We start from the raw sequence: 252,338 nt of genomic DNA on the forward strand, positions 1-252,338 counted from the left end.
CAGTTTCTTATGAATAAATAAATGAAATCTTAAAAATAAGTAAATGATTGGTAGTTGAGGCCAAATTCAAATTAATCATCTTTTAATTATTTAAAAGAATTAGCTCTTTTGAATAAGAATTCAAAATTAAGATTCTTAGTTGCTCAATCTGGGGGGTCCCCGGCAAAATCAAAGCAGGCCCCTCCCTGCCCCGCCCTGCGTCTTGGCTCCTTTCCCTTTTCTCTCTCGGGCGGTCCTTCGGGAGGCTCAGGCTCCAGGCCTCAGACCGTTTCAGGAGGCGGAAGGCGGAGGAGGAGGCGGCTCCTGCCCCTCATCAACATGTCCGCCAGCGAGCCGGCGCGAGGACCCTCCGCCCCGCACAGACATGGCCGCGCCCCGCCGCGGAGGATTGGCTCCAACCCGAAGCCCGGCCTCCCTCGGCCCTGAGAGCCCCTTCCATTGGGCAGTTAGAAAACATGGCGGAGCCCCGCCCCCGCCTTCCTCGTGCGCCCCCCACGCGGCGCGGGGGCGGGGCCGCAGCGGCGGCCGGGCACCGGCTTCGGTGATTGGCGGAGGGCGGCGGCCGGGCCCTCACGTGGCCGCGGGCTCGTTTGTTTGCGGAAGTAGGTGGAAGTAGAAGTGCTGAGTAAGGCGAGGTGAGTGACGGCGCAGGGGAGGCGGGGCCTGGGGGGGCCCTTCCCAAACCTCCTCGGCGCCCCAGATTCGGTGGTCTCCACCCGGACCCCCCTTCCGGCCTCCCTCGTGTTCCCGTTTGTTAGTCGTGTCCTCCATTGACCCTTGTGTGACCCCCGGAGTGCCCGCAGCTTCCGCCCTTTGATCCCTCAGCGCTCCCAACTCCCATCCGTGACGGCTCCCGTCTCCTACGGAACTTGGGACCTCCCCAGGGACGCCAGCTTCGGCCCTGGGTCCCTCCTTAGGACCCCCGTCTCCCTTGTGTGTCTCCCGTCTATCCCTGACTTCCTTGGTCAGCCCCTCCCTGTTCCCCTCCAACTCTCAGGCCCCCAGTTTTCACTCTGAGCCACACTGATTGTCCCATTACCTTCCCGTGCCCTTCTGAGTGCTCCCAACTTTTCTGCCTCTCTATTCCTACCTGATCTCCCACTTCACCTGTTGTCTGCATTTCTCCATTGGCGTTTCCGCTGTTGTCCATTTTACTCTCCCCCCTTTCTGAGTCCCATCACCCTGTTTCTGCTTATTGTCTCTCATGTGCTTCCAGATTTCATCTGTGCCTGCGCCCCTCCATGCTCCCTCCCACCTTCCCCAGAGCCTCCCCACCCCAGGGTCTCCCAACCCACCAATTCTGTGTCCACCTCCTGCTCCCAGAGATGGCCTGGAAGCTGGTGACCGAGAAGGTGTGACCTGTAGGACCATGCGACTGGGATGGGCAGGCCCGTGGCTGTGGGACAAGGAGGGCATAGGGCTCAGGGATCTGTGCCCATTTTTTTTTAATGGGCTACTCACATGACCCCAAACAAATACCTTCCCTTCCTCTGAGCTTCTGGGTCTTTCCCTCACCTGCCCTTTAACCCACCCAACAGGATGTTGGGCAGGTTTGGTTTGGCAACACAAGTGCCCCACCCTTGGGCTGAATACAGTGTTTTTGTTATTGTCTCTGCCTTTAAATGTTCCTGGAGTTTGGAGGCTGTTTTCTGTTCCAAGTTGCAGTTTCCTTGCCTGTAACGGGGATTGTATTTCCTGCCCTCATAAGGCTGCCGTGAGATTGGAAATTTGAGAAAATGTAGAAGGCAAAAGCTTTGTAACTGGCATGTTTCCGTACCAGTGCATAGTTTTGCTCTTGTGTCACAGCCAGGAAAGGGAAGGGGATAAAATGACAAAAGGAGGGAAAGACAAGTAGAAGGACCGCTGTGTGCATGCAGCTATGAGTCGGGCTCTTCTGTTGTTGCTTTTGCCATTCATTCATTCCTCATTTATTTAACAAATATCAACGGGCTGTTTATGGGGCTCTGGGGCTGTTTATTGCGTTCTGGGCTACCCTCAAAGGAGCCTATGTTATTGCTATTGAACATAAGAAAGAGGGCAAATGGGTTGCCTGAGGTCACACCAGTTAATGAGACTGGAGTTGCACCCTGAAAGGAGTTCTTGATAACACCGGAGCCTGTGTGATCATCCTGCTGTTGTCTCAGTGCCCAGGGCACCTTTTCTCCCTTCCACTGATGACTTTCTCATTGGGTGACAGCGTCCTCAATGAGAATTTCCTTCTCACTCAGCAGAATGACATCACCAAGAAATAGAGGAAGCGCTGTGTGTGCGTGCGCGTCTGCACCCTTGTGTGGGGCATGTGTGGAAGGGGAGAGGAGGCCTTGTTATGAGCTTCCCTTTGTAGAGGGTGGCTCCTGGGAGAACATTTTAATAGGTCCCTGCCTGAAATGCCTCTTTCTCTCTCTCTCTTTTTAATCTATGCTCATTTTTCAGGTGATCTCATCCGGTCTCATAGCTTTAAGTACCAGCTCTACTTTGACAACACCCAAATTTATATCTCCAGTCCTGTCTAGATCTTTCTTGTGAATGATAGACTCACTTATATACTTGCTTGCTCAACACCTCAAATGTAGGCATTTCAAAATCAAAGATATTTAGAATTAAGCTCCTGATAGATCTCCCCTTCCACCCTTCCCTACCTTCCATCAATATCCCTCCCACTTACTTTCCCATCTTGAGGAAATGGCAGTATTCTTTCCATTGCTCTGGCTGAAGCTGTGAAATTATTCTAGAAGCCTCTCAATACCCTTCATCCCAGCCAATGATGTGTTAATGTTGCTCCTTGGCTCCAACCTGCAATGGCTCCTCTCACTTGTACTTGCCTGGTCCTCTCTTACCTCTCTGATTTCACTGGCGTCCTTGCTGTTCTTGGAGCCCCAGGGTCTTTGCATTTGCTCTTCCCTCTGGCTGGAAAACTCTCCACCTAGATATCCCTACAGTTTTTGGCCTCATTTCCTTTTAGTCTTTATTCAAGGTCAAGTTGTTGGTCAGGACTACCCTGGTCACCCTAAAATTTCAGTCTCTACCTCGACACATCTTATCTCCCTTCTTTGATTTCCTTTTCTTCTCAGCATCTAACCAGCATCTAAAACCTATATATGTTTTGCCTGTTTATCTTCTCTATTATTTGTAGCCCTCGCTAAAATAGAAGATCTAGGCGGGCAGGGATTTTTGTCTGTTTAGTTCACTAGTGGAGTCTCAGCAGTTAGAGCAATGCCTGCCACAGAGTGGGTCCTCGATGAGTATCTATAGAGCGAATCATAAAATGGGCCACCCTGTCCCTAGGCACGAGTCCAAAGATCTCTCCAAGTTATTGGTGTCTCCTGTCCTTGAGAGCTCCAGCAACCCATCTGGGGCAGTCTGCTGCTAGCTGTGGTCCAGCTGAGCAGAGCAAACGAAAAAGACACCTTTTCCTTTCCTGAAGGGCATTTTGTGGCTCATACGGACAGCAGTGCATTTTTAGATGCGAGCCTTAGTGTTTGGAGGACGAGAGGCTGAAAAGCAAGCCGCTCAGCCACTTTCCATTCAGGCTTCCTCCTGAAGGTGGTGTGAGGATGCTGGGGTGGTGCTCCGGATGCTAACTAATAGGGCTCAGACCCTGGCAAGTTACATGAGCCCCTGTGCCTCAGTTTCCTACGTGTTATGGGTAGAAGTGCACCTTCACTCTGGAGTGTTCTGAGGATTAAACGTGGTGATTATCTCAGACACTTGGTGAGGCGCTGTGTGCTCAGTGGTCTGGATGAACGTAACAGTGTTGTTTGGTGTGTAAAGTAATGGGGGCAAGCCCTTCCTCATTCCTCACTCACATTAGGAAAGAGTTTGGGATGAGCTGGGGTCAGAGAGAACACGGGAGGAACATTTGTGTTTTGGAGGCAGCTTTGGAGGTCCAGAGGTTCAGATGGGGGACAGAAAGGACATTTGACCCTCACCCTTACTTTCATCCAGTCTTTTCCCATGCGCTAATTGAGCACCTACTGTTTGCAGGCCCTCTGCCTAGTATAGTTCTGGAGTCTAAAGAAGCAGCCATGTGTCCCACCACCAGGCAACATCTCCCACTTCCTTTCTCTGGGCCTCAGTTTCCTTTGGTGCCAAACAGGATAACACCAGCACCTTCCTTCCTTCACAGGCATTTGTGAGCTTGGGGGCAGCTACCAGGTGTGGGAACCCTGTGCCAACCATAAAGCGGGGTGGCCTTGGGAGAGGGTGTAGGCTGGGGTGTGGTGATGCGTTGCTGTGCTGAGAGGCACGGCTGGTGGGGCCGAAGGAAGGAAGGCGGCCGTGCTCGGCCTGGGCTGGGTGCTCTGACCATCCGGCCCCGGGCAGTGGATGGGGGAGACATCAGCTGCACGGGAGGGGGTCGCTGGCCCGTGCCACTTGTTCCAATCACGGGACATCCTGTCATAAGCAGCCGGGGCTTGGGAAGCCTGATTTCCAACTCCCAGGATCCCTCACGAGGCCAGTCCTGTGAGGTCAGCTTCCTGGCCTGGCTGCCTATGGGATCCTGTCACGCACCTCCTGGACAGCTGTCCTGCCCCTCTGGCCAGGCTTCGTCGAGAGGGAAGCAGAGGGCTCCTAGAGTTTCTCTGCTGGGAGCCTGAATGAGTTCAGTCTATGAGCTTCAGGTGTAGAAAACCAGACTTTCTAGATCACAGCTCATTGCCTCTTGGGAAGCCTAGCAAGTGCCCAGGAAGTATTCTCCTGAGAGTTTCCACCATGGTGATGTGCTGGGCAGCTCTGAGTGAGGGGAATAGGAAATGTGGCCTGGTACCACTGCCAAGGGAGTAAGAGAGGAGGAGAGGGTGCCTCGATGGTGCCGGCCCCGTGGGCTTCCAGGGGTTTATTCATTTGTCCTCACTCATTCACCAAACATTTATGAAATAGCCACTGTTCATCAGGAACAGCAGGCTATGTGGTTGGATAAAACAAAGAAAGAGGGCAACCCAAACCAACAGACACACCATTGTTATCTCAGGATGGATGCTCCTTTGGGGAACCACGGGGCAATGTGAGGGTACCCCCAGGGCTGAAAGTAGGGGAAGCACAGGTGTGATTCTTAGACGAGATGGCTCGTGAGTCACTCCTGAAGGACAGGAAGGGTTTATTTGTTTGTCTAACAGTGAGAGGAGCAAAGTGGGCAGCACAGTGTAGGCAGGAGCGTGTGCAGGTACATGGGGGCATGAGAGTGGCATGTTCTAGAAGGCTCTGGTGCAGTGTGGTTGAAGTAGGGGTGCAGGAGGTGGGCTCGCCAGGTCATGTGGATGCTTATATCCCCGCCCTGGAGCTTGGGCTTTCTCTGAAAGATGGTGAGGAGCCACTGGGCAGGTGTAAGCATCTGATTTGCATCCTGTGGCAGGCACAGAGGGGGTTGTAGGGGGGCGGTGGACCTAGTCCTCCTGGTGTTGTAGTGCAAGCTGGGAGTGTTGCGGGAGGGACCAGTTCTGGTGCTCTGAGCCTTCGTGGGGAGCAGCTGGGCATTGAAGGATGAGCAGAGGCTTTGGCAAAGATGGGAGTAAAGGGGGCAGGGGAGGATATTCCAGGTAGGACAGGCTAGAAAGTTTGAAAATTCAGGGCCTCTCTCTCTTTCTCGGAAAGAGAACTGTTTGGAGGAGGAGGTGGGGGGAAGGGGGCCCAGGGCCTGGCAGCTTTGCACTTCCTCTTGCTTGAGACCTGCCTGGGATCTCTCAGGGGAATTCACAGCGGAGGTGGAACCAGACATCTGAGGGCGGGGTTCTCCCCAGTCCCCCCTCTAACCAGCCACTTGCTCCCCGCCCACTGTTGCACTTCTTGAGCTTGTGGCCTCTGCAAAAGAGCCCACGTCACCATCACCGGGTGCTCTGAGCATGGATCTAAAGCAGATGCTGGCAAAATGGCTCTGGGGTGCTCAGTATTCATGTTGAGCATGGCTGTGCCCGCGCTCCCCCTCGCTGCCCAAGCCTGATGAAAATGCTCATTCCTGGACAGGTCACGAAGGCTCCTGTCCCCACGCCCTCCTATACATACGTTCTCTTTTGCTCCGTCTGTGGGGAGGCCTCTTGCCTGGGTCCCCACTGCAAAGTTCAGCTCAGGAGTCACCTCGGGTAGTCATCCTTTCCTGACTCTTTCCCCCCACAACCAAGGGGACAGGGACTGGGTTTGGGTCCCCCTGTGACTACTCATTTTATGAACCCAATCAACCACTTCTGGGGAACTCACCAAGGATGCCATTTGCTGGTTCTAATCTCCCTCTGACCCCACTATGGCTTTTTTGTTCATTCTCTTTTTTGGCGGACGTCAACATGTTCCACTTTCACTTGCCCTTCCAACACCCATGATCTGAGGCCTCCCCAGGCCTCAGTTACTTCATCTCTTGAAGGGGGACACGAATGCTTGTCCTTCCTGCCTGACGGCTCCTCTCCTCTGGGGCTGCCTTCCCCAGCAGCTGCTTTCTAAGCCTTCCCTGAAGGAATCAAGCAGGCAGGCTGGGCCTTTGACCACAGAGCAGAAGTTAGGAGAACAGGCCAGAAATCTCCCGCCTCATGCCTCACAGTAGGGAAGACGTCACCGACACCTGGAACTGCAGGAGTGGATGAGCAGAGTTGTCCGTGTCCCCCTTCGCCACAGAAGCTCTTGGGTTTGTGGCTTTTCTGCTTGGGGCAGCAGAGAGCTGCTTGGAGCCTCAGGTGCCCAGGAGCAGACGGCCTCTATCACATGACCTTGGTGGCAGCTGTGTCACCTGTTATTTAGGCAGAGGGAGCGAGCCCAGGTGAGGAGCCAAAGAGAACCATTGTCAGCAGGTAAAAGCAGGTGTTGATCAGGCAGGGAGGTCAAGAGCAAGTGGCTGTGAGAAGCCAGAGGGGGAGGAAGCGGGGGGGTGGGGGGGCTGCTCCCCGCTGTGGGTCCTCCACTGTGGGTCCTCCCCGCTGGCTGTGCTGGAAGGAGCCTGCTCCCCATCCCCCAGGTCAGGGGTGGGATGGGAGGAAGAGCACAGAAGCCAGAAGGAAGCACAAGCATGCGCCCTGTCTGCTTCTCACTTGCCTCTTTCCGGGCTGGTCTGTTATGATCGTTCCAGGATGTGACCCAGGGGGCTTAGTTTCCTTTCTTCCACCTTGTGATAACAATGGCCTCTGTTTGTGCCCACAGTCGGCCGGCGGCCTGGACACTTTCCCTCCATTGTGTCATTTCACCCCGACGCCCACCCTGGAAGGCTGGGAGGGAGCCAGACCTGTCTGTCCTTCTGGTGGCCAGGCAGCTGTCACTGTGTGGAAGGTGGCCCTAAACCACCAGCCCCTGGGGACCCGTGAGGAAGGTGTCTCTCCACTGGGGTGGGATGTCATCCCCTCAGTGACTCTTCCCTTTACCCCAAGTGGGCTCGTGGGTGCTGGTGCCCCCGACCCCCCACCCCCAACTGCCTGTGAGCCTCTCTCCCGGTGCCTCCCACCTGTTCTCTGGGAAGCCTCTGTGCTGCTTTTCTAAGCTGTTCCTGACCCCCAGGGAACCCTGTCTCCCTAGCTGGGGGCCCCAGGGGCTCAGCCTACACTCTTATGTCTTTAACAAATAGAATCATTAAAAACAAAACAAAAACAAAAACAGCATATTTCCATCCATTTGATAAATAGAGAAAAGAAAAAAATGGCCCATGAACCCAATATCCTCAGAATATTTTAATGTTTTTTCTATCACCCTTTTTTTGCTGCATAATTTTTATTCAGTTAAATTATGTTTTATCAGACTTTCTGAGAGGCAAGCTTGTGCCAGGGGCGAGTGTACAGAGGTGAAAAAGACTGAGCACCTGTCCTTAAAATGCTCAGACTAGGGATGCGTGGGTGGCTCATTCAGTTAAGCGTCTGCCTTTGGCTCAAGCCATGATCCCAAGGCCCTGGGATTGAATCTCACATCAGGCTCCCTGCTCAGCAGAGAGTCTGCTTCTCCTTCTCCCTCTCCCTCTGCTGCACCCCCTGCTTGTGCTCTCTCACTTTCTCTCTCAAATAAATAAATAAAATCTTTAAAAGGAAAAAAAAAAAAGCTGAGACTATATAGAGCCAGCTGTCTGGCTCTAACTCTTGCTCTTTTACCTACTAGCTGTGTGATGTAGGTCCCATGACTTTACCTCTCTGTTCCTTGATTTTCTCATATGTAAAACCAGGATAATCATATGTAAAACCAGGATAATAATGGTGACAATTTGGGGTGTCTGGGTGGCTCAGCGGTTGAGCATCTGCCTTCAGCTCAGGGCATGATCCTGGGGTCCTGGGATCGAGTCCCACGTTGGGCTCCCTGCATGGAGCCTGCTTCTTCTCCCTCTGCCTGTGTCTCTGCCTCTCTCTCTCTCTCTCTCTGTATCTCTCATGAATAAATAAATAAAATCTTAAAAAAAAATAATGGTTAAAAATTTCATAGAGTGGTGGTACAGATTTTTTAAAAATATTTTACTTATTTATTTGAGAGAGAGAGAGCATGCAAGCAGCGAGAGGGGCAGAAGGAGAGAGAGAGAATCTCAAGCAGACTCTCTGCTGAGCACAGCCCAAACTGGGGCTCTGTCTCACAACCCCAAGATCATGACCTAAGCCAAAATCAAGAATTAGATGCTCAACTGACTAAGCCACCCAGGCGCCCCGGGGCAATGGTCCAGATGAAAGATTGGTATATGTAAAGTTCTTGGACCAGAGCCAGATCACAGAGAGAGGCACCCGAGGGTTTGGTGTGATTAGTGTGATTAAGTGTACAGTCTGGCAGGAGGATGAGGGAGAGGAAGGACATAGCAAATAGATAAATCAACCTGGAGAGGGAAGGAGGCTCGAGACCCCATCACTTTCTGGAATTGTGCGTGGTGTGGAGCTGACAGGGTCAGTAGGACCTACTGGGAGAGGCTATGTAGGGAGGCAGGGGCCTAGCAGCCCACAAACACCCCCGGGAGTGTCATGGACCTGATGTCATAGGGTCATACCGCCACCACGTGCTTCCTGACCTGTAATCCTCACAATCATGGCTTTTGATGACCATGCGGTATCTCTGGAGTGAACGTATCACAATTTACAATTCCTATAATGTCGGTATAGAGATTGGTTCTGTACAAGGCACACTGATATGCATGCCATGCCTTCCATCTTGGGGGTTTCTTTTCCAGGGACCAGTTCCCGTGTCTTCTCTTGGGGTCCCTCCCTTCTCCCCTGGCTCTGGAGAAGGGCGTGGGGACCCCAGCGCCTCTGTCCTCTCAGTTCCCAAGTGCAGAAGAAAGAAGGAACTTGACACAGGTCTAAACATTCTTAAGAATGTTCTCATGTGACCCGGGATTGAGTCCCATGTTGGGCTCCCTGCATGGAGCCTGCTTCTCCCTCTGCCTGCATCTCTGCCTCTCTCTCTCTCTGTGTCTCTATCAATAAATAAATAAAATCTTAAAAAAAAAGGATGTTCCCATGTAATCCTCATAGCACATTAGAGGGGAGCATTGTCCTCATTTAAAAAAAAAATATTTAGAGAGAGAGATAGAGCAGGGACAGAGGCAGAGGGAGAGAGAATCCCAAGCAGATGCTACAGTGAGTGCAGAACCCAATGTGGGGCTTGATCTCATGACCCTGAGATCACGACCTGTACCAAAAATCAAGAGTCAGATGCTCAACCGACTGAACCACTCAGGTGCCCTGAGCGTTGTCTTCATTTTAAAGGGGACATTGAGGCTCATTCTCTGCTCACACCACATCTTACTACCGATCATAAGAGGAAGGACTTTACAAAGCTCTGGGATGCTTTCAAAGCTCTGCAATCTAAGCCTTAGTTTCCTCGTGTGTCAAAGGGCGGGTAGTCAAAGAGCACTAATGCTTATTGAACATTTACTATCTGCCAGGTTCTGTTACTGGGCACTGTCGTGTTTCTTGTGTTACAGATAGAGACACAGAGGGGTTAAGTGACTTGCCCAAGGACATACAGCTGGTAAGGACTGGAGCAGTTTTGCTCCGGCTCTATGCCTCTTGCAGAGCATGAAAGGGGACAGTCGCGTCAGGTGCTTATCTCAGGGCCTGCTGCCTAGTAAGTGCTCAGTAAACGTCTCCTGGTACAATTATCATTATCGGCTCCTCCTCCCTGTAGAGGTGATTCTTTGAGGCTTCTTGTTATTCCTTTAATCCGTAAGCTTGATCCTCTCCTCAACAGCTGGCCCAGAGTGCGACGAGTGTCCCCTGACTGCTGATTCTCCTCCAGGGTGCCCACACTGCCCTGTCCCCTGTCCCGTTTGGCAGGTGACTTCCTGGCACAGAACCAGAGGGCGGCCTCTGTCTAAATGTCACGCAGCTTTGGTGGCACAGCCTTAGGAATGTAGTATATTTGCTGAGAACCTAGGAAAATATGAGACATCGAATTCTATCACCTGAACTGGGGACAGTTTCCACAGCAGAAACTGTGACCCTTTGAATCTGCAGCATAACATTTCCATCCCCACGCACCGCTGCCGTCGCAGTCTCTGTCTCTGAGTCTTTTCGTTCACGTTCATTTCCGTGAACCCAGCACTCGGTTTCGTGTCCTCTCCGAGCTCCTTGGTAAGGCAGTGAGAAAGGCACCAGACATTGGAGGCCCATGCCCAAAGTCCGTCCCCCCACCCCCGACGGGGTGTGGGACGATCTTGGTCCCCTGCTTGTATCTGGTCGAGACGGGACACTAGTTTTAGTTGTGGAATTGGAATGACTCAGGCCAAGCTTCCTTTTCTTTTCTTGTTATTTTTTTTAATACTTTATTTATTTATTCATGAGAGAGACACACACACACACACAGAGAGAGAGAGAGAGAAGCAGAGACACAGGCAGAGGGAGAAGCAGGCTCCATGCAGGGAGCCCGATGTGGGACTCAATCCCATGGCCCCGGGATCGCAACCTGAGCCAAAGGCAGACGCTCAACCACTGAGCCACCCAGGTGTCCCCATGCCACGCTTTCTGAATGCTAGGATGTCAGTGCTTGACTTCACAGGGGAGAACCCCTCCATCTGGACAGAACAGGGTCGTCTGTGATGTGCATTCACATCTGCCATCCCTCCTGGAGCGATATGGTCCATGCTCCAGAAGAGGAGGCTGAGGCCCTGATGGGGACACTGGCCAGGAAGTGGGACAGTCCTGGGCCTCTGTGTGTGGTGGCCACTCTGTAACTTCAGGCCTTCTTACCCTGACTCAGTGCCATCTCTCTTTCTCCCCTCTCCTTTCCAGGTCCCTCCTGGCACAGGATCCAGGAACAGCACTGGTGGGGAGCCATCTGGGAGCCCATGCAGGAAACCTGTGCGTGGTGAGGTGGGCATGGGAGACCACGCCCGGCTGACCAGAGACTCCATTTTCTTCCAGACTGAGGGAGCAGGCGGCGGGGCCTCCTCACCTGCCCCACAGAAAATGCAGTTCTTCGGCCGCCTGGTCAATACCCTCAGTAGTGTCACCAACTTGTTCTCAAACCCGTTCCGGGTGAAGGAGGTGGCTGTGGCGGACTACACCTCAAGTGCCCGGGTTCGGGATGAAGGGCAGCTGATTCTGTTCCAGAACATTCCCAATCGCACCTGGGACTGCATCCTGGTCAACCCCAGGAACTCACAGAGTGGATTCCGGTGGGTGACAGTCAGTGGCCACACATGCTTCTCTCCTTTGACCTCTCAGACTGGAGGTCCCCTGGCCAAAAAGCAGCTTCTGTGGGCCCAACATTTGAGGGTTCTGGAAAAGGGTGGGAGAGGGTGGGGAGAAGGATCTCTTAGACTCTGCACCTTCTGGCCCATCAGGGTCCCCCAAGCAGGGGCATGAGGATAGAAGGTGGGTCAGGCTGGCCCCCTGCAGATGGAGGAAAAGCTGAGAAGGGTCAAATTCGATAAGGCCCAGGGATCACCTATAGCCCTGGGTCTTTTTTTTTTTTTTTTTTTTTTAAGATTTTATTTATTCATGAGAGACACAGAGAGAGAGGCGAGAGAGGCAGAGACACAGGCAGAGAGAGAAGCAGGCTCCCTATGGAGAACATGACATGGGACTCGATCCCAGGACCCCAGGATCACGACCTGAGCCAAAGGCAGATGCTCAACCACTGAGCCACCCAAGCGTCCCAGCCCTGGGTCTCTAAAGGCATGACTGTCCTTGTAGGTACCAGCCAACATGTGTTCAGGAGACCATAAAGGGGTAGACAGTGGTCACCTTTCAGGACATGCTGGGTCTCCCGTGGGCTTGGAGGAAGTGGTAGGAAGTCAGAACAGGGCTGAGGGATCTGAGCCAGCTGCAGGGCTGATTGGCAGAAGGGCAGAGGAGTGGCCAGGCACCCAAAATGCAGGGTCCAGAGGAGCTTGGCAGACCGGCCCTGAGCTGAGCAAGTGCTGATGGGCCTTACTCCCTTACTCTATTCATTCACTCATCTTGCCACCCAGCCATCCATCCCTTCACCAGGCACCAGGCACCTGCAGTAGCTCGGGAGTCCCAGGCCCTGGGCCAGACCCAGCTGGTGCTGCGAGATGACAAGATACGCTCTGTGCCCTGACGTGCTGTCTTTGGTGGAGGTCACATGCCAGGCAGGCATTGTAACCAGCATGTGAAGAGAGCTGTGGCAGAGCCGACAGTGGGGACAGAAGTGGGCAAGCCCTTCCTGGTGGGCTACTTGGAGCCTGGAGAAATGAGTAGGAATGTGTCTGGCAGAGGAAAGTGGGTAAGGTCGTTCTAGACATGCAGAGGCAAGGGGGGTCAGGGGGTACCCAAGGGCTGATGGCCCCGGGACTGGATCCCCAGTGGGCGCAGGGCTTTGGCAAAAATTGAGGCTGGAGGGAACCTCTAGGGTCATTCCAATTGAGGAGGCGCGGCAGCAGGAGTCTCAGAAAGTGGCAAACTGGGAGTCAGGATCCACCCAACAGGAAGAGAGTAGAGGAGGCCAATCGGGAGAATTCATGTCTAGTCCCACAGGGAACTGAGGCGGAAGCCTCCACAGTGGGCTGTTGGGCTCAGCAGCTAGTCCGGACACCAGTTTTGACACGACAGAGGTGGTGCACACTGTGGGCACAGGTGGGCCTGAGCTGATGGCCATCTGGCTGGCCTTGGTCAGGACAGGGCAGGTTTCCACCTGTGGCTCTGGAACCTCTCTGTAGGCTCACAAGCTGAGGGCTGCTGATGGGAATGCACAGCTGAGCAGGGCAGTGGGTCCACTCTCTGGAGGGCCACTCAGCCTTACTTTTCAGTTGCTGCCCTGGGGGCTCCACCAACTGCCATCACCAAGTCCTGGCAGCTGTCAGTGTCTCTCAATAGGATTCCAGATCTGTCCCAGCAAGCTCAAGCCCCACTGCAGGCAGACTTCCATCCCAGGGAGTTAAACTCTTTGCCAGCAGTTTATTAGCTACATGTTTATTTACCCTTAATTGGGGGGCACATTATAGTATGGTATATTAGCACATCCTCCGATGACCTGTCGAGGTAAGCAAGGAAGGCAGTATCCCATTTTACAGATAAGAAAACAGAGATGCAGGAGGATAAGTGAGTCATTCAAGGTTGCATGGGAAGCAGTGAAGAAACAGAATCTGTGTCTTCTGGCTCCTAAGCCATTTCTTTTTTCTGTGCCGCTGTGTTTTCTGTGTGTTTGGACAGAACAGGGAGCGTTGGGTGGGGTTTCAAGCCAAGCACGCATCTCCTCTCAGAATTCCTGACATCCCTCACTTGGCTTTGGACTCTTTTTCTTCTTCTCACCTGCTCCCACCCAAGCATTTCTGCTTCAGCAGATGGCATCACCATCCCTGTACACGCTGTGTAGCCCAGAAGCCCGGGATCAATCCCTGATTCTTCGGGCTCCCTCCACCGCAGATCCAGGTCCTTACTGAATTCGGTTGGGCTCCCCTGCCAAACATATCTTGAATCTGCTGTTCCTTCTCCATCAATTATGTTTGGGTTTGGCTTGAGTGATAGGAAGCCCAACACAATAGTCCCCAAACAGGATGGCATTTTAGTTTTCTCCTAAGTGACAACCGCTGCAGAGGGGGCTAGTGTGGCAGTTCTGCTCCCCCCGAGGCCCCAGGGGCCCAGGCTCTTGCTGTCTTGTTGCTCCACCATGTGTGGCCTTCGTTCTGTAGGCCACTGCATGGTCCCAGGTGGCCACGCCAGATCCAGGCATCACAGCCACCTTTCCAGTCAGCAGGAAGGTTTAAGGGGCTTCTTGGAAGTGGCACACATGCCTTCCATCTGAATCCCATTGGCCAGGACCTAGTCATATGGCCACAACTAACTGCAAGGGAGGCTGGGAAGTGTGGCCTGTATCCCAGCCACCTGCCAGTCCAAAATCCGGGCTCTTGTTTTCTCCATTTTGCTGCTGGTTCTCTTTGTAGACCACGGTCATTGTACACACAGACTCCAGCTGCACTCTGCTTCCCAGCCTGTTGCTTGGCCTGTAGTCTTGCTCTCCTCACATCTTCTTCCAAGTTGCTGTCAGAGTGATCTTTCTAGAAGACAAATCTGGTCGCTCACTCCCCTGCCTCACTTTTTGAAGAACTCCCTATTTCCTTAACCTATCACCTGCTTAGCTCAGGTTGAAAGGGCTCATGTGATCAAGCCTTGCTTTCCCCCCTGGTCTCAGCTCTTACCACCCTGTGTTCCGGCCTTCACCTAGACTCTTATGTCATTGGCCTAGAATATTCACCCCTTCTTGGCCTGCCTCACTTTTGCTCACCTTTGCCTGACCTTCAAGCTAGAGTAGGCACTGCTGCTTCGTGTCCTGTAGTACTCCATCCCCATGCTCAGTAGACCACCTTCCTGGTAGACCACAAACCCCATGAGAGTAGCAGCTGTGTCTGTCTTGTTTGCCCCAGTACAACCCCCAGCACCCAGCAAGGAGCCTGGCACCCATAGGTTTGTGCCATGAGGGTGACGTATTCACACAGCTTCAGCAATATTGGCAGAGGCCCGATGTGTGCCGCGTCCCCTCTCCAGGACTAGAGGCTTGTTGGATTCAAGGCAGTCAAGGGAGTGAGCTGGGAAGCAGGAGGGGCGGTTATGAAGAGTTGCAGAAATAGCAATGCCAAGGCCTGGGGTGTGACCACAGAGTGAGGGCCTGGGCTTCTAGGGGCAGCCATCTCCGGGGTCTCCCTGCCACTCCCAGCCCCCTGAAGTTTTATTTATTTATTTTTTAAAAATATTTTATTTATTTATTCATGACAGACAGAGAGAGAGAGAGAGAGAGAGAGAGGCAGAGACACAGGCAGAGGGAGAAGCAGGCCCCATGCAGGAGCCCGACGTGGGACTCGATCCTGGGTCTCCAGGATCACACCCTGGGCTGAAGGCAGCGCTAAACCGCTGCGCCACCGGGGCTGCCCTCCCCTGAAGTTTTAGAAGAAAGGTTTGGTTTACTAGACTTCCTCTAGGTGCTGAGGTTCTGTCTTTTTTTTTTTTTTTTTTTTTTTTTAAGATTTATTTATTTATAAGAGAGAGAAATAGCGTGAGCAGGGGGAGGGGCAGAGGGAGAAGGAGAATCCTGGAGCAGACTCCCTGCTGAGTGGGAGCCCAAGACAGGATGTGGGGCTTGATCCCAGAACCCTGAGATCGTGCCCTGAGCAGAGATCAAGAGTTGGCCATCCAACCGACTGAGCTACCCAGGTGCCCCTGAGGTTCGTTCTTTCGTTCTTTCTTTCTTTCTTTCTTTCTTTCTTTCTTTCTTTCTTTCTTTCTTCTTTCTTCTTTCTTTCTCCTTCCTTCCTTCCTTCCTTCCTTCCTTCCTTCCTTCCTTCCTTCCTTCCTTCCTTCTTTCTTTTCTTTCTTTCTTTCTTCCTTTCTTTCTTTCTTTCTTTCTTTCTTTCTTTCTTTCTTTCTTTCTTTCTTTCTTTCTTTCTTTCTTTCTTTCTTTCTTTCTTTCAGATTTTATGTATTTATTCATGAGAGACACACAGAGAGAGGCAGAGACACAGGCAGAGGGAGAAGCAGGCTCCTGGTGAGGAGCCCAATGCAGAACTCGATCCCAGGACCCTGGGATCACGACCTGAGCTGAAGGCAGATGCTCAGCCACTGAGCCACCCAGGTGCCTGGGGTTGTCTTTTAAAGGTCCCCTTCTGCCTGGAGAGCTCCAAACTTCCCCAGAGTCCAGCATTGTGTGCAAGGGAAATGCCGAGGTGTGCTCAGGCTCCAGGTAGATATGTCCCTGTTCCTCATGCAGCCGCAGCACTTGGGGGGGGGGGTGGGGAGGGGAGGGAGTCAGCATCTTCTGAATACTTTGAATACTTGGGTTTTATTACCTAACCACCTGTGACCCCTTATCCCCAGTATCCGTACTGGGTGGAGAGATCGGGCCCTGGCGGTTACTGAGGGCAACATCAACAAGAATAGTATCTCCTACTGTGTGTGAGGCATCAGGGTCTAAATATTAACTGAGCACGTGCTCACAAACAGCCCAGAAGTGGGGGTATTACCCCATCCTACAGAAGAGGAAACGCCCCTCAAAGAATTTCAGTAACTTGCTCAACTCACATAGCTGGTGAGCCATGGAGTTGGGGTTCAGATCCAGCATTCTAACTCCAGACCCACCTCTTCCTTCTCTCCACTAGGGCCACTTTGCAGTGTGGCACTGGGCAGGACTCTCCTCCCCCGGGCTCATCCTGCTCCCCACCTCCCGCCCCAGCCTGGGATATGGTCCAGAGCCCTGGCTCTTCTGTGTGGGCCCCAGGGTGGTCCCTGGTAGCAGTGTGTGTACGTGATGATAATCACCCATACTTAATGTTCCTGCTACGAATTAATCATTTACTACTGACATTTGCTAGTGGCATGTGATATTTGATGAAACCTGCCAGCTCATCACTGGTATCTCAGCAGAAACAGGGCTGCACTTGCCAGGGATCCCAGAAACAATGATCAAAGCACGTGCGACATGTGATCTTTGCTTCTGGAAATGGGACTGGTTTTTGACGCCCTCCAAAATGGAGCTGCTGGTCAGCTCCTCAGACATGCTGAGTGGCCTGGGACCCGGCCTTGGACCCTGTGCTTGCTCCTTCCCCATTTATCCAGCCCACAGCCCAGCCTCTCCCAGCAGAGCTGAATATAGCAGCTCTGTCCTCCAGGGGCTCAGGCAGTAGCCAGAAAAGGTAGGTCCCTAAGCAGCCTGCAGGGGGATAACTGTTATAATGGGAACTAGTAAAGGTCTTAGGTTCCCCCAAACAGACCTCACCTTTTCACACTCCTTTATTTGTCCTGGCTTCCCTACCGCCCTGCTCTGTGAGCTGGTTCCCCCTCAGATCCGTACTTCTGTCGCTCCCCCTTGCCTTGGAGCACCTTGTGTCTGTTTGTACATCTGTCTCCCCACTAGACCGCAGGGCTCCTGAGGGACAGCTTCGGGGTCTGAGTCATTTCCCTTAATGCCCATTGCGGTGCCAGACACTTGGCAGGTCCATGCTGAGTGTTTGTTCAGTGGGCGATTGACCCATGTCCACTGAAGCTAGACGCGTGTTTGCTAGGAAGGGTCGGAAGGGGCCTCTGGGGGTAGTTGGGTGGGAGATGGACCTAAAAGGGGGAGGCAGATTTCACCTGGAGCAAGGGCTCTGCAGGGAGAGGCACATCAGGGGTGGGCACAGAGCGACAGGGATGGAGGAGGAGCCCTTGGGAGGACCGGTGAGGGAGGGCTGGTGCTCGGCCCCGAAGCGGGGGAGTTAGCTACCTCTCTAGCCTAATGGTTCTTTGCCCATTTGTTGGTCCAGGACCCCACTGAACGTCCCGGGGAAACCTTCCACCTCCAAATGCACAGACACACATTTGTGTGCTATTTCCTGAAGTTCACTGCCTCCCTGAGGCTCATCCACAGACCATTCCAGCCAAGGCAAAGGCTCCCCAGAGCTGATGCCAGCTGGCTTTTGTCTGGGGGCGCAGTTCTAGAAGAAAGGGAAGACAGCCTTTTTTTTTTTTTTTTTTAAGACAGCCTTATGAGTCCTGCAGGTCCTCCACTTTTTCTCTGAATCTCTTTCATCCCTAGCTCTAAACCAAACCTGGTTCTCCCCTGAGGGCCTCAAGCGATTTCTCTTCTGGTGTTTCCCCCACTGGGTCTGGAGGTGGGATGGGAAGGGTGGCCCTTGCCCACCAGCCTTGAAATTCACACCATCCTGTGATTGGGAGAGAAATCTCTCTCCTCTCCCTGCAGCCACAGACCCAGCCGTCCCCACCGCGGTCCCTGTCCCCACCGTGGTCCCTGTCCCTGCCATGGTCTGTCCCTCTCAGTACTTCACTTCTTGCTCTGCTGGAACTCGGCGCCTGTCATTACGATCACACCCTTGCATACCCTCCCTGCTTTCTCACTTCTCTCTTTGTCACATTTGCTTGGCAAAAACCCAACACTAGTTAATTCCAGTTCTCCAATGGCTGGTGGGGCTCCCCTCCATGCTGATTGCTTTCACTCCTCAGCAGGCTGGCTGCACCCTGTCCTTCACCTCCTACCTCCCCTCTCCCTCCCTCCCTCTCCCTCCTCCTCCCCTCCTCTCCTTCCCTCTTTCTCCTCCTCCCCTCCCTCCTCCTCCCCTCCCTTCCCTTCTCCTTCCCTCTTCCTCCTCCTCCCCACCCTCCTCCTCCCCTCCCTCCCTTCTCCTTCCCTCTTTCTCTTCCTCCCCTCCCTCCTCCTCTCCTCCCCTCCCTTCTCCTTCCCTCTCTCTTCCTCCCCTCCCTCCTCCCTTCCCTCCTCTCCTCCCCTCCCTTCTCCTTCCCTCTTCCTCCTCTTTCCCTCTTCCTCCTCCCCTCCCTCCTCCTCCCCTCCCCTCCCTTCCCTTCTCCTTCCCTCTCCTCCCTTCTCCTTCCCTCTTCCTTCCCTTCCTCCTCCTCCCCCTCCCCTTCCCTACCTTCCCCTCCCCTCCCTTCCCCCTCTCCTCTACCTCCTCCTCTGTCCCTCTCCCTCCTCCCTTCTCCTCCTCCTTCCTTCTCCCTCCTCCCCCACTCTGTGCTTACCTGTAGCTGGTGAGCGCCCCCACCCTGTGCTGCCCACACCTGCACCCACACACTGTGCCTCCCTGTTGTCACTGTAGAGGCTGGTCCCTTCCCATCAAGGTCAGCATCCCTTCATCCCCTTCAGGACATCAAGTCAGCATTTCTTTCTTCTCTCCTCCCCGACTTCCCCCTCTTGACTAGGTATTTTCCATTGCTATACAAGTAGGCTGTCTTCTCTCTTTTTTTTTTTTTGTAATTTCATTCTTGCTTCCACGTTCCTCCCCAGGCACAGCCTCTATTCAGCTGTCCCTGATTCCCTCCTCCTGTTCTCTCTCTAAACTGGTTAAAAATAGGGAACTATGCCACACATGGAAAAGTACGCATAGCTCAGTGACGCATCACGGATACCTTGAACCAGCACTCGTGTCAAAACACTGCTGTGCCCCAGAAACCCCCTCTTTTGCTCCCTTGCCCTCCAAAGGTAACCCTGAACCTGGCTTGTATGGCAGTTGCTTCTGTGCCTGGCTTGTTTGCTCAGCACTTTGTGAGATTGATTAATTGGTTTTTTATTTTTATTTTATTTTTTTTATTAATTGTTTTTTTAAAGATTTTATTTATTTATTCATGAGGGACACAGAGAGAGGCAGAGACAGAGGCAGAGGGAGAAGCAGGCTCCCTGCTGGGAGCCCAACACCGGACTCCATCACAGGACCCCAGGATTGCAACCTGAGCCAAGAGCAGATGCTCAACTGCTGAGCTGCCCGGTGCCTCTGTTTGTGAGATTTATGTATGTTTTTGCATATAACCAGTCCGACTTCTGTGCAGGACAGTTCCACTGTGTTAACTACATCACAGCCTCTATTCATTCACTGATGGGGATTTGGGCAGCTTTACTTTTCCTGGTGCGCATATGCACGCCTGTCAGGCATGTCTCGGGGAGTGGAATTGGTGAGCTGACTCCATACACCTCCTCAACTTCAGCGGATAATGCCCATCTGGTTTCCTCCTGGCCGTGAAGGAGATTCCTGTTGCTTCATATCCTGTGTTGCTAGTTAAAAAAAGAGTATCATTCTGTTGGGTGTGTTGTGGTGTGTTATTGTGGCTTTGGTGTGCCTTGGCCTGGTGACATATGAGTTTGAGCACCTGTGGATAAGTTGATGAACCATTTGGCCCTTCAGTGAAGTAGCTGCTCCAGTACCCTTGAACACTTAAAACATAGGGTTCTTTTTCTTACAGAGCTTTAGCATCTCTCTTCAGGTACACACCTGCTGTTGGTTACGTGTGTTGCAGCCATGCCCTAGTGGCTTGCTGTTGTGCTTTCTCCACACTGTCTCTGGATAAACAAGAGTTCTTAGTCTCAAGGAAGTTAGAGTCACTCATCTTTTCCATTTGCTTTCATGTACTGTTTAGCAAAGTCCTTCTCTACCAGGAGGGGTGGAGGATATTTCTCTGTAGTATCTTCCAGAAACTTTATTGTTTTGCCTTTGGTGACTAGATTGATTATCTGCCTGGAATTGACTCCTGGGTCATCACCCCTACCGTCAGGGGGTAGATGTTCTCAGGCCTCAGCTGAAGGCCTTGGTTTACTACGGTCCCTCCACCTGGCGGGCCTTGAACTTGAATGTCTGTGTCGCAAGGACTGAAAGACCGCCACAGTTTCCGCTCCACTCTGGGTCCTCTTCTGCTGCTGTTTTCTGTTCCGTTTCTTGACATCCTGCTCTGCCTAGCTTAGGAGAGAAGATTGCATGCAGAGCTTTGGGCTCACTTCCCTGGGGTTTCCTCAAGTTCTGGCCTCCTTGACAGCTCTGGATGCCGGCTTCGCTCTGCCCAGCCTAGTGGGGCTGCTAGTTTGCTATAAGCTCCTCTGCCCAGTCCAGAGGTGGAAGGTTCCTTCGCATGATACAGAATATTTACATTACCACCGACTAAAAACATTTCCTAAATTTCTCCATGACCTCTTGCTTGCTTGAACTGTGGATAGCTTATATGTATCTTGCTTCATTTTCAAATGTATGGGAAACTTTTCATTCTCTTTTTGTTATCCATCTTTTGCTTAGTTTCATCATGGTCGGAGAACATGGTCCAAATATTTTCTTCGAAATTTGCTCACGTGTACTTTATGGCCCAGCTTATGTCCAGTATTTCTGACTTTGGTTCATGTGGCTGGAAAAGAACGTGTATTCTGTAGCTGGTAGGAATAGTGTTGTCATATATGCCTGCCAGGTCAGGTTTACTGATTCTAGATCCAATAAGGACTTTTTTTTGTTTCATTGTTTATGAGTAGTAAAAGTTATTAAAATATTTCAGTGTGATGGTAGATTTGTTTAGTTGGGGGTTTTTTTATGGAATTATGGATGATTTGGTTGTTTTCTTTTTCTTTTCTTTTATTTTTTTAAAGATTTTATTTATTTATTCATGAGACACACACAGAGCGAGAGACAGGCAGAGACACAGGCAGAGGGAGAAGCAGGCTCCATGCAGGGAGCCCGACGTGGGACTCGATCCAGGGTCTCCAGTATCACACCCTGGGCCAAAGGCGGCGCTAAACCACTGAGCCACCCAGGCTGCCGATTTGGTTGTTTTAAAAGATATCCTTTTTAAAAATTTTTTTGTCAAGTTTGACTTAATTTTGAAGCTTTATTATGAAGTGCACATTTAATTTATAATTGCCATATTTTCCTAGTGGGTTGAAACTGTGAGTTGTTTCCAGTAATGCTTTTTGTTTCTGGTAATGCTTTTTACTTTAAATTCTGCTTTGTCGGGGATCCCTGGGTGGCGCAGCGGTTTGGCGCCTGCCTTTGGCCCAGGGCGCGATCCTGGAGACCCGGGATCGAATCCCACGTCGGGCTCCCGGTGCATGGAGCCTGCTTCTCCCTCTGCCTGTGTCTCTGCCTCTCTCTCTCTCTGTGACTATCATAAATAAATAAAAAAAAAAATTAAAAAAAAAAATAAATTCTGCTTTGTCTCATATCCATATAGCTTCATGGGCTTTTTAAAAAATTAGTATTATATTGCATAATATATGTATATATTATATATCTATATGGGTGTATATATATATATAATTTCTTTGTATTTTAATGTTGTTGAGAATGTGGAGTTGTCTTTTCTTTCCCTCCTATTATCCTTGTCTATTATTCCTTATAATGACTTGGAACATTTAGTTTATTTCTGCTTAATATAATTCTGATATATTTGAGTCTAAACCTGTCATCTTGCTATTTTCTTGTTGTTGTTCTGCCTGTTTTATTTTCTTTTTGTCTTTGTATGCATCTAGTTTTTTGTTTTGTGTTAGATAGCTTTACTCAGATGCAGCTTTCAAAAAATGAAATTTATCATAGCGGGTAGCATTTGGGGGACACCTGGGTGGCTCAGGTTGGGCACTCTGCCTTTGGCCCAGGGCGTGGTCCTGGAGTTCTGGGATCGAGTCCCACATTGGGCTCCCTGCATGGAGCCTGCTTCTCCCTCTGCCTGTGTCTCTGCCTCTCTCTTTCTGTGTCTCTCATGAATGAATAAATAAAAATCTTAAAAAAAAGAAAAGAATAGAAATGTAGCATTTGGTGAGTTTTGGTACAGGTGTGTGCCCACATGCCATCATGGCAGTCAAGATACTGAACATTCTGTGTTCTCCAAAATTCCCTCTATGCTCCTTTGCACCAAGTCCCCTGCACCCACCATAGCCCCTGGCAAACACTAATCTGCTTTCTAGTACTCTGGTTCTGCCTTTTAATAATACAGCGTGTAGTCAAATGATTTTTTTGTTTTTCACTTAGCATAATGGTTTTGCAATTCATGATCAAGCATTTTCTTATGATCTTGTTTGTTCCCTCCCTGTCAATTTGGAAGTTATGTATTCTGTTATTCTCTTTTAGTGATAGCTGTTGGGGGGCAGTTCGTGGATTTCTCCTCGGTCTGTACATCTTGCAAGCAGAGACATTGACTTCTTTTGTTCCAGGCTATCGTTACAAGGATATTTGCATAGCAAGCATCCTTAGAAGATAGAGATCAGGTCTTTCCCTGGAGCAGAGGGGAGGTTTGCTTACTCTCTTGGGTAATAAAGATCGTATCATCCTCCAGAGCAAAGCTTTGACAGATCTGCTTATTAACCATGGTAGAAGATTCAAGTTCTGTACACTCAGGGTTTCTCTCTCCTAGCACAACATGAGCAGGTGTCACCTGGCCCTCTTCGTGTCACCCTGTGGGAACTAGATCCCAGGGAATTGGCACAAATGCTGAAACTGGCCACTGCTGGGGCTGTGAGTAATAAATTGCCCTTTGTCTTTGATCCAAGAATCTTGTTTCTTCTGCCAGTATTCATGAAACTGTGTCGGGCTAACTTGTTGGTTTGCAAGTAGGGCAAAATCTGAAACCTTCACAGTTCTTGATAGAACCTGAGAGATTGTAATACACATCCTTGGCCTTACTGAAGTATAATTGGTACTTTAGTGTCTTCCAGAACAAGAAATTAGGACTTTTTAACCCCATTTCTTCCCAGATGTGTGTGTATATGTGTGTGTGTGTGTGTGTGTGTGTATAATTCTACTTTTATTTTAAACCCAGCAAGACATTATGCCAATGCTTATTTAGATTCACCCACATATTTACCATTTCATTTTTTTTCCTGGATCTTAAACCATCCATATAGGATTAAATTCCTTCTACCTCAAGAAAATCCTTTTATATTTCCTATCTTATAGGTCTGCTAATGACAAAGCCTCTCTCTTTTTCTCTTTGTTTGTTGACTAGAAACATTTTACTTATTTATTTTAAGTAATCTCTACATCTAGCATGGGGCTTGAACTCATGGGACTCTGAGATCCAAAGTCACATACTCTACCAACTGAGCCAGCCAGGCACCCCTGACTAGTGAAAGGTTTTACTTTAACTTCAGACCTAAAGGGAAGCATGCTACCTACAGAATTCTCATCGGTATTTACTTTTCTTTAGCTCTTTGAGAATGTGATTCCATTATCTCTGGTGTCCACTGCTGAGAAGCCGGCGTCAGTCTTTGAAGATAAATTTTTCCTCTGTTGTTTTTAATATTTTTCTTCACATTTTGTTTATAGCCATTGTAATTTGGTACATGTGTCAATTGTTCCTGTGTTTCAGCAATATGTGACCAATACATGTCCTCCTCAGTTACTGCTGTGTAACAAGCCATCCCAAAACTTCATGGCTTAAAACAACGATCTATTATTTAGACCACAAATCTGCAATTTGAGCAGAGTTCAGTGGGAAAAGCTCTCTTCCACTTTACATGGCATGAGCTAGGGTGTCTTGACTGTGGGATCCACTCCTAAGATGACTCACTCACCACTGGCAAGTTGCTGCTGGCTGTTGACTGGGAGTTCATCCAGGGCTAAGGGTCCAGGACCAAGAGTCATCCCTGCGGGTTGTGTCAGTTTCCGTGCCATGATAGCTGGGTCCCAAGAAAAAAGAGGTAGAAACTTCCAGTCTCTTAAGGCCTGGGACACTAGGGCAGCATCATTTCTGTGAATAGTCTATTGGTAAAGCAATTGCAGAGCCATATTAAAAGGTAAAGAGACGTCATGGGATAATGATATGAGACCTCATGTTTCAATGGGAGCAGCATCAGAGCTTGGGGGCCCTGTTCTAAAACCTTTACAAGATCCCTAAGTGGATTTCTGTATGTGTGCGTGCACACCCATGTGTGCAGGAGGGCTCATACATATTTTCAATGGCCATGACATTTTTTAAAAATCAATTTTGAAAAGTTCACAGACATCAACCCTTCAAATATGGCTTCTCTCCAGTTCCTTTTCTCTTCTGCTTTTGTGACTCCACTTATCTGTATGGTAGATCTCTTCATTACGTATTTTATGGCTTTTATCCACTTTCCTGCATTTTCCATCCTCTGGCTCTCCAGGTTCTATTCTGTTTACTCTCTTTTCTGTCCTGTCTTCCTGTTCACTAGTTTTCTCTTTAGCATTGTCCAGTCTGCTTTTATACCTGACCCCTAGGTTCTTCATTTTGGCAATTATATTTTTTAATTCTGTAATTCCCATGTTTAAACTAGTTTCAAGTTCTTTTATTTTATTTTTAAAAGATTTTATTTATTTATTAGAGAGAAAGGGGGCAGGGGCAGAGGGAGAGACAGAAGCAGGTGCCCTGCTAAGTAGGTTGCCTGATGCAGGGCTGGATCCCAGGGCCCTGGAATCATGACCCAAGGGAAAGACAGACTCTAAACTGACTGAGCCACCCAGGTGCCTCCTTTTATTATTATTTTTTAAAAGATTTTACTTATTTATTCATGAGAGACACAGGCAGAGGGAGAAGCAGGCTCCATGTAGGAGGCCCAATGTGGGACTTGATCCCTGGACTCCAGGATCATGCCCTGGGCCAAAGGCAGGCACCAAACCACTGAACCACCCAGGCATCCCCTTATTTTTTGTTTTTAAAGATTTTATTTATTTATTTGAGAGAGAGAGAGAGGCAGAGATAGTGACAGAGATAGCAAGAGAGAGCCTGAGCAGGGAGGAGAGGCAGAAGCAGGCTCCTTGCTGAGCAGGGAGCCCAACCCGGGGCTGCATCCCAGGACCTCGGGATCATGACCTGAGCCGAAGACAGACATTTAACCAACTGAGCCACCCAGGTACACCAGTTTCAAGTTCTTTGCCTCAATTCTAAATCTTCTATTTTATCCTCTTGAATAGTATCGGTTATTTTATTTATTTATATTTTAAAATAAGCTCTACCAACTTACCCCCAATGTGGGGCTCGAACTCACTACTCCAAGATCAATAGTCTCATGCTCTACTGACTGAGCCACCCAGGCACCCCTTATCATAGTTATTTTAAAGTTTGTGTCAGGGACGCCTGGGTGGCTCAGCAGTTAAAGCATCTGCCTTTGGCTCAGGGTGTGATCCCGGAGTCCTGGGATCCAGTCCCACATTGGGCTCCTCACAGAGAGCCTGCTTCTCCCTCTGTCAATGTCTCTGCCTCTTTCTGTGTGTGTCTCTCATGAATCTTTAAAAAAATAAAGTCTGCGTCAGATGACTTCAGTATTTGCAGGCCCCCTCCAGCTCTCCACCTCCCAGTTACAGATGTGTTTCCATTATACATTGTTTCTGTTGTTTTTCTTTAGTGTCATGTAGTATCTCCTCCTGTGCTTGGTGAGTTTTGATTATGTGCTGGACCTTGAAGCCTGGCTTAATGTTTTCTTTTCTTTTCTTTTCTTTTCTTTTCTTTTCTTTTCTTTTCTTTTCTTTTCTTTTCTTTTCTTTTCTTTTCTTTCTTTTCTTTTCTTTTCTTTTCTTTTCTTTTCTTTTCTTTTCTTTTCTTTTCTTTTCTTTTCTTTCTTTCTTTCTTTCTTTCTTTCTTTCTTTCTTTCTTTCTTTCTTTCTTTCTTCTTAATGTTTCTTTTGTGTTTGCTTCTCCCACGTACTTGGGAACGTTATCAGTGAGGGTGATTTCAGTCCATTTTCTGGAACTGCAGAAATTATTTGGAGTTGAGCTACAGTCTCTGGGAGGGTCTGTCTACTGTGGATCAACTTAGGCCTTAGTTCAGGACCCCCACCCACAGTAAGAGGGTTCATCAGAGCCCTCCCCTGGCCTCTGATCTCTGTCCCCCAAGCCCATGAGGTTGCTGATGCTATGGTATATCCCTCCAGCCTCTCAAGTGACAGCAGCCCTAAATACCAGGCTCACATCCTGGGTTTCCATAATCCTTTCCAACCTGACACTTCATCTCTATCTGCTTAGGTATCCAGCGCCTCAAGCAGATGCCTTTTACATTTTGTCCAGCATTTCTAGTTGTCCCTAGGAGGCAGTCTGATTCACATTACCAGGTCTGTCCGTGTGGGAGTGGAAGATCCTATTTTCTTCTGGGTTAGTCTCACTAGCGTTTAGATGCCTGATTACACTTTCCCCATTAGCTACCTCTGTTTGCTCCCCTCTGCAGCAAAACCCCTCACAAGTATCATCTATACTTGCTTCTCCAATTTCTTACATCCCATACCTTCTCAGACCCTCTCCTGTCAGGCTCTGGTTCCCACCTTTCCACCAAAAGTACTTTGTCAAGGTCATTAATGTTTTATTAATGTGAGATCCAGTGATCAGTTTTTAGTGTCCTTTTTAGTGTCATTTGGTGTTATAATTTAGTTGTCATTTAGTGTCATATCTGACATGGCAGCAACATTTAACATGAAGCACTCTGCGGTGCAGAGGTTGGCGAGATGAAACAAAACCAGCCAAGGAGAATGAGGGAAGACTTCCTCCCATATCCTCCTATGTTTGTTTGTTCTTTAGCACATACTCCCTGGCGGTTTGTTTATTGTACTTTCTTATTTTGATTTGTAACTTACGCATTTGTTGATCTTTCCCTTAAGAACAGGGGCTCTAGGAAGGCAGGGCGTGTCATCTGTTTTGTTCATTGATTTACCCCTTCCATTTAGAACAATGGCAGGTGCAGAACACACTCTCAATAGAAGCTTACTAAACAATTGCACTCTCGGAAAGAATAGATGAGCCTTGTTGAGCCAACACTTTATGAGCACCACCTCGGCTAGACCCTGGCTGGCCCTGGGTCTTCCATTTTGAAAGCCCTGGTCAGACCTTCAAGAATCTTCAATGTCAACCATCATTGTTATTAACTGTTTTTTTTTTTTTTTTTTTTTAAGATTTATTTATTTATTCATGAGAGACACAGACTGAGAGAGAGAGGCAGAGGGAGAAGCAGGCTCCTCACAGGGAGCCCAGTGCGGGACTCGATCCTGGATCCCGGGATCACAACCCGAGCCAAAAGGCAGGTGCTCAACCGCTGAGCCACCCAGGCATCCCATGATTATCTGTTTTTAAAGTACTATTACAGGGCAGCCCGGGTGGCCCAGCAGTTTAGCACTGCCTTCAGCCCCGGGTGTGATTCTGGAGACCCGGGATAAAGTCCCACGTCGGGCTCCTTGCATGGAGCCTGCTTCTCCCTCTGCCTGTATCTCTCTCTCTCTCTCTCTGTCATGAATAAATAAATAAAATCTTTAAAAAAAAAAGTACTATTAATTGGTTATCCCATCTGATCCTCGTAGTACCTCTGTGAGGTGGGTGGGACAGGTACAAAGAAGTCTCTTGTTTCAAATAAGGCTCAGAGGGATGCTTGGATGGCTCAGCGGTTGAGCGTCTGCTTTTAGCTCAGGGTGTGAGACCAGAGTTTCAGGAACAAGTCCTGCATTGGGCTCCCTGCGGGGAGCCTGCCTCTCATTCTGCCTGTACCTCTCTCTCTGTGTTTCTCTTGAATAAATAAAATCTTTAAAACAAAACAAAACAAAAACAAAAATAAATAAATAGGTCTCAGAGAGGGAAGACATTTTTCCAAGGTCACACAGCAGCTTAATTGCAAACTTGGAACTTAAACCCAACTCTTTAGAAATGAACAAGGTTTATGATGATCATTCTTTTCCTTTGGGGGAGTTAGAGGGCAAAGACACCATCTTACTGGTTTTTCAAAAAAAAGAACCCCACAAGTTTTTTCTCTGATTATAAAAATTATAATCATTATGAATGAGCACCTGGGTGGCTCAACTGGTTGAGTGTCTGACTCTTGATCTCAGCTCAGGTCTTGATATCAGGGTCATGAGTTTGAGCCCCACATTGGGCTCTGCACTGGACATGGACCCTACTTAAAAAAATAAAAATAAAATTACATAAATTCATTGTAGAAAATTCAGAAACTTCAGGAACAGATAAAGAACATTTCAATTACTGTGCTACCATGTACATTTGGACATATTTTTTAACACACTTTAGATCGCATTGTATCATGTAAGATTTGTATCTTGCTTTTTTATTTAGCATTACAAAATCACATTTCACTATTCTTTTAATATTGCATCTTAATGGTTGCATAATATTCCATGACATAGATGTGCCACAGTTTAGATCATATTCCATTGCTGGACATTTAAGTTAAATGCTTATTTACTTCCTGCTGTGTGTGAGGGCTGAGGACTTGAGGCTGGGGCTTTCCAATTTCATAGTCAAATTAGAAAGTGGATATGAGGGCACTTGGGTGGCTCAGCGGTTGAGCATCTGCCTTTGGCTCAGGGTGTGATCCTAGGATCCTGGGATCAAGTCCCGCATTGGGCTCCCCATAGGAAACCTGCTTCTCCCTCTGCCTATATCTCTGCCTCTCTCTGTGTGCCTCTCATGAATAAATAAATAAAATCTTTTTTTAAAAAGAAAGTGGATTGACAGGGCTTTGTTAAAATAAAATGTAAAAGCATTATAAAATATGCTTATTAAAAAAAAAGGAAAGAAAATCTTTTTAAACAAAAATAAAATCCTAGCTCCGTTTGGAGGTGTGTGTGTGCACACGTGCCTATGTTTGCTTGCAGTGGGGAGTCCAGCTGGAGTGGGTCACTGCACGGCCAGAGGCAGGCAGCCACCTGTGTAGGAGACCCAGGGCTTTTGACTCCAGCCAGGGTGTGGGCCAACACGGCTCACTTCCATGTCGTCTTCTGTGTCCCCTCTCTGTAGACTCTTCCAGCTGGAGACAGAGGCGGATGCCCTTGTGAACTTCCAGCAGTATTCTTCGCAGCTGCCGCCCTTCTACGAGAGCTCCAAACACGTCCTGCACACTGAGGTCCTCCAGCAGCTGACCGACCTCATCCGCAACCACCCCAGCTGGTCGGCCGCCCACCTGGCAGTGGAGCTGGGGATCCGAGAGTGCTTCCACCACAGCCGTATCATCAGGTGGGCCAGGAGGGTGGGACCCCTGGGAACCATGCATGTGCTTCTGCATGTGGATGGGCAGGTTCTGGGGAGTTTCTCCATCCTGCCTCAGTTCCCCTCTATAAGGTCAAAAGTTGCCCCGTGCCTTTGATTAGAAAGAAACTAGTGTGTGGCCTTGGAGAGGGAGCCTAGGAATGCTCACTGAAGCCAGGAGGAGAAATGTGGTATTTCTGGAGGGCCCAACAGGTGCCAGGCCCATGGTAGTCATTTTATACCCACCATGAACTTGAATCCTTGCAACATCCCCCAGGAAGTGTTGTCCTCCCAGCAAGAGAGGTTGTGATCCATGCTAGGTCACTGCTAGAGAGTGCTGAAGAGGCCTCAGATCCGTGTCTCTTTACAGAGATCTGGCTGCCCTCCTGGAGGCTGGACCGCTTACTTTCATATGGCCCTTCAGCCAATACTTACGTCAGTAGATGTGCCCTCAAGAGGGGACATGTGTGGGCCCTGTTGCAGGAGTCTGGCTCACCTGCTTGCCCTGAGGTGGCCACAGCTTGGTTCTGCTCCCAAGACCCAGGCTCAGAAATCCTCACTGACCTTTATAGTTTTCAGGCCTGTACTTGGACATTGTGGTGTTTAACCTCCCCACAGTTCGCCCCTTTTCTAGGGCAGGCATTATTGTATTTATTTTTATTTTTATTTTTTGTAGATAAGGATATTGAAGCCCAAAAAGGTTAGGTGAACTGCCTGAGGTTAATGAGATTTCTGCCTTCCTACCCTTGGTTTGCCACCCTGCCACCCACTTCACACTGGCTTGCCCCTAGGAGCCGTCTTGTACAGGTGTGCCAGTGAACAACTGATAAAATCACACCAGTCACAGATAAATTGTGAATCCGCCCTAAGGTTGAACCAGCCAGCCTGAGCATGGCATGGATGCTCTCAAGTGCCAGCCCACTTCCCTCTTCTGTGCCCAAGTTTCTCAGCACCCCTCCTTCCTGTGCCCATCCCCCACCCCTACCCTCCGCAGCTGTGCCAATAACAGGGAGAATGAGGAGGGCTGCACCCCCCTGCACCTGGCCTGCCGCAAGGGTGACGGGGAGATCCTGGTGGAGCTGGTGCAGTACTGCCACGCCCAGATGGATGTCACTGACAACAACGGAGAGACGGCCTTTCATTACGCCGTCCAGGGTGACAATTCCCAGGTGCTGCAGGTGAGCTTGTAGGGGGAGGTGGGGCGCAGGGTGACCAGATCTGGCAACACCTTGTTGTCGTCATTTGGTCTTGAGCTGCTTCCTGGAGGGTGTACCCTCCTCTCCCCTCTTCCCCCCTCTTGCTCGTCGAGGAGACACATCCTCAGCCACTGTGCTGTGGCCACCCTAGGGAGGTCCTCCATCCCACCAAGATAAACCAGAGGCCCAGCCCAGCCAATCAGTTTGGTTTGGCTTATTCCAAGGCCCTACTGAGCCCAGCCCTAGGCTGGGTGAATTCATTTCAGCCCTGCCTAGAGAGGCTTATGGTCCACTGGGACCTGAGCTTAGCTCTTTACAGGTACTCCAAGCTCCATCCGACCTTAGCACCAGATATACCCCTGTGTAAATGTTTGATTATTGGGCTGAAAAATGAAAATAAAAATTGTAGACAAGTAGATGGGAGTGATGTCATGAAAGGCTACTTTATGTATTAGATGGAAAAGACAGACTACCAGACAGTATTTGATTACCCAGAGCAGGAAGATTCTTTTAAAGGTCATGTCCTTCTCTGCCCTGGCATCAGAAAGGAACTACTTTCCAGAAAATATGCGTTCATGTCTTATGATTGGCTCACAGGGAAAGGACTTCCACATGCACTGTTCGTGAACTCCATCCTTCCTGAGAGCCGGCTAAGTGCCCAGCACAGTGCCCCACAGAGCCTGCCTCCGTGCAGATGGCACGCACACACTCTCTTGTCAGTAGCTATCCTTTGTTGCATGCTGGTCTCGTGTCTGGCCCTTGACTGTTGTGTGTGCCAGTTAATTCTCAAAATAGCCTCTGTGGGTGGAGTCATTATCTTCTCTTTGGCAAAGAAACTGAGTTTCTGGGGCGCCTGGGTGGCTCAGTGGGTTAAGCGTCTGCCTTGGGCTCAGGTCATGATCCTGGAGTCCCGGAATCGAGTCCTGCATTGGGCTCCCTGCTCAGCAGGGAGTCGGCTTCTCCCTCTTTCTCTGCTCCTCCCTCTGGCTGTGCTCTTGCTTACTTTCTTGCTGTCTCAAATAAATAAATAAGATCTTAAAAAAAAAAGAAAAGAAAAGAAACCGAACTTCCATGAAGTTAAGAAATGTGCCCAAGGAAGAGCAGAGCTGTGCGTGGTGGGGCTGGCCCTTGGGTCGGGCCTCTTTGCCATGTCTCCAGCCCATCAACAGGCCCAGCTAGGTCCCCCGGGCTCACAGGAGTTGGAGCTAACCTCTGGAGACAGCAGTTGGTGGACTTGTAAGCTGTCTCTCCCATTAGAAGCCCTGGCCTTGCTGTGTCCCGGGACCCAGCAGGTGGGACCCCGTGGTGACTGGCCACTGGGCCAGGAGTGAGGACAGAGCCTCCCCTTAGAGCTGGTGGGCCTCAAGTGAGGAAATAAAACCTTCTGGCTCTCTTTGTAATACTGTTTTGTTTTTTTGTTTATTTTCATGCAAAAGGTGTGAGACAGGACCATGGGCAGAAAGAACTACCTGGTTTTGTTTTTTAATTGAAAAAATAATATGTGAACCTAGTGAAAAGAAATTCAAGCAAGAAAGATGAAAATACGATGAAAGTATACAAGGAAAAGCAGGAATTGCTCCACCCAGACCCCCAGTGCCCATCTGTACAAACAACCTGATTTTCAGTTTCGTGATTGGGAAGGTTTTTGTATGAACCACAGCTGTGCCAGAGCAGCCGCCCCCCCACACCCCCTCAGCACTGGCATAGCTGCCATCCTGCTCTCCTGTGCATCTGCTCTCTCTGTTGCCTCCCTTGTCCCTACCCTGTTCTTGCACAGTCCGATCTCCCTTCCCCTTATGTGGGCAGAGGAGACTGCCATGGAGGGTGTCGGGGAGGGTCGTGCAGGACTTGTTGTTGTCAGGGCCCAGCCCACCCCAGTGTCCTGCTGTCAGCTCCTAGGGAAGAACGCGTCAGCCGGCCTGAACCGAGTGAACAACCAGGGCCAGACCCCGCTGCACCTGGCCTGCCAGATGGGGAAGCAAGAAATGGTCCGCGTGCTGCTGCTTTGCAATGCTCGGTGCAACATCATGGGGCCCACTGGCTATCCCATCCACACTGCCATGAAGTTCTGCCATAAGGGGTAAGGCCTCACTCCTGCACCCGGTCTGCTGGGCCTCTGGCTTTCATGCCTAGGGGAGCACTGGCCTCTACAGGGTCATTAGATGTGTTTCAGATTCTTGTGCCAAGGGCTGACCTGACTGGAGGAAGGTACTTGAATGTGTAGTAGATGTGAATCATAGTCCAGAAAGTCAGCTGTGCAGAGTGGAACTTTAAAATGTTTTCTGCAATGCACCTTAATTTCTGGCCACCACCTTCCCTCTCCCAGACTAGAGAAGAACAATCCAAATCTTCCCTGGGGTCTCTCCTTTCCACCTCCCCCAAGTGGTCCTCCTATGCTGGAGTCACATGTAGCCCCAAGGAGGGGCCCAGCTGACCTGGGTCCTCTTCCACCCAAGCCCAGCAGCTCAATCTGAACCCCTTTCATGACTATGACACTGCTCTGTGGCTTCTGCAGATTCCTGGCTTGAGCCCAGGAATGCTTGGTAAAGTGGCCCAGGGCCCCTTCTGCCTAGATGTATCCATCCTTCCTGGGGGGTGGCACTGCTGGGACACAGGTCCTTGGCCCATGCCTTAAGGAGCTCTGGACCACTCTCGCATTTCTTCCTTTCTCCCCAGACCTGGGAAACCCTGGTCTCAGGAAAATTCTCCATGTGAAGTGTGTGTGTGTGTGTGTGTGTGTGTGTGTAGGGTGGGGGTGTGATAAAAGAAATAAAAGGAGGGCAGCCTGGGTGGCTCAGCGGTTTAGCGCCACCTTCATCCCAGGGCGTGATCCTGGAGATCCGGGATCGAGTCCCACATCAGGCTCCTTGCATGGAGCCTGCTTCTCCCTCTGCCTGTGTCTCTGCCTCTCTCTCTCTCAATCTCTCTGTCATAAATAAATAAATAAAATCTTTTAAAATAAAAGAGAGATGAAGGGGTGCTGGGGTGGTGCAGTCAGTTGGTGCTGATCAGGCTGGGGAAAGAGCAGCACAGAGGGCAGTACACACATGGTGGGTGGGGTCTTTCCTTTTTCTGGAGTCCACACCCATCTTGCTGGCCCCCCTGGCATGGCCATCCCCTCAAAGATCTAGTCCAGGCTTGGACCAGCCCACCTTTCTGTGATCCTCCCCAGCATAGCCAAGGTGGACTAGAACTTTCAGGAAAACTTGACCAAGTGGTTGGAGATAGTACCAACACCCTCACTCCCAGTAGTCATGTTCCGTGGTTGCAGGTTGCAGCCTGAATGGACACAAGTGATGAGTGATGCTCTTTTAGACCTGAGAGGTGCCATGGCCGCCCCGCTCTGGCTCAGCTCCAGCTGCCCCAAGCCTTCCTGTCCAGGGGCCTGGTAGTGCCTGGGTCACTTGCTTCTTAGACACCTCTAGCCACATGCCTCTTGGCCCCTGCCAGGCCTCCCCTGAGGGGCTGGTCCACATCACATCAGGGATCATGCACATAGGACAACGTGAGTGGCCTCGTACCTGGGTTGTGCCCTACTATCGCACACAGCCATGTCCTCCCAGCGCCCCAGCGAGGACCTGCCTCTGCCACCACCCGGTAGCCAGCACAGCTGTGCTCTAGAAATCTCAAGCCTTAGGGTTACAGAAAGGCTCTGTCCCAGCTCCAGTCTGTCAGCCCCTCAGCTGACCTTTATAGAGCTGGGTTTGGGCCTGGGACTTGACTTTCACTTTGTAAAATGTCTTCAAGGTTTATTAATATTGTAGCAGGTATCAGGATTCCCTTCCCTTTTTTTTTTTTTAATATTTTATTTATTTATTTATTTATTTATTTATTTATTTATTTATTTATTTATAAGATCTTATTTATTTTTTTGAGAGAGAAGAAGAGTGAGCACAGAAGGAGGGGCAGAGGGAGAAGCAGACTCCCCGCTGAGCAGGGAGCCCAACTCAAGGCTCGATCCCTGGAGCCAGAGATCTTGACCTGAGCTGAAGGCAGGAGCTTAGCTGACTGAGCCACCCAGGCGCCCCTCCATTCCTTTTTAAGGCAGAATTCTATTCCATGGTATGGTCAGCCACATTTTGCTTTTCCCTTCATCTCTTGGTTTTGGCCCAGGTCATGATCACAGGGTTGTAAGATTGAGTCCCAGGTCGGGCTCCGTGCTCAGTGAGGAGTCGGCCTGGGATTCTTTCTCGCTGTCCCTGTGCCCCTGCCCCTGTTCTCTCTCTCTCTCTCTCTCTAGTAAATAAATAATAAATCTGTAACTACTCTGCCTGTACTTCCTGCAGGATGCAGGCCACTGCATGAAGCACCAGCAGTAGATGGCTGGGGGACAGAGGGTAGCCATGTGCCAGGCACAGAAATGAAATGTCTTCTCTCCTCTAATACCCACCAGTCCTGTTAGGACTGTGCCCATGTTGCAGGTGGGCTCAGCCACGTCCTAGAGATCACCAATAGGAGGCTGGGGCTTGACCTCAGGCCTACCTGACTTGAAGGCTAGCACCACTGAGAATGATCGTTGCTGATTGGAGTTATCAGGGAAGGTTTCCTATGCTGGCTGGTTCTGTTGCAACTTTATTTGCAGAAGCTCTTCCTCACCAGGAGATGAAGCCCTGAGGCATGGCCTTTCCCAGCTCCAGGCCACCTCCCTCCATGCCCATGGCTTTCTATACCGGCCCATGGCTCCTTTCTCTCTAGGTGTGCTGAAATGATCATCAGCATGGACAGCAACCAGATCCATAGCAAAGACCCTCGCTACGGAGCCAGCCCCCTCCACTGGGCCAAAAACGCTGAGGTAGGCAGTATCTGAGGACATGGGGTGGGTAGTCAGGGGCGGGGTTCCAGAGCCCCTTATTCCTCAGCTGCCTGCAGGAAGGAGGCTCCTGAGATGACTCTGGGATGCTGCTGTGGGGCTTGGTCTCATAGTGATTCCTCAGGGGGAGATGACATCCTGGTGTTGCTCTGCTGATCACTGGCACCATGATGATGTTCCCTCTGTGGTTTCTTTAAGTATGGCCTGCCCCGGGAGGTGTGAAGTCAGCGAGGTCATGTCTGAGAAATTCTTTGTAAATTGTCAAACAGAAGGTGGTGTGATGCTGCTGCTGCTGGCTGCATCCACAGAGAGCCTGACTGAGCAGCTCTTCTGAGGCCTCCCTAAGCCAAGCTCCACCCCCTACCCCAGGAGGATGGAGATCTCTGGTCTCTCATCACTAGGAAGCAGAGCTCCACAGTGTACTGGGTGCCCCAGAGACTGTGGTCTGTTCTGAAATGTGATGGGCTAGAAGGGAGGAGATTGCCAACCTCCGGCACCTTCTGCCTGCCAGAGGTTAGCCGCCAAGTCAGGCCCTTTTGTGTATGCTTTGTCATTCATTGTCACCACTCTCTGAAGTAGGGACTTGCAGTTCTATTTTCACAGAAGACAAAACCGAGGGAGCACCTGGGTCGTTGCAGATCAGGTCATGATCTCAGGGTCGTGAGTTTGAGTCCTGTGTTGGGTTCCATGCTCAGTGGAAAGTCTGCTTGGGATTCTCTCTCTCCCTCTCCCTCCGGCCCTTCCTCTGCCCATGTGTATACACACACACTCTTTCTCTCTCTCTCTGAAAAGTAAATAAATCTTTTAAAAGAGAGAGAGAGAAGTCTGAGTGCAGAGAGTGCAGTGGCCCACCTAAGCTCAGAGGACTGGGATGAAGTGGGGCTGAGCTTTGGGCTCAGGACTGTTGGCCTCCAAAGGCCAGACTGCTCTCCATGTCTCAGGCTGCCGGGCACAGGGGTGCACGTTGCCCAGGCCCAGGGAGGGATCAGACCCTTACAGGATCCCAGGGTAGGTTGCACGCGAGGAGTGGGAGCAGTTCTGGGAGTTTGTGAGATGCATGGGGTCCTGTTAGCTCCAGGGAAGAACCGGGAAGCCCCTTACAACAGTGAGCATGTCTTCAGCCTTTTGTCCTCTACTTCTAGGGGGTGGATAGTGTGGGCCAAGGTCTAGGGGTCCCCCCAGAACTGGGGCCTGCTGCCTGAGTTCTTCTTGTTGCTAAGAGCTTTCCAGAGGCCCGATCCCTGCAGGCATCTCAGGGAGCAGGTGGTGGCCCCCCGGGTGCCCTGAGTGCCCACCCATTGGGGTGTGGACCCTTGTCTCCCACAGATGGCCCGCATGCTGCTGAAACGGGGCTGTGATGTGAACAGCACCAGCTGCGTGGGGAACACAGCCCTGCATGTGGCCGTGATGCGCAACCGCTTCGACTGTGTCATGGTGTTGCTGACCTACGGGGCCAACGCCGACGCCCGCGGAGAGCACGGCAACACCCCGCTGCACCTGGCCATGTCGGTGAGCCTGCCAGTCACTCCCCTCCTGCCGTGCCCTCTTCCTTTCCCCGATGCTGGGAATCTTACCTTCCTAGACTCAGCTTAGATCCTTGGGCACCCCAGGAGGAATGTCCAGATGACCCACCCAGTACCGGGTACCAGTGGGCATCCCTCAGATGTCAGTTCTCCTCCTCTGCATTATTAGGGGAACATACTCATCTGCATGTTGTTCCTATCTCCTGAGGGGGACTATAAGCTCCCAGAAGGCAGTGTCTGCTTATACATCTTGGTGACCCACAGTAGGTGTTGGCCACAGTTTTTGGGTTATTATAGAGCATAGCTCCTGCCCTTGAGGCCCCTCGAGACAACTAGAGTATGAACACAGTAAATGCAGGGGAGGGAATGTTATTCTGTTACTGACATATGTGTACATATTCCATATTTCGTATTCTGTAGTAATACCATGTGTACGTAAGTATGTTCAACGGATCTAAAAAAAAAAAAAATCTCCAAGTGATGGAATTTGAGAGAGGCATCTGGTACTCTAAAAGAAGTAGATTGAAGACACACTCAAAGATATCCTGCTTTATACCAAAGGCCATAGCTGTGGCAGAGACACTGTTGCCTGGGAGGTGGAAACTGCAAATAAAACTGTGGCCATTTTTAGCACTGAATGAGCCCTTAGAATGATCTAGTTCATCAGTTATCAAAATTTTGGGTCTATGTGGTATTGAAGATCCCAAAGATTTTTCTTCTACATGGATTGTATCCATCTATATTTATTAGATTGGAGATTAAAAGCAAGCACTTTTCAAAATATTAATTCACTTAAAAATAGCAATTCACCAAGCACAGTCTAACCAAAATAAATAACATTTTTATGAAAAACAATTATATTTTCTGAAACAAAAAATAATTGAGAAGAGTTGGCCTCGTTTTACATTTTTGTGAATCTTTTTAATGCTCGGCTTCAAGGAAGACATATTGATTCTCCCAGTCTTTCGCTACATTTATTGTGTTGCAATATGTTATTGAATATATGTTGGAGGACTTGAAGAAAGTCTGGTCTCACATAGTTATGTCATTAGAAAAGATACACAGTTGCACCTTTTCAGAGAATCATGAATATTCTTCAGTGCACCAGAACTGGACAAGGGAGTTTCTGACAAGTCAATTCCAAGTGGGCCCTTAACCATCTCCATGAACTCTTCACACTTGTTACACTAAACACTTGGTTCCATTAGTATCTTTTGTACTCACATGGATCTTTTATGTAAACCACGCATGATTTCAGGTCATCCTTGGAAAATATTGTCTCACTGTGTATATGTATAGAGATGTTGACCCATTTCATTCTACGGTATCAAACCCCACATTTGTAAATATCCCCACAGATCTCATCAGAAGAGTCTCTCAGTGTTGGGAAACTGTCAAGCCCGTCATGGCATATACAAGTGTTCTGGAATTCCCATTTTTGTTTGCAAGCTTGAATTTTAACATTGGCACAAAATATTGTCAGTTGTTTTTCTTGAAGTGCTAGACTCACTGCATTCATTTTTGAGAACATGTCTTCTGAATACGCACGGCTGGCCCATCATCGTTCGTCAGTCATGATCTCAAGTAAAAATGGCATTCCAAGAAAAAAAGCATGACTCTGCTCACAACTCAAACAATTGCACCCATGCTTTTCCTCAAGATAATGGTTGTGCTTTAATATGCCACAGAAATGCCTGTGCTTTCTCTCTATATTGTGACACAGAGTAGACAATGTCAAAATTTAATAAAATTAATTATTACTGCTTCATGAAAGACATTCCTCAGGGAAATTGGCTTTTTAATTAATTGGTTGATTTCTTATTGTGAACAAGTGGCAGAGAGGAAAACCACAGTGAGTAGTAGTTTGGTGCCGCTGTCTTGCAGCTTTATCCATCACTGTTCATACAGCATTGGTGCAAAAGTCAATACAATGCAAAAAGCAAACATCTTGATTTTTTTTTTTTTTGTGAAAGCAAGTTGTTGTTTATTTCTTTTTTTTTAAGTAATCTGTATGCCCAACCCAACATGGGGCTCGAACTCAAGACCCAGAGATCAAGAGCTGCACACTCTTCTAACTGAGCCAGCCAGGCGCTCCTATGAAAACAGTTTGAACCTCATGAACCTTCTGGAGGGTCTCACATGTTCATGGGAACCACAGATGGCATTTTGAAAACTGCTGTTGTTTCTTGTTGCCCATACTTTGGGTCCTTGCAGATCAGCCTCACAGTCTTTGGCACATTCATGAATCACTTTTATAATTACATCCTTAATCATTTCTTTAAGTTGGTTTGCTTTTAAACTTACTTAAATTTATTTCAAAGGAAGTGTTTTGTCACTACTGAAAATGGCAAACCAGTGACACAAAAGAAAGGCAACCAAAACAGAAATTCGTAACTGATGATTCAAGCATGCATGCATACTCGTGCTCATCTCAGTCCTAATGTATATGAACCACTATTTGGAAAACTGCATTCTAAACCCATCTCTTCATTCTCTAGGCAAGGGAATTAGGCCACGGGGAAGAGGGAGGTGGTAAGACCAGAGCTCCGGTCTCCAGGTAGCCAGAGTATTGGTTTGTTCTCGGAAACCGTGTCCATCGCCCCTCTGCCCAGTTGCCAAATGTTAAATGCACGGTGCCCCATGGAAAGAAGGCCGCCATCAGGGAGGACATGTGCTCAGTTACCCCTCACAGATGTCACCCTAGATATGATGGACAAGACAGCCTTCCCTCTCCTTGCTCATCCCTTGCTGCTGCTCCTGGAAGTGATCAGCAGCTGTCCCTGGGGCTCCTGGGGCAGGGGTCTTAGATGCGTTGCTTCCTCTGAGAAGTTGCTGGTGGGTCTGGGGTCTGGGGTGAGTCACTTCCAGCTTCTTCCTGGGTTATTAGGTGGGTGGGGGACCCAAAGGGTTCTAGCATCTTCTCCCAGGCCCAGAAGAGGCCCACCGAGTTGATGGGCAAAGTGAAAGAGGCTGGCACCCTTTTTTCCTTCATTTCCTGAGCTATCGTATTTTCCCCTTACTCCATGCCCAACAGAAAGATAATGTGGAGATGATCAAGGCCCTCATTGTGTTTGGAGCAGAGGTAGACACCCCAAATGACTTTGGGGAGACTCCTGCATCCATAGCTTCCAAGATCAGCAAACGTAAGTGCCCTGCACTCCTGACTAGAGTTGGGCAGGGGTGGGTGGGTGCCTGCGCTGGGAGGAGGGTGGTCCCAGCCATCAGGCACCAGCATCCTGTCTGTACCCACCTTTCCCTTGCTTCTTGCCTAGTGTTTCCAGGAACACCTGGGGGGCTGAGAGGGGAAGTTTTCTTTGCCTAAGAAAAAGGGCCATAACCAGTGGGTGGAACCCACGAAGGGGTTTGCCAAACCGATGTCTTCTTCCCATCCTACCTCAGAGTGCCTAGACTCCCAGGGAGGTGGGTGGGATACGTACTAGCATTAGCCAGTTCCTCATTCCTAAAGAGTTCATGGGTGGAACCACTTGCAGGAACAACTGAGGGCTGATGCATGCACTGTGCCACACAAGTATGCATGCATGCCCTTGTGCGCACACGCATGCTGTACGCACTGCATGTTCACTTGGTGAGCCTTGGCATCAGAGCTGGAAAACACAGATCCACAGATCATCCTCAGTAGAAGCCTGGGCCCCCTTCAGGGGGTTTTGGGGAGCTGGGGAGGTTGCTGTGGGTGTGTAGTTGATAGCGTGCGAGTGCACATGTGTGCGCTACTTGTGGCATCCTTTTTAGTTATCCTATTCATTAGAGGAGGGCAAATGCCCCCAGGCTGGCTGGTCCCTTTTGAGCTCTGGAAAGGACCCTCCATTCAGCAGTTTTGAGAATTGCTTGAACAGAGAGGCGAGTCCTGTTTTTCCTTTCTTAATTAGATTTTTAAAAATAACTTATATTAGATACAATTAAGCCCAATCTTGTTTTTTGTTTGTTTGTTTGTTTTTAAGATTTTATTTATTAGAGAGAGACAGAATAAGTATGAGCCAGGGGGAGTTGCAGAGGGGGAGGGAGAAGCAGGCTCCCCAGTGAGTAGGTAGTCTGATGCAGGACTCAATCCCAGGACCCTGGGATCATGACCTGAGCCGAAGGCAGATGCTTTACCGACTGAGTCACCCAGGTGCCCGGGAGTCCAGTTTTCTTGACTGGAAGTGAGGGGAAAGAGGGGGTCCCCAAATACTCGAACTGGGCAACCTTGACTTCCTTCCATATTCTGTAGTCGACCTCTGTGCCTTCCTAGGCCCCAGGAAGCTATTTGGCTGTAACAGACTGGAGTTAGTATGTCTTGCCAGGGTGGGGTTGGGCCTCCGGGGTACCCAGTTCCCCTACATACCCAGGCCACCTGGTAGATAAGAGAAGGGACCATGTGTGGAAAGGAGGGGCCTCTCACATGCATGTTGACATCATTTGTGATCCTGTACCATCTCCCCCACCCCAAACCATGACTAGTTGTCACCAGGAAGACGCTCTTAACTCTGCTGAGAACCGTAGGGGCCGACTACCGCCTCCCACTTACCCACGGGGGCCCCTCGGAGCAGTGCTCCACTACGACACATCAGTCCTCCTCCCTGGAAAGATCTCAGCCCCCGCCGATCAGCTTAAACAACCTAGGTAGGCCTCTCCCCTGCCATGCTCCTCCTCTCCAACTGGTCCCTAGGTGCTGGGATCAGAGCAGTCCTGATCCAAAGGAAACAGGGTCCAGGGTAGAAGTTATCAAAGGGAACAAGGAAGGATGGGGCAGGATTTGTCAGCCTCTGGAGGCAGCCAGACACCCACAGAGCCCAGAGGCCTGGGGGCCCACCAGCTAATGGCCCACAGTCCATGTCCCCTGGGAGAATGCCCTCAGCATGGTCTTAGGTCTGGGCATCCGCAGGGCACCCATGAGGTGTGCACTTGCATGGCCTCTTCTTGTGCCCTGCCCACTCAGGGTGGGCAGTGATGAGGGCTGCTGGGAGACCCAGAGCCCCTGGCCCTCTGGCTCCAGTGAGGAGTGTTTCTGCCATGCTGTGGACTCTGTTAGGTCTGGGGCCTGTATGTCCCCTGCTGACCCCTTTGTGACCTACAGGTTTTTGAATGTGGCCAGGCAGCCTGCATCTGCCCCTGTGTCCTTGGTCCCCGTGGAGGTGGCCCTCAAGCAGATGGGGTCCCTTATGTGTGCTTTTTGTGGGCTGGCCAAACCAGGGCCCTAGGCTATTCTGATATCAGAATCCTCTGACCAGGGCAGTCAGACACCAATCCTTGGCAAGCTGTGGAAGCAGACCAGCACGTCTAGCCAGGCTAGCCCAGCCTAGCCTGGGGTCAGGGAGGCAGAGCCAGAAGCCGTAGTTTGACCTTCTGGCTCTGTCCCTCTCTGCCCCTGCCCATGCCCATGCAGGCCCTGCCCTCCCACCCCATCTTTATCTCTCAATTTTACAGGCAGGCCGTCACCCAAGCCAGGCTGGATGGTGGGCCTGGGGCGCGGCGTCAGATGGGTAATGCCCTGGGCCTAGAGGGCTACAGAGCCCGCCGAGCCCCATTAGCTGTAGCTCTAGTACCTTCCTTTCCCAGCTGCATGCCCAGTCACACACGCCCAGCCTTACCACCCTCTCCCTGGCACTCTGTCCACTGCCTCTCCTGGCTAGTCTCCCGCTTATCTCGCCCACCCTCTGGCCACTTGCCCTGGTGAGGGGGAAGCACACTGCCTTGCAGCCTGCCTTCCTGCTTTGCTGCTTCTAGGCTCTGCACAGTGGTGGGGAGTGCCCAGCAGAATCCAGATGACGTGGCCGTGCTGCGCCAGGCACATGGGGCCCGGCTGCTTGTCAGGAGGGCAGCCAGCCCATTGGGTGGCCGAGCAAGGGTGGGGTTTCAGGCACAGAGGAGAACATGAAGAGAGTGGTGGGTGCAGCTGGTCTGAGAGGCCGCAGAGGAAGCTTCCAGACCTGGGATCAGGATGAGCAGCCTCTGGAGGGGGGTTGGTTATCTCCCTCCACTTGTGGATTTAAACCTCAGGGAGTGTCCAGACTCAGCCTTTGGGATAAATGACCTCGGACGAGTCAGCTGTATAAACCTGTTTGAGCCTCATGTGTAAATTGGGAATAAGGATTCTGGTGATGGTGGTTGTCAGCGGCTCTGCTTGCCTGTTGCATGAGAACATGCTCTGTAAACTGGAAAGCACAGGGCATGGCAGGGGTGCTTGTGCTTCAGGACTTTGGGAGGAAGGCCTGGGAGCTGGCGGGGCAGGACGGGTGCTTCCCAGAGCAGTGGGCACCCCTCTGCATTCTAGCCCATTTCACCCCAAGGGCCTGGTGGCCTCTGGCACGGCTGTGTCCTAGGACAAAGAGCCCTTCTGGCAGCAGGAGGCAGGTGCTCCTGCTAGGGGTAGGGTAGTAGGGAGGAGGGCATAGCCCCAGATTTTCTCTCAGGGCCTGTGGGATGGTGGGAGCCTGGCACCCGCGTGGCCCCAGCCCACCCCTGCCCTGTGCCTCGCAGAACTACAGGACATCGTGCAAATCTCCCGGTCCCGGAAGCCGGCGTTCATCCTGAGCTCCATGAGGGATGAGAAGCGGACGTAAGTGGAGGAGGGAGGGAGCCCCATGTACAAGGCCTCTGCCTGCTGCCCTCCAGCAAGCTCGGGGCTTCCGCCGAGTCCACACCACAGCCCTGTGAAGTAGTTCACGGTGAAAGGATTGGGTCTTCAGAGACCCTGGGCCCGCTCTTTCATCCATGACCTCGCAGGCTCGAGGTCACATGACAGAGGTGACTGCAGTCCTGTCCCTCCTGACCTAGTCCTGGTTTGTTGGGGAAGATCACCCAGATCCCCTCAGTGATGCTGAGCCCGCTTCCCCCTGGGTCTGCCCTGCCCCTTTCCCTCCGCAGAGCTTGTGGGTGGGCTGACTTCCTAAGCACCTGCTGTGTACCCGGGCCCATTCTCAGAGGCAGGCCTGGGTAATGGGTACAAAGAAGCCTTGGTCCTTGAGGACAGTGCGAGGGGCTCAGAAGCAGTGCCTGCCAGCACGGCCTCTCTCTCTTCTCCCTTTCGTAATAGAGCCGCTTGCTTGTCCTCTGGGTCTTACTATGGCATGCTCCTAATAGCCTTCCTGGGGAGGGATCAGGACCCTTGTTTTGCCCATGCAGGACCTGAGTCCCTAAGAGGTGAAGTGACCTGCTCAAGGTCACAGTGAGCAGCAGAGCAGAGGCTCTAGCCCAGGTCTCCCGAGCTCATGCCCTTCCTGCTGCCACAGGCTCTCTCTGGGCTGCATCTCTGGTGCCTGCCGTGCACAGAAAGCCCTCCAGTCAGCAGACACAGCCCCCGCCCCTAGGGCCACGCAGGGCAACAGGTGGCTCTACCTCTCCTTGCCTGGAGGGTTGGCTTCCCCTTGGTAGGTCCCACTGGTTTCCAAGGCCACCCCCGTAGCATGTGCCCTGGAGGTGCCCCTGCCCCATCAGCGTTCTGGTTGTTCCCGTGCACTGTACCTCCTGTGTGCCTATGCACGTGGGCACACACACACCTACATCCCACACACACACCCATACACTTGCCCAAGGGCTGAGGAAGGTACCAGAGGGAGGACTGACCTGTCCTGGCCAGTAAGAGGAGAGGAGGCAGATTCTCCAGCAGGACCAGGGTAGTTCGCACCAGTGGAGTACCCCTCCCTGCAGGTGGGACTGAGGCGAGAATCAGAGCACCCCTATGGGGGACTCCCCCCCCAAGGTCTGTTAGCCACACAGCTCTGCCTTGCTGCGTCTGCATCGATGGCTCTGTTGTAAGCCCCACATCCTCAGGGCCTCTCGCACATCTGCTCTGGCCTCCCTGGTCAGGGGTCCTTGCGGGCCACCGGTGACAGCCCAGCTCCCCCTGCCACCCTCTGGGCTTGTGCAGGGCTGGGCAGCTGGTCCAGGAGGACAGGGGCCCCCGGAGGAGGGCCACCCAGGCCTCCTTCATTTTCCAGCTGTGTGTTGGCACCTCCTGAGTGCCCTGGATATGCGGCAGTGCGCGGAGCAGAGCCAGTCTCTGCCCTCGGGGAGCTTCCATCCCATCCTGGGCGGGAGAAAGATAGTGGCCAGGGGAACAAAAGCGCTTGCTTATGGCAGCGAGAAGTGCTCTACACCAAGGAAGTGGGTGGAGGAGGAGCAAGCTCAGCTGGAGGGTGCTGATGGCATCAGAGCAGGCTTCTCCCAGCAGTGACATTTAAGCTCAGATGGAAGGATGAGGAGACCAGAAGGAAGCTTCCAGGTCTGAGCACAGACTGTGAGAGCCTTCCCCAAGGCAGGGAGCTGGGCATGGCAGGGCCGAGGGAGACGCATCAGGGCATGTTGTGGAGCAGGTGACTCAGGAGTCAGCCGACCCCAGGGCGGGCTCGGCCGCATCAGGTGCCAATCTGGTGACTCTGGGTGGTCAGCTCACCTCTGAGCTTCATTCCTTCATGGATGTGCACAGAGGTAGCAGGGAGTGTCTGTTTCGAAGGGGTTTGGGACATTTATGTGAATTCATGCTGGAGGAAAGCACCTCGCAGCTCCTGGCACAGAGGTGGTCCTTCCTCCCTGCCGCCTTCCTCCCCTGCTTCTTCCACCTGGGAGGAGGGTCCTCACCCTCTCCACCACCCTTCCTGGCCGGCTGCAGGATACCGGCCCTTTCTCCAGCCTTGTTTAATTCAGCCTTTTCGTAAGCACCTGCTTCCGGGCAGGCCTGAGACTGGGAATCCAGACCTGACCAAAACCGATGGGACACAGACCCAGCCATCCCCTAAGGAGGCACCTGACCTTTCCTTTATTGTTCATTGCATTTTCCCCCTCCTGAAATACTATACTTTAATTCCTTTACTGACTGTGCTCCTGCCTCCCCACCAAAGCCCCAGTGGCAGCGAGCTCCATGGGGCCTGGTCTTGACTCGCTCACAGACGCAGGCTCCTGTAACGGGAGCCTCTTCTCTCCCGCTGCTGTCTCCACCACAGCCATGACCACCTGCTCTGCCTGGACGGAGGGGGCGTGAAGGGCCTTGTCATCATCCAGCTTCTCATCGCCATCGAGAAGGCCTCGGGCGTTGCCACCAAGGATCTCTTTGACTGGGTGGCGGGGACCAGCACGGGGGGCATCCTGGCCCTGGCCATTCTGCACAGTGAGGGCAGCCCCCTAGGTGGGGGTGTGGGGGACATGACGGGGGAGTCTCGGGATCTGCCCTCAAATTGGACTCAGGTTATTTTCAGAGCTTTGTGAAGAAAGCTGTTTTTTCCTGAAAGCCCTTTGTGGGGTGGCTGAGGATGTTGGGGTATGAGGCTGGAAAGAGAAGGGCTGGGGAGTGGGCTAGGGCTCGGTACCCTGACCTCCATGGATGGAGTGGGTGGTCTCTGGATAGAGGAGCCACGGAGTCACAGAATGCCAGAGCCCCAGTCAGCATGACTGGTTTTACCCACAGGAAATTAAGGCCATGGTGGGAGAGGTCACCCAAAGTGATGTAGTCCAGCCATGGGGTTGCCGGGGTTAGGGCAGTTCTCTAGACACCCAGCCCACCCCTTCCTGAGGCCACAGGGCACCTATGCATCACAGCTTTGCAGACGTGACAGGGGCATCTCACTTAACCAGACAGCTTCTAGGTAGTTCTTGTCTCTACTCAAGCAACATCCCCTTTGTGGAGCTGTCCGGGCTACATGATGCTGCCTGGGGCGCGGGGTCCCTAAAGCCAGCTACCACCCAGGCAAGAACTGTCCTCTGCCTCAGCCTCCCTGACCTGCCATTCCTGCCCCAATGCCTGGAGACTCCAGGCTCTTTAGCACACACACACACCCAGGTCTGAAGGCCTGGCCTGTGCTGGGCAGTGGGGTCATGGGGCTGCGTCAGGTGCACGCCCCAGCTCAGGGAGCCCCAGTCCCATGGGGGAGCTGCAGGCATCCAGGTGTTCGCTGTGTGAGGAGGCCTTGGCCCAGCAGTTCAAGTGTCAGGGCTGTGCGGCAGCCAGGCCAGGAGGTGGCCAAGGACAAAGTCCCTTGGGGCACTGGGAAGAGGATTATCAGGCGGCAATCTGCTGGGACTTTCCTCCTCTGGCCTCAGGGGCCCCACATGCCCTCTCTGGTCTCCAGTTCCTGCCTTCCAGGAGAGAAAAGCTATCTTGGATCTGCCTCTGCCCAGTGGGGTATAAATTCTGGGGGCAGAGGTCCTAGCCTCCTCCAGGAAGGATTACTTCCTTCTTCACACTCTTGGGCGACTATGGAGGGATTTGAGAAGTCACCTAGTTCAGCCTTTCCTGAGAACAGCCCCCTGGTGAAGTGGTGAGCCATGCTGGGCAGCCTCTCTGTGGGGTGCAGCCTGCCCCTTTGACCATGTCTGTCCTCAGGGGCCCACAGGATGGAGCTGGTCCTTTTTTTTTTTTTTAAAGTATTTATTTATTCATGAGAGACACACACACACACAGAGAGAGAGGCAGAAACACATGCAGAGGGAGAAGCAGGCTCCATGCAGGGAGCCTGATGCAGGACTTGATCCCAGGACCCTGGGATCACGACCTGAGCTTAAGGTAGATGCTCAACCACTGAGCCACCCAGGTGCCCCTGGTCCTTCTATTCTGAGCCCAAGGAGGGTAGATCTAGATTAGATTTATAAGCTCTTACACTTTCAGGGCCCTTCTTAAGGACAATACAAAATTGGAAATACAGAATGAAGTACAGAGCCTCGGGGCTGCCCTAGGGAATCTCTGCCTCTGTGGGTAGTTGGTAGAAGAGAGGCCCTGGGAGCCACAGCTTGGTTAAGTGCCCGAGTGAATCTGGTCCCCTCCTGCTACCCTCCCCCTGCCACTGCTGGCCTGCATTTCTGCAGCTGTCAGTCAGGGCCTGGCCCTCATGTCCCCCCCACCTTGTTTCTAGGCAAGTCCATGGCCTACATGCGGGGTGTGTACTTTCGCATGAAGGATGAGGTGTTCCGGGGCTCGCGGCCTTACGAGTCAGGGCCCCTAGAGGAGTTCCTGAAGCGCGAGTTTGGGGAGCACACCAAGATGACAGACGTCAAGAAACCCAAGTAAGTGCTCAGTGGGAGCACTGAGGCTGTGGCCCTAGCTGGGTGGCCCTCCCGCTGTTTGGGGTTGGGGGGAGCGTGGGGTGCGCAGCGGGCCACCACCAGGTGGAAAGGGTGGTGAGCCATTTGCAAATCTGGTTGGGAGATAAGCAACCTGAAAAATGACAGCCATGCAAGGTGTTTGAGAAGTTCTAGAAGAGCCTATAGACTGCTACTGCTTTGCAGCCCTCCCCAGCCCGGAATTGGATGTGAGGTCCCTGACGCAAGCACAGGGCTGCCTGTTTTCTCTACCCCCAAAATCTGGCCCAGTGTCTGCCTCGGAGCAGAGTGTTGAGAAGCTGGGCATTTATGAGCTAACAGAGAGAGAGAGAGAGAGAGGGAGGGAGGGAGGGAGGGTGTGCACACTGAGGGCTGAGGGCAAGGTGGTAGTGGTAGGAGTGGGGAAGCTTCCTGGAGGTGGTGATGTGTGAGCGAGGCCTAGTGGCTTAGGGAGGATCTCTCTCTCTCCATAATAAAGCTTTTTTTTCTTTTTCTTTTATTTAAGAATAAGATTTAGTCTTTTAAGAAAATGGGGAAAATACAGAAAGTAAAAAGGAGGAAAATTATCATTCGAGTGGTAAAACATTTTAAAAACATTTTTGTGTATTTTATCCTAGACATTTTCTCTCTCTTAAATGGTGAAATAGAACATACATTCAGAAAAGTACATAAACCAGTTCAGTGAATAATTCTAAACGCCCACATAACCACCAGCCAAGTCTAAAAGCCCCTTGAGCACGTCCCTAGCTCCTTTGTGGCTCCTGCCCTGCAGCCTGGGGAGCTGCTCTCCCGACTGGTGTGAAGTGGATTTCCTCCTGGATCTGATTCTAGCTTATCTCCCTTCCCTTCCCTTCCCTTCCCTTCCCTTCCCTTCCCTTCCCTTCCCTTCCCTTCCCTTCCCTTCCCTTCCCTTCCCTTCCCTTCCCTTCCCTTCCCTTCCCTTCCCTTCCCTTCCCTCCCCTCCCCTCCCCTCCCCTCCCCTCCCTCCCTTCCTTTCTCTCTCTCTTTCCTTCCCTCCACTCCCTCTTTCTTTCTCTCTTTCTTGAGGGATGGGAGGAGCAGAGGGAGAATCTCAAGCAGTCTCCACATCCATTGTGAGGACCCTGAAATCATGACCTGAGCTGAAATCAAGAGTCGGATGCTTAACCGACTGAGCCATCCAGGCACCCCACCTTTTTTATATGTTTTAAAGGCTATTTGCATTTCCTCTTTTGGTAAAATTGGGTTGTGTGATTTGGGGGTTAAAAGGCATTTATGTATGTATGTATTGTATTGTATTTTTAAGTAATCTACACCCAACATGAGGCTCAAACCCACAACCCCAAGGGGTTAAGAGGCTTGTTTTTGTTTTTGTTTTTTTTTAAGATTCATTTATATATTTTAGGGTGAGAGAGTGGGGGGAGGGGCAGAGGGAGAGAGAGACTCTCTAGCAGGCTCCCTACTCCGCGTGGAGCCCCATGCAGGGCTCAATCCCAGGATCCTGCCATCTTGACCTGAGCAGAAATCAAGAGTCAGAGGCTTAACCTTAGACTGAGTCACCCAGGTACCCCTCCAAGAGGCTTCTTAGTGATCTTTTTTATATTCTGAAAACTAGTCCTTTGATGGGTATATAGATTTTGAATCTTTCCTCCCACTCCACGGCTTGTATTTTCATTCTCTTCACAGCATTTTGTTGATGAATGGATGTTCTTAAAGTAGAATTTATAAATGTTTTTCTTTTTATGGTTTGTGCTTATGTTCGTTCAGGAACCCTTTCTTAGCCTGAGGCGGGAAATGATTTTCCCATCAGGTCAGAAATCTCTAGATCTGTCTTTCACATTTAGGTCTTTATCAACCCAGAATTCAGTTTTGTATCAGGGGAGACCCAATTTCATGTTTTCCACATGAGTAACCAGTTTCTCCAGCCTCACCTGTGAAGACGTCTGTCTTTCCCTCCCTGTCTGCAGGCCTGGCTTCTGCAAGCAGTGGGTTGGGGGTCCTTGCGCAGTGGTGTCTGACTGGGTTCTGTTCTGTGCGCAGACCACAGGGCTCTGCTCCTCAGCTTTGTGACAAGTCTCGGTATCTGGGACAGCAGGGGCTCCCACCTTGTCGGTCTTCGAGGGTATGATGGTTGTTCTTGGAGGCACTGTACCGAAGTGGTCAGGATCAAGTGCCTTGAAATGTCCTCTTCTCAAAAATGGGAGAATAACATAGTGCCCGCCTCCTGGGGTTTTCATGAGGAGGAAAAAAGTTAGCATTTATAAAGCACTTAGAAAGCTCCTGGTGGGGCGTCTGAAGCTGGCTCAGTCAGAGGAGCATGCGATGACGCTTCATCTTGGGGTCATGAGTTCGAGTCCCACATTGGGTGTAGAGATTGTTTAAATAAATAAATATGTTTTAAAAAAAGAAAGAAAGAGGGATGCCTGGGTGGCTCAGTGGTTGAGTGTCTGCCTTTGGCTCAGGGCATGATCCCGGAGTCCTGGGATCGAATCCTGCATCGGGTCCCCTGCATGGAGCCTGCTTCTCCCTCTGCCTGTGTCTCTACTTCTTTCTCTGTGTCTCTCATGAGTAAATAAATAAAATCTTAAAAAAATAAAAATAAAATAAAAATAAAGAAAGAAGGCACTGGCATGCAGAAGTGCTGTGCCGGGGTTACTTGTTGCTATTAAGGCTCTACATAAATGGTAGCATCAGATTGTCAAGTTCTACAGAAAATCACATCCTGCTGCGATTTAGATAAAGATTATTTTGAATCTGTAAGCTTATTTTGGGAGGGAGGGGTGAGGAATGGCCTCTGAAAATGCTGAGCCTCCCAATTGGAGATTATAGTAAAACATTCCAGTTGCTTAAAGTTTCTCAGTGCAGTTTTACGGTTTTCTCTATAGAGATCTAACACACTGGTGGTTTTTTATCTGTTCAGGTAGATACTTCCTGGGTTTTGTGCTACTATAAATTATACATTTTTAGCGATACCATTTATTTATTTATTTAACCATGTTTAATTGTGGTAAAATACACATAACATAAACTTTACCATCTAGGGATCCCTGGGTGGCGCAGCGGTTTAGCGCCTGCCTTTGGCCCAGGGCGCGATCCTGGAGACCCGGGATCGAATCCCACGTTGGGCTCCCGGTGCATGGAGCCTGCTTCTTCCTCTGCCTGTGTCTCTGCCTCTCTCTCTCTCTCTGTGTGACTATCATAAATAAATAAAAATTAAAAAAAAAACTTAAAAAAATAAAAACTTTACGATCTAAACCATTTTAAGTACAGTTGATTAAGTGGTAGGTACATTCACGCTGGCACACAGCTGACCCCCCAAACTTTATCATCCTGTAAGACTGAAACTCTGTTCCCCTTAAGCACTCTTCCATTCTACCCTCGATCCCCCAGTCCTGGCAACCACCATTCCATTCTGTTTTCTGTCTCTGGGATTTCTTCTTTTTTTTTTTTTTAAAGATTTTATTTATTTTTTTAAAAAGAATTTATTTATTTATTTGAGAGAGAGAAAGCATGAACAGGGGGTAGAGGGAGAAGCAGACTTCCCACTGCTCAGGGAGCCTGATGCAGAGTTTGATCCCAGGACCCCGGGATCATGACCTGAGCTGAAGTCAGATACTTAACTGACTGAGCCACCCAGGTGCCCCATATATTTAAATGTTTATATATTTTTCTGGTGACTGGAATTATTATGAAGTAGCTGTCTTTATCTCTAGGAATGCCTTTTGCTTTAAATCCATTTTATCCTGATTGCCAATGCAGAGACACCAGCTTTCTTTGGTTATATTTATATGGCATATTGGTATTCACCGTTTAACTCAACCTTCTTGAGTCCTTATGTTTTATTTATTTATTTTTAAAAGATTTTATTTATTTATTCATGAGAGACACAGAGAGAGGCAGAGACATAGGCAAAGGGAGAGCAGGCTCCCCACGGGGAGCCCAATGTGGGACTCAATCCCAGGACCTTGGATCACGACCTGAGCCAAAGGCAGATGCTCAACCACTGAGCCACCCAAGCGTCCCAAGTCCTTATGTTTTACATGAATCTTTTGTAAATAGCCTATAGTTGGATTTGTTTTTTAATCTAATCTGTCCTCTTTGTTCTTACCTAGAGCATTTAGTCCATTTATAGGTTTTAAATGCACAGTAATATATTGACTTAATTTAACTAGTAGAGTCTGATTTAGTTTATTGATGTGACTATAGAAGATTTCTGTGCTTAATCTAATAGTTTATATGGCTGGTCCATTTATATTTACATAATTACTGATATATTTGGGATGATATGTGACAGCCTGTTTTTTTTTTTCTGCATTTCTTTTCTCTTACTTGCCTTCTTTTAGAATTACTGAATAATTTTGATCATTATAGTTCCTCCCATAGTTTGAAATTTGTGCACTCAATTTTTTCTTAGTGCATGCTTAACTTACGAAAGCCTAAATTTAATTGTTACCATTACCCTCTCCTCAGATAATCAAGGCTTTTAAAATTATTTAATTCCATCATATCTCCAAGTGTTTTCCTATATTTAAGTCTATCTTGTATTTTTTAAGCTCGCAAGACATTATTACTATCTTTCAAAGCCAGTTTTTGTTTAGATTTGTCCACTAGTGTGCTGGTAAACCAGGCCTCCAGAGGAAGAAGCCCTGATTTACAGTATTCACTAACTCCCATGGTATAAATACCCCTAGTGGCCAATTTCAAGTTACCAACCATTTAACAATCACCTTGCAGGATTTAGCAATAGGTTCCTACAAGCTGTATGAGCTGGCTCCAGCACACTGGGTGTATGTGTGTGTGTGTGTGTGTGTGTGTGTGTGTGTGTGTGTGTGCATATGTGTATGTATAGGCATGTCTCACTTTTTCTACAGTCTTTTTTTTTTTTAAGATTTTATTTACTTATTCAAGAGAGAGAGAGAGAGGCAGAGACACAGGCAGAGGGAGAAACAGGCTCCATGCAAGCAGCCTGATGTGGGACTCGATCCTGGAATTCCAGGATCACATCCTGGGCCGAAGGCAGGCACTAAACCACTGAGCCACCCAGGGATCCCTGTTCTACAGTCTTTATTGCGTCTCAAACTTCCATCTGTGACCACTTTCCTTCTGCCTGAAGTATAGTCTTTTGACTTTACCTTAGAGAAGGTCTGCCAATGGAGAATTCTCTGCCAGCAGAATTTTTGAAAATAGTTTTATTTTCTTATGATTCTTGCTATGTATAGAATTCTAGACTGATGGGACACCTTGGTGGCTCAGTGGTTGGGCACAAGCTTTTGGCTCAGGTCGTGATCCCACCATCCTGGGATCGAGTCCCACATCAGGCTCCCTGCAGGGAACCTGCTTCCCCCTCTTTCTATGTCTCTGCCTCTCTCTATGTATCTCTCATGAATAAATACATAAAATCTTTTTTAAAAATTCTATACTGATGATTTTCTTAGGGAACATGCAAGATATCAGTCCATTGTCACACTTGCAAAGTCAATTTCATTCTGTTACTGCTTTGAAAGTAATTGATCTTTTTTCTCTGGATGTTTTTATTTATGTGTTTGCTTTTGGTGTTTTACCATTATACTATGACATATCTACATATGAATTACTTCCAGTTTATCCTGCATGGGATTTATTAGTTTTGAATCTTTGGATTGTTCCAAAGATTCTTCAGTTCTGGGAGCCTGAGTTGTTATCTCTTCAACATTTGCCTCTTCCTAATTTTCTCTCTTCTCCTTTTGGAACTCCAATTAAATATATGGTAGACCAAAAAAAAAAAAAAATTAAAAAAAAAAAATATATGGTAGACCTTTTCTGTCTTCCATGTCTTTTCACTTCTCCCATATATTCTATCATTTTTCCCTCCATGTTACATTGTAGACAATTTCTTCTTAACTATTTTTCAGCTCGCTCATTCTCTCTTTAGCTTTATCTAATATTCCATTGAAAACAACCATTGATTTGGTAAAATTCTATTTTAAAAAATTGTTTTAATTTCTAGAAGTACTCTTTGGTTCTTCTTCAAATCTTCAAATAGGTCATTATTTACAGTTTCATACTCCTTGAAGATTTTTATCATGTTTGCCTTTGATGTCTTTAAACATTATAAGCATAGCTGTTTTATCATCTTTGTTTAAGGACTCAAATATATGCAGTCTATGTAGGTATGTTTTTCTGTTTATGTTGGTTTATATTTGTTTTCATTTATGATGAAATCATTATGATTTTTTTTTTTTAGATTTTATTTCTTTATTCACGAGAGACACAGAGAGAGGCAGACATAAGCCAAGGGAGAAGCAGGCTCCCTACCAGGAGCCTGATGTGGGACTTGATCCCGGATCCCAGGATCACGCCCTGGGCCAAAGGCAGACGCTCAACTGCTGAGCCACCCAGACATCCCTCATTTATGATGTTTTATTTCATTGTGTGCTGCCCATCCCCCACCCCTACTGCCTTTTAATTGTGTGCTCTTCCTTAGTGTTGAAAAATAATATGTGCAGATTTTTTGAGGCCTAGAATGAGAATATCTTCCTCCAGAGTGTTTTGTGTTGTCTCTTCCAGGTACGTAGGTATCCTACCATCTAGGACCCCTTAAATTCTTGACTTGAAGGTTTGGGATTTCCCCCAGGTGATATAAATGTAGACTGTAAATCTACAGAATAGTTAGCTTGTGGTTATACATTTTCAGGGATTTTTTTTCTCTCTCTCTTTCATCCAGTGCCAGGGCAACTTTCCTTACAGCCTCTGGGGTGAGAAAGGGGCAGGTTTATTTCTGGTTTACCCTTATTCAAGAGTATGGTTTTTTTGGGTTCCAATCTAATGTAACACCTTGGGCTTTGACTTGTTTGTCCCCCTGGCCCCATGAGGTCATCAGTACTAAAGCTCAAATTTACATTAAACCCTGAACCTTTGGTGGTACCTGGGCTTTGACTTTTGTTCCCCTGATCTTATTGGGTCATCAATACTGAAGCTCTAATTTACTGAGTTTAGTATCTGCCTCAGGTCAGACCTGGGTCTGTGCTCCACTTACCTCTATGGATTCTTGCTTATTCTTAGAGCTTACCCTGGTATTTCCTTTCTATCTTATCAGGTCTTCTAATTTTTTTGTATTTTGTTTTGTTTAGATTTTATGTATTTCTTTAAAGAGGCGGGGGATCCCTGGGTGGCTCAGCGGTTTAGCACCTGCCTTCAGCCCAGGGCATGATTCTGGAGTCCTGGGATCGAGTCTCACGTCAGGCTTCCTGCATGGAGCCTGCTTCTTCCTCTGCCTGTGTCTCTGCCTCTGTGTGTGTGTGTGTCTCTCATGAATAAATAAATAAAATCTTTTAAAAAAATAAAGAGAAAGAGAGTGAGAGGAGGGGCAGAAGGGAGAAGGAAAGAGAGAATCCCAAGTAGACCCTGCACTGAGCATGGAGTCAAAACGAGGCTTGATCTCATGACGCCGAGGTCGTGACCTGAGCCCAAATCAAGAGTTGATGTTTAACCAACTGAGCCACCCAGGAGCCCCATGTTTTTTGTTTTTTGTTTTTGTTTTTGTTTTTAAGATTTATTTATTCATTTGAGAAAGAGAGAGAGAGAGTGGCAGGAGTGGGGTAGGGGCAGAGGGAGAGGGAGAGAAAGAGAATCTCAAACAGACCCCTGCTGGGCACTGAGCCCAGTGTGGAGCTCCATCTCATGACCCTGAGATCATGACGTGATCTGAAACCAAGAGTCAGAGCTTAACCAACTGAGCCACCCAGGCGTCCCTGGTCTTCTGTTTTAAGGATTTTTAAAAATATTTTTTCCCCTCATTTCATTTTTTGTTCAGTGGGAAGGTTGTTCAGAGAAGCTTTCCACTGTATTCCCAGAAATGGAAGACTAGTATTTTTTTCCTATGCAGAGAAAATTTTTGTTCTCTTTCCTGTATATTTTTTCTTTGCAACATAACAAACATATTTCTTTGTTAGTCAGCTAGCATAATTTGGAATGGGTGCAAATCATTTTATTTACTTAACCATTTTATTGTTGCCATTTATTTTAAGTTTTTTGTTTGTTTTTGTTTTTGTTTTAGTAATCGCTATACCCAATATGGGGCTCAAACTCACCACCCTGAGACCCAGAGTCACATGCTCTTCTGACTGAGCCAGCTAGCCCTCTACTTTTAGATCAGTTCATTTTTTACTGTAATAAATTACGCTTTATGCAAGAAGCTCTTCTTGTAGCTCAGATTATTCCTTTAGGATAGATTTTCCAAAATGGAATTATCAGTCAAAAGAGCTGGAATATCTGTAAGATCTTGGTATATATTAGCTTCCAAGGGGGCTGTGCCAGTCTATACTCCCCGCAGTATTTGAGGACATTTGTGTCTTTTGAGAAAAGTGGGAGTCTTCTTTAATAGGTTATAGACTCAGGCGGTGACACACTGAAGAGGAATCAAAGGTGATGTGGTGAAAAGTCTCACCCTACTGCCTGTGAGCTGCAGCCACCCACCTGTCCCCTGTCCCAGAGGCAGCTCATGGGTCCTTCTGACCAGGCAAATAGGTACATCAGTTTTGGGGGATTTGTTTTTTAGGTAAATGGTGCCATACTACACACACTGTCTTAAACCTTTTTGCATTTAACCCTAAACCTTGCTGCTCACCACCCACCAGTACATCAAGTGCTTCCTCGGTCATTCTGCAGTGACACAGACCCCCTGGGGTAGCGGAACCGCAGCTCATTGGCCCATCCCGCTGATGGACATTTCAATTCTTCCCAGTGGTTTGCTCTAACAAACCTGTTAAATTTATGTGTACTCATCTCACACACATGAGGACGGCTTAGGATGAGTCCCCAGAAGCGGGCTTGCTGGGTCCCAGGATAAGGCCTGTGGTCATTTGGATGAAGATGACCAAAGTGGGTTTTCAGGGTGGCTGCGTTAGTGACTTAGCTGTCTTGCTCCCTGTTTTTCTCCAGGGTGATGCTGACGGGGACGCTGTCTGACCGGCAGCCTGCTGAACTCCACCTCTTCCGCAATTATGAGGCTCCGGAGTCTGTCCGGGAGCCTCGTTTCAGCCAGAATATTAACCTGAAGCCTCCAACTCAGCCCTCAGGTTAAAACCACGTCGATGCGTCCGCGGGAAACAATGGGCCTGAGGGGCCGCAGGGCGGAGGGGAGGGCTCGCAGGACTGCTGCCCGGCACCCCCAGCCCAGCCACTGCCCCGAGTCTCTGTCAGCTGGAGGCAGGCAGAACTGGGGGGCTCTCGCACCTCAGGCAGGTGAGGGGAGGCCCCCGGCGGCCCTCAGCTGCACCCTGCCGTCTGCCGGGATGCCAGGGCCAGAGGCCTGGCCTGTGGGTCCTGCTTCCGAAGAGTTCCCCGCCTCTCCCTCTTCCTGCAGACCCGCTCACACTCATGCACACGCACGCGGAGACCTGAAGCACATGGTTTGTACCAGCCCCCTGTGCCACTGGGCCACCATCTCCCCTCACCCCCAGATCAGCTGGTGTGGCGGGCTGCCCGGAGCAGCGGGGCAGCCCCCACCTACTTCCGGCCCAATGGGCGCTTCCTGGACGGTGGGCTGCTGGCCAACAACCCCACACTGGATGCCATGACCGAGATCCACGAGTACAACCAGGACCTGATCCGCAAGGTGAGAGCACCTCACGTCAGACGGGCTATGACCGTCCACTGTAGCCACCCTGTTTCAGCAGATCTTACTAAGGATTGACTCCTAGGAGAGCATGTGGGTTTTTTTTTTGTTTGTTTATGATTTTATTTATTTATCCATGAGAGGAACACACAGAGAGGCAGAGACACAGGCAGAGGGAGAAGCAGGCTCCATGCAGGGAGCCCGATGAGGGACTCGATCCCAGGACCCCGGGATCACAACCTGAGCCGAAGGCAGATGCTCCACCACTGGGCCACCCAGGGGCCCCGAGCACGTGGCTTTCACTCTTGTGCTCATTCATTGGTGCATTGCTTTATCTCACCCTTGACCCTGCTTGATGGGTGGCATCTGCCCGGAGCCGTGTGCTCATCTGGGGGATTCTGAGGCCCAGTCTGGTGTGAGTGGTGATGGGTGCCTAGTGGGGAGAGCGGTGGGCACACCAGTCCATGCCAGCCTCAGTGCTGGCCACTCTGCCCAGCCCGGGGACACATGCTTGCCTTCGGGGAGCTCACATCTAGGGGAGACTATTTGTAAACAAGGATCTGCCCCTCCAGGGGTTTCGGTGCTGTGATAGGGGGCTGTGCAGGAGCCCGGGAGCAGGACTGCCTCTGCTGAGAGACCTGGCGGCTTGGAGGGGCCCATGGAGGAGGCCGCTGGGGAGGAGCCTGTGCTCAGTAAGGGATCCGGAGGAGCAGAAGTGGCCCTGGGCCCCAGGAGCATAGCGCAGAGCGGGGGCAAGGTCTCTGTGTGTTAGCAGCGGTGCTGGGCCGGGGGCTCAGGCCTCGGGTCAGACAGCTGCAGGGTGGGGGTCCTCCCTCTGCCTCAGTTTCCCTCCAGCCACTGCACGGGGGAGTGCTGGTGCCTGCGTGGGGACTGCCATGAGGCATCTGTGTGCTCTTCTGTGAAGTGGAGGGCAGTGCCTGACCCCTTGCGTGCCAGATCCTTGCTGGCTGTGGTTCTCACTGTGGTCCTCAGGAAGCCCTGGAGGCAGCCTCTGGGTGACACAGCAGGGGCGGCAGTCACGGAGGCAGGCGCCCTCTAGGGGCTAGACAGGGCAGGGCAGGCTCGCTGGGAGGAGGGACTCAAAAGATTGAGCCGGGGAAGGGTCTTCATCATCTAAGTGGCCTCCTATTGTGGATGAGCCCCCTCGGGAGGACCTTGCCAAGGTCGCCCAGCATATTGGCAGCAGAGCTTGTTGTGGAGCAAAGGAGAGGACAGCACAGACTCTGCTCCTGCCACCTGGGGAAGGGTTTGCCTGCGGGAAGATCCCCTCCAACAACCCCTGTCCTGTCCCCAACAGGGTCAGGGTAACAAAGTGAAGAAGCTCTCCATCGTGGTCTCTTTGGGGACAGGGAGGTCCCCACAGGTGCCCGTGACCTGTGTGGATGTATTCCGTCCCAGCAACCCCTGGGAACTGGCCAAGACGGTTTTTGGGGCCAAGGAGCTGGGCAAGATGGTGGTGGACTGTGTGAGTATGGGGCCCTCCTCAGTTCCCTCTCTCCTGGCCTCAGCCCCTGGGACCCTGGTGTCGGGGAGGCTCTGTTGAACCTCTTTAGCCAGCTCAGGGTAGGGGGTCCCTGATTCTGTCTCAGTGTTGGCAGGGATTCTTAGTGACCTCCTACCCCCTGGGCTTTCAGGCGTCTTTTAACTGTGGATCCCTTTCTTCAAACACAGCTGTGTGTGGAACCCCAGAATATCACATGGGACAAAAGCTTGTAGGGGGCGGGATGTAGAGGCCTATCCACCCAGCACCCCCACCCTCAGCCAGGTGCTGCAGAGCTACCTGTGAAGACCAGGTCCCTCTGTTCCATAGCTGGGACCATCCCTGCAGCCCAGGCAGGGGGACTCAGCTGGGAGGGGGGTGGCTAAGCCAGAGTAGAACCTGGCGATCCCCGGGCAAGGACTGTGTGCACAGTGTGTGCTGGATGCTCACAGAGACTGCTTCTTGCCAGTGCACAGATCCCGATGGGCGGGCCGTGGACCGGGCCCGGGCCTGGTGTGAGATGGTGGGCATCCAGTACTTCAGGTGAGGTCTCAGCCAGCATCGGGCCCTGGCCCCGGGCCCCCGCCCCATGCCTAGGCATGCCAGACCTGGTGACCTTGCCCACCCAGCCCTTTGTGTGAACTTCTCCTTTCCCCAAGCAGCTGCTCTGTGCCCCGAGCCCACCACAGTCCCGCTCTTGTTGCCCACCCAAGCCAAGCCTCCTGGGGTGACCCCTCCTCCTTGACCCAGACAGATTGAACCCCCAGCTGGGGACAGACATCATGCTGGATGAGGTGAGCGACACAGTGCTGGTCAATGCCCTGTGGGAGACTGAGGTCTATATCTACGAGCACCGGGAACAGTTCCAGAAGCTCATCCAGCTGCTGCTCTCACCGTGAGGCCACTAGGCTCCCAGCAACCCCCACCTCATCCCACCCCCCCAGCCCTTGATGGAGAGGATGGGCAATGTCCCACCAGCGCACCAGCGGACAGAGCTGGGCCTAGGTGGCTCTGCCTCTGCCAACCAGACGGGGCCTCAGAGGGTGCTGGGCTTCCTGCCTGAGGCTGGTCCTGAAGGCCTCCCCCCACCGTCCCTACCTTCTGGCACCCTTTGTCGTTCTGGGCTTAGAGATCCTAGAGCCCCACTCGGACCCTCTCCCTGACTGCCAAGGACAACTGACCCTTGGGCCCCTAGCCCTGTTGGTTTAAACACTAAGGGGGTCTTCCCAGCCCCCTGGATGGGTACCACGGCCCCTTCCACCCTCTGCCCTCTCTCCTGGGGCGACGGCAGTTGGAGAAACAGGCTGTTGCCCGCCCATCAGCAGCCTAGGCTCCTGGAGTGGAGGCGCTATCTGACTCTGCCCCTCAACACACACCCAGCCACCTGCACCCCTTGGAGCTGCCCCACCCTGCGAGTCTCCTCAGCTCTCAAAGGTCACTCCTGTGACTTCAGTTCTTTCCAACAGGAAGTGGTGGGTGAGGGGGGCTGGGCTCCAGGGGCCACCCCAAACTGAAATAAATGGTTTGATTCCAGTTCACCTGTGTTGTGTGTGTTATGCTATGAGCCTGTCCCCCCACCTCCAGCTCCCTTCGGACTGTCATCGTCCTGTGCCCCCTTGACAAATGCTGTTTCCCAGCCTCCCCTGGGGCACGACCGGGGGCACCACTTTACTTCTCTAGGCCTCCCCAAATGAGGCCTGTGAGGGTATTCAGGGGTGCAGCTAAGCCACCTGCCCATGGTGAGGGGTTAGGGCGAGCCCTGTGTGCTAGAGCAGGGGACGGGACCCAGAGAGGGCAAGGGGCTTGGGCATGGTCACACAGCCGATGAGCAGGGCCAAGGTTTGTCCTAGGTCTGTGCGGCTCTAGGGTTCATGCTGCCACCTTTCCAGTGTGAGAAGAGATGGACCGGCAGGGACGGATGTGGTAGCCTGAGCCCTGAGGTGCGGTGTGTCAGGCTGGGGGTGGAGAAGAGGCCAGACAGCAGTGACGCCCTGCGGTACGTTGGCCTCCCAGGCTGGGTGTGTGGGAGAGGGCTCCGGCGGAGGACACCCAGCAGCTCAGGCCCTATAACTCGGTCGATGCCCGATGTAGGCAGACGGGAGACAGGAGCCCTCACCCCGCCTTGAGCCAGGGGTCCCTGCGGGCCTGGGGAATGCTCGCTCCGGAGGAGGAGGTGACCCAAGACAGTGGCCCTTCCACGCGTGCCCACCAGCCCATGGCTCAGAGGGGTAAATAATTGAAGGGCAGGTCACACGAACCTGCCCGCGTCACAGGATGCCTTCCTCCGGCTCTGGTTACGCCCCAGATCACATTCTGACATCCCTGGCTGGTGAATAATTAAGCTGCCACCTCCTCCCCGGCCACACGGCAGGCCCTCCGTCTCCAGGTCCTGCTGGGCAGCTTTCTTTGCTCCCTCAGAGCAGTGGGCACTGGAGGGGACCCAACCCCGCGCTCCTGGCCCTGCCAGCACCCCCAGCACCCGAGTTGCCGCCCACTCCATGGCCCCCGAGATGGACCAGTTCTACAGGTCCACCATGGCCATCTACAAGGTGAGCATGTGTGTGGCCCGGGCCCTGGGCCTGAGCACCCCTTCTCAGGGCTGGAAGGTCGGGCCAGGTCTGGGGGACAGGGTGAGCATGACTGCAGCATGTTCTGGAAGGAAGGCCCTGAACCGGCCTGGATTGTGGGCTCAGGGGTGGGGATCCCCGGGGGCAGTTAGCCACCCCAGGCCAGCCTGAGGCTCCCAGGGCAGGGGTTTGTCCAGTCACCCAGTGAGTGACGGCCCCGCTGAGACGGTGCTCCTAGACACTGGGCAAAGGCAGGATGGGGCCTACGGGGGTTAGAGGTGGGAGTGGGTGAGGCCCAGAGAGCCACCTGGCCGGGGCCTGCAGCGTCCCTCTCTGGCTGTCTCTCTGTCTTCCTGTCTCTGTCCATCTCTCCTTTCTGAGCCCCTCACTCGAATTGTCTGCTTCACTCCAGAGGGGTTGCCACTGTCTCTGTAGACTTTTATTGAGCACCTCTCCCATGTAAGCCTCAGGACACCCTGCCGGCAGGATAGAAAATAGTCACCCCAAAGGATCGATGAGAAAGCCAAGGCCAACATGGTTAAACAGCTTGTTCAAGGTCACTGAACATCCCAGAGAGGCTTCTGCGATTTGAACCAAGACCCAAGCCTAAGTCCATGCCCCAGGCCCTCTGCATCCCGAGGGCAGTCTCCAGCTGTCCGTGGCCTGAGGTGGCCCGTGACCCCGCCACAGTCAGGTGCCCAACGGCTCTTCTTTGAGGCAGGTGAGACCTGCCCTTGCCCCTGAGGGGACTGTCAGACATCCATGAGTCCAGCCCAGCGAGGCCTGGACCCAGGGTGGGGTGAAGCCACACCCAGCTGGGGGCTGCAACAGACCACGAGCTTCCTCCCCGTGGGAGGAGGAGAACCTTCCAAGTGCACTGTCTTAGGAGCAAGTTCCTGCCAGGGCAGGTGTGTGAGCAGGAGCGAAGCTAGAACAGGGCCCCAAGAGATAGCTGTAAGGCCTCTGCAGCAGAGTCAGGATTCGGGGTGACTCCGCATTCCTGGGTGGGTTCCCCTACACTCGGGCTCCCTCTCTGGGGCTGGGGGTGCCCTGCTCTCGAGGCCCAGTGACACCTCTGCCCATCGGCCTTTCTTTTTCCTCCCTCCTTTGGCCTCGGGCTCCAGAGCATCATGGAGCAGTTTAACCCTGCGCTGGAGAACCTGGTGTACCTCGGAAACAACTACCTCCGGGCCTTCCATGGTAAGTCCCTGCCTGGCCCAGGGCTCCCAGCCTCCCAGCCTCCACTGTCCCCATGCACCTGGTCCTTCCATGCAGTCACCTGCACCCCACATCAGACATTCCGCTCAGGCTCACCCCTACACACTCCTATCCAGCACTCTCATCCACACACACCCACACCCTCCTATGCCTGCTTCTTAGGTGACCTCCGGATGCTCCCAGAGACACAGGGCTTGGCTCTGGTGGCCTCCGCGGCCCCAGCCACACCACGCTTCTATAGGTCACCTTGATGCTGCCTGGTGAGCCCACTGCTATACCCAGGCCCACTTCTGCAAGCCCGGCTTCACACCACAGCTGTCTGTCCTCACTCTGACCACGCACCCCGCCAGCTGAACCTCCCTCTCAGTGCCCGTGCTAACAGCTACCTCTCCCCCATTTCCCAGCAACACCTGCTCCAAGGCTAATCACTCCACCAGGACTTGCAGTCCTCCCTGCAAAGGACAAGCCAGGGACACACCCGGAGCTGAGGGCCACCCAAGCCCTCCCTACCTTTTAGGACTTTGGAATCAAAGCCTACTTTCCCCTATGCCAGCTACCTCAGCCCACCCCCACCCCGTGCCCCGACACCTGCACAGAGCAACACACCTGCCCACACCTCCCTGTGCATACACACAGGTGCCGCACCCGCACCCATGACAGACATGCGCTCAGGTCCTGCTCAGCACCAGTCCCTGTGCTGGGTGCAGCTGTCCCGGCCCTGCTCCACACCTGCTTTCTCCTCCGGCCAACACCACGTGTCCACACACACCACCCAGGACAGTACCCCACACACATACCCATGCCTGATCGCATGGTGTCCCCTCCATGTGCCCTCTCCTGGCAGGAGGGGCCTCCAGGGGTGAGGGCAGATGGAGGAGGGGGGCTAGACCCATCCCTGTCCCCCTGCAGCTCTGTCCGAGGCAGCTGAGGTGTACTTCAATGCCATCCAGAAGATCGGGGAGCAGGCCCTGCAGAGTTCCACCTCACAGATTCTGGGTGAGCCACTTCCCCTTCTGCTATATCCTTCTTTCTTGGGCCTGGGGCTCTCCTGGTCCTGCCTCCACCCTAGGCCTCCTCCTGCTATCCAGACCCCTCTGCCTCCCCGGTGCTGTCCCTTGGGCGTGAGGCCTGCCTTGCCCACCATCCTGGGATCCCAGAGAGGGTTCCTTTTACGTTCTTACCTTTCCTGGAAAATCCCCCTAAGACACAGGCCTTGCAGCCCAATGCCCAGCACCCAGACTCCTGTTCTGGAGCCCAAGCTCCTCTGCACCACTCTCTGCAGGGCTGTTCCAGGGCTGGGACAAGCTCTGCCATCCTCACAGAGCCATATGGGAAATCCTTGGACTTTGGTCCCAAAATCCCATCTCAGGCAGCCCCTGTGGCAGCTTCTAGCAGGAAGAGGGTGGGTGGGGCAGGTGGCCCCCACTGAAGCTCCTGCTCTCCGTGCCTCCAGGAGAGATCCTGGTGCAGATGTCAGATACCCAGCGGCACCTGAACTCCGACCTGGAGGTGGTGGTGAGTATCACACCGCACAGTGCTGAAGGGTCACTCAGGAGAGTGGGGTGCATTCCAAGGAAGACCAGGGCCCCATCTCCCACATCCTTTCCCAGGGAGGGATCCCTGGGGCCTGGGGTGACACACAAGCACTGCTCTTCTGGGTACCTGCCAGGGCCAGGCTGCGTGGGGCGTGTAGACCTGCCATATCTTGTTCAAGCCGCCAGCCAGCCTGGGAGGCAGGTGCCGCTTGTCTCCATTCTACCAAGGAGGAAACTGAGTCTCGGAGATCTGGTCTCTTGCCCCCAATTCCAGAGCAAGTAGAGGAGCTAGGGAGAGAAAAGACCCCCGCCCAGGAGCATGTGGCCAGGCCCTGCCCCTCTCTGGCTCCCGGGCCCCTCCCTCCATGCTCCCAGGGAGCAAACCAGCCACCTGACCTTGTCACACCCACGAGAAAAACCCACAGAACTAAACCCAGTCTTCTCAGTGAGGGAGCCCAGGCCCTGCTGACCCAGCAGCCTCCCTGTGGCACCCCCAATCACAGCCCAGCACCACAAAGAGCTGCCCTCTGCAGACACAGCCTAGTGTTCCTACCCTTGGGCTGTCTTCATGCCATTCTCTCAGCCTAGATCCACCCCCATCCTTGCCGGCCAGCACCTTACCAGGCCTCCCTTGACCCCCCAGACAAGCTCATTACTCCTCCTTCTGGACTCCAACAGATGCTTCTATGCATTCTTAGTACGTGATGGTTAAGACAGCGAGCTCTGCAGCCAGAGCACATGCGTTCAAAACCCAGCTCCATCCGCCACTGGCTTGTGACCTTGGACAAGCCTGTCTGTACTTTGGCTTACCTGTCTGTCAAATGAAGATAATCATAACTACCGGCGGGATTCTCATGAGGACTAAGCAAATTCATTAGTTTAAACTAGATGCCTGGCGCCTGTAGCCCTCCATGCATCTTCTTGGTGATAATTGGCAGCCGGATCCACCACCCTGTCTCTCTCCCACCAAGACTGGGAGCCCCGCAAGGGCTGAGGTGGGGCCTGGCACCCGGCAGGGGCTTCACTGACCCTGGATAGAAGGAGCAAACTTGAAAAGGAGAGAGTAGGGCCTGACCCCACAGAGAGGGGATGAGCAGGTGTTCCCAGGGGGTGCGGTGGGCTAAGCACTGGGCGCAAGGCAGCCAAGGATGGGGAGCTGGGGCAGAGCACAGAGGAGCTGGTGGTGAGGGGTCTCGGAAAGCTCAGGAGGAAATCAGCTCACTGTGACAGCAGGTGGCTCGGAAACGTGTATGTATGAGGGGGACCCCCCCCGGAAGTCAGGGTGTGCTTTAGGGGGACACCAGAAAATACATTGCAGTTTGGTTACAACGTCAAAAGGGGGAACAATTTTAGGAACAGAAAGCGTGCCTCCACCTGCACAGGATCACACCCTGGTCCTAGGCCCACCTCTGGGAACTTGCAGGCTCAGGGCTCTGCGGAGCCCCCTCCCGGGGCTCAGGAGGGAGTTAGGAGCACCGCTCCTGCTGGCAGCCAGTGACACTTCCTATCCTCGGGTTTGATGGCTCTCTGTGTCACTCGTGGCACACCTGGGCTGGATAAGGACGAGTGTCATCCAGGCCTTCTCTGTAAGGAGAGATCTGTCCTCTCTGGGCACCCGCATCTTGGCTGTGACAGCTGGGCAGGGCCCTCGGCCAGAACCAGAGGCTGCCTGCCTCGGGCTCGCCCATCCAACAGCTCTCCGCAGCCAGGCGCCAGGCCCTGTTGCAGACAAAGCCCTTGCCCCCACCCCCGCCACCCCGAGAGGAGCCAGACAAAACCCCAGATTAACAAGTGAGCATATACGAGGCAGTATGTAGAGATGCGAGAGGTACCCTGGAGGAAGACAGAGCAGGGAAGGCTCGTGGCTGGTGTTGGACGGCTGCAATTTTTAAGATACTCTCAGAAAACAGGACTAGGAAGGGGACACTGAGAGAGGCCTGGGAGAGGGGAGGGAGACGTGTGAGGGAAGGGCCTTCTGGGTGGAGCTCCAGAAGGCTAGCAGGCGTGTGTGTGTGTGTGTGTGTGTGTGTGTGTGTGTGTGTGTGAGAGAGAGAGAGAGAGAGAAGGAGACGATCGGGGCTGGGACAAGAGCCCTGTCCTGTGGCCTTGCCCAGGCTCTGGCCATTCTTCTGAGTGTGCAAAGCTAAAGATAGACAGGATCTGACTTTTTTTTTTTTTTTTTAAGATTTTATTTACTCATTCATGGAGACACAGAGAGAGAGGCAGAGACACAGGCAGAGGGAGCAGGCTCCCTGAGGAAAGCCCGATGGGGGACTCGATCCCAGGACCCCAGGATCACAACCTGAGCCAAAGGCAGATGCTCAACCACTGAGCCACCCAGGTGTCCCCAGGATCTCACTTTTTTTTTTTAAGATAATTTATTTATTCATAGAGACACACACACACACAGAGAGAGAGAGAGAGAGGCAGAGACACAGGCAGAGGGAGAAGCAGGCTCCATGCAGAGAGCCTGACGTGGGACTCGATCCAGGACCCTGGGATCACGCCCTGAGCCAGAGGCAGATGCTCAACCACTGAGCCATCCAGGTGTCCCATCAGACCTAGGTTCTATCCTTCTGGCAAGATCCCAGAGAGCGCTGGGTTCTTCCATCAGGAGTCACGTCACATCTGCAGCCATGTGATGTTAACAGCCGTTGGGGCTCAGTGTGTCCAGATCCATTCACACACAGGGAGTTAACTGCTCTTCTGATGCGCTCTGACCTGTTAACTGGGATATTTCTATATGGAGACGCTTCTCCGTACCTACTCTTTGTTAGTAGTGGCACATTTTTGTGTGAAAAGTAAGATAAAGGTTTATTCAATCCCTTCACTTATTAGCTTTTGAGATCATGAATGGGGTGTCACCCTGTTGTCCTCTGAAGGTGACCAATTAGCTGTATTCTTTTCCTCACATCATTACTGTGGTATTTTTTAGTATCATCAGTATCGTACATTTAAACACATTGGATGTATTTCAGTCCTTTGCATTTATTGTCTTTAGCAAAGTTGAAAATGTTCCCTCTTTGGCCAATAGAAGCTTCTTCAGTCTGGCTCCTGAGTCTCTTGGGTACAACCCTAGTAGTTTTGATGGCTTTCCGGCTGTTTTGTTTTGTTCAGCCTCTTCTGGGTTACACAGCTTCTCCTTTGTTCTGGTCCTCATAAGAATCCTGACTCTTGGGGCACCTGGGTGGCTCAATGGTTGAGCATCTGCCTTTGGCTCAGGTCCTGGGATCGAGTTCCGCATCGGGCTCCTGGCAGGGAGTCTGCTTCTCCCTCTGCTTCTGTCTCTGCCTCTCTCTCTGTGTCTCTCATAAATGAATAAATAAAATCTTAAAAAAAAAAAGGAGAATCCTCATTCTTGAGGATACAGAGAATGCAAGCATTCAGACATCCCGATCATCTTCAGGCATGAAACATTGAATGTTTCTGTTGAAAAGTCTGATGATCTATTTTTTCCTGTCATAAATCACTTGCTTTTTCAGCCTAGATGCCCAATTTTTTTTAATTTTTCTTCAGTCTAGTAATTTTTCTAGACATGTCTTGGTGTTGATCTATCTGGGTCAATATCCTCAGTCACAGGGTGTACTTTTGCAATAAGTAGTTTTAAATTCTTTTCTTTTTTTAATTTCAGAAATGTTATCTTGAATCACAATTTGTAGAATGTTTTTTGTTCTCTACCTTTGCATTTCTTCCTCAGGGACTCCTATTATCTGTATGTTAGATCTCCACAGCTTATCTTCAACATCTTTTCTTCGTCTTGGCTATTTTTACTTTTTTCTTCATTTCTTCCCCCACCCTCCCAAATTCCAGATGTTTTGATTTAATACCTGGACCAAGAACAGAGCTCATAATAGAAGTCCTATCATAGATGTATCTATATATACAATGATACTCATGAGTGTGTCTCTCATGAATAATTAAGTAAACTCTTTTAAATATATATATATATATTCTCATATATATTACATATATCATATATTAAATATATCAGCTTGAAAATCACCCCTTTGAAGTATACAATTTAGAATATTTTTTTTAAGATTTTATTTATTTATTCATGAGAGACACAGAGGGAGAGAGAGAGGCAGAGACACAGGCAGAGGGAGAAGCAGGCTCCACACAGGGAGCCTGATGTGGGACTCGATCCCAGGACTCCAGGATCATACCCTGCGCTGAAGGCAGCACTATACCACTGAGCCACCCAGGCTGCCCCAATTCAGAAGTTTTTAATGTAGTCACAGAGCTTTGAACCCATCCCTACTATGTAATGTTAGAACATTTTCATCACCCTCGTCCACGAAACACTGTCCCCATTAATATTTGCTCTAGTTTCTTGGTTTCTTTTCATAAAAAAAAATTTCCTCTTTGGCAACCGCTCTCTGACTTCTGTCTCTAGAGATTCATTTAGCCCATTCTAGGACTTCATATGAAGGGAACTGTACATATGTATTCTTCTGTGTCCCGCCTCATTCACTCCATGTAATGTCTGTAAGATGACCTCATGCTGTCACAAGCATTGATGCTTGCTGTGTCTGATTGCTTAGTATTTGACTCAATGACTGTACCACCATTTGTTTATCTTTCTGTTGATGGTCATTTGGGTTGTTTCCAGTTTAGGATTATTATGACTATGGCTGCTGTGAACACTCTTGTACAAGTCTTTTGTGGATTTATGTTTTCATTCCGCTTGGATAAATACCTGGGGGTGGAATTTGTGGGTCACAGGGCTGACATAAATTTGGCTTTATGAGAAACTGCCAAAGAGCTCTCCAAAGCTCTTAATGCTAGCCGCACCCCTGCCTGCAATGTATAAAAGCTGCTGCTGCTCTCTACATGCTTGCCAACATCCGATGTTGTCAGTCTTATTTATTTTAGCCATTCTAGAAGATATGGAATGGTACCTCATTGTGGTTTCATTTTGCATATGCCAAAGACTTTTTTTTTTAAGATTTTATATATTTATTCATGAGAGATACAGAGAGAGGCAGACATAGGCAGAGGGAGAAGCAGGTTTCCTGCGAGGAGGCTGATGCAAGACTCAATCCCAGGACCCTAGGATCATGACCTGAGCCAAAGACCACTCAGATCAACCACTGAGCCACCCAGGCACTCCTGCCAAAGACTTTTAATGGGCTTACCGGACATTTGCATATCTTCTTTCATGAGGTGTTTGTTTAGTACTTTGCCCGTTATTGGGTTATACTTATTGTTGACTTATAGGAGTTCTTTACATAGTCAAGGTATGAATCCTTTATCAGATATAGGCATAGTGCATGTTTCCCCCCTCCCAACCTATAGCCTGTCTATTCATTTTCTAAATACTGTCTTTGATGAACAGAAGTTTTACATTTTTAGGAAGCCAAATTTGGCTATTTTATTGTTTTCATTTTACAAAAGGTAAAATCTGTTTAAACTCAGTAAACTACCTTAAAATTCATGGGACTAATGCTATGACAACAACAAACACTAAAAAGACCACCTGCCTCTGCTAATTTGACAATTTTAAAAAGTGGCTTGTATTTGTATCCATTTCAAGAAATCTTTGCCCACCACCATGGCAAAGATATTCTAGGTTTTCTTGTAGACGCTCTATGTTTTGGACTTTACATTTATTTCTATGATCCATCTTAATTTTGTTTTTGTGAATGAAGTGAGGTAGAATCAGGGTTCTTTCCCCAGTTGTCCCAGCACCATCCCCAAAAAACTTTGCTTTCCCCATTGAACTGACTTGATATCTTTGTCAAAATTTGATTTGTTGTGTATGTGTGGGTCTATTTCTGAGCTCTCTACTCTGTTCCACTGATAAATTTGTATATCCTTACACTGATACTACAACTGTATTAATTGCTCTTGCTTTACAGTGAGTCTTAAAATCAAATAGTCTAAGAATTTTTGTTCTTCTTTCTCAAAATTATTTTGCACAGTCAAGATCCTTTGCATTTGCATATGTAGAATCAGTTTGTCAATTCCTCTAAGAAAATCTGCTGGAATTTTGACAAGGATTGCATCAATCTATAAATTAATGGTCCTCATAGGGGGACCTGGCTGGGTTAGTCAGTAGAGCATGCAACTCTAGATCTCAGAGTCATAAGTTTAAGCTCTATGTTGGGAGTGGAGCCTACTTTAAAAAAATACATATATATTAATGGTCATCTTAACAATATTGAGTCTTCTAATCCATGAACATAGTATATCTCTCCATTATTTATTTCTCATAGCAACTCTTTGCCATTTTCAGGGTAGCAGTCTTGTACAACTTTTGCATTTGTTCCTAGGTATTTGATTCTTTTAGCCATTATAATTAGAATTTAAAAATTTTGTTTTCCAGTTGTTCATTGTTTAACTTATTTTTTAGTAGGATCACCCTGGCTCCTGCACTAAGAATAAAATATCAGCAGTAGAGGGCAAAAGCAAAAGCAGGAAGACCAATTTCGAGGCTATTGCAGTAATCTGGAGGTGGGTTGAAATGCTTGGGAAAGTGGCAGCAACGATAGTGTTGAGAAGAAATCAGACTGAATCTAAAGCCAACAAGATTTTCTGATGGAGTAGATGTCAATTGCCAAAGAAAAGGGAAAGTCAAACTAACTCCAAGGTTTTGTTCTGATCAACTGGAAAGGTGTACTTGCCATTAGCTGATTGGGAAATACTGAGCATGGAGCAGTTCAGGTGGAGGAGAGAGATCGGGGACTTAGTTTTAGACATGGTAAGTTGGAGATGCTTATTAGAAAACCAACTGGAAATCTGGGCTAGAGTTTGGGGTCAAGGTCTAGGCTGGGTTGTTTGGGAGCCATGAGCATATGGACAGATGAACTCATGGAGGGAGTGGGTGGAGGAAGGGAAAGGAAGAGGCCCTGAGGAATCAAGACATAAGGGAGAATCAGCAAATGACAGAAGAAGCAGTGAGGGTAGGAGTGCAAGGAAAACCAGGAGAGGGTAATAAGCTGGAAGCCAAGTGAGGAAGGGGTTTCAGGAGGAAGGAATGATCAACTGTGTCTAATGATGACCACAGTTCATGTCAGATGCATCCTGAGAGTTGGCTTTGTGATGTGGAGTGTCAGTGATTTCAACAAGAACTGTCTTATAGGTGTTCTGGGGCACAGCCTTACTGAATGGGGTTCAAGAACAAATGGGGAAGACAGGAGTGGCATCAGCCCACAGGGACAATTATACCAGCAGGGGGTGGGGGGTTCCTGTCTAGGCGACAAAAGGATTTCTTTCAAGTTACTGGAACAACAATACATAGACCTTGCAATGTGTATTTTCCACAGTGGGTCTGCTCTCAGCTTCTATGTTGAGGAGCTCACAGGACCCATTAATGAAGTATATGCTGAGAGGATACAGGGAAGGGAGGGCAGTCTCTGCTTTGACCTGCTGGGAATGACTCAGTCAGCCTGGGGTTGGTGACTTCCTTGTTTCAGAAGTCACCTGTTAGTAGATAGTCCTAGGGTTCCCCCATAGCAAGAGCTCAAAGTTCATGTCAATTTTCAACCTCTTAATGGATCCATTTCCTCCGGAGCTGAACAAAGACTTTCCATTAACCCAATAGTGGCCGGGGCCCCATCTAATTGGGGCATCCTGGGTCTGTGTCCTCTACCCCACTGGTGATCACAGCCAAGACATGGCAATGGAAAGAATTACCATCCAGCTGTCCCATTCTAACACACACATCCACGGTGTGAATCTGTTCATACCCGACTAGAAGCAGAGGAATGACATCTGATACATGGAAGGTGGCTTGTTCAGGAGCCACGTCTCCTAGGTGAGAATGAGATAGAGCAAACAGAAGCAGGAAGCCCCCAGCTGGCCTGCAGCACTGACTGCAACAACCCTTTAATCTGTATTTTCAGAACACGTTAAAAAAGCTCCTGCACCCAGGCCTCCCTGGGGAGAGTGCTCCCAGTGGCCTAAGGCTCTCAGTTGGGGGCAGGCGGCACTGCCTCCCTCGCCCACCTTCATGACAGCCCCACTTGCCTCTGCATTTCTCAGCACATCAGCTCTGCACTATTTTAGGCAGAGCTGGTGTGTCCATCTTGTTGGATTTGTGCATTTTAGATTTTCTCCGTAGCCTTTGGTGTGGTTCAAGTTCGTCTTCGGATACCACTCGTCATCTATTAGTGCTGTGGTTACAAAGTTGCCTGGCTTTGGAGGGTCTGCACCAACACCATATCTCCCATAAGCCCTGCTGTTTATTTTGGGGGATTTTGCAGGATATGGGGATTTTCAAGAACCCATGTTTGGTGTTCAAGCAGAAACCTTGGACTGTCTCTTCAGTGGGAAGCAGGGCCAGGGGAGGAGCGAGTGAGGGGCTCTGGTGGCCGCACTGGGAGGTCCCACAGGTGCAGGTTGGAAGGCTCACTTCCTTGCTTCCTGGATCACTGGATGAATAAGGGTGGATATGTGGTCTTGGCTGCATTCATAACACTGATTGCCCTACACATACACACACACACACACACACACACACACACACACACACACATATCCCAGCAGCCACAACTCACAGTTCAAGGGGGGCCCCACTCAAGCTCCCCTACAGACCAGCAGTTAACCAGCATTTCAGAAACAATTATGGGAGAAAAACATAAAATTTGCAAGTTTTACCATTGACTAGTTTCCCTTACATACTGGAAGAAGATGACCAACATTCTTCTTTTGGGCAATGCCCAACCCCAGGGGACAAAAGTCCCCCAGCACAGCATGGGGACCCCTGTGGCAGCAGGCAGCATCCATTGCGGGTTCTTGAGCAGGTGCCACTGAGGGGGCTGGGGTGCAGACAAAGGAGGCTGAGCAGAGGTCCCCTGAAGCAGGAGTGGCCGCAGGATGGGGGACACTTCTCTCTGCTCCCTGTGAACCCAAGTGCAAAGCGTGCCACTGAAGGGTTTAGATCGGATGTCCCCACAACAGAGTGCCCCAGGGAACGCTAATGGGGGGACTCCAGGAGAAGGTCCCAGGTGAGCACCAAGGCTCACAGAATCAAAGCTCTTCGGGCTCACAAGGCTGGACCTTCAAGAGCATCTGGCCAAGACTTTCCTGTTACAGATGGGGAAACTGAGGCCCAGAGAGGGACAGCAACTTGTCCAAAGTTATAGAGCAAATTGGAAGCAGAACCAGAATTACTAGGACATAGCTCTTCTGAGCCTGAGCCTGGAGGCTTCCCCAGCCTCCTGGTCACCCAGGTGGTCAGCCACCTCTGTCTCACCTGTCATGGAAACCGGCCACCCCTCAGCTAAGACGTCAATGGCTGTGAGCACTTTCACTGGGTCAGGCCCTGCCCCCAGTGCTGGGGACACAGAGATGGGTCAGACGCGGCTCTTGCACACAGCGGCTTGCTGCTCCTCCAGAGGGGCTGTGAGCAGGGGCCCAGCAGGAAATTCTGTCCTATGGCTAAGGGAAATGAAAAGTAAATGAACAAATGTATGTATACATTCCAGAAACAAAATGGGAGAACCATGGCTTCTGCTGGGGAAGCCAGGGTAACCTCCTGGTAGAGGAGGCAGGGAAGCTAGGATTTGTAGTCTGGTAGGAAAGTCTAGGCAGAGGGAATGGCATAATCAAAGCACAGACTGGGACTGAGAACCAGGAGACACTGATACATTTATGGAGAGTTGTGGCGAGCCAGCTACTGCACTACATATTTTGCATATTTAACTATTTAATCCTCCCTCCACCAGGTGCTTTTATTATGACCATTTCTCAGACGATTGGGCAGGTGCCTGGTGTGTTAGGAACTCAGTGGGCTGAGTTGGACTGGGCAGTGTGCAAGGGATGCTGCAGTGTGGGAAAGATTAGGGCCACCCTGATCACCCCCACTCTGCACTCCACACAGGTGCAGACATTCCATGGAGACCTACTGCAGCACATGGAGAAGAACACCAAGCTGGACATGCAGTTCATCAAAGTAAGTCTGGCCACCCACCTTGGCCCCCCAGCCCATCACAGGCAAGACTGCCTCTCCTCGTTTGATAGATGGCACACGGAGGCCTGCGCTGGGCATTGACTGGCCCCAGGCTGCACGTGTTCCCAGCTGAGTCCCCCTGGGGCCCTGTCCAGTGCTCCAACCCATGGGCCAGGAATCTTGAGCTCATTGACATGGGGGTCTCCCTCCTCTCTCCACCCTACCCAAGGACAGTCGCCAGCACTACGAGCTCGAATACCACCACCGAGCCGCCAACCTGGAGAAGTGCATGTCTGAGCTGTGGCGCATGGAACGCAAGAGGGACAAGAATGTGCGAGAGATGAAGGTACAAGAGCTGGGGGCAAAACCAGGCTCTGGGGGGTCCCTGGACACCCTCCTGGGCTCCCCACCCAGCACTGGCCCAACCCCAGAAGGGCCACCTGCCTCATGCTCCATGGTGAGCATAGCTAGGGAGGTCAGCCGGGCCCTGGTGGGTAGGCACTGCTGGGCCCCAGGGCCACCTCAGTTCTGCTCCTCATGCTGTCACTTCCCAGCCCTCCCCAGAGTCCCAGGCCTTGCGCCTTCTACTTCATTGGGAAAACCTAAGGCCATCAGCCTTGCTGCTCCTGACCGTGGTAGCTACTGTGTAATTCCCCAGCAACCCCGCCATCCTCTGCGCCCCCCACCTCTGGCTAGGGCCAGCCCTCCTCCCAACCTCAGGGCCCCATCCCTGGCCTCCATCTCCAGGACTTTTATCTCCTTTCCTGTCTCCTCTTCTGGCTCCTTGACTAAGCTCTTATCTCTCCCCTTCAGAATCTACCCTCCCAAGTAGGGACTTATTAATCAACTCATTCACAGTTTCTTAACCCAACCTTCCTGGGCCCCCCCTTGGTGCTTGGCCCCATGCCTGGGGTCAGAGGGATGGCTCAGACACCAGCCCTGCCTGTGAGGAGTGCCCGGGCTGGTTGGACACAGAGCCCAGGCTCAGGAGGATGAGGGTGCCCTTGAGAGGTGGGCCCAGGAGCTCCGGTGAGCTGGGTGCTCGGGGGAGGGCCTCCAGGGGGAGATGGCGCTCAGGAAGGACAGGGAGACTTCTGACAGCTGGCACTGGTGGAGGGTGGGAGGAGGCATCCACCCCCTGCCTCCAGCCAGAACCCACTTCTTCGGCAGGAGAGCGTGAACCGGCTGCACGCACAGATGCAGGCCTTCATGTCCGAGAGTCAGCGGGCAGCTGAACTGGAAGAGAAGCGGCGCTATCGTTTCCTGGCTGAGAAGCATCTGCTGCTTTCCAACACCTTCCTGCATTTTTTTGGCCGGGTGAGCTGGGGCTGGGGGACAGCTAACGGAGACTTCCTAGGGTCTGTGCTCTCTGTGAGCTGACCACCCATGGGATTTCCCTCCCTTTGCTAATTTCCTTCTATCCTTCCTCTCTGTAGATATTTATTTAATTTGTTTACTCTCCCCATCTATTTCTTTGGTTGTTTCTGTGTTTATTTGTATCATCAGATATTCATTCATTCATGATTTTGTTTATTCTCACATTCATTCACTAATTCATGCCTTTATTCACTCATATATGAACCATTTATTTTTTCATTCCTGCTTGCATATACTCACCATTCACAAATTCATGGATTCATAGGTTTATTTAGTTATTGTCTGTTACTTTGATCATATTATTTAGATCCTCTGTGCTCTTGCTCCGTTCTATCTGCTAGACCAAACAGATTCTTTCATTTCTCACTGGATTTTGCTTTCTGTGTTCAACTGCCATGTTGTTTAGTGCTGTTGGGTTTACAACTATCATTACCTTCTCTGTAAATGTTGTCATTTATTTATTTATTTATTTATTTATTTATTTATTTATTTAATGTCTTTCATAATCCAGCCTGAAGCTCTTCATTTCACTTTGAGATTAAAATGACCCTCTTCTCTCTTCTGTGAACTCTTTATTTTAAAGTTTTATTTATTTAAGTAATCTCTACACCCAAGATGGGGCTTGAACTCATGATCCTAAGATCAATAGTTGCATGCTAAGTGTGTTCCTGTTGCTAATAGTTCAGTTTTGACTTTTGACCAGTCTTACAGGCTATGTCTTCAAATAGAGGAATTCAGTTCATTCCCATTAACCCAACAACTGATACACCTGTTTTATGCTTTCAGGATAACTTAACTGCATTTACTTGGTCATTTCTTCTGTTTCTCTCATGCTTGCTCTTGTCGCTTTGGTTGTGTTTTTACATATTCCCCTTTCCCCTTTATTAACAAATCCTACTGTTCTTTTTATCTCTACTCATGATGACCTCATGTTGTGACCCTCATAATAACATATATTCCTTATTATCTTTTCCAAAATATACTGACAAACTCTCTGACACTACACTGTCCATTGCGGCCCCCTGACCCTTAAGATGAGGCCTGGGGAAGGATTTTCTTACCCTCTCTGGAATTCTAAAATGTGGCCTAACTCCTCCCCTTATGCTCCCCGACCCCCAGCTCTTGGTTTTACCTAAAAACCTAGGGCCTTTAGTTCTAAGCTCTCACGGGTCATTTCTTTGCAGCATGATCCTTTTATTTTGAGAGGCTTCTCTGAGATCACATATCTTTCTGCTGCTTGGTGCATGGTCACCCGCAGACTACACACACGATCAGATACGCTGATACCACTGTGTTTTCACTCCTTTTCCTTTCCCACTGTCTTGGGGTTTCTGTCTTGATTAACTGAATGTTTTCTGCAGCTACTCCATCTGAATCCTTGCATATGTGCAAATGTCTCACTTTTGCCCAGAGTGCTGAGTGGCATGTGGGCTGGTTGAAGGACTCCAGAGCTGGAGGCTTTTTCTCCTGGGGTCCAAGAGGACATTGCCCTGTTTTCTGGCACTCTGTGTTGTTGATGCTAAGGCAGGTGCTGGTCTGTCTACTTTCCCTCTTAAGTGGACTGGCTCTTTCTCTGGATGCTTGGAGGTTTTCCTGGGGTCCTTGGGACTCAGGAACTTGTCTGGGCACCCCTAGAGGAGTGTCCGCCACTCTCCTCATTCTGCAGGCTCAGTTCTTTCTCCAGGTCAGAGGAGCTGCTTTCCTTTCTCCACTGTCTTTCCTTTTTCTCCTTCTAGAACTCCACATCTATGACCTCCTCCTTTGCCAAGTCTATTTCATTTGTCCTCATTCTATATTGTGAGATACTTCTCCCCCTTGACGTGTCAGGCCTGATTGTGTTCTAGTTCATCTGTTCAATCTTCAATCTTAAGATCGTGCTTTGTCTGGCTAAGAAGGTCTTTGTTAATGCAGCAAACACTCCTATCAAGATCTTGTTAATCTTTTCACCCCCTTCTCTCAGCTGCCTGGGTAGTCTCCTGGGTTCTCCTCCCTGACCGCTGGGTCCTCTCAGGTTTCTTGTTTCTTTCTTTTGCCTCCCCGTGTCCTGTTCCCACTCTGGGTTCAGTTGAGTTGCAAGGGCTCAGGCAGTGGTCCTGGCAAATGTGGGAGGTTGGGGGAGTGAAGCCATCTCTACCCCCTGGTACCCCCTCCTAACCCAGGTCTTCCTATTGTTGCAAGCATCAGCTCAGCATGAGAGATAGGGATTAATTTAGTCTACTCTTAAGGAGAACCACTGCAGACAGGGCTGCCAGGGAAGGTTGTGCAGACTGAGCACTGCACAAGGGTATCTGATTAAGAGTAGGGCCTGTGCTCTACTCTCCAAGCTGAATACACTGGTGCAGACTGTATTTTCCTAGAGAAAGGAGCACCTCTTTCTTTGCATAAAGAGGCTATCCTCTCACCAAAGGTGTGCCCAGCAGGCTCTGTCCATCCATAGGGGACACTTATCTCTAAATTATAAGGAACTATCCTATGGGCTAGCAGCAGCCCAAACCTATGGAGCCCTGGGACTCAGGAAAGCCAGCAGCCCCTCCCAGGCCACACTCAGGAGGGACACTTGACACTGCCCTTCCCAAGTGCCTCTGTGGGCATCATGCCCAGAGCTCCTCTTGTCCAGCCAGCCCAGTACTGGCCAAAGTTCTGTCCTGCTGTTATCTGTAAAGATCCGACAGGCCGGAGCCTCCCAGTTGCCCACCTGGCATGTGGCCTGGTCTGGTCTGTGGGTCTGGTGGGATCTGTAGAAGGAGGGACCAAGGACACTGGGACATCATTTTTCCACCATTCCCTCATAAATCGATGACCTTGTCCCTGCATTTTTCCAAGGTTATTTGCTCATTTATGTCCTTAATAAATATTCTTTGAGCCCAGAAGACATGTCAGGCTCTGGCTGTGTCATATCTGAGAGCCAGCCCCTCTTTCCTGATGTCACCAGCAGGGCTCCTTGACCACCACTATTTCTCTTTCTTTGTATTCTTGATCAGGTTTCCCAGCTGCTGTGCCCTGGCTGCAAACCTAGCAAATGATTTCACTTCTCTGAGTCTCTTTTTCTTATCTGACAAAAGAGGGAAATAATCCCCACCTTGCAAGGTTGATGCAGCAGTAGAGCCTCATGTGAAGGAGCCCAGGGGTATCAGGGTCTCCTGCCCCTACTCTCTCCCCTCCAAAGCCAAAAATAAAAGCTACCCTTCAGGAGATCTGTCTGCTTCCAACTGGCTGCCTCTGACAGCCCCCAGCAGATTCCTGCCTCCCTGCTTCTGCCAGGCCCCTTCCCAAGGCTCTAAACCCCGGGACCGGGGCAGCCCCGGTGGCCCAGTGGTTTGGCGCCGCCTTCAGCCCAGGGCGTGATCCTGGGGACCTGGGATGAGTCCCACATTGGGCTCCCTGCACGGAGCCGGCTTCTCCCTCTGCCTGTGTCTCTGCCTCTCTCTCTCTCTGTCTCTGTCTCTGTGTCTCTCATGAATAAATAAACAAAATCTTTAAAAATAAACAAACCGGGATCCCTGGGTGGCGCAGCGGTTTAGTGCCTGCCTTTGGCCCAGGGCGCGATCCTGGAGACCCAGGATCAAATCCCACGTCGGGCTCCCGGTGCATGGAGCCTGCTTCTCCCTCTGCCTGTGTCTCTGCCTCTCTCTCTCTCTCTCTCTGTGTGTGACTATCATAAATAAAAAATAAAATTAAAAATAAATAAATAAATAAACAAACAAACCCAGGGACCCTCCGGTGCTGAGTGGAGGTGGGACATGGCTGGATCCAGCAACTGGTTTCAGCTCCAGCTGACATTCTTCCACTGTTCCCACGACAGGCAGCCCCCGGCTCCGGCTCAGCCTTCCCCTCCTACCCCTTCTCTCTCTCTCTCTCTCTCTCTTTCTCTCTCTCTCTCTCTCTCTCTCTCACAGAGTGATGCTCCAGGGAGGAGGGACTGCTTATTCTTCTTTTAAATAATCGTATTGAGATATGATTCACACAGCGCACAATTCATGCATTTAAAGTGTATAGTCCAGCAGTGTCTCGTATACTTGCCGAGTTGTGAATCCATGGCCACGGTCAAGTTCAGAATATTTGTGTTATCCCTAAAACAGCACCCCTAACGGTCACTCCCCAACGATCCCCCATCCCACCACCACACCCCCTCCGGAATGGGCAACCATGGATCTATATCTGTCTCTATAGATGTGCCTCTTCTGGACATTTCCTATAAATGGAACCATACACTATGTGGTCCTTTGGACCGGCTTCTCTCATGAAGCATCACGTGGGTAAGATTCACCCGTGTTGTGGCACATACCATCCTTCGTTCCTTGTTACTGCCAAATACTATCCCGTTGTCTGCAGAGACCACGTTGATTTAACCAGTCATCAGTGGATGGACATCTGGGTTGTTTCTACTTTGCGGTTGTTATAAATAATGCTGCTACGGATATATGTAGACGTCTCTGTGTGGACGTATGTTTTCATTCCTCGTGGCTACCTGGGAGGGGGCTTGCTGAGAATAGGCTAACTCTGTGTTTAACCATTTAGGGAATTCCAGACTGTTTTCCAAAGCAGTTGCACCATCTCACATCATGGTCTCACCCACACTGCTTCCTCCACATCCCTGCCGACACTTGTTATTGTCAGTCATCTTGATTAAAACCACGCTAGTGGCTGTGAAGTGGTAGCCCTTCTGATGTGCACTTCTCTGATGACTAGTGTACTTGTTGGCCATTTAAATACCTTGTCAGAAAAAAAAAAAAAAAAAAAAAAAAAAAAAACTTTGTCAGGAAGCTTCTTTCTCCCCATATCCTGAATAGGTAACCTCCAACATTAAGAGGAGAGACACTGGTCTTTTTTTTTTTTTTTCAATACCAAAATGCCAATTGGCTTTATTTAAATTAAAGAATATATATACTTACATACACACATAAGTTGATCTTATTAATCCATCCACTAAATATTAAGCTTTTATTTACCAAGGACCAAATAAAGTCTTGATTGGAGTAATATTCAAATTGACAACAAAGATAAGGGAAATTAAACTTATCTCCACTCTCTTGAACCTAATATTAAACATGACCACTTTGCTTCAAAATAGAATCTTTTTGGTACTGTATTCCAGGAAGTGGTATCAAAGGTTTTATCAGTGAATTTTCAAAAGTAAATCACTTTTTCTGCATATTAGTATCAAAAGAATAGATCCAATGCTTCAATAGAGTATGTAGCAATTAGGGGCACCTGGGTGGCCCAGTCCATTAAGTGTCTGCTTTTGGCTCAGGTCTTGATCCCAAGATTCTGGGATCAAGCTCCACAGGAAGTCTGCTTCTCCCTCTCCCACTCCCCTTGTTTGTGCTTTCTGTCTCTCTCTCTGTCTCTTTTAAAATAGAATATCTTGAGAGCTTATGCAGGTCAAACTCAGGAGAGCTGAGTGATTGTCCCGCAGGAGGGAGCCATGGATTGAATGAGCCAGACTTTCCCTACGTATGGGGGAGAATGGACAGGTATCGTGTTGTCTGATCCAGCTGGGCTTTAGGACACACTAGATCAAACTCCTAAGATAGTCAACCACAAATATTTATGTGTTACTATATCCATAAACAGATTGCACAAGATTTGGAACAAGGTTTACTTATTTATTTTTAAAGACTTATTTATTTATTTATTTTAGAAAGAGAGCAAGAGAGAGGGCAGAGGGAGGGGCAGAGGAAGAGGGAGAGAATCCTCAAGCAGACCCCCTGATGAACACAGAGCCTGACACGGGGCTTGATCCCAGGACCGTGAGACCATGACCTGAGCCGAAACCAAGAGCTGGTTGCCCAACTGACTGAGCCACCCAGGTGCCCCTTGGAACAAAATTTAAAGAATGGTGAAGGTCTGAGCACAGCAAGAGGTCACACTCACACTCCCCCAGTCCTGGCTGAGTCTGCATCTGGTCAATAACATGCCTCTCTGCCCACCTCACCCTCAGCTTCTCTGGGTTTATGGCACTTGTGAGAGTCCATCTCTAGGATAAATTCCTAGGAATGGAACTGGTGAGCCCAAGGATATAGGCATTGGTTGTCCCAGTTTACCCTCTTGCTGGTAATGTAGGACATTCCCTTCTCCTTGACAACAGTGTGAGAGCAAACTTTTCAATCTCTGCTAATCAGCAAGGTAAAACCGGTATCTCTGTGTGGTTTTATTTTATACTTGTCTTATAAGTGAGACAGATCTTTTCATGGCTCTGAGCCATCGGATGTCCTTTACTGGGACAGGTCAGCTTCTTTTCTTCTATTTTTCTTATTCATTTCTTGGAGCTCTTTATATGTTACTGAAATGAGCCCTTCCTTGGTGATGCATTGCAAATATTTTCCCAGTTTGTCACTTATCATTGGTCATTGCTTATGGTAGGTTTTGCCATGTTTTAAAAAATTGTTTTCATTTAGCTAACTTTATCAGCCTTTTCTAGTCTGTGGGGTCTCAAGCATACTTAGAATGGCTCTTCCAGTCCATAAATGTTTTAAAAATTCTTCCAAGGTCTCCTAATGGTCTTGAAAGCCTGCACGGTGTTTCTTTCCAACCACAGGCAAAATTGCTTGGAGGCAGGAATCAGGGAAGCCAGTAAAGTTGAGTGTTGTCCAGGCTGGGACTTGGTGCTGTGGCCTTTACTCCCAGAAGCCCCTAGCACCCTGGCAGGTACTTTCCACTGAATGTTCTCAAATTGGACAAAAACTCTTTTTAAAATGTGGTATGCAGAACCCAACGTGCTTGCTTTGCACACTGCTTCTGCAGCATGCACATGAAGACATTTGGAGTTTGGTTTCTGTGCTGTTTTGCTAATTCTGCAAGGGAACAGAGGGGGTGTCCACCTAGTGACCAAGGGGACTAGTTCCTCCTGTGACGTGAGTTGCTTCTGTTTTGCTGCCTGAGATCCCTATGAGGCTTTCAGCAGCTGGGCCAGACAGGAGGCAGGATCTTAGAAAGGTACAGTCACAGGTACAACTTGCTTACTTACCTCTAGGAATTATCTAGCCCTGGGAGCAGCAATCCCTGCAGGACTGGCAAAGCCCCAGGACTTCAAAACATTATAAAATACAGAAAATTAAAAACATGATTAATGCACACAGCGGGTCTGACACTTAAAGCTCTCCCACCCCAAGCTGTTATGGAGTATGTGGTCAACTGCTGAGTTTCCCATCCTTGAAAGTATTCAAACAGAGTTAGATGCCCATGTTCCTGGGACACAAGGAATGCTTATAGACTAAAAGGAATTGACTGGAAAAACTATTTGAAAGGCTTCTTTTAGGAAACTACTCAAATTGGCTTACACAGGAAAGGTACTTATCACTTTAGTTACTATGAAGCTCAAGGGTTTCAGGTATAGCTGGATCTAGGAGCATGCATGTCATCAGAAATTTGCCATTTTCCCTTAGTTATGGTTTCCTGTGCTGGCTTCACTCTATTTAGCCAAGTCCATGAGGTCAAAGAATGTATCTTTCCAGATTGTTCCAGGATAAGTACTGGGATTGGGGTCTCTGGTCACAGCTTTTGGCTAAGTGTCATCCCCGAGTCCATCACCTTAACCGGCAGGATGGAGCCACCTGAGCGGCCAGGCCCGGGTTCTACCCCTACCCCTGTCCTGGGCCTTGGGGGAGCAGGGCCAAAGCACACGGCCTGAGAGGAGGGGCAGGAGAAGCACCTCAAGGAAAACCGAGGGGCCTGGGAGCCAAGAGGGCTGGGCCGTGGGCGAGTCCAACGTGACAGGGCGGCCGCAGCAGCGATCTCTGGCTCCTTCCCGCCAGAAGATCGGGTCCCCCCAGCTTGGGGGCCCGCGTGCCCAGGCCTGGCCGTCTGGGGGCCGCTGGGGGCCGGGGGGCCGGCTGACGCCCGTGTCCCCCGCGGCCAGGCCCGGGGCGCGCTCCAGAGCCGCGTGCTGCTGTGGAAGGAGCAGTCGGAGGCCAGCCGCAGCCCGTCGCGCGCCCACTCCCCGGGCCTGCTGGGGCCCGTGCTGGGGCCGCCCTACCCCTCGGGCCGCCTGACGCCCACCCGCCCGGACATGGTGAGGCCCTGGGCGCCCCCGCCGCCGCCGTTCGCGCCCCCGCCGGCCCCCGCCTGGAGCCTCCTGCCCCCCGGGCTCCCCGTCTACGCGGCGCCCCCCGGCCCGCCGCCCTTCCGCCCCGGCCTGGCCCGGGCGCCCCCGTGGTGGTGGCCCGGCCGCCGGCCCCAGAACCCCTACGCCGACGCCTGGGACCGGGGGTGGGGGCTGGACTAGGGCCCCGCGGCGGCCCCCTCCCCGCCCCACCCTCCCTGCCCGTCTCCCCTCGCAGCCCCAGAGGCCCCTGGCGGAGTTCAGCTCCCCGCGCAGCCGGCACGGCTCCGGCTCCTACGGCGCCCCCGAGCCCGCCGAGCCGAGGGCCGCGACGCAGCTGCCCCGGACGCCGTCGGCCTGTGAGTGCGGGCGGGGGCGCCCCGGGGGAGGGGATCCGGGCCGGGAAGACGCCGCAGCGGGCGGGATCGCGGGCAGACGCCGGGGGGACCGGCCACCCACGCGCCCGCTCCCCGCCCGGCAGCCTCGCTCTACGCCGGCGGCGCCCGCTGCTCGCGCTCCGACTCCCTCGGCGAGCGCCCGGGCGGGGGCGGCGGCGGCGGCGGCGGCGCCAGGAGGGTCCGCGCCCTCGTCTCCCACTCGGAGGGCGCCAACCACACGCTGCTGCGCTTCTCGGCCGGAGACGTCGTGGAGGTGCTGGTGCAGGAGGCCCAGAACGGCTGGCTCTACGGCAAGCTGGAGGGCTCGTCCGCGTGAGTGGGAGCCCTGGGTGCAGGGGTGGGGGGTGGGGGGAGGGGGGAGGGAGGGGGTGGGAGGCCCCAGGCCTGGGATCCGCGCGATGGAGACTTGTCCCGCCCCTCGCGCCCCCCTGCGCTCTGGGGCTCAGACAGTTCTCTCCCCCGCCCCGCCCTCGGTGTCCTCCTCCATCCACCGGGTGTAGGCCAAGGACAGGGTGGCGGCCCTTGGGAGGAATGGGAAGGTTCTCTCACGCGTGGGAACGCTGCAGGAACCCGACTGCTTGGGCACTTTCTGGATGCCCCACACGGAGGGAGGAGCAGCTTCCACTCTGCACCCTGAGAAAGGCAGCCGAGTAGATGGAGGGGGTGCACCTGCAGGCGGGCTCCCCCAGGCCAGGCCCACAGGCCATGCTGGGACCTCGCAGGCTGAGTTGCAGCCCGCGCAGGGAAGGTCCTTAAAGATTGCCAACGGGGGGTTGGTTTTGACACCAGGAGTGGAAGCTAGAGGTGGGGAAATCCATCGGGGTCCCTGCAAGGCTGGCAGACGGTAGGGGTTGGCAGCCCAGAAAAGGGGAGTGTGCAAGGATCACTCTGCCAAAGAGGAGGGAGGGAGGAGGTGGGAGCTTGTGGGAACCAGGCAGTGACCCCCACAGGGCTTATGGAGCGGGGACTGTGTGGTGCTCACTCCCACTTATGCTGCGGGGGAGAAGGGATGAATGAGGGCTTCGAGGGAGGAGTCAGCAGGTGCTGTGAAGGACTTGCAAGGGTGGTGGGTGGGTCAGTGGGCCATGGACAGGTGAAGGGTGGATGGGAGGGTGTGGGTCAGTGGATGGTGGTGGAGGGAAGATGGACTGGGGGTGGTCACATGGGCGGGAGGATGCAGGTCGGTAGGTAGGGATGCATTGAGTGTTGCGGGTGAGGGGAAGCACAGATAAGGGGTGCTTAGACGGAGGAGTGACTGGAAAGGTATGTGAATGAGTTGGTAGAGGGGCAGCCAGGTGGTCAAGAGGTGACAGATGGACTAGGGACTGGTCGTCCGTGGGTGGTTGCACTCGTGGATCACAGATGGGTGATGCAGGATGGGATGGCGCAAGGGTAGAGGGATGGATGGCAGGTGACCACTGGACCAAGAATTGAAGGGTGGGCTGGCTGGCAGAGAGATGGCTACAAACACCAGGGTGGAACCTCCTGCTCTCTGGGCCCACACCAGCAGGCAGCAGGAGCCCTGAAAGTCCCCACAACAGGTGTATAGCTGACCTCCTGGGGACCTGAGCGAATCTGAACCACCCAGACCCGTGCTCTCAAACCACGTTCCTGGGACACGGCTGGGGAAGGAGGTGGCAGGTTGTATCAGTGGGCACTTTATGGTGAAAGCAGAGCTAAAGCATATGGAAATGGTTTTGTTCTGTCATTTTGAGCTGAAATCCAGTTACCTTTAGGTGAGAACATTGTTGATTGCGTTGTGGGGCCTAAGGGGGCTTTTTGGAGAACACTTTCCGAAATGCTCTGCAAGGATCTGATGGGTCCAATAGGGTCTGAAAAAGCTGAGGAACATCAGTCCAAGTGCCTTTCCCGAGGCCCAGCTGCTCTGCAGGTGCAGTAATGAGCCTCCAGTCAGGCAAAGACCAAGCGCAGGGCTACCTGGGGTCACCAGAACCAGAGTCCTAGGGTGGGTGGCCACAGCGGGGCTGAGGAGCAACAGGCCCTGGCTCAGGTGCCCCTTCCTCTGGGCTCGTACAGTTGTCTGTGGTCCTGACCCCTTCCCAGTCACCCTTGTCATCATGCGTTTTCGAATCTGTCTGTCCACCGGGTGGGGAGCCTCTGGGGAGTAGGAAGGGTGTCTGGCTCTCCGTGGGCCTCACATGGTGGGTGCTCAGTGGGTGGGGAATGAAGCGGGTCACAGCATGTCCTCAGACACTCTACTTTCCTTCCGCCTTGGGCTTCCAGTGCCTCCTCGGGTGACCTGGCCCCTGGCAGGACATGAGCCTGGACTTGAATGTCGAGAAAGATCTCCTCAAGGGATGCAATGAGTTAGTCTGGGTAAAGCCCTCCGAGCGAGGCCTGGCCCGCAGCACTGCTCAGTAAGAGCTCCCAGGAAGGTGAGTTTGACCTCTTTTTTGGGGCCTTCTGCTCATGGGGCCCTCTGTCTGCACCCCGCAGGAGCGGCTGGTTCCCTGAGGCCTATGTGAAACCTTTGGAGGAGATGCCCATGAGCCCCATGAACGCCTTGAGCCCAGTGACCTCCGTGAACCCAATGAGCCCTATGAATGAGCTACCTTCCAGGTACCCGGTGGTCAGAAGTGGGGCAGGGGTGAGGACTTCAATGGGGGTGGCACCTTAGGGGACATCTGTGAGTTGCGATCCTGAGTGGACTCAGCCTCCTTTGGCCCTTGGAGGAAGGGAACCCCCTCCTTTCTACATGTGACAGCCATTGCGTCCATCCCTCTACCTTCAAGCCCGTGGCCTCCTTTCACCCGTGTGCGAGGGAAGAGGCTGTAGTATGCTTAGGAGCCCAGCAAGATGGGGTAGGGTGCAGTAGGGGCCTCCCACCTGAACCCCTACACCTCCCTCCCTCCTCTGGACTCAGATCCTACCCGCTCCGGGGCAGCCACAGCCTTGATGACCTCCTGGGCCGGCCGGGCAACTCCACAGCACCCTCAGAGTACTGGGACGGCCAGCCCTGGTCCCGAACCCCGAGCCGCATCCCCAGCCGCGCCCCCAGCCCCGCGCCTCCACCCTTGCCCAGCAGCCGGCGAAGCAGCATGGGCAGCACGGGGGTGGCCAGTGACGTCAAGGTGAGCTCCACCCCGCTGCACCGCCTGTCCCCAGCCCTGGCCTCACCCAGTGGGCAGGGAGACTGGAGGCCAGGTAACCCTCCTGCTTTGCCACTGGCTGGCTGGCAGGGGGTCTTCCCCGCCGCAGCCTCAGTTTGTCCATCTGCGGGGAGGTGTAGGATGGATTTCTGAGTCTGGGGCAGAGGGAAAGGGGAAAGCATTCCTCTCAGGGACTGGAGCCCCCGTTGTCCTGCTGGGAGCACTGGAAAAGGCCTGTGCTCTCTACCTCCCCACCCCCTGGGAGAGGCAAGACCAGGATCCTGGGTCAGAGCCGGGGCTGGAGCTGGCGGGGCAGGACTGCGGTGAGGTGTGGGGTGCAGGGAGGGCATCTGCAGCCTGGGAGATGGTACTTGGGTCCAGAGGCTTCTCAAGGCTGCGATCCACAGAATTCTGGGCTTCAGAACACCTCGGCCTTATTTCCCAGAAGCCTGGCACTGCAGGGGCATCTGGTCTCGTCCTCTGCCTTCCTGGAATGGGGAGTGGCAGAGGCAGGGGCTCACCTGCCCCTCTCCACTCCCTAAACCTGGCCCTTCCTCCACCCCCACTGTAGAAACTCATGTCCTGGGAGCAGCAACCCCCAGAGCTCTTCCCTCGGTGAGTCCTAGAGCAGGAGTCAGAGGGGCAGGGCTCAGAGGGGGCTGTGGGGGAAGTCGAGGCAGGGGTGAGTGGAGGTGGGGCAGGAGGTCGGGGCGGACACAGGCTCAGGTGCCCAGCCACTTCCCCTGGACCCAGAGCCAGCTGACCACCTGGCCCCCTTTCACCCTGACCTCTCCCCTCACAGGGGCACCAACCCCTTTGCCACCGTAAAGCTGCGTCCCACTGTCACCAACGACCGCTCAGCACCCCTCATCCGCTGAGGTGCCTCCGTCCATCAGGGGTCTGAGGTCGTACCCCCATGCCTGCCCAGGGGCTGCCCAGAGCTGGCGGCAGCGGCATCAGCAGCAGCAGTGGATCCAGGGAGCTGGGGTCCTGATACTGGGGATACTGGGGGTGGCTGCCCTTCCCCAAACCGCGCCCTCAGCTTGAGCAGCTCCCAAGGGACTGGCCTGGGGTCTGGGGCCGTCAGAATAAAGCAGGCAGCATTGGGGGGCGGGATCATTTCTTCCCCCCACGAGGGCCCTAGAACTCTCCCTGGGGGCCCCCCTTGTGCACCCCAACCCTTCCCCGCTCCATAAGGGAGGAGCCCCCACACACCCCCTTCCCCACCCTATGTATGTCCTCCTGTTGGACTTTTGTAAACAGTGAGAAATAAAAGCAGGTGGACACAGCAGCAGGACTGGCAGTGTGTGATTTGGGAGCCAGGGTGGGGGCTTGGGGCTGGAGGCGTCCCACTGGAGAATGGAGTCCCGGAGGCCCTGTGGGTCCCTGGTTGTTCCCTGGGAGGCGTCTGCTCCCGCACAGCCTCTCACAGCCCTGGGCTAAAGCAAATCTCTAGGTCTGCCCTGAAGCCCTCCGGCTGTATCCACCCACAGGCCCAGTGTCTGTGCCGCTCTAGGATTCCCAGGAAACGGTGGCCTCCCCGGAGGGGGAGGGGTGGCAGTGGCCAAGGTCTGGGACCACCAGCAAGTCACCCTCCGGCAGCCTGGGACACAGCACCCTTTGTTCTGGACCCTCCCGCCCTCGCAGTCCCAGGCTCACTGACTGGGATTAGCCTGATCCAGAGGAAAGTCTCAGAGGCCCCTCCTGGAATGTGGCCTGGGGGTGGGGGGCCTGCGAGCCACTGAGGTGAGTAGGGCTGGTGGGGTCTCTCAGGGGCAGGGCGATGCTCCCAGCAGCACTAGGACCCACCCACCCCCACCCCCCTGCCAGAGCAGAGCTCTGTGCATCCTCTGCCCAGTGGAGGGGCCTCCTCTCTAGCTCTGCTGGGAGAGCCTGAGACCCGGCCCCCACCGTGAGGTCCAGCTTGGCCCTGCACTGCGGCCAATGCCCTGTCCTTTCTCCCTTTCCAAGCAAAAGCCTCTTAGAGGGGTCGAGGGGGGACACTCTAAGCCCTAGGCCTGAGGGGGGGAGCCGTGGGTGAGCCAGGCCAGCGGCCGATCTGCAGGCCAGCCCGGGGGTCTTCGGCCGCGGCCCCCGTAAGGCTAGCTTCCCCGGGGGAGCCAGCGGGCAGCCCCTGCCGGTCGGCCTCAGGAGATGTGAGGCTGGACATCCAAGGCCACGGGACGACTCAGGTGAGTGGGGGTGAGGGCTGCCAGGACCGACCCCTTGTCCGGAGAGGGGACAGCAGGCAGGAAAAGCCAGAACCTGGTCCTGCTGAGAGAGGGTCGGAGTCCCAGATCCCCACGGGGTGCCTGGCACTGCCCAGCGCCAGGAGGAAGACCCGGGTGCGGCCGGGCAGCGGGAGGGAAGGAGGCCCCGGCCCCAGCTGCGGGCTGGCCCACCCACCTGGGCTGTTCCGGGGGCCACGGGAGGCTGCTGCGTGCACCCCTGGCTGGAGCTCCACGAGTGTGAGAGACTTCAGAGCTCTTTTCTGCTTGTGGAGGGTTTGGGGAGCTGCTTGGGGTTTGGAGAACAGAAGGTCTCTTTAGTGCCCCCTCAAAGGTCGAGGTGGAGCCAGAGACCCCACCGCACCCCACCAAGACTCCCGGTTGGCCCCGGGGCAATGGGCCGCCCATCTTACAGGTGGCAAGACTGAGGCTCAGCGAGGCAGGAGGATCCGCCTGAGTCACAGAGCGGATCCACGGCTAAGCTGGGATGAACTGGAGCTCAGCTTCTTTGGCTCCTGAAACGAGGCTAATGTTACTCCAAAATGTCTGGGGTTTTTTGTTTTGTTTTATTTTTTTTCCATAATATTCTGATGACAATAGTCATTTCTGGTCATTGAGAAAAATGAAGAACACTTGGCCAAGGAGCCAAATACACCCAGCCATTTTGCAGCTGGCACCTGGCTGCCCTTCTCTGCACGCCCCCCCACCCCCCGTGAGTTCTTGCACCCTGGGAACCCTGGCGGTCCCCGCAGCTGGGGCACACACACTGGCCGCCCAGCTCTCCCACTCACCAGCACCCCCTCTCCGGCCACCACTAGGTCCCTAGGAAGGAGTGCCCTCCGAGCTCGTCTTCCTGAAGTCCTGACCCAGGTGGGAACGATTCTATTATCCTCCTCAAACCTTTTATAAGCCCTTTGGAGGAGGGCAAGTTTGGGGTGAGGCGCTACCTCGGTCTTCCCTCCTGGCTCATTCCCGGAACAGGGCTCACCTGGGTAGCCCCGTGCCTCAGTTTCCCCACGGTGGGTCTCCATCCCCCTTCCTTGCCGGGGCTACAGACCTTCCCTGCCCCCTCTTGTCCCCTTCCTCCAGCAGAGGCAGCAGCGATGGGCGCTGGCGGCCCGCGGCGGGGCGAGGGACCCCCAGACGGGGGCTGGGGCTGGGCCGTGCTGGGCGCCTGCTTCGTGGTCACCGGGTTCGCCTACGGCTTCCCCAAGGCCGTGAGCGTCTTCTTCCGCGCGCTGATGCGCGACTTCGGCGCGGGCTACAGCGACACGGCCTGGGTGTCCTCCATCATGCTCGCCATGCTCTACGGCACGGGTCAGGCCCCTGGCAGGCCCCTCCCCCCAGGCCCAGGGCTGAGGGCGGCATCCCCGACCCGCTGGGCATCCCAGGGAAACCACTTTCCCCCTGTGGAGACGCTGGCCCCAGAGAGGGGAGGAGAGGGCAGGGGCTGACCGGCAAGTTTGGCCACCCTGCAGGGCCCTCCTTTCCCGCCAAAGACCTACACCCGCTTCTCTTACAGGTGGGGGAACGGATCTAAATAAAATCGCCCCTCCCCGCTCCCGGTTCCCTGGCCCCCTGGGGGGTGGAGGACCTGCTGGTGTTAATCCCAGCCCAGCGCCTGGGGGGTGGGAGTAAGGGACGATTCCAGCTGCGCAGATAAAAAGGGAGGGGTCTGCTCCTTCTGCTTTGGGTCCCCGTTCTCTGGAGGGGCGGGGGGTGGGGCCTCTGGACCAGGACAGGTCCCTGCCTTGCGGCCCCGCAGGGCGCCTCCCAGCCAAGCTGTGTGACCTTGGCCAGACGCTGCCGTCTCTGAACACGGGGGTGCCCTTATCCCTTGGAGCCCCGTCTGGGGCTGGAGTGTCCAGGGAGAGAGCTTAGTCCGGCCGGAGCGGTGACGGTGCTCCGCCCACAGGTCCAGTCTCCAGCATCCTCGTGACCCGCTTCGGCTGTCGCCCGGTGATGCTGGTGGGGGGGCTGCTGGCCTCGGCGGGCATGGTCCTGGCATCCTTCGCCACGCGCCTCCTGGAGCTGTACCTGACGGCCGGGGTGCTCACAGGTGAGGGCGGCCCTTCCCCGGCTCCCCGGCTCCCCTTTGAGGACGGGGCTGGGGGGGGGGGGCTGGGGGGAAGGGAGTCCTCGCTGGTGCAAGACCTCCTCGTCCTCGGTTTCCCCTCGGAGAGGCGGCCGGCCCGCCCCTCCCGCCGGGGTGGGGGCGCCCTGGGTGGGGCCCGGGGTGGGGGCGTCCCCGGAGAGCCCCCGCACAGCGCCGCGCCGCCCGCAGGCCTGGGCCTGGCCCTCAACTTCCAGCCGTCGCTCATCATGCTGGGGCTGTACTTCGAGCGGCGGCGGCCCCTGGCCAACGGGCTGGCGGCGGCGGGCAGCCCCGTGTTCCTGTCGGCGCTGTCGCCGCTGGGCCAGCAGCTGCTCGAGCACTTCGGCTGGCGCGGCGGCTTCCTGCTGCTCGGCGGCCTCCTGCTGCACTGCTGCGCGTGCGGCGCCGTCATGCGCCCTCCGCCCGGGCCCGGCCCGCGGCCTCGCCGGGACAGCGCGGACGACCCTCCCGCCGACGCCGACGCCGAGGCCGGGGCCGGGGCCGGGGCCGGGGCCGGGGCCGGGGCCGGGGCCGGGGCCGACGCCGAGCGCCCCGGGCTGCGCCTGCGCGAGGCGCCCCCTGGCGGGCGGCCCCGGCGGCGGCTGCTGGACGTGGCGGTGTGCGCCGACCGCGCCTTCGCGGTGTACGCGGTCACCAAGTTCCTGATGGCGCTCGGGCTCTTCGTGCCCGCCATCCTGCTGGTGAACTACGCCAAGGACGCGGGCGTGCCGGACGCCGACGCCGCCTTCCTGCTGTCCGTCGTGGGCTTCGTGGACATCGTGGCGCGGCCGGCCTGCGGCGCCCTGGCGGGCCTGGCGCGCCTCCGCCCGCACGTCGCCTACCTCTTCAGCCTGGCCCTGGTGGCCAACGGGCTCACGGACCTGAGCAGCGCGCGCGCGCGCTCCTACGGCGCCCTCGTGGCCTTCTGCGTCGCCTTCGGCCTCTCGTACGGCATGGTGGGGGCGCTGCAGTTCGAGGTGCTCATGGCGGCCGTGGGCTCGCTCCGCTTCCCCAGCGCGCTGGGCCTGGTGCTGCTCGTCGAGGCCGTGGCCGTGCTCATCGGACCCCCGTCTGCCGGTGCGCCCCGCGGGAGGAGCGGACGCGGGCGAGTGGCCCGAGACGAGGGGGGCGCGCCGTGTCCCAGAGGCAGCTGCCGGGGAGCGGGGGGTCGGGGGTGCCAGGTGGGCCCTCCTCCGAGCCGGCACCGCGAGGCCTGCGAGGGGCCCGGAGGGCGGGAAAGGTACCAGGAGGAACCAGCGGTGACCCGGCGCGCCCACTGGGTCCTCTCCAGCGTTGGCACCAAGTCCCGGGAAGCGCAGACGCGTATTCCTCGGAGGTGGGAGACCTGCGGGCGCCTAGCTCGGCGCCCCAACGCCCCAACGCCCCAACGAGAGCAGAGCCCCGCCCAGGGCCGGCTGCCCCTTCCTCTGGAGCCCCGCAGCTCAGTGCTTTAGCGTGCCCAGCCTCTAAGGGTGACCAGGACAGGGGCAGCGTGTTTGAGGAAGCAGCCGTGTGGCCAGGAGCAGCCTGTGGAGAGCTCAGTGTGCTCCTGCGGTGGTCACCCTGGGGCCCAGAGGGGGCTCCCTCCCTCCCCTCTGCAGCGGCCGGGCCCTCCACTGTGCCACCGCCCACTGGGCACTCCACAGGGGCCCACGAGAGGCCAGGGAAGGATTCCCGCAGGGTAGACCCAAAGGAGGACACAGGACAGTGTGGGGCACATTAGAGGGGCAGCGTTCCTATACAAGTGATGCAGAAAGTGAGTTTGGAAAGGAGGGGACATTAGGGTCCTCTCGGGTTGGTGGGTTGTCCCCGAAACAGCAGAGAGCCTGCTTGTGAGCAGGAGCGTTGTCGGGCTGCGTGATGGAGCGATGAGGGGAGGCTACCTTTGCTGGGGCCCAGCCTGCCCCTGAGATAGGGCAAGCTGCCCCCCTTCTGGGGCTGGGGTAGCTGAGCGCCCTTGTCAAGCCTTGTCATCTCACCCGACTCAGTGTGAGGGTGGACCCCTCAAGCCCACCACCAAAAGCCACAAAACCAGCCCTCCAGAGGTTCAGGGACGCATCTTCCATTTTCTCATGTGACCTGGGGGGGTGGATCTAATAGGACACAAGAAGGTGATGAACACTGCAGGGCTGCGTGTGGGAGGGGCAGGGGCAGGACAGGCCGGCTGAGCAGGGACCAGGAGGGCGAGTCTGGAAAGAGTACTCAGAGGGGCTCAGGCAGGCAGCCGGCCTGGGGGACACAGGAAGCCTCCTTGAGCTGTTGACCAAGGGGTCACAGCCTGGGGTGGCGGGCAACAAAAATGCCAAGAGGGTGGAGCCCACAGAGGAACCATACTGGGGGGGGGGGGGGAGTATTTGCAATGAAAATTAAGATTTTCCTGAGTATGAAAGTAGTACGTGCCTGGATAGAGCACTCGGAAAATACAGGGGGGGAAAGGGGAGTTGTGACTCACAAGTCCTGCCCCCAGCCTGCACTACTGGGCACTCAGTCTAGGGTCCAGGGGCCCCCTGGCAGGGGCGGGAGGAGGCTGGGGGTGGGGGGGGAGATGGAGAGAAAGCTGAGCCAGGCCCCTGAAGACCAGGAGGATTGGGTAGAAAGAGCAAGAGTTAGGGGCCCCCGGGAGGGTGAGGCTGAGCCAGGACCCCTCCCCACTTGCTAGCCAGGCAAGACACAGGGCACACGTGGGGTTTCAGTCTGGGGTGGAGGGGGTGCCTTATAACCTGTAAAGTGCTGCCTCACTAAAGGCCTTTTATCACTTAAGAAATTGAGGTCCAAGGAGGTGGTGACATTTTCAAGGTCTAAGGGGGAGAACACCTGTGGGGTTTTGCCTCTTAAAACAGGAATAGAGACCACGGTGTGTCTGTGTCACCCAAATGTAAACCCCACCAGAGGGAGGGCATGACCCTTTATGTGAGGCTGTGGGGCAGGGTGAAGGGGGTTTCCCTGCAGGCCCTCACCCCCCTCCTCCTTCCACCCCAGGCCGCCTGGTGGATGCCCTGAAGAACTACGAGATCATCTTCTACCTGGCTGGCTCTGAGGTGGCCCTGGCTGGGATCTTCATGGCTGTCGCCACCAAGTGTTGCCTGCGCCGCTCTCGGGACACCCCGCCCGGCCAGGTGGCCGAGGGCGGGGCCAGCGACACCGAGGACGCGGAGGCCGAGGTGGACTCTGAGGCCCTGCCCACCGGTGCTGAGGAGCCGGGCAGCCGCGAGCCCCTGGAGGTGCCAAGCCCCGGGGCCAGGCCCGCAGAAGCAGAGGTGGAGGCAGGGCCAGGGCGGGACACCAAGTCTGTATAGCCCAGGGCACCAGGCCAGGTGGGCTTACCCTGGCTGTCCCAAGAGGGCCTGGCACACCGGAGGCTGCTTTACAGGGCCCACCCCTGGGGTCTGGCAGGAGCTCCCGCCCTCACCTGCCCTGTGGCCATGGCCAGGCCCTGCCCTGGCTTGGTGATGCTGCTGTGCACGGACAAGGGCTTGGCCTGTGTGACACTGAAGTTCATAAAGCTCGGCGGCAAGACAGAGGCTCTGTCCCTGTGCCTTCGCAGCTCTGGCGGCTGGTGGGGGTGGGAGGCAGTCCGGGAGGCTCTCCCCAGGGCCCTCTGACCCGGAAGGTGTTGGGGGAAGAAGTGGCAGGGATGGGGAAGAGGGGGCGTGGAGCAGGAGGTGTCCTCAGACTCGGAGGCACTGGGGCCTCTTGCACTCCGATCCAAGTGCAGGGAGCCCCAGGTCTCACCTTGGCGGGGAAGCCTCTGGGATCTCTTCCCTCTGTGTTTATTCTCTTCCCACAAACCTGACACCTGGCACTTCCTTTGCCTCCCCGCCCTCAAATCGTTTGAGTGTGGAAACCAAGCCCAAGAGTAGGAAGGGGCCTTCCCACCACAGCCCCGGGACATTCAGCCATGGGCTCAGGAGGGCCCATCCCACCTGTGGCCCCCTCCCTGCTGGTCTCATTTGCCATCCGGGTCCCACAGAGGCGTGGGGAGCCCCCGCGGAAGCCTGGCCAACTCACGCAGGTCTGTACTTCCCCGAGTCACTAGAGCAGTGACTACATTTTATTAAACACTCAGAGCCGGGGCTCTGTGCCAGGCACCGTTAAGCCCTTTACAAGAGTTAACTCGTCAAATGCTTGTAACAGCCCAGTGGGGTAAGGACCATTACTGGCCACAAGCACAGATAGGGAAACTGAGGCACAGAGAGGTTGGGAGTAGCTCAGGGTTGCAGAGGCTGTGTCTGGAGTCCCGGCTGCTGGTTGCAGTCTGTGCCCTTGGCCTGTACAGTGGCTGCGGTGATCTGGCCTGGAGCTCCAGGGGACCCGCGGGGACTCCCAGTGACCACCCGTTCCTCCCTCCACTCTCCCAGGCCTGCCTGGCAGCCCCCTTCAGGTTGCTGCCCATGACACACAGTCAAAGCTGACAAGCTGAAAGCCACCCCTCCACCCCACTTTATTTATTTATTTTTTTCCACCCCACTTTAGACCCTGCCCACCCTCCCAGCCTCTTGCCTCCTCCCCTTCTCAAGATGAGCGTGTATCATCCACTTTGACAGTGGAAGGGCCACTGTCAGTTACACGGGGACCACAGGTGTGAACCGGGACTGCACAGCTGGCAGGACACACAGCCAGCCTATTTTGACCACTTTCACTAGGGTGGCCTCCCCTGGCCTCCTCCCACAGCCCTAGCGGAACAGGTGTGCCTGGTGTGTAGGGGGGCACCCCTAATGTTCTCTCCCCGATGCAGGGCCTGGACCTCCTGCCCCAGTGTCTGTCCTGCCCTTCCATATAAAGGCCGAGCTACTGGCCAGAGCACTGGCAGATCAAAGATGGGGAAGGACATCACAAAGCACAGCAAGCCCTGGAGTCTTTGGGACCTGACAGATTTAAGTCCAGATCCCACTCTGTCCCCGTACACAGAACGGCCCTGAGCAAGACACTTCTCTAGCCCCGGTCACCTGTCTGTAAATGGGGCCATTAGCGCCAGTTCAAAGAGCTACTGCAAGGAATAAGTGGTATCTACGAAGGGAATGTCAATAAATCTTGTTGCCCCCCCCCCTCACAACCAGGGAGGCTACAGATGGGGCGTTGAGGGAAGGAGGGTCTGAGGCCACTGCAAAGAGCCCGGCTCCATCTGGGTTTGTGTTTATTCAATACAGGCCCAGTGCCCGGCCCTTCCCCAGGGAAGTGGCTGAGCTAGGGGAATAAAATAAATAAAGGCCGCCGAGGTGTGAGTGTGGGCTGGGCTGGGGCCGGCCTGGGCTGAGGTGAGGGTGTACACAAGACACTGGACCCAACCTCGGCTGTCCACCCCCGGCCCCCCACTCCAGCAGGCTCCAGTGGTGATGCCCACAGGGAACGGGTCCTGGACGTCCTGCCACCTCTAACCCCACCTCCTTTCCGTGCCCCTTCTCTCCTTCCTAAGGCAGTTCCAGAGGCCAAGCTCTCCATCTGGCTGGGAAGGTGGGGAGGGAAGGCGGAGCAGGCCAGTGTCCAGGTCCCAGGCCATGGGCCCAGGGCCTCTCCTGGGCAGAAGCCCAGGCTCGCTGTGCTAGGACAGAGGAGCAGGGAGGCAGGCGCCCCAAGCCAGCAGGCCTTTATGCGCCACCCTGTTCTGCAGCGGCCCCGCCCCAGCTCCCATGCTCTGTCCTCCCACTCACCCTACCCCCCAGATCCGCACCCCATGGGGCACTCAGGAGTCACACCAGCTCCCACCCTTGTCCAGGGGCCCGGCAGCCCCTCGTGCATCTCTGGACGGCTCCCCAGTAGCTGTGTCCTCGTCATCTTCATCCTCTTCGTCCTCCCCGTCGGTGAACTCATCCTGGCTGAGGCCGTAGGCCAGCGTGGTGTGGGCCAGGTCCACCTCGATGGGGAAGACATCGGCATCACGCAGCACCGCGTAGCAGTCGTTGTAGTACTTGGACATGGTGGACACGAAGCGCTGCAGCTGGAACACGATGTCCTGGACTGGAGTGGGAGAGCGGGCCAACAGGCACCAGTGGAGAAGACCCGCCAAGGCTGCCTGGCCCTCCTCCTCCTAGGGGAGGCCCTTTTGCACCTCGCCGAGCCCATATGCCTTGGGTGCAGGCAAGGCCAGGGCAGCCCAGGCCTGTGCACACCCATGATTCCCAGTTCCCAGGTCAGAGAGAGGAGCCCTGCCACGGTGGGTAGATTGGGGACTGCACCCCATTGCACCCCATAGCAAGAACCAGGCCCACCCAAGCCAGACCCCAGGAAGGGGGATGCGCTGCCAGGGCTTTCCACCTTGGGTCAGCCCCAAAAGTCTGCCATGGTGGGGCTGTGGGACCCCACCTAAGGACCTTACCTCTCTGGGCCACAGTTTTCCCAGCTCTGAAATGGGGAGAAGATGGTACACATCCCCCAAACCCAAGGATTGTATAGGGCTGGCGTTGGGCATGCCTCTCCAGCCCCCAGTGCCCACCTACTCCCCTCACCATGCTTCTGGTCCAGCAACTCCATCTTCTCCAGCACATCCTTGCGCATCTGGGAGAAGCGGGCACGGGCCTCCTGGCGACAGCGCAGGATCAGGCGATACTCATAGTTGCCAGTGCTCACGCGGTACAGGGGCTCCCCCAGGGCCTGGGGCAGTGGGGAGCACATCAGCAACCCAGCGGGGTGGGTGGACATACAGGGCAGGGAGGCTGCAGAGCCCACCCACCAGCTCACACTCCTGCACCACATAGCATTTTTCAAAGCCCCCATGGTTCCTCACTTCCGAGACACCAGCGATTGCCAGAAGCACTTAGTAATAGCTTTGTGAAAAACAAAAAAAACCAAACCCTTGACAATTTAGTGCTAAGGTGGATCATGACATCAAAAATATTGAACATTTCCTCTTAGGAGTGAGGAAAGTCAGCTTTTTCCCACAAGAGCCTCACGAAGGCTGGGGAGTGGCCCCGCAGCAAGCCGGCCAGTGCTCTGAAGCCCAGGTGGATAGCCTCCCACCTCCAGAAACAAGAGCCCAGCCAGACCCCTCTAGCCTCTCCCAGATCAGCCTGAGCCACCCGGTGTCCCTGGCAGACCAGGACACTCTTGGGCCGCTGTGAGACAAGCAGGGGAAGGTCCATACACTCCAAGACCTTCCAGCACCGGGGCCACCCCCCAATCACCACTGAAAACTCACGATGCAGCTGTACTCCTCGTCATCCATTTCCTTCACCTTCAGGCAGTAGGACTGTATGGGACGGCGAGGTCACGGTGTCAGAGGGGCTCCACCTCCTGGATGCCCACCCTGATGCCACACTTCCACCCCACATAGTACCCCGCAGCCATGCCAGGCCTCCTGGGCCCTGCATGCCCTCAACTAGGATAGGCTGACACTTGCCTCTCATGTGGGAGGGTGGCAAGGGCCTAAGAAACAGCCCAGCATTTCCCAAACTCAAGTTAGGAGAGATGGTCTGGGGAAAAAGGGATTCCATGGTCAAAAGAGCATGGGAAGGTCGTTGAGGATTTATGGTGCACACAGGGATGCCAAAGGCTTTGGGAAGTCCTACAGCAAAGGAGCCTCAGCTTGCTTGGTGGAGCATCTTCCCTCAACATCTTTGACCATCAGAATTTTTACTTAAACATAAAACTCAATAATGTCCAGGAGACCCTGGTGGCTCAGTCCGTTGGGTGTCTGACTCTTGATTTCAGCTCAGGTCATGATCTCAGGTTCATGAGCTCAGTCCCGCATCAGGCTCCACACTCAGCGTGGAGTCTACTTGAGATTCTCTCCCTCAGCCCCTCTTCCTACTTACATACTCTCTAAATAAATACATAAAATCTTAAAAAACAAAACAAAAACCCAACTTGATCATGTCCCTTGGCACCCACTTTATAACCCACTATAAAAGTGACCAAATAATCTCAAGGGGTCAGAGTGGCCCAGAGTAAGCACTCTGCCTACCCTGGGCACCCAAAGGCTCCCTGAGTGGGCAGGGTCTGGGCTACTGTCCAATTCCCAGTACCTCCCAGGTCCCTGGGCTCATGTCCTCAATCAGACATGACAAAGGTTCTGGTCCCTTCCTGCCTACCATCCTGTGGCTAATCTCTAGGTGAGTTCTCTCTCTAGCATGCCAGATTCATCCCTCCTGGGGACCACTGACCCAGACTCACCCCGACTCACCCCTCCCTGAGGGCTGGGGACCACTCACCAGACTCATCCCTCCCCGGGGGCTGGGGACCACTCACCCAGACTCCCCCCGCCCCCAGGGCTGGGGACCACTCACCCAGACTCATCCGTCCCTGGGGGCTAGGGACCACTCACCCAGACTCATCCCTCCCTGGGGGCTGGGGACCACTCACCCAGACTCATCCATCCCCGGGGGCTAGGGACCACTCACCCAGATTCATCCCTCCCTACGGGCTGGGGACCACTCACTCAGACTCATCCCTCCCTGGGGGCTGGGGACCACTCACCCAGATTCATCCCTCCCTGGGGGCTGGGGACCACTCACCCAGATTCATCCGTCCCTAAGGGCTGGGAACCACTCACTCAGACTCATCCCTCCCTGGGGGCTGGGGACCACTCACCCAGATTCATCCATCCCTGAGGGCTGGGGACCACTCACTCAGACTCATCCCTCCCTGGGGGCTGAGGACCACTCACCCAGACTCATCCCTCCCCGGGGGCTGGGGACCACTCACCCAGATTCATCCCTCCCTGGGGGCTGGGGACCACTCACCCAGATTCATCCGTCCCTGAGGGCTGGGAACCACTTACTCAGACTCATCTCTCCCTAGGGGCTGGGGACCACTCACCCAGATTCATCCATCCCTGAGGGCTGGGGACCACTCACTCAGACTCATCCCTCCCTGGGGGCTGAGGACCACTCACCCAGACTCATCCCTCCCCGGGGGCTGGGGACCACTCACCCAGACTCACCCCTCCCTGAGGGCCGGGGACCACTCACCCAGACTCACCCCTCCCTGGGGGCTGGCGACCACTCACCAGGTACTCAAACTTCACATCCAGGTACTTCTTGATGGTGAGGCGAGTGTCTGGGATGGCTTTGTTGAGGTACGTATTCAGGTCTGTCAGCATCTGGAAGGGAAAGTGGAGGCAGACACCTAGTCCCAGGGGGCAGGGGCTGGGCTGGCTGGCGTGACAAAGAACGGCACTGACCCATCAATCCTTCTACTGGACTCAGGTGTCAAAGCCAAAGAGTGACAGACAAGTCGGTCCATTCAAGGGTGAGAAGACAGGCTGGGCCAAGGGTAAACTGTAACTAAGATGGAGCCAGGGGCAGAAGAAACCAGCCTGGGGGTCAATGCTGAGTGAGGCCAGGGAGGCAGAGTGACTTACCACAGTCAGTCGTGCAGGTGACCACGCTAGAACCTGCACTTACATTTTCTGACTCCAGTACAGGACACTTTCTGTATGCCACACTGTCCCCTCTCTACCCTCACATGCTGATGCACACATGCCCAACACCACCTACCGGCTTGATGGTTTTCAGCAGCCGGATGCCGAACTTCTCGATGCTGCGGTGGGCGTCAGCAAACTTCACAAAAGCCTCACTCGCGGCTGGCTGGGGCTCCCGCACCCCAATCACAGAGAACACGTCCCCAAAGGCTGCAGGATAAGTCTGCCCTGAAGACTGTCCCTACCTGACCCCTTCATGGAGAAGCCGGGGATTTGCTGGGGAGAAGTGGGGCAAGGGGCATAGCAGGCCGAAGGTGAAGGCCTGTATGAAGTCTCTGTCCCCAAGGAGGTGGGTCTACACCCAAGAGAGCCGGGTCTACACCCAAGAGAGCGGCCCTCATTCCCCAGAGTGATCAGACCACGGGGGAAGAAGAAGGCTGGGTCAAGGTTGGAGAGGCTGCTGTTGCCTGGCAGCAGAGCACAGGGATGTGGAGGCTGGGTCTAAGGCCAGCGCTGCCGGCAGGAGTGGTGTGCACATTTCCTCGGTCTGGGATCATTTTCCCCACTGCAAAGTGGGGTTAACTCTAGCTGCCTGGCCCAGCCGGCAGACTCGTAGAAAATGAGACCACAAATAAGGAAGCCTCTCCACGTTGTAAGGGGCAGAACGGGTTACACTGGACCCCACACACCAGCTGGTCCAGATGTTCCCTGCTGGCCCCACCTCCCAGCATCTGGACAAGGCCCGGCCCGAACCTGGCATGAGGTCAAATGCTGCGGTGTCTGCCTGAGCCTGGTGAGGAAGGGCCCTGGGAGGAGATTGGCCACACCCTAACTGCCTGGGGCAGCCCTGAGCTCAGAAGGGAGCGACGGTCTTCCCAGGGTCACACAGGTTTGGGGGCACCCTTACCCCGGTGTGTCTGTGACAGTTCGTAAAAGGCCCGGAGGAGGTTCTTGGTGTGTTCCGTCATTCCTGTAGGAGAGAGCCAACTGTAGGGGGATGGAGGCACATGGCAGGACCACAAGGGCCCCCAGGACATGGCCTCCACCCCCACCCAGAGGTCCTCACTGTTCCCACAGCCCCACTGGGGCCCAGGGTTGAGGGCTTAGCCGCGGCCCCAGTGCCACCCAAGAGGAGCCCCCATCAGACAAGAGACCCAGGACCTAGCAGGGGCAGAAGGTGACCAGGGCTTCCTAGGCGCTGCATCTTTGGGAGACAGATTCCAAGAGGCTCCCACCATGCTTAAATGTGCTATTATTTGAATTTTTATGGATATGTATTACTCTCATAATCAGGAAAAGTATGTCTTAAGAGGCTTTCTTCCGAAGAATTCCTAACGACCACAGTCCTAGAATCTCATAGGCCAGCAATCCTGCCCCTACTGCCACCATTTCCGAGCAGGGCTGTGAAGATCTACCCGAGGGCAGAGCCAGTGCCAGGTACCCCCTGGACAGGACCCGAGGGGCCGCCTCTCACCTTTATACAGCTCGGCTGTCCGCTCCAGCTCCTCCAGCCTCTTGACAAGCCCGTCTGCAGGGGAATCAGAGAGAAGGTGGGTCCAGTGAGTCTATATGAGCACAGGGGTGAGGAGAGAGCAGGGTGGCCCAAGCCAGGCTTGGGAGGAGAGGCAGCTTCCAGAAGAGAACAAGGACTGGCACAGAACGGGGGTCCCAGGGAGGGGGATCTCAACTGGGCTCAGAAGTGTTCCATAGCAGCCCAGGACACCCAAACCAAAGGCCAGCAGGGGACAGGGAGGGCCGCCCTCGGGCCACTCCTAAGTCCCCACCCCAGCAGGCTGGGGTACAGCAGATGGGCAGAAAGGTGATGATCATTTAGGCACTGCCAAAAGTCATCAGGAAAAAAGGTTGGGTCCTCCCAAGGCCCGATCTGTGGGTAGTTCCTGATGGCCAGCCAAAGGCAGGCCCCATCCCAGTGGTCAAGGCCTCCGTACTTCTAACACAACCCCTGCCAACAGCCAAGGAGGCAGGCAGGCAGAGCTAAACCGGGGAGATGAGTCGTTTTGACAACCCCAATGCAGGCATGACGCAGCCCCCTCCGCAGGAGAAGCAAATGTGACAGCTCAGAAGGGAGCATTGCTCGGGGAGGAAAAGCTGGCACTGGACCAGGCCTTGGTGATCAACATTCACTACTTAACAGAGGTTCTTCGAGCACCTTTTGGGTGCCGGACCCCATGTCAGGGCCACAGAATGACCTTAGTAAATGTTATCTACGTCATGTCCTCAAGGCTCATGGTCCAGCAGAGGAGACAGTGGCCAGGCACTGGGGGCTGTCAGGGGAGAGGTGGGCACAGCTGCCTTGCCACAAGGGCTCAAAAATGGGAGCAACTGGACTGCTGGGGCCGGCATTTCAGATCAGGGAGGGAGGGCCCCTCCAGCAGTGAGGGGATGAGGGACCTCCCACCTCCCCACCAGGAGCGGGGCAGGGACTATGCCAGTGGCTTCCTCACATGGTGGCCCCTCAGGGCAGGGCCCAATCTCACTGAGCTCCAGTGAGCTGTGAGCCAAGACCCATCACCCAAGGCTCCTTGCCCATAGCTCAGTCCTTCCTCCGTATGAGCCTTTGGGGTAGGGATTACTTTCTCATTTTCTGTGTAAAAGGAGGGACGTCGTGTCCCAAGGCACACAGCCAGGCACTACTCAAGGCAGGGTGCCCTCTAACCACCCCCACCCCATCTCCTGTGTTGACCTGGGTCAGGGTTTTCTGAGCAGGAGGGGAAGGAGATAGAAGCCGAGTCTGGGCAGAGATGGTGGGTATGTGTCAGGTGGCAGCAATAGGGGGAGGAATGGGCTCAGTGGGCTCTGGCGGGGGGGCTGTGTGGAGCATCTCAGAGGTCTTCAGGAGCTTGGCCACTGGTTGGCCCCCAGGCTCTGCCTCCCCAGAGCCCTGGCACCTGGCCAGCCTGGCAGGAAAGGAGCCACGTAAGCGCCATGCTGTTGTTTTTAGCTGGGTCATGGGACATCATGACAGCTTCAATTTTAGAAACCCTATTTAAGGCTGGGGAAATTGCAAGGTTTGGGGGGAAAAAACACAACAACCAGTTCTAATTTCATCTCAACGCATGGTAACTACAGTAACAGGGATTTATAGACACCAAGAAGCTGAGAATAGCAGCCACCACTTTTGTACGCTGCTTGGAACGCGCTCGGACCCCACCCCCACGTCCCAGCCAATGAAGCCCAGTGTGCCCAACTGAGCCTACAATACATACAGGCATTTAAACCCACCCCCACACACGCGGAGCACAACTGCTATTTATAAACTCGGCCTGGGGACCGTGGGGAGCAGGACCAAGTGTTTTACTGGCCACACGGCGGCGGGTGCGTGGGTGTGAGTGTGCGTGGCCCTGGCTTTCCCCCTGCCCCCACCTCCAGTCCTGGCCAGGAACCTCTGAGACAGGGGCAGCAGCGCCACCTCCTGGAGAAAGGCAGGGGCAAGGCGGGCAGTGCAGGAGCAGAAAGCCGGGGCCACACTTGACAAGAGGGCACATGATGGCCGCCCCTGGCTCTGTGACAGCAGCTGGGGAGAATGGCAAAGGCATCAGCTCAGGGAGCTGGAGCTGAAAGGAGACACCTCTGCGCTCTGCATCTGTCTCATCTGTGACCTGGGCCTGGAATCCTAGGCCTGACCATGGAAGCCACTGGCTGCAGGATGCCTTAGCTGACTGCTGTGGACGCTCTCTGGGAGGCAGAGAGGCCTCTGGGAATGCAGATTGGTGACCAGTGGCCCCATGGGCAGCAGGAACCATTCCTCTGGAAGCCTGGGCCTGCGACTCCGTCCCCGGGCCAGCTGGGCAGGAGAGGACTCACCATTGCACAGGATGGCCCGGCTCAGGCCCAGGGCATCTGCAGTCCCGGAGCTCATGTTCTCTACCAGCCGATGCTTTACTTTCTTCAACACTGGGAGCAGGGGAAAAAGGGACTCAGTGATGGGGAGTGTGCAGCTGGGGCCTCAGGCATCCCTGCCCCAGCTCATCTCCTCATGGTGAGTGACAGCAGGGGCTCAGAGGGCTGCCCTGAGCTCTGGTTCAGGGGTGACTGAAGCAGGGGGAGCCCCCATAGGGTTGTGCCAGGTCCCCTGCCCTATTCCCTCTCTGCGAGAGCGGTGCTGAGAACTGGAAGGAGGTAAGCATGTAAAGTGCCAAGAGGCGAACCAGGAAAGTCTCTTCTCCCTTCCATATCTGGGAGCAGAGCTGCCATCAGTGACCTCAGACCCCCAGACTCGGTTACCGTATACATGTCGCGTACTGAGTCCCTGGAAGGGACCAGAGACTTATAAGGGAGAACCTCTGGGACAGACTGATCTTAGCCTCTCTCCCTAAAAACCAGGAGGTGACTGTGACGCTAGGGTGGAGGAAAAGTGTGCTGGGCTCCAGAGCTGAGAGATCTGGGTGTGCATCACCCAGGGGACATGGAGCCCTCTCTGGGCTCATGCCTTTATGTCGAATGAGGTGACTGGTCCAGAGGACCTCGAAGCTGCAGTGTCCAGCTCTAGAGTCTGAAGCTTCTACAGAACCAAAGCCCAGCCCTCCTCAGCAGGAGGCAACCTGTCCTAGAGGATGCCATGGGAGGAAGGGCTGGCCTGGGACCCTCTGCCCAAGGCCTGAGGTCCAGTTCAGACCTTGAGCCTTCCTGGGAGTAGGCAGGTGGAAGAAGACGCCAGGGCCAAGTAGGGGCATGCATGGGCCTGAGGCACCATGCCCTAGGCATGACAATCCTAGGGCAGGGAGGTCCCAGGGTAGGTGGCCTTGGGAGAGAACTGCAACATGGGACAGAGTGAAATCAGGGACAGATTTCTTGGGTGCAGCTGCAGGAGAGCACCCCAGGTCCTTTGCATTGGTTTGGGCAAAAACCATGTAACACTGTCATAAAGACACAGAACAGGGCCAGGGGCTTGTGGGGCCACCGGGTACCACTGCTCTGGCCCACTTACCAATGTCAAGGGACATGCCCTGCTTGGGGTCCGCCTGCAGCTTGTTGTAGTGGATCGTCACCTCACCCTGAAAAAGGACAGGCACAGTTAAGAGAGAGTCTCCTGGGTCCCAAGCCTCTTCCTTGGGGAAGCCTGTCTTCCCTGAAATCTGTGGTCATGAGAGCATCCTGAGCCCTGGGAAAGGCCCAGATCAACCATGAATTCGGCTATGCGGGGCCAAGGGCTGTGATGTGGCCCCGCTTTGTAACTGGTTTGTTCCCATGTCCCTCCTTGTCCCACGAGGTGCCAGGCCCTGGGGAACCAGCAAGGACAAGGGCAGAGACAGAGCTCACAGCCCGGTGGTCTCTGATGTCCTGAGGTCCAGTGAGGTCAGGGGTCCCACCCTTCCCCACGCCATGCTCCAAGCCCTCGCTTCACAATTTGCCCCACATGGAGTATCCGCTGCGCTCTAATCACCCATGCTCAGCGGTGCCCCATTCACTCAACTAACACATCCATGCACTTTCTCCGTGCCTGGTGCTGGGACACCAAGGAGCATGTGCAGGGCAGCCCCAGCCCCTAGGGCCCACACCAGCAAGGAAGCCAATGCAAACCACATTCTACAACTGGAAGAGAAGTGCCGGCTTCTCCTGAGAAGCCTTCCCTGATCACGTGAGGCCACCACGGTCACTGTCATCCATGCAATCTTCAGACCCCTTAACTTGGGACAGAATCCATTCAAATACAACATGGGATTTCAAAAATGAGTCCTGAAAGGAAAGCAAAATGATCTGATGCTGTCACAGTGAGGGGCAGAGGCAAAAAGCTCCCTCAGGCTGCGCAAGAGTGTGTTGTGGGGCCTCAACAGGCAGCAGCCAGGGCAGCAGGACTCAGACCTGAGCAAATCCCTTCCTCCCTCTGGGTGCCAGTAAACGGGGACAGCAGGCCCTGCCCGCCACCCAAACAAGGGGGCTGGAAGACCCCTGGATTAATGTCCAGGCTGTGCACACATGTGAAGCGCTCTTGTCCTCCTGGGCACACAGAGAGCTGGCGTGAGGCAGGCTTCAGAGGATGGGCGCTGTGATGGGTACAGACATGAGGTGTGAGGAAGGGGCCACAGGAGACACCCACCTCCCAGGTCTGTACCGGGATGAAACACTGTCCACCTGCTTCCCGACGTGCCACACCAGGACAGGAACATCCAGCCCCGGTAGAGCGGAATGGGAGAACAAAGGGGAGAAGGTGGAGAAGCAGCTGGCCCCAGGCTAAGGTAAGAGGGACTGGCAGGGACGCTGGTGCCAGGTCCCTAAGACATGGAGGATGGACATGGGGTGAGGAGAGGTCTGAAAGGATGGGATGAGGGAGCTAGAATACTCGGCCAAGCTCAATTTACAGTTGGGACCCTTGACTCTAGGACTCCAAGGTCATCTACTGGCTTTGTGCGTCCTTTGCTGTTTAGGTTTCCCAAGACTTACTAGCAGCCAAATCTCTAAGAAATGGCAAAAGGGCTCCAGGCTGCTTCCATGAGTGGTCAGGACACTGCCTGCCATTTGTGGTGGTAGCAGGGGCTTACAGGGCGAGGCCTCAGCTATAGCAGCTGGGGTGGGGTGTGGGGAGTCAAAGACAGGCCGTGTGTGATTGTGGTCTGCAGAACAGAAGACCGGCAGCTGGACAGAGCTGCTCCAGGCCTCAGAAGTTTCCCTGGGGGACTGTGAGCCCAGGAGGACCCTGTGGACTGAGAACTCCTACAGAGATGGGGGGGGGGCTCCTCTTCCCCCCCACCCCTCCCAGACCCAGTATGGCCCAACCGACATTTACTGAGTGTCTACTGACTCCAGTACATTCACCTTGGACCTCCAGCTTCAGTTCTAGCCCTGAGTGGGGACACAATGGATCACCCTGAGGCATGGCTCCTAATCCAACAGCTCCCCTGGGGGCTGAAGGACAGGGAACCGAATGGTCCCCACTCTTCTGCCAAGGCAGCACAGTGGTCCTGGAGCACGAGTGGTATTTATTGACCAGATGTGGGAGACAATGAAGGAGGCCAGAGTATAGCCCAGACCTTGGTGTACTGAGGGGGCAGCAGAGAGACAGCCTGTCCCCCTCCAGGCCTATAGGGGGCAGGTTGAGTGCCATCGCAGTGGCTTGGCTGCCTGTGTCTCCCTGCCCCCCTAACCACAGCAGCCTTACCTTCACCTCCTGAATCATCTTTGCCACCTCCACCTTAGTTTTGCCTTTGATTGACCTGCCATTGACACCGGTGATCTCGTCGCCAGCCGCCACAGTGCCGTCCAGGGCTGCTGGGGTGTTGTCAAACACCTGTGGGTGCAAGGGAGGGCAGTGTGGGGGAAACAGTCATCCCCTGAACCACAACTGAGCCTACCTTGGTCTAAACCTCACACACTCAACTGAGTGTATGCTCCTCCAAACTCAGTTAATAGATTTTCCGCCAATGCTGTCCTGGGCTGACTTGAAGCCCCAAAGCACCTCTGGTCAGTTCCTGTGCCTCATCTCAGTCCCCAAAGAGTAAGGACTCCACCGTGCACGTGAGACTCTCCTCCCAACATGGCCCCTTCAACAGGGTCCATACTCACTGAGGCGTGAGGCTGGGTGTGCCTGTCAAGCACACATGTGCAAGTGCTGCTCAGGGCAAGGAGGAGGCAGGACACATCTGCATATGCAGAGATGGACAGGAACACAGAAATCATGGCCAGAAAATGGCCACCAGGACAAACATCTGACACTGCCCTCTCTCTACTTCATCTTCAGCTGCTACATTTTCTACATAAAGTACGTAGAAGGAACAACTGGTAACTTTTCATATACATAATGTCATGAGGAAGGAAGAAATTGAGATGACAGTTTCTTTCTGTTAACCTTCCAGAATCACACTAAAAAATAATTATTACTATTTTTTAAAGACTTACTTATTTCAGAGAGAGAGAGTGTGCATGTGCACATGCACAAGCAGGCGGAGGGGCCGAAAGAGAGAGAAAGCAAGAGAGAAGCAGACTCCCTGCTGAAAGTGGAGCCTGATCTCATAACCCTGAGATCATGACCTGAGCTGAAATCAAGAGTCGGACGCTCAACTGATGGAGCCACCCAGGTGCCCCAATATATATATATATTTTTTTAAACGGTAAAGGAGACAACGAGAGGGTATACCTGTCCTTGGAAGATAGACAGTGGGAATCCAAGGCCTGTGGAAGGACTTTAGTAAGAGAGATCTAATCCTTGCTGGAAATTGCCAGTGGGTTAGAAAGTGGACCTCTAGAGACAGCCACGGCGGGTGGAAAGCAAGGTGCAGAAAGTAGGGAAAGGACTCAACTCCGGGCTCCTCCATCCACAGGGCTGTCCATCATCACCCCTTCTCTGTGGAAGATGGAGGTGGTTTCCCCAGAGAAGCTCTGGACTCGGGCCCAGGGACCAAGGAAGGCAGGAGAGAGGCAGGGGAATGGAGAGATTTGGGTTTAGCAAGTTCCAAAGCCCCCTCACCCCAGTGGGGCCCCAGAATGCCAGCAGCCAGGCTTACTGCCCTTCCCCACAGGACACTGGAGGCCCCTGTCCTCAACAGCTTGACACAAAGGCCCGTCTATGCAGACACTGGGAGATTCCCCCACAGTTCACCCCACAGGGAAGTCCCCCGGACATGGCCTGTGCACAGATCTTCAAAACACCAGTAGTACATGGCAGTGATGATTCACTCATCCTATAAAGAAAGGCGAGGATTACCGGTCACTTAAGAAAAAGATCCCATATAAAAAATAATTACACAGAAAAAGGGAACCACAGGAAGCAGAAACAAAGCAGGGGTGATACAAAGAAAACCATAATTAATGTCTTCGAGGTGATTAGAAAAAACTGGAAGATGTAAAAGGATCGACTCAAAAATAAGAGGGGTGACTGGATGGCTCAGTCGGTTAAGTGTCTGACTTTGGCTCAGGTCACGATCCCAGGGTCCTGGGATAGAGCCCCGTGTCTCATGTCTTGGGCTCAGTACCCAGCAGAGAGCCTTGCTTCTCCCTTTCCCTGTGCCCCTCCACTTGTGTGTGTGTGTGCGCACGCACGCACATGAGCGTGCACTCTCTCAAATAAATAAATTCTAAAAAAAAAAAAAAGGAAAGATCTTTTCGAAATGCAAAACGTAACTGAAATTTACAATGTCAAAGAAGCTATGAAACCAAGCCAAGGAAAATGAAAATGACATGGACAATCAGAAAACAAGAAAAATATTAGAAGATCAATTCAGAAAGCCCAACAGAAGTCCCAGAAGTCCCACAAGAGGGAATAGAAACCAGAGAGCAAGATCCCATCAACGAGCTAATACTAGAAACTTCCAGGGCAGAGAAAGACATGAGGTTCCTGGAGGGACGCGCCCTCTGAGCTCCAACGCAACAGACAGACAAGGGCCTGTGCCAAGAGCCATCATCATGACCCTGCAGGATGCCAAGAACAAAAGGAAACTCCCAAGAGTCTTGAGAGATCAAGGATAAAACATATTACAAATAAAAGGTCACTGATCAGGGCACCATCAGACATAACAGTGCTGACGGCAAAAGATAATGAAAGGAAGCCATTGTATTTCTAAGTGAAAATTATTTTCAAACTTGCCTTTTTTTTTTTTTTTCTTTTTTGGGAGAGTCATTCTTGAATTTGATTTGCCGAAGTCAATTGGAAGGGATATGAGAATAACAACAAAGACAGGATAAGGGCATTTTCAGAGACTCAAACTCTCAAAAAATGTACCTCCATGCAGCCTTTTCCAGAAAGCTACAGGGGGATGTGCTCCACCTCGATGAGGCAGTAAGCCGAGAAAGACAGCTCCTGTCCTGCACAGCAAAGGAAACAGTCCACAAAACTAAAAGGCAACCTACACAGAATGGGTGGAGATATTTGCAAATGACATATCCGATAAAGGGCTAGTATCCAAAATATATAAAGAACTTATTAAACTCAACACTCAAAAGCCAAATAATCCAATTAAAAAATTGGCAGAAGACATGAACACACATTTCTCCAAAGAAGACATCCAGACAGCCAATAGACACAGGAAAGAATGCTCAACATCACTCATCATCAGGGAAATACAAATTAAAACCACAACAGGATATCACCTCACATCTGTCAGAATGGCTAAAATCAACAACACAAGAAACAGAGTGTTGGTGAGGATGTGGAGAAAAAGGAATTCTCTGGCACTACTGGTGGGAATGGAAACTGGTGCAGCCGCTCTGGAAAACAGTATGGAGGTTCCTCGGAAAGTTAAAAATGGAGCTACCCTACAATCCAGCAATTGCACTACTGGGTATTTACCCAAAGAATATAAAAATGCTAATTCAAAGAGATAGGTACACCCCTAAGGTTATAGCGGCATTATTTACAAGAGCCAATATATGGAAGCAGCCCAAGTGTACACTGACTGATGAATGGATATAGAAGATGTGGTTTATATATACAACGGAATGTTATTTGACCACAAAAGAGAATGAAATCTTGCCATTTGCAAAGATACAGATGAATCTAGACAGTATAATGCTAAGCAAGATAAGTCTATAAGAAAAAGACCATATGATTTCAGCCATTTGTGGAATTGAAAAAACAAATGGGTAAAGGGCAAAACAGAGAGAGACACACACAAACCAAGAAACAGACTCTTAACTAGAGAGAACAGGGACACCTGGGGGGGCTCAGTCGTTAAACATCCAACTCTTGATTTCAGCTCAGGTCACAACTGCAAGGTTGTGAGATCAAGCCGCACATCGGGCTCCACCCTCAGCGGGGAGTCTGTTTGAGATTCCCTCTCTCCCTCTCTGCCCCTTCCCCCAATGCTTTCCCCCTCTTTCTCTCTCAAATGAATAAATAAACCTTTAACTAAACAAACAAAAACTTTAGAGAACTGACAGTCACCAGAGGGGAAGGGGGAAACAGGTGATGGGAATTCAGGATGTCACTTGTCGGTGATGAGCACCAGGTGATGTGAGGAGGTGTTGGATCACTAGTATGCACACCTGACACTAACATCAATTACACTAACTGGATGTTAGTGTAGTTAACAACATGTTATGTAGTTAACCATATGTTAACTAACTGGCATCAAATTAAAGACTTGAGAGAAGGAAAGAAAGAGGGCTCCTGGAAGTAGGGGAGCCCCCCAGAGAGGGAAGGGGAGGCACAGTGAGACAGACTCCAGAAAGATGAGGGCAAACAGCTGCCTGAAGAAAGGTAGTGAACGTCCAAAGAGAATGCAAATGGAAGAAACCCGAGAAACCTGTTCAAAAAAGAAAAGACTGAGTTAAGAAAAGAGACCAGAGGCTCCTCAGAAAGTTAACCACAGAGGCACCATATGAGCTGGCACCCTGCTCCCACTCTCAGATACACACTCCCTAAAAATGAAAGCATGTGTACACTCAGAACATGCGCATGCATGTTTACAGCAGCATTCTTCATAACAGCCAAATGTCCTTCAAATGAATGGATGAACAATTGTGGTACATCCACAAAAATGGAATATTCGTCAGCCATAAAAAAATATGCCAACACTGGAATGAAATTCAAAAACATTATGCTCAGTAAAAGAATCCAGACCCCAAAGGTGACATGTCAGATTCTTTTTATATAAAATGTCCAGAAAAAAACAACCTATATAGTAACCAGATTACCCATCTAAAATAACCCTCTGCCTCTCCCCGTCAAATAAATAAATCTTTAAAAAGGTGGGGGGGTGTGCAACAGTGGGTGCTATTATTTGACACAGGCCTTCTAGTACTCTCGACTTGTTCAGAGCAAGTCAGATACGCTTTGATAAAAAAAATTCAATTTTTAAAAACCAAATTCTATTATTTTATAACCGTAGTTTGTTCTACACAAACCCAGCCCCCAATGGGTGAGAAGGGGGAGGTGGCAGGGACCAAGCAGGCATGTAGCAGGGGGGCCCAGGCCTGGGCAAGGCCTCCCTAATACCTCCTGGGTCAGAGGAGGCCAAAAGCTCGTGAAGGCAGCACCCAGAGTAGACCAGGCTACATCCCGGGAATCTCTGTCCTCAAGGCCCAAAAGTGACTCTTTTGCAAGATTCTCAGAGAGACAGCAGTTTCCCATCTGCCACCAATGGCTACTGAGCTGAGAAAGTGGGAACAGAGTAGAAGGCAGGTCACATTTATGTCTGTGGCAAGCTTCCTTTGGAGCCTACAGAAAAACCAGTGACTGACCCGTCACAAAGTAAACTGTCCCCACTGCTCAGAGTCACAGCTGATAGAATGTCACCAAAGCAGCTTCATCTACAAGAACCACAAAAATGTTCAGTACCACTGGCAGAGTGTCTCGGGGACATGAACAACTGCTAGGTACAAAACAACATCTTCTACTTCGTATTTATTAAATGCCGGGCAATGTTTGGGGCATTCTGGTTAATCCTCACAGTGACCTACACATTTTACACTCTCACTTGCCAGATGAGGAAGCTGAGGCCCAGAGAGCTTACCAAGTAACTCGCTGCTGAGCAGGGAGGCTTACATTTGGGTTCACCAGGCCACTAGCATCCCATGGACTTGCAGACTTTCCACTAAAATTCACATTCCACTTGCACCAGTACCCCAGGCCGACAGTTTTGTGCATTTGACCCTATGACACATGTTGTACTTGGTGCTGACAGCAGTGAAAAAGCAGGCTGAGATCCTGTCCTCACAGTGTGGTGTCTGGCTAGCAGTGAGATAGAGGACGACGAATGGGCAAACCCATGATTACAGATGGTGAGCGGAGCTGAGAAGGGAAGGAGCGCATTGATACAGCAGAGAACAGGGTGCATCTACTGAGGGGCATGCCCGGGAAGGCCTCTCTGAGGAGTTCAGGCCTCAGCTCCGCAGTCAGGAAAATAAGCCTGCCCCAGGGGAGGGAGGTGGCTCACCCCTTCTAGGACCTCACCCCCACCTCCAAAGCACCCAGTACCTGGACAATATAGAGGCAGGGGCAGTACTGGGCCCCTCCTCCGATGCTGATCCCGATCAGGTTCTGAGCATCCTTCTGTAGGGTCACCTTCCCAGGCACAGTAGGGATTCCACTAGAAAGAGAAGCACATGTGGCCGAATCTCCTGGGAGGATTCCTTAAAGGGGACGAGGAAGGAAGCCCCTGAGAGGCTCCAAGTGCTGCTCAGCTTTTTCTTTTCTCAATTGGCCAAAAAGACAGTGTCTGGCGCTGGCACATGTGCAGCTCTTAGGAGTCCTGCAGATGCAGGATCAGATCCCGGCTCTGCCACTGACCATCTACAGGACTTGGATAAGTAAGTCACCTCTGTGCATCTCAGTTCCCTCAGCCATAAAATGGTATGGATGGAAATGGCTTGCTACTTGGTGAAAATTCTTATAAGAAAGCACACGAAAGGCACTTAACACCAGTCCAGCCCAGAGCAGGCACTCCATGAAAACAGATTCCCCCTTCCCTCTCCTTCATCCTGCCTCTGAGGCCTGATCCAGACTCTGTCCTTCTCACCTTCTCAGGCACAGGTGGAACATTATGGCCACTTGCTCCAGGAAGCCTTCTCCTCTTAAATTATCCATCACCCATCTCTCAGTTGCTCTGCTCAATTACCTCTCAATTTTCAGTATAAACCAGCACTTGTTTATGTTCTGCTGTAAATATTTGCCTCCATTCACTTATTCATTCAACAAACCAGCAACCTACTGATGGTGAGTCGAGCACCATACTAAGTGCTGAGGATGCAGGCAGTGGACTGATGGAGGGCAGATTTTAGTTGAGAGACTAACAATTTCTGAAAATCTGTCCTACTAATTACCTATACTGGGAAGGAAAGTATGTTTACAATACTCCCATTCACCTTCAAAACCTGGCTCCACTGCCACCTCCTTTTTGAAGCCTTCCCTGAACACCCCAATCAAGAGACTGCTCCTCTGCTCTCTCCTTGTAGCCAGGCCATTCTCCATTAGTACCCACGTGGCCCTGACTTGTCATCTGCTAGGGTGTCCGCAGCCCCCTACAGATGGTGAGCTCCTGGAAGGGCAGGGTCCATTTCTACTATAGAACAAGACCTACTTAACCCCCGCTGAGAAGCAAGGGTCTGTGGAGCTGGGAAGTCTGGGGATCTGGAGGCCCCGGGGCTCGTGCATTCCTGGGACTTGGAAGGAACAAAATACTCACAGTTTATCCTCCTCGATGTCATAATCCAAGTCTGCAAACATGGTTCCGAGAGTTGAGGTGGGCTGGCTGACTGCCCAGCTCGGCAGGGGAATGGGGAACTGGACCAGGGAGAGAAAAGAGCGTAGGGTTCAGGGACCCGAAGTGCCTAGATGTCAACCTCCACCCGGGGGATACGGGGGGAGCCGGACCCTCCCCTGTCCCTCTGGACGGTGGGGGTAGTCCCCGAGGTTGGGGGGCGGGAAGGGACGGGATTCTTACTAGGTAGAGGGGGGAGTTCCAGGCCAGGGCGGTGAGCTCACACCCCAGAGCCCGCCCCACGGATCTCCAGGCCCTTGGGAGCCACCTCTGTCGCTCACCGGAAGCGTCGGTCCCACAGCCGGGTCCAGGCCAGGCTGGCACCTGAAGCCACCTGCCGTTCCACCTGTCGGCGGCCGCGACTGTCGCGTCACTTCCTCTTTTACGCGGAAGTCCCGCCTACCTGACCACCCGGGTATTGGCCCCAGTTCTTGCAGACAACCCTCCCTCCCTGGCTCCGGGCTCTCCCAGAGCCAGAAAAGAGCCCAAGTATTGACGGAAGCTCGCCGTTAGCACGAGAAAGCGGAAACAGAGGAAAGGTCTGGAAGGGCCGACGACGCTCAACCCCGCCCTCTGCCCCGTGGCCGCCGCCATCTTGATGAGGGCAGGGCTCTTCCCAGCTTCCTCCGCGGGACGCCGGGGACCACGCCGGCCGAGCGGTTGCCGTGGCAACGGAAGCATCCTTGGGCGCGGAGGCTTCCGGCGAAGTTCAGTGGAATGCAAACCTTTTCATGTTTTTAGCACCTTGGCCTAGGGTGCTGAGTCTCCTCTACTAGGATGTCAGCCTCCGAACTGGAAGGACCCTTCGAGGCTACTCTCAGTCTGCGACCAGGAAACTGCCAAAAAAGAGAAGAGATTTTGTCCAGAGCCGCCCACCGTTGGTATAAGGTCAAGATCTTGACCCTGAGACTCCTGCCACCTAGTGCAGCGCCCCTTTAACGCCTGCACACTTGTATTCAGTGGCTCTGTTAACAGATTGGGCAAGTTACCTGCCGTTGCCTTTATGTGCCCCCTTTCGCCGTATGCAAACAAAGAGCACTGAGGCAGATGCTTTCTATGGTATTTGGTGAGAGACTCCTCACACCTCATCTCTGTCTTTAGTCCTGAGGAGCAGCCCCCCTGAGGCCCACGGAGGATCACAGCTTCCTTCCAGGGGCGGCGGAGGAAGGAGCCCCACCCCACCCCGCACCCCCTCTTTAGGAAGCCCATCGGAGTCCCGGTAAATGTGCAGAATGCCACAGTAGCGGGGACCTTTCCATGTACCCACTGCTCTGCAGCTCAGGTGACTCACAGGGCCTCAGAGTTCACCATGACCCTGTGAGAGGAGGACATGGGTTGTCAGCCACATTGTGCAGGTAAGGAAACAGGCACAGAGAAGCAGCTTCTCCTCGTCTCACAGTCAGTGGCAGAGCTAGGGCTGGAACTTCCAAACCCTGTTCAGGCCAGGATTTTAATTTTAAAAAGCAGCAACTGGGGCACTTGGATGTCTTAGTTGGCTAAGCATCTGATTCTTGATTTCCACTCAGGTCATGATCTCAGGGTCATGGGATAGAGCCCCGCCTCTGGTTCCTTGCTCAACTCAAAGTCTGCTTGAGATTCTCTCTCTCCCTCTGACCCTTCCCCTCCCACATGTGCTGTCTTGTTCTCTCTCTCTCTCTCAAAATAAATAAATCTTTAAGAAGAAGAAGAAGAAGAAGAAGAAGAAGAAGAAGAAGAAGAAGAAGACAACGACACCAGCCTCCAAAGCCAGACACTTTAACAGGAACTGTGACTCCTCCACCCATGACTCTTAGCTCAAGCCCATGTTCTGCCATTTTATAACTGGGTGATCTTGGGTAAGTCACTGCCTGGCTCTGAGCTTCAGAAATCCATAGACCAGGGGAAAATGATCCTCCCAACAGGTACTTGTGAAGGTCAAGATGAAGAGGTCCATCTGACCTGCCTGATTGGGACATTTGCTTTATTGCGGTGTTCTGGAGCCAAGCCCCATGTCTCCGGGGCCTGCTTGTACAGAGAATAAGATCTGCCCCCGACCTCGGGAGGGACTTTCTGCCTGGAAAGATAAGAAGTGCTTACTCTGGTGAGAGAACAAGTTATTTGACCTTTATTTCCCCTCAAATTCATGGTCCAAACCTCACCCCCTTAATTGGCTGGGACAGGTTTCCCTGCTACTAGGGAGACCCAGGAGTTGACCCAGGAGACGCCCTCCACTGATGAAGTGGTTTGTAATATTTTCCCACTAATAGGCATTACCAAACAATCCAATTGTCTTTCCTTGTTTGTCACAGTGACACCACCCATTCATTGATGGCTTCCTGGCATCCCCTGGAAGGTGCCATGGGTTATAAAGTTCATACAGAAAGAGAATTTAAGGAGAAGCAGTTTAGAGTTTGTCAAGATATGAGCCCTAAGCCCCAGTTTTTTTTAAGATTTTATTTATTTATTCATGAGAGACACACAGAGAGAGGGGCAGAGACACAGGCAGAGGGAGCAGCAGGCTCCATGCAGGGAGCCCTATGTGGGACTCAATCCCAGAACCCTGGGATCACGCCCTGAGCCGAAGGCAGACACTCAACCACTGAGCCACCCAGGTGCCCTAAGGTTTATCCATTCATTCCTGCAAGAAAGTATTTGTCTACTTTAATGTGTTAGCCCTGAATGCCTTAGTGCCAGCTAGTCCGGGGCCTTCCCACTGCCTTTTCTTTTTTAAAGTTTTTAAAAAATATTTTATTTATTTATTCATGAGAGATACAGAGAGAGAGCGGCAGACATAGGTAGAGAGAAGCAGGCTCCACGCAGGGAGCCCGACGTGGGACTCGATCCCGGGACTCCAGGATCACGCCCTGGGCTGAGGCAGACGCTCAACTGCTGAGCCACCCGGGCGCCCCATAAGCCCCAGTTTCGAAGGAGAGAAATCCTCCTCGGACAATGTACAAGCATGTATAAGTTAATCAACTCAGAGTTGGCTCAGGGAAGCCACGAAGGGATTTCAGAAGGCCATACATAATTCATGACCAAATGAATGATCCAAATAACTGTTTCTGGAACTTACAAAAAGGGGTAAGATTTGTGAGGAGAGACTGTCTGGTAAGGCTGCCTGGAAGAGGTGGGTCAGAACCAGGCCTGGAAGATGGGGAGGATGAGGCAGAAAAGAGATCAGATGAACTTTTTGGTTTCCTAGTGCAGATAAAAGTTATGTTTACACCGAACTGCAGTCTATTAAGTGAGCAAGAGCATACATCTAGTGCAGCCTGGGTGGCTCAGTGGTTTAGCGCCGCCTTCAGCCCAGTGATCCTAGAGACCCGGGATCGAGTCCCATGTCGGGCTCCCAGCATGGAGCCTGTGTCTCCGCCACTCTCTCTCTGTATCTCTCATGAATAAATAAATAATTTTTTTAAAGAGCATACATCTAAAAAGGCAAAACGTACATACTTTAATTAAAAAATAGTTTATTACTAAAAGAAAATGTTAACTATTATCTGGGCTTTCAGCGAGTCATCATTGATTGTAATCATTGATCACAGATCACCATCACAAATATAATAAAAAATTTTGAAATATCGTGAGAGTGACCAAAATGTGAAACTCGGAGGCAAAGGGAGCAAATGCTGTCAGAAAAACAGCGCAGATTTGCTCAGCGCAGGGTTGCCACAGAGTTTCAATTTGTGAAAAACACAGTATTTACAAAGTGCAAGAAGGGAGGTTACCAGCATCTCCTGCAGAGCCTGGCACGATCCCCGACTGTGGATGTAAGTGCCCTTGAGATGGCTGTGGCTTGGTATGAGTTGGGACGTGTCCTGGGCCCTGGAGGACATGGATGGACAGGGAGAAGGGGTGATAAAGACCTGATCTCCCGACAATGACCTCAGCTTCCTCCATGGGGCTGGAATCACCACCCTCAGTGTAGGTCCTGAATTTTGGAATTTTGGTTTTTAACAAACAGCAACCTGTAAACCCGGAGGCTTTGTCATAGACTGCCGCCCCCGCTCCCACCCTAGATAGGCCCCAGCTCCAATCTGAGCTCTGCTGTTTTGTAGCTGGGGGATCTTGGGCAAGTCACCCTTTGCCTGGGAGCCTCAGCTGTCTGTAGAATTAAGGATGATGATCCCTCCCAAGACAGTAGTTAAAGAGACAAAGATTAAAAGGAGAAGCAGGTGGGAAAGTACCTCGTGAGTGATTCACTCGGCACAGATGACACAGGTTTTTATTGCCATGCCTCACTGCAATTATTTTGCCCAACTGCTTCAGAAGGTGGAGCCAATGGTGCACTAAAGGGCTTTAGGATGCTCGGGCCCCTGCATCATACTCTTGCAGGAAGTGTCTTACGTGGAGATTCTGGGGCCTGTCTCAGACCTATTAGATCAGAGTCTCCAGCTGGATCTATGGGCAGACACGTTCCTATGGTCCTGAGTGAATCCAGCAATTCCATCTACAGAGTGATGGCGCAAAAGGGATCCCAGCCCATTCCATCAGAGGGTCCCCTCCCCCAAGCCCCATGGCCCTGGCCACCAAGGAGTTTCACTCAAACCACCTATTAGCACGTAACTCTAATACCACGTTCTGGTCTATAACTGCACAGAACCCCTGCTAGACCAGCCAGTGAAGGTGGGGACATCTCTACGCCCCTCATTCCAGCAAGAAGAAGCTACCAAAGGTAAGACCTACATCCAAAAACCAAAGATTTGTCATTGTCTGTCAGGGGGAATGTAGAGGCCGCTCTTAGGCAAACAGGCTTGAGAGATGGAATGTAGAAAGGGGCTCACAGTGACGCCCTGTCTGAATGCAGACAGGCCCATCAGGCAACGCTCCTCAAAATATCCATAGGCCCTAACTGACCAATGGGCTCCTTACAACCAGGCACAGTCACCAAAAAAGGGAAAATTCCATATGTTCTCACACCTCCTCACCTTTCCACTTTATATTGTTTTTTTTTTTAAGTTTTATTTATTTGAGAGACAATGACAGAGAGAGAAAGAGAATCTGAAGCAGACTCCGCCCTGAGCACAGAGCCTGATGTGGGGCTCTATCCGACAACCCTGAAACCATGACCTGAGCCGAAACCAAGAGTCAGATATTGGGCAGCCCCGATGGCCCAGCGGTTTAGTGCCACCTTTGGCCCAGGGCCAAAGTGGAGACCTGGGATCAAGTCCCACGTCAGGTTCCCTGCATGGGGCCTGCTTCTCCCTCTGCCTGTGTCTCTGCCTCTCTCTCTCTGTGTCTCTCATAAATAGGTGGATAAAATCTTAAAAAAAAAAAAAAAAGTCAGATGCTTAACCAATGGAGCCATCCAGGCACACCACCTTTCCACTTTAAACACAGCCCCCATCTACTGCCTCCTTGCAGACAGCCTCTCCTCTGCTGTCCTGCCTGCCGCTTCCTTGTGGTGTGTTCAGTAAACTTCTATCTCCCTTTAAAAAAAGAACAAACAAACAAACAAAAATAGATCAGAATCTCCAAGGAAGGGCAGGTCTTGGAGGCTACATTTTCACAAAGCTCCGTGGAATGGTTTCAATGCCTCCTGCAGTTTGCAGATCATCGTGTCACAAGCTCAGAATGGACAGTGCCCTTGCACATTCGGGTGGGCATTTTAGGTCTCCCAACAATCCCTGGGCCCCAGGGGTCTCGCCATCCAGGAGGAACCCAGGATGTTATGTGGGCCCAGAGAAGGCTTCCTGGAGGAAACGACATCCCAGCTAAGTCCTAAAGAAAGAGCTGGTGCTCCCCAGGCTGAGAGAGGCAGGGTGGCACAAGCAGAGGGCACAGCTTGTACCCCAGGGCAGCCAGGGGTACAAGGCACAGCCCAATGTGGCAGGGTGACAATCAGTGGGGGCAGTGACAGCCATCCCAGTCCGGGTGGGAATACAGGGAGAACTGCCACCTCTGCCAGAGGCAAGGGTAAGAGGTGTCAGCAGGGCCTCAGCAGGGAGCTTTGAGCACCTACTCAAGGATGGATAGGATTCTGGGGCTCGAAAGTGGGGTGAGGACATCTACCCCCTTCCACAGGGCCTAGTCAGGGCTGGCCCTGGCTCTCACCCTCCAAGCTTGCTCCTCCTCCTCCTCCCTCCCTCTGCTCCTGAGTCGCTCCAGGCAGGCGAGCGAGCGACCTCTCACCTGGCCAGGCCCTGCCACTGAAAGTTGTGTGACCCTGGGAAAGTCCCAATTCCGCTCTGGGCCTGGGTCCCCTCCCAGATACCCACCCTCTGTTGCCAGGCTCAGTCTGGGAAAGCTAGCCTCCTGGGCCCCACATTCCTGGAGAAGTGCTGCCACCCAGTGGCCTTTGGGAAAATCGCCTCCCGGAACCCTGGAACCCTCGACAGAGTCCCTATTTTTCCACTCGAGTCACTGCCACCACTGGCCGGCCTCTGACCACCTGCCCAGCTCTGGGCTGGCCGGCGAGACCCAAGTCTCTGTACCTGGTGGGCGATGGGTGAGCCTGGTCACCTCTCCCAACCACCATATCTAAAACACCCCCGGTCCCACCACCTTTTCCATCCTCCCCCACCACCCAGCACCCATGACGCCCACCACCAGCTGGAATGAGCCCATCCTTGGTGTATGGGTTCACTGCCTGCCTCTTCCACACATGTGAGCTCTGTCTGGGTGGGACCTCGCTCTTCCTGTTCCCTGACGTGGCCTGTGGCCTGGACATAGAGGTGCGGGACACGTCCTTACAGAAGGAACGGCCGCGTGGCTGGAGAGCACCATCTCGAGGGGCTGTGGTAATGTTACATGAGCTAATGACTGGGCGCTGCTTCGCCCGGGGCTTGGCGCAAAGACCCCCCAAGGGTCAGCTGCCCACACTACTGCAATTATGCTTGATTCTAAAACCCATTATCAGGTGGCGCAGCAGTTTAGCGCCGCCCTCAGCCCAGGGCGTGATCCTGGAGTCCTGGGATCGAGTCCCACATCGGGCTCCCTACGTGGAGCCTGCTTCTCCCTCTGCCTGTGTCTCTGCCTCTCTCTCTCTGTGTCTCTCATGAATAAATAAAATCTTAAAAAAAAAAAATTATCCAAATCTCTATGCTACTGATGAACTCACACACTCCTGGTTTCTTGACCTTCACTGAGCCCTTTGAAGCCAGCGGGCTGTCAGTGAGGTGTCAGGCCTTGTGCTGGGGCCCATGGCGGTGCTGAGAAGAGGGCACCTTGGCAGGTGTGAGCAGGGGTAGGGTGTGGCATAAGAAGAGGTCAGTGAGGTGGCGGGGGTGTGGGGGGTGGAGGGGCAGATCACATGTTATTGCCACCCCTGTTTCCCATTAGACTCTTCCCAGTTCATCACTACTGGTAAGGCGGGGGGCCGAAGCCACATGTGTCTGACCCGGAGCCCACATTGTGATCCCTGTGCTTTCCGGGCTGGACGCGTGTGGACGGGCGACCCAGCCTCCAGCCTGCTCAGTGGCACAGGAGGGCAACACTTCCCAGTTCAGGCCCTGAGAGAGGCTCCAAGTCCAAAGGGAAGCCCAGTGGCTGGGGCCTGATTGTAGATTGGAGGGCGCCGACAGAGCATTGGCTCAGTGGCAGCTATGCGACCCTGGAAGCATCACTTGACCTCTCTGAGCCCTGGTCTCCATGGGAAAAATGGGTGTCCTAAGAGCCTGCGTGTCGGTTTTAAGTCAGACTGTGACACTGCCCTGCTCCAACCCCCCCACCATCCCTCCATCATACACAGAATAAACTTACTTCAGACCTGGCCCTGGCTGCTCCTCCAGCACATGGCCCACTTTTCCCCATTGTTGTTCACATTCTGTTCCAGGGCCTCTTGCCATTCCTGGAACATGCTGGAATGTTTCCACCTTATGGCATTTGCCCCTGCAGCTTCCTCTGCCTGGAACATTCTTCGCCTCTTCGCCATGAAGTGAGCATTCCCTCACTTCCTCTGTGTCTCTACTCACAGGTGAGGTCCTCAGGGAAGCCCTCCCTATGCACCAGCTCGAGCACAGCCCCTGGCGAGTCTCTCCCATTCATTTCCCAGGACTACAAGTTGCCCTAGGGCAGGAACCTGGCCTGTCCCCGTCACACCCGATGCCAACACTCAGCACAGTGCCCAGCACGCATAACATTGACGCATACCTATTGAGTGAATAAATAACTGTGTCATGGAGAGCCCTGCTCAGAGACTGGGTAGCGGTCAGGGACAGCAGAGGCCTCCAGTTTCAGGATCGGGGCCCCAGACTCCATCTGTATGGCACAGGGCAGCCACAGGAGCCTAGAAGAGCAGTCAGATCCGTAGTTGGCTGGACCCCACCCGCTACTGCAGCAGGTCAGTGGATGTGGGGGGAGTCTCCCCTCCCCCAATCTGAAACAAGGTCAGAGAACAGGGCTCAGGGACTGCGCGACCCAGACCCACCAGGAATCTGGGATTCCAGACAGAAGGGGGCACTGGTTCAGTGGGTCAGCCTGTGGGGGGCAATGGGTCTGTGGAGGCCAGATTCCCCTAGGGACAGGAGAGTCCCTCCCACTCCGGCAGCAGTGGCTGAGGCAGAGGATTAGCATTGCTCAGAACCATTTGCATCATTCCAGAAGCCCCTTCCCAGCTTTGATGAGGCTGGGACCTCCTTGCCCTTGGGGTGCAGGGCAGCTCTCTCCTCTCCACTCAATGGCCTCTTGCAGTAGTGGGGTGTGGGCTTCCGTGGGGCGCCACCTCCAAATCAGCTCTATTCCTGGCTCTGCTTAGCATGCAATGGGCTGACCCCTGACCTTCCCTCTCCCCCCTCGCCCACCCTTCGCGTTCTGCCCCCAGAGTTAGGTCAGTGATGAAAGCCTAGCGGGGTGGAGGGAGAGGGACAGTGCCTAATTGTTCCCCCCCGCCCCTGGCAGACCCGCTGGCCTCAGGGTGGCTGGCTCTTTGCTATCTCTGCTTCTCCCCTCCCCCTCCCCCACTGCCATTCTCTCCCTCAGTGTCTCTAGGTCCATGAGGTCCCAGGCTCAAGTGGGAAGTCAGTAGCTATGTGGATGCCAGGACATCCCCCAGAGGTTACGAATCAGCAGGTCTGGGATGGGGCCTCATGGTTCAGATACAGGGCAGGAACCCTGGGAGGACCCCACTTTGGAAAGAGCCTAGGACCAGAGCCAGAAGACCCTGGGCAGCCTGGACTTCTATGAGCCTCCACCGCGTGTGAGACGGGATCTCGGGGTGCTTCAGGGCGAAGCCAGCCCCACAGGAAGGCTGTGAGGATGATGACATGTGACAGATGTGAATGTGCCTGCTCCCCCCTTCCTCTCTGATCGGCCGCACCCCCACCTGATGCGTGGGGTCTGTCCACCTCTCTGTCCCGTCCCACCCGTCTGGTGGTCCATCTTTGCTCCAGGACGCACCACACCGGCCTGATCACTGCAGCTCTGCGAGACGCCTCGATATCTGGCAGGGCAAGGGCCCTCCCTCCTTCTGCGAGGGTGTCTCAGCTATTCTTAGTGATTTGCCCTTTCTTACCGCTTTTAGAACCAGCTTGACAAGCTCCACCTAAACCCTGTGGGGGTTTGATCAGGACTGAACTGAATCTAGACGGGAATTGGGGAAGAACTCGATGATATTGAACCTCCCCGCACAAGTGAGTGGCTGTCTCTCTGCGCTTCCTTAGGTCTCTTTCTTCTACTTTTTATTAAGAAAATGTCAAATGTACAAAAAGAGAGAGAAGAGGATAACGAAACACTCTTGATCCATTACCCCTCGTGGCCACTGTATGTCCAGCCATAACCCTGTCCCCCCCGGCCCCTCCCCCTTCCCCAAAATTCCTTATTTTCAGGCAAACCCCTCTTAATGTCTTCTAATGATGGTTTTAAATTTGAGGATCTTACTTTTTGTTTTCGAATAGTTACAGATCGAAGGAGGCCGCCAGAACAGAGTTCGTGCGTGCCCTTCCACCCATCCACCGACCTTGTTCAGATTCCACTCACTTTACGTGGATTCGCACACACATGTGAGTGTGTGTGTGTGAGTGTGTGCAGCCGTGCAGTTTCCTCCCCTCGTGGATTCGTGGAATCACCACCACGAGCCTGACACACAGCTGTCCCAGCCCCACAAAGACCTTCCCTCTCTCTCCCCACCCTTCCACCCTTCCTGGTCTCCTCTCTTTACTTTTGTCAGTTTGAGAACCTCACGTTGATGAACCACACAGCGTGGAACCTTTACAGGGAGGCTTCTTTCATGCAGCTTCATTCCCCTGAGCTCCAGCCAGCCAGCTGCGTGTATCCGTAGGTAGTTTTTATCATGTGCACTTGGTATTTGGTTCTTTTATATTAACATTATTTCATCTACATGTTTCCATGTATTGCTTGTGGCCGTGTACTTGCCATGCCATTTCTCATATTCACATTTATTTTTTATGACAAAATTGTATAATTTATTATTCGATAAGTGTTCTTTTTTATTTTATTGTTTAAATTTTATTTGAATTCAATTAATTAGCATATAGAGTATTATTAGTTTCAGAGGTAGAGGTCAGTGATTCATCAATGGCATAGAACACCCAGTGCTCATCCCACACGTGCCTCCTTAATGCTCGTCATCCAGTTACCCTGTCCTCTCACCCCTCTCCCCTCCAGCGACCCTCAGTTTGCTTCCCAGAGTTAAGAGTCTCTTATGGTTTGACTCCCTCTCTGATTTCATCTTATTTTATTTTTCCCTCTCTTCCCCTATGATCCTCTGTTTTGTTTCTTACATTCAACATAGGAGTGAAGTCACATAATTGCCTTTCTCTGATTGACTTATTTCGCTTAGTGTAATACCCTCTAGTTCTATCCATGTCATTGCAAATGGTAAGATTTCAAATTTTTGGTGACTAAGTGATATTCCATTATATATATATATATATATATATATATATATATATATATATACACTACATCTCAATAGAGTTCCTTTTTTTATTGATGAGTTGATATTCCATGGTCTGGATGTACTAATTTTTTAACCATTCATCACTGAAGGGCATTTAGATACATTTAGATTCCTTTTTTTAATGAGCTCAGTACCCAACGGGGCTCAAACTCACGACCCCACAATCAAGAGTCACGTGTTCTGCTGACTGAGCCAGCCAGGTGCCCCTATTTCTTATTTTTAGCTATTACAAATAAAGCTGCCATGAATAATCATGTATGTATTTCATGGGGATATTTCTCTGCAACAAATGCCTAAGAAGGGCAGTCTCTGGGTCATACAGTAAGTGTATGTTTAGTTTTTTTTTAGGAAACTGCCAAACTATTTTCCAGAGTGGCTGCATCTTAGTAACATTTTATGCTTTTCTCTGTAAATATTTTGTTACAGTCTATTTTTATTATTATCATAAGTGGAAGATTTTTTTTAATGATACTTTGCTTGCTCTGATGTTTATAAATGCAATTGCTTTTTATTGAGGTCGACTTTACACAAAATAAAATTAATCATTTTAAGGGTGCCTGGATTGGCTCAGTTGGCTAAGCATCTGCTTTCCACTCAGGTCATGATCCCGGGGTCCTGGGAGTAAGCCCCAGGTTGGCTCCCTGCTCAATGGGAAGCCTGCTTCTCCCTCTGCCTCTACCCTCTGCTCATGTCTCTCTGTCAAATAAATAAAATCTTTTTAAAAAATAAATAAAATTAATAATTTTGAAGTGTACGGTTCAGTGGATTTTTAGTATATGCACAAGATGTACAGCCATCCCCATGAATTCCAGAACATTTTCATCACCCCAAAAAGAAGCTTTTACCCATTAGCAGTCACTCCCCATTACTCCCTCCGCCCCCTCAGACCCTGACAACTGTTAATCCACTTTCTCTATGGATTTTTGTATTTGGGAAATTTCATATAAATGGAATCATACAACGTGTGGCCTTTTGTGTCTGGCTTCTTTCACTGGGCATCAGATTTTCAAGGTTCATCCACGTGTTGCAATTCGTTTTTAATATTGATTTGATGTAGAAATATCCTGTACCTCTGTCAGATTCCATTCATGGTTAATTTCATATATTATTTGGGGCTTTCTCTGTAAACAATCACGTCATCTGCAAATGATGCCAGCTTTGCTTCTTCCTTTCCAATCCTTATACCTTGTCGTTGTTGGTTTTTTTCCCCATCTCTTACCGCCCCATCTAGGACCTCAGGTACAATATTAAATAGACACATGGATGTGAGAAAACTTGTCTTGCCCTGACTTTTAAGGAATTTTGTCCATTGTCCCTTTAAGAACCATGTTTGTGTTGGGTTTTGTAGATAATCTTTATCGGTTGAAGGAAGTTCCTTTCGATTCAGTTTGCTAAAGCGTTTTTATCATAAGTAGATGTTGAAACGTATTGCCAGTGCCGGAAGGATCGTATGACTTTTCTCCCTTAATTTATTAACGTGACAGATGGCATTTATAGACTTTCAGATGTTAAACCACACTTGCATTTCTAGAATAAACCCCATCGGTCATGAGTTATGTATGCTTTTTTATCCGTTGCTGGATTTGTTTTGCTAACATTTTATTAGGGTCCTCGCATTGAGCTTCACAAGTGGGACTGGTCTGTAAGGTCCCTTTGAATGTACTATTAAGTGGAAAAGAGCCATCTCTGACCTAAGTGTCCCTCTCAGGTCCCTGTCTGCTCCCGCAGCTGGAGGAGGGTAGGGAGCCACCACCAGATTCCCCGAGGTAGCTGCAGAGATTCAGGACCTTGAGCTCTGGAAGGGTCCTCGAGGCTGTGACTCCCCAGCCCAGTCCAGGGGGTCCTGGGCCTCTCGTTGGAGAGGAAAGCTTAAGAGAAATCTTCCCCTCCCTTCTTCTTCTGGTGGGGATTGCCCTCCAGAGGAAGTGGCTGAGAAAGGCCCAGGGTCAGGGGTTTAATGACCCCATTGTGCTAGGGCTGACGGGCTGGCAGTGGCAGCCCCAGGAAGATCCCCTGCTCTGCTCTGGGCCATCCTTCTATAGAGGCTTCCAGGCTGGCCTTTGATGACTGCTGAGGGCCACCCTCCTTGCCATGGGGACCCGGGCCAGCCTCTTTGCTGGGGTCTGCTGCTGAGGCCCAGAACGTAGGCCTCTACGGTTCTGCTTCCCACCCACCCCCCTTTCCCAAGGGCGCTGGTCACACCTACCCCCTACCCCCTGACCCCTGCCTCTCCCCCATCTCAGGCACCCTGTCCCTCTGGCGAACGACCACGTCCTCAGAAGTGACCTGATGCAGTCCAACTATCCCACATTTGGGATGGGAACCGGGTACGACCTGGTCTAGGCTCTCCTCGGGAGCTGCAGCAGGGGCACAGCCAGGTCCCGGGACTTCCCATTCACACGTGCCCCTTCCCAGGGTGGGTGGACGCTGAGGTGAATCAGGTGTATCCTCCCTCCAGGGGCTCACAGGCTGGCAGGGAGGAGGTCAGAACGTGAAGAGAAAAGTAGAAGTGTGGGTACGCGGTGGCTCAGCGGCTGAGCGTCTGCCTTCAGCTCAGGGCGTGATCCTGGGGTCCTGGGATCGAGTCCCACATCGGGCTCCCCGCAGGGAGCCTGCTTCTCCCTCTGCCTGTGTCTCTGCCTCTCTCTCTGTGTGTGTCTCTGATGAGTAAATAAATAAAATCTTAAAAAAAAAAAAAAGAAAAGAAAAGTCAAAGTGTGGCAAATTCAGTAAGCACAGAGTACTATGGGTGTCCGAAGAGGAACTCCTAGCCCAGCCAGGAGGTCAGGGAGGCTTCCAGGAAATAATGCTGGGCCAATTCTAAAAGAGTGAGCCGAAGTTTGGCCAAAGAGAGTGGATGCAGCAAGGAAAGGCATTCCAGGCAGGGGGAACAGCATAAGCAAAGGCACAGAGTAAATCCAGCATAGTGTGTGTGTGAGCCACAGCATTTCAGTGGTGAGAGGTGAGGCTAAGCAGGTCAGCGGGGCCAAGTCTTCCAGGGACTGCTATGCCATGTTAGAGGTTTACACTGGTAGTTTGTCACTCAAGTGGGGAAGAGAGCTGAGAGCCAGGTTCTAATTGTGCCCCTGTCCTCATTCATCCAGCTCCCAGAGCAGCAGTGTGACCCAGGGCAGGTCACTTCCTCATGAACAGCCTCCCACAGGCTGGCCCCCTCTGGGCTGCCTGGTCCCGTCCCCCAAGTGGAACCTGGAAGACCCCGCTAGACGAGCACAGACACCCCTTCAGTGAGGCAGGCGAGGGACGGGGTGTGCATAGGCTGTTCTCGGTTCCAGATTGGAAGTAGGGTGTGGGGGACAGGAGCTTGAAAGAGAGGGGTTCAGGGTGAATAGCAGGTCTGCCTTTTGACTGCAGCATCATCCACGACAGCATCATGAAGCCACATCAGCCCTGGATGACCTAGCGGGGGCTTCCATTACAGGCCAGAAGCAACCCCCTCGATGTTATTGGATTTTCTGTTATTTGTAGTCAAAATGCCTTCCTAACCGATCCAAGCTCCTAACCTCCAGCTGGAAAATATATAAATATACTCCAAGATCTTATATGTTCACAGAAGAAGATTTTCCAGAGAAATAGGACGCCTTCTTAAAGACAGGATACATGTCACACCTTCATTTCAAATAACTTTAAAATCTGCAAGCATTTATTAGAAATACAATAAGAGACAAAGCACTAAAAATGTGTAAATCACTTGCAGTTCCATCACCCAGAAATAACAAGGTTAGCATTTTGGTGTGTGTGTGTTGTTGTTGTTTTTTTTCAGGTTTTTTCCCTATATTCTAAATTAAGTTGAGCTCACAGCATGTCATTTTTTCCTTTTTGCTTTTTATTGAATACGTATGTATTATCTCATCACATCTTGGTTTTCACTTAAGATTATACCAAAAATATTTCCTTTGTCATATAAAATTCTTCCTAAACACCATTTTTTAAAAAAAGATTTTATTTATTCATGAGACACAGAGAGAGAGAGAGAGACAGAGACAGAGACACAGGCAGAGGGAGAAGCAGGCTCCCTGCGGGGGAGCCCGACATGGGACTCGATCCCAGGACCCCGGGATCACGCCCTGAGCCAAAGGCAGGCGCTCCACCACTGGGCCACCCAGGTGCCCCAAATTTTTAAGCTTAAGCAACTGGTTTCATTTGCCTGATACCCTCCCTCGGTCTGTGCTCCCTTTTTTTTTTTTTTTTTTTTTACTTATGATAGTCACAGAGAGAGACAGAGAGAGAGAGGCAGAGACACAGGCAGAGGGAGAAGCAGGCTCCATGCACCGGGAGCCCGACGTGGGATTCGATCCCGGGTCTCCAGGATCGTGCCCTGGGCCAAAGGCAGGCGCCAAACCGCTGCACCACCCAGGGATCCCTCTGTGCTCCTTTCTGATGATCTTCCTCTCACTCTGGTCTGGGCTCAGAGATCAGAGCACCGAGGTATTGAAACTGTGTGAGAAGGGGGCAGACGGGGGCTCTGGGTGCAGGCTCCCCCGGGAGAAGTGCCTATGGGTGCACAGCCGTGGCAAAGCCTGCCCTGAGTCTGGTCCATTTGGAGCCCACACAGGACGGGGCACGGGGACTAAGGGGAGGTGCTTGGAAATGTGCGAGAGCAAAGCAGCCCACAGGCCAACAGCTTCCAGGCCCTTCTGTGTGCAGGCTGGGGACTGGCAGCCAGTGGGGCAGAAGGTTGGTGCGGCCCACGCTTGAGAGAAGGTGCCTGGAGGCCCCAGGAAGCTTCTGGGAGCCACTCCGCCTCCCACACTGGACAAGGGGAGGACAGCTGCCCAGGACCGGGACAGGGACACCCCAGAAAGCTGCAAGTAAGCTCCTGATGATGGGCCCGCAGCTACTCAGCACAGGAGCACATGGCAGTGCTCAGAACAGGCGGAGGAGGGAAGCTGCTGTTCTAGACCGGAGGGGGGGGGGGGCCTCAGCCCAGCTGCCCGCGCCGGCTCCTCCCCCAGCCCCACCCGCCCTCGCTGATTCCCAAGGCTTCCTTCTTCCAGGGCCTTCTGAGGAGACACCAAACCTCAGGATCCCCCACAACCCCTGGCCTCTCCACTCCCCTCCTCCATCGCAGAGGAGAGGCCACTGGGCAGGAGTCCCTTGACCTCCCCTCCTCGGCCTGCAAATGACTTTGCAGCCCCCATCCCATCCCCTTCCTTCCCTCAGGCTGGGGTCCCCCCCATCCAGCTCAGGACCCCCACTCCAGGAGCCGCTCCCCCACTTAGCCCACCCTACCCTGCACCATCAGTGTCTCTTCTAAGAACAGCCCACAATCCTCGAGTCCCCTTCAGCCACTGCCCTATATCTCTCCTTGCCTTCCCGGCCCAGCTCCCCTGAAGACCTGTCTACACCTGCTGTCTACACTTCCTGGCTGAATGCTCCTCCCCCAGCCCCTGATCCCTGTCTGGTGAAGGCTCCGTAGCATGGGACCCCTTCCCCAGACTCCCTCCCTGTCTCTGGGCTCCTTTGCTGGCCACCTGCCCGCTGTGATGTTGCACCTCCTTCTCTGACCCCCTCTGCCTGCTCCCAGCTCGGCCTCTCCCTGAGGGTTCATGACCCAACCAGCTCCTCTGCACCCCCAGACCTCAGTCTCCAGACCCGTGAAACCAAGTGTCTCCATCTGGTGGGGCTGGGGGGTGTCCTCAGGACCTCCAGCTCCACCCGCCCCTACCTGGTCCTACACTTGGCCTCTCAGGCCACACCCACACCCACTAGTGTCCCTAGCCCTGTCCCACCCCCCATGCAGTCTGTCCAGCCCTCCACGCCATGCACATTCCCTCTGCTGCTCTCCACACCCCAGCTCTGGCTGGTCCCTGGTTCCCACTGCTGCCCACAGAGCCCCTCCTCCCCCCACCCAGCTGCCTCCTGGGCCCCTCTGCTGGCTACCTCAGGTCACCAACTATTTCCCAAAGCACCACCAGTTTCACTGCGCAGCCTTCTGCTCCTGCTGGCACCCTGCTTGCTACCTGTCCCCAGAAACTGAAGCCCCGCCCGGGGCCACCTCTCCCTGTGCCCACATACCTTGCAAAGCTGGCAGTAGCAAGCTCCTTCCCGGGAGCCTTTGCCGGATGTCCCATCATCAGCACAATGTCTGTCCTCCCCAGGGCGGTGGGGGCTCCCCTGGGCCTGCAGCCCTGACTCTGCCCGCCCCCCTGCAGTGATGGCACAAAATCAGCGCCACTGCGGAGTGCTCACTGTGGGGCAGCCGCGCTCCAGGCCCTGCAGCCTCCCTCACAGCTGAGAAACGGGGAGCGCCAGGGCAGCTTGTGCCAGGACGCCCCGGGCCCTGCCCCTAATGCCCAGCTCGAAGATTACCAGGTTCCGAGTGCCAGCCCCTTGGCCCTGATCCGTGGAATATTCAGCTCCCCTGCTGCTTACCCCATCCAGGCCTCCAGCTCTGCACCCCTTTGACCGGACCCCACAGAGGTCCTGAGAGTGGAACTGGCCCCATCCCCCTGCTGGCCTCCTCTGTCTCAGAGCCAAGGACAGAGGCGTGGGGAGGGGAGCTGGCCCAGCCACATTCTGAAGGGGCAACTGAGGCAGGCCTGCATCGTCCTCCTGTCTTCTGCAGATGCCTCCACCTGGGCTCATAGCCAGGCCACCCTCGGAGCATCTCCACACATCCCCACTGTGGGCCTGGGGCCTGGGTCAGTCACAGCCCTGGCCACCCAGACCGTACAGACCTCTCACCGCCAGTTGGGATGTGAGGTGGGGAAGGTGATGGACCCCCTCACAGGGTATGTTGGGAGGATTTTATTTTATTTTATTTTATTTTATTTTATTTTATTTATTTATTTTTTGTTGTTGTTGTTGTCGTTGGGAGGATTTTAATAAGAAATCAAGGGGTTAGGATCACGTCTGGCACCAAGCAAACGCTATATAACGTCTGCTGTCACTCCTCTTCCTCGGCACCCGCTCCAGGGGTGAGGCTCCTCCACCCCTCATACTTCCACTTGCCCCAAGAGCTCATTTCACCCTGGTCCACATCACCAGCCCCGACCTCTCTTCTACTAGATGCCAGACCTCCTGGGCATCTCCACCCAGACGGCCTGACAGCCCTTCAGACGCCCCGAGCCTGCCTGTCCTGCTGTGTCCCTCGCTCAGGAAATGGAATGACCTTCCATTGGGTCACCCAGGCCTGAAACCGAGGGTCATCCCTGATGCCTCCCTCACCCACCATGCCTGTCCCCACCACTGGTCCGTCGTTTGGACTGTGTCCCCTCCCCGGGTGGCTGCCCAGACCATCTCCATCACCAGCTCAGGCGTCCAGTGCACTTCCGTCCACCACTCAGCAGCCTCGGGGTCTCGGGGAAATCACTTCACCTCTCTGTGCCTCGGTTTCCCAGACAATAAAATAGGGGTGACCATAGTGCCTTCTGCATTAGCTTGTTTTGAGGATTATGGGAGTAAAATGCACGAAGAGCTTAAGCCCTTGATAAATGTTGGTATTATTCTCTTGCTTGGATGACTCTGCCCCCCACCTTTTTTTTTTAAGACTTTATTTATTTATTTATTCATGAGAAACACAGAGAGAGATGCAGAGACACAGGCAGAGGGAGAAGCAGGCTCCCTGTAGGGAGCCCGATGTGGGACTTGATCCCAGGACTCCGGGATCATGCCCTGAGCCAAAGGCAGACGCTCACCCGCTGAGCCACCGAGGCGCCCCTGATTCTGCCCCTTCTAACCTGGCCCTTGCCTTCAGCTTGCCCACAGCATATCCCGCACGCATCTCAGAAAGGTGCCAGTTATGGAGCGCGGACCTCATGCAGGATACTGAGCTCCATCCCTTCGCCACTTCGGCACCCCAGGAGACAGGTGTTGTTATCCTCATTTTACAAATGAGGCAGCTGAGGCCCCAGTCCTACAACTGGAGTTAGCCACTACCTCAGAGGACACTGTTGGTATTCGTGGATTGATTCAAAACATTTATTGAGCACCTACTATATTTCAGGCACAAGCTGGGTGCTGGGAAAACAGTAATAAGCCAGATTGGCACAGACCTAGCCCATGTGATCTTTCTGGAACACAAATCTGACCACTTGAAAATCCTTCAGTGACCACCTCACTGCCCTGGGGATCTAGTTCATATACCTACCTCCTCATCAGGGCATCCTAGGCCCTCAGAAGCCCCCCTGACTACCCTCAGCAGCCCACATGGATCCTCCCCTGCCCACCTCTCCCACCTTCCCTGACCCCACCCTGCTCTGGCACATTGCTGTGGCCTCTTCACCCCATCCCACACCATTCACTTCTCCTCCCCAGCCCCAGGCCCACTCCCATGCCAGCTCCTTGCCCACCTTCTGTCTCAATTTCTTTGCCTAGTTGACTTATCCTCGTCTTTTCAGGTTCCATCCTCAGTCATCACCTGCTCCAAGAAGCCTCCCTTCCTCAACCTCCCAGCTAGGGGTGAGCTCCCAGGAGCCCTGTCTTGCAGCACACTGGCTCTTCAGTGATTTACCTCTCCTCCTGGACTGTGGCTCCTTGAGGGCAGGCCCAGGGATGTAGTCAACTGTGAATAAATCTTCACTTTCTCTCTCTGTTCCCCCAGCTTCCCATCCATCCATCCATCCATCCCCAACCCATCCATTTAACCTCTTCTTGCTATGGCCCTAAGGCCCCAGACCCAGCTCAGTGGTTACAGGTGAGTGCACACTGCTGGCACCACGCAGGTGGTCTGTTTCATGTCCCTATAGATGCAGGGACAGAGTGAGATGGAGGAGGCACCTGAGCACCTCCTCAGTGCACTGGCTCCTGTGATTGCAGACAGGGAGGCTGGGGCTGCTGCTGTGATCTACCTAGGTCTCCTCCCAAGTCCCTGGGCCTCTCACGGAGTGGGCAGCCGCTCTGGAAAGAGACAAGTGGAGCTGGAGTCAATTGGGTGAGCGCCAAGTCCTAGCTGTGTATCCTCTCTGTGCCTGTTTCCTCATCTGAAAAATGTTGTTGGCGGCCTGTCCCTGCCTGCCTTGCAGGACCGCTGTGAGGGGCAAAGGAGGGGACAGTGGACAGAGACTGTCTTCCCTGAGAGCGGACGCTTCGATACCTGACTGGCTTCCTGACACTCCCATCTTGGGCACAATCTGTTCTGTTTCCAAAAAGTTCCAGTAAATTTGGTTTCAGGCCTCCATCTCCAGGTTTCCCATGGGTCAGGGCTCTTTCCTGGAGCGGTTTCAGGGGAGGAGCGCGGCTCCCTCCAGCTGCAGCACCTGCTCACCGAGCCCCCCGCTGGGCCTCAGCCTCCACCTGCGGAAGCGGGGTCACTCCCACCTCGGGGGCTGCCGAGGGTCAAGCCACATGGTGGACGTGGACGGGAAGGTGTCTGGTCTCAGGGTGCACGGAGGCGGCCCGGCCAGGAGGGTGCCCCTGCTCCCTAGAGGGTGGGAGGGCACAGGAGACCTCCCGTGGAGCGCCAGCCGCCCCCCCCCCCCCCCCCCCGTGGCCTCCCCGACCCCCAAGCCCCTCAGGAGCCAGGGGAACGGCCAGGAAGGCCGCTCTCAAAATGGCCGCCGCGGCCACAAGGCCCTTCTCCTCCCCGGGCGGCCAGACCACGGTCAGTCCTCGCAGCCCAGGGGTGCAGTGTGGGGCGGGAGGCGGGGAGGAGGGAGTCAGGGTGGGTGGGGGGCAGGGGAAGAGCCAGGGAGAGGGGCAGGGAGACGAACAAAAGGTCCCTTTGTGGAGCTGCGCAGGGAGAAGAGGGAGCGCATTACCCAATGCCCAGAAGCCATGTTGGTAACAAGAGAACCATTCTCTGCTTCACTTGGAAAACAACTCGGAGCAGAGAGAGACAGGGAGAGATTTAACCCCATGGGCGCGGGGCGCAGGGGCGCAGCCGAGGCCACTGTGGGAGGTGGGGAGGGAGCCAGGGCTTGCTAGGGGCCTTGGGCCGCTGGGCCATTTCCTGTCTCCCAGGCCTGGGCTGCGGGTCACAGGCCCAGAGGCCCAATATGGCTGCTTGGCCGAGTCCCAGCAGCCTGTGGACTGGGGACTGGAGCCTGGCCTCTGCTGCCTAGGCCTGCTCAGACGGCTGACCCATGCCTGCTGCAAGCCCCAGGGCCTGGCCCACCCCAACCTCGGGGAGGACCCCCAAGTCCTTACATCACCTTACGGCTTCGGGCGCTAGGGGCTGGTGGGGTGGGGTTCCAAGGCCACCAGCCTCCACTTGGCTCCTGCTGACAGGGAGCACATTTCCTCCTGAGGAAGTCCCTTCCTTGTTGCACAGTTTTGCCTGTTAGAAAATTTTCCCGAAAATTTAATTTAATCTCTTTCATCCATACCCAGCTTTCTCCCCTTCCCCCACTCTCCCCCCAGCAGCCCTGTTCTCAGGCGCCTTAGAGACCACATCTGGTAATAAGGCAAATAAGGAGAAAAGAAGCCATGGGGCTCGGGACGCTTCACATATACTCACTTAATGACCATTGCTACCTTGGGGTCAGCTGGGCTCAAGTGAGCTACAGTCTCCTCTGCTGACTTGTTCTAGAAGCACCTAACACAGAGCCCCACACGGGAGGCACTCCATGGTTAAGCAGAAGAAAGAGGTCTTTCCCTCGGTCCTTCTACAAATAGGAGTTGGGCACTAGTCACGGACCCAGCCCTGTCCCAGCCGTGGTGTCACAGCAGTGGATGAAACAGACCACTCCTGCCCTCACCCCGTGGTGATGAACAATAGACAAGTGAAGATACATGCTAATGTCAGGTGGACACAGGCTCTCTGATGGCAAACAAAGCAGGGTCAGGAAGGCAGGAAGGGTGGACATTAGAAATGGTGGACAGGGAAGGCCCCTGGAAGGGTGTGCTGTTTGACAAAGATCTGAATGAAGAGAGGAAGAATATCTGGGGCAGAATGTTCCAGACAGTAGGGGCAGCACATGTGAAGGACTTGAGAGGGCCTGTGCCAGGGAGTCTAGGAGCAGCCATGAGGCCAGAGTGGTGGGAACGGAGGGAGTGAGGGGAAACAGGGAGGACCAGCGAAAGGGGGTCAGAACACAGGGGACTGCTGGAGGAACCCCAGCGTGATGGGGCCCTCAGGGGCTTGGAGCAGGGGGTGCTGTGGCCTGACTGCCGTTTCCACGAGGATGCTGTGGATGCCGTGCAAGGAATAAACCGTAGGGGCACCTGGGTGGCTCAGCAGTTAAGCCTTTGCCTTCAGCTCAGGTGATGATCCTGGGGTCCTGGGATCCAGCCCCATGTCAACAGGGAGTCTGCTTCTCCCTCTGCCCCTACCCTGCTAGTGCTTTCTCTCTCCCAAATAAATAAAATCTTAAAAAAAAAAAAGAATAAACTGTAGGAGGTCAGGGGTGAGGGCTAGAGATCTACCAGGGCTTTTGCCACAACCCCCCATGCCTTCTGTGCTCCCATCCCTGGCGGCGACTCTCCCCACGTTGCCCACTCTCTCATAAGTATGGTCCAGTCATTCTCTGAGTTAGTGACGACCTGGCACCTGCTATGTGTTAAGATGGGAACAGGCAGGTTTCTAAAGAGAGCAAGGTTGGGATGCCTGGGTGGCTCAGTGGTTGTCTGCCCTCAGCTCAGGACGTGATCCCGGGATCCTGGGATCGAGTCTTGCATCGGGCTCCCCACAGGGAGCCTACTCTCCCTCTGCCTATGTTTCTGCCTCTCTCTGTGTCTTTCTAATGAATAAATACATCAAATTTTAAAAAAGAGAGAGAGAGAAAGCAAGTTTACCCTAGGGAGTGGTTCATAATCGTGGGGTTGCAGGCCCCTACGGTGGAACCACTGGAGGGTGAACCTGGCCTGTGGTCACCCAGCTTGAAGAACAAAGCTTCTTCTTTGGGAAGTTTTTAAAAGCTTCACAGAGAACTCTCAGGACACTGACCCTCATGAGCCCCATGGTGCCGAGATATTACAAACAGTCCAGCAAAGCAGGGGCTCAGTGGCCCACCTCCCACCTCTGGTGGGTCCCAGGCATCCCAAAGCCTCAGGTTCCTCATCTGTAAAACCACACACACCTTGCAGGTTTTTGTTTTGTTTTGTTTTGTTTTGTTTTACACCTCGCAGGTTTGATGTGTGCATAAGAAGGCAGCACTTCATTCTTTGGGGGGGTGCAGGGGAACGGGGGCAGGGCAGTGGTGGAAACTGAGCCTCAGGGAGGTGAGTGATAGCTCAAGGTCACCAGCTGGGTCAGGGCAGTGCCTCCCTACCCTACTGCCAGGGCTCTCCTTGCACCCTCCATGTGTTCCCAGACATGGGAACTGTGGACACCTCAGCTCAGCCCCAGTCAGGTGCCTGGAGCAGTAGGGTTGTGGCTACAGACCTAGTGACAGTATCAGGGGACCCTCCAACAGCAGACAGGCCAGCGGGCAGGGCAGGAAGTCTGCATGGCCTAGAGGGACAAAAGCAGGACAGACTCTAGAGTTCCAGCTGAACAGAAAGGAAACCTGCCTCCACTAGACCCCAGAGAGAGACAGAGAGGGAAAGCACAAGTGAGTGCTGCGTTCCTGTCTGCTCCCCACCTTGCTGTGGGTGCCGGGCAGCCTCCTGGTCTCTCAGACCTCTACATCAATGGTGGGATGGTCCCTTATCCCTCCTGGCCCCGTAGGATGGTAGCAAGGGTTGGGCGTAGGGATGAGTGGAAAGCCAGCATGGAGGCTGCTGCTGGGGGCTTAGTGGTCCCTGGGCTCCTGTTAGGTTCCAGGCCTGTGCACTGCTTACAAGACAATCCGACATGGTGGACTGTACAACAGGCAGCGCTGACAGGACAGACAGGGAGACGGCCCTGCCTAGGAAGGCTTCCTGAAAGAATCAAGTTGTCACACAGGTCATGGGGGTGGGTAGGGTTTCTGCCAGAGGGTCTGGAGACCAGGAGGCCCAGCACAAGTAAAGGCACAGAGAAGGGAACCAGCTTGCACAGCAGGAAGTGACCTCAGCCCCCTGGCTGCAGAAGCAGGGTGAGGAGGTTGGGGTGGGATCCCAGAAGGCCCCTGCTCCCCTGGGCCAAAGCCCCAGGTCTCACCTCCACCCCTCCTGGTCTCAGCTTAAAGCTCCTGGTTTCCACCTGCCCTGGAGCACTTTCCTACGAGTCTTTGCTGGCCAATCACTGTCCAGAGCCATGAGAGCTGCCCCTCTAGGAAGCCCTCCCTCACCCTGGCCAGGTGGATAATTCCTCCCCGGGAGTAGTTTGTTCAGTCTCAAGGGAAGGAACTATTATACCCATTTTACAGAGGAGGAAACTGAGGCTCAGGAACCATCGGTATCGTTCAGGATTGTACAGCTAATGGTGAGTCCAATCTCCATTGAGCTCTTCCATTTCCTCCCTGACCCCTACCCTGTGCCAGCCACCTATCTCCTCAGATCTAGTGCTGGGAGGCTGCTGGCTCTGTAACTATCCCCCTGCTTCACTGAGGAGGAGGCTGAGGCCCAGAGAAGGGCCAGGACTCACCCGCCACCATGTAGCTTAGGATGGCTGAGCAGATTTTGAAGCAGGAGCAGCTGTCCCCACTCCTCCTGCCACCACTGGAGAAATGCAGAAGGGACCGCAGGTGAGTGGGAGGGGAGAGGCCAGGCCTTGGGCTGGGGACCAGGGTGTGGGCAGTTCTGGAAGGCCGGAAAGACAACCAGCAGGGACAGCGAGCCCAGCATGGCCAGGCCTGGCGCAGTCAAGAGACGCACGGCGCGTGGCGAGGCAGCAGGCCCGAAATGGTGGCGGGAGGCAGCAGAGGAAGGGGACCCGCCGTGGACAGCAGGCGAGCTGAGGGGGCAGAGGGACAGGTGGGAGGGCTGCTGGAGAGCCGGGAGGCACTGACCAGACTCCCAGGGTTCGGGGCACCACCCCCACCCCCAGCCCTGCCCGGGTTTGGCCCTGGGTACCTGCCCCTTGGGCTTGTGCTGGCAGCGGGGGTCAGGCGACGGTCACGGGCCTCTCCTACCCCGCAGTCAAAGGGGCTGGTCTCCAATGGAAAGTGCACTGGAGACGGCGCGGGTCACGCGGGAAGTCACCCAGTGTGGGCCCGGTGCCCTGGTCCACGTCACACACCCGTCCTGCCAGCGCAGGACGGAAGCCTCGAGGCCCTTCCATGTGGCACTGTCGTCAATCAGAGGAGTCACATGGGGGCGGGCAGCGGGGGCCTTGGCGCCTTCCTGAGGTCTCCCCGCCTCCGCCCCGCCCCTCGGGATCCTGCCACGGCTCTTGAAAAACAACCGAGGGAATCGAGTGGAAACACAAATCCGCCACCCAGTCCCTCCGGCTCCCTGGGGCTGACCCCCACCCCGGGGCGCCCAGGCAGGGGGCTCCTGCTCACACAGTTGGCCTTGGGGGGGCCCCAGTGGGCACAAGTCTCAATCCCGGCCTCCCAGCAGCTGGGTCCATCCCCCCTCTGGGTCCCCCAGAGCCAGCCTCACCCTGGGAGGACATGGGCACTGGAGCTTGACTCCCCCCAACCTCTACAGTCTGGCCTCCAGGGCCAGGGAAATTCCAGACTTCACTCTGGCAAAGACTAGCTATCACCCTGGACAAGCCCCTTCCCCTCTCCAAGCCTCAGTTCCCCCATCTGTAAAATGGGGGTAACGAGCTGCCCAGGGCCACCCCACGGGGCTGGTAGAGGACAAGGAACTAGGGAAGGGCAGCATGGGGAAACTGCAGAGTGCGGAGCCACAGGTTGTCACTTTGGTTTTTACAGAGACGACTTGCCTCCCAGGGTCGGAGAGTCAGCTCTGCTTGGGGGACATGAATTGCAGATGGCAGGAAGGGGTCCCTGACCTATGACCAGCAAGGGTCCCCAGCCTACCCAGCCCACCCAGCCCTGCTCAGCCTCGCCACCTCCCCGCTGCCAGCCTCACCCCGCCAGCATCAGCCGCCCCAAACACCTCCCCCATGGACGGGCTGCTTCCTGGCCTGAAACCCCATCTGAAGAAAACAGAACTTCTCCATGTTCAAGATCAAGACCAGCCATCTCTCCCCTGTGAAGCTTCCCGATTCCAGGCCGAGGGAGCAGCGCCCACCGCCCCTTGTGCACCCTACAATATGGGGCCTGTCCGGTGTGAGCTGCGAGCGGGCAGGGCTCTATCTAATCATGCTGGGTCTCCCGAGCAGATGTGTGAGCAGATGTGTATGTGCGCGCTGGGAGACAAGCCACCGTGACCTGGCGGTGGGGGGGCATCCCATGCTCCACTCAGGGTCCCCCCTCCTGCCCGGTCTCTCCCGGGCACACCTGGCCTCCCCGCTGCCAGACTCAGGGCTGCTAATCCCCTGTCAGGTGACAGGTATGCATCTCTAGGGTGGCCAGGGCAGTGGCACTTGGGGAGCTCCACTGGGGAGATGGCCACGATGGAAAGTGGGAGGATGCCGGCTGGTTAGAAAGTAGGCAACATCACCCCGGCTTCAGACAGAGGGGACCAGAATACCAGAGAGGGGACAACGGATGTGAGCAACATTTTGAAGGAAAAACTGTCGTGGCTGATGATTAGCCATGAAGGGATAAAGAGGCGGATGAGTCAAAAATGACTCTGAAGTTTCACGCCTAGGTCACCGGAGAACAGTGGAGCCATTGATGGGGCAGGGAAGCGAGTGGGGGCTGGTTCGGGGGCAGGATGGTGACTCGGGTTCGGGACATGGACTCACAGCGTTTTGGGGCTGGAAGAAGTAGCCTCAGAGGTCATCCAAGTCACACACGAGGAAACCCAGGCTCAGTGGGGAACAGCCACTTGGCCAGGACAGCGAGCCTGTCGGTGTCAGAGCCAAGGCCAGGGACCGACCAGCCAGGGTCAGTCCCTCACCTAAAACAGTGTGAGGCTTGCGCCCCGCCTGTGCTCAGGCTGTGCTCTGGAGCCCCCCAGGCAAATCCGACCCAGTCCCCACCTTCAGGGCTTCACTGTCCAGCGAGAGACACACATGGCCATAATCACCACCTGATTGAAGGGGTACTCACAAGGCATGGTGGGGACTCAGAGGCCAAGCCTCCCTGGGAGGGACATGGGGGCAGGGGGGTCACTAAGGAGTGATGATAATATCACGATGATCACGGGGATCCCTGGGTGGCGCAGCGGTTTAGCGCCTGCCTTTGGCCGAGGGCGCGATCCTGGAGACCCGGGATCGAGTCCCACGTCGGGCTCCCGGTGCATGGAGCCTGCTTCTCCCTCTGCCTGTGTCTCTGCCTCTTTCTCTATCTCTCTGTGACTATCATAAATAAAAAATAAAAAAATAAAAAAAAATATCACGATGATCAGAAGTAGGGCCCTATGTGTCAAGCTCTTCTCACCGAGCATCCTACAAGCTATGTAGTATTGTTGTTCCCATCTGTCCCACAGATGAGGCTGAGAAAGACTAAGATTATCCAGGGCCTCACAGGTCCTGTGCTCTTAACCCCTGCTTTTTGGAAGAGGTGTCCTGGAGCTGAGGCCTGACAGATGAGTAGGAGTTTTCCAAGAGACAGGCCAGAGAGGGTGGCACCAGTCAGAGGAACCAACTTGTATCGAGGCCCAGAAACCTGCTTTCCCCTGGCAGGGTTTGAGGCATTGATGGTCTATAGCCTAGAGCCCCCCATGTAGCTCTCAATGCCCCCCACCCTGTCCCCAGCCCCCTCACTTCTCAGGACCCCCTCCTGCCCCAGTGCCAGCTGGTGATCTGATGGATTTTCAGGAGAATGAGCTGGAGGTGGGTAGGGCTGGGGCTGCTCCCTACCCCCAGGGAACAGTTGCCCATGCTCCCCGACACCCTCCTGGCTCTGTCCTCTGCCCCCCATACTTGCCACTGCATCATCATCTCAGCCCAGAAGGACCCCGCAAAGCAAGTCAGCCCAGAGGAGTGAGGGGTGGGCCTGGGTCACCCAGCACGGGACCAGCTGAGCTATGGCTCAAACCTGCAGGGCCTGGGGGCTCAGAGCCCCCTGAGCTTGAACGAACCTCCCAGGTAGGTCTCCATCCCTGGGCTCCCATGTGAGGGTCCCACTGGAGGTGAACCTGGAGAGAAGGGTGGTTGAGCCCTGGAAATTACAGCTGATAACACTGGGTGACGTGGTGTGCAGGAGTGAGCTCATACCAGTACGGGAGAGCCAATGGTTAAATTTTCTGGAACATTCCAAGCGTGCTGATATCAGCTGGGAGGCCTGAAAATTGGCCCTGTGGGAGCTTTTACATTGTGAAAATCCACTGGCTAGCCTCCCTCTCCCCCAATGGAGCTGATTGTTAAGCATTTACCAGCACACCGCTGTCCACAGGGGCCATCTCCTGGTTCCTCCAGAGGCTTCTGGGTTCTCTTAAGTTCCCAGCCCAGTCTCGGGCTCTTGAGAGAGCTGCTGGGTTCTCTTAAGTTCCCAGCCCAGTCTCGGGCTCTTGAGAGAGCTGCTCTTGCTCAAAATCCATTAGCATCTCCCACTTGCCATAAGTGAAAACCCAAACTCCTCCCCAGGGCCTTGCAGCTCCAGCACCTGCCTATCTTTCCAGCTGCGTCTTGAGCTGCTCCCTTCACACCCCCTGCTCCAGCCACACAAAATAGAGGATACTTGGTGAACAGGACCCTGCTTTCCAGCAACCACACCTTTGCTCATGCTGTTCCCCTCTCCTGCAATGCCCTTCTTTCCTCTTTGCCTCTAGCAATCCTCCCCACTGGGTAAATTTTATTCATAATTGATGCTCAGTCAATGTTTCTTGACTGAATGGAAGGGGGTTGAATCAAGGACTGACCTGCAACCAAGCTGAATCTGCGGCCCTGGGACACCCTGAGCCCATTCCCCTGCCTCAGGACAGAAACACACCAAAACTCCCCTGCCATCCCAGCCTGCTTGTAGCCTTCAACAGAGTGGGGTGCTCATGGAGGACAGTGAGCTGGCTGCCTTGAGGGATGGTAAAAACAGAAACCAACTCAAACTGCCTGATTAGCCTGGAAACTAATCCCTTTATTCCCTGTTCAGCCTTTTGAACTCCTCTTCATCCTTCGCCCAACCCAGATGCTACCTCTGACAAGAGGTCTTGCCTAGATGGTAGTCCTCTATTACCCCCGACCCTGCTGCTTCATACACACTTTGATGGTCACACTTGTGGTGCTGGATGGTGCTTATCTCTATGTGTCCATTACCCCACTAGACCACAGCCAACTGAGGTAAGATGGGTTCTTATCTAAGGTTGAGTCTTCAGCCTGGTGCCCCCCAGGCTTAGGGACTACTAGTTGAATGAACTCAAATCGACTCCATCACTGTCTTAGGCAAGTCATCCCTTCTCCCTGGGCCTATTTCCCTTCTGTATAAACTAGACTTGAATAAGGTCATCTCTAAAGACCTTTCACATTCTAGGATTCTATGAATACGGGGCCTTCCTGTCCCCATCAATCTCTAACCTTCAAACCTCCTTCCCTAACCTCGCAGGGTTCCTGAGCAGCTCTCACCCCTCCTACACACACACAACAAGGGACCACACCTCTCATGCCTCTGATCCCTGAACCCCTGTCCCTGGGCACTCTTTTCTCTTGGACTCTGGGTTCCTGGCCTTGCCCACCCCACCCCCACCCCGGTCGTGCCCACAGGCCAGGCACGCAGTCACCACCTGTATGTGCCCATCAAGCGTTGCAATGGAGTGAGCAGCCAGGGCCTGCGGGGTCTTTGCGGAGTCTCAGAGGCCCTGTTCAGACAGGCCCAGAGTCGCCTGCCCATCACAGCAGGGCTCCCCGTCAACCCCTCTGGGCAAACAGCCACATCTCACTTTCTGCCTGTTTTGCTCCAGCCTTCAGAGGATATGTACATTCGGGAGCATGTAAGGGGTAGAGGGCCGCCCCTTTCTCTCTGTCCCACACATAGTCTGGGTGACTATGCAGCCATTGGCCTCCCTCAATCTTTGCCTTTTCCTTCATCTCCTGAGCACCCTGACACAGAGGTGCAGGGCCAAGCCATCCACAGGCACACCCAGGGACGGACATATGTGCATGCAAAATCGTGCACACAGGGACACCTGGGTGGCTCAGTGGTTGAACGTCTGCCTTTGGCTCAGGGCATGATCCCGGAGTCCTGGGATCGAGTTCCACATCAGGCTCCCCACAGGGACCCTGCTTCTCCCTCTGCCTGTATCTCTGCCTCTCTGTGTGTCTCTTATGAATAAATAAATAAGATCTTTAAAAAAAACTATTAAAATAAAAAAGAAGCATGCACACATATGTGGACACAGAGAGTCGTGAAGCCTGTTATCCATCACCCTGTGCTGACATCTGGAGCACTGAGAGGTGTCACTCATGCCATCGGGTATGTTGAATGCTGGGGAAGCAGAGGCTCTGAATCCCTTGTTGATCCTCAAATCCAAGCGCCAAAAGCCATGCCCACCTCTGCGGCAGCGCCAAGCAGCAGCAAAGAAGCAGCCCTGGCCTCCCACCCTGGCTGGCTTTGCCTCTCACCCAAGGCAGGCACCCAAGCCCCCCACTGCTCTCTCATGCAATTCAACCTCCGTGTTTCACCATCTCACATGCACACACGTGGGGCAGAGGCAGGGCCCAGGGCTGGAGCACACGGAGCAAGCTGCAGGATGTCCAAAGGAGAATCCAGCGTCTGCCAGTCTACCCCAGACGGCACAAGGGAGCAGGTGGCTCTTGGGTGACACCGATAATGGCTTAGAGCGAGGACTCTGACACCTCCTTCCCTGGGAGCCAGATGCTCTTTAGCAAAACTTCAACCTCTCTGTATCTCAGTTTCCCCATCTGTAGAACAATGGTAGGTAACAGCGCCTACCTTATAAAGGTGTTACAACAACTGAGGGAGCTATCAGATGTCGCCCACAGTGTCTGGTGTGCAGTAACCCCTCAATAAACATCAGCTGCTGCTCTTCTGAGTATAGACGAGGGGTGTCCAGCCCCAAGTGCTCCTCTCCTGAGCACAGAGGGCTGCGCACTCACCCTGTGCTGGGTGCTGGGAAGACACCCAAGGCCCCTGCCCTCAGTGAGCCCACGAAGATGGGGGAAAAGTGCAGACAGGGCGAGAGCGTAGGTGTGTGGAGGTGTGTGTGCACACGTGGGGGAGATGGACAGGACAGCTGAGGGGCTGAGCCCCGGTGGAGGGGGATCAGGAGCTAGGAGAGGCCCTCCAGAAGAGGAGAGGTGTGGCCTCAGAACAGCCAAGGGTGAGAGGAGGGAGTTCCAGGGGAAGGAAGGGCCTGAGGGTATGGGAGGATGGTGAACTGTGACGGGGAGAGTGTAACGCTGCATCTGCCAGTTTCAGGGCCTTTATCGCCAGCAAGGGAAGCCGCTACCAGGCCCCATGTCCCTCATCACACGCCGGGCAGGACTAAGCACCTGCTCCTCGCACCTCTGCACCCACAGCCTTGTCCATGCAGCCACTCCCACAGGTGCCAGCTCCTCTAAGAAGTAAGCGAACCTCAGATGCTTTACTGTAATCATTAGCGCCTCTCTGTCCCTCCAGGATGGGGGTCCCTGAGACCAGCACATGGGGGGAACACAGCAGAGATTGGCTGAATGAGTGAACAAGTGAACAAATGAACGCCTTGGTGAATGGATGGATGGAGTGACTGCCACCTCCCCCCCCCCCCGACACACACGACACTAGTGATTCACCTGATGACTGCTGACACCATCCCACACCCCGTGACTACACCACACAACCCGCAGGAGCTCTGGCACCCACCCAGCCAGGCCATCACCACCCTGGCAAGCCTCGTAGAGCGCTGTTGTCTCCTGGCATGCCCCCTCCCCATCCATCCATCCATCCATCCATCCATCCCCCCACCCACGCACACTTTCCCTCTTGCCTGGGGCAGCTGGTGGGAGGGTGGGGGCTGGGGTGGGGCAGGACCAGAGGGGCCTTGGAGGCAGCAGGGCAGGGGGCTGGGGGAGGCTGGGAAAGTCCAGGCTGTCTCTCCTGGGGGGCGGTGGGCGGCGTGGTGGGGCGCTCACAGGGATGAGAGAGGGAGGAGGGTCGCTGGCCCGGTACAGCTGCGGTCCCCTCCCCAGCAGCCTGCCCGGGTGCAGAAAGGCCTCTTTGTTCTCCGCCTTTAAAGGGTAAGAGAAACACTTATGCATGGCAAATTAGCCCAAAAATGTATTTCTCTAAAACACCCAATTGTCTCACCAGGCCTGCAGCTGCAGGGAAGTTCCAGGGAGCCGGGGGAGGGGGAGGCTTTGGGGTGACCCTGGGGGACAGGGAGAGGCGGCGGGGGAAAGAGGGGCCATCTCGCCTTCCCGCCTCTGCTCTCAGAATTTCACAGGTGCAGGAGGGCACAGCTGGGGAGGGCCCTGGGGTCAGGGAGACAACCCCTGGTGTTACAAGGAGGGAAACTGAGGCCACAGAGGTGGCAGGACGATGGCAGAGGGAGTGCTGGCTGGCCGCAGAGAGAAGGCTGATCCCAGGTCTCTTGGATTCTTCCATCTATACCCACTGCCTCGTCCTCATGCTGAAGGGGAAGGGGCCCTGGTGCCCAAGGTCATCCAAGCCAGCTCCCCTGGGCATAAAGGAGAGAGAAGGAAACCGGGAGGCCCTGTGCACAAGCTGCCCACTGAGAGCTTCAGGACCCAGGGGGATGGACCAGGGCACCAGCTCCGCCCTGCCTCCTCCCCAGCGTGGTACCTCTGAAGGCGGGCAAGCCTGGGGGTGATAAGGGGATGCAGGCAGAGGCACCAGAAGGGAGTCCTCCACGAAAGCCTTCTCCCAGGAGCAGGCGGGAGAGCCCTCTTGGTCAGGGAATTGAACCAAACACACGTGCAGGTTCCTTCCACTCCAGGGACATCCTCCAGGGGCCAGTGCTGTGTGGGCCTCAGGAGCATCTCTGGACTCCCAAAGGTGAACCAGAGACAGCCTTGTCCCCACGGAGCTCCTAGTCCCACAGCGAAGACAGAAGAGTTAATAACAATGATCATGACAGTCCCACTGAGAGGTGAGTTCCAAATAGAGTGACACAGACGTGGAGGCAGGGGCAGTGGAGGCTGGGGGTGCTCCTAAGAAGAGCCCCCAGGCTGGGCCCTGAAAGGGAGGAGGAACATTCCATGCAGCAGAACAGCACAAGAACACAACAGGGGTCTCTGAGACCATGCCCCGACATCAGAACTCAGAGTCTGATTCAAGAGAATTCACTGAGCATCTTCAGAGTTCCAGCCTATGTAGGAGACACAGGAGAAGGAGCAAATGTGGTCCTGATCCTGGGAGTCTTGCCAACCTGACGCAGTGAGTGTATGATACAGAAAAAACACTGAGCTGCCAGGAGAAGGAGTTAGGGCCCTGGGACCCTGTGTGTAGGCCCTGGTCCCAGCAGCTCCTGTGAGACCGTCAGCAGCCTCGGCTCAGTTTGCACATCTGTACAATGGGGGGATGACATCCACCCTGGAAGACTGCCACTGAGGAGAAGTGGAAAGAACCAGAACCCATCGTATGACCCCCTGAAGATTCTCAGTACATGTTAGCTCTGATCCTTCAAAGAAGTCTGGAAACAAGACAGATGGCAGGGGGTGGCGGGGTGGGGAGAGGAGAAGGGAGACTGTGCGAGTGTTGTGTGCTGTGATTGCATGCATAGGTATGTGTATGAGCGTGGGTGTTGTGTGTGCGTGCATGAGTGAGTTCTCCGAGTATGTGAGTGCACGTGTGTGGGGGTATGGTGGGAATGAGTGTGTGTGCACGAGGATGGGTGCATTGTGGTTGTGTGCAAGTACATATGTGAGTGCATGAACGTATGAGTGCACACGTGTGTGTGTGTGTGACCACAAGTGTGTGAATGGGTGTGTGTGCAGGAGTGTCTGCAGGGAAGGGATCACTTATAGAATGAGTTTTGGGAAAGGGGATTGAGCTAAACCTCAAAATGTCCAATGCATGAAGAGCCCAAGCACCCTGGAGAACGTGCTCACAAGTGGCCAGAGGGACCAGCAGAGACCAGGATGCTCCAAGGGGCCAGGAGACACCAGGAAGAGAGAAAGTGCTAGGAGGTGGAGGCCTCCTCTCTACATGGCCTCCCCACGTCCACCGTGACCCCCGCGGTGGAGCCAGATCCGGGGCGGCAGGGGAGCAAGTCTTACCTAGTGCTTCTCCCACGCTTATCCGAGGGTCTTCGAGGATCTCCAGGGTGGCCCCTTCCCTCCAGGGAAACCGAGGCTCCTCAGCTGGGCCAGCTGCACCCTCCGGGGGCTGGTCCCTGCACCGCCCTGCTGGCTTCTCTCCCGCGGCCCAGATCCTCCATGCCCCACTCCCCGGCCACAGCAAACCACCTGCTCGGACACACCACCCGCCCTCCACCCTCCGCCCTCCGTGCTTTGCCTTCCACACCGAGTCTGTCTGGGGGATTCTGAGACAGCCCCCAAATCTCCCCCCGTTTGTCCCTCCCCTGCCATCCTGCAGCCCCGTAACATCTGGGGCTCTCATAGACGAATATGACAGTCCTCGTGGCATGCTGTAGTTACCAAAACTGCGATCGCTAGACCCCAAGCCATGGAAAAGCTTAGTAAAGGATTCTCTCTCTAGGGGCACCTGGATGGCTCAGAGGGTTAAGTGTGTGCCTTTGGCTCAGGTCCTGATCCCAGGGTCCTGGCATGGAGTCCTGCATCGGATCTCTGCTCAGCGGGGAGCCTGCTTCTCCTTCTCCCTCAGCCTTGCCTCCAGCTTATGCTCTCTCTCTCTCTCTCTCAAATAAATAAATAAATAAATAAAATATTTTTAAAAATTATCTCTATAAAAGGCATCAGGAATTGAAAGTAAGGACTAGAAGAGATATTTGCCCACGTATGTTCATAGCAGCCTTACTCCCAACAGCTAACAGGTGAAAAGGACCCAAGTGCCCACAGACAGGTGAATGAGTAACCCAAATGTGATGTTACAGACAATGGGATATTACTCAGCCATAAAAGGGAAAGGAATTCTGACACCTGCCACAACATGGATGAACCTCGGAGACACTATGCTCAGTGAAAGGAGCGGGACGTGAAAAGACAAACACTGCACGATTCCCCTCACGTGAGGTATCTAGAACAGTTAAACTCACAGAGACAAAAGAGAACAGTAATTGCCAAGGGGCTGCAGTGGGGGGAAACAGGGAGGCAGTGTTCAATGGGCACAGAGTTTCAGTTTGGGAAAATGAAAAAGTTCTGGAGTTGGACAGCAGTGCTGGTCACTGAATTGCACACTTGAAAATGGCTAATGGGCGCCTGGTGGCTCAGCAGTTGAGCAGCTACTTTCAGCTCAGGGCATGATCCCAGGGTCCTGGGATCGAGCCCCCCTCGGGCTCCCCGCAGGGAGCCCACTTCTCCCCCGCCTGTGTCTCTACCTCTCTTTCTCTCTCTACATCTATCATGAATAAATAAATAAATAAATAAATAAATAAATAAATAAATAAATAAATCTTAAAAAAAAAAAAAAAAAGAACGTTTTGGGGGATCCCTGGGTGGCTCAGCAGTTTAGTGCCTGCCTTCAGCCCAGGGCCTGATCCTGGAGACCCGGAATCGAGTCTCACGTCGGGCTCCCTGCATGGAGCCTGCTTCTCCCTCTGCCTGTGTCTCTATGTCTCTCATGAATAAATAAATGAAATCTTAAAAAAAAAAAAGAAAGTTTTGTTTTCTGTGGAGCCTGTTGCGAATAAGAGAAACAGCCAAACAGATATCACGGGCTTCCTTCAGGCAGATGTCACATCTCCTTGTCCTTCATGTCCCAGGCCCAGCACAGGGGGCGAGTGGGACGGAGGCACAGCAACAAACGGTGTTTCTCGGATTAGGCTCCCCCGGGACCTCCTGCCCTCTGGGGTAACCCTTCAACACCTCCCACCTGGGACCCAGAATGTTCTGAGAAGGGTGGGGCGTCCTGGGGGAAACACACAAGGACATCGACGTTTCTTTCCATGTTTATTCTCACCCTCATTATTTTGAAACTTCTACTCGACGTGTATTTAATATCGTAGTACTTGTCCGTCGTTTGTAAATAGAGAGATACGCCTCGAGATCTGCCTTAGGAACTAACTAGACTCCGAGAAACCCTTGTTTAGATCCTTCACTATCCAAAACTCAGGAACCACGCATATTTCAACCATGGCCTCAGGAACCAACCCCTGACATCTGATTCTTGCCTTCCAGATTCGGGAGCCAAATGAACTCTGATGTGAGGAATATTTGTTCATAGGTTGGGACTTTTGTGCCCATGTGTTTTTATTAGGAAGAACGCACAACCAAAAAAGTCCAAGTTAGCCACTTAGACCAAGGGAGAAGTGAGGTTTTATGGCCCCACTTAACAGATGGGACAAGTGAGGCGATCGTGTGCACACGGCTCCCAGGAGACAGCTGCCAGCGCCCCCCTTTTATAGGTGATGAAACAAGGCTCAGAGGAGTTTGTGAGCTTCTCCAGGTTATGGAGCTAGAAAACGTCAGAGCCAAGACTCAATCTGCCTGGTCCTACCTGAAAACTGCACTGTTTCTAACCGGGGCACCTCTCACCAAACCATGAGGAAGAGCTTGGCAACGGCAGCCCCATGGCCAAGTTCCCTCTTTATCAGTAAGTTCGGGACACACACACACACACACACACACACACACACACACGGGCACCAGTTCCTTCTCATCTACACACCTTAGTTCAAGGTCCCTTCCCCCAGCCGGGGCTGCCCTAGCCTGGCCTTCCTCCAGGCGGCAGAGGGCTCCCAGAGGCCTCTCCTCTAGGGCCTGGTACACGGTGGGGCTCAGCGCATGGTGGCGAGTGCAGGGCAGGCACGACACACACCAACGAGCCCTCACTTGGTTGCATGTGCAGGCACAGGACTCGGACCCCTTCCGGTACTGACACCCTACAATGACCGTGACTCCCAGGTTCATGACTGTGCAGCCAACCTGCAGACCAGAAAGGACCCCCAGGGCTGGGAGATGCTTGGAAAGGGGAAGAGAAGGAGAACACAGAGACACACAGAGGATGGAGGGAGAGACTTCCAAGGGGAATCTTCCCCCTGTTTACCCCTGGACGGTGACAGCAGAAAAGAACCAAGAAAACAAAACAGTGGCAAGGGGCCTGCAGGGAGGGGGTAGCTGGAACCCTGCAGATCCGGCCCCAACCTTCTTAAAAGACCAAGGCTGCAGTGGGCCCCACTCACATGATGAGGGGGCACCCCCTTCCTCCCTGCTGGGGCCTGGCTTCAGCTGCTGCCCCCACTCCATGCCCACTGCTGCCCTCCACAGGACCCCTCTCTGCTTGCCTGGGGCTGCTCTACTTCCCTGGGCAGGCTCCTGTGAATACGGCCAGTTTCAGCTGTGCTTGAGCCATCTGGGGGGAAAGGAGTATGGTCCACGGGGTCATAACGACGACCCACAACCTGACAGTCTCACTTCCCCATTGCCTCCCGAAGAAGTCTTGGTGAGGAACAGTTCCGGAGAGGGCTACCCCTGAGTGTCTCCTGCTACCAGGCAGTGGGTCACAGGCTCTCAGCTGATGGGTCGTCCAAGGCTCAGATGCCAGTCATGTGGGATGGCCAGGACCCTTGGGGCATGTAGAGGCCAGGGGCTGAAGAAGAGGCATCAGCAGCTTGAGGGGGAGGGGGAGGGATGGAGGGATGAAGCCTGGTGTCATCCTACCCCTATCCTGACCCTGCCCACAGCCAGACACGCTCCCCTAAACACATGTGCAGTCAGCAGCACACCTCAGACACAAGCACATCCACACATGCATGCCCACAGGCACAAGCGTGTCCCACTGACACCCTCCCAGCACACACACAGGCGTACCCATGTCCACATATACTTTCACACATCGTCATCCAAAGCATGTCTGCACAGGATGAAGGGCCAGATGCCCCCAAGATCGCTCCTTCTCTCCTGTTCTATCCTCCTCCACCTCATCCCACTCCCAAGAATCTGCTGGCAATGCTAAGACCAGTGGCCTGGTTCTCACGCCCCTGGAAAGTCAGGATTTCACTTGCCCAGGCCATCCTGGTCCCCCAGAGGCCAACCCCTCGCCCTTCACATACTGCACTCCCTGGCCTCTTCTGTGGGCTACCTAGAAAGGACCCCCTCCTCTTTCTCCCCTCCCTGCCGTGCTCCCCGGGCACATCCTGATGCTGCCAGGTCTGCTGCAGACTTCCAAGATTGGAGTCTGCCAGGAAAACCTTGGGTCTGAGCTACTAGGGAGCAAAAGGCAAAAAAAAAAAAAAAAAAAAAAAAACCACATTCAGGAGGTCAGCCCCAACCCAGATGTCCTCACAAAGACAGAGCCTCAAACTGAGTCCTGACCCACAGCACAGCTAAGCCTTGACCCCAGCCCAGCCACAGATGGAACCTCGACCCAAGCTACAGATTGTCCATCAAACCTGGGTGATAGCCTAAGCCTTGACCCCAGCCTGGGCCTAAGGCCTGGCCCTGACCCTGACCCCAGTCTGCAGCCTGATCCCAAACCCAAAATGAATGCTTGTAGGCCTTGATCTTGGCCACAGATTGGACTCTGGTCCTGACCCCATAAATATACACCCTGGTTACAGCCTGAGCCCTGACCCCAGACTGAGCCACGATCCTAATTCCAGAATAAACCATCTCTGACACTGTCTATAAACTGAGCCCTGTTCCAAACCTAGACAACCTTAATCCTGATCCCAGACCGAACCTTTATCCTGGTCCAAGCTTTGACCCCTGATCTTAACCCCAAACCGTGCTCTTACCCTCTTCCTGAATAAATTTTACCATAGCTACAGCCTGAACCCTGACACTGGCACCCCTCTCACACTGGTCCTGGTCCTGCCTCCAGACTGAGTCCTAACCCTAGCTGCAGCCTGAGCTCTGATCCCAGACACAACCTGAGTCCTGATCCTGCCCCCAGACTGAGTGCCAATCCTGATCACAGCCCGAGCCTGAGCCCTAAGCCAATCTTCTCAGAACACTCTGCCTTTATTCACATGAGGAATGGTCCTCTCTCCTTTCTCAGGCACAGAAAGGCCGAGCTGACGTCTGAGACGATCTGGAGAACTTTCCACACAATCCACATGACAGCCTTTGCTGCGGTGGCAGGACGAATGGGACCTATCATTCCCATTTTGTAGGTGAGGAAACTGGTTCTCAGGGAGGCGTAACTTGTTTCATGTAGCTTCAATGAATAGCACTGGAACCAAAAAGTAGAAGCTATAGGGAGACAGATTTTAAGATGAACTTTCCAAAAGCCTGGGCTGGGCAAGAACAGAATGAGCCATGTGCAGATTGCGGGGCTCCATGTCACTGGAGGGATGCCTGCAGAGGCGGATGACTTGTCGCCTGGTGCTACAGGGAGACCCACAAGAAGTGGCAGGGAGAGGTCCGTCCACAGCCCCGGAGGGCTCTATCAGCAATGAGATGTCAAAGGCGCTTCATGCCTCATTCAGGTGCCCTGTGCTCTTCCCCCTCAACCCAACAGCCAGGACTGTAAGGACCCCAGAGTCCTGTCATCTGATGAGGTAGAGACCCAAGCCAGGCAGGTGGGACCAGAGCTCCATCCTCCCCTGCTCAGGCTGCTCTCACTGTACCCCCTCAGTGTCCGGACTAGACCTAAGTGGGAGATGAGACCCGCCTAGCCAAGTAGGCGCCAGACACTATCACTGGGCGCAGTGCTGGGCCATGTGTCTGGTGTGCATGCATCCCCACTCCGCCCAAGGCTCAGAAGTACAGACCCAGACCTGGGGAGGGCACACCACCATCTCCAAAATGCCAGAATAGCCTCTCTCCCCCAACATCCCCATTTTCCAGACCTTGGACGCCAAGACCCAGAGGGGCTAAGTGGCCTGTCTTGGGTGGAACAACCAGGCAGGGGCGCATGGGGAGGGGGACCCCAGACCCCGGCACCTGCCCCGCTCTGGCGCGGCCCCACAGATGCCCAAGGAGGGTTAGAGGGTGGCGGGGGGACCTGGTGCCAGGCGGCAGAGGCTGGGGCGGGGGGCTGATGGCCCCTCGCTCGGCGGCCCCCTTCCCCCTCCCGCCCGCACCCCGGCCTGGCTCCGTGCACCCGACTGCCCAGCTGCCGGCACATCCGCCCAGGCCCAGACATCAATCCACACCAGGGCCCTCGCTCCCTCTTTCTTTTCTGCCCTCCTCTTCCCTCCCCAACTCACGTCTTTTTTTTCTCCTCTCTCTCTTCCAACATGTCATTACAGTAGAAACAAAAAGCGCGGGAACAATGCGGGCATTGACGGCGGCCCCCTCCCGGGCCCTCCCGGCCCCCTCCCCCCGCGGTGCGTGCCAGCACTCTTTCCACCCGCCCAGGGCTGGAACCGCTGCCAAAGGAGCCCTGCTAATAAACAAGAGGAACCAGATAAACCAGGAACACAATAGAGGGATTTGTTGCACTTAGAATGGTGGGAACAATGTAACGTCGCGCGCAGCTGCTTCTGAGCCCCCACCCCACCAAGTCCTGCCAAGCAGCCCCCTCGCCCCCAGCCCCTCTGATTTATGAAAGGTCAGAGGGCATCATGGCTAAAGGGCCCCTTCCTCGCATCCCTCATCCCTCGTTAACCCTTCGGACACAATGGTCCCTTCTCTGGGAGGTGGCGGTGGGGGCGGGTGTCATGAGCAGCACTTCCTGGAGCATCCTGGGGCCGGCTGGTGGTGGTGCAGAGGGAGGAGCCGCTCCAAGATGCCTTCAGGCCTGGGGCTTCGTCCTGAGTGAAGGCCTCATGGCAGGAGGCCTTCTTAGTGACCCCCAGGGTGTGGCCGGAGCCCACAATCAAGTCTACGATCTGGCAGCCCAGGCTGTGTGTTCAGAGCCAGAGATTCCCTGATGCTCTGCCCCTCGCTGGATGCCGGGTTGTGGGGATGAGCAAGACATGGTCTGTAATTTGGGGGAGCATAGGGGATGAGTGTGTGGGAGCCCGGGCAGTGGGCCTGATGCTGCTGGTGCTGGGCAGGTGGTAGGAAGGATGGTGGGGATGGCGCTGGGGGCAGGTGATGCTCGAGCTGGGACGGTAGCACAAGCAGGAAAACAGGACAGTTTCCTCAGAGGTGAGGATCAGACCCCTCTCCCTGACTTCACCACAAATTCTGCATGACTAAAATGAGGATGGTGGCGATGCCTACCTCACAGGTACTTGGGAAGATAAAATGCTACAAATGAGGTACTTAGAACAGAGCCTGGCACACGGTTGGGTTCGATAGCTATGGCCCATTATTATTACTGTGGTGGTGGTGGTGGTGATGTTGACAGATGCTCACAACCACTGTGAGCTTCAGGCCCACCTGATGACTCCCCTCTGGTCACACAGCTGGCCTTTACAGAACCAGGATCCCAACCCAGGCTTCATACTCCACATCCAAGAACTCTTTCTTGCCCACTCAACTGCTCTGGGATAGACACCCAAAACTAGGATTCTGGGATTGAGCGGCAGAGGAGGGCTAACCCACCTATTTGGGAGCTGATCCCAAAATCAGCTTTAGACTGTCTTCCCTCCTATAAAAAAAAAAAAAAAAAAAATCACATAAATTCCTCTGAGTCTTTTTACATTTAAGCCCAAACTGGAAGAAAGAAGATGCATAGCAAAGTCTCCTGTCACCCCCCTCTTATTTCTGCTGAGCAAGGACCACCTGACAACATTCTGACTCCAACACAAGCAAACCATCCCCACCATCCCTGCTGAAGCCCCAGGCCCCTTCTGTGGGCACCGACTCCCTCTCCAACAAAGGAAAGTCAGCATTCATAATAATCACTAAACTCCAATCCTTTAGAAGTTAGCTTTATTTTCAAAACCCATCCAGAATGTCCAATCTCACTTTTTTTTCTACTTTGTACTGGAAATCCTAGCCAGTGCAGTAAGGCAAGAAAACGAAATAAAGGCATACAGATTGGAAAGGAAGAAGCAATACTATTTTTTATAGTGCAAGCAACATATAGAAAATCCTCCTTAACCTACAAAAATATCTACCATGAAAATAAATAAGTGAGTTTAGCAAGGTTGCAAGACACAAATAAAGACAAAAAATCAATTCTGTTTCTGTATAGTAGCAAAAACCACCAGAAATTTAAAATTGTTGCATTGCATATCATTTAAAATAAAATCCCAAAATGTGAAACAAGAACAAATTTGGATTACAAATGCATGACATAATGACAATGGTGAGGGGGTCGAAAGAAGGACCCAACTGAAGTAACTTTGCACAATGGTGCTTTTCGCAGCTACTGTAAAACTAGAGGCAAAAGCTGTCCACACATACTATACTTTGGCATGTGTACTTCTCACAAGGCATGGCTTAGCAGCTCTGAGACCATTTTACATATACACTAAGTGTGAACAAATAGGTAAATGCTCTGTACCTATTTGGTAAGCCAGGTATAAGGTGAGCCAGGTTTCTCACTGTCAGAGAAAGAAATCACAAATAAGCAATGGGGACAGCTAGAATAGACCCTGTGGAGCTGGAGGTGGAGCTTCACTGCCCTCTCCTCAATTGTGAGCGGGACCCAGTGATTCACTTCCAACAATGTATGAAAAGGGAATATCATATCTTTACACTGGAGGATATGGCAAATACCACCTGAACCAAGTGGTCAAGGCTGACGCCACCATGAAGGCACGTCAAGATCATGTACCCTGCAATGCGATGCAGTGAGAAGGGCACATCCCCTATGTGGTGTTCTTCCCAAAAACCCATACCTTCGGTCTAATGATGAAAAAACACTAGAAAAACCCAAGAGAGGGACATTCTACAAAATTCCTGAGCAATACGCTTCAAAAATGTCAAGGTCAAGAAACACAAGGAAAGATGACCGAGGAACTGTCACAAATGGGAGGAGACTAAGGATGACAAATGAGTGTAATGCGGGAGCCTGGCTGGGATCCTGGAACAGAAAAAGAACATTAGAGGAAGCTGGGTGAAGGGTATACAGGGACTCTTTGTACTGTCTTTACAACTCTCTGTCAGTCTAAAATTATATCAAACTAAAAAGTTAAAAAAAATGTCTATTACTTAATATAGCATAAAATACAAATACTTAGGGATAAATTGGACAAAAGATAAAACCCATAAAACATGGCTGAGAGAAATTAAGGAAGACATCAATCAATGGAGAGATGAACCCATTCATTGATTAAAGGACAATATTGTTAAGATATCAGTTCTCCCCCAAATTGTTCTATAAACTGAGTCCTATCCCAGTAAGGATTCCAGCAAAGCTGTTTTGGAGAAGCTGACAGGCTGATTTTAAAATTTACATGAATGGTGAGCATTAAGTTAATGCATGGAATTATCACATCACTATGTTGGACATCTTCTAAGATTAATAGAACCTTGTATGTCAACTCTACTTCGATAATAAATTTTAAAATAATAAATAAAACATGGGGTGCCTGGGTAGTTCAGTTGGTTAAGCATTTGACCCTTGGTTTCAGCTCAGGTCATGATCTTAGTGTTGTGGGATCCAGCCCCAAGTCAGGCTCCATGTTCAGTAGAAATTCTACTTGAAATTCTTTCTCCCTCTGCCTCTCCCCCAACCTACTAGTTCTCTCTCTCTCTCTCTCTCATAAACAATTTTTTAATTAAAAAAAAATAAAATTGGGGGGAATCCCTGGGTGGCGCAGCGGTTTGGCACCTGCCTTTGGCCCAGGGTGCGATCCTGGAGACCCGGGATCGAATCCCACATCGGGCTCCCAGTACATGGAGCCTGCTTCTCCCTCTGCCTGTGTCTCTGCCTCTCTCTCTCTCTCTCTCTCTCTCTGTGTGACTATCATAAATAAATAAAAATTTAAAAAATAATAAAATAAAATAAAATTGGGATCCCTGGGTGGCTCAGCAATTTGGCACCTGCCTTCATCCCAGGACGTGATCCTGGAGTCCCAGGATAGAATCCCGCACTGGGCTCCCTGCATGGCACCTGCTTCCCCTCTGCCTGTGTCTCTACCTCTCTCTCTCTGTGTGTGTCTCTCATGAATAAATAAATAAAATCTTTTAAAAAATAAAAAATAAAATAAAATAAATTTTACAGGGAAATGCAAAGGATGTAGAATAGTCAAAGTAATTCTGAAAAAAAAATAAAGTCTATACTACCTTATAGTACCTGATTTCAAGACTTATGATAAGGCTATAATAAAGACAGTGTGGAATTAGCATAAAGACAGACATACAGGGCACCTGGGTGGCTCAGGGGTTGAGCATCTGCCTTTGGCTCAGGGTGTGATCCCGGGGTTCTGGGATGGAATCCCATATTGGGGTTCCCACAGGGAGCCTACTTCTCCCTCTGCCTATGTCTCTGACCCTCTCTCTCTGTGTCTTTCATGAATAAATAAAATCTTAAAAAAAAAAAGACAGACAGACAAATCAATGGAAAAGTAGAGAACCCAAGAATAGACTCACACATATGGTCAACTTATATTTAACAAAGGTGTAAAAGACAAGTCAATAGGGAGAGGAGAGTCTTTTCAACAAATGGTACTCAAATAACTGAATGACCACTTGCAAACAAAAAACAAAACAAAACAAAAAATGAGTGTGACCCTTATTTCACTTCATATACAAAAAAAAGAAAGAAATTAATTTTAAAAATATCACAGACCTAAATGTAAAATCTAAAACTACAAAACCTCTAGAAGTGGGGGTCACCTGGCTGACACACTTGGTTAAGCATGCAACTCTTGGTTTTGGCTCAAGTTGTGATCTCAGGGTCGTGGTCTCAGGGTTGTGGTTTCAGGGTCGTGGTCTCAGGGTCATGGTCTCAGGGTCCTGAGATGGAACCTCATGTCATAGAGCTCTGTGCTCAGTGGGAGTCTGCTTGAGATTCTCTCTCCCTCTGCCCCTCCTCCTGCTCTCACTCTCTCTCCCCCCACCCTCTTTCTCAAATAAATAAATACATCTTGAAAGAAAGAAATAAGAAGAAAGAAGAAAGAAAGAAAAGAAGAAAGAAGAAAGAAGAAAGAAGAAAGAAAGAAAAGAAAAGAAAAGAAAGAAAGAAAGAAAGAAAGAAAAGAAAAGAAAAGAAGAAAGAAAGAAAGAAAGAAAGAAAGAAAAGAAAAGAAAAGAAAAGAAAAGAAAAGAAAAGAAGAAAGAAAGAAGAAAGAAAGCTTCAAGAAGAAAATAGAGGAGAAAGTCTTGAGGGCCTTAGGCAGGGATTCCCTAGATACATTAAATGCACAACCCATGAAACAACGAATTGATAAACTGGACTTCATCAGAATTTTTAAGATTTGCTCTTCAAAAAAAAAAGATTTGCTCTTCAAAAGACACAAGTTAGAGAATGAAAAGACAAGCCAAAGACTAGGAGAAAATATTTGCCAAGTGTACATTTCATAAAGGACTGTAATTCGAATATATGAAAAAATCTCAATACTCAGAAAACAATCCGGTTTTTCAAATGGGCAAAAAATGTGAAGAGACACTTCACCAAAGAAGATATGCAGATGGCAAAGAAACCCATGAAAGGATGCTCAGGATGACTGGTCATCAGGGAAATGCAAATTAAAACCACTATTCATTTATCAGACTGCTATAATTACAAAGACTGACCCTACCAAGTGTTGTCCAGCCTGTGGAGGAAGCAGGTTCGTGTGCGCTGCTGGTGGGAATGTAAAATGGTACAACCCCTTTGGAAAAGAGTGTAATGGTTTCTTAAAAAGTTAAAAACACACCTGCCATTCAGCCCAGCCACTGCACACCTAAGCACTGACGTGCAGAAATGAAAGCGTGTGTCCACACAATGACTTGTACACGAATGTTCACAGGAGCTTTATTTGGAATAGTCCAAATCTGGAAACCCCCCAAATGTCCAGCAACAGGTGAATGGATAAGCACATTGTGGTTTATCCATACAATGGAATATTCTTTGGTAGTAAGGATGAACTCCCGACGCACACAATGCCACAGATCAATCTCAAAACAAGTCTTCTGAATGAAAGAAGACAAACCCAAAAGGACTATCTACTGTATGATTCCATCTAGCTATGACTCCAGAAAATGTGAATTAATCCACAGTGACAGAAAGCAGGTCAGTGGTTGCCTAGGGAAGGGATGGGGGCACAGAGAGGGATGACCATGGGCAGGAGGGAAGATTTTGGGGTGCTGGATATGTTTGTTCTCTTGATTATGGTAGCAGTTTCAGGTGTACATATAGATGTGTCAATGCTCAACAAAGTGCATATCTTAAATCTGCACAGTTTACTGCATGTCAGCTATACCTCAGCACAACCAGGTACTTCTCACCGTCACACCAGGGCCACCCCCCACATCACCTGTCCTCTTAGTTACCTCAGTGGCTTCTCCTCCCTGGTCTCCCTTGCTCACTGCTCCTGCCCCTTGAGGGCTGCAGGCACGCTCCCACCTTAGGGCTTGTGCCCTGGCTGCTCCTTCTGTGTAGAATATTCTTTCCCATGCTTCATTGGTTGAGCAACCTCATGCCTTCCTTCACCCCACGGCACCTGGCACCTTCTCAGCAAGGCCTGCCTTAATCACCACACTTAAAACCGTGAGCCATGCTTCTCTCTAGTCCTGACACCCCTTTCCCAGCTTGGCTCCCCCCACCACTCATTTCACACCAAATAAAATTAACTTACTTTGGGTTCTGTTTGTTTCCCTCACCTGGAATTTGTACGTTTGTTATAATTCAATGTTGTGGTCCGGGGGGCCCCAAGTAGGCGTTTCATGAATGTTTATTACAGGAATGTTTAATGCTTACCAGGCACTGTTCTGAATATTTTTCATAGATTACAGTATAGCCCCCAGGAGTGGTGCTATAATTTTGCCCATTTTACAGATGGGAAAACTGAGGCATGGAGAGATTTTTTTTTTTTTTTTTAAGCATACCCAAGGTTATTCTAGCCCCCGTGCTCTTAACCAGCATGCTCTGCATCTCCCCAGTGCTTGGGTCCCCTGATCACAGCTTCTGAGCACATCTGGAATCTACAACCAGACTCCTGGCAGGCCTCCTATCCCACCTCCAGAGGCTGAACCACATCTCCTGACAGCCACAGGAACAATAACCCTTCCTACTTTCCTCTACATGTTCCCTCTGCCTTGGTCCAAAAGGCATGTGAGGGAGAGAAAGGTACATAAAATGCAAATGGCTTCTTTCAAAAGGGGGCAGGGGAAGGGGCTCCTGGATGGCTCAGCTGGTTGAGTGTCTGCCTCTTGGTTTCGGCTCAGGTCATGATCTCAGGGTCCTGGGATCAGCCTGCTTTGGGCTCAGCACTCAGCGGGGAGTCTGCTTGTCCCTCTCCCTCTGCTCCACCCCCCTGCCCTTGAATAATTAATAAAAGATCTCTAAAAACAAAAACAAAAAAACGAGGTGCCTGGGTGGCTCAATGGGTTGTCTGCCTTTAGCTCAGGTCAGGATCCCGGGGTCCTGGGATGATCTACTGAGCTCAGCAGGGAGCCTGTTTGTCCCTCTCCTTCTGCTCTCACCACCCCACTAGCTCCTGTTTTCTCTCTCTCTCTCTCTCTCTCAAATAAATAAACAAATAAATAAAATCCTTTTAAAAAGCACAGGCGGGAGAATTAAAGGGGGGAAGACAAGGGGAAAGACGGGCTGGGCCCCAAAGGGCAGTGGGCAATACTCAGACCACACTCCCTCTGCGCAGAGCTCCATTCCTGCGGCCAGGCCCCAGGCCGGCCCCACAGCCAATTCCCAGGATCCTCAGGACCCACATCAGCCTCTGCTACAACTAGTTTTAGTTCCCTCCCTCCCTTCCTCTCTCTGGGATTCATTTATTCACACCCCTGACTCAGCAAGTGTTCACAGGGGGCCTGCTGCCTCCCACCCACCTCCCTGGGAAGGACAAGCCCTGGCAGCCTTGCTCCACCTTTATCTTGCAGAGGTGGGAGCGGGGCTTGGGGGCACAGAGGCCACTCCCGGGTTTGAGCCCAGCCTGTCGCCCTCCATGGGCCACTGGCTTCTCCGGCTTCCTCCTACCTTCTGTGCTTCCAGAGCCTCGGTCTACCAGGGCTACTGCACCTCAGGCACCTCCTCTGGGCCGAGGCCTGCCTTTTCCTGGCTCATCCTCACCCGGTCAGCTCTCCCATCCCTGAACATACTTCCCTACAGCTGGGCTCCTCGTCCTGCCTGCCAGCCCCTCTGCCCTGTCACTGAGTCTGCTCCCACCCCCCCACCCCTGCCCACTGCCCTTAGGGGGTGCCCCTGCCCACCTGTAGTCCTGCTGTCAGGAGACCCAGTGAGGAAGGGGCCAGGGGTGTCAGAAACATGGTCCCCACTGTGTGTGCTCCCAGGGTGCCCGGCACTGGGTGCTGGACCTCAAGCCAGCAATCAGGGTCAAGTTCCTGCTCTGCTTGCTCGCCACTGGTGACCTTAGGCACAACCTTTCCCCTCTTTAGACCTCCTGGTTTTATGCACTGAGAAATGGAACACATAACCAGTAAAATCCAGTTCCTTGCAGGTTTTGTGAGCCTACAGCTTCCCAGAAGACTTAGAAGACAGGAGCAGGGTGCACCCCGGAGGAGCTCCAACAGTGGTCCCAAGGCAGCCCACTGCCCTCTCCCCTGAGTTATGATGAGAGCTGAGTTGAACCCCTATTAAGTTGGGCCTGGAGTAAGAGAGCGTCAGCTCCAAGTGGTCAAGGACAGATCTGGCTCCCTCTGCTCTGTATTTATTTTTTAAAAGATTTTTAAAAATTTATTTATTCATAAGAGACACAGAGAGAGAGGCAGAGACATAGGCAGAGGGAGAAGCAGGCTCCCTGCGAGAAGCCTGATGCAGGACTCGATCCCAGGACCTGAGCCCAAGGCAGATGCTCAACCCCTGAGCCACCCAAGTGGCCCTCTGCTCTGTAGGGAAATGTGCTCTGGCACCTGTCCTGTTGAATGGCCAGAAGAGCATGGCTGGAAGAGGGTGGCCTTCCCTCTGGGAGAGGCAGCTGTGATCAGCTACTGATGATCTACACTCTGACCCTTCGACCCTGCAAATAATCCCAAAGTTCCTTGGGCGTGTGCACAGCGCTCCCCCCCACCCCAACTGCCTTCTCTAACTGGCTTACCACCCTCCCTAGACAAGCGCTTCAGTTCACTGGAGCGAAGAACAAACTTTTTTTTTTTTTAATTCAATCCTTTGTGGACCAGTACTCTTGAAAATTACAACAAAACTGGATTACTAAAAAAATTGGGGTGGCCCGGTTGGCTCAGCGGTTTAGCGCCGCCTTCGGCCCAGGACGTGACCTTGGGGACCCGGGATTGAGTCCCACATCGGGCTCCCTGTGTGGAGCCTGCTTCTCCCTCTGCCTCTCTCTGTCATGAATAAATTAAAAAATTGATTCCCCCTCTCCCTTGGAAACTGCAGCTATGTCAGATTGTTACAGGAATTTCTAAGGTCTGTAGTTATCCCTTCAGGGAAGAGAAGGCGCCAGTCCACACACCTCACCTGCAGGAGCGCTCTCTGGATTTCCTCACTTCAGTGACAGTATCACCTCTCCCGTTTCCACATTGCCTGACAACCCCTCACCCTGCTACCTACACAGATCAATTGGTCATGAACTTCTTTGATCCTAATGTCTCTATTGGTGGGGCCCTGCCTCTGTGGACCCCAGGCCAGAATCCCACTCTCCCACCTCTGGCCTCGGCCCCTAACCGCATCCAGGGTGAGCTTGCAAATGCCCTGAAGTGTGTCCCGTAGCCCCTGAACTAATCTTTCGCGGTTCCCCTTTAGGACTTGGGCCCTCGAATCTAACATTCCCTCCATAAACTGGACTTGCACACCTCCTCCACCACCCCATTTCTTCCTACACCTTCCCACAAACACACTCTGTGTATCAGGACCATCTCCTGTTCCTCCAGTTCCTCTTTAGCCAGCTCTGTCCTCCCCACGCTCTCAAACCCAGATTCTCCTCCCTCAGAAGCCCTCCTGGAAGACCCCTGGGCTTCCTGCCTCCATCCTCCACGCTCTAGCAGCCCCTCTCCCAACCACTTATGGAGAAGAGGGTGCCCCCACCCGCACTGTGGGACCAACTCTGCACACGAACGCCCTCTCCCCCGACAGACCCTCTAAGCGAGTGTACAAAAGTCTACATCCTCCCCTGCAGACGTGGACGCCCACTCATAGCCATCTTTCATTTTTAATGCAAGACTCTTAATCATTAACAGCTCTGTGAAGTGGTTTATTTGTGTCTTTCATTGACAGTGGAGATTTGAAGCATTAAGGGACTCGCTCAAAGCCACACACCCAGTGAGTTGGAATCAGGATTCCAACTCAGTTCCCCTGGCCTCTGGGGTTTAAATATGTAAATATCTACACTATATATTTGTCTGCTGATGGTAAAGGCACACCAAGCAAACACAGAGATTTAGCGCTTGCAACCCTATGACAGGACAAGGTTACATTTAGGCCAAAAGCATTAAAAATTATGAGAATGTGAACTTTATAAATATTATAAAGAGATTTTAAAATATAAATATGTATGCACCAAATAACAGCATCAACACTCATAAAGCAGAAATCATAGGAGACTCGAGGAGAATTGAAGCATGTGGGGAATGGGAAACTTGAACCCTCTTCTCTCAGACCAAATGAGCAAAAGAATCTAGAACTGTGGGCACCTGGGTGGCTCAGTGGTTGAGCATCTGCCTTTGGCTCGGGTCATGGTCTCTAGGTCCTGGGATAGAGTCCCACACCAGGCTCCCTGGGTGGGGGCCTGCTTCTCCCTCTGCCTATGTCTCTGCCTCTCTCTGTGTCTCTCATTAATAAATACATTTAAAAAAAAAAAAGAATCTAGAGGGGATCCCTGGGTGGCTCAGCGGTTTGGCGCCTGCCTTCGGCCCAGGGCGCGATCCTGGAGTCCCGGGATCAAGTCCCACGTCGGGCTCCCTGCATGGAGCCTGCTTCTCCCTCTGCCTGTATCTCTGCCTCTCTCTCTCTCTCTCTCTCTCTCTCTCTCTCTCTATGTCTATCATGAATAAATAAATAAATCTTTAAAAAATATAAAATAAAATAAAATAAAATAAAAAAGAATCTAGAACTGCTGACTGACTGTGAAGCTGCTGTAAACCCAATACTCAGATGTGTACTCAGACACACCCCAAACATCTACCCTGTTCACCTAGAGACAACCTCATCTACTATGCATTTCATTCCTTGGACACATTCAGATACACAAGTTGAAGGATAAAAGTTTAGAACATTTTCACCAAAAAAAAAAAAAAAAGAACATTTTCACCAAACTGTTACCATCCCTGGACAACATATTAGGAGCTTCATTTTCTTCTTTTTGTTTCTCTATGTTTTTTAACTTGTCTACAATTGTTTATCACTTCTATGTTTTCCAACATTGTTTTTTCAGTGCAGAGGACAGAGAATTCTGGTTAGTTGTAGGTTCACATGACATAGACCAGACCTCGGTATAGTGAAGCCTGACTCCCATCTCTCCATGCACGAGGGAGGTGATGAAGATTCATCTAGAAGACGTATCACAGAACGTGCAGAGCCCACAGAGAGCACCCACGGAACTGCACTGTGTTGGTATTCCCACCCTCCAGATTTTTCACCCCAGCCACTGCCTGACTGGTTCTCAAGCCTCTCCTCCTCCTCCCCCTCCTCTGACCCTGTCTCAGCCCAGGTCCCACCATCTTTCACCAGGATGAATATCTCAGCCTCCTAACTGGCCGCCCTGCCTCCAGTCTCTCCCAGCACATCCCTCCCTCCAATACTTTAAGAGTGAGCTTAAAAAAAAAAAAAGAGTCTGACCATGTTGCCACACCTCCTCCTTCTTAAAGTTTCTCCATGGCTCCTCATTGTCCTTAGGATAAAATCCCCTGTGATGCCTGGGTGGCTCAGCAGCTGAGCATCTGCCTTCAGCTCAGGGCGTGATCCCAGGATCTGGAATCGAGTCCCACGTTGGGCTCCCTGCATGAAGCCTGCTCCCTCTGCAGGGGTCTTTGTCTCTGTGTGTATGTGTGTCTCATGAATAAATAAATAAATCTTAAAAAAAAAAAAAAGAATAAAGTCCCCTGCCAATCTTTCTAATGTCACTCTGGCCCCTCCTCTGTTCTCCATACCCTAAGTCCAAAATATCTGCATTCCAAATATCTTGCACTTCTTCCAAATTCCCCATATGCTTTCTTTTCCCTGAATCTTTGTTCATATATCTCCTTTTTCCTCAATTACCATTAGGCCACTTTTCCCTCTGTTCAAACCCTTCTCTCTAAGGTTTGACCCAGATATCCCCTCCACTGGGAAGCCCTCCTTGATTGCCCCAGCACAGTTCCCTTTGCTGAGCACCCTCAGTCCCTGGTGTACAGGTTCATTTCCTATGACCTTTGTAAGTCCCAGACGACCCCACATCATATCAAGCATATTAAAAAACACCCATAGGAGCACCTGAATGGCTCAGGTCATGATCTCAGGGTTATGAGATCAAGTCCTATGGTGGGCTCCATGTTCACCAGGGAATCTGCTTGAGATGTGCTCTCTCCCTCTGCCCCACCCCCTGTTCACTGACTTGGTCTCTCTCTCTCAAATAAATAAATAAATAGGGGCATCTGGGTGGTTCAGTTGGTTGAGCATCTGCCTGTGGCTCAGGTCATGATCCCACATCAGGCTCTCTGCTCGGTGGGAAACCTGCTCTTCCTCTCCTGCTGTAGCTATCCCCTGCTTATGCTAGTTCTCTCTCTCTTTCTCTGTCAAAAAAATAAAATCTTTAAAAGTAATAATAAATAAATACATAAAATCTTTTTTAAAAGTACCCATATCACATATTAAGAATATTTATTTAGCCATAAACAAGTTTTAAAAGACTTTTGTGATTTTTTTCACTTGAAATTTTGACTAATTTCTATTTAGCTGTTTTCTTTGCTTATTTTGCAGCTAGTGCTTTTGTCTTTAGTTCTCAAACATTTTTGTGGGGTGATGAAAAGCCTCTAGGCTCTGAGCCCTGAGCTCCCCCTGCCAAAGGTTAAGAAGACTGCACCAGAGCTGGCCACTGTTGGGTGTAGCAAATTAGGTGTTTACTGACCTGTCTCCTCTGGGGGACTGGGGGACTTCAAGAATCAGAGCCTGACTCTTCTCTGTGACCCTGGCAGCCAACAGCCAGCCAACGCAGAGCAGAGCTCAGGCAATGTCCATAGAATGAATAAATTCATGAATTCCCCTAAAAATCTTTCTTCTCTGTAAATCTAATATAATGCAACTCGAATTTATTTCTGTATCTGTCAATTGTGTGGCACCCCTCTATAAAATATTTCCATAATCTATGTCCGTTCTCTCCAAAGATCTCTGCTCACATCACACTGCTTAAGTGTCAGGAGCCTACCATGCACCTTTGTGTTACCTCTCCTGAGCCTCACGACAACTTCATAAAGTAGAGCCTATTATCGTGGGGCACCTGGGTGGCTCAGTGGTTGAGCATCTGCCTTTGGCTCAGGGCATGATCTTGGGGTCCTGGGATCAAGTCCCATGTTGGGCTCCCCATGGGGAGCCTGCTTCTCCCTCTGCCTGTGTCTCTGCCTCTCTCTGTGTCTCTCATGAATAAATAAATAAAATCTCATAAATAAATAAATAAATAAATAAATAAATAAATAAATAAATAAGATTCTGTTATTGCTATTTAACAGACACTGAAACTGAGGCTCAGGATAGGGAACCAGACTGCAAATAAGGGGTCGCAGTGTGAAGAAGTGAACTAAGGGTTGTCCAGTTCCCTGTCCTCCAGCCCCCCTCAATACCACTCTCCTGCTGCCCACAGGTCCCACTGCCAGCCCTCGCTCCTCGCCTGCTCCTTGTCTATTCCTCTGCTTCTAGGTAAGACACAGACCTCGGCTGCACCCAAACAATCTATCTTGTCAGCAGTGGGGCTGTCTCAACACCATGGCTCCACTGAATCCCATCAATGCTTCCTGAGCACTTACCATGTGCCAAACACTGAGCAGAGAAGCAGAGCTAAAATAAAGAATGCCAAGGTCTGGGGAATCCCTGGATGGCTCAGTGGTTTGGTGCCTGCCTTCGGCCCAGGGCGTGGTCCTGGAGACCTGGGATCAAATCCCACATCAGACTCCCTGCCCGGAGCCTGCTTCTCCTTCTGCCTGTGTTGCTGCCTCTCTCTCTCTCTTTCTCTCTCTCTCTCTCTCTCTGTGTGTGTGTGTGTCTCATGAAAGAATAAATAAAGGATCTTAAAAAAAAAATAGAATGCCAAGGTCACCTGGCTGTGAGCTCCTGAAGGCCAGGGACCAAGCCCAGAGCAGAGAGACAGTGGGCCCTCCCCAGCTCATCCTCTACTTTGAGGATGTTGGAGAATGTCACTTTCATACACCTGCCACCTCTCAAGCCAGGCAGGGAACCCCTGTGCTGCCCCATCTCTCTCCCATGTTGAGTCCATTCCCCTGGGTAGGACGGCCTCTGAGCTGGGGGCACCAGCCACCCTCCACCCCTGCACAGCATTTGTCAAAGAAGCACAGAGACAGGCCTGACCCACCTGCCACCCTCCTTCCAGGGCCCCTCGGTCAGAGGGTCAGCATGTTCATGAGAGGGTCCCAAAATGACCCTCCTTGAAATTCCCCAAAACTACAGTGCTTTTCAGTTGGCAAAACGTTCCACCTGCTTTCCTTCAGATGATCCTGTCCCCAGTCCACCTACAGGTAAGGAATCATCCAGGTCCACTTGGCTCCTGGAGGCAGAGTTCAGGCTGGGACCCAGGAGTCCCTCAGTACCCCAGAAAGGCCCCTCTCCTTCCCAAAACTCAGCTCCCCATCTGTGCCCTAAAGGAGTTCAGCTGGACAACCTCTACGATCCCTTCAGGCTCCAACCTACCCTGGCGAGGGAGGCTGGCCATGTTAGAGAAGAGGAAACTAAAGCCCTGACCAGTGGTGCATGGTGGCTGCGCAGCGTCCTGGAACTGCACTGTCAGGGAGAAAGATGCCGTGTTCCACCAGGACCAGCAGGTTGAGTCACCTGGCGTGGAAGCAGTACTGGCACAAGGAAGGCTTGGGGGCTGGGAAGCTCACCCCACCAAAACCAGCCAGGGGATTCCTAAAATCCACCCAAGCAGTTACAGGCTGCCAGGCTCAGATTCAGACAGCCAAATGGTACGCACGGTATGCCTCTCAGCCCAGGGCTAGTGGAAGGGCCCAGACCTCCAGTAATGATGATCAACACAGTAACTGTAGCAGCACACCCGGCGATCTACTGCGGCGTCGGCCACTCTCTGCCCATTCCCTTCTCTCCCCCACAAAGCTACCAGGTAAGTGGTAATGACCCCATTTTACAGATGGGAACCCCTGGCTCTTGTTCTGCCCTAGGTCCCACAGGCAGGATAAGGGCACCTTGCTCTGACCACCCCAAAGCCCTCACCCTTTGACTCACCCCAGAGCCCCAATTCTGTCTGCCCCCCACGGTGGAGGCATGTTGCAGCTCAGTGGCCTGGGAGGGCCTTGGGGGGGGCGGGGCCAGGGTCAGGGCACAGAGCCGAGAGACAGATGACCCAGGCTCAGGCGAGTGAGCCCCCCGGCAGGGGGGGGGGGGGGGGGGGGCCTCAGCCAGCACATCTGCAAAACCAGGAATTTGACCGAGAGCTTCGCCAAGGCCCTTCCTCAGGCTGTGCCACTCAGGATGTCTCCAGGCCTGCAGACCTCACCAGCAGGCCACTGCCGACCCTGATGCTGCAGATGGGGGCTGTGTCCCTGTGGTGGCTGAAGTGCTCTAGTGACTCCCCACATGCGGGCAGCTTAAGTTGCCTGTGGTCCCTTGGCAGGAATGTGTCTGAGCTGGACCTGGAGCCAAGCCACAGACTCTGGGACGGAGGGGACAACTCAGAAGCCCAAGCTGGCACATCACAGTGTGCCCAAGGGCCCTTCCTAAGGAAACAGCAAGGACCCCTAGGCGAAGGTGGGGACAGGTGAGGGGCACCCAGGAGAGCAGGCCTGTTGACCCGCCTCGACAGGCCCACAGCCTGGGCTGGGCTCCAGGCCTCAGGGGAGACAGTCACATGGGGGCGGAGGGTGTAGCCATCCTGGGAAAGAGTGAAGACAGAAGGAGGAGACCCTTGGTAAGGGAATGACAGGAGGGGGTCCCCATCCCAAGTGGGAACAGGGGTACATCTGTGATGAAAAGCAGACCTCCGATCTTAGGGCCATGGGCCCACCCGCCAGGGCGGGCTCCTATTACCAGCCGGACCCTGATGCCCTTCCTCTGACATCTCTGCCTCAGGCCTCTCCCTGCGCCGCCCCCACCAGCAACTCTTTCTCTCTCTCTCTCTTGCATTCCTCTGGGAGCTGATCAGGGCTTGAATGACACCCCAGATGACTCTTTGCTATTAATTCCCACACACAGAATGGGCCCCTTGTTCTCCTCTCCCGGAGGAATAGCCGTGGCCAAAGCCATCCCAAGAGTTCCTGACTTAACCCTTCTCCTGGCTGCTCCTCCACACGTCCCCACACCCAGGGCCACAGGGCCAGCAGGAGGTGGCATGCAGAGAGGGAGACTGGGAAAAAACAGAGACTCCTCCAGTCCAGAGCTCCTGGAATGAAATCGCCAGGATGGGACAGCAGGACCACCCAACCTTCCCAGGGATCCTGTCCCTGGCTTCTCGCCTGAGGCTCTCAGCCTGGCCCTGGCGGCCAGAAGGCCTCACCACCCAAGTACGGGAGGCCCAGGACTGATAGCCTCGCCACGGCCAGCCTGATGCCTCTGACCCCAGGGAGGACCCTTCAGGGGACAACTGGCAGGCTTGAGCCCTCAGCCCTACCTGGTCCTGAGGGAGTTAACAGGACTAGGGCAGAAGCCACCTGTCCAGGCAGGTCACTGACGAGAGACAAGAGGTGCATGGACTTTTGAGCCTGGAGACAGAGGAGGAACTGGTCTGTTGAGTCAAAATACACCATCTATTCTTGGCCTGTCCCCACCCCTCCAGCTTAGACAACGGAGTGAGAAGAGCTTCAGAGGCCATGAAGGCCAACCCATCCCTGCTTAAAAAGGGGAACTGAGACCCGAAGGGCAACAGCATGGCCTCCATCCCTCCACAAGTCGGAGGCACAGCCTGGGACGCAGGTCCCTAGCTTCTAAACCAAGCCACCTGGGTGGCTCAGTCACTTAAGAGTGCATCTTCAGATGAGTTGGGGATCCCAGGGTCCTGGGATCAACCCCATGTTAGGCTCTCTCCTTGGCGGGGAGTCTGCTTCTCCCTCTGCCTGCGCTCCCTGGCTTGTGCTCTCTCTCTCTGTGTGTGTCAAATAAATAAATAAGATCTTTTAAAAATAATAATATAAAATAAACCAAGACATGTTCACCTTCTCCATCCCCTCCTTTTCCACGATCCACCCTGTCCCTGCCACTGAGCCAATGCTGCAAGCCTGTGGTGTGACCGTGAGCCCATCATTTTAACTCTCTGGGTGGTGGAAAGCTCGAGCCGGAAGAGCACACAGACACCTGCTCTACGGTCAGCATCAGCCACCTTTGCCTCGTGCCCCAGGACAAGGTACAAACCCTTCTGTCTCCAGCTCAGCGAGGACCATCTCAGAAGGACTTGAACCCATCCTCCCAACCCTGCCTCTTCCCATCCCCACAGACAATGCGGAGGGAGCACAGGGTGGAGACCCCAGAGGCAGCAGCAGCTAAGCTGGGAAGAAGAAGAGGGAAGTGGGGTGCTGGGCACAGGCCAGAGGGAGCAGCAGTGTGGCCAGCACATGCAGGTGGCCAGGTCAAGATAGCCTGGGGAGCAGCAAGCCGTGACATGGGCTGCAGCCAGGCTGGGAGGACCTGGAAGGTCAGGACAGGCGGCACTGGGCGCTTAGCCCCAAGATCTGCTCTAATCACATGAAAAACATCTTGGCTGCTCTAAGTTGTCACCTCTGCCATCTCTCTCGCTTTCCCTCCACCCCCTGGCAGCCTCCCCAGATTTCCAGGTAGATGGAGCCAGGGCAGGTGAGGGATGGCCAGGGGAGCGGGATGGGCTGCAGAGATGGAAAGTTTGTGGAGAGAGATGGAGGCCTTGAGAGCAGAGCCGGGACAGAGATGGCCAGCCAGGGGCTGAGGGGGCCAGAAAAGGAAGGACGCTGAGACAGAAGCAACCACCTGTGGGGTCAACATTACAAATCCTTCCGAAGACAGGAGGCTGGATAGAAAGAGGAGAAAGCAGGAGCAATGGCCAGAGAGAAGGAAATCAGGCGGAGAGTAGGACGAGAGGCAGAGCCAGGCATGGTAAAGAAGACAGAAGGCAAAGGTCAGGAGGAAGAGGCAGCGGCGGAGGAGGAAGGAGGAAGAAGGAAGGGGCCTTCCCAGGCTCACCTGCGTCTCTGGCAGGTCCCCGCAGCCCCACCCAGCACCCGGCTCTCTGTGCCCATGCACGCCGTGTTCCAGCACCACGCAGGAGGTGGACCGGAAGCTTGCAGAGCTCAGCCCTCCAGGGAGGAGGGCACCACGGAAGCCACGGCCTGCCCCAGAGGTGGACATTTTGAGGCTGGGGAGGGGGACTTAGAGACCATCTATTCCAGTCGTTTCCCCACCAGCTGCACCGTGGTCACGGTGGAACTTTTGCAAAGAGATTCCCACCTAAATCTATGGCTCAGAATGGGACCCGGGAATCAGTCTTGACCCCAAGCTCTCCCTTGAGCTTGCAGCCACACGTGACCCCAGTGAGAACCATGCTAACAGATGAGGGGACGCTGATGCCCACACAAGGGCTCCCTGCAAAGCCAGGCCTTACAGCGAGGCCTCCCAGGTCCCAGCCACAGGGACTGCAGGGGGGCCTGCACAGTGCCAGGCACAGTGGAAGGGCTTAAGTAGGCAGTGTCCCCTCCATCACCCTCTGTCCCTATAGCCTCAAGGCCAGGGCCCAGCTCTTCGGGGGCTGCCAGGTCAGCCACCGTCCTGAGACCTAGAAATCAAGTGGCAGAAAGGAAGGCATTGGGCCAGAAGAGGATTTCTGTCCCCCATTTCCCCGCCCCCGTCCCCCTAGTGCCAAGGCCTGAGGCTTCGAGCTCTAGCCAGAGATGGGGGCGGAGGGTGGGGCAGGAGGGAGGAGGGGGAGACCCAGAGTGCTTCCTGTGCCCCCCTCTTTCCCTTGGCCTCCTTGGGCTCAGGGCTGGGTCCCCTGGGGCGGTGGTGTCTGAAGCTGACAGATCTGCCCTGTCCTTCCTGCCTGCTGGGGGAAGGGGTGGAGCTGGCTGGGGAGCTGGCTCAGATCCCCCTTCCCTAGGTCCTCAGGGGCTTGGCGGCTCACTAAACCCAGCGCATCCCTCCAGGGGCCCCGGCTGCACAAGAAGGAAGACTATGGGACTAGCGATCAAGCCACCTGCCTCCATCACACGAGAGACCTTGGACCAGCTCCTCCCTTTAGCGCTCAGGCTCAGCCTCCCTCCTAGTTCTCTTCACCTCTCCAGGCCTCCACACGCTCCTCTACTGGTCCTCCCCACCCTTTCATTCATTCATTCATTCACCCGTTTGTTCACTGGGCACCTCCAGCATGCCAGGCTGGATCCTCAGTGATCATCCACGGGCCTGCATCCTTGCGGGAAGATGGCCAATGAATAACTAATCTCACAGTAAATATAAAATCGTAAATTGCAGTGAGTGCTATAAAGGAAAAGGCTGGAGCGCCGTCACAGGGAATTACTGACACTGGAGAATCAGGAGGTGTCTGTGGACACGACCCGAAGGCTGAGCCCATAGGAGGAGCCAGCCAGGTGACGGCAGAAGTGCATTCAGGGGAAGGAGGGCATTTGTGGGGCTTGGCGGCCACCCTGGCTGGGGTTTCGGGATGAGAGTGGGGCCAGGACACTGAAAAAGCAATGAGAAATGGCAAGTGCCTAGCACAATGCTCAGGACGAAAGGTAGACATGGTATTCACTTCTCTCATTGGTGTTCAGCGTTTTCCAGGTCAGACAGCTGACCTATTGGGGCCAGGCTGAAAATTTGGGATTTTGATCCTAAGAGCCAAGAGAAGGAAATCTGTATTTCATCTGTGATTTGAAGTTTTATTTCCCTATGTGCACATGTGTCTGCCACACCTGTGCACTTCAGACCAAGTAAACTTGTGGTTCTTCCCCAAAGGGGCTGATGGAAATGATAATGACCAGGCCTGGGGAGAGAAGTAGCACAAGGTTTTTAGTGGATTCTCTCTGGTCAACAAGCACTTGTTGAGCACCTGCTGTGTACTCACACGTCCAGCCCTGAGCAGCTGCCTCGGGGAGACAAAACCAGGTGTGGGCCTTTTCCTTTAAAACCCTGAAACCCCTGCTAGTAAATCTGAAAGAGCTCCCTGAGATCAGAGGCCAACTCTTTCATTGTCCAGATGAATGGATGAGCAAGCCCAGAGAGGGCAGCTGACTGCCCCAAGATCATACAGCAAGAGTCTGGACCTTGGCAGAGTTGGGAGCAGCTCCTCCCACTGCACCTGCCAAAGCTGAGATCTCTACTCAGGATTCCAGCCCTAAACGGGAGACATTCAAACTCTCTGACTTCTCAGCCTGCCACCTGGTAGGGAGGCAAGACATGCAAAATCCCCGTGCCTGGCAGCCTCACAGATATATTACACTTCTGCTTGAAGCAGAGCACCTGGACATGCGAGCACACCCCCAGCGTTGTGCCTGAGTCCCTTGGTCTTATCGCGGTAAGTGTGTCTCCTCCCCCCACAAAGGGAAGAGATTTTCTCGAGTGTTTTATATTCAAGATATTATCATAACCAATACGTCAGCTGTCCTACCTGGAAAACGCTGAACACCAATGAGAGAAGTGAATACCATGTGTACCTTTTGTCCTGAGCACTGTGCTATGCACTTGCTATTTCTCATTGCTTTTTCATCTTTGCGACATTCCCAGGAGGCAAGTATTGGTATCCTCATCTTACAGATGAAGTAATTTGTTGCGAAGAGAAGTAAGAGGCCCAATCCCACAGCAGATTAGTGGGGCAGGACCGGATTTGAACCCTGGTCTCTCTGGCTCTGGATCTCAGGCTCATTGCTCAGCTCCCTTGTCATTATAAAATGACACCATCAAAGGATATGGTAACCTTCTTGTGGAGGGGCCCCTTCAAGCTCATACAAACACTGAAATCCCACTGGATCACCCTGTTTTCACTTTCAGGTGACAGAGGGGGACTTTGGAAGAGCAGAGATGCACTTGTAAAGCCAAGTTTAAATAGGTGACCGTGGCTCTTTTCTTTTTTTTTTTTTTTTTTTTTTTTAATTTATTTACGATAGTCACACAGAGAGAGAGAGAGAGAGGCAGAGACACAGGCAGAGGGAGGAGCAGGCTCCATGCACCAAGAGCCCGATGTGGGATTCGATCCCGGGTCTCCAGGATCGCGCCCTGGGCCAAAGACAGGCGCTAAACCGCTGCGCCACCCAGGGATCCCACCGTGGCTCTTTTCATGCCCAGCCCAGTCCCCTGCTCTTCAGCATCCATAGCCCTGGTCCCAGGTCATGCCCTGGATGACAAAGTGAAATGACAAGGTATCCAGTGCAGGTAGACCTAAACTGGGCTCCTTGTCCCAAGCTGCCCAGGTCATGGAAGTTCAGAGGGCCTGAACAGCCCACTCTGCTGTGACGGTAGCAGCCCCCTCCGGGTCAATACCAGGTTTCCCTTTGAAAAATCCACCCTTGGCCATCCCCCACCCTTCCTTTCTTCCTTCTGTCTTCCCCACCCCTCTCTCATCACCCTCATGCATGTCTGCACCTTGTTGCCCTAATAAGTGCGTGGGAATGTATGAATGAATGGCCCAACTCCCTGCTCATCGACAAGCTCACCAACAAGCTCATTGAAGACAAGCTGACCATTTGCCCCTCTTCATTATCCCACAGAGAGCAGAGCCTTGCCTTGGGGTGGGTCCTCAGGAAACCTGGGGCAAAAAGTCATGGCAGAGAGGTCAAGTTCCAAGACAGAGCAGTCATGTGACCTCAGCCAGTCAATCACTTCTCTTTCTGCTCTTGTTGTTCAATGACACGATGGTCCTCCCCTTGTTCTGACAGCCTCCAGCTACTAGGGGTAAATGGGAGAACGTCCAGTAACCACTTGGATGGGCAAGGAAGCAAGGACTACTATCAAATCTGGAAATCCCTCAGAGATAACCTAGTCTGCCCCTCATTTTATGGATGGGGAAACTGAGGCTGGGCAGGGTAGAGGTGGCCAGGGCAACAAAGGGCCTCCACAGCCCAGCCCTCAGGGTCCCCATTTCCCACACAGCCCTGGAGGCCCTCAGCTGTGCCAAGGATCTGGGTATCCGTGTAGGCCTCTCCCCTCAAACTCTGAGCTCCTATGCTCCAAACAGAGAGGACATTCCCGAAAGTTCAGCTCAGAGTGAGAGATTCAGGGCAGATGCCAGAAAGGGCTTTCTAGCAGCAGGGTCTGGATGACAGGAACAAGCAGTCTCCTCGCAGGGCTTCTGAGAAGAAGCAGAGGCCAGGGGCCCTGGGGCTGCACTAGGCAGTGGCCCAGCTTCCTTGTGGCCACAGAGGGTGGGGTGGGACAGGGAAGGAAGACTCAGGCCCCAGGAGCTGCCTTCCTGGTTTGGGTCGGGACCCTCAGCTTGGTCCAGAAACAGGGGTGAGCGAGAGCCCCTGTGGGGATAAGCCCTGGAATGCTGCTGTCCTTGGTCCCCTGCAAGCGCTCAGGCCCTCCGCCTCTGGGAAGCTAGTCCTGCTTGTTCCAGCCACACCTATTTTTTCCTCCTTGGAACCCTGATGTCGACTCAACTCAGAAAAGATTCCCTGAGGTCAGATGGTCCCTGGGGGGAGGGGGAGGAGGCAATACCAGGAAGGCAGGCATGACTCCATCCTTAGGGGGCTCCAAGTGGGAAGTAGAGACTGGCCTGGACACCAGGCTGTGTGAGGAAAGGGGGAGGTGGGGGCAGGTACAAGGCCATGTCCCCCTCCACCAGAAAGCAACAGAGGAAGATAATTCCACCTGAGGATGTGCCCAGGAGTGCACCCCTGAAGAGAGGGCCTCCGAGCTGGGCTATGAGTAGTGGTGGGGAGCACAGAGAAAGTGCAAAGCCTTGCAGGGTGGGTGGAGGAAGGGACTGGCCACCGCTTGCACCGGGGTCTAGTGGGGGGCATGCTGAGTGGTCAGAGGAGGGGCTTGGGAGGTAAACTGTGGGTGTCAGTGCATTCCCACCTATCACTAGCTGGCTGAGCTCAGGCCTGTCACTGAACCCCCTGTGCCTCAGTTTTCTTCCTAGAAGGACACTAGTAACAGCACCCATTGTTGCTGAGAGGACAGAAACTCTCAGAGCTGGGCTGACCCATGGAAGGCTCTGGCAGTGTGGGCTTTTGCTGTAGAGGGGGTACAGTCGGGGTAGGGGTAGGCCCAGCCCTGAGGAGCTTATCCCGCACCACCTGGTCTGCTGCTGGGATTTGACAGGCAGCTTATAAACTCCTGAAGGCAAGTCCTCAGTGGCCACTCAGTAAACACTTGTGCACTTGAGCTGATGTGAGCACTGTCCCCACCTCCTAGCTCATAACTGATACTACATACCAAACACTGAGCTAGGTACTTGTGTGTGCGTATGTGTGTATTCTTAATTAATTCTCCCATCCACTTGAGGATGTAGTGATATATAATATAATATTATCAGCATTTTACACATGCAAAAACCAAGTCAAAAAAAAAAAAAAAGTCCTAAGAAGTTAACAGCGTAAATTGCCCAAGGCCACGTGGATGCTAATGACAGGACTTCCTGACTCCAAGTCCAGTGCTCTTTCTACTGCCCTCCAAACCACAGCCTGTCCAAAGGCAGGGGGAGCCTAGAAAATGTTCGAGGCAACTCTCACACTCCCCATACACTCACCCAGACTAAGCTTCTGTCCCTGTCACTAACATACCCGTGACCCCCTGACCTGTGCCCTGAGCCCTCCCTCAGCCCAATGCACAGCCCCTCCCCTGCCACATCCCCCGACTCTCCACACACCCCAGTGTGACTGCAATTCTGGCCTCCAGCTCTGGGGTCCAGAGCGCTGGCCCCCGCCCTCTCCCCAGGGATTCGGGGCTCTGCAGGGGGACATCACAGCCTCAGGGCTCCCAACACCCAGTGAGGAAAAGCAAGGCCCAGAGAGCTCAGAAAGTAAACATTTCTGGATCCTCACCCCTGCTTCAGAATCAGCCAGTCTCTGGTGGGATCCAGGCTTCAGTTTTTTTTTTTTTTTAAACTTCACACATGATTCTAAAGTTCAGCAAGAATTAGAACCAATCCTCTAGATACCTGCTTAGTTGCTGGTGAGAAAGGCAGACTCGCAGGCCCCATCCCTGCGAAGAATGGGAACCAGTGCTCTGCATATCTTTATGCTGAAAAGTGCTGCCCCACCAACCCCAGCACATACCAGCAGGTAGGGATGAAGCCCCCAGGGCCCTGGAGGTGGATAGTGAGTGTCTGAAGCACTGAGAGAAGGCCCCAGGCCTGAGGAAATGGGGGAGTGACAGCTTAGAGCAGGCAGGTGCCTCCAGGTGGTAAGCGCTTACCCAGTGTCCCCTCATCTGGTCCCCAGTCAGGGAGAGAATCTCATGCCCACCTGGGAAACTGAGGCCGGGACAGAGGCTCAACTTGACCAGCACCACCCCTCACCCTTGCACAGTCCCTGCTCCACAGAAGAGCAGATTTCCCCATCTCAGCTCCGTGTGTTCTGGGAGGCAGGCAGGGAGGCACGGGGGTCACTGCCCAGGTGACAGATAAGCGACTGAGACCCAGGGCAGGGAACCAAGGGCGGAGCCCTCCACAAAGCAGACCCAGTGCCCCAGGAGGAAGACTGGGGGAGCTAAGGGGTTAAGGGTCACTGCTGACAGAAGCAGCTCTGCCAGTTGGGGTCCTCAGTGGGCTTTACATCTGACTGCCAGGGGCCGTCATTCCCTGTCAGGGCCACCTGAGCAGTAAGGCCCCCAGCACAATGGACCCCAAGGCGGGGGGGGGGGGGGGGGTCCCAGGAAAAGCCTGCAGCTCCTGAAAGGCTCCCCTAGGCAAGGAAGCCTGGCTCTCTACCCTCACACTTCCACCGTGGGCCCCTCTCTGCTGGGAAGAGAGGGCAGGCCAGGGAGTCCACAGGCTGCCACACCTCAGTGAGGGTGGGCAGACTGGATGGGGGTGTGGCTGTTCTGCCAAGGGCAGAGGCCAGGGTGTCTTCATCCAGCACCCCTCCCCCCAAACTCCCAGCTCTCCAGGGATGGCTGGGGCCTTTGCCCTCTCTGCTGGAAGAAGCTGGGGCCCCCAGGGCCTGAGATGGGATGGAGAGGATCACATTGGCCAGCGTGGGGGTGGTCGCAGCAAAGGTCCCCCCTTCTCCCCTCCCTGTGCCCACAGCTCTAGGCATCTGGCAGCCCTTCCCCACACCCCTGAAGGCTGACCTGCCTCATCCAGCACCTCTCAGCAGAAAGCCCAAGCCCAGCACTGAGGAAACAGGAGGAGAGAGAGACAGAGGGAGGGGAAGAGAGAGGCCCCCCCACTCTGTCCAGCGTAGCTTCTCTGCAGACCAAGAGTGCCCACTGCCACCCCCACCCCCATCCTGGCACAGCTGGGCCAAGGAGGGTGAGGGAGAAGGCGGGGAGCCGGAGAGGGGCGCTGTGGGACCCCACGGCCGGGCTTCTTACCCTGGGCCCTCTCCCTCCACAGCCACCCCTCCCGCCCCAGGGGGTCTCAGGCCAAATCACAGACACCACGGGGAGCAGGGAAGTCCTTCCCTCGAAGAGGAGGAACCAAGGGATGGAAGGACGAGTGGGGACCCACCGGGATCGAGAGATGCCAGGCAGGCGGACAGCGGGCAGGCAGCAGCGAGTGTCGGAGACTGCTGCAGGCAGCTGGACGCGACCGGCTGGATGCGCGTCCCTCCGTCCCTCTGTCCATCCAGGGCGGCTCCTCTCTGGGCGGTTCTGAGGCCGGGCGGGCGCTGTTAAAAAGCTTTTTATGTGTGTGTGTGTTAATCACATGATTGCCGTTCACCTGTATTTCGAACAAAGACAGCTCACTGTTTCAAGGCCCCGAACAAGAGTCTGGGCACAGGGAAGAGAAGGGAGGCGGGGGGAGGAGGGTTGGCAGCGCCGGGGGTGGCGTCGAGGAAAACTGGGGGGAGATTGTCCAAGGCCGGCAAGCGAGAGAAAGAGAAAACCCTTATCAAACTCCTAATTCACTGGGCTCCGAGGCCCCAGACACACTGGCCCGATTGTCTGGCTGGTTGTGTGTGCGAGCATGTGTGTGTGTGTGTGTTCCAATGTCCGCTCCCCCCACCCCCAACATGCCTCTGCCTCGTGTGACTACCTCATTGTGTCCCATTACCCACCCCCTCCACCCCCTTGGCCTTTCCCAAGCACGAGGCCTTTCCTAGACCCCTTCTGCAGCCCCACTCCAGACAGACTCCCTTGGGGTGGGCCTAGGGCCTTGCCCGGCTCAGAAGTGTATGTGGTCATCAGGGCGGCCCAGGCTCCATCTGCCCCTCGGTGCCCAGCCTCACCTCTGCCTCCATACCCACCCTCTGAGAGGAGAGAGGGGCGATGACCTCTGGGGAGAGACTTGGGAAAGGGGAGAGGAAATGGAGCCTTGGGTGACTGGCAGGAGAGAAAAAGGAGAGAGGTCGCCCCACTGGGGAGATGGCTGAGGACAGGAGTGGGCAGTGAGGAGGGAGTGGGAGGCAGGGAGTTGCCTACCCTTTCGAGGTAGGGGAGTGCGGGACATCGTGCAACCTGGACTGAGACCCCCCCACACCAAGAGAGCATGAGCTCAGTGCAGAGGGAGTTGGGGCCCCTACTTGAAGAGGACCCCCAGCCCAGCCCCATGGCCAGCCTCCTAGGAACTTCAATTCTGCCTCTCTACCTTAAGTCAGACCAGCCCTCATTTGTGCTCGTGTCTGAGAAGGGCCCAGGTGTGGAGCTGGGGCCTCTGCCCTGGGTGGGGGCTATCCAGCTGCCTCTGCCTCACCAGGTATGGACCTGAGTGCTCTCTCTCTGGCCATATGAGCTGAGCGGAGGGCAGCCTGCATTGGGGTGGGAGGCAGGTGAGGCAGGCTGAGCAGCAGCAGCCTCCCTCTGGCCACAGTAGACACTCCCTCCATAAGAGGTCTTAAACCAGCAACGCAGGTCAGCCGCCCTTAGATGGCCGGGAACCTTCACTGGTGTTCTCCTCATCCAGCCCCAATTCTTTGCCACCTGCCCATCCCACCGCCTTGAGGCACAGGCTGGGGGTCCCAGTTGGGCCCAATTTCCCTGTAAGCAACAGGTTCTGAGCTTGCCCACCTGCACCGGTTGGCCTTCCTGGCCCAGGCCCCAGGAGCGGCCTGGGACAGCAGCGCCCAGAGCTGGGGTGGGGGGGCCTGGCGGAGGAGCCCTGAGTGTTGGGGATGAAGGACAGCGCTGGAGGCTCCACCTTCTGCCCTTCCCTCCCTCCCTCCCCTCCCCCTCCCCCTCTCCCCCTCCTTCCTTCCCAGCCTTCGGCGGCAGCTCAGTGCTCAGTCAGTCTCGGGCTGTCCGGCCAGGGTGGCTGGTGGTGAGGATTCAGGCTCCGACCCGGCGAGGCCGTGGCCTGAGGCTCTGGGCCCCCCAGCCCCTCCCTCCCAGCCCCCCGGCGTCACCCCCCAGCCCCGAGCTGGACCGCACACCTTGGGACACGGTTTTCCACTTCCTAAGGACGAGCCCCAGACTGGAGGAGCGGTCCGAGGAGGTGAGTGCGCAGCCCGCTCCTCCGCTCCTGCCTTCCTGGGGCCGGGCCTGGGACCCTGCGGTGGGGCATGGGTGGAGAGAGACCCCCGCCTCTGCCCCCCACCCAGCTCCTCCACACTCCATCAGGGGCAGGCAGAAGGGAAGACGGAAAGGTGAGAGAAAAGGTGGGAAATCCCAGGAGCCAGGATTAGAGCAAAATAAAGAGTCCGTTTTTCTTCCTTTCCATCAACAAACCTCCACCCAAAAAGAGGTTTAAAAAAACCCAAACCCACCCACACCAAGAGACGGTTGGGACCAGGTGGTGGGAAGACAGCGGAGGCGGGCGCTAGGAGGCCGAGCCCCGGTCTGGCATGTGCGCGGGCCCCAGGGGCTCTGGCGAGTTCGGGGGGAGCCGGGCGGGCGTCACCTGGGGCCGTGCCCGCGTCGCGTCCCGGGCTGCCGTCGGGGCTGCGCGCACGGCCGCTCCACCGCGCCCTCCTTCCCATCCAGGTGGGCGTTGGACTCTTCGCCAGGACCCCGGCGGCGGGCCCCGGGGAGGCGGCCGAGGCGGCGGCGGCCGGGGGCGACATGGCAGAGGAGCAGGACCTCTCCGAGGTGGAGCTGAGCCCCGTGGGCTCCGAGGAGCCCCGCTGCCTGTCCCCAGGGAGCGCGCCCTCGCTGGGGCCCGACGGCGGCGGCGGCGGCGGAGGATCGGGCCTGCGAGCCAGCCCGGGGCCAGGCGAGCTGGGCAAGGTCAAGAAGGAGCAGCAGGACGGCGAGGCGGACGATGACAAGTTCCCCGTGTGCATCCGCGAGGCCGTCAGCCAGGTGCTGAGCGGCTACGACTGGACGCTGGTGCCCATGCCCGTGCGCGTCAACGGCGCCAGCAAGAGCAAGCCACACGTCAAGCGGCCCATGAACGCCTTCATGGTGTGGGCGCAGGCGGCGCGCAGGAAGCTGGCCGACCAGTACCCGCACCTGCACAACGCGGAGCTCAGCAAGACGCTGGGCAAGCTCTGGAGGTGAGCGCCCCCGACGCGCCCCCGGAGCTCCCGCGGGCCCCCTAGCTGCTGGGGGACTCAGGCGAGACGGGCCCCTCTGGGGGGGCGGCCACCGTTCTGATGGGCCTGGAAGACCAGGGGTGGGCGTCCGGCCCGCCCTTCCCCCACGAGTACCCCCTTGAGGTTGCGCGGGCTTAGCGCTCCGGCGGCCTAGGCGAGGCTCCCCACCCGGGGCAGCGGGCCGGAGGGCGCCCCCTCGTGGTTGGAATTCTGTCGGTGGCAGGCGAAGGGCCTGAGCTTCTTCCTGGGGGAGTGAAGGCGGTTGGGCAAGAGGGAGGGGAGGTCTTCACTGATGGCACAGGGAAGTGGCACATTCACGGGTGCCACTGCCACCAGTCCCAGTGGTCAGGGGGATGCCCCAGAAATGCTCGAGAAAAAACTGAAGGCCTAGCCGGAGAGGCAGGGAAACTGAGGCAGCCAGATGGAGAAGGGGCGGGAGGAAAACAAGGAATTCAGACAGGAGTCTTTGAAAGAGTGAGGGATGGAGAACCGCCAAAGACAAATCTCTGACTGCAGGATCCTGTCCTGTCCCAGCTACCTTCTTGGTGCCTTCCTTATCCTCCCCTCCTTCGAGGAGTTGGAGGGGGGCCTCTTCATTCTCTAGGGAAGGGGACACCCAGAAAGAAGTCTCCCCTCCCACCCTGTCCCAGAGCGGCCAGGCCTGCCTCTCTCGCCCTCCCTGCTCCAGTCCCAGCGCCATCTTCTTTTCCAGGGCCCCACCCAGCATTGAGCAACCTCCTGCCCCACCAGCCCAAGAGCTGGAGCGAGAGCCCTGGCCAGGAGGAAACCTTGGCCCCTTCCTACCCAGGGCGCCTCAGAGTCCCTGGTTCCCTGGGTCCAGCCCAAACTTCTGGGGAAAAACATGCTGGCCAAGCAGGAATTCTGCACCCCTCAGTTCAGGTGTGGGGTTCAGCCTGGCCCCTTGAGATATGTTGAGCAGGGCAACAGCCCCCTACCTCAGGCGTCCTGGGCAGCTCAGCAAAAGAACGGGGGCTCCAGGAGATATGAGCCTGCAGAGGCCACCTGATTCCCCACTAGACTGTCTAAGAGACAAGCCCAGAAAGGTACAGGGACTGTAAAGGCCACGTCACAGCTGGTGGCAGAGTGGGGCCAGAACCTGGGTCTCCTGACTCTTCGTCTAGTAGTCTTCCCCCACACTGTCCTTGATGACAGGTGCGGATCACCCCTTTGTTCTAAGGTGCAGTCGGGAGGTTGGGAGGTCAGAGAAGGGGAGAGCAGAAGTGAGGTACACCTCAGTTTCAGAAAGTCAGGTTTTCTCAGAGGAGCCTGGCCTCCTCCTGCTGCCGCTCTGCCCTTGCCTGCCCCAGCATAATGGAGATTGGGTCTAGAAGGCCAAAGGCTTAGGGTAGTAAGAAAAGCAGGAAGGCCCCCCAAGAGTCCAAGTGGGATTCACATTCAGCCCCATGGCCCCATCCTTGGCCATGTGTTTGCTGACAGCCTGGTGCCCCTTCACCTTCCCATCTCAGGGCTCAGCGCTCTGCTCATCCTGGGCAAGCAGGCCCTGGGCTTAGTGGCCAGCCTGCTGTGTAGACTCAGAGGCTCCAGCTCTGCTCAAGAGCAGGGGTCAAAGCTAGCTCCTCTGCCCAAGGTCCATCTGCCCCGGGGTAGGGCTCAGCCCAGGCCAGGACTCTTGGTGCTGTGCTATGGAAGAGAGCAAATGAGAGACAAACAACCAGGGTGGAGACAGACAGGCAGATGGAACAGGCCCTGGGGGTCATGAACAGACCACAGCACCAGCTCAGTGACAGCATCAAAGCAAGGACGGACCTCCACTTCTCCCTCACCCCACTGTGAAGGATTTAAGACTGGACCCTCCATTGTCCCTGTCCCTGTTCCCCCAGGCCAGAACCCTGGGCTCCCTCAGGAGGACTTGTTTCTGGCTACCACTGATTGGCCCCAAGGGCCCATCTATTGTAGGATTGGAAAGCAGGCACTGCTTGCTGAGGACCCAACCCCAGGAATAGGAGGGTAGCAGGACAATGACAACTATTAAAGGCTATGCCCATAGTGGGTGGGATCCTGGAACCCTGGATCCTGGGTAGGGGCCCTTCGAGGCCTCTGGATATGGGCTGGGCTGGCCAGTCTCTCCAGGGACTCCTGAAATCCCTTCCAGACCACCAGAAAGGGGGGTGCATTAGACAGGCAGAACTAGAAAACAGGGCCCGAAAAACCCAAAAAGAGAAAGACATGCAGACAGACTGCTTGGGGTGCTGTAAGTAGGTTAGGGTCAGACACACCCGCATCTGGGTCCTGGCTCCTAAGTGTGTGGGCTCTGATGGTCAGAGGGGGCCCGCCTGGAAAAGGACTGTTACATGCTGGTCACATGACAGTTGTATACTGGTGGACTTGCCTGGAGAGAGTAATTGGAACCCAGAGACTAGAAAGGGGGTCACCAACTGGGGTCTCTCCTGACCCCCAGTCCACAGGCCCCTTCCCCAACAGGAAGAGCAGCAGTGCCCCACCTTGGGAGACCCCCTAGGTGGGGTTTCCAATTTGCAGGGGGAACTAGTACTTTCTCCCGGGCCTCATTCCAAAGCTTAGAGACCTAGAAACCAGAGGCCAGGTGGAGTACAAATAAGGAGCAGGTTTGCAGTTAGAGCCCCGGGTGACGTGGGGTGGGGGCCTGTAGGGGGTGCAATGCTGAGCGAGGCTGGTGCTGGGATCAAGATTAGATGTGAGATGATTTATTACGTGACGGGGCAGGATGGGTCTGGGGTTAGGAGAGAGTGAACAGAGCTGAGGTTAGAGTGATGTTGGGATCAGCTCGGAGGCTCGTTAGCCAGCTGTTAGCCACTGAGACAGTTGAAGCACTGGGCTGGGGTGGAGGGTGGGAGGGCCTGGAGTCAGAATTCTGTCAAGGTTAGGGTACTGCAGGGAACTAGCCTGGGAGGTGACAGTGGGTGCTGTGTTGGAGTCTTCCCTGTGTTCTGGCCTGTGCCCCCACTCTGAGGTTCCCCCCCGCCCCCCGTTTTCTTGCTGATTCACTCCCAGTTGCCAGCGGGACAGAAGGCACCAGGAAGGTTTGGGTAGGAGAGGAAGCCCGGTGTCCCCAGCTGTTCCAGAGCCTCTGTGCTGGGGCCCTTGGCTGCGGGCTGAGCCTGCTCTGGGCTCTCTGGCAGCTCTCTCCCTGCCCCCAACACACACACATACACACACACACACACACACACACACACACACACACACACACCTTCAGGGCCTGCCCTGCCCACTCCACCTCCCTGAGGCCTGGCTGGGGGGAGTTGGGGTGCCATGGCTGGGGGAGGAAGGCTGCAGCCCACTCCCTGATCCCAGAGGCACTGGTCTGGGATCTTCATCCCATCACTCAGCTAGAGGGACCCTTGGAGAGACCTTCGTTGGGGCTGGGTTCTGGCAGCCTGGGGGGAGGGGGCAGCCGGGGGAGGCTAAGCTGCACAAGAATGCCACTGCCGGCTAGGAGGTGCCTGGTATGACCACCCCCTCCCATCCTGGGCAGGAGGGCTAGGCCTTCTGCTGACTGGGGGGGGAAGAGGGCACCCACTGGGGAGGGGTGGGCAGCTGGAGAGAGAGGCCCTTTGGGCAGAGGGACAGAGCCGTGCCCACGAGTCCCTCCCATCTAGGATTCTATGAGTCTGTTCTTTGCCCTCAGAACTTCTGCAAGGTACCCCATCCTGCCCCCACACACCCTGGGGCAGCCAAACTTTAACCATCACCCCCCTCCACCATCCTTCAGACTTGGCCCGAGGCTGGAGTTTGGTGGGCAGGGGCACTGCCTTCAGGGCTGTCCTCCATGGCTGGTCTCAGACTGGGGAGAGGGTCTGGGAAGAAAGTCTAGCTTCTTTTACCCTCTGTCACATCCTGGACGAGGAGATAGGATCTCCCCCAGGAGATGCCATGACCCCACATAAAGAAGGGGACTCCTATCCAGCCCCTTCGGCCACATCACCCTGGAATTCACAAAATGAGCATTCCAGAGTTGAGAGGGCCCACCCCAGGTGCTCCTGTTCAAGCCCCCCCCCCCAGCAGTATTAGAACAGTACCTGTTTCTCAAGGTGCCCACCCTCCATCCCCAGGCCCCATGCAAAGTGCTTCACACACAGCACCTTGGCCAATCCCACACCCAGTGAAGTAAGCATTATCATCCTCATTTGATAAGCAAAGAAACTAAGGCTCATAGAAGTGATTTGCCCATAGTCACACAACTAGCCAGTAGCAGGGACTAGGCTCTTCCCCCTCACTACTCTGTTTCTTGATTTGCATACCTCCAGCCCCAAGGAGCTCACCCCCTAAGGAGGCAGCCAGCTCTACCTGCAGACAGCTTTGATGATGAAAAAGTTTTTTTTCTTTCCTTGAACTGAAGCTCTGTGTCCCTCAAAAGCTCTATTGCTGGGGTGCCTGGTGGCTCAGTTGGTTAAGCATCTGACCCTTGGTTTTGGCTCAGGTTGTGAGCTTCTCATGGCTCCTGGGGTTAAGCCCCACCCATGGGCTCCTCAGGGCAGTCTGCTCGTCCTTCCCCACCCCCACCTCACTTTCGTGTTTTCTCTTTCTCGGATAAATGAATAAATCTTAAAAACAAAAAAACAAAAAAACACAGAAGCTCTATCCCTACTTCTAACTCCATCGTCAGGGCTGCCAGGAACATTAGGCTGATCCCTCTCACACTCAGCCCCTGAGAGTTTAGGGACAGAGATCCCAGCCTTCTGAGCCTGTAGTTCCTTGGGCCTCAAGTCTTTTAGTTTGTAAATCAAAGAGCAAGCCTCTGCCCTGGTCCCCGCCTGCCCTCTGGGCTCCCCATCCTGGGACCTCATTTGTTTGAGGGCAGATACTCACAGCAGCCCTTCTGCTGTCTCCCCCCAACTATGCCACCCCAGGCTGCTGAACGAGAGTGACAAGCGCCCCTTCATTGAGGAGGCTGAGCGGCTCCGGATGCAGCACAAGAAGGACCACCCGGACTACAAGTACCAGCCCCGGAGGCGGAAGAATGGGAAGGCGGCCCAGGGGGAGTCAGAGTGTCCTGGAGGGGAGGCTGAGCAGGGCGGGGCTGCCGCCATCCAGGCCCACTACAAGAGCGCCCACCTGGACCACCGGCACCCTGGCGAAGGCTCCCCCATGTCAGACGGGAACCCTGAGCACCCCTCAGGTGAGCGCTGGGCTGATGACCAGCTGTGGGTGGGGAGAGCCTGGGCACTGAGGAAAGGCAAGGGCTGGCTGCCATGAGTCTCGTACCCACAACCTCCCTGGGCAAGGTGCTAGAGAGGCTCACCAGGCTGCGCCAGGGCCCCAGCTGGGGTGCTGCGGCCCAGAGGGAGCTCAGTGGGGACTCAAGCACCAAAGGAAGTGGCTGGGCAAGATGGCTCTGATGGAAGTGGCTGATGGAAGGGAGCACTGCTGCTGAGTGAAGAGGCCAGTTAGGGAGGCCGTGGGGGCCAAGGGGTGTGAGGCAACAGGAAAAGCAGAGACAGGATGATTTTGAGAAATGGAAGATGAGATGGAGGAGAGATCATTGCCTCTTTCCGGCCTCCCAGTCTGATGGGGTAGGCACAGCATGTGATGTTGAGCACGTGCCATGGAGGGGCCAGACTTAGAGTATCTTGTTGCATTTTCATTAATGAAAATAGCAGCTAACATTAATTGAGCACCTACTGTGCACCAGGTGCCCTGCTAATTGCCTTATGTATATTAACTCATTCAATCACTCTGAATGAAGAAGCAGCCACCCTGCCTGGGCTCAGACTTTAGCTGTGTGGCAGATGAGAAAATGGACACAGCTGAGTCGGAGCCCAGGCAGCCGGACTCCGGGGCCTCACTTGTTTGTACAAAGCACTAAATGCCATAGAGAAAGAAAGAAAAAAGGGAGAGAGAGAAAAAAGAAAAAAGAAATAAATGCCATAAAGAGGGCCAGGCACACAGGAAGTCTCTATAAGCACAGCTCTGCCCTCCAAAGACACACCCCAAGTCCTCCTTTGTGCCAGACCTGGGAGCAGACACCAAGGGCAGCAACAAGAGAAGCTCCCTGGTCCTGGGAGTCCACCATCTAGTGGGAGGAGCAGAGATGAAAACAAGTGAATGCAGAAGAAACATGAGTGCATGAAGCCTGCACCTTCCAGAAGGAGGCCATGTCTGAGCCGCTTGGTATCATCTCTGTTCTGGTAATAATGAAACAGGTTAGAGAAGACAGGCATGTTCCCAGGATCACACAGGAAGTGACAGAGCCAGGAATCAAATCCAAGAGGGTCTGTGCAAACCTGAAGCACTTGGCCAGTGCAGGACCTGGCATTGCTTCTGCTCTGATGGGGGAGATATAGGCTGGCCCCCAAGGAGCCCCAGGTCTCATAGGCCATGGACACGTTGTCTCCGATGGGGTCCCTAGTCCAGCCATCTCTCCCATACACATGTAGGCCTTACCTTCAGAGATTCGCAGACACACGCACATGACCCTGGACCACATTCCACACAGCCACCTCAGGATATAACTGTGGGCATGGACTTTTTCTCAGCCTTCAAGGCCCAGCCCAGCGACCCCTCTTCAGTAAGAACCTGGAGCAGGGTGGGTGGCTTCCTTCTCCAGCCTCCTGAGCCCTCTGTGCATCCTGTCACTTCTGACACTGCCCTCCAGTCCTGTGTGCATCTCTGGATCCTCCCTTGAACCTCTGAGCTTGTAAGGATAGGATCTACTTTATTTATGCTTGTAGGCCTTGCACCTGGCACAGTGCCCACTAAGCATTTGCTGCATGAATACGTGAATGAGAAAAGAGAGAACAGGGGTGGAGCAAGTCAGCTATCTAGGTGTCCTCCTGATCAAGCAAGGAAAGGCAGCTGGAGGGATGAGGGGCAGCACAGCTAAGCATGTGGCCAGTGGGGCGGAGCCAGAGGAAAGGCTTTCTGGAGTGAGGGGCACTTGAGCCGCCTTTGGGAGGACTGATGGGGCTGGAGGGGACACATGGCTGTGTGGGGGCCAGAGGTGGGGGTGGAGAGAGGAGGCACAGACAAGCTAGCAAAAGTGAAGCAGTCAGTGGTGGTGAGGACTGGTGAGGTCAGCAGCAAGAAGAGCAACTGGCAGCAACTTCGTAAGCTAAAGAGGCAAGCGAAGACCGGTGGGCTAGACCTGTCAGGGAAGACAGCTAAGAGACTGGGAGCAGGTGGGGGAAGCCGACTGCAGCTGATATGAGGACCAACTTCCCAGGGAAGCTTTTCCAAAATGCAGCAAGCCCCTCCCAGAGGTGGGTGACAGAGGGAGTCCTGCTCTGAGTGGGCCGTAGGATACACACCTCAGAATGGGAAATTTCAGAAAAAAATAATAATAATAATGGGAAATTTCAGAAACAACTGGAGACCAGCCCTAGCCCATTACAGAAGGAGGTGCCAACTTGGGCTGCCCAAACCCGTAAAACTTACAAGGTCACGCAGTGATCTGTCCCCAGCCTCCTGGAGGCATCTTTTCTGACAGAGAACCATCAGAATCCAGGAATCTCTGACCTTGCTTCCCACTTTCTTTCTGTCTCCCTTGCACCCAGGCCAGAGCCATGGCCCACCTACCCCTCCGACCACCCCAAAGACAGAGCTGCAGTCGGGCAAGGCAGACCCCAAGCGGGATGGGCGCTCCCTGGGGGAGGGCGGGAAACCTCACATCGACTTCGGCAACGTGGACATCGGTGAGATCAGCCACGAGGTAATGTCCAACATGGAGACCTTTGATGTGGCCGAGTTGGACCAGTACCTGCCACCCAATGGGCACCCGGGCCACGTGGGCAGCTACTCGGCAGCTGGCTATGGGCTGGGCAGCGCCCTGGCCGTGGCCAGTGGACACTCCGCCTGGATCTCCAAGCCACCAGGTGTGGCTCTGCCCACGGTCTCGCCACCCGGCGTGGATGCCAAAGCCCAGGTGAAGACGGAGACCGCAGGGCCCCAGGGCCCCCCACACTACACCGACCAGCCCTCCACCTCGCAGATCGCCTACACCTCCCTCAGCCTGCCCCACTACGGCTCCGCCTTTCCCTCCATCTCCCGCCCCCAGTTTGACTACTCTGACCATCAGCCCTCAGGACCCTATTATGGCCATTCAGGCCAGGCCTCTGGCCTCTATTCGGCCTTCTCCTACATGGGGCCCTCGCAGCGGCCGCTCTACACGGCCATCTCTGACCCTAGCCCCTCAGGGCCCCAGTCCCACAGCCCCACACACTGGGAGCAGCCAGTATATACGACGCTGTCCCGGCCTTAAAGGGGGCTCTGTCATCACCAGCCTGCCCGGCCCCTCTGGGTAGCACGCCCCTTCCCCCAGCCCTTGCGCCCTGTTCCTCACCCATCTCAGGCCTGGTGGTGGCTGTGGAGGAGGCTGCAGAGGCTGACAGCTGAGGGAAGGCTTTCTGTCTGGCTCACTGCCTTTGATGACTCCCCCCGTCCTATCCAGGCTCCAACCCAGGCCAAGCCCTGGGCTACTAGGCTGGGCAGAGGAGAAGGAGGTTGATTGTCGCCCCTAGAACTGAATGATGAGGGGCTGCACCTTCCCCCCAGGAATGACCCTCATCCCAGGACCTGAAAAAGACCCACTCACCCTCCTCGGAGAGTGGGGGAGGCATCCAGGGTCGGATGGGAATCGGAGGCCCTGCCACACCGTGTGCCCATGTTCGCTCTCTCATGGAGAATGAGGGGTCTGATGTAACCCGTGCCACTTGTGCCACGTGCCTAAGATCAAAGCCAGTCAGAGACCTGCCATAGAGAAAGTCAGTGCCTACAGTGCGCTCTGTCCACCCCTCAGGGGCTGAGGACAGCTCTGAACAGCCCAGGGTGGGGTGGTCTCAGAGGGAGGTCTCCTCATCCCCACAGGGCCCCCTGCCCTTCTGAACACAGGGAAGAATTGGCACAGAGGCCTCCAGATCCAATTCTGTGCCAAGAACCTCATTCTTTGTCTAACGGAGAAAGAGTGCCCCGGTCCTACTTCACTACAACCTCCCAGACCTTGAGGCACATCCCGGATGAGGAGGCAGGGGCTCCAGGAAAGGATTCAGAGACAATTCACAGAGCCTTCCTCCTGGGCTCCTTGCCAACTCCCTCTCCCCTCGCCAGGCTCTGTAGTCCCTGCTCTGTCAGCCCCAACTCCTTGGGCTTCCCAGAGCATGACAGCTGCTCAGGCCCCAGCCCTCAGCTCCAGGAGGTGGCCCAGGGCCTGGCACCCAGGTTGCTGGCAGCAGGCTGAAGACACTGAACTCCTGACATGTACATTCTGCCCTGGCCTTTTGCCCTTTGCCTCCCAGTGGTATTTGAATAAAGTATGTAGCTCTGTCTGCCCCTATTTTCCTGTTCTGCACCCCCACAGTCTACATGTAACTCATTACTGCCCCCTGTTATTTATCTCAGTAGATCCCCCTCCCCCCTCCCCCCTCCTAGGTATTCCAGCCCCTATTAACTCTGCATTAAGCATTCCACATAATAAAATTAAAGGTTCCGGTTACCTGCTTGGTGGGCCTGACCTGGCCTGTCTCTTGGTCTCTTATCCCTCTACTTGTGCTTCCTCAAATGCTTTCTGGAAGTAGCTAGGACTGGAATGCAAAGGACAGCTAACCCAAAGGTCTCCTGTCTCCCCTGAGAAGCTGGGGGCCGTGCAGTGTGCTGGGAAAACTGGCATCCCAGTGAGGTCAGTGGGTACTCAAGGCTGAGGCCTCAGCTGGGAGCTCTGTCCCAGCCCAGCTAGGCCCATTCTGCTGGCAGGCCATGTGCTGTTCTAGCTGGAGCTCAGCAAAAGCACCTTCCAAGGAGCTCCTTTCATTTGCCCAACAGAGAGGTGGGGCTTGAAAGCATTCAAGGGACAGGTATTTGAAAGAGGTGGGTCAAGCCTGACATCTGGCTGTCTGCAGCCAGCAGGCCTGTCCTCGAGGATGTGTCGATGGGCATTCTCTCGCAGTGCCCCCTCCTCCACCAACACACACACACACACACACACACACACACACACACACACACACATACCGTGGTCTGCTCCAGGATCTAGCCAAGTCTTCATGGCAGCTGCCTGTGTCTGGGTGTAAACCCAGGATAGCAGACATGCAACCTAATCCTTCAGTGCTCATTCCCAAAGAGTTCTCCCCTCAGCGGAATTCCAATCTGTGCTTGGGGACAGGAGCCACTCCTCAGAGACAAGGGAAACTTCTTCACCACCATGTTCCACTGATGGGTGGGCTCTGGTAGTTTTGTCTTCCTTAGACCCGGCTCCTAACAACAGTAACAGCTCCTATGCACGGAGTGCTCCCTGACCAAATGCTCTGCCAAGCGTTTTAGGTCATTTAGGCCTAGAAGAGAGTAGGGCCACTCGTTATCCCTATTTTCCAAATGGGCAGCTGAGACTTTGAGAGGTTAATGCTGAGAAGTGCTGGTGCCAGAATCTGAAGCCAGCTGACTCCAAAGCTTGTGCTCTTAACCACCATCTCTTTCACCCTGCCCATGGCTTGCAGGCCCCACTTCTGCTTGTCATTGGGAGTGATGCTTCTTTCGCTACTTCAGGCCAGCATCCCCAGCAACCTTATCCATTTCTTCCATATGGGGGCTCCAGTCCCTCACCTCCCAGGAAGGATGTGGAGTGAGGCAGTGAGTGCCAAGAACTAGCCCCGTCCCCCAGGCTGGCCACACTCCCATCTGGAAGGTGTGTCATGTGGGCTCTTCTGGCAACTTCAGCCACAACCACTGGCTCCCATGACGCTCAGTGGTAACTACAAAATCCTGCTCTTGCAGACATATCTGCTGCCAAGTCAGATCACTCCAAACTATATACAAGCTGTTTTCTGGTGTTTTCTTTCATTGTGTTGTGGATAAAGGCAGGATTTTACAGATTTGCATTTTGTTGGATTTGAGCATTTACCCACCTAAATTCAGTCTTGGAATTCTGAATCCAACTTATTATTATTAGCACTCCTTCTGAGCTTTATATACCTGCAAATTTGAGTATCTTCATTTAAATCACTAATAAAAAAAAAAAGGCTGAAGAGACAGTCCTGTATCTACCACTAAATACTTCTCCATCATCAGTTCTATTATCCACAGTCTTAGGGAAAGACTGTCCAATCAATTCTGAATCTAACTGTATCACAAGTACAAACTTCCCCATCAAAGCTGTATGGAAAAAGACTCCGATGACTTGCTAAGATCAAGATTTGCTGTATCTGTGGCATTCCTCCATCCCCCAGACCAGTAACCTTTCAGAAAAGGTAATTTGGTTCATGTGGCAATATTCTTAGGAACTCTGCTAACTCCTGGATCTCTTTATCACCTATGTGTTCTCAAATATGCATCAACCTATTCTAGAATTTTGTTAGGGATCCATGGGTGCTCATAACTTTTACAACCCACCCTTTCCCTCCTATTGAAAAGCGGCTGTTTGTTTATCCATTTTCAGGTGTTCACTGCTTCTGTTCTCAGCAGGGCTGTGGACACAGGGCCAGCAGGGCAGAAGGGAGGGGCAACATTGAGATGAAACCACCACCTCCAGGACCCTGCCTCTCAAGAGATAAAGATGGACTAGGAAGTCACTGGGGATATGGGAGGAGGCAAAATGGCCCCAGAGGACGAATGACCTTGGAGAAGTCGGAAGACCTGGCTTGTGCTCACCCCTTAGACCTAAGGTTCTGGATGTGCTTGGGCCTCAGTAAGGCAGTGGCTCCATGTGCGGAGAGATGGGGCGGGATGTTTCTGGAGAGAACTGAAGAGGTTATGCCCGGGCCTGGCCAGCTGAGCAGCAAGGGACCAACTCCATGAAAGAGGAGGAGACAGGAGGAAAGCCACCCTTTTTCCCATCTCCCCTACACCCTATCCCCTAAGGGTTAACCCCCTACTCCCTCTCTCAGCCCCTTCTCTCTTCCCCCGCCCAAACCCCATCTCCCTTTAATCACATCTGATACTGAGCGGCCCAGCAGGAACAAAGAGACCATTTAGAGAATCGGGGCCGAGAAAGTGACCCCGCACTCCGGGGCGGCCGCCTGGACGCCAGCACAAAGGCGGCATTTCAGAGCTGGAATTTCAGCACCCTACTTGATTAAAGGACTCCACAGGCTTGGAGGAGGGAGGAAGGGGGTGCAGAGTCCACTGCTCCCTGGATTAACCCTTCTCCAGAGAGGCAGACACTCCTGGGGGCGCTCGTCACTCCCACTCTCCACAGTGCACCCACCCCAGAGGCCCTGCCTCTTGCAGAGATCAGGCAAGCCCACTCCTCTTCTTCTTGGAAGGGGAACCGGCAGCAGAATGGAGGTCAAGGCTAGAATATTCAAGGAGCCAGCTTCCCCTCTATCTCTGTCGGTGTCAGTATACACCCTTATCCCCTCAAGGGAGGAAGGAAGCAATGGGATTGGTCTTACTGCAGGTTGGGTAAGGCAAGGTGAAGACAGCAGGACCCAGAACGTAGGGCAGAGGAAGGCAAGCACCAGTCTCAACTTCATGTCACACCTGGAATCTAGGAGCCCTGCTTCCCTGCCTGCCATCATCCAAGTCAAGGCCTTGGAGGAACACGGGCCCTACACAGAAGGGAAAGGACATCTTGCAGAGGTGGGGGAAGGGCAGGGGATGGGCGTGGCAGACCAGAAGGCCATGCAGGAAAGCGGCCTGAGGAGTGGACAGAGTGGGGGACCAGGGTGGGCAGGTGTTCAGTCCTTGCTCCAGCGGCTGCCTTGCCCAGCAGGGCTCTGCCTGGGGAGGGCGGGAGATCACTGCATCCCCAAGCTTCCTGCTGGGGCACTAGCTCCTGAAAGGGGATCCGAGCCCACGATAAGAGGCTCGAGGCAGGTCCTCAGGAAACAATGGGTGGCTTGATGAGACCTGCTCTGTGATACTCCTGAGAAGGGAGAAGCCCCTGCAGCCAGTCCCCACTGGAAAGGAAATTGGGGGTTTCCGTGGCAACCAGCTCCCTGGGCACAAAGGCTTGTCTGTCTGCTAGGAAGGCAGCTGAGGTGTCTCCCTGCAGCAGCCTTTGCGCTGGTGAACAGGGAGATGGAGGGAGGGATGCGGGGGATCCACAAGGAGTAAGGCCCCTAGTGCTCCCTAGCGCTCACAGTCATAGGACCACAGGAATGGGTGCACCTGCCAGGCAGCAGGGCAGTAACCAGGAAAAAGCGAGTGGGCATCACAGAGAGGTGGAGGCAAAGCGGGGTGAAAGGTTGAACAGTTTATTATTTACAAGTATAAAGAATGTGAAAATAGAAACTAGGATGAGGCACAGTCAGGAAGATGATTCCAGCTCAGTCGGTGATGATGAGCTCGTCTACCCCCCAGTCTTCATAGCTCCCGTCTGGCAGGTAGCGACGAATGATGATGGGGATCTTTCGGGCCCTGTGGCAGGGAGAAGTCACAAGTATATGAGGGTTGGTGACCCAGCTCTACAGCAGATAGGACAGACTGTGTGCAGAATGCAAGGAAAGAGAAGTCTGAGCAGCATCCTTTGGGACTATGAGTGTACTTTGTAGAAAAGAAATTACAATAAAAAAGAAAGCTCCTGAGTGGCTCAGGGAGTTAAGTGTCTGCCTTCAGCTCAGGTTATGATCCCAGGGTCCTAGGATCGAGCCCCACGTAGGGCTCCCTGCTCAGTGGAGAGTCTGCTCCTTCCTCTCCCTCTCCATGCTCTCTCTCCTTCTAATAAACAAACAAACAAATAAATAAATAGGGAGGCAGGGAGGGAGAAAAGGAAGGGAGGAAGGGAAGGACGGAAGTTCCTGCATCCCTGAGTGTGGGAAAATGGGTCTGGAAAGGCTCTGCCATCCTATGGCTGAAGGGAGAAAGAGGAAGCATGAAAGGATACTGGTAAAGCCAAGTGCAGCAGGAAGAGGGAGATTTTCACAGGAGAGGATCATGTCTCATTAAAGCCTTCCCTCTTTGCCTGTCCCCTCCCGCCCCTCTTCCTCATGGGCTGATTCCTGAACTAAGGACCTACAGGAACAAGAATCACATCTTCCCAGCCAGGGATGTGCGGGTGGGGATGTGCAGCAGAGAACCCAAGAGATGCCTCCCAGGGCTGTGAAGCAGTGAACCATAGTCAGGGTGACTTACTTGAGCTCTTTCATGGCGATGAGCAAGGGATCTGTCTCCCCCTCCAGCTCCACCATCACAGGGGCACACATCCTGTAGGTACAGGGACACATGTTGGGAGAGAATGGCCCAGCAGGAAGGCAGGGGGCTCACTTCAGAAAAAGGATCAGATCAGCACCCCAGCCCTTGGAGAAAGGTCACCTTAGAGGTGGGCAGGCCAGTGTGGGGGTGGGAAGGGGCTCAAAGGCATTGCCACAGTGACTACAACCAGGCGGGGGCCAGGAGACTGGATTTAAATTCTGCCTCCAGAGACCCTGAATTTCTCTCCCGATCTCAGTATCCTCACTCAAAGATGGGAAACAAAAAGCACTGACTTGCATACAATGACACTAAAACACTACTGGCTAACTTAGTACCATATGCTGTTCTCAACTCTTTACGTTGATGATCTCATTTGAGGTAATTGCTCTAATTTTCATTACAGGAAACTAAGGTACAGAGACATCAGTGATTTGCCCAAGCTCACACAGCCAGTAAGCAGCAGAGCCAAGATTGGAATCCCACACGCTCCTACCCACTATGCTGGAACATTTCCCATTAGTAAGCTAAAGATCCATAAACTTAAGAAAGGTTCTGTGGGGCAGTCCGGGTGGCTCAGCGGTTTAGCTCCACCTTCAGCCCAGGGCCTGATCCTGGAGTCCTCGTATGCAGAGGGGATCCCTGGGTGGCGCAGCGGTTTGGCGCCTGCCTTTGGCCCAGGGCGCGATCCTAGAGACCCGGGATCGAGTCCCATGTCAGGCTCCCTGCATGGAGCCTGCTTCTCCCTCCGCCTGTGTCTCTGCCTGCCTCTCTCTCTCTCCCTCTCTGTGTCATGAATAAATCAATAAAATCTTAAAAAAGAAAAGAAAGAAAAGAAAAGAAAAGAAAAGAAAAGAAAAGAAAAGAAAAGAAAAGAAAAAGAAAAAGAAAAAGAAAAAGTTCTGTGAACAGGACACATAGGCTTTCATCACTGGCCCATATGACATTCTTCTCATCAGCTCCCTTGCCAAGGGCCTTCCAGACTCCCGAGCCCGGCACCCACAGCAGAGTATTCCAGCACAAAGGAACAGCCATGCAAAGCCTAGCTCGAACCCAACTCCTCAGGCCTGCCTCAGGGCCCAGGCAGCTCATTTTCCTTCTCTATCCAGGCAACACCCCTCAGGGTCCCGCTCTTCCAGCCTCCACACAGGCCCTGCCGTCAGGTGCTCACCTCCTTACAGCCCCTCCATGACACCCCACAACCATCAGACAGAACCCAGTCTGCTCACCTTTCTAGTAGCACCTTCTCATGCTACTTGCTTGTACTTATCCCACTTTCCCGCCATACCAAACTCCCATGGTTCCCTGGACACACCCTGCTGGCTCCCTTCTGCATCCTCTTATTTTTATTTATTTATTTATTTATGATAGTCACAGAGGGGGGGAGGGGCAGAGATACAGGCAGAGGGAGAAGCAGGCTCCACGCACCGGGAGCCCGACGTGGGACTCGATCCCGGGTCTCTAGGATCGCGCCCTGGGCCAAAGGCAGGCGCCAAACCGCTGCGCCACCCAGGGATCCCCTCTGCATCCTCTTATAAACTCTTCCTCGCTCTACAAACCTGGGAGAGGCTCAAATTTCCCTACTCTGGCAATTATCTGCTCTGGAAATCCCTGGCAATGCTCAGCATGCTGATGTATTTCACATAAGCTACTCAATCCCACTGTACTGTAGCTGCTTATTTGAAGTCTTCTGCATTAGACCATGAGCATCTGGTGGCCTGGGACCACATGCCCAAACATAACGCTCAGCCCACAGCAAAGGCTCTCAAAATGAACGGGAGAAACACCAATTCTAGGCCAACCTCCTCTAGGAAGCCACCATTCATGATTTCAGCACAAGTTCACACTAATGGATCCCAAGATCATCAGAATGGATCATCAGAATTACCAGGGAAGCATGCTAAAAATATAGGCTCTCAGATCCTGCTCCAGACCCTCGGAATAGAAATTCTAGTGAAGAAGCCTGATAACCTGCATTTGCAAAGCTTACCAGGTGATTCTAATCATAGCCAGTCTGAGAGCCACCAGTTTACACAATATAATTAACTAATTTTATTATTTTGATTTGTTACTCCTAAAAGCCTGAAAATTTCCCAGAGGCAGAGACCAAATGTTTAACTTTCCCTATATCCCCTCTCAAGTATTTAAATTTCCCCCAAATTAAAAGCTTTACAGAATGTAGGGAAATGTTTTTCCTGATCTGAATACACCTTTCTTTCAAGACAACACATTTCTTTTTACACATTTCTTTCAAGACAACAAAAATTTGAGTTCATCCATCCAGCCTTGTGCATATAATGTGTGAATTATGAGTGTACCCTTAGGTATTTTGTTTTGCACCAGGGACCCCCCCCCAAACTTGGCCGTGATCCTCAGGAAATGGCTGTGGTAAACATCTGCCGCCAGGTGGTGCTAAATGAACCAGAGTGAGATTTCAAAAAAAATCCAAAAAATGTCTGTTCAGTCTGGTATTTGGTGACAAGATACATCCCTGGCTGTCCAAGGGCTTACAGCAAGCGGGGAACTACCAGACAGCGCCCTGGCCCTTAACTGGAAGGAGCACAATAGCCCCAACTAAGTTGAACCAAGCTTTTCTCCCAAAGCAAAGGACGCTGGGACTTGGTAGTGTACTGAATGTCTGCCTCCCAACTTTTAAGTGTCCCACACGGTCCACCAAATGCATGCTGATCTTCTGAACTTGTCACTCAAGGCACTGGTGACATCTTTCCAGCCTTGTGCCCCCGGCTACTTCCATTCCCCTACCACAATCCATGCTTGCCTACCTTCCCTTGAACTGTCTCTGGCACCTGAGATACCCTCAAAACCACCTGGGGCTCTCTGGGTGGCTCAGCGGTTTGGCGCCTGCCTTTAGCCCAGGGCGTGACCCTGGAGACCCAGGATCGAGTCCCACATCTGGCTCCCTGCATGGAGCCTGCTTCTCCCTCTACCTGTGTCTCTGCCTCTCTCTCTCTGTGTGTGTCTCTCATGAATAAATAAACAAAATCTTTAAAAATAAATCTTAAAAAAAAAAAAAAAAACACCTGCCTTTCCTCATCTTCTCTTGAGGCTCTCCCAGTCACCCCTACAATGACTCCATTCTCTCCTTCCTTGTGCCTTTCGTAAAGCACGGTGCCCATCTGCCATGGGTTCTGGTTATTTGTGAGACCCCAGCAGATGGCAAACACCTGGACGCCTGGGAGGCCTGGGGCCATCTGTAATCAGCTTCCCCTCCCCAACAGGTGCAAGCACAGTACCTCACTCAATGCTAAAAGACTTTAAGCTTGCATACAATCATTCTACTTGTTTGAAAAATAATTTGTAAGTTATTCTTTCTGCTGGATCACTTTTAGCCTGGACAAGAGCTGCCCACTGGAATGTTCTGCGATAATGGAAATGTCCTCTATCTGCACTCTCCGTTATGGAGTCCCTAGCCACATGTGACTACTGAGCACCTGAAATGTGGCTATTAGGCTGAAAAACTGAACTTTTAGTTTCATTTAATTTTACTTAAATGGCCACATGTAGCTACTGGCTACCATAATTGATGGTACAGATCCAGAGGATCCTGACTCAGTGATTATCAGAATTATCTTAGTGAGTGCAGTTCTAATTCTAACCAGACCAGCCAGGAGTACAAACCAGGCTAGAGAGAGGTCTACTACTTTGAAGGTGAGAAAGAGCGTTGCCAACCCATAAAACCCTGTTCAAAGTGGATACAGTGGTCATCTTTAACCCTCTAGGACTAGAGGGGATAAAGCCCAATGCTGTTTGAAAACACAGAAGGGAACACAGATTAGAAACTCCTCCGGCATGCAGGACTCCACAAAGCTGACCCCAGCTTTTCTTTCTAGCCAATTTTCCACTATTCCCTACTTGAAGCACCCATCCCTCCAGACACCCACTATTTCCCACACTAGCTTATAAGATGTTTGGGTTGGAGGTTCAGGTTCATTTCCTCAGCCTATGTTTCCCTGGGGAAGACATTCTATTAGAGTAACCAGTAACACATCTGCCCTCTCTGTCCCCTGACTCACTCCTCCCTAGGAAGGAGGAATAACTCCCAAGAGGGAAGTCTGGGAGAAAAAGCAGCTATCTATAACCCAGTGTTGAAAGTCCCTGCTTTCCCAAAGCCACCTGCCTATAAGAGAGGGTGTTTTCAGGTCTGTTCAACCCACATCCTTGGCAGGCAGGCTTGCCCCTGCAGACACAGCCTCTGGATGCCTGCACTGCCTATGGTGACAGGATGAATACACAATCATCGGATATTTTGATCTCCACCTGTCTACTGGCTAGTTCCTGAATCTCATTATTGTTCACCTGGCTCCAACTTGTAAGAGAAGAAAGGCTGCTCTGTTCCTTCACATACCTAGCCTGGCCTCTGCATGGAGGGCCACACAGTCCACCTGGGGTCAAGAACCACCTTGGGATCCCTGGGTGGTGCAGCGGTTTGGCACCTGCCTTTGGCCCAGGGCGCGATCCGGGGGACCCTGGATCGAATCCCACGTCGGGCTCCCGGTGCATGGAGCCTGCTTCTCCCTCTGCCTGTGTCTCTGCCTCTCTCTCTCTCTCTCTGTGTGACTATCATAAATAAATAAAAATTAAAAAAAAAAAAAAAAAAAAGAACCACCTTAAGCCAGACAGACAGCTGATACCACAGCACCCCAGATTAACCAGTCCACAAGGATCTACAGCTCCCTCAATTCACACTTTTTTTTTCTGTTTTGTTTCACTAACCTGACAGGCACTCAAGTTTGTATTTTTATGTTTCTACTATACTGTTACTTGGCTTCTCACATGCAAGTTCTATTTCTCCCATTGGCTCACAAACTCCCTGAGGGCAGGACTCTAGTATAGTGCCAGGTACACAGACACAGCCAACAGCCTAGTTTAGCATATGTGAGCAGGGAGAGTGTTTTCAGGTGCCCACTGCATCAACAGCTCAGAAGCTCCCTATGGCCTGACCGATGGAAAAGATCATGAAGGGGCATACACTCACGCGATCTGAAGGGCACGGGTGCCGAGTACGCGGGCTCGCTCATACTTGGTCATATATGGTGTGGTGATTCGCTTCTGGTTGGCCTGTGGTCGCTCTCCAGAGGGAAGGATCTCAACGTTCTCCTGGCCCTCCTGGGCACCAAGACAGGAAAAAAAGGAAAGCTTCAGAGAGTATATTCTGGGTTGAGGGAGAGGATGATGATGACAATGATATAATGATGACAATCACTGCTAACATTATCACTTATTATGTGCCAGGGCTTGTGCCACTGCAGTTAGTGTTGCCTCCTTGGTTAGTCTTCATTACCAATAACATTATGTGGTAGGGGTTACAGTGCCTATTTTAGAGGCTCAGAGGTGAGCTAACTTGGCCAAAGTCTCAGACCTAGTGAAAGAAAAGAAACACGATTGGGATTCCAGAGCCAGCTGCCTCATCCAGAAGAGAGAAGCAGTCTGTAGATGTTCTGGTGGTCCCAGAACATTAGCTGTGTGCAAAGAAGTCCTTGAGCACAGATAAAAAATCTCTCTAAACAGGAGGCAAGGAGTAAGCACTCCAGCTTTCAGACAAGGTAACTGAATTAATAGGTCAAGTAGCTAAAAAGTCAAAGTAAAGGCAGGAATACAAATATTCACATGCATTCAACAATTACTTATTAAGCATCTGTCATGTGTCAAAAATCATCATAACCGGTGATAAGATAGCAAGCTAACTATTTCTGTTCTCAAAGAATTCAGTAGGGAGAGGAGACAATAGTAAACAAAACAGCAGGTTGCTACAAAGGGATGCAAGTGTCCAACAAAGTTAACAAGGTGGGAGACATCAAACTCATGCTGGGGGTTAGGAAGACAGTCCAGAGATGAGACTTGAGCTACTCTAGAAAATGAGTAGGAGCCGCCAAGCCAATTAGGAAGAGAAGGGCGGCGGGGATCCCTGGGTGGCGCAGCGGTTTGGCGCCTGCCTTTGGCCCAGGGCACGATCCTGGAGACCCGGGATCGAATCCCACATCAGGCTCCCGGTGCATGGAGCCTGCTTCTCCCTCTGCCTGTTGTGTCTCTGTCTCTCTCTCTCTCTCTGTATGACTATCATAAATAAATTTAAAAAAAAAAATGTTTAGGAAGAGAAGGGCGGGATCCCTGGGTGGCGCAGCGGTTTGGCGCCTGCCAATGGCCCAGGGCGCGATCCTGGAGACCCGGGATCAAATCCCACGTCGGGCTCCCAGTGCATGGAGCCTGCTTCTCCCTCTGCCTGTGTCTCTGCCTCTCTCTCTCTCTCTGTGTGACTATCATAAATAAATAAAAATTTAAAAAAAAAGAAGTTATTAAAAAAAAAAAGGAAGAGAAGGGCATTCCAGGTAGGCCAAGTTGCATGCACAAAAGCACCAGGGTGGGAGAGAATGTACTAGCTGTGAAGTATTAGAGCAAAAGGTGAGCAAAAGGGTTTTAGATAGGAGAAGAAATTCTATAATAAATAATCAGGAGCACCTGGCTGGCTTAGTGAGTAGAGCATGTGACTTTTGATCTGGGGATCATGAATTCAAGCCTCATCAAGTGTAGAACTCACTTAAAATAATAAATTAAAAATACTCAAAAAAAAAAAAAAAAAAAAGGCACCTGGGTGGCTCAGTTGGAAGTGTGTGCAACTCTTGATCTCATGAGTTTGGGCCCCATGTTGGGTGTAGAGATTACTAAAATAAACACATAAACTTAAAAAAAAAAAAAGAATTAAGTCAACAAATATTTATTGATTGCTTACCGTTTGTCAGACAGTGTTCTAAGTGCTGGAAATAGAAGAGTAAGACAAATAAAAATTGTTTTCCCTACAGAGCTTACACTAGGAGAAGAAATTAACAAACAAAATAAGTAAAATGTGTAGTATAAAAACAAAAGAAAAAACAAGTAAAACTAAAAACTAACAAAAGAGACAAGGAGTGCCAAGATGGGTGTGTTGGACATGGGAGGAGGACTCTGCCACTTTTTTTTTTTTTTTTTAAGATTTTATTTATTTATTCATGAGACACACAGAGAGAGGCAGAGACACAGGCAGAGGCAGAAGCAGGCGCCATGCAGGGAGCCCGATGTGGGACTGGATCCGAGGACCTGGGGATCACGCCCTGGGCCAAAGGCAGACCCCCAACCACTGAGCCAGCCGGGCGTCCCGACACTGCCGGGCGTCCCGACACTTTAAATAGGATGGTCGGGCTCAGCGGTTTGGCACCACCTTCTTTTTTTTTAAGATTTTTTATTTTTTTATTCACAGACACAGAGAGAGGGGCAGAGACACAGACAGAGGGAGAAGCAGGCTCCACGCAGGGAGCCCGATGTGGGACTCGATCCCGGGTCTCCAGAATCACACCCCAGGCTGCAGGCGGCGCCAAACCGCTGCGCCACCGGGGCTGCCCTGGCACCACCTTCTTAGCGCCACCTTCTTAGCGCCACCTTCTTAGCACCACCTTCAGCCCAGGGTGTGATCCTGGGGACCCGGGATCCAGGATCAAGTCCCACATCGGGCTCCCTGCATGGAGCCTGCTTCTCCTTCTGTGTCTCTGCCTCTCTCTCTGTGTCTCTCATGAATGAATAAATAAAATCTTTAAAAAAAAAAAATAATAATAATAATAGTAATAGAAAGATGATAGATAGATAGATAAGATAGATGATAGATAGATAGATAGATAGATAGATAGATAGATAGATAGATAGATAGAATGGTCATGGAAGCCTCACTGAGAGGACACTTGGACAAAGGCCTGAAGGAGGTGAGCATTAGGTCATGTGCGTATCTGCAGGAAAAGCATTCCTGTAAGAGGGAACAGGGTGATTACAGATCCTGAGCAGGAATCGACCTGGTATGACAGAGACAGCAAGAAGAGATGAGGTCACAGAGAAAGCAGGTGGCCAGAGCTTGGAGGACCTTGTACTGCTTACTTTTTGGCATTTACTGTGTATGAGATGGGAAGCCACTTGGATGAGGGTTCTGAATAGAAGAGAGATACAATTTGACTTAAGTTTTAAACGTATCCTTATGGATGCTCTGTTGAGAATATTCTGCAGGGGGCAAGGGCAGAAGCAGACCCTGAAGGAAGATCAGTAGTAATCAATCAGGTAGGCAGGTAAGACAGACAACTGTGGCAGCAGAATGGCAAGTTGTGGGAGATTGAAGGCAGGAAAACAAGTAACACATTTCGGTAACAAAGTGAGTGAAAAGCGGTGAAGACCTAAACCAGGCTGAAGCACTAAGAATGGAGAAACAGGGCTGGACCATGTATAGGAGGCAGAATCAACAGAAGAGGGGTAGACCAGAAGGATGGGGGTTTCTGACTCAGTGAATAGGTACCTGAGTGTGCCATGCAGAAAGAGAAAATCCAAAGGGGGGTTTTGGCTTCCAAGCTTAAAAAAATTGAGGGATCACTCCCTTTCTGGGAGCCATAAAGCACTTCTTTCTCCATCAGTCACAGGATAAAAAGCCTTACATCATGCATGAAGTTAGCAACCCATCCACCTGGTTACACAAGCTGGAAACCTGGGGGTTGCCTCTGTCATCTCCCACTTTCTTAGCTCCACACCTAATCCACCAAAATATCTCTTTCATTCATCTTCTCATCACCTACATTACCAGCACCCAAGTCCAAACCACAAGTCTCTCGCCTGGATGGAGAGACCCTAAGCGTCTCTATCTTTTACTCCTGCTCCTCCCCAACTCACTCATCACTCTGAGGCCAGAATGCCCTTTCTAAAGTATAAACTGTGCCACTCCCTGCCTCAACACTTGTTGGTGGCTTCCAGTTGCCTTTAGGATAGAAAATCCTGCTTGATGTGGGCTCTTACCTCTCCAGCTTTATCACAGGTCACACTCCCCCTGGCTCCTTACATTTACCCTGTCCAGAGGGCACCCAGTACATAATTAACATTCAATACATGCTTGCTGAATGAATAGTGATATGTCCCCCATCAGGAAACCAATTGCCGGGATCCCTGGGTGGTGCAGCGGTTTAGCGCCTGCCTTTGGCCCAGGGCGCGATCCTGGAGACCCAGGTTCGAATCCCACGTCGGGCTCCCGGTGGATGGAGCCTGCTTCTCCCTCTGCCTGTGTCTCTGCCTCTCTCTCTCTCTGTGTGTGACTATCATAAATAAATAAAAATTAAAAAAAAAACACTAAAAAAAAAAAAAGGAAACCAATTGCCCCAAGAGCCACAGGCTATGGCCTACCCTGTAGGACTTTTCCACTATCCAGGACAGGAACGCTGCTCACTCTAACTGGGGGCGCTTGCGGCAGGGGCCCTGACCAAGCAGGAGGCAGATACATTCAGGCAATTATCACCACTGGATTATTTGGCAGCTTGGGGTGCAAAGGAGGGAGCCCACAGCTAAATACTGACCTCTTCAGCATTCTCCAAGTCACCTAGCCCTTCATCCTCCTCCACATCATCAAAGTCATCACCATCAAAACTGTACAAGAAGAAGAGATCAGTTAGCTGAAGCATCACTTACTAGATTCAAAGAAAGCAGAGATCTATGTCTCATCCAATATGGAGAAAGGGCTCAATAAATAACTACTCAATGAGTGGCTCAAACTTCTGTTCCATTTTACTCCTTCATCCTTACCCCATTAGCCCCCAAATTTTGCTAGGACTCATTCGTTCATCATCACTGTTTCCCTCTCACTGGATTACTCCCATCAATGTACAAACATGTACTTATTTCCCCGTCTTAAAAAACAAAATTTACTTCTCTTTTACCTCCCACTAGTTCCATGCTCCTCTCAGGAGCAAGATTCATGAGAGCTGCCCATCTTCCCTATATCTGATTCCTCGCTTCCCATTCTGTCATAATCTCACTCCAGGAAGACCATCACCTCCACAGTTCCAGCAAAACCACTCTTCTCAAGTTCGTTAGTGACTGCGATGTTGCTAAATCCAGTGGACAATTCTTGTTCTCATTTAACTTGATCGGTTGGCACCCTCGACCAGTCCCCCACCCGGCCGCTCAATACACTCTCCTCACGTGCCTGCAAGGCTGCCGTTTTTTTTTTTTTTTTTAATTTATTTATGATAGTCACAGAGAGAGAGAGAGGCAGAGACACAGGCAGAGGGAGAAGCAGGCTCCATGCACTGGGAGCCTGATGTGGGATTCGATCCCGGGTCTCCAGGATCGCGCCCTGGGCCAAAGGCAGGCGCCAAACCGCTGCGCCACCCAGGGATCCCCAAGGCTGCCTTTTTATTGGGGCTCCTCCACCTCCCTGGCTGCTCCATCTCGGTCTCCTCTCCTGGTTTCCCCTCTTTTCTCTCAAGTGCTCAAAGCGGGGATGCTCTAACACTCGGTCACCAGCCATCTCTTCCCTACGGACATTTCCCTGGTGATCTCACCCGATTCTTAGTTTTGACTAATATACTTATGCTGATGACTCCGTTATTTTTTTAATATTTATTTATTTATTTATGACAGACATAGAGAGAGAGAGAGAGAGAGGCGCAGAGGAGGAGGGAGAAGCAGGCTCCAGGCCGGGATCCCGACGCGGGACTCGATCCCGGGGCTCCAGGATCACCCTGGGCCGAAGGCAGGCGCCAAACCGCTGAGCCACCCAGGGACTCCATTATTTTTATCTTCAAAAGTGATTCTCCTCGGGCAGCCCTGGTGGCTCAGCGGTTTAGCGCCACCTTCAGCCCAGGGCGTGATCCTGGAGACCCGGGATCGAGTCCCACGTCAGGCTTCCTGTGCGGAGCCTGCTTCTCCCTCTGCCTGTGTCTCTGCCCCTCTCTCCCTCTGTCTCTATGAATAAATAAAATCTTTTTTTTTTTAAAGTGATTCTCCTCTGACCCCACACATTAGTTTCGAAACCAATCCAGAATTCAAAACCACCTGTTACTCGTCTACCTGTGTCGCCCCAGTCCAAGCCACTAGGTTCTCTCACCGGGATTACAGCATCCCCTCCAGACCTTTACCGTCTCCAGGTCTCGCTAGACTGTCCCCTAGGTTACTCCTATCGCCTACTCTCACACGACCCTGTACTATCTGCTCTGGGCTTGTCCCCTCCTCTAGAAAGGGCGCCCCGGTGAGCAGGGGCTATACCTAATTCACCTCATACTCCCATTACGAGACACACAGCGCGGCTCGCTGGAAGTCCGCTGAGCACTGCTCCTCTCTGGACCGCCGCTGGGCCTTGGCTCCGGGCTCCCTGCCCTTCCCCCCCGTCCAGCCCCGCGGGCCCCTCAGACACTGCCCCTCGAGCCCGGCTCCGCAGCCTCCGCCGACGCAGGCTCCCGCTTCTCCCGGCCCTCCCGCAGCTCGCGCACTCACTTGTCCTCGTTGTCTGACATGACGCCCACACCGACACGACCGGCACCTGCACCCAACACCCGCGCGGAGACCCGCAAACAGCGTACCGGCGCCCCGCGCGGCGCCCCGTGTATTCTGCGCCTGCGCCGTGACCCAGAGGCAAGCACTTCCGGGGGACCGGCCGGAGCCGTCACTGTGCGCACGCGCCGAGGGGGGTGTGTGCCAGTTACCATGGTAGCCAGAGCCGCGGGTGGCCCCTCTGCTCGCGGAGGTCCGCGAGTTTGTGCGCGGCCCAGGCGCCGGGCCGCGGCGGAGCCGTGGTTACGGTCCCCCGAGCCTGGCCGCTCTCTGTGGCGGGGGCACCAGCTGGGGGCTTTCTTTACGGTGAGGTCTGAATTTTGGCGTATCCCTCAACGGGCACTGACCGGACCGCGGCTATCCCGACGCCCCCTTCCTCCAGAGAGGGCTTCCCTGCCGCAGGCGCCGGGCCAGGATGAGGTCTCCGTTCGTGGCGGGGCGGGGCGGGGGGGGTCCGCCTGTGTATCTGTTCGGGGTGGAAGGATCGGGCACTGCCGCGACATTGACGGCGACGTCACACTCTCCTGTGGCTCCACCCCCGCTCCAGACTGGGGGGCGTTGGGGGGCGGGGCGATGCGGGAGCGGAGATTAGACCTGGGAGACAGGGGTTGCGCCCTTGCGTTATTCCCTCCCCAGAGCCCTCCCATGGCTTCCCAGGAAAGGATAGAGGCAGTGACCAAAGGAACAGGGTTCTGGCGCTGCCCCAAGCCGGCCACTTACACCCCAGGGACCTGCGAGCTGCTCAGAGGTCAGTGTGTCGAGAGTGGTAGTGACAGTTACCCCCTGTAGGCCGGTTCTCCCCTACAGGACCTGTGGCTTAGCAACCGCTATTGTCATTTTACAGAGAAGAGGCGTGGGGTTCACAAAGGTTCAGGGATCCTACAACTTGCAAGTGGCCCAAAGTCAAAGAAATTAGAATTTTAAAGTGACGGACTCCTGTGCCTTCCTTAGATCACACTTTCAATTTCCCCAGGGACGCTTTATCTCCTCCCCACCTGCCACCACCAGGGTCGAACCAAGGGTTCCACACTTTCACACCACCACATACCTTTTCCTTCAATGCACAACACAACCTGTACTCAGACATTTAGTTGTCTCTCATTGGATTAATATTCACCAACCCCTCTAGATCATGAACTCCACCAGGGCAGGAATTGTGCCTGTCTGGGCTCACAACTGTAGCTCCAGCCCCTGCTGCATGCTTAATAAATACTCTCCATTCATTCATTCACTCAACAACGAAAGTTTTAAACCTACATAATGTGCTTTAGACATTGTTCTAAGTGCTGGGGATATAACAGTTTTTAAAAACGGGGAAACAGCAAAAATTCCTGCCATCTCATGGAGCTAATATTCTGGTAGGAAGGGGACAATAAATAAGCAAAATATATAGAATGTTGATAGTAGTAAGTGCTCCAGAAAAAAACAGTGAAGCAGGAAAGGGAGAGAAGGAGTACTCAGGTACATAATGGGGCTAGGAGATGATACAGTTTTACACTGGAATAGGGTGAGATGAAGGGCTCTGCCTGCTGCCCAGGAGGCCTCATAAAGGTACTTTATCTTTGCAGTGATGATGAAGGAATCCAAACTGACTAACTTCCAACAGCGCCACATCATGGACACCATGAAAAGTAAGAGGTGGTTCACAGAGGCTTCCTGGGCTGAGGGACTCAGGACCCTACTTTTTTTTTTTTTTTTTAAGATTTGTATTTATTTATTCATGAGAGACACAGAGAGGCAGAGACATAGGCAGAGGGAGAAGCAGGTTCCCTGTGGGGAGCCCGATGCAGGACTTGATCCCAGGACCCTGGAATCAACCTGAGCCCAAGGCAGACGTTCAACCACTGAGCTACCCAGGTGCCCCAGAACCACACTTTTAATGCTCTTCCATGTTAAGGGGTAGACGACCTAATTTTTAAAAACCAAAGAAGGGGTGCTTGGGGTGGCTCAGTTGGCTGAGCATCCGACTCTTGGTTTCAGCTCAGATCATGATCTTATGGGCTGTGAGATCAAGCCCATGAGAGCTCGTGCTCAACAGGGAGTCAGCTTAAAAGATTCTCTCCCCCTACCCCTTCTCCTGTGTGTGTGGGCTCTCTCATTCTCTCCCTCTAGAAATAAATAAATCTTTTTAAAAAATTAAAAGGCAAAAAAAAAATTGAATAGCATTTCTCACCCTTGCTCCTGGAGAACTGACCTTTTAGGCCTTTTGTTTCTTCCCACGACATGGGTCCTAGCACAACAACAAGCCTCTTACAGTCTGTCTCTGGCCAACCTTCCTTTTTTTTTTTTTTTTTTTAAGATTTATTTATTCATTCATTCAGAGAGAGCGAGAGAGAGGCAGAGACACAGGCAGAGGGAGAAGCAGGCTCCATGCAGGAAGCCCGATGTGGGACTCGATTCCGGGTCTCCAGGATCACACCCCGGGCTGCAGGCGGCGCCAAACCACTGCGCCACCAGGGCTACCTCTGGCCAACCTTCCAAGAGATCACAGCCTGATCGAGAGATCCTGCCCAGCCAAAATAGTCTCCATGTGGTCATGTCTGCAATCTGTCCCTCCCTGTTACACGCATACCACGTGAGCTCTCCAGGGGAAAAGACTCTGTATGTGTGTGGGTCTTGCTCATAGTTTTATTGTCACAGTTTAGCTAGCAGAAGCAAGACAATTGGCATAATTCCAGCACAGGAAGAGTTTGCAGATGCTTTCCAGCTCACCCTGTCCACCCACTATATTAGTTATTTTGAAGGAAAACCAAAAAGTAGAAGTTCATGGGCACAATAGCAAGGTGCTAAGATCTTGAAAACTACCATGCTCCCTGAGATTTAACTGAGTTGGTATCTAATGGATCAGAAGAGACCTGTGAAACGGCCTTGGAGAGAGAGAATGTCAGAATCTTCTCTAGTGAATCCACCACAAGTGATTGCCTTATTTGCAGAAGGATGTATTAGAGAGGGCACCTGAGCAGCCACAAGCAAAGAGAAGGGAGAGCCAAAGAGGCAAATATCAGCAGGGCATGTCCAGCAGTGGCCAGGGGCAGGCTGGGCCATCCCAGTAGGGAGTCAGATCTTCCTCACTGCAGACAAGGACAACTCAGCTGTCAGAGCCTGGCGTCTTAGCACATCCAAATCCCATTACTCCATTTTTGCACTCTGCAACCCATAGTGCCCCCTGTAGCATGACTACAAAAAGAAGGTGCTAGAAATTCCACTTAAATTCCTGGAGACCAAGGATTATGTCTGCCATGTTCACCACAGTAGCCCCAGTGCCCAGTGCTGGATATTTACTGAAGAACTGATTTCATTAGTGGAGAAACCAAGGTAAGTAACTGGTTTGGCTGACAGTTTTATTCTCCTGAGTGTTCTTTTGATTGATTGATTTTTAAAGATTTATTTTAGAGAGAATGAGGGTGGGCAGAGGGAGAGAATCTCAAGCAGACTCCAAGCTCAGCACAGAGCCTGACATGGGGCTCAAACCACGATCCTGAGATCACAACCTAAGCCAAAACCAAGAGTCAGATGCTTAACCAATTGTGCCAACCCAGGCCCCCACTTCATCATCTTTTTTAAAAAACTTGCCTCCAAGTGTTGGTGTTGAGTCAGCTTTCTTCTATAACCCCCTCCTTTTCTCCTAACCAAATTTACTTTTTGTTTTGAGGCATCATTCAAATTCTGTTGCAAGCCACAAATGCCTCTCCTTCATCTGAACTCCCGGAATTACTTGGGCCCTAATCATCTGCCAAGGATAGGCCATAGAGGGAGGTAGCACTCGGCACTGGACAGGCAGAAATAGAGAGTAGAGGGAGCAGGAGGGACATTCTAGGAGGCACAGCATCTCTTTAGGGAAGAATAGGAAAGCCTTGGTGTGGCTCTAGGTAGAGGCTGTGGGAAGGGGAGGGTTAGTGGGAAGTAATGGCAAGCAGCCAAAGGATCATGTAACTTTCCTGCTCAAAACCCTCTGATGGCTTCCCACCTCAAAGGAAAAGCCAGTCTTTCCAAAGGCCTACAAGGCTGTCTACTTCTCTTGCTGTGCCTCTCCTCTGACCTCTACACACCTCTACACACACTATACCCCTGCATTGTTCAGTCCATTGCTGGCATCCTAGCTTCCTGGCTGTTGCTCAGACACCCCAGGCACATTATCACCTCATAAATTTTGCTCTGTTCCTTCTGCCTGGAATGCTCTTCCCCAAAGTCTCTGCACCACCATTTTTGGTGAGGTCCTTCCCTGCCTACCCTATTTAAAATTGTAAATCCTGCTCTGACGTACTCCATTCCATCCCTGTACTGTCACAATCTAACTATGTAATTTACTTAATCATCATCCACACCCTCCAACCCCAAATGTAAGTGCAACGAGGGCAGGACTTTGTCTTACTTACCACTTTACCCCCAATGTCCTGGGCCTGGCACAGAGCAGATGCTCAGTATGTATTTGCTGGGTGGATGACAGAAGGTTGGACACACAGAACAGATACATGGGAGCCAGATCAAAACAACAGGTGGGGCCTGCTCTGAGATGGGCTTTGGGGCAAATGAGAGGAGGGATTAGCCAACCAGATAGGAGGTAACACATTCAGCTGGTCTGGAGGAGGAGCCCCAGATCTAGGCCAAGACAGTGGGCGTGGATGGTAGGCAGGACTGGTGTATACCGTCCAAACCATCCCTTCCCACCTATGTACCAAGCAGGTTTTAGGAATCCATCTATAGAAATAAAAGCACCAGTATAGAGGCTTGATGCTCAAGAATGTTTATTGCAGCATTGTTTGAAGTAGTAAAAAAAAGGGAAGGGGGAAAAAGGCTGAATTTCTGAAATTAGGAGACTAGTTGAATAAAATAAATAATGTATCCATTCTAAGAACTAGTATATAGTTTTAAAAAATAAGTTATATATAAATGGAGTGATCTGGAAGGTTGTCCATGATAAATTGTTAAGAGTCTATTACTGAATATAATAGAGTATGATCCAGTGTTTGAAACACGAATGTCATATACACCCATGTATCTTTGTACATGTTTGTATTAACATTAAAAAGTATGGAACAAGACCAACAAATCCTAACAATTGCTCATTGTGGGTGGGGGATTGGAGGAGAGAAGGGAAGACTCTATACTGTTTGACTTGTTTTAACAGGCAGGTATCATTTTTATAAATTAAAAAAAAAAAAAAAAAAAAAACAGGTAGGTGCCCCTCACCCAAACCTTCCTTCCCTAGGAGGAGACACTCTGCCCCTACAGTGCAGCCCGACATCCAGCCAGAGGGTCTTGCCTTCCAAACAGACAACCTCGACCATCTACCTGCCTCCCATCCTGGCGGCCCGGCCCCACCTCCGGCCTGCCAGCATGTGCCAAGCCAATGGGGCCTACAGCAGGGAGCCATTCAAGCCTCAAGCCCCCCGTAAGTGAGAGGGCCTAGAGAGCCCCTCTTCCACCTCCTTCCCCAAGGGGCCAGGGGTGGGGCAAGCAGCCCACAGGGCAGGTGAGCAGGTGTCTAATCAAATCCTCATGCTGTTTATACTAATGTGCTTGAACCTTGGCACTTGTTAGCTTGGGGGTGTTCAGGTTGCAGGAAAAAACAGATGATCCTTTTGTACTTTTTTAGAACTCTCAAATGATTAACTGAAGTCCACCAGTCCCTGATGAATGTTTGGCTGTCAGGTCTCACAGCCGCTGCTCTCTTAAGGTCACAAGCCCCCCCCCGCCAAGTCCAGAGCTCCTCTGCATGCCAGGCTACTTCACGGAGCCTCTGTGCCCCTTCCTACTTGGCGTCCGATAGAACTCTTGGCACAGACCTGCCGACAGCCCCATGCAGCCTCTATACCCAGAGGCAAACAGTTTTCTTAGCCTCGCTCTGTACCAGAGCAGTGTGTGGGTTCTGGCATTCGTTCTTCCAGCCCTTCCCCTTCCAGTCTCAACACAAGCTCGAGGGCTCCTAGGGCCAGAAGTGCCTGGTTTGCAGAAGCCCCCTCCAGGTTGCCCAGGGACCCTGGTGCAAGCATGCCCAAATAGGAACTCAGACCATGAATGGGGTGCCCTGCCTGCCTTCATTAGGTCATTTCTGGGCCCTACAGGAGATCTGGAGAAAGAGAAACGAAGACTCCAAAATATTTTTGCCACTGGGAAGGACTTAAAGGAACGGAAAAGGAAGCCCCCTCCTGTACAACAGAAGGACCCAGCCCCAGAGCTGGACCGCTTTGAAGAATGTAAGCCACTGATAGGCCACTCCTGCTGGAATAGGGGGTGTGGAGGGGCCCATAACCCGTGGCCAGAGTGAGAAACACTGACCACAGAACTGCTTCCTCTCCCCCATCCCTCCCAGGCACCTGCTGGCCCCCCACTGCCCTGTACACTGATGGCCCTTCTCCCCCTGTCTAGTGGTAAAGGAAATCCAGGAGAGGAAGGAATTCCTGGCTGGCATGGAGGCACTGGGACAGGGCAGACAGTACCGAGGGATCATCCTTGCTGAGATCTCCCAGGTAGGAGAGGCAGCCGGGAAGGGGTGGGGGTGGGTCTACCATACATGCGCAGCAGCAAATGTGAGTGGACAGGGTAGCTGTAGCCCAGGTCTGGCCCAGGTCTGGGAGTCCTCTCTCACATCAGCAGTGGCTCCTCAAGTTCCCACCCTGCTAGCCAGTTTCCCTGATGCCTTTTGCAGAAACTACGGGAAATGGAAGACATTGACCACAAGAGGAATGAGGACCTTAGAAGGCTCTTGCTACCCCCTGATCTGTCTCCAGAGACAGGGGCAGAGTAGCCCATCCTAAATCACTGGAGCCCACCCCCTGGCCAGCCCATCTACCCTGGCCTTCAGCCACATCAAATGGCCGTGAAGCACTGCCCTGGCCTAGGGGCCCCTGGGCACACACAGCACCCTAGGAAATGGACCAATCCCAGAGAATGAGCTGGTTCTCTTCAAGACTCTGCCCAGGGAGCCTGGGTAAGTTGAGCTGCTGAGACCCACAATCACTGACATACGTGCACACGCACACACACAAACTAATGGTCTTTTCTCAGGGAAAGAGTCCATACACAGTGAAGGCAAGGCCCATGTCTGAGAGCATCCACTGGGCCTCTTCCCCCCACTCCCTACCCCACACCCACTGGATGTCCCACACAGTTTGCAGAACTTCAGAATGAATGATTCCTTTCTTCCTACCTGCCTTAGGACCTACTTATTTGACTTCTTACAGCCTTAGGCAAATGTTTAACCACTATGATTAATTGGCCAGTAAGACACATTTAACGTAGGTCATAATATACACCGTTTTGTTTTCAGAAGGATAGGCTTATTTGTTCAAGGAGTTAGAATTTTCAAGCACAGATGCTTTTCAACTGTTTGCATATCTCAAGTGGAAGTGAGAACCAACACTTCTTGAACACCCCTTGGCCAGGCACTGTGCCAGGTGCTGAATTTCACTCGGTTCATTCTCTCAATAAAACCCTGCGAACACGGTTTGCTATTCCTGTGTGAAATCTAAGGCTCCCTAAGACACTGTAACCAAGGTCATTCAACTGGCAAATAGCCCATTCAGGGTTAGGAGTTAGTTCTCGGGCTTTCCACTAAACCCACAGCCCACAGAAACACAAGGGTGGGAGAAAGCTGGACCAAAGGAGCCAGGCTTGAGCTCCGATCCCAGCCTGTGCTCTGTGAGCCTGATCAGCTCCAACCTCAGCTCTGACTGCTCATCAGTGAGGCTCCGCCTCACAGGGCTATGGAGGAGGCCTCTGACCACAAGAGCAACCCCCAGGCCTGGCGCACAATACGTCATCTCCATGTCTTCTGACAACCACAAGCTCTCCACTCTCCAGTACTCTGTCAATTTCCTGTCCCCATACATCAAAATATTTTGGGAAATCCAACCAACACTCCTACTTGGAGGGATTCATATAAGCCCACAGGCCACATGACCCAAGTTTTGAGCTGTAGAACAAATGTGGCCCAATAGCCTCAAACTTACCCATCTGATAAGTAGAAGGGGCCAGATCAAAGGCTGGCTCATGAACATTCCCACAGGAAGCCCCCAGGACCCAAGGGCAGAGCGTGTAACATGATAAGGACAGCTATCATGTCCATGTCAAAGGCTCCCTCACGTAGCCCCGAGGCAACAGACTAGAGAACCCCAGGACAAATGTGGCCCATCTGTGACAACACAGCCTATCCTTGATTTAAAGTCAGATTAGTTGCCAACATTTACAAATCACACAGGCACACAATGTGGATTTCTAGCTTCTTTTGAAAAATGGAAAAGTGTGGCAACACTAGGCCTGCATCCCCACAGGCTACAGTTGACTTTAAGTAAGGAAGAACTTCCCCCTTTGGTTGGGGCATAGACACCCCAGTCCCCACTACCTGAGTCTCTAGACACCAAGACAGCCTGCCAGAGCCACCCTCAGGTTACACCCAGCCTGGTCAGGTATGTGACCAGCCCAACCCCCAAAAGCCTTTGGAGTTGGTGACCAGCAACAGTCAACAGGCATGTTTGGGAGGAGACTGCCAGGGGCTGCGTAGCTGTGGGAGCTGCATCTCCCTGCAGAGGAAGGGTCCTGCCCACTAGCAAGCTCTGAAGAAGGGCCAATGCCCTTGGCAGTGGACAGCCCCACGTGCCCCTCCCCAGGGACCAGAGATGCCCGGCCACGGGGCATGGTGGAGGCAGGAAAGAAGGCCAACCTGGCTGAGGGCAAAGCGTCCCAGGCTCTGGGGCACTGGCAACTGAGGTTGTCTCCATTTATTGTTGGGGAGGAAAATCCTCACAAGTTAATACAGTGCGTACTTTCCCCAGAGGTGAGCTGAGGGAGGGGGCCGTAGAGCACCCCAGAGATAGCTTATAGCAACAGTGCTTTGACTGAGGGCTGCTGGACGCATTCCCTGGGGGAAAGGCAGTTGTCCCCATCGGCTCTTCCTCTCCCATGGCCATCACAGTGGGACGAGTGGCCATCAGTCCTTCGGGGGAACAAGTCGGGAGAGAAGGGACAACAGTCAAGTGTGAGACAGACTGGTGACAACCACATACAGGACCGGGCCCGCTACCCCCCAGCCCTGGGGTGGCAGGGGAAAGTCAAGACTACAATGTGTTAAGGAACCAGGATTAGCACCTCTGTGAAGCACAGCTCCCTTGGCTGATGACCGGGCACTAGAACTGCCACTGGGCCTGTCTCCCAGAGGCCCTCTCCAGGGACTCGGCTCTAGGGTACCCCCGGCCACCCAGCATGGCCCCCAGCCCCAAGTCCTGGGAGGTGAGGTCTCCGAGGGAACAGGGGGAGATAACAGAAGCACCTCCTAGAACTTGGAGGGACAGAGGGAGAAGGGCTTTGTCCATTGGGCCCATTCATGTCTGAAGACACAGTGATAAGCTCAAACCTAATTAGACTTTCATAAATAGAGCTCCTGAGTGAGGAGAAACAGATTGAGGGCCACCTGCGCTGGAAAGGAAGATGGGGGCTCAGAGCCAGGGCTGGGGCAGGAAGATGCCAGTGCAGCCAAGCCCTGCTTGCCAGCTGGCTAAGCCCTGGAGACAGGAGACCCAGGCCAGAGATCCACCATGGGCAGACCATGTGGATGGAAGGACCTTCAGGTCACAACTCTGACAGCTAAGAATCCCATCCGGACACAGTACAGAAGGGAAGAGGGACTGAGGGGCTGCCTGTCACTGCAGGTGCTGGGGTGCACCAGGAAGCTGTGCTCAGCCACTGCCACTCCCCGGACCTAGGACCCTGCTTGCTCCTCAGGTCAGTCCCGGCATCTGGAATCATCAGAACCAGATGAGGGCAGGGCGGAGCCACAGCTGCCTGTGGCACAGAGAAGAGGGAAGAAAACTCGTTGGCCCAGACCAGCCAGAGGGCCCCTGAGGAGGGAGAGGCTGTCACCCAGAGGCCCCCTCCCCTGACGTCGTCATTCCCCAGGACTGATCCTGATGGGAAGCAGGGTGTCCTCCCCGCAGAGCACAGCACAGGGGCCGTGTGCGCCAGGACAGGTGGAAGTCCCACTGGCCACCCCGGCGGTTAGCTCTTGTCCCCCGGGGGCTTGCTCTTGGTATCCCGCTTATGTGCTAGCAGCTTCAGCACCTTCATGGTCTTGAACTTCCCCTTCTTCCTGCCCTCGGGTTCAGCCTCCTTCTGGAACTCTGCAGAAGGGAAAGCGAAGTATGTTGGGACGGGACGGGCTGGGGGCAGCGACGAAGGCCCAGCTCTGCTCCTCCAGCCCATGTGGAGTCCTGGGCACATCACTTCACCTTAGCGAGCCCACCAGATGGGGACCATTCCCCTGTCCCAGTGTTCTGGCAAGGACCCAGAAATAAACAAACGTGAAGGCAATCTGGAACTCTGAAGCCTAGCACAGGTTTATCATGAAAAGGCCCAGCTCTCCCCTAGGCTGGTGCGCTCAGCTCTGAGGGCTACAACACAAACACTGCCAGAGCTAGAAGGATGTCAAAAATCATCTGCCTCACATCCTCAGTTTTATAGACGAGGAAGATGGGGGCCTTTGAAATGGACTAACACCAACTGAGCTCTCTGCAGGTGCTGGCTCCGGGCTAAGCACTTTCTGTGCTCTCCAAGCTGCCCGCAAGGAAGGTGAAGCCTGCAGGGCTGAAATGGCTGAAATCACTGGCTCCAAGTTACCCAGTTAGTAAGTTCCAGAGCTGGGACTGGAACCCAAGCAGCCTGACTAGAGTCCAGACCTAACCACAACGCCACAAAGTGAGTCACTGGTGGAACCAAGATTAAACCCAGGTCTCCTCTCAGGCCAGTGCTCTTTTAACTGTTTCAGGTACCATCTTATCTCTCTACAGGGACTATTATTGTTTGAGCCCACCAACCTCTCTCTCTCTTTTTTTTAAGATGTATTTATTTATTTGAGAGAGACTACGCAGGTGCAAGTCCTCGAGTGGGGGGAGGACAGAGGGAGAGAATCCCCAAGTAGACTCCTTGCTGAGCACAGAGCCAGCCAGACACAGGGCTTAATGACCCTGAGATCACAACCAGAGCTGAAACCAAGAGTCAGAGCCCCCTAGGCACCTCTAGCCCATAAGTTTTTCCAAGATCAGCCGCAGATGTCAAGGAGGAACTCCGGGCTTCATGCAGCCACCCTGGGAAAGTGCTCTTTGCCCACTGCAGCCCTCACTGCAGCCCACCCTCTGAGTCCAGGCCACAAGCCTCCTGGCTCTAGGCTGGCCTGCCTCGCCACACATGGCCCTCCCGGCAAGAGAGAGGCTAAGAGTTTGCACACATGATCCCTGTAGCGCCCACTCTGACCCTCTGTTCAACCTGCCCCCTGCCCTCTGGTCTGGATGGACCAGAGCCCTGGAAGGGGCCTCACCTTTCCTCCTGATCATGGCTTCCAACATCTTGTCTTCCTCCTCCTCCCTGAAATGAGAAAGGGAAGCCGAGTGTCCTTCCAGCCTGAGCCCCTCCAAGTTGACGGAGGGTGTGCTGGGATTGCTGGCAGTGAGGGCAGGGCTGGCCTGGCCTGCTCTGGGCCCCTCCTGCAGAGAATAACCCCCCACCCCGAGGGAGAGCCCCTCCCCAGCCCCATCACCTCTGCCGGTCCTCATCCAGGCAGTTAACGATGGCGTTGCGCTGCTCGATAAGGGTCACGAGCTCCTGCATCAGCACCTTCTCTCGGCCCCGGTCCTCCTCTGTCCAATCCTTTTCTGTCCGGGGAGAAAAGTTGGGGAACTGAATGGTGGGAAACCCTCCTGCCTTCCCAGGAAGCCAGGACCTAAGTGCTGAAAAGTTGGGGAACTGAATGGTGGGAAACCCTCCTGCCTTCCCAGGAAGCCAGGACCTAAGTGCTGAGGTGGCTGCGACCACCCCCATGCTGGATCCTGTTAGGACAGGAAAGAGGGGCCTACCCGGTAGGCCATTTGGGGAGAAATGAAGATTGTTAAGGAAGAGACCAAGGGGGATCCCTGGGTGGCTCAGCGGTTTAGCGCCTGCCTTTGGCCCAGGGAGTGATCCTGGAGTCCCGGGATCGAGTCCCACATCGGGCTTCCTGCATGGAGCCTGCTTCTCCTTCTTCCTGTGTCTCTGCTTCTCTCTCTCTCTCTCTCTCTCTCTCATGAATAAATAAATAAAGTCTTTAAAAAAAAAAAAAAAAAAAAGGAAGAGACCAAGGCTACTGGGCTGCCTACCAAAAAAACCTTGAGGCTCTGGGAGGGTGAGCACAACACATGCTCTGAGAACAGAGACCAGCTCTTGCCAAAGGGTCTCCTGCTTCTTTTTTTGTTGTTGTTGTTTTTTTAAAGATTTTATTTATTTATTCATGAGAGACACAGAGAGAGAGCCAGAGACATAGGCAGAGGGAGAAGCAGGCTCCATGCAGGGAGTCCAACGTGGGACTCAATCCTGGGACTCCAGGATCATGCCCTGGGCCAAAGGCAAGCACTTAACTGCTGAGCCAGCCAGGCGTCCCAGGTCTCCTGCTTCTGATCATTCATTCACTCAATGAATGTTCACTAGGTGGTTTCTGCGAGGAGGCAGGATTCAGGCTGGGCGTACTGAGAGCCTCCAAAGGTGGGCTGAACAGAGTGGGGCAGGGCTGGGGAGGCAACAGGGGACTCCAGGGGTCCTATGCAGTAGAAACAATGCAACCCAAGTGGCATATTGGGATCTTAATATAATGCCATGCAGGAGGGCAGATTAGAGGGGACAGGACCCCTGGGGGTGGTGAGCCCAGCCAGGAGGTCCCTGTGGCATCATATACCTTCTGCCCCACCAGCCTCCTCTCGAGAACTCGAGCTACCCCACAGGACCACCCAGGAGGGCCCACCTGCCCCTTAGTTTCCCTCTCATACAGCCCGCAGGTTCCCAGGGAAAGGATGCCCATACCTAGCCTTCCCTCTACAACATCTGCCACCACAGGCCTCCCTGTCTTGAAATAAACATCCTGAGGCCCCCCCACCCCAGTCATGTTCCAATGTCCTTACACCTCACCTTGCCAATGCTCAGGAACAGGTGGTTCAGCATAGTTATGGGGACAGCATGGGAGTCACCATCCCAATTCAAATCCCTCTGCTACTTCCCAAATGTGGGGCCTGGGGAGGTCATGTCCCTAAACTACATGTGGGGAAACGGAGGCTCAGGGAAGCTAGGTCCTTGACCAGGGTCACACAGCAAGGGCAGAGCCAGTATTTGAAGCTGGGTAGCCTGACGTCCCCAAGCTACAGCCCTTATAGTATTGTATGGGTCCCTAACCGACCTGGGGCCTTATAAATCAGTCTCACACTGCAAAAACAACATCCAGGACAGGATGGCAAGCCCAGGACATGCTGTCATCGCACAGAAGCCTGGAGAAGCAACCCAATCAGCCCAGGGCCAGGCTGGCCACGGTGCACAGGACTGCACCCGCTCTAGCCACAGGGCGTCGCTGTGGCTCCCTCTGTGTGGGGCTGGGCCCCAGCCACCAGGAGATGTGAGAATGACTCATAGATGGCAGCAGAGTGGCTTCTAGACACTTCTGCCTCTGGGTCTTACCCAGCCTCCCAAGTTCCCTAGTCAGTGGAGAGGCAGGGCCACTGTCCCAGCAGCAGGAGGGGCTGTGTGCACAGGGCCAGGCCAAGTCGGAGACAGGGATTAGCAGCCCAGCTCCACCACCAATGGGCAAGACTCAACCTCTGGTTTTCCATTTCCTCATCGGTGAAATGGGAACGAGAAGCCCACTGCCTGGGACATAGGAAGTGGTCAAGAGCCCTGGCTCCTGTGGTCTCAACTACATGTCAGAGCCACAGACCCCAACCCAACCACATATAACCATCAACCATCAGCCCCTCGAGGGGCACAGAGTGTTTCTACATCCACTCTTTCCTGTCCCAGGAACACCTGCAAGGTAGGTACCCTCATCTTGTCTTATACTTGAAGCCACTGACTCAGGGAGGCTAAGAAACCTGCTTAGCCTCCCTCCCCGCCCCATCCCCTGCCTCCAGCATGTTAGTGATGGAACACAGCACAACACAGGACTATGTGACTCCACACCCAATCCCTCCTGCTGCCCCTCTGGCCATTCTGGGCCCATCGTGCCCCCCACCCCCAGAGTCCTTCGGGGTCACAGTGTGCAGGGGATCCTCCCACCTCCCCTCCCACCATGGCTGTCACCACTCATGGCCATGAGCCCAGAGGTGCCTCTGGACAGGCATGTGCTGTCATCTACTCATCTGGGACAGCCCTGGGCCCTGGAGCCTGAAGGATCTCCCCAGCAGGCACCTGTCTATCCACAAGTTCCAGAAGAGGGAGCAGCCAAAATAGGCCCGTCTGCTCCTGTGCTGGGGCTCTCTGAAAGCCTATCATCCCTGATGCCAAATGAGCCCACACTGGCCATGCTGTCCCTTCTCCTGCCATCACTCGAGCCTATTTATCACCTATGACCCAGAGAGCACCTCCTGGCCCTCTCCTCCTCTGGCCCTGTTCCCAGAGGCTACTGTGTATCCCCATCAGGGCTCTGTCTATGCCCCAGCCTGGAGGGTAAGAACTGGGCCCACTTGGCAATGTCACCAGGCCCCTGGGCAGGTGCCAGAGGAGTACGTGTGGCTACACTCACCTGGCTTGTTAAGAAGGCACCGGAGCTCGTACTCTACATCTGCCTGGCGCTGCTCCAGATTCTGCTGCTTGAAACTAGAGGGTGGGAAGAGGCAACTATGAACCCTGCCCCTCATGTGGCTTCCCTGCCCTGTGCTGTCAGTGATGCAGGAAGACAGGGAAGATTCTCCGTTCCAAACACTATGGATTCTGGGAAGGAGGGAGCCGAGGGGGTGAGGACTCACACATAGATGAGCTCAGACTCCCGCCGCACCAGCAGATGTTTCTCATGGATGAGCTTGAACCAGTCCACCAGCATGTCATCCTCACGGCCCTCTGGAAGCCAGATGCCTATTGAGGCCAGGGCTGGCAGCACTCCTGGCCCTCAGCGGAGACACCAAGACTCATCCCCAGGGAGGGAGGCTCCTGCCACCCGTCAGTCCCACCCACCAGGCCCCACAGCAGTTCCCGCACCATTCACTCCGCCGCGAAGCTTCTCTTCCAGCAGGACCCCGCGGTGTTCCAGGGCATCCAGCTGGCGCTCAATAGTGTCCATCTCTCCGTGGATGTCCTCCTCGGGGATGTACTGGTCAGCCTGAACCTGCCCGGCAATGCCCCAGTCACCCGAAGGATAGTCCACCCCTCCCACCTGCCATATCTCTAACCAGCACTGGCCCCATAGACCCAGGGCCTGGGCTCTGTCTCACACCCCAGTGTGGCCATAGGACTGTGAGGAAGGGTCACCGTGGACAGGGCCACAACCCTTCAATGCCCCTGGCTCTGGCACCAAAAGGCACCCTCCCCCCACCCCAGGGAGGCTCAACCTCCCGCCTCTCTGCCGCTGCAGAAACCATATCACAATGTTAAGAGGGTGACTGTAGTGGAGAGATAAACTTGAGAACACTCTGTTTAACTAGAAGTGTATCATGTGAGTGCTTTGATCCTTGAACTATTATTAGTAACAAGTTAAATGCACCACCCGTTGTGCCTGCTTGGGAACAGCTGGTCTGCTTAAAATCTCCCTGGCTGCAAGTTAAACCTTCCAGTTGGGCCACCCAAATGCCCCTCTCCACATCCCCGAAGGCAGCTGCCCAGACAGCCTATCTTCTCAAGAGTCCCACGGGATGCCTGAGTCCCATGGGATGGGATGCCTGAGGCGGCCAAGGGAGGGGGCCCGAGTGGCCGGGAGCTGCCAACCAGTACCTTGCGCTTGATGAGCGGGAAGCCGTGTCCTGGGGCGGGTGGCCTGGCTGGCTTGGATCCCTTGGTGGCCTTCTTTGTGGTCGGGGATGCTGTGGGTGATGCCTTCCGGTTAAAAGGATTCTCCTTGCAGGAAGACTAAAGGCAGGGAGAATGGCAGAGGGTAAGTCGGGGGAAGGGGGCAGTAAGACCCGCCCTGGCAGCCTGACTAAGTGGGACTGAGGCCTGGAGGCCAGGAGGAAGTGGCCCAGGCAGAGAGAGAGGCCCAGTCCCACTGGGGCATTCAACAAACACTTCCATTTGCAAGCACTTCCCACATACGGTTGCTGCACTGGATACCTTTATACTCTTGTTCTCTCTGCCTCTCTGCAAAACAGGTATTGTAATGCTCATTTTATCGCTGAGTACACTCAAGTGCAGGGAGCTTAACTGGCTCAGGTCATGCACTTCCCAAGGGCCCAAGCTAGGGCCAGGGCAGCCATCTAGCACCGGGGGCAACAGTCAGGAAGTCAGGACGTGGAGTTGAGGGCCAGATGGCTTCGCTTGTTCACTCAGGTCTCACAACCGTGCCTTTCTAGCAGGGACTCGGGCCCAGAGAGGGAAATGAAACTCCTTGCCCAGCGTCACCCAGCCAGGACATGTGCAAGCAGGGATCCTACCTTCCATCTGGAAGGAGGAAAAGAGTAGCTTCCTACCTCCCAGTCCAGGAAAGACCCCTACCCCTGCTGCACGCCCCTGCATGTACCCACAGCCCTGGGTCTGTCTGACCCTCTGCAGAGACCCCTGCCCCCCTGAGGCCAGCACAGCCAGAAGGCCCAGCACTGGGACAGGGCCTCGCCTGCCACGTAGGCAATGCCAGTGTCTTCCAACTGTTCTCCCTAGCGCTTTGGACACAGAGGCATCATGATGGGCCCATGAAAAGCTCTCACTTGAGGCCTGTAGTGCTCCCAGGAACGTTTACCCAACTTTCTCCCCGCAGCCAAGGGAGACTGGAAGGAGCCTGCTCACCCCGCCCACACCAGGCTGTGGAGAGATTCTTTCATGGGGGGAGTCGCCCTGGGATTTCTGAAGCAGGAAAAGTACCAGGGCTTGAGTCCAGGCATGGCAGGGTGACAGCATTTGATTCTCACAGAGCAGCACCCCAGGGGGCCCAGCTGGGTCAAACAGCCCAAGGCCCCCAAGTCTCACAAGAGTTCCCAGCCTTTCGGCACAGGCTCAGCCAAGCCAAACCATCACACACGAAGATGTTTAAATGGAGCTGCCTGAAGGCAGGGGTGGGTTGTGGGGGGAGGGGAGTGTCCAAAATTGACGTCAGGGATGCCTGACTGGCTCAGCAGTTGAGTGTCTGGCCTCAGTTCAGGGTGTAATCCTGGGATCCTGGGATCGAGTCCTGTATCGGGCTCCCTGCATGGAGCCTGCTTCTTCCTCTGCCTGTGTCTCTGCCTGTCTCTGTGTCTCTTGTGAATAAGTAAATAAGTCTTAAAAAAAAAAAAAAAAAAACCCCACCTGCCACCACCAGGGAACCCTGAGCCTCCTCAGGGCAGTCTAAGGCCTACAGAAGGGGCAAGGCCTTTGCAAGGTCACACAGCCGGCGGGTAGTAGAGCTGGACAGGAGGCTGCTGCCCAGGCCAGGGCAGATGAAGCGTCTGAAAGGTACACAGGTAGGAGCTGGGCCAATAGCTCAGCCCTCTCCCCAGACTTATCCTCTTCAGGTCCATCAGGCCATGACCACAGCCTCCCCACCTGAGCCATCCTGCCACCCTCCACCTGGAATTGCGTGAACCTTGGGCCCTCAGACAACTGCGGAGTGTGCGCAGAGGCGAACAATCAGAACCTGGTGCCCCAAAAGGACTGTGGCTACAAGAGAGGCGCCCTCAGGAACCAGATGCCCGGAGGAACGTGCTGACCCCTGCCAACCCCCAATTCCCAGCATGGGACTGAGAAGCAGTTACACAAATAGTCACAAAGGTCACCTGGAGAACGAGCTCCCTGAGATGGGTGCCCCATGTCTCCTCTGCCGCCAAGAGGAGACAGAGTGCAAGGCGGGCCTGGGAGGAGGCCCCTGGCATAAACACGGCCTCATGAACAAGAAGGTGGAGAGAAGGATGTGGAGATGGATGGTGGCTGGGGGAGTGGGTCCCGGGTGGGCAGGTACATGGGCGAGGCAAGAAGACAGGTGCCCAGACGCATCACTATACGAAGGCGAATAAATGGATGGGAGGATGGACAGATGAACCTGTGCCACCATGGATGGAGTCGTGCACAGGCAGACAGACACAGCCACATCAGTAAAGAAGTCAGAGGCCAGCCCACCTGCACGTCCCTGTCCAGAGACCAGAACCCGCCCTTCCCACTAGACAGGACAGCAGCTCCTAGCAAGCGGGAGGACTCACCTTCACTTGGAGCTGCGGGGACGAGGTTCCAGGGGAAGGCGCGGGGCTCTTGTCTCCAACCAGTAAGAGAGGGGTGGGGGCAGCGCCGCCACAGGGCTTGGGGGGCTGGGGGCCGGGGCTGCCCCTTGAACCCGGGGCGAGGCCGGGGCCGGCCTGAGGTATCTGGTCTGCGCCGGGCTGCACCAGCTCCCCAGACGAGGACAGGGAGGAGTTGGCGGAGAGGCTGGCAGAGGTCCCAGGAGTGCCGGGGGCGTGGACCGTGGGCTCCGAGGAGCTCTTGGGCACCGCCGGGGGTTCCAGAAGCTCCCCGGAGGGGGTCTGGCTGGAGCTCTCGGACGACAGGCTCTCCACACTGAGGGCCGGCGACGGGGTTGCGGAGGGTGGCTCCGAGTGTGACAGGCGTGAGGCATGCAGAGCTGTGCAAATGAACAAGCACGTGAGCGCCACGCGAGGAGGCACAGCCTCACCTAACACCCTTCACTCACCACAGGGCAGCGGGTGGCCCTGGAACCCCGCGTGCTTCTACGTCAGCACAAGGCCAGGGCCCAGAGGCCAGCAAAAGCCCGGCAGGACCAAGGCCAGCAGCAGACCAATCTCTGCCCTCATCCCGCACGGGTTGGCACATCCCCCGCAGGGCACATCTGTAGTCTGGGGCCCTCTGCCTCTCACTTCCTCCCACAGTGGCCGTTGCCTCCACCTCCCCTCCCATGTCTGCTCTGACCCCAAGCGAGGCCCAGGGGGGAGGCGAGTCCGCCAGGGGAGGGAAAGGGAGGGAAGGGCCGACAGAGTCAAGGCCGGCCTCTCTCCCCGGCAGCCCTCGCAGTGGCCGGCCCTGGGCCGCTTCAGTCCTCGTGTGGGTGCTGGATACTATGCCAGCTGTGTTTTCCAGATGAGGCAGTGTCACCAGCTGTGTTTTCCAGATGAGGCAGCGGATTCCGAGGGAAGGCACTTGCCAGGGAAGGGCTGGGGCTGACACAGCTGCGTGTGACCCGGTACTCAGTGTCCCCCAGCTGCCCACCACCTGGAGCTAGAGGCTCCCAGGGTCCTGGCAGGGGCCGGAGTGGGAAGCCCAGGCCACCTGAGCACCTGCCCCCAGGCATCGCTCATGTGCCCTCAGCCTCCCTATCCGAGGGGCTCCTGCTGAGGTCTTGGAGGGGGCCGTTCCCCAGTCGCGATGGCCACGCCTGAGGCCTGAGAAACCCGCGAGATGGTGACAGACAAAAACTACAATGAGGGGATCAGTCAGTTGAGCATCTGACCTTTGATTTCAGCTCAGGTCATGATCTCAGGGGTCATGAGTCAGCTTGAGATTCTCTCTCCTGCTCTCTCCACTCCTCCTCTCACCTCACTTTCTGTCTCTGTCTCACTCTCTCAAATAGGTAAAATAATCTTAAAAAAGAAAAACAGGGACGTCTGAGTGGCTCAGTGGTTGAGTGTCTGCCTTTGGCTCAGGTCACGATCCCGGGGTCCTGGGAATGAGTCCCATATCGGGCCCCCTGCATGGAGCCTGCTTCTCCTTCTGCCTATGTCTCTGCCTCTCTGTCTCTCATGAATAAATAAATACAAATAAAAAAAACAAAGACAGATAGACAACAGCAACTACAATGAGCCTGGATGAGAGGGTGTGGCGGGCAGAGGAAGGCCCAGCGCCCAGAGACTGGCCTATCACTGCCATCTTCCAGATGGGGACACTGAACACAGATGCAGTGAAGGAGCTGCTCAAGGTCACACGCAGCCAGGTCAGAGCCCAAGGTGCCCGGCGATGGGAGGGGAGTAACGAGACGGGCAGGACTCAAGCTAACCCTGGCCACATGCTCTCCATGAGCTGGGGGTGCCCCTCCGTGGGGCACACATTTAATCCTCACATCACCTTACCATGAGGTGGGTTACCACGAGTTAGGAGTATAGAGTATGGAGCCTCCGGCCTCCAGCCTCCAGCCTCCTGTCTATTAAATCCTGCCTCTACTGCTTAAGCGCTATGAGGCCTTGGGCAAATCACGTACCCTCTCTGTGCTTGTTTCCTCACATCTGTGAGGTGATGCCCACCCCACCGATATACTCTGCAATTAGATGAGAGGACACGCGTGGCCCCTAGCCTGGCAGGGATCCCACTGCACCACACTCCCTTCCCCAGCCCTGCACCAACCCCAGCACCCGAGCCCAGAATTCTGTCAGGAGAGCTCCCAGAGACGGCACTCACCCAGTGGGGACGCACTGGGTGCTCGGGGGGCAGGACGCTTCTTCGTCTTGGGGCTGCTGGTGGGGGTGATCCCATACCAGGGGTGCAGGGACTTGGGTGTGGATTCCACCGAGGGGACCAGGGCAGGGCCAGTGGCCAGGCTGGGTGCAGCTGGGGGCTCCTCTTCCTCCTCCTCCTCAAAGGGGTTGTAGGGCTTGGGCTCCAGGCCAGCTGGCCCCTGGCTCTGCTGGCCCACCTCCTCCGTGCCTCCATTCTCCACCCGCCTGCTGTCCCGGCTCGGAGGTCCGGGGCTGCTGCTCGGGGGAAGGGGGGCTGGCTTCTTCTTTGGCTCTGCCTGCACCAGTGTGATCCATGGGGGATCTTTCCTGGGGGCTGGCGTCCTGGAGGGAGGTGGGAAGAGGCAGAAACCACTGGGGGCGAGGGGGGCAGCATCGTCCTCCCTCTGGGCAGTTTTAAGTCCATTTCAAAGGGAATGGATGAGAAACTGCACCCATCCTCCCCAGCCCAGCGGGGTCAGCCCAGGCCGAAGGCTGAAATAGACTGTTGTAGTCACACCCCTGGCTGGGCCCCTCAGGGCCAGGGACAGTGAACCTCCACATCACACAGCCTCTATGAGCCCAGCCCGGCAGAAGATGCACAGGGGCTCTGTGTGAGGCCAAGAAAGTCACCCAGCCCCTCTTGAGAGCCCAGTCACCCACCTATGACCAGGGACAACAATCTGCACTTCACGAGGGCATTCTAAGGAACCAGTGAGCAGAGCACCTTCCATACAGCAAATACTCATTGAGTGTTAACTACTACTGCAGCTGGGGCCCACTCTCCCCCTCACAGACCACACAGGGGGAGCACAGCTCCAAAGAAGAGCTAGAAATAGATGTCCTCATGCAGGACACAGAGTCCCAGGGCGGCAGGCCCGAGACGGGTACACAGCTAAGCTTTTCTCGGTCTTTCTAGACTCAGCTGCCAATTCTCACAACAGCTCTGTGAGTGAGGCCTGGGTCTCCCCCGTCACAGAGCAGCAGAGGCATGGAGAAGTCAAGGGGCTCCAGAGTCACTGTCTCTACCAGGACCACCACCCACGGGAGTGGGGACCTCAGGGGAGCCTCGGGAAGGAGATGAGGGCACAGCGCTCACCTTCAGTGTCACCCACCCAAAATAAGCTTTGCGTGTCTTTGGGAGGGTCTGCTGGTGAGTCAACTGCCCACAGGAAGCCTTGCCTCCCAGACCCCAAGAGGACCCTCATTCCCAGCACCAGGGCCTCCAACGTGGGAAAGCCTCCCTGAGCCAGCATACCTTTCTGACAGCTTGGGTGTCCCTCTCGGCTTGGGGACAGGGGGTTCATGCAGCCTTCCTAGATGAGAAAGGAGAGTGAGACCAGCCTTCTTCATGGGCGGCCGTCGGCTGGGCAGCAGAGCCAGGTGCTGAGGAGCTAAGGAAGTATGCCCTCCCTTTCTACCTGGCAGATCCAGGACTCCAGGTGGGCATGGCAACCCTACCTACAACCTGGCACCTCCCAGCACTCCGGGAGATAAGCACCAAAGGTGACAGGTGAAGAATGGTCATAGGGGCCAGGCCAGGAAACCTGGAAACTCCATCTGCATTTCAGCCCCAAAGGGGGAACCCAAGTGTCCCTTGGACACTTCCCCAACATGGAAACACTACCTCAACTCAGCCCCAGTGTCACTACTCCTTGAAGCCTCCCCTGACCCCCAAGTGTCCTCCACAAAACCCACAATAACCTCTGCTATCCCTGACTTAACAGATTTCCACATTCTGTGGAAGCCCCTATGTCTGTGCTTGTCTCCATTGCCCCCCCCAACACTGCCATGAGACTGACAGAGTAGCTCGAAGGCACAAATAGGTCTGAACAGATCTGTCTCCGGGGCCCAGCTCAGGCCTCCATGCGTGTGGAACCAAACAAGGCACAGAACATGAACCCCCGGATACTCACAGTGCACATGCACATGTAAACACCAGACACACCCCAGCCAGTGCCCAGCTGCACTGGGCCCTTGCTCACCATTTACTAGGCCACTGCTGCCACCCTGCTCTGCCAAGTTCTCGTGCTGCAGACTGGACCGGGGCCGGGGCGTGGGAGGTGTCGGGGCTGGGCTCTCAGGGGCCCTCCTTGGGGCAGGTGTGGGGCGGCCGGCCGGGGAGCCACCCAGCTCCTGTGGTTTGTTTGGAAGCCGGGGCTTGGTGGTGATCTGGGGCCGGGCCTCAGGGCTGGCCTGGGACCCCTCTGCCTCAGCCCCTGCGGGTGCAGTACGGCCAGGGCCACCTCCGTCAACATCCTTGACTTCTTCTCCAAGTTGCTGCTGCTTTGGCTGCAGAGGGGGCCCGGGCCTGGTCCCTGACCGCCCACCCGGGCCCAGCCTGGCACAGTGCTCCGCACACACGAAGGTGCCTTCTTCAGGCCCACTTCTGTAAGCTCCAGGGAGCAGGGTGCTAGAGCACTGCCGACACCTGTCAGGGAGAAGGTGGGGTGGGGGCTTCAACTCAGCCCAGCACCCAGCCCAGGACACCGGCTCCCCCTCTCTCCTCCCATTGACCAGCCTGGACCCTGTGCCCTAGACTTCCCAGAGAAGGAAAATAGTAACTGTCAGAAGCACAGAACAGGGCAGCCCCAGTGGCGCAGCGGTTTAGCGCTGCCTGCAGCCTGGGGCGTGATCCTGGAGACCCGGGATCGAGTCCCACATCGGGCTCCCTGCGTGGAGCCCGCTTCTCCCTCTGCCTGTGTCTCTGCCTCTGTCTCTCTCTCTCTCTCTGTCTCTGTGTCTCTATGAATAAATAAAATCTTTAAAAAAAAAAAAGCACAGAACAATAAAATCACATGAAATCAAGCAACATAAATTGTGAAACATGCCTTAAGTTTGTGCTGCAAGAGGAAGCAAAGGTTTGCCCCCACACAGAGGTACCAGCCCAGGTAGGTCATGAGTGGCTCAGGAAATCAACTGAGTAGGTTTCAACCAAGCCAGGCTTTTGGGTTATATTTTTTACGAAACAGAATAAAATACAACATATCGGAATGTATCACACAAGAATATAGTTTTAGGAAACTATAATTCCAGTTGTGCATCTGTTTGTTCGTTTTTTTTTTTTAAGATTTTTTATTTATTTATGAGAGACAGAGAGAAAGAGAGAGGCAGAGACACAGACAGAGGGAGAAGCAGGCTCGCTGTGGGGAGCCCAATGCAAGACTCTATCCCAGGACCCCAGGATCATGACCTGAGCCAAAGGCAGATGCTCAACCAGTGAGCCACCCAGGTGGCCCAGTTGTACATCTGTTTACATGGGGTTTTATTCAGGCATGTATTCACAACTGGTCGCAGGGTCAAATGTATTTTTTACTGGTGGGGGGGAGGGGGATCATTGGAAAAAGTCTTTAAAATGCTGTTCTCCTGGCCAGATGTGAATGTGTTAGTATAATGTTGCCCCTGCTTGAGACTTTTCCCTCATGACACCTGAGTTCTGCAGTCAGGCCCCTGGGATTCCAGGCCTGGCCACCACACACTCACACTCACACCCACAGACACAGACACACCCCACACACACAGACACATGCTAACCCACACCCACAGAAACACAGACATACACTAACCCACACCCATAGACACACATACACCCACAGATATACACAGACACACACTCAAATACAGACACACAACTAACCCACATTTGAATGCGTGTTGGGACTTAGTCTCTGGCTTCCCCTATTTTCTTATTGCTTTTTTTGCAACATATAAAATGTTTTCATACATTTTCTAAGTTTTTTGTCTTTTCCTTGGCTCTGATTCCATTTTCTTTAAACTTAGCTTCCACTGGGAGCTACACACTGAAAGTGAGTTGTTATTGTAATTTTTTTTTAAATCCTTCCTTTTTTTCAAGGACTTCTATAGCAGTCCCTTCATAGTCATCAGGTAGTTAGCCTCAGGGAGCTCTGGAGGGGGAGGTCAAACCCCTGAGCTCCGAGGCTTTTCCCCTTACTAAGCTTCAGTTTGCTCATCGGAAAAATGGGGATAAGCAAGATGCTCTGCATGCAGGGCCCCGAGGTGTGCCTGTGATACTGAATCCATAGAAGCTCCCTTCCTTGGAAACAGGGTGCTGGAGGGGCTCACCACCACTCCCTCCCGCCCCCCCCCCCCCCCGCCCCTCTGGCTACTCACCGGAAGCAGTGCCGGTGGTACAGCTTGCCCTCGGCCAAGTAACGCTGGACCAGGTGCACATGCTGCTGGCAGGCTGCGCACGTGCTGCTGGGGGTCCGCTGGGTGCCCTGTTCCGACAAGCTGCCCGAGGATAGCTCCTCGCCCTGCAGAGAACAAGGTGGGCGGAAGGGCGTGGGGCTGCAGTGGCCAGCCACCCTGTTCTAGAACAGCCCCCTTCCCCACAGATAGCCGCTGCCCTCAAGTGCACACGAGCTTCCCGATGGTAATGTACTTCACCGAAGCCCCAGAGGAGCAGAGGAAGAGAGACTGTAGCCCTTCTGTAGATGAGGAAACTGAAGCCCAGAGCGGCAGGGGGTGGCCGGGAGACTTGCTCAAGGTCACTGAGTCAGAATTGAAACAAAAGTCCTGACTTCCAGTTTCTGGGGCCCTTGCTGCCAGGAAGACGGCTCCTGGCTGTATAACCCCCTCCCCTCGGCTACCCTTGACTCACTCCCATCCCAGAAGGCTGGCCCCGGGGCAGGTGACCATTGTCTTAGCCCACCTCACTGGCCTCCTCTGCCTCCCCTCCTCAAGTTGCAGCAGATTTGAATCCCAGTTTCTCCACTTGCAAACACTGACCCCTAGCAAGCTGCTCACATTTCTGGGCCTTGGGCTCACCTACCAGTGGAATCCTCTACCTCCTGCCTGTCTCAGCCCCCACTTCCCTGGGCACCCACACTGAGCCAGGCTCCCCATCCCTCAGGAGCTCATCTGGCCAGGACATGTGGGGAGCATGTGGGAACAGCCCTCTGCGCACCATGAAGTGCTATCCAGGTGTGAAGGGCTGGTGTCACTCCACTGAGCATCTCAGAGCCTGGGGGGGGCCTGACCTCAGACAAATGACCAAACCTCTCTGAGCTTCCATGTTCTCATCTGTGTATCAGCACAAACTACTGACCTCCCAGGGTTGGTGAGAGAACAAAATGGAATCATGCTAGAAAACAGCTCTGGGTCAACAGGAATCAAGGTGAGTATTTGCTACATTACATGTTAAATCCTGCCAGTGCCAGAATGGCAGAGTCAGTGTTACAGACTTGCTGACTTCCCCCTCCCCAGGCCTGGTATCTCCTGATCCTACCCCAAGCCCTGGAGAAAGAATGGACTGGAATCTGGCCCATTGCCACCTCCACCACCCTAGTCTCAGTGGCTCTACTTCCAAGGCCAATGGATAAAGGACCAAGAATGAACATGGCAACAGTCCCCACTCAGCCCACTCACCCCAGGCATCTGCCTACCTGAGCCCTGTCTCCTGGTTCTGCTGGAGTAGATGCTTCGGATGGAGGGGAGGAGGGTGCCTGGGCCTTTCTAGGTGATGAGACACCAGCTGCCAAGAGACAGGGAAGAGACCCTGAGGAAGGTGGAGACCCTGGAGCCCAAGAGGCCTCCGACCTACAACTGGAGCTGCACAGCTATCACCTTTGGGCAGGTCACCCAACACAGGTGGAACAGGGCAGGCTCCCACTTCACACAGGTCAGGAGACCCCTTCTCTTCCAAGCCAAGTGCCAAGGTCAAGTTGCTTAGCCTCCCTGAGTAGGACTGTGATTCCAACCACACAGGGGCAGTGTAAACGCTAAGGCCACACAACAATCACCGAATTAGCAGTGCCCAGCATGAGATGGGACCAGGAGCTTCCTTCCCACCAGGGTAAGGGGATGGGAGGGAAGGAAAAGAGAGGAATCATGTGGTGCCAGCTGGAAGACTCAGGAAAATGGGCTGGTGTGGCTGTACTCCCTCAGAGAAGAACCTACCCACCCCAGCCCACCAGCCCCCTCTGAGACTCCACTCTTTTATTACTTCAGCAAATATTCACTGACCACCTACTCGGTACCCAGTGATTAAAATGAGAAAATTAAGGAATGCCTGGGTGGCTCAGTGGTTGAGCATCCGCCTTCAGCTCAGGGCCTGATCTCAGGGTCCCAAAATGGAATCCTGCATGGGCTCCCCGCAGGGAGTCTGCTTCTCCCTCTGCCTGTGTCTCTGCCTCTCATGAATAAAATAAATAAATAAAAATTTAAAAAAAATAAAAATAAAAAAAATAAAATTCAGAAAACCACGTGCCCAAAAACATCAATTTTACTGTTTGGTAATTTTAAGAATAAAATCCAATTTCCTTATTGTTGTCTAAAATATCACTTATCAAACTAGATCACAATCCATTAACAGACCCTGAAATAAATTTAGTGGTTACAACCAACACATTTAAAAAGTGAAAGAGAAAATATCTTCATGCATCACATGTTGTTGTGTTGATCTTTTTTTTTAAGATTTTATTTATTTATTCATGAGAGATACAGAGAGAGAGGCAGAGACATAGGCAGAGGGAGAAACAGGTGGGGAGCCCAATGCAGGACTCGATCCCCAGGACCCAGGATCACAACCTGGCCAAAGGCAGACACTCAACCACTGAGCCACCCAGGTGTCCCCAGGTTTTGTTTTGTTTTGTTTGTTTTTTTTTAAGTAAGCACTACACCCAACATGGGGCTTGAACTCAGGACACCAAGAGCTTCATGCTCTACCTACTGAGCCAGCTGGGCACCTCTGCATGTATCACATGTTGTAAGGGGAAGAATCGTTTCCTGAAACTTGTTTCAGTTAACACATGTGTGCATGAACTGGGACTGTAATGGGAAAGTGCACGATGAGTCATAGGCAGAAATTTTGGAAGCCTGCAGCCTAATCGAATACCACTCTCAACATCCCTCTGTCCTCATTCCCTCCTTCCTGCTCAGTCTCCTGAAGCACACAGGACCCCCCTGCTGCCCCTGGCCTGGAACATTCCTTCCCAGATCTTCTAACAGTCTCCTTCTCGTCCTTGTTCAAGGTTTTGCTCAAATGTCACCTCCTCAGAAAGGTCCTCCGTCACTACTCATCTAGCATAGCCACTTCATCCTCCCATGGCTTTTGATCCCATTATCTTGTTTTGCCCCCTTCATTGGACTCCCTTGAAATTATACTACCTCTTCATTTGTGCATTCTCTCTTTCCCTCCCATTCTCAGCTCTCTCCCCAGCACCTAGCACAGTTCCTGGCACACAGTAAGGGCTCAATAAATATTTGTTAAATCAGTGAGTAAGCACCAGGTGCTGCGGCTACATCTAGACGCAGATGGTCTGCAGGGGAAGAGGGAGGAGTAATCCAAATATTATGACCAGAGTCTTATGTGTTCACCAGAGGGCAGGGGGTCACAAGAGCACCTGGGGTAAATCAGGGCAGGCTGCTCAGAGGAGGCAAAATGTGCAGATTAGGGGATGGGTCGGAAAGAATGTTGGAGGTGGAACAGAAAATGGAATTTGGGGCTGGAGGGTCACCAGAAGGCAAGGCTGAGCACAAAAGGAATGTCATGTATTCGAAACACAAAAAAAATCAGACTACTACTGGGGCAATGAGCGGCTCAAGCTAAGTGGGGAGAGACCCTCAAGGACCCCCCTAAGAAGCTGGACTGGGGCTCCTGGGTGGCTCGGTCGGTTGAGTGTCCTACTCCTCATTTCAGCTCAGGTATCGATCTCAGGGTCATGAGTTCAGGCCCCACGTTGGGCTCCACGCTGGGCATGGAGCCTGCTTTAAAAAGAAAAAGCAGCTGGACTTTATCCAGAGGACACTCACCCCTGTCACCTGTGGTTGTCGATTTCACACAGCCGCTGGGCTTCCTTCACTCATGCTCTGGTTCCAGAGCACAGTGTGGCTCCTGGAGGGCCAGGGCCAGCTGACATGCCCAGGGTCACTGGCACGTAGAACACTCAGCACAGTGCTGTGTCTTAGCCAGGGCTAGGTTCCAGAGCCACCCAGGCCAGTGAAAGTCAAAATCACCCTTGCAATCCTTCTACTCGCCCAGAAAGTACAGTACAGGACCATCTGGGGAGTCTAACAGCCAGCTCTGCCTCCAGAGTGGGAACACATTGCTGTCATTTCCTTTGGTTGAGCAGCAGGTAGGATAAAAACATTCGCATTCAGAGGCCAAGTTGTATGAAAAGCACAAACTGTATCTTTACCAGTAAGAACCCCCACAAGCCCAGGGGATGCCCCCTCCCAGGCACAGCGAAGGGAGCTGGGCCCACCAGGTCTGCCCTCACCCCGGGGTGCACAGTAAGGACCCAGAAACAGAGCAGGCACTGCCAACAGAATAGAGAGCCCTTCCCCACCCCTCCCACCTCACAGGTCCCAGAAGGGTGGCCCCCCAGAAAAGAGCCTAAAAGAAAGAGATTAGCGTTTGGAGACCTAGGTAAGCAAGCTAAACTCTAACCAATGAAATAAAGAAGTCATAATCATATTAACTTTGAGTCCTAAATAGGGCCAGACACAGGTTCACATTTCCTCACTTCTCACATCAACCCTAAGAGATGGGCACTATTCTTATTTGCATTGCAAAGGAGAAACTGAGGCAGACAGGTGACAATGGTGGCCCATTGTCATTCAGATATTCTTTTTTTTTAAGGGTTTATTTATTCATGAGACACACACAGAGAGGCAGAGATACAGGCAGAGGGAGAAGCAGGCTCCCTGTGGGGACCCAGATGTGGGACTCGATCCCAGGACCCCAGGATCACGCCCTGAGCCAAAGCTCAACCACTGAGGCACCCAGGCACCTGCCATCCAGATATCCAATGGCAAAGAGAAAGTTCTAAACTTTCTCTTAATTTCCACCCTACTGCCTCTCACCAAAGACTCAGTGATCGGGAAATACTTTCATTTTGATACCTACTAAAACAACCATAATGTTATTTGTTCAATTATAATATTGAGCTCTATCACTGGGGGGGAGGTGCAGATTATTTTAATTTTTATGCTCTTTGTAGACATCCATTTCTGTTAGGAAGGACACTGGGTTTGAGGAGAATAACTACCATGATTTCAAGTGCTTTGATGAAACTTCAGATGCAAGGCCTTCTGGCCGTCTGCGATTTCATATTGTTGGAGCCTTCACTGTATCCAGTGAAGCTGGGGGTTGCAGCTTTCTATAAGTTTGCTGTGGCTGAACCAAGAAAGAAGGCATATGCAGATTTCTACAGAAATTATGATTCCATGAAAGATTTTGAGGAGATGAAGAAGGCTATCTTTCAGAGTGCAAAGTGAATTTGGAATATAAAGACTGAAGAACTCCCATTGTAAGTCTAGTGGTGAGGAACTCCTGATCTTTAGCTTTTATCTAGAAATGTCTTAATTTCTTTGTCATTTTTGAAGAATTTCTTTGGGTTGTGTTCCATTGAAGTTTATCACTGACTGTCCTGTGTTCCTGAGCTATGGAATATGAACACTGGGTTACGGAATAGGTTCTCTTGCTAATAAACAACTAAAAAATAAAAATAATTTTTATGCTCTTTGCTCTGTTCTAAATTTTTTTTTTTTTTTTTTTTTTTTTTTTTTTAGGATTTTATGTATTTATTCATGAGAGACATGGAGAGAGAGAAACAGAGACACAGGCAAAGGGAGAAGCAGGCTCCATGCAGGGAGCCTGATCTGGGACTCGATCCTAGTACTCCAAGATCATGCACTGAGCCGAAGGCAGACGCTCAACCTCTGAGCCACCCAGGCATCCCTGTTCTAAATTTTTTACCCCTGACTTCCTAGAACACTTTTTCTTAAAGAGACAAGTTGAGATTGTCCACAGGGAGAGCCAAGGCAAGAGGCGGGACCAAAATGGGACGGGAACAGGGACCAGGGACAGGGATGGGGGGAGGGGTGCCAGGGTCCCAGCACAGGTGTCAGAACACCTGAATTCTTATCCAGCCATCCAGCTCTCCTGTTGTGTGATCTTGACCTCTTTGGTTCCCCCTCTGGGCCCATTTCTTCTCTGCAGGAGGGGAGGCCCAGCTGTCCCCAAGAGAGGTTTCTGCAGGATGCCCCAGGCAGGAGGCTCGGGAGCCACCTGGTGACCTGACTCAGTGTCAGGAAAGCACCCTCAACCCCCACCCCAGGTCCCCAGCCTCTCGTTCTCAGACCCTGAAGGTCATTCCTGGGGAGGAGCTGAGCCAGAGCTGCACAGAGGCACAGGGCCACTTGCTCGCTCTGGAGGGAAAGCCCCAGGGAAGTGTCTGCAAACAGGAAGTGAGGGAGGGGGGTGAACTCACAGCCAGCCAATGAACTCGCCCTGCTTTGTCTCTCTACCTTTATTTTGTTCGGTGATTGGTCTAGGGTTTGTCGCCCTGAGACTGTGGGCCCAGCACAGTGCTGTCTTACTCAACACCTCTTTCAGCCATGGAAGGAATGGTCCCTCGAATAAATGATGCCCTGCTTCCCCCGGGATGGGGAGCTCAGAAAACAGGCCCCGCCCCACCCCCAGGGCCAGCCTCCTGAAGGGCTGGCCCCCTCTCACCTTGGCCAGGGCTGGCGAAGTGGTTGTAATACTGCGACACGTAGGTCATGATGCTGAGGCAGTCGGGGACACTCATGGAGACCATGTCATTGGGGTCCAGGAGAGCAGGGATCCCCAGCTCCTTCTCAGCCACTTCAAAGGCCTGGGGTGAGGGTAGGTGCAGGGGGTAGGGTGAGGGGGGCAGGGGGGCCAGAGTGGGGGATGGTGGGGGGGTAGAGGCAGGAGTAGGGAATGGGTGGGGGTGGGTGCAGGGGTGGGGAAGGTGTAGGGGTGGGTGCAAAAGCAGTCACAACAAGAAGAGGAGGAGGAGGCAGGGTTAGTGGGTGCCCCTCAGCCTAGACCCAGCTTCCCTCAGTGGGATGAAGGGCCCAGGACGATGGGCTCCACTCAGCTCCGGGCCCACCTGATGAGCAGGAGAAGGGCGAGGCTGGTGCTCCAGGCAAAAGCGGGCCAGAAGGAAGAAGGGGGTAGGGAGAGGCGCAGCCCAGGCCCCCCCACTGCAAAGCAGCTTCTCAGTCTAGGAGCCCCTCGCCTCAGCTCCTGCCCTGCAGAACCCCTGCCCGCCCCGTATCCCCTCCACACGCTCACAGCCTCTAAGGCCTCCATCTGTTTAGGGACTCACCAAACGATTATTCTCGAAGACATTGTCCTTGGAAAGCGAATCAAAATCTCTGCAAGAGGTAAAGGGGAGGAGGAGCATTGAGGAGGTGACTGGGGCAGGGGTGTGGAATCCGGAAGGATTGGAGGTGACCTCATCCCAGCCAGCATGGGCCTCCGCAGGGTTGGGGGAGAGGGTCTGTGGAGGGTCAAGGAAGAAACTGAGGCAACAAGCACGTGCTAACAGAGCCGGGTCAGCCAGGTGGGGCAGAGGATGAGCTCATGGTCCCCTGAGGCATCCAAGCAGAGGCTGGAAATCACTCTGAAGGGGTGGGGCTCATGCCCAAGCTTTCAAGTTTAAGATCTCTTCTCTCCTTGTGCCAGAAAGCCCTGCCTGAGTCAGTGGCAACGAAAAAACAAGACCAGGACTCATGTTTGTAATGACGGGGACAGCCATGGATTGCTGGCGTCACACGGGGAGCTTACTTTCATAGCAACTCTCCTGGCAGGTACTGACCCCGTTTTACGGATGAGGACACTGAGACCCAGACAGGGAAAGCCACCCGGCCCTGAGAGGCCACATTTCCAGATCTTCCACTGGATGTCACAAACCCAGAGGAGCCATACCTACTTGCTGAATCCCCAACCCAGCCCAGAGACGAATGTTTTTTAATGGGGCCAGGAAGAGAACAGGTTTGAATCAGACTGGAAATCGTACGTGCTCCAGAGCTACTGACACTAAATGTCTCTCTCGCCCCCCGGCCCGGGGCCGCCCCTGGGCCGCCCCTGGGGACACCCTCTCTTGGGGAAGCGGCACAAGGCCTCCCAGTTTGTAAGCTGGGACAGGTGAGAGGCAGCAGGGCCTGTCCTGGGGACCCTGGTGGGAGACAGCTGGCTGGCTGGCCGGCTCTATCCATCCTCTTCCTCCCCATCAGTGCTCCAGGCTGCTCGAGTGGCTGAAACTCAGCCTTCTGGCTCGGCAGCCTCCTGGGTACACCGGCCCCGAGCCTTGCCCTTCTATGGCTGAAAACTGCAGCCCTGCCTCGCCCATATGGTGGGCCCAGAGGCCGGAGCAGACGGCACCACCTCCCAAGTCAGGGTCCCGGGCTCTGCTCTTCCAGGCCTGGCTGTGTGACCTTGGGCAGGTCGGCCGTCTTCCTGACTGACCTTCATCTATAAGTTGGGGGAACCTCCAGTACCCCCTCCCAGGTTGGTGGGGAGGGTTGGTTGAGTCTGGGCTTGGTGAGGGGCACGCCCCCCTTCTCCTGCCCCAAACTTCTCCAGGCAGAGTCCAGGTACGATGACCAGTGGGAGAGGCAGGAAAGGGTAGCCTGAGAACCCCAGAGGGAGGTGCCCCAAGGCTGGATGGACTAGGTCAGGGGAGCTGACTAAGTATGAGCCTCAGCCATTTGCCACCTCTGGCCAGGCTGCTTCCTTTTCTCCCGCCCTTCCCCCCAAAGCTGAGTCCCTAAGCCCTTCTGCTTTGCCACTGCCTAAGAGTGTGACCAAAAGCAAGTTATCTAATATCTCTAAAGCTTGGCCTCCTGATCTGTGACACTGTGAACAGGTGAGGGGTCACCAGCCCAGCCCCAACAAAGGCTTGTTCGGAGACCAAATGAGACCAAAGCAATTTGTCTTGGCAGCTAATTTCAGTCTCCCCAGCAGTGTTTCTAGAAGGCTGGGGTCACTTTTTGTTCACCCTGTGCTCCCAACACCCTCTGTAGTGCCTGATATTTAGTAAGTGCTCAAGAAATGTTTATTGAATGAATAAACAAACAGTGTGAAGACTGTAAAGGCCCCAGAGATACTAGTTTCTCCTCCAGCTTCTTCCCCACCCCCATCTCTGTCCCAATTCAACATCTGGGCTTTGGTAACACAGATATTTTCTGAGAGTTTTCAAAAGCCCGGGAAGTTCTATTTGGCTCCAAGGGAGATGAAGTACACAAAAATGAAACCCACATGGTCTCTGTCCTCAAGGGAGCTTAAAGATGTCTGGATTGGTGAGGGGAGGCAAACAATGAACCAGGCCCCCCAGCATGGCAAATCCCACACCCTAGCAGAGGAAGGGCCACAGCTCCAAGAGCTTGAACGTCTTCTGATGATTCTTGCTCTCAGCCCCTACCCTACCCTTACTCTCATGAAGATCCTCCCTATGCCTCCTGTGGCAGCTGGGCCTCAGTTTTTCTTCTGTATAATGGGCCAGTAGCCAAGGCACTGGCCTGCTCCACAAATGAATGTCTATACATGATCCTGGATCTCTTCTCAGGAGGGGAGCTGCCCTCCCCTGCTTAAAACCCACGAAGCTCCACGTGGCTCCATCCACCCTCCTTAGCCAGCAAGGAGCCCTGGTGCTCCGGGCCAGCTGCATCTCCTGATCCTCCCTGCCATGTGCTAAGGGCCCCAGCAGCACTCCCCTCTCAGGGCCTCTGCTCTGGTGGCCCCCTCCATCCGCCAGAACGCCCTTCCCTCAGCAGGCACCTGGCTCCTGCTATCTCCATTACCACGCAGGGCCCAGCACAGAGTAGTAACTATAAATACTGTTGAAAGAACGACGAGTAACACACACTCATCACACCCCATAGTGTAATATAATAACTAATGTTAATTAAATGCTCGTTACCTCCTGTAATCCTCACAACAATTCTGTAACAGAGACCCTATCATCAACCCCACCGTTGACACCCAGGCTGTCACATGCCCCACAGGAGGCAGAAGCAGCCCACCTCAACTCCTTAGCTTCTGCAGCCACTTCCCCCCAAATCCTCCCCTCCACATCCCAACACAGGGCCCGGCCTGGCACCCAGACATTGTACCACAGGTACAGAGTAAACCAAATGCATCTGTACCAGCGGATCCTTGAGGCCATCCTCTCCTCCCTTCTCGCCTCCACCAGGGCCCTCCCAGGGAGCACAGGTCTGCAGCAGGACACCCCAAGTCTGCAGACCCTGCCAGGCCCGGGGAGCCCTGTCGGGGGCACTGTTGGCAAGAGAGGCCCTGAAGAGGTCTCTGGGTCTCAAGTTGCAGATGAGACAGGAAGCGCCAGGAACCCTGTGCCTCAGCTTCATGTTCACTCAGCGTTTGATGAATGAGTGAATACATGGAGAGGTTCCAGGGCCCAACACACAGAGAGCTGAGATAGAAGCCCCAAGTCAACGGCTCTGGGGGTCTGAATAAGTTTTTCCATGAGAACCTCACTGGGCAGCTGGGGGGGGGGGGGCGGGGGGCCAAGAAGGAGCCATCTCACACCCCGGGCAGCCCAGGCGGTGGCTGGTGTCAGGCAGACCTCAGGAGTCTTCACCCAGCCTCCCTGCCCCGGTGAGGACGGCAGGCCTGTGGGCACACACTGGGAGGCAGATCTGCGTCCTACCTGGGGTGGGAGACGGGGTGTGTATCATCCAACCACTACTGACCGAGGGTCTCCTCCCTGGAGCCAAGATGGCACGGGGGAAGGAGACAAGGGAGCAGGGCCCCTCACGGGCCGACGGGCCTCACTGCGGCGCGGGGAGCGGCGCAGGGTCCCCAAGGAGGGCCAGGTGTCCCTTTGGCGGAAATCAGTGCCCTGTGGGCGCGGCCGGGGCGGGGGCGGGGGCCCCTGGGGCGGGGGCCAGCGGGGAGGCGCAGGCTGCGGGGCCGCGGGGCCGCGGGGCCCCGGGGCGGGGGCGGGGCCTCGTGGGGGAGGGGCCCCGGGGACGAGCGCTCGGGACCCGCGAGCCGTTGGGGGCCCAGCGCCCGGGTCTGCGTCGCGGGCCCCGGGGGGCGGCGCCTGCCACCGCCCGGCTCCGCGTCACTGAGGGGGGCGGGGGTCCCCGGCTCGGGCCCGCGCCCCCGCGCCCCCGCCCGCCCGCCGCATCCCGGGCACTCACAGCAGGTCGGGCCGGTGCCGGTGCAGGATGGCGCAGAAGGCCAGGCCGTCCCGGAAGGAGCTGCTCAGGTCGCGGACGTCCACGCCGCGGTAGCCCTCGCACTGGCGGCGGCACCAGGCCAGCAGCGCGCCCCGCGGCCCCGCCATGAGCCGCGCGGGGCTCGGGCCCGCCTCCGGGCGCCGCCGGCACCAGGCTTCAGCCCCCGGCCCGGCTCCGGCCGGCTTCCGGCGGCGGCTCCCGCGGCGGCTCCAGCGCCGACTGCCGCGCCGCTCCGAGCTGCGGGCGCCGACCCGCGGGCGGCGGGCGCAGGGCGGGGAGGAGGCGGGGCCGCGGCCGCGGGGTCCGCGCTCGGGCTGGGCTCGGGGTCCCGGCTGCGCTCGCTGCCGCCCGCCCCGCCCTGCCCGGACCTGCCCGAGCAGCCGCCGCCCGCGTGGCCCGGCCCGGCCGCCCGCTCGCCGCCGCCGCCCCCTCGCTGTGGGCCGGCCGCGGGCGCCCCGCTGGCCCGGGTCCCCGCCCGCCGCCGCCGCCGCCGCCGCCGCGGGGAGTGGGGTCCTGGCGCCCCACCCAGCCGCGGCTCCGCCCCCCGACGCGCCCCCGCCCGCCCGCGGGCCCGACCCCGCGCAGCCCCTTGCTCGGCGAGCCGGGTCGCCGCTCCTCCTCGGGAGCCCCCGAGAACTCCGGGACGGCCCCTGGAGCCCCGTGACCCACTGCGACCTCGCCGGCCGCGAGGCGCTTCTTCCACCCGACGACCCTCACCACGGTGCCCACCTGGAATCCTTTCTCCGCTCCTGCCCTCTTCCCGCTCCTTGGCCTAAGGACCTGCAGACCCCCCACACCGACTTTCCCTAAACCCACTGAGCCCTCCTGCCTGAAACGTTGGGCAGGCAGTGCCCCTGCTGAGCCCAAAGCACCCCAGATGGCCACCAGCTTCCCTGACCCCGTCTCACCCCTCCAAAACACCCCTGACCTCCACAGTCTGTCACCCTCCCCTCTCCCCATTGCCTGCCAGACTTCAGCCCCCACCCCCATCAGTCCAGGTGTGCACTCGGTGTCTTGAGCCTGACAACTGGTCCTTCGGAGTGCGCTCCCCCTGTGTCGGCCCCTGTGTCGGCTCCTCCCGCCCCAAGAAGTGGTGGGGGGTGGGGCCCCGTGGGCAGAACCCATAGGAAGCAGGCCCTTGTCTGGTGGGGCTCTGGGCCTCAGGGCTTTGGAACCCCCAAGCCTCCTGCTCCCCTCTCCAAGACCTGGGTCAGCGGCTCCTCCCCCCAGAAGTCCCTCCTGACCTCAGATGAATCAGCTTTCCACTCAGCTGCCATGGTGGTGACGTCACTTTGACCAATATAATAGCTGGGATGGGTCTGTCGCTCCACCCCCAAGGGAAGGAGCAGGGTCTTAGTCACCGCTGTCACCCCTTAGCTGTTGGAGGCTGGGAAGAGCAGGGCTCTGGGAGTCCTATCCACCCAGGCTGGAATCCTGGCTTTCCCCAGTCCCTTGGCAGTATGATCTTGTGCGCCCTCGAACCTGTTTCCATAGCTTAAAAATAGGGATAATTCCTGAGTCAGGTATAGAATTGTTGAATCAGTATATTGTACCCCTGGAACTAATGGAACAATGCATGTTAATTATTCTCAAGTAAAGAAAATAGAAATAATTCTAGCTTTACAAAGTGGCTGAGAGGATTCAGATATAACACACCCGACCTTTCAATCACTTGTAAATTGTAATTATTGTTACCTGGTAACCTGGTAAATGTGTGACAAAATGGATTGAAAACATTTTATACCTGGCTTCTCACCTGGGGCCTTTTGGGTATATTGTGGAGGAGAGAAGCCCCCTTGGGGATTCCCACCTCCTCAAACACCCATTAAGCCCCAGCCTAGAATGCCATTATGACCCCAGCCAGGACCAGCCTCACATCTTAGATCTGTTCAAGGTGTTCTTGGTCCAGAGTGTGGACTCTCTCTGGGGCCACCTAGGAAGTGGCTGCTGTAAGTGCCAGGCTGCCTAGTGATCCCCCTTGGACGCTTGGTCCACACCAGCCTGTGCTTGCCACCTCCTACCCTGCCCCCTGTGGGAAAGCAACTCCAGGAATGTTCCTTTCACTAAATCAGAGACTTGGCCTCAGGATCCACCCTGGCCTTCAAAGACCACCAGGACTCTTTCTTTCTTTTTTTTTTTTTTTAATTTTTATTTATTTATGATAGTCACAGAGAGAGAGAGAGAGAGAGAGGCAGAGACATAGGCAGAGGGAGAAGCAGGCTCCATGCACCTGGAGCCCGATGTGGGATTCGATCCTGGGTCTCCAGGATCGTGCCCTGGGCCAAAGGCAGGCGCTAAACCACTGCGCCACCCAGGGATCCCAGGACTCTTTCTTTAAAATCCAGGAAGGGGGGCAGCCCAGGTGGCTCAACCTTTAGCACCGCCTTCAGCCCAAGGCCTGATCCTGGAGACCGGGGATGGAGTCCCACATCGGGCTCCCTGCATGGAGCCTGCTTCTCCCTCTGCCTGTGTCTCTGGCCTCTCTCTGTGTGTCTCTCATGAATAAATACATAAAATCTTTAAAAAATAATAAAATCCGGGAGGGGAGTGCCTGGGTGGCTCAGTGGTTGAGTGCCTGCCTTTGGCTCAGGTCCTGATCCTAGGATCCTGGGATCAAGTCCCGCTTCAGGCTCCCCTGCAGGGAGCCTGCTTCTCCCTCTATGTCTCTGCCTCTCTCTGGGTGTCTCTCATGAATAAATAAATAAAATCTTTAAAAATAAATAAATAGATAAAACAAAACCCGGAAGAGATTCTATTCCCGTCCTCGCCAGCCTAAGGGGCTCCCTGAAGACAGCTCCAAATCAGACCTTGATCCCGTTGCCGTAATAATAACTTACATGGCATAGCCCTCTGGGCCCCCATTAGCCCATTTGTGGGCCTTATAAACTCATTATCTGAGTCAGCTCACCACGAGAGGAAATAAGGACCTGCATGGACACAGCTGTGTGACTGCAGGCCAGACAACTAACCGCTATGAACCCCAATTTCCTACCCTAAAACATGGGGATAATAATCTTTGCCTTGCCTCTGTCCCAGGGGTGTGGATAATCTGCTGAGACAATGGATAAAAAACTTGTACACAGGACACCTAAATGGCTCAGTCGGTAGAGCACTTGACTCTTGATCTTCAAGTTTGCACATTCAAGCCCCACGTTGGGCATAGAACTTGCTTTGGAAAAAAAAAAAAAAAAAAAGAAGAAGAAGGGAAAGGAAAAGTGCCATGCAGACTGTAAATCCAGGGTTTAGGTGGGAGTTGGAACTGTGTTTACAGGTGAGGTCAGAAGCCACAGACGGCTAGGCAAGTCAAGTCACTGGCCCCAAATCAACCATAATTTCAGGATTAGGCCTGAGGGATCTGGGCCCTTAATTCAGTGTTTTTCTTTATTTTTTAACTACCAATTAAGTGATCACAGTCTCCTCCTCAAAAATTGAAAAATAAGGGATGCCTGGGTGTCTCAGCAGCTGAGCATCTGCCCTTGCCTCGGGGTGTGATTCAGGGGTCCTAGAGTCCCACATTGGCCTCCCTGCAGGGAGCCTACTTCTTCTGCCTGTGTCTCTGTGTCTCTCATAAATAAATAAATAAAATCTTTTAAAAAATTGAAAAATAAAAGCTAAAGTTCCAAGTTGTCTCATCAATCCCAATCCCCTTCTAAGAAATAGCCACAGTTGTCAGCTTGAAACTTTTCCTTTCAGACCTTGTACCTGAGTTTGAATTCATGCGTGGATTCAACAAATATTTCCTGAGCACCAGCTTCCCAGCATGGGTGTTCTAGGGGAGATAGGAGTAAACAAGACAGGGAATTCCCTCATGGAATTAACTTTCTAGCAGGGAAGACAGGCAGGGAACAAGAAAATGAAGGAAAATAATTTCAGATGGTGAGCGGTGCTGGGGAGAAAAAATATAGAGCAAGATGCTGTGCTAGAGCCATGGAGACAACCAGGGCAGCCAGGGAAGGGAACTTTGAGATGGGGATCTTTGAGTTGAAAAGCATCCATCCCCCAAGAAAGCAAATTCAATGTAAGCCAGTGAGAGATGCCACTGAAAGTAGAGTTTGAATCCTTTCTCATTTATCCCAGGGTAATAGCTGCAGGGGTCCCGGTGGCCGGGCAGGATCCTAGCAGGCAAGGGCTGGCTAGTCTGGTGAGTGAGACAAGCTACTGGGTGATCTTTGTCCAGCATGATAAAGGGCAAGGGAAATGAAAGTGTCCAGAGGAGCTCCTGGATTTCTTTGGGAAAGAGCGCCATGCCTTCCGCTAGCCATTCTTCCTGCCAACCTGTTTTGTAGGAGGGCTGCGGAGGAGGCAAAGGCAAAGATAGGATGAAAAAACAGAACCCACTGGGGTAGGGGAAGCTAACATAGAATGAACACTGGTGGGAATGAAAGAGTGAGGAGATGACCAGGAATTAAGGTTTATCCTTGCTCCCCCATCCCCCCCACCCCACCCCCGCCTCTTCCCCTGCACAGATCTCAAGGTCAGTGTCAGAGAGATGAAAGGAAAGGGATTGGGGGGCGCCTGGCTGGCTCCGTCTGTAGAGCATGTGACTCTTGATCTCTGGCTGAGTTTGAGCTCCATGTTGAGCGTAGAGATTTTTAAAAAAGAGAGAAAGAGAAGGACTGCCCTGGAGGGAACCTGGAGAGGCTGTGGGGAGAAAGAATTTCATTATTGCCACTGGGCACCTCTGGCTGTTGAGTTTCCCTGATTCTGCACCTGCTCAGAGGCCAGTAGACTGCTTCTCTCCCGGAGCCAGAGAGCGTTCCTGGGGGTGGGAGAGGATACCTGGTGGGCCCCATTTCACCCACCCTCTCCGTCAGGGACTTGCTGGAAGATTCTGGACAAAGATGTCATCTACCTAAGTTCAATGTCCACATCTATAAAAGGTGGAATATTCTGTCCTCCAAAATACTATCCCAGAGGCCCCGAGAGGTACACACAAATATGGTCTTTGTTTGCTAACAGCAAAGCAATGGAAACATCCTAAACATTCATTAGTAAGGGACTGGGTAATTACCTTTCAGGACAGCTACACGACAGAAAACCACACAACTGTTAAAAAGAATATCATGGAAACACATCCTCAAAAGTGAAAAAAGCAAGCTGCAGAATAATAGGTATAAAAGGATCCCATTTTTGCAGAAGAAAATTTATATATATATGATAGATATGTAACATCATATATATTTATGTATCTCAACATTTACATGAACATACAGACGGAAGTTTTTTTAAAAAGATTTTATTTATTTATGCATGAAAGACAGAGAGAGAGAGAGGCAGTGACACAGGCAGAGGGAGAAGCAGGCTTCATGCAGGGAGCCCGACACGGGACTCGATCCTGGAACCCCGGGATCACGCCCTGGGCCAAAGGCAGGCGCTAACCGCTGAGTCACCCAGGCATCCCTACAGATGGAATCTTTAAACATGTGGAAGAAAGGGTACCTGCCTAAATGCTGGGGGTGGTTAACTCTGGGAGTGAGACTGGGCGTATGGCAGACTCCCTTTTTATAAGTCGTAATGGTTTGATTTAATGACAACGGCAGGTATAGCTTTTTAAAATAACAGCTTTGAGATATAATTCACATACCATAAAATCCACTCCTTTCAAATGTACAGTTCAGTGGTTTTTAACATATTCACAGAGCTGTGCAACCATCACCACTATTAAGAACATTTTCATCATTCCCTAAACTCTGTACCCACTGGCACTCCCTCCAAATTTTTCCCCCTGCTCCCAGCCCCTGGCAACCACCATTTTACTTTCTGACCCCGTGTATTTTTCTTTAAGATTTTTATTTATTCATAAGAGACACAGAAAGAGAGACAGAGACACGGGCAGAGGGAGAAGCAGGCTCCATGCAGGGAGCCTGACATGGGACTCGATCCTGGGTCTCCAGGATCAGGTCCTGGGCTGAAAGCGGTGCTAAACCACTGAACCACCGGGGCTGCCCTAGTTCATTTTTCAACTCTTGTTCTGATCGCAGTATCAACCAATCACTTGGAAAAAAATCACTTTAACTTTCTTGTGCCGACACAACATTGTTTGCAATGTCGTCCGCACCGCTAGAAGAAAACAGGGCTCCGATTTAAATACAAAACCGGCCCCAAGTGAGCAAGACGAAATCTGTCCACAGGGCCACAGGGGGGCAGATCACTGGAAAGATGAGAAATCTGGGTAGGTCAGGTGGAGCAAGTATAACTTTATAGCGAAAAAAACTAAAATAAGACAAGGGAGTGTGGCCATGGAACTGGGCCATCCCTCCCCGAGTCTGGAGCCTCAGCACCCGTGGTGTTCTCATTCCAAGATTTCCTTCTAAACTTCTCTGCCAGATTCTATGATCCTCCAAGTTCCCTGTAGGTCTGACTGCCTAGGCTGTGCCCCCAGAAATCAGGGCCCTGGCCAGACCCTTGGCTCTGAGCTGCTCCCTGGGGGGAGCCTGGCAGAGCTGTGGACAATGGAAGCATTGTGGGACCTCAGAGCTGGGGCCTGGGAGCAGAAGGAGGCGCGTGGGAGGCTTGGGTGGCAGACGTGTCGGCTGCTTTGCTGCTCTTCGGGCGTGCTGGGCCAAGAAGCATGCCCGGAGCATGCCAGGACAGCATCCTGAGCCCCAAGCCTTGACCTGGGCCTGCCAGAGTGAGCTCGGTCCCCTGGAATCCCAGCTATGTCTGGGGATAGGCAGCTATCCCAAACCTTTTTTCAAAGGCTATGCCTCTCCCCACGCATAGACATTCAGGACAATGATCTGGGACTAGCCATGAGGGCTCATATTCTTACCCTAAAACCAAACAACCTTCCAACTAAACTCTCCAGAACAGAGAAGACCACACGCTGCCTGTCATTTGGAGGGTGCTGAGTGCCGAAGTACTCCTACTTTGCTATCTGGGTCTGTCTCAGGAAGAGAGGCAGGTCAAAGAAGCCACTAAATATCCAAGCTGGCGAGGACCATTAGGGGTTAGCTAGCAAAGCCCCCTCATAATACTGACATGACAGGCTAGAGCCCAGGGAGGGGAGATGTTCGCTCAGGGTGATTGAGACACTTAGGATGGGGACTGAACTCCACCTCTGACCCTCCTCTCTGTGCTACAGGCTGCCACCCTGCCCCGCACCCCTTTCGGCCATCCCTGAAACGCCTATGGCTGCTGTTCTAAATCCTGCAGAGGCTTCAAGGCCCAGCTCAGACATCACCTTCTCCCTGAAGCCTTCCATGACAGGCCCTGGCAGGAGCCACAACTCCAGGCCTTCTCACAGAATTCCACCCTTACAATTAGATGGAACCTAGAGGGGATATCCCTTGCTGATTTCAGGAAGGAATTTCCCCGTGCCTCCCCTGGAGGCAGACCAGTGTGGAAGACAGGTGTGTAAACAATTATAATAAACATTCACAGAAAGACAAGCAATGCGATGGAGAAATGAGGAAAGGGACAACAGGGCTTTCAGAAGGAGCCTCTCATCTCCTGCCTGGGGACTCAGGGTGCATCCCTGAGGGCTGCATGGAGGAGGTGGCATTTGAACAGTTGCTCACATTGTGTGGCATTTATTTGTGCATACACGTCTCCCTCAATGGACTATGAAATCCTTAACGTGTGTGTGTTGCTGTTGTTGTTGTTAAAGGGCATTATCTCTTTGACTCCTCACAGCAACTCTATGGGCTAGGGACTATCACGGGACCCCCAGTTACTGATAAGGTTTTGAGGGGTTAAAGCCTGTTGAGGCCATACTGCCTAGCTCTGACTTCACAAAGAACTTTTACCACAAAGGTGTCACTGGTGTATTGAAGCCGGCAATGTGTCCAGTTCACCACTGCACACCTAGTTTGTACTACAAATTCACTCCTTTTTATCTACCTGTGAGCTTGGTGCCCAAGAACCCTCCCTGGAGCATCAGCTGGAGGCCAGCCCTGGACAGGGAGCCCCTGAAGCCTCCAGCCTTGGTGTTCTTGTGACTTTCTTTTTTTTTTTTTTTTTTTATGATAGTCACACACACACACACACAGAGGCAGAGACATAGGCAGAGGCAGAAGCAGGCTCCATGCACCGGGAGCCCGACGTGGGATTCGATCCCGGGTCTCCAGGATCGCGCCCTGGGCCAAAGACAGGCGCTAAACCGCTGCGCCACCCAGGGATCCCAAATCTTTTTTTTTTTTTTTTTAAGATTTTATTTATTTATTCATAGAGACAGAGAGAGAGAGAGAGAGGCAG

The 252,338-nt window shown here is 53.4% G+C and overlaps 8 protein-coding genes, 3 long non-coding RNA genes and 1 pseudogene across 32 annotated transcripts; 8 read left to right on the forward strand and 4 right to left on the reverse strand.

Annotated features, from left to right (window-relative positions):
- The first annotated feature begins 504 nt into the window (after positions 1 to 504).
- On the forward strand, positions 505 to 60,720 carry PLA2G6 (phospholipase A2 group VI). Of its 7 annotated transcripts, XM_077914559.1 has the most exons (18): positions 517 to 635; positions 11,166 to 11,199; positions 11,298 to 11,551; positions 29,328 to 29,543; positions 30,550 to 30,733; positions 32,644 to 32,831; positions 35,447 to 35,543; positions 36,888 to 37,070; positions 40,119 to 40,227; positions 41,543 to 41,704; positions 43,562 to 43,640; positions 46,024 to 46,187; positions 47,926 to 48,076; positions 57,011 to 57,147; positions 57,532 to 57,686; positions 59,005 to 59,172; positions 59,657 to 59,730; positions 59,942 to 60,720. In XM_077914559.1, the coding sequence occupies exons 3-18, from the start codon at positions 11,343 to 11,345 to the stop codon at positions 60,084 to 60,086; spliced, it is 2,421 nt and encodes an 806-aa protein (XP_077770685.1). In that variant the 5' UTR covers positions 517 to 635; positions 11,166 to 11,199; positions 11,298 to 11,342; the 3' UTR covers positions 60,087 to 60,720. The 7 variants fall into 7 exon arrangements, with proteins under 7 accessions (XP_077770687.1, XP_077770684.1, XP_077770688.1 ...); XM_077914561.1 differs by having other exon boundaries at positions 505 to 635; positions 11,166 to 11,551; positions 59,938 to 60,720; XM_077914558.1 differs by having other exon boundaries at positions 505 to 635; positions 11,166 to 11,551.
- Positions 60,721 to 61,511: 791 nt separating this feature from the next.
- Positions 61,512 to 88,619, forward strand: BAIAP2L2 (BAR/IMD domain containing adaptor protein 2 like 2). Its single transcript, XM_077914578.1, has 14 exons — positions 61,512 to 61,736; positions 62,879 to 62,954; positions 63,882 to 63,968; positions 64,426 to 64,487; positions 74,334 to 74,405; positions 74,632 to 74,748; positions 75,573 to 75,719; positions 83,638 to 83,790; positions 84,059 to 84,179; positions 84,302 to 84,530; positions 86,676 to 86,798; positions 87,103 to 87,310; positions 87,900 to 87,943; positions 88,131 to 88,619. Exons 1-14 carry the CDS (start codon positions 61,686 to 61,688, stop codon positions 88,204 to 88,206), a joined length of 1,566 nt encoding a protein of 521 aa, XP_077770704.1. The 5' UTR covers positions 61,512 to 61,685; the 3' UTR covers positions 88,207 to 88,619.
- A 2,025-nt stretch (positions 88,620 to 90,644) lies between these two features.
- SLC16A8 (solute carrier family 16 member 8) lies at positions 90,645 to 95,169 on the forward strand. Its single transcript, XM_077914568.1, has 4 exons — positions 90,645 to 90,873; positions 91,472 to 91,615; positions 91,841 to 92,728; positions 94,631 to 95,169. Exons 1-4 carry the CDS (start codon positions 90,660 to 90,662, stop codon positions 94,945 to 94,947), a joined length of 1,563 nt encoding a protein of 520 aa, XP_077770694.1. The 5' UTR covers positions 90,645 to 90,659; the 3' UTR covers positions 94,948 to 95,169.
- A 1,599-nt stretch (positions 95,170 to 96,768) lies between these two features.
- Positions 96,769 to 115,744, reverse strand: PICK1 (protein interacting with PRKCA 1). 2 transcript variants are annotated; one of them, XM_077914571.1, is made up of 13 exons: positions 115,438 to 115,744; positions 115,082 to 115,179; positions 113,875 to 113,986; positions 108,124 to 108,252; positions 105,955 to 106,021; positions 104,832 to 104,921; positions 102,481 to 102,534; positions 101,914 to 101,976; positions 101,083 to 101,216; positions 100,593 to 100,685; positions 98,784 to 98,834; positions 98,095 to 98,239; positions 96,769 to 97,606 (listed from the first exon to the last, which is right to left on the reverse strand). In XM_077914571.1, the coding sequence occupies exons 2-13, from the start codon at positions 115,120 to 115,122 to the stop codon at positions 97,332 to 97,334; spliced, it is 1,254 nt and encodes a 417-aa protein (XP_077770697.1). In that variant the 5' UTR covers positions 115,123 to 115,179; positions 115,438 to 115,744; the 3' UTR covers positions 96,769 to 97,331. The 2 variants fall into 2 exon arrangements, with proteins under 2 accessions (XP_077770697.1, XP_077770698.1); XM_077914572.1 differs by having other exon boundaries at positions 115,340 to 115,744.
- On the forward strand, positions 115,370 to 126,549 carry LOC144323742 (uncharacterized). Of its 7 annotated transcripts, none has more exons than XR_013389113.1 (5): positions 115,370 to 119,810; positions 122,910 to 123,416; positions 124,596 to 124,704; positions 124,969 to 125,073; positions 125,241 to 126,549. It is a non-coding gene; the product is annotated as an uncharacterized LOC144323742 (long non-coding RNA). The 7 variants fall into 7 exon arrangements; XR_013389112.1 differs by having other exon boundaries at positions 115,370 to 116,511; positions 116,683 to 119,810; positions 124,969 to 126,549; XR_013389110.1 differs by having other exon boundaries at positions 115,377 to 117,236; positions 119,736 to 119,810; positions 124,969 to 126,549.
- Positions 125,508 to 180,657, reverse strand: LOC144323741 (uncharacterized). Of its 3 annotated transcripts, none has more exons than XR_013389104.1 (6): positions 180,453 to 180,657; positions 139,830 to 140,043; positions 139,402 to 139,710; positions 136,101 to 136,230; positions 132,030 to 134,852; positions 125,508 to 128,675 (listed from the first exon to the last, which is right to left on the reverse strand). It is a non-coding gene; the product is annotated as an uncharacterized LOC144323741 (long non-coding RNA). The 3 variants fall into 3 exon arrangements; XR_013389105.1 differs by lacking the exon at positions 125,508 to 128,675 and adding an exon at positions 138,277 to 138,345 and having other exon boundaries at positions 133,921 to 134,852; positions 180,453 to 180,655; XR_013389106.1 differs by lacking the exon at positions 125,508 to 128,675 and having other exon boundaries at positions 134,841 to 134,852; positions 136,106 to 136,230; positions 180,453 to 180,647.
- On the forward strand, positions 135,476 to 142,169 carry LOC144323743 (uncharacterized). The gene is made up of 3 exons (XR_013389114.1): positions 135,476 to 135,555; positions 139,184 to 139,239; positions 140,639 to 142,169. It is a non-coding gene; the product is annotated as an uncharacterized LOC144323743 (long non-coding RNA).
- Positions 180,658 to 182,242: 1,585 nt separating the features above from the next.
- SOX10 (SRY-box transcription factor 10) lies at positions 182,243 to 192,862 on the forward strand. Its single transcript, XM_077914570.1, has 4 exons — positions 182,243 to 182,375; positions 182,864 to 183,375; positions 188,286 to 188,554; positions 190,929 to 192,862. Exons 2-4 carry the CDS (start codon positions 182,942 to 182,944, stop codon positions 191,630 to 191,632), a joined length of 1,407 nt encoding a protein of 468 aa, XP_077770696.1. The 5' UTR covers positions 182,243 to 182,375; positions 182,864 to 182,941; the 3' UTR covers positions 191,633 to 192,862.
- A 3,678-nt stretch (positions 192,863 to 196,540) lies between these two features.
- Positions 196,541 to 208,933, reverse strand: POLR2F (RNA polymerase II, I and III subunit F). 2 transcript variants are annotated; one of them, XM_077914576.1, is made up of 5 exons: positions 208,777 to 208,932; positions 206,859 to 206,928; positions 202,487 to 202,617; positions 197,434 to 197,505; positions 196,541 to 196,719 (listed from the first exon to the last, which is right to left on the reverse strand). In XM_077914576.1, exons 1-5 carry the CDS (start codon positions 208,794 to 208,796, stop codon positions 196,629 to 196,631), a joined length of 384 nt encoding a protein of 127 aa, XP_077770702.1. In that variant the 5' UTR covers positions 208,797 to 208,932; the 3' UTR covers positions 196,541 to 196,628. The 2 variants fall into 2 exon arrangements, with proteins under 2 accessions (XP_077770702.1, XP_077770703.1); XM_077914577.1 differs by lacking the exon at positions 197,434 to 197,505 and having other exon boundaries at positions 208,777 to 208,933.
- Positions 208,934 to 208,991: 58 nt separating this feature from the next.
- Positions 208,992 to 219,566, forward strand: C11H22orf23 (chromosome 11 C22orf23 homolog). 3 transcript variants are annotated; one of them, XM_077914574.1, is made up of 7 exons: positions 208,992 to 209,253; positions 209,470 to 209,581; positions 210,402 to 210,464; positions 214,043 to 214,225; positions 214,899 to 215,030; positions 215,203 to 215,303; positions 216,104 to 216,280. In XM_077914574.1, the coding sequence occupies exons 2-7, from the start codon at positions 209,479 to 209,481 to the stop codon at positions 216,131 to 216,133; spliced, it is 612 nt and encodes a 203-aa protein (XP_077770700.1). In that variant the 5' UTR covers positions 208,992 to 209,253; positions 209,470 to 209,478; the 3' UTR covers positions 216,134 to 216,280. The 3 variants fall into 3 exon arrangements, with proteins under 3 accessions (XP_077770700.1, XP_077770701.1, XP_077770699.1); XM_077914575.1 differs by lacking the exon at positions 216,104 to 216,280 and adding an exon at positions 219,343 to 219,566 and having other exon boundaries at positions 208,993 to 209,253; XM_077914573.1 differs by having other exon boundaries at positions 208,998 to 209,253; positions 215,483 to 216,280.
- MICALL1 (MICAL like 1) lies at positions 217,044 to 244,264 on the reverse strand. 4 transcript variants are annotated; one of them, XM_077914566.1, is made up of 17 exons: positions 244,104 to 244,264; positions 240,266 to 240,314; positions 239,644 to 239,785; positions 234,569 to 234,657; positions 233,295 to 233,437; positions 231,149 to 231,594; positions 230,422 to 230,479; positions 229,129 to 229,508; positions 226,929 to 227,344; positions 224,539 to 224,673; positions 223,810 to 223,936; positions 223,581 to 223,671; positions 223,358 to 223,431; positions 220,361 to 220,475; positions 220,142 to 220,188; positions 218,890 to 218,948; positions 217,044 to 217,768 (listed from the first exon to the last, which is right to left on the reverse strand). In XM_077914566.1, exons 1-17 carry the CDS (start codon positions 244,247 to 244,249, stop codon positions 217,763 to 217,765), a joined length of 2,523 nt encoding a protein of 840 aa, XP_077770692.1. In that variant the 5' UTR covers positions 244,250 to 244,264; the 3' UTR covers positions 217,044 to 217,762. The 4 variants fall into 4 exon arrangements, 3 of the variants coding, with proteins under 3 accessions (XP_077770692.1, XP_077770691.1, XP_077770693.1); XM_077914565.1 differs by having other exon boundaries at positions 217,044 to 218,948; XM_077914567.1 differs by lacking the exon at positions 244,104 to 244,264 and adding an exon at positions 243,608 to 243,711 and having other exon boundaries at positions 217,044 to 218,948.
- On the forward strand, positions 238,176 to 238,447 carry LOC144323739 (cytochrome c oxidase subunit 6C pseudogene; annotated as a pseudogene).
- Positions 244,265 to 252,338: the final 8,074 nt, after the last annotated feature.

Source organism: Canis aureus, chromosome 11 (genome assembly GCF_053574225.1).
Source record: "Canis aureus isolate CA01 chromosome 11, VMU_Caureus_v.1.0, whole genome shotgun sequence".
Taxonomy (NCBI): Eukaryota; Metazoa; Chordata; class Mammalia; order Carnivora; family Canidae; genus Canis; species Canis aureus.

What these genes read in the sequence shown, in the direction of transcription:
- PLA2G6 (XM_077914558.1), top strand. Translation starts at nt 11,253, where the DNA reads ATGGGAGACCACGCCCGGCTGACCAGAGACTCCATTTTCTTCCAGACT. An exon ending in AACTCACAGAGTGGATTCCG is followed by an intron (nt 11,552 to 29,327) that starts GTGGGTGACAGT and finishes CCCTCTCTGTAG; the next exon opens with ACTCTTCCAGCTGGAGACAG. An exon ending in ACAATTCCCAGGTGCTGCAG is followed by an intron (nt 30,734 to 32,643) that starts GTGAGCTTGTAG and finishes TCCTGCTGTCAG; the next exon opens with CTCCTAGGGAAGAACGCGTC.
- BAIAP2L2 (XM_077914578.1), top strand. Translation starts at nt 61,686, where the DNA reads ATGGCCCCCGAGATGGACCAGTTCTACAGGTCCACCATGGCCATCTAC. An exon ending in TTCCACCTCACAGATTCTGG is followed by an intron (nt 63,969 to 64,425) that starts GTGAGCCACTTC and finishes CCGTGCCTCCAG; the next exon opens with GAGAGATCCTGGTGCAGATG. An exon ending in AAGCTGGAGGGCTCGTCCGC is followed by an intron (nt 84,531 to 86,675) that starts GTGAGTGGGAGC and finishes TGCACCCCGCAG; the next exon opens with GAGCGGCTGGTTCCCTGAGG.
- SLC16A8 (XM_077914568.1), top strand. Translation starts at nt 90,660, where the DNA reads ATGGGCGCTGGCGGCCCGCGGCGGGGCGAGGGACCCCCAGACGGGGGC. An exon ending in GACGGCCGGGGTGCTCACAG is followed by an intron (nt 91,616 to 91,840) that starts GTGAGGGCGGCC and finishes CGCCGCCCGCAG; the next exon opens with GCCTGGGCCTGGCCCTCAAC. An exon ending in CATCGGACCCCCGTCTGCCG is followed by an intron (nt 92,729 to 94,630) that starts GTGCGCCCCGCG and finishes CTTCCACCCCAG; the next exon opens with GCCGCCTGGTGGATGCCCTG.
- PICK1 (XM_077914571.1), bottom strand. Translation starts at nt 115,122, where the DNA reads ATGTTTGCAGACTTGGATTATGACATCGAGGAGGATAAACT. An exon ending in AGATGATTCAGGAGGTGAAG is followed by an intron (nt 106,022 to 108,123) that starts GTAAGGCTGCTG and finishes GTCCTTTTTCAG; the next exon opens with GGTGAGGTGACGATCCACTA. An exon ending in GTTGCTGGACCAGAAGCATG is followed by an intron (nt 97,607 to 98,094) that starts GTGAGGGGAGTA and finishes CTCCCACTCCAG; the next exon opens with TCCAGGACATCGTGTTCCAG.
- SOX10 (XM_077914570.1), top strand. Translation starts at nt 182,942, where the DNA reads ATGGCAGAGGAGCAGGACCTCTCCGAGGTGGAGCTGAGCCCCGTGGGC. An exon ending in ACGCTGGGCAAGCTCTGGAG is followed by an intron (nt 183,376 to 188,285) that starts GTGAGCGCCCCC and finishes ATGCCACCCCAG; the next exon opens with GCTGCTGAACGAGAGTGACA. An exon ending in GAACCCTGAGCACCCCTCAG is followed by an intron (nt 188,555 to 190,928) that starts GTGAGCGCTGGG and finishes CCTTGCACCCAG; the next exon opens with GCCAGAGCCATGGCCCACCT.
- POLR2F (XM_077914576.1), bottom strand. Translation starts at nt 208,796, where the DNA reads ATGTCAGACAACGAGGACAA. An exon ending in ATGTCAGACAACGAGGACAA is followed by an intron (nt 206,929 to 208,776) that starts GTGAGTGCGCGA and finishes CTTCTTGTACAG; the next exon opens with TTTTGATGGTGATGACTTTG. An exon ending in ATCGCCATGAAAGAGCTCAA is followed by an intron (nt 196,720 to 197,433) that starts GTAAGTCACCCT and finishes TCCCTGCCACAG; the next exon opens with GGCCCGAAAGATCCCCATCA.
- C11H22orf23 (XM_077914573.1), top strand. Translation starts at nt 209,479, where the DNA reads ATGGCTTCCCAGGAAAGGATAGAGGCAGTGACCAAAGGAACAGGGTTC. An exon ending in GACCTGCGAGCTGCTCAGAG is followed by an intron (nt 209,582 to 210,401) that starts GTCAGTGTGTCG and finishes TTATCTTTGCAG; the next exon opens with TGATGATGAAGGAATCCAAA. An exon ending in GCTGGACCGCTTTGAAGAAT is followed by an intron (nt 215,031 to 215,202) that starts GTAAGCCACTGA and finishes CCCCCTGTCTAG; the next exon opens with TGGTAAAGGAAATCCAGGAG.
- MICALL1 (XM_077914565.1), bottom strand. Translation starts at nt 244,249, where the DNA reads ATGGCGGGGCCGCGGGGCGCGCTGCTGGCCTGGTGCCGCCGCCAGTGC. An exon ending in CAGCAGTGGCCTAGTAAATG is followed by an intron (nt 230,480 to 231,148) that starts GTGAGCAAGGGC and finishes TTTCTCATCTAG; the next exon opens with GAAGGCTGCATGAACCCCCT. An exon ending in GAGTCTGAGCTCATCTATGT is followed by an intron (nt 223,432 to 223,580) that starts GTGAGTCCTCAC and finishes CCCACCCTCTAG; the next exon opens with TTTCAAGCAGCAGAATCTGG.